The sequence below is a fragment of the Saccopteryx leptura genome, chromosome 3 (genome assembly GCF_036850995.1).
Source record: "Saccopteryx leptura isolate mSacLep1 chromosome 3, mSacLep1_pri_phased_curated, whole genome shotgun sequence".
Taxonomy (NCBI): Eukaryota; Metazoa; Chordata; class Mammalia; order Chiroptera; family Emballonuridae; genus Saccopteryx; species Saccopteryx leptura.
This window is the reverse complement of record NC_089505.1, coordinates 241,460,338-241,748,695: the sequence shown is the minus strand read 5'-3', so window position 1 is coordinate 241,748,695 and position 288,358 is coordinate 241,460,338. Positions and strand designations below refer to the sequence as shown.

General features: G+C 41.1%; 1 protein-coding gene, 1 long non-coding RNA gene and 1 other non-coding gene across 3 annotated transcripts; all 3 read right to left on the bottom strand.

Annotated features, from left to right (window-relative positions):
• Positions 1–66,167: 66,167 nt before the first annotated feature.
• On the bottom strand, positions 66,168–221,385 carry TACR1 (tachykinin receptor 1). Its single transcript, XM_066377892.1, has 5 exons — positions 220,218–221,385; positions 135,784–135,978; positions 72,914–73,064; positions 70,222–70,418; positions 66,168–69,344 (listed from the first exon to the last, which is right to left on the bottom strand). Exons 1-5 carry the CDS (start codon positions 220,604–220,606, stop codon positions 69,053–69,055), a joined length of 1,224 nt encoding a protein of 407 aa, XP_066233989.1. The 5' UTR covers positions 220,607–221,385; the 3' UTR covers positions 66,168–69,052.
• Positions 221,386–252,848: 31,463 nt separating this feature from the next.
• LOC136400747 (uncharacterized) lies at positions 252,849–269,611 on the bottom strand. The gene is made up of 3 exons (XR_010750368.1): positions 269,507–269,611; positions 258,567–259,092; positions 252,849–252,948 (listed from the first exon to the last, which is right to left on the bottom strand). It is a non-coding gene; the product is annotated as an uncharacterized lncRNA (long non-coding RNA).
• Positions 269,612–280,900: 11,289 nt separating this feature from the next.
• TRNAS-AGA (transfer RNA serine (anticodon AGA)) lies at positions 280,901–280,976 on the bottom strand. The gene has a single exon. It is a non-coding gene; the product is annotated as a tRNA-Ser (tRNA).
• Between the last annotated feature and the right edge of the window lie 7,382 nt (positions 280,977–288,358).

Genomic DNA, 288,358 nt, shown 5'->3' with positions numbered 1-288,358 from the left:
AATCTGCTTCTGAACAGCAGCCGTAACTTCCTGTCTTATAAACTTTCAATGTCCTCACTTGTCCCACAACTACTTTCTGCCTACCCAGATTTTCACCATTTCTCTTATCATCACCTCCTCAGCTAACCTAGACATGTACTTCTTTTCTCTTCTTTTCTTGGACCCACAACTGACACTCCATAAACCCCTGGTCTAGGCAATTCAAGATACTTATATCACATTGCCTATCTTCAGGGAATGTGGATTTGAGAATCCACAGGTGGACTTCTTAGCCACACTCCATCTCCCTAAGTATTGAAGTGATGCCCAGCTACATGTCACCCATTCTCAAAGGAGACTCCCTAGAATCCTCAGAGATGTACAGCCATGCGGAAGCCCATCCAGTACAGCCAATAGTTTATTCCTCAATTCTCTGCCAGGGAAGCACCAAGAGAAAATAAGCCAAGGAGAGAACTGGCCCCCATCATCTCAAGTGAGTAAAATGGGCTTTCTAATCCCTGACGCTCCTTAATTGCCCTGTGGTTGGAAAAATTACGAACCACACCGAACATCTATCTGCCCTCCTCCACCTTCTATTCATCTCCAATCAGCTTCAATTTTCTCATATTTGTAAAAATGTAAAATAAACTTTCTCTTAGGAGACCAAAGAAAATGATATTGGATAATATATGTAAAATAATACCTAGCTGAAATATGATACCCTCTTAACCCCATTTCTTAACCATTCTCAGAGTATTTGCATCTTATGTATTTATTCTATATATTACAAAGAACATAATATCATCACATTAGGTGGAATACTGTTAAAAATCACCAATAATTCCACCACCTTAGCCAGCTATTTTCCTCTTCCATTCTTTGATTACACCATTATGTATTTTTAGGGTATTGCAATCACGTTTGTACATAAAATTTCACATCATTGTGTTCCTATGTTGCTATCATCTCCACAATTAAAATGTTCATGACTGCATATTTTATCAAGGGGATATAGCATGATTTAAGTAGTTACTCTATCATTGAATAATTTAGTTCCAATGTTTCCCTATTATAATAAGAACAAAGTGCAATAAACATTTTTGTGCTTATTACTTTCTTCCTTGTTTGGGATTATTTCCTACTGATTTATTCTTGCAAGTAGAATTTTTGCATCAAAAAAATGTAAACATTTTGCCTGACCAGTGGTGGTGCAGTAGATAAGGCATCAATCTGGGACACAGAGGTCTCAGGTTCGAAACCCCAAGGTTGCCAGCTTGAACTCAGGCTTATCTGGCTTGAGTGCAGCCTCCTGGCTTGAGCACAGGATCATCAGTATGAGCCCAGGGTCGCTGGCTTGAAACCCAAGGTCTCTGGCTTGAGCCCAAGGTCGCTGGCTTGAGCAAGACGTCACTGGTTCAGCTGGAGCCTCCCAATCAAGGCATGTATGAGAAGCAATCAATGAACAACTATAGTGCCACAACTAAGAGTTGATACTTCTCATCTCTCCCCAATTCTCTCTCTCTCTCTCTCTCAAAAAAAAAAAAAAAAAAAAAAAAATTAAACGTTTTTAGAGCTCCTGATGCATCTTGCCAAGTTGTCTTCTAAAGCATTCCTGGCAATCTTCACTGCCTTGGTAGGGCCTTTTTATGAAGTAGTGCATTTTTATGAACATTTGTACTTCTCTAGTTTTAAGTGCTTAGTTATCTAAGGACTTTAGACCAGGAGTGGCCAACACCCTTGGGCTACTTGCCCTCAAGGAGAAGGCTGTGTGCATAAAAATTCTTTTTTATGTGGTAGTATTTTCCCTAAAATCCCTGCTCTCCAAAGATAGCCCACCTCTTGCCTCTTTCTCTTGCCAGAGCCCTCTTTTCTGGGCCAGTCTGGAATCCTCATCATCCCCAGTCACAGGCTGTCTTAATCACGTGAGTGTAACAGCTTTGGGCATGAGTTGGATTTGATTGCTGCTCTTGTTACTTATAACACAGGCTCAGTTCTGTTGGGTAACATGTAGAGAAAGGGACATATCCAGTGATGGGATTCAAATAATTTAACAACCTGTTCTCTGCCTTAATGACCGTTTTAAGTATAAAAAAGATATACCAAGAGGTAGTTTATTATTTCATGCATTTAATACTTAAATGAGAACAGTAAAAGAGGTACACAAAACTGAATTATGTTATAAAAGTTTTAAAATATTAATAAAAAATATTAAATAATACCTGACAGGAAACAATAAAACTGTTATTTAAGATAATTCTAATGACAGCTTGTCACCCCCTGGTTATTTGGCACTTTTTCTCTTTATGTTATATGTTTGTTTACTGAAGTAACAAACACGAGGGAATTAAAATGTAGTATTTTATCAAAGGTATAATGAGTTTTATGAAATGAATATATAAATATTACAAGCATAGTTTTGTCAAATTTTTTTACCTATGGACGTAATGAACATTACTACCGGCGCTTAGAATACTCTATTGCACAGGTGAACATTAAAAAAGGACTAAAGAATGTAAATTTGTAATTTCCACATTGGGCAGCTGCCCAGGCGCCCATGTTAGAGAGAATTCTGATTACAAGTGCCATTTTAACAACCAGTTTGCCGAACTCAACAAAAAATTAGGTATCAGTTCTGCCAAACCAGTGTGAACCAGCTGAATCCCACCACTGGACGTATCAGAGGGAGCAGGTGGACAAAGTCTCTTTACCCAGTGACACTTTTGTGGGATCCCCAAATCCAGGAAAGGGTCTTTAATTTTTCAAGTCTAAAATTCCACTTTGCCTGATTACCTGCCCTAAGGGAAGGCCAGAAGAAAGACGGATTCACTCAAACCAAATCCAGGCGAAGTGGTGAGTTTTATTAATGATTAGAGCATGCAGATAATGTACAAATTTGAGAAGTTGTGTTCCAGAAAGGATCAGAGTCATTCAGTCTGAAGGGATGGAGAGAAAGTAGGAGTTACCCATTTGGTAACTTGATGAGATGGAGAAATCAGGGAGCTAAAGATTGAGGAGCAGAAACATGAGCAGGTACGAAAGGGAGCAGAAAAGGGGAGGAGTCTGCATGATGGTGAGGGCAGTGCTGGGCTAGTGCTGACACTGGTGCTGTGGCACAAGGACGTGGCAGAGCTGGAATGGCAGTGGAAAGGACATTCAGGCCGCAGACATATGGGGTATCCCTAACAGCAGCAGCAGCTCTCCTCTGGTACCCAGTTTAAACCAGGGGCTCCTGTCGGTCCCACAAGCCTTGGGAAAATCAGGAGGCCAAAGAGTAACAGCTGTAGCTGATGTGCGGGAGGTCAAGTGGGACAGGATGTGAAAAAAAGAAATTGCAATGTCTTCGGGAGGCCTTCACACCTTCAGTACGGGGTTATGGCCACACAGCTCTATGAGGAGGAGGGGAGTATGACCATGATGTTTTGGGAAGCTGTAGTCCCCCGGGAAGTTCTGGATTGGTAATGAATACAGCCACCCTTTGAATAGCTGGAGCCAAGCAGAGTTCAAGGTGGGCAATACCCTGAGAGTGTCAGGGGAAGAGTACCCCATGCAGTGGCCTGAGGGGCAAGACTTTTGCTGGGACCCAAGTTAACAAAGGTAATTATGGGTCTGAGTCTTGAGGCCAGTATGCTGAGTCATGCACCCCTGGCTGAGACACCCACCTGAAGGTCCTCGCAGGCCCAGCTCGGGCCTGCCTCAGGCTGGCTGGTTGTGTGAAGGTTCTTGACTTTTGCAAAAAATATTTCACAACACCAGTTCAGGTGATGTTAAGAGTATATTTATTAAAGCTGGGGACAGTGAAAAAATAGAAAGGCTTAGGGTAGAAGAAGCAGCAACAGGACCTTGATGGCGAACCTTTTTATTAAAAACCGCCCACTTTTGCAGTGCTGGTCAACATGGTCCTTCCCTCCCACTAGTGGGCATTCCAGCTTTCATGGTGGGCCAATCGTGGCACCATTTGGTTGCTCCGCTACTGCCTACCATGAAAGCTGGAACATCCACTAGTGGACGGGAGGGACCACGTTGACCAGCACTGCAAAAGTGGGCAGTTTTTATAAAAAGGTTCACCATCACGGGCCTAGACACTGCTCTGCTTTGGCTCCCTAGAAACATCATAGGAATGAAGTGAGCCATGTCTGGGCTGCTGTTAGCTTACTGGGAAGTCAGAGAAAAGAGGGCCTTGGAGACAGACTCAAGTGGTTAGCCTGGGATGAGCTGCTGCTGCCCATTGCTCCCCTGGTTGCAAGTCTCATTTAGGAGAGAGCATTTAGGAGAGAAAAGTAAGGATTCACGCCTGGGAGAGAAGAAAGGCATGGGTTGCTCCAGAGCGAGCCCACGCTGGGTCTTTCTTTGTCCTGAGGGTTCTTTTTTTTTTTTAAATTTATTTATTAAATTTAATGCAGTGACATTGATAAATCAGGGTACATATGTTGAGAGAAAACATCTCTAGATTATTTTGACATTTGATTGTGCTGTATACCCCTCCCCCAAAGTTAAATTGTCTTCTGTCACCTTCTATCTGGTTTTCTTTGTGCCCCTCCCCTCCCCCAACCCCTGTCTCCTTCTTCACCCCCTCCCCCCTCTCCCCACCCTCCACCCCTGTTGCCATCACATTCTTGTTCATGTCTCTGAGTCTCATTTTTCTGTCCCTTCTATGTATGGATTCATATAGTTCTTAGTTTTTTTTCTGATTTACTTACTTCACTCCATATAATGTTATCAAGGTCCATCCTTGTTATTGTAAATGATCCGATGTCATCATTTCTTATGGCTGAGTAGTATTCCATAGTATATATGTACCAAAGCTTTTTAATCCACTCATCCACGGACAGACACTTGGGCTGTTTCCAGATCTCCTCTATTGTGAACAATGCTGCCACAAACATGGGGGTGCATTTCTCCTTTTCAAGCCGTTCTATGGTGTCCTTGGGGTATATTCCTAAAAGTGGGATAGCTGGGTCAAAAGGCAGTTCGATTTTCAGTTTTTTGAGGAATCTCCATACTGTTTTCCACAGTGGCTGCACCAGTCTGCATTCCCACCAGCAGTCTCCACATCCTCGCCAGCACTTATTCTGTGTTGTTTTGTTGATGAGCGCCATTCTGACTGGTGTGAGGTGATATCTCATTGTGGTTTTAATTTGCATTTCTCTAATGATTAGTGATGTTGAGCATTTTTTCATATGCCTATTGGCCATCTGTATGTCCTCTTTGGAGAAGTGTCTATTCATCTCTTTTGCCCATTTTTGGATTGGATTGTTTGTCTTCCTGGTGTTGAGATTTACAAGTTCTTTATAAATTTTGGTTATTAACCCCTTATCAGACGTATTGTCAAATATGTTCTCCCACTGTGTAGTTTGTCTTTTTATTCTGTTCTTGTTGTCTTTAGCTGTGCAAAAGCTTTTTAGTTTGATATAGTCCCATTTGTTTATCCTGTCTTTTATTTCACTTCCCCGTGGAGATAAATCAGCAAATATATTGCTCCGAGAGATGTCAGAGAGCTTACTGCCTATGTTTTCTTCTAAGATGCTTATGGTTTCATGGCCTACATTTAAGTCTTTTATCCATTTTGAGTTTATTTTTGTGAGTGGTGTTATGAATCCTCCTCTAAGACCTCCCCTAAAATTCCTGCCTTCAGGAAACAGATAAGAACTCTCCGGTTCTTATCTGTTTCCTGAAGGCAGGAATTTTAGGGGAGGTCTTAGAGGAGGATTCATAGAATATTCATTAGCTTTATGCTGATATGCCAGAATGAGATTTATTCCCCTGATTTTATCTATCTCTGGGTGTGGTTGGTACAAATGGCACCAGTTGTATTTTTACTCTCTATCTTCCTGAAGAGGTGATTTAAGCTACTTACCTTCTGTTTGGGGAGGAGAAGTGTAAACCAATTTTACTCTTAAGTGTGCTTGGTTATGGAAGATAACATTTCACGATTTACTAGATTTTTACTAGATTTACTATATGGTTGTAAACGGCTTGGCCGTTTAACTATCTGTCACAGTTTCCCTTTTCTACAGGCTTACTGGCCTGTCTAACAGGCATTCTTCATCTTCTGAACCCCCCAGGAGGCCCCCAGCCTCTTTGGTTGGTTCTGCAGGGCTGAGGTGTCCTGCAGAGTCCTCAGTTCTGTAGCTGTAGGAGGAAGGCTTGGGGTTAACTCATCTAATCCTCTACCAGTCCCATGACATCGGCCCTGCTGTTTCATTCCCATTATATTTGTGATGGCATCGAGGCACAGAGAGGGGAAGTAGTGTGTCTAGTCACAGAGGTCATGCTTGAGCCACACACTTGGGCTGGAGAGCCCACATCTCTGACTGCTGTTCTGTACTGGGAGGCGGGGAATGCTATGAGCCAGGGGCCAAGAAGGGATATACACAGAGAGGTATAGCTTTCCTTCACAGAGAGGTGAAGGAGGAAAGGTACACCAGACTAATCTGCCAGATCAGCTGGGAAAATCTGGGTGACGAGAGGATGACAGGTGAGAGAAGACATCTTCATTGCTTCTCATCCAGAGGGAGATAAAAACCTAGCATTGAGAGTTCAAGGGAAGCAGGTTTTTGAATGAGAATTACCATGATAAAAGCATCCCTGTAAGACAAAAGGAAACTATATGGCACCCTAGGGCTGAGAGTACCACACAGAAAGGACAAACTTGGAAGTTGTTCAAACCTCATTGAAGAAGATGTGATTCAGCCCAGCCGATAGCAGAAAAGTTTGCTGGTTGGTCCATTCTGAGGCTGGTCTGAAGCTGCTGGGTGAGCAATAAGCTACCTGTTGAGTGCAGGTGTGGGAGTAGGTGATCAGCAGGTGGTAAGGGCGAACAGCAGAGTCTGGACACTGACAGGGGTAGGAGGCGTTCAGAGCATGTAGGCTGCTCAGGGGTTTGCAGGAGGAGTGGCAGCTTAGAGATACCATGATAAGGAGTGTGCTTATAGATGCAGAAGTCCTAATTGCGTCGTCAACAAGTTTAACATGGTCAGAAATTCTGGGGCTGCTTCACTAGATGGTTTTGGCTCAGGATCTCTCATATGGAGAGATTAGTAAGGATGTTTGCAGGGGCTATGGTTGTTTGAAGCAGGGAGGGGGAAGGAAGGAAAGACAGAAGGCAGGAAGAAAGGCAGGAAGAAAGCAGGAAGGGAGAAAGGAAGGAAAACAGGTAGCACCCAATAGTAGCCAAAGACCTTCGTGTTGTCCTTAAATATTTGATTTTCCATGAAGTCCCCTGGCTCTTCTGATAGTGCCCCCTCACTTGTTATGGAGTCGTTAAGTGGTGGAAACGGATAGACTCAGAGGGGCGTGTGCTCTATGAACAAAGGCACAACCATGTACATTTAATTCAAAGTAAACCCAACTCTGAGCCCCGTACTGCTGGATGAGAGAAACTGAACCTCATTAATACTGGGATTTTTTAAACTGATTTAAATTTATTGTGTTTACATAGATTCAAGTGTCCCACTGAATACATCCCCCCCACCCTCGTGTTCCCCTCAACATCCCCCTTCCCCCTTTCCCCCCAACGCCTTCCCCCTTTCCCTCCAGGATTTGCTCTTCTGCTCTCTATAACGCTGTTATGTGTATATAATTTCATCAATCTCTTTCCCTTCTCTGATCCCATCCTCTCATCCCCTTTCCCTCCGTCCACTTTTCCTCTGGTCCCTTTGATCCCACCTCTGTCTCTATTCTATTCCTCAGTTCACATTATTCATTGGATTCCTCAAATGAGTGAGGTCATGTGATATTTTTCTTTCTCTGCCTGGCTTATTTCACATAACATAATAGTTTCCAGATCCATCCATGTTGTCACAAAAGGTAAGATTTCCTTCTTTTTCATGGCCCCATAGTATTCCATTGGGTGTATGTACCACTGCTTTTTAATCCACTTGTCCACTGACGAACAGTTGAGCTGTTTTCAGATCTTGGCTATTGTAAACAATGCTGCCATAAACATGGGGGTGCATTTCTTCTTTTGAATCAGTGATGTGGTGTTCTTAGGATATATTCCTAAAAGTGGGATTTTAAGTTTATTTCTTCTTTCATGCAGAATGGTATAAAGGTGCCAGGGGCTTAAGAGGTGGGGAAAAGGAGAGATGTTCAACAGGTATAAAATTTCAGTGTTGCAAGATGAAAAAACTCTAGAGACCTGTTGCACAATGATGTGCATACACTAAACAGTACTATATACTCTACACTTAAAAATATCTAAGGTGGTAAATTTCGTGTTATGTATTTTTAACCACATTTTTTTAAAGAGAAAAATAACGAAGGTGGGCAATTTAGCTGGTCTCAAAGTCTAACAAACACAGCTAATTGCTTAGTTTCATAGGACATTTATAGAGTCTCCAAACAGTCCATCTGAGGGGACAGGGGAAAAGAAATTCCCTCCTAACTTCAACCTCAACTCCATCGCCCAGTGCCCAGTCACCCTGTGAGGTATAACTCCTAGTGACACTCTAGGCTTGTGTCACTTGGCCTCTCCAAGGAGCTGGCTGGTTTGCAGCCCCAGACTGTGGCAGTGGGGGCAGCAGCAGTGACCTGGCCTCCACAGTCACAAGTTATCACTAGGGCTAGAAGGCAAAGCATGTGGGCAGAAACTGAGCCCTGCACAATCTTCCTGCGGCCTCTAAACTTAAGCTGAAATCAGGAAAGGCGTTACGTGAGACACAGTTGTCTACTGCCAAGGAGAAGGAAAACATAGAATTTCAAATTGCTGTGTGAAGGCTTTAGTTGAGGAAGCCATTAATTCAGAAAGCAGACAGGTGACAATTACCTAGGTAAAATATTTTCTGCAAAGGAAAAGCATTTTGATGGGATCTACTCAGAGCTCCATGCAACAAAACAAAGGCTTGCACTAGTGGTGACTATTCTACTGTGGCTGTAATAAGTGACTCAACTAATGAATGGAAGAAAACTGTGTTTATTAAAAGGGCATGGTATTGATAGAAACATATTTTAATTTTCAAAATATCACTTCAGAGAGTAAATCCATCAGTGTAAGACAGCTGACTGGAATCGAGATTTTATTATTCTTTACTCTTGGGAAATTGGCAGTAAAAAATAAGGTCAAATCCCTTTTATTTATATTGCATTTGCATTTTGCTCCAGAGAGCAGATTGCCACACTAATTAAGCTGAGCCAATTCTTAGGAGAACAGCTTGCTTTTATTAGCAAACACTTATTAATCTAAAGGTTTTTCCTACATTTAGTCAGTTGTTACAGCTACTCCCGGGTGTAGTCGTTTTTATTTCCCTCCCAATTCAGTGTTGGAGAAATTGATCCAAGGTCATCTAGATTGAATTAGAACTAGAGAGATAGTGTTTTTTTTCTAACTATGATTTAGGGCAGGGGTCCCCAAACTACGGCCCACGGGCCGCATGCGGCCCCCTGAGGCCATTTATCCGGCCCCCACCGCACTTCCAGAAGAGGCACCTCTTTCATTGGTGGTCAGTGAGAGGAGCATAGTTCCCATTGAAATACTGGTCAGTTTGTTGATTTAAATTTACTTGTTATTTATTTTAAATATTGTATTTGTTCCCGTTATGTTTTTTTACTTTAAAATAAGATATGTGCAGTGTGCATAGGGATTTGTTCATAGTTTTTTTTTATAGTCTGGCCCTCCAACGGTCTGAGGGACAGTGAACTGGCCCCCTGTGTAAAAAGTTTGGGGACCCCTGATTTAGGGTCTTGTAACACAAGGAGTCCCTAGAAGAGCAAAGAAATTATTAAGACAATAAAATTGTCATGAGGGTGCAACTTGTCTCCTCCACCTTTTTTACTTCCCTGTATACTCAAGAGATCTCCGATGGGTTCTGACTTTGAAAAAGCACCTATGTCTTCCCCAGTTCCCATGAAGCTTGGCCATTCCCAGACAGGATCCGTGGGCTCCTTTTCCATTGCGTTTCCCGAGGATGCTTCCCTGATGATGATGCTGTAATAGGTCATAGTTTCATCTAGACTAGAAACAAATTTCTCCTAAAGTTTGATGTCTCCTGGAAAGCAAATTAGCCCAGAAATAACTCCAAGCACTGTTATCAAACCTGGGTGCGACATTTATGGCTGGTTGAAGGGAAGAAAACCCAATGCCCCTAGGGCAGTTGTCAGGACACTCTCCTCACTCTCCACCCCTGTCATGTCCCCTCACCCTTATCACTTAGCGCTCTGGTCTGACTTCTGACTGCCAGCACCTGCACTCCTTACCTTTTGTGGCCTTTTCCTGTTCAAGCGCAAGTGGTCTCACCCTCAGCAGCTCTCAAACCACAAATAGGAGTTGATATCTATATAAATACCCAGATCTCTCTCTCCTGGGGTGGGACAGCACTGAGGCACGTACTCTACCCTGGGTCCCAGAATGCCATGGTAGAATCAAGCTTCAGTGGCTATAGTGGTAACTTGTTGACAATACTCTTATTATTGTCTTCCTTCCTTCCTCAGCTCACTTCCCCAATCCTCTAGTGATGACTGATGCCCAAATAAACCATTCACTTGGTGATTCTTCTTCTTCTTCTTCTTCTTTTTTTTTTACAGAGAGAGAGAGAGAGAGAGAGAGAGATAGGGACAGACGCACAGGAATGGAGAGAGATGAGAAGCATCAAATCATCAGTTTTTCGTTGAGACACCTTAGTTGTTCATTGATTGCTTTCTCATTTGTGCCTTGACCGTGAGCCTTCAGCAGACCGAGTAACCCCTTGCTTGAGCCAGCGACCTTGGGCTCAAGCTGGTGAGCTTTGCTCAAACCAGATGAGCCCGCGCTCAAGCTGGCGACCTCCGGGGTCTCAAACCTGGGTCCTCAGTATCCCAGTCCGATGCTTTCTCCACTGCGCCACCGCCTGGTCAGGCTCACTTGGTGATTCTTGCTTCAGGTTGCCTTCTGGGGGAACTCAAATGAAGACAGACTCTGAAGTCTTTTTTTTTTTTCAGACTCTGAAATCTTAAAACAAACTTGAGCTGAATATAAAGTGAAGCTTTATTTCCCAGAGTCCCTGATGATGCATATTCATTTCAGCTGAGCTCTGTGCTTGTCTATGATTTTAATTTGCCCAGAGTTGAAGGGAATCTGGGTGTTTCTGTTCCCCATACCTCATTATTTTTCAAAGTTGTTTTCCAAAGCCAGCAGTTCTCTATTCTTATCTGAATTAGCTTTTTTTGTTAAACATTTAGTTACAATATTACATTCTATCAGAGAAACGTGAGCCTGAAATTTAATGAATTAATCTTTTCTCCCTTTTTCTCTAGTAATGGGAGTATTTTAGTATTTGGCTAATGCTCAAACACCTTGATGTGTAGTTGAAAATACAAATAAACTAAGAACCTAATTCCCCAAATTAGAAAATGAGAGCAAACTACATTTAAGGAAATAAAAAGAAAGTCATAGGAAAAATAAAAGCAGAATTTTTTTTTTTTAATTTTTCCAAAGCTGGAAACGGGGAGGCAGTCAGACAGACTCCCGCATGCGCCCGACCGGGATCCACCCGGCATGCCCGCTAGGGGGCAATGCTCTGCCCCTCTGGGGCGTTGCTCTGTTGCATCCAGAGCCATTCTAGCACCTGAGGCAGAGGCCACAGAGCCATCCTCAGTACCCGGACCATCTTTGCTCCAATGGAGCCTTGGCTGCGGGAGGGGAAGAGAGAGACAGAGAGGAAGGAGAGAGGGAGGGGTGGAGAAGCAGATGGGCGCTTCTCCTGTGTGCCCTGGCCGGGAATCGAACCCGGGACTCCTGCACTCCAGGCCGACACTCTACCGCTGAGCCAACCGGCCAGGGCCTTTTTTAATTTTTAAAGACTTTATTTATTCATTTTAGAGAGGAGAGAGAGAGAGAGAAGGGAGAAGCAGGAAGCATCAACTCCCATATGTGCCTTGACCAGGCAAGCCCAGGGTTTTGAACCGGCGACCTCAGCATTCCAGGTTGACGCTTTATCCACTGCATCACCACAGGTCAGGCCAAAAGCAGAAATGAATGAATAAAACATACAAAATTATAGAACTAATAAATCAAAGAAAAATCTCTTTTTAAAAAAATAATTACATAAACCACTTGTAAGTCTATTCAAGAAAAAAAGAAAACATAAATGTAACTATTATAATACATCACATTAATAGATCGAAGGATGCCATTTTATTATTATTTTCAACATTTTTTGGAAACTGTTGTCCAGAGTTACTCTAACTTTAGCCCATGAACACAGGTTTTACAAGCAATGGTGATCGCAGAATTTCTAGCTAGGAGAGGCAAAAAAGACATGCTTGTGGGATGGAGATAATGAGACAAGGACTGCCGTTGTCCTGTGGTATATTAGTGGATGTTTTCTGGGGTACCAGGTACACAAGTGATGCAAGGCTAAGTAAGTTTAACTAGGTTTCTTTGCCATATAACTTTTAATGCTCTCAAGTGTAACTTGGGACCCTATGAGAGGAAGATAAAGTACCTAGCATTTTCCATATTCATGGTACACTAGGGTTGTATGGACCATGGATTGGGCAACACTTATGTCTTAGGGCATATAGTGAGGCAAGTATTAAAAATGAAAACAAAAAGAAGAGCTATATGTTTATTTACAAAAAGAAATCATTTTTAGGTAATGTGATTATTTCTCTATAAAATTTAAGAAAACCGATTGAAAGACTATATACGAGCTACCACATTAAGAATTTTACAGTATATCAGCAAAACCAGTTAAAAATAAAATAAGAAAGATATCATATTTAAGTACTATTAAAACATAAAATTCCTAAGAATAAAATTAATAAGAAATATACTTGATCTGTATGAAGAAAACAAAAAAGTGTTCTGAAGAACAGAAAAGAACAAGTGAGGAGCATTTTCAAGGTTGTGAAGATGTTAATTTCTCAAATTAATCTATGGATATAATATAAACATAAAAAATTAACAAAAATTTTAAAAGACATTTAATACAATAGTTAGAAAAATTACCTAAATTTTTTTATTTTCACATTGTATTCTTTTGAAATAAAAATGCATGTGTACTATTCTCGTGATGAGGAAAAAATACAGCTATAAAAATTAAATGAATAAACAGAGCCAAGAAATATGGAAAAGAAGTTATATGGGAAGGATTTACCTTAGAAGACAAGAATATAATATGCAGAAAGGACTATAAATATACAATAAAAATTTTATGATACTGATTCAAGACATGGATAGACTTCCTTACTCTAGAACACAAAATAGCTTAAAGTGTAGAAAATAAAGCATTATCAATCAATAAGGAAAAGGTGAGTTATTTAATAACTTGTGCTGAGAAGATTGGTTGTTTCCAGAAGTAATATACTTAAAAGAAGTAAACACCTTAAAAAAGTTGAAGAAAAAAGATGGGTATTTATTTAATCACTGACTAGGTAGGAGATTTCAAAATAAAAAACAATGGAAGGATGTAGAGAGGAAAAACAGATTTGCCTACCTAAAACTTTAAAATCTTTCACTTTTGAAAACAATTTAAAAAAGAAAACAACAAATGGGGATTATGATTTTTGATCATGTAAGTACTTATAAGAGTGATTTTCTAAATTGCAAGGCTTTAAATAAAAAATGAACAAAGAATATGAAGGTAGGGTATTCAAAGGTGAGAAATTATAAATGTCTAAGAGACATAAAAATACATATTAACTTCAGTGTTAATGAAAAGTGCACAATAAAACACTAATGAATTGCCAACTCTTGTTGGAAATTGGAGACTGTATCTTATCTGAGACAGACATAACCTGTTGTCACCTCCCCATTCCAGATCTGTGCCCTTCCCCTTCCATAATGTAGAACTGGGAAGTGTTGAGCAGACAAGAGACCACATATTCCATGTAGTTGGTGCAGCCATGTGACTTGGTGCTAGCCAATGGGGTATTAGTGGAAGTGATATAAGCCTTTTCTGGGCCTGGCCCACAAAACTTTCCACGTAGAAATACAGCATACTTTTTGTTCCTCTGGCTGACCAGAATAGTGGCAACACCCAAGTGACCTTGAGAGCTACAGGAAGCAAAGCTTTGTCAATTCTGGGGTCACTGAAAGACCTTCCAACCTATTCACATACCTACTACCGTTATGTGATCAAAAAATAAGTTTCTATTGTTTCTGAGCCATCATACTTTTCAGGGTCTATTTGTCACAGTAGTAAGCCTATCGTAACCAATCTAGCATTCCAGGAGTCTTTGGATTTTCCCTACCCAAAGAGAAAATGGACCAATTTCACCAAACCCACACTCTCAACATGTATTTTGTACTTCTAAACATGGGGCTAAACTTTTGTACAACACATGGGGCTTGGTGGGTCATATGGTCTCTATTGCAACTACTCAACTCTGCCACTGTAGAGTAAAAGCAGTCACAGACAATACATAAATGAATGGCTGTGGCTGTGTTCCAATAAAACTTTATTTACAAAACAGGTAGCTGGCATGATTTGGCTTCAGTGGCTACCAGAGCATTGTTCTATTTCTTTATCTTATTTTATTTTCCTTCAAGGCACTTACTACATGACATATCATATATGGAAGCTCTCTAAAGAGAGAGAGATTTCCTGTCTTGTCTACCAGTGCATTTCCAGCATATTGAATAATGACTAGCTCATAATAGGCCCTAGATAAATACATGTTGAGAGTGTGGGTTTGGTGAAATTGGTCCATTCATCTGCTGCTGCTATAATTGTTAATGTTAGTATCATATTTCTGCAAGATGATGTGGCAGAACTTACCAAGAAGCCTCAACTATTCATTAATTTTGACTTTTGTACTTCTAAAAAATAAATAAAAATCCTTATCACTTTATTATTCATAATACTGAAAATTAGAAAACTAAACTTAAATAGGGTCACAGTGAAGCAAATTAGAGTATAAACTTCTAAATAAAATAACTAACATTATTACAAAGAATTTTAAATAAGAGAAAAAGGTTGTAATTTAATTTTAAATTGAAAAAGAAAGATGCAAAACTTTATGTAATGTTGTTTTTAAATATATATTTTAAAAGTGTAGCATCACATGAGAAGAAAAAATGGTTATTTTGTTTATATTTGACTGAGTCCTCTTCATGCCTCTCCTGCCACCAAGTAGTGGGAAAAATTAGCATTTAGTTCATCTGGTTTATGATAGTGCTAAATGGGAAAACCCTTTCTCCTCTGGGCTGAATCTTGGGGAGGAAAAATCTGAAGGCATCTATCTCTCAATTCTCAATTTTTCTTTCTTCCTTTCCTACAATGCCGTGGGCCCTGTGAGAAGTGATTGCCTCCTTCCCTCTTCCTACAGGAATCTTTATGGTCAAGCCTAGACTTGATCTGCTGAAAGAGAGATAAAGGAATGTAAACTACCTTCTCCATAGCCTTATAATGGGCTTACAAGACTTCTGTTTTGCATAATCTTTTTTTTAATGTGTTGGAAATATTAACTCATTTTTTTTCCTCCTAGCTCTTGTCTGTACTAAATCTTAGAAAGATTAGGCTTGTACTGAGAAGGCAAAAGAGAAAACTCTGTTAATAATTTTCAAAACATTACTCTTCTTATTTTTTAAAAACAATTTAGCGAGAGGAGGGGATGCAGAGACAGACTCCTGCATGCACCCTGATAGGGATCCACCTGGTAAGCCCACTAGGAAAGGGGAATGCTCTGCCCATCGGGGTGTTGCTCCATTGCTCAGCAACCAAGCCATTTTAGTGCCTGAGGTGAGGTCATGGAGCCATCCTCAGAACCTGGGGCCAACTTTGCTTGAACCATTTGAGCCATGGATGTGGGAGGAGAAGAGAGAGAGAGAGAGAGAGAAAGTAGTGAGATGGGGGAGATGGACATCTCTCCTGTGTGCCCTGACCTGGAATCAAACCCAGGACATCCACATCCTGGGTCAACTCTCTACCACTGACCCAACCAGCCAGGGCCTTAGAACATTACTCTTCTAACAAAAGTATACATACTAGAAAAAGAACCTGAAAGAAAACACCCAGAAATATAAATAGGGATTATTGCTAAATAATAACATATTTTTTATTTATGGATGGTATGGATGCTTAACATGTTTTGTTTTGTTTTTTTAATTTTTTTTCTATTTTTATTTATTTATTCATTTTAGAGAGGAGAGGGAGAGACAGAGAGAGAGAGAGAGGAGAGACAGAGAGAGAGAAGGGGGGAGGAGCTGGAAGCATCAACTCCCATATGTGCCTTGACCAGGCAAGCCCAGGGTTTCGAACCAGCGACCTCAGCATTTCTAGGTTGATGCTTTATCCACTGCGCCACCACAGGTCAGGCTGCTTAACATGTTTTTTAAAGGTTTCTCTGTGTTTTTAATTTTTCCAAAATAAATATATATACTTTTATATAAAAAATAAAATTATTTTTAAAATAAAAATATGGATTAGAAAAGAATATTTGATCATTTTGTTGCAATTCTTTTAAATTTTTGTGGATTTCTTTAGATACTGTATTACAATCTGAAAATGTTCTAAGACTTGAAAAAAAAATAGAATTCTGTTCTTTAGTGACTTTTTTCTTTTTTCTTTTTTTTACAGTGACAGAGAGAGAGTCAGAGAGAGTGACAGATAGGGGCAGACAGACAGGAACGGAGAGAGATGAGAAGCATCAATCATCAGTTTTTCGTTGCGACATCTTAGTTGTTCATTGATTGCTTTCTCATATGTGTCTTGACTGCGGGCCTTCAGTAGACGGAGTAACCCCTTGCTCAAGCCAGCAACCTTGGGTCCAAGCTGGTGAGTTTTGCTCAAACCAGATGAACCCGTGCTCAAGCTGGAGACCTCGGGGTCTTGAACCTGGGCCCTTCCACATCCCAGTCTGACGCTTTATTCACTGCGCCACCGCCAGGTCAGGCAAGTGATTTTATCCTTTTTAATTTCACAGACCTTTTCTTCATTCCCCTAAATAATTCAAGAAATGACCCACAGTGATCAACATTTTATTTTTTTCAAGTAAATTCCCCCAAACTCTAGAACCCCAAACTAAACTTTTATTTAAAAAATTAATATAAAAGCAATAGATATAATCTTGGAATAGAGAACAGTTTTAAAAAATTCAACAAATTTAAGATAAACAACTACATTAAAAAATTTTAGTTTTTATTTCATCTGAGTTGAGGAGACTTGCTCAGGAATAATTATGACATCTGCGCTCCCAGAGTTTGACAGCTCTGGGCAGAGCGGTGAGGATCGAAGGGCAGGGAAGGAAGTCCCAAGTTACCATAGGCCTGGGAGACCGGGCATCACTGGGAAGAGATGTCCTGTTGGCTCTCTTTCTCTCTTTCCACTCACTGTTTCTCTGTCTTTCAAACTATTTTTCGCTGCCTTTCCTCTTTCTCTTGGTTCAACTAGCCTTATTGATGTAACACATGCTGTTCATACACCTGCTACAACACAGTAGGCACACTTCTTAGCATTCTGTCTGTGAGAGGATACAGTCATCAAAATTCTGTCTGTGAAAGGACACAGACAACAAAATTGTGATCACTCTAGGGTGTCTTTACTGAACTGAATACCTTGGTATGGAAGAATTTGGCTCCGAAGGGTGATATTGAATATTTATTCTGCAGAATTTCAGTTTCAGTGGGGTGTTCAGTCTAAGGGAACAATGACAAAATAAAACCATTTGAAAAAACACTTTTTTTTTTGACAACCATTTATTGTTTGTATCCCAGGCAGATCCTCTGCTGCACCAACAATGTGCGCACCCGGTGTGTGTTTATTTATCTCAGACGGCGGAGCCCTCTCTTGGCTCCCTTCACATTGTGTTAATGCAGCTCCCTTGGACTCAGACTTTTGATGCTAGGGACTCTGCAGTTGTAGGATTCCAGGGTTTTTTTTGTTTGTTTGTTTGTTTTGATGCTCATCATACCTGAGAAGGAAAAAACAGTCCCTAACATCCAAACACTGGCCCGACCCAATCAGCTTTGATGTTGTTAGGAGGTGGCTGGACACTCACGGCTGAATCGTGTTCACCTGTTGGACATAAACAATCTGCAGAACACTGACATCAACCTGGGCCACTCTGTGAATGAGATGATGTGACACAGAACAGAACAATTTCAAATTTTATGTAAACTCAGATAAGAACAAGGCCAGTGGGCCACCCATGTAATTTCAAACACTCTCTTATTCTTGCTCATAGAAACTACAGTTCTTCCTTTCCAACTACAGCTCTGTCCCTGACCTAGTCTATACTCCTTGTCGATCAGATATATTGAGATGCCCAATCACAGTATTGCCCACACTTTCTAACTGCTTTCTGACATTGAGCAGATCTCTGCTTCCTTAACATTCCCACAAATTGTCAAACCAAAGCCCAGTTCTATAATAGGTTATTTCCAACACCCTCTTACTAAGATGCACCATGGTTCCCTGCAATGAGATATAAACCCATATGTTCTACCACTGGCATGTTGTTGGTGGTCTTTGCTAGGTTGGCCAAGCTGCATTAAGCTCCGGGATACTCTGGAAAATTCTTAAAGCATATTTCAAACATAACGTACCAATTGCTATTCATGGAATTCTAACAACAAGCTACACAATTGCATGGTGATAGATCCACAGGTCATATAAAAGGAAATGAGGACTGTTTTCCTTTTTAAGACATTGAAAACCTTAAAATAATGCCAACCATGATAGGCTCCAAACTGTTCCATGGGATTGTTAAGACCTCCTTGTAAAAGTATTTCGGGTAGTTTGAGGAGAAACCTCACTGATAATGATGATACAGTTGCATCCAAGTTGGTGGCTCTACCTTCAGCCACCCTATTAATAAAACATGTTTGCTAGCCCAGCATCGGCAGCTCCTGTCACTTCTCTCCCTGATTCCAGGGAAAGAGCTCAAGTGAATTCTTCTGAACAAACCACACTAGCTAGCAGGGTGCCTATATTTGTCAGGGTTCTCCAGAGAAAGAGGACCTCTGGGTATATGTGTATGTGTGTATGTGTGTACACATTTAAATGGATATATGTATTATGTATGTTTATATGCATATATATATATATATATATATATATATATATATATATATATATATAGTTTTATTTCAAGGAATTGGTCTATGCTATTGTGGGGCTGGCAACCTTTGGGCAGAAGCTGATGCTGCCACCTTCAGGCAGAAGGCCATTCTTCCTCAAGGACACACCAGTTTTGCTCTTTAGGTCTTTCAACTGATTGAATGAGCCCCACCATATCATTAAGAGTAATCCCTTTTTCTTAAGTCTACTGTTTGTAGATATGAACCACAACTTCAAAATACCTTCACAGCAATGCCTAGATTAGTGTTTGATTGAATAACTGGGTGCTATGGCCTATTTGACACATTTAATAAATATCACAATATGGCTTTTCTCCTGGGTGGCCAGGAGTAGCCTACCTGTGCAGGTGATGAGGCAGGGGACATACACTGGGTAACCAGAGCTTCTTGGCTTCCTCCAGCAGGACAGCCTGGGTCAGCTTTGCTTCCAGGTCATGCAGGTATTTTGAGAAATTAGAGGACAAAGTTCATAAGGATGTTGTGGGCATTAAGTGAAACAATCTATGTAAAGCACTTAGTTTTTAAAACATTAGTTACTTTGTTATTAATAAAGATTTTTATTTTACCTTTTATCTTTTCCATGTATAAGGAGAAGAACTTCTTACCTGAGTGACCATGACCATGGGATTCTTTTGAATCTGCTCTGAATAAGGGAAGAGCATGGTCATTTGATCTTCTTTTACTTATAGAGATGGTTGGTGAGGAGGCTCTCGCTACCTGAGATTTTGAACTGGCACTGGAGGGGCAAAATACCCTCTATGCCCTGGAATTTCCAAGTTTCCACTGGTTATTTCAGCCAGTAAGGCTCATGATCAATAGTGGATGGCTCTTTTGTTAGGGAGTGAAATAAAAACCACTTAGAAAGGTGGTGGAGCTGGGCCCCGAATATCTGAGCAGCTGGCGGAAGTTCCGCACTCGGGATGGCGTGGGAGCTCTAGGACAATGATGTCTAATGTTCAGCTTTGGGTGGCTTTTGGTTCTGTGCTGTGAAGTTACCCCTATCATTATTCTTAACTTTTAGTGAGCAGCTGCTGAAAGCTACAGCTTTGTGTCTGTGTTTTGGGGGTAGTAGAAGAAGTGGGCTCTGGACCCAGACAATCTGGTTGAGGATACAGTCTTGTGTCAGTGTTTTTGGAATGAGGATGTATGTGGGGTATATGTGAGGTATGGGGTGGTGGGCCCTGGGTTCTGTTGGCTTTTGATGAGGAACAAAAATGCAGTGATCAGAAACACAGAGCTGGAGGCCTAGGTTCACAGCCAGGGGATAGGAGAGCCAGGCCTGACTTGAGCTGGCCAAGGGTAGACATGAGACAAACTTCCACTTTTTACAAACCTCCACTTCTCATGGGTCTAGGAAAAAGTGAGCCTCCTAACGATGGTGCGGAAGGTGAGCGATATTCTGTCTTTATGTGCAGTAGTGGGCTGATCATTTTATTTTGATATTTGATGGATCATCGGTGTTTCACTTACCATTCCATACTATTGCTCATTTCGTTAGCTCTGTCTAGACTGTCTGTGGAGGGCTGGTATAAAATAGTACTTAGAAACCAGATTGTCTGGGTCCAGAGCCCACTTCTTCTACTACTTACAAACTTTGAACAAATCTGATTCTTTCAAGTCTCAGTATTCCCACCTATATTATGGGCATGGCAAATGGTTCTTACCCCATATGGCTGTTGTGGGGGCTAAATGCAATAATGATATGTGTGCTTAGAACAGAGACAGATGCAGAGTAGGTGTTCACTAAATGTCAACCACTATTATTTTTACTACTGTCTCCTTTCCTTCCTTTCTGCTTGTGGGATCACATTCATCTTTTAGGCTCAATTCAAATGTAAGCCTCACGGTTGTCTTCTCTTTTTATTCTCACTTCCCTGGTAATCTCATATAGTCCTCTGGCTTTAAATACCATCTACAGTCTGATGCTTTTCAGGTTGATAACTTTGCTCTGCCTTCTCCCTTGAGTCCCATATTCTTATAACTAACTGCCTGAGTGATGTTTCCACTTGAATGACTATTAGACATCTCAAATTTGACGTGTCTCAAACAGAACTTAGATTCTCTGACCTAAAATGCTCCTTCTGCAACTTTCCCCATCTCAGAGGACGGCAGCTGCATTCTCCAGTTACTCAGGCCCAAAGGTTTGCAGTCATTATTGTCTCCTCTCTTTCTCTCACACTGACCTCTAATTCACCAGTAAGTTTGCTTGGCTCTACCTTCAAATATATCTAGAAGCAAATCACGTCTTCCTACCCCTAGTGCTCCCACCCTGGACCAAGCCCCCTTCACTCTCTGGGTTTTTGTGGAAACCTCCTCACTGGGTCTCCCTGAATTCACCATTGCCTCCTACTGGCTTTTCTTAATACAGCAACCAGAATGATCATTTAGTGACTTGTCAGGGTGCCATATCGCTGTTCAAAATATCCTGGCTTTCATCTTGCTTGGAATAAAGCTCAAGCTCTTACTTGAGTAGATAGTATATCTTCTATCCAAGGCCTTATAAGCTCTAATAGCAATTCACTCCTTTCTCCAAGTAACATGTTTGAATCTCACAAATATAATGACTGAAAGAAGGCAAACACAAGATAATACATATTATATGCTTTTATTTATATAAAGTTGGAAACAGGATTTATCTATGGAGTTTGAGGTCAAGGTGTGGTCCCTTTAGGGGGTAGTGGTAAAGTGATTGAGAGGGGTGTGAGGAGACTTTCTAGGTGCTGGTAAAGTTGTTTCTTGAGTTGCGTGGTTGTTGAATGGGTATGTTCACTTTGCGACAACCCATCTAACTGTAGCCTTATAATTTGTGCATTTTTCTGTATGTTTGTTATACGCCAGGAAAAAGTCTTTAAAATCATCTGTTGGGTTTTCACATCTATAGGGAGAAACATTTCACTCTTCCTAAATTCTTACCTAAGGACTTTAAACCCTGTTTTGGTGACTTCTGGGTATGAGGTTGGAGGTCAGATGTGCAAAAACATGTCACATGACAGCTCTACCCAGGTCGTGGTGGTGCCTGGAGCACTGAGCAGAGAGGGACTTGGGGCTGGTGTCTGGGCTCAGCAGCAGAGTGCCATGGTAAGCAGAGACGTGAGTCTTGATTGGGGGAGAGAAAATGGGCATCACCTGTGCTTAGTACTGGCCAGTCCCACTGGTAGTGTAGTCATGTACTGGCCCGTCTCTGTCTTATAAAACAGACCCCGGCTTGTGCCAACCCAGAACTGACTTGAGATTTCAGAAGCTCCACCAGGAGCCACAGACATTCAGTTGCATCTCTCTGTTTCTGATTTCTTTGATGATCCACTGCTTTCTAAATCCTGCCCCTGTCCCCTCCAACAGCCCCCTCTGTCGTTCAGAGCTGTGAGGTTCTGGCAGCCCCACCTGAGTGGCAGGGTTCAGAGTTTCATCTTCCCTGTGTCTAGCCAGCCTCCAGCTGCCACACAGGAAGCCCCTAACCCACATCTAGCTGCCACCTCAGCCTGGGAAGCCAGGTGACCCCGAAAGTGCCACCAGATAGTAGCAGATGTCCCCCTCATGTGCTTTGTGAACGGAAGAGGCACAAATCAGGGTGAAATGGGTGTCCATGATGCCTTTCTTTCTGGTCTTCCAACACAAGAAGATTGCTTGCCTCTCAGCATTTCTGTGCTTGCTGCTTCCTTGGCTGGAAATGTCTCATTTAAGTTCAAGCCTTAAAGCTGCTTTGTTCTTTCACCACTCTTAGTCATTCAATTTCTCACTAATTTGTTCAACAAATAGTCATCGAGCACCTACGCATTGCCAGGCACTGTTCTCAGTGCAGTGATGGAGCTAGGAACAAACAGCTGAAACCCTTGCTCTCTAGGGAGCAGTGTCTAGCGGGGAAGAGTCAAATAATTAATAAGTAAACATAAATAGATATTGTATCAGGAGGTGATGAATACTATGAAGAACATTTCACAGGGGACAGAGAGAGGAAATGAGAGCAGGGAATGGAGGCAGTGCCATTTTGGGTAGTGTGAGTTAAGGGATGCTTCCTTAATAAGGTGACATTTGAGCTGAAAAGTTGAATAAAGTGAGAGAATGAACACAGAGAATGTCTGGGAACAGCATTCCCAGCAGAGGGAACAGTGAGTGCAAAGGCCGTGAGGAGGGAGCGCTGCCTCTCCTCTATTATACCCGCTATCATGCTTTCCCATTCATTTTCTTCATAGCACCTTTCACTCTTTGACATGATTTATTTACTTACTGACTTCTTATTTATGTCATGTTAAGGAGGCTCTGTGAGGGCAGGGTTCTCACTGATTGGCACTGTATTATCCCCCATGCATAGTGTCAAGCTTTGTTAAAGAAAAACAGTATGCCTAATAAACAGGGATGACTTGTTAACTCTATGGTCAGTTAGGTTCTCTTAATGCAGCCTGCAGAAACGTGCAAGGAAGAACAGAGTAAAACAAAATCAAAGGGAATTTATGGAAGGAGGTGAGAGCTCAGAGAGTTGTAGGCAAAGCGGGAGAACAGGACCACAAGGCCGTGGAAAGCATGGGGCGGCCACCAGGGTGGCTCTTGTGTTTTGGTGGCAGGAATGCAGGGACATGCCCATGGAGCTCTGCCCTGGATGTGACCCAGCCTCTGTTCCTCTCCTGTGACTTTCCTCTCAGGAATCCAGTGGGCAATGAGGCTGGCTTCCTGGGCATGTACCTGTGCTTTGAAGAATTCCCTGCTTGGTTTAGTGCCCTCCTGTTGCCATTTTGAAATTATTTTATTTTATTTATTGGTATTAGAGAGAAGGAAGGGGGGAGAGAGAGAGAGAGAGAAAGAGAGAGAGAGAGAGATCACTTTGTTATTCCACTTGTTTTTGTATTCATTGGTTGCTTCTTGTGTGTGCCCTGACCAGAGCTTGAATCCACAATCTTGGCATATCAGGATGGTGCTCTAATCCAGGGGTAGTCAACCTTTTTATACCTACCGCCCACTTTTGAATCTCTGTTAGTAGTAAAATTTTCTAGCCGCCCACTGGTTCCACAGTAATGGTGATTTATAAAGTAGGGAAGTAACTTTACTTTATAAAATTTATAAAGCAGAGTTACAGCAAGTTAAAGCATGTAATAATAATTACTTACCAAGTACTTTATGTCAGATTTTCACTAAGTTTGGCAGAATAAATCTTTATAAAACAACTTAATATAATTAAATCTATCTTTTTATTTATACTTTGGTTGCTTCACTACCACCCACCATGAAAGCTGGAAGGCCCACTAGTGGGCGGTAAGGAGCAGGTTGACTACCACTGGTCTAACCAAACCAGCTACCTGGCAAAGGTAGACATTCTTAATGATTGTTGAACAAGAGACCTGTGTTTTCATTTTATTAAGACTTTAGTTTTTTTAAAAAAGCAGTTTTAGGTTCACAGTAAAATTGCTCCATGTGCAGGTTTTTGTGTGGGCATAAGTTTTTAATTTTTTCTGGTAAATGCCAAGTAGCATGATTGCTAAATTATCTGGTAAGAGTGTGTTTAATTTTGTAAAAAGCTGCCAAACTGTCTTCTAAAGTGGCTGTCCCATGTTTGCACTCGCACCAGCAATGAATGAGCGTTCCTGCTGCTCCTCATCCTCACCTACATTCCGTGCTGTCAGCTTCCGGACACTGCAATGCTGATGGGCCTGTACCAGTATCTCACTGTTCTTTCATCTGCATTTCCCCGATTGCATCTAATGTGAAGCATCTTTTCCTATGTTTATATGCCAAAAGTATTTCTTCTTCTGTGAGGTGTTTGTCAGGTCTTTGGTTCATTTAATAAGGTTGTTTTTGTTTTCTTTTTTTTAATGTTTTTTTTTTTAATTTTATTTATTCATTTTTAGAGAGGAGAGAGAGAGGGAGAGAGAGAAACAGAGAGAGAGAAGGGAGGGAGGAGCTGGAAGCATCAACTCCCATATGTGCCTTGACCAGGCAAGCCCAGGGTTTCGAACCGGCAACCTCAGCATTTCCAGGTCGACGCTTTATCCACTGCGCCACCACAGGTCAGGCCAGTTTTTGTTTTCTGACCGTTGAACTTTAAGAGTTCTTTGTATATATTGGATAATAGTCCTTTATCAAATGTGTCTTTTTCAAAAAATTTTCACCTAATCTGTGGCTTGTCTTCTCATTCTTTTGACATTGACTTTGTAGAGCAAAAGTTTTCAATTTTAATAAAGTCCAGCTCATCAAGTATTTCTGTCATGGATCCTACATTTGGTGTTGTATTTAAAAAGTTATTGCCATTGCAATGTTATCTTCTAGGAGTTCTTTACTCCTGCATTTTACATTTAAGAGTGTCAGAGAGGCACATTTCTTTTGTAGGGATGGCAGTGATTTTTTTTTTTTGTACTTTTGTTTTCATTGGTGTATGTGTGTAACAGGCAAGTGGTCTGTAGATCAACATATCAGAAACTACAAATGTAGGTTTGGCTATTGAGGTCTGTGTTTAGATTCTTTTTTTCTTTTTTCTTTTTCTTTTTTGGTATGTGGATATTTATTTGTTCCAAAACCATTTGTTGAAAAGACTATCTTTGCTCCATTATTTTGCCTTTATTCTTTGTCAAAATCAGTTATTATATTTATGGAGGTCTATATCTGGGTTCTGAGTTCTGTTCCATTTGTTCCCTGTGGTTGTTTGCCAATGCCATGCTGTCTTGATCACTGCGATTTATAGTACGTCTTGAAACTGGGTAATGTCAGTCTTCCAGTTTTGTTCTCCTTCAGTGTTGTGTGGCTATTCTTGGTCTTTCACCTCTATATAAACTTTAGAATGACTTTGTTGTTATCCACAAGATAATTGGCTGGAATTTTTTTTTTTTTCATTTTTTCTGAAGCTGGAAACAGGGAGAGACAGTCAGACAGACTCCCGCATGCACCCGACCGGGATCCACCCGGCACGCCCACCAGGGGCGGTGCTCTGCCCCCCAGGGGGCGATGCTCTGCCCATCCTGGGCGTCGCCATATTGCGACCAGAGCCACTCTAGCGCCCGAGGCAGAGGCCACAGAGCCATCCCCAGCGCCCGGGCCATCTTTGCTCCAATGGAGCCTCGGCTGCGGGAGGGGAAGAGAGAGACAGAGAGGAAAGCGCGGCGGAGGGGTGGAGAAGCAAATGGGCGCCTCTCCTATGTGCCCTGGCCGGGAATCGAACCCGGGTCCTCCGCACGCCAGGCCGACGCTCCACCGCTGAGCCAACCGGCCAGGGCCAATTGGCTGGAATTTTAATTGGAATTGCATCAAGAATCTGTATATCAATTTGGGAATAACTGACATCTTGACAATATTGAGTCTTCCTATTCATGAACATGGAATATCTCTCCATGTATTTAGTTATTCTTTGATTTCTTTTTATCAGAGTTTTGTAGTTTTCCTCATATAGATCTTGTATATAGTTATTAAATTTATAGTGTCAAAGAGAAAATGGCATCATTTATGCAAAAGCTCATGATATCAAACCTAGATTTAATACCTGATTTAATGGTGCTTTTAACCTGTCCCAGAAATGTAGTCTTAATCAACCAACCAGTTTGAAATTTTCTGGTCAAGTACCAGTAAGGTTAATTTGTCACGTGGGCCCTCTCTATCCCTCACAAAAAGAAGAGGCAATCTGCATGATAAATACCTTTGCTTTCCCCCTTGGTCTCCCCACACCCCAAAAAAGAAGTCCTGGGTCTAAAAAATAATTTCTTCTTTTGTTAATAGCTCCCTTGCCCCACTCTACTTCTTATAAAACCACTCCATTTTGTATAACCCCTTGGGGAGCACCCTTCTAGTTGTTAGAAGGGATGCTGCCCTATTCACAAATTGCTTAATAAAGCCAGTTAGATCTTCAAATTTATTTTGTTGATTTATTTTAACAAAGCTTAAAATTTTATTTATTTATTTATTTATTCCTCTTAAGTGAGTAGCAGGAAGGCAGAGAGACAAACTTCTTCATATGCCCAAACCACGTTCCCTACTGGGTGATGCTCTGCCCACCTGGGGGCTGTTGCTTCATTGCTGGAGCAACTGAGCTATTTTAGCACCTGAGGTGAGGCCATGGAGACATCCTCAGCACACAGGGCCAACTTGCTCCAACCAAAACATGGCTGTGGGAGAGGGAGAGAGAGAGAGAGGGAGAGAGAGAGAGAGAGAGAAAGAGAGAGAGAGAGATAGGAGAAGGACAGGGGTGGAGAAGCAGATGGTCTCTAATTTTGTGTGCCCTGACTAGGAATAGAACATGGGATGTCCATATGCTGAGCCTATGCTCTACCACTGTGCCAAATGGCCAGGGTTAAGAATTTCATTTAGTGAGATGCTAATATAAATGGTAATTGTGTTTTCAGTTTCAAATTACACTTGTTCATTGCTGGTATATAGGAGAATGATTGACTTTTGTATATTAACCTATTTCAACGCATTTTTATTTTGCACTGTAAATTGTGTGGCCATTCCTGGGGCCAGCTTGCATCATGTACCTACTTCTTCGTCAGAGGAGGGCAGGGGTAATATGCTTGCTAGTTTCCCCAAGATTTCCCCAAAGTAAAATGAAGAGGAGCTAGTAGGATAAGGACGGGAGACAGGCACATGGAGCAGCCATGCTAGAATTCTGCCATATACTGGTTTTGTTAGGAGATGAAGAGAGTAGAATTGGCTGTTTCTAACTCAAGAGGCAAACCTCACACATAAAGGCTGTTTTCTCCATGACAGGCAGTGTTTGGAGACCTGCAGTTTGTCTTTTGTATCTGTGAATAGTTTTTTTTTTCTTTTTCAATTGTTCTATGTTTAGATGTTGTTTAGAGAAGGATTATCTCTGAGTTCATGTATGTCTAATATTTGTTTGCAAATGACATACAATGTAAACATTAGTGCTTTTTAAAAATCAAATATTACTCTCAATTTCATGAAAACTACAACAGAACTTTATACCAAAAAAGGAAAATACTGGTCTTATTTGTTTATTATCTGAACTCTCCCAGTGATTGTATCACCATTTTTCTATAAACTTTTAGATTTTTAAAAGTGTATTCCTGTAGATCTCTTTGTACAGTATCCCACTTATTAGGCACTTTTAAAAGAGCATGCTACTGTTTGTGCAGGTGAAATAACATAGCCAGACAGAGGCAAACCAGCAGGGCCAGGCTAGATGGAAAATTGATTATATGGTTTGGGGTCCTATTATGTTGCATGATTTTGGGTTCTATTCTTACATTTCAATGTGTTTAAAAAACATATAACCAGCTAGGTCTTTGAGACTTTGAAAGCTCTCACCCTTCTTTTATTGTTAAGTGATTTCTCAGTTTTTGGTTCAATATGGCCATCAGAGCACCCACCCTTACTTCCCTGCCCCCCATATCTTGTTGCAATAGCAGAAAAAGTACAAGAAAAAGAATGTATTTACAACAGCACTGTAAATCGGAAAACCCTAAAAGATAGAAGGTAGACATAATCAAATGATGGAGAAACCAGCCCAGAGAAAGTGGCAACTCCAACCAGGTTTGGATGTGGCTGTGTAGAGAGCTAACAACCATTTTTCCTCATGGATTCTGAACACTTCTAAGCTCAGGGCCCACAAGGTTCACCACATCAAAGACATAGTGAGAAATATTTGCAACTTATAAAAGAAAGATTACAAATCAACATACAAATATGTAAAGAGCTTCTGCAAGAAAAAGTCAACATGCCCTGTAGAAACATGGGCAAAAACTACTAACAGAAAAATTACAAAAAAAAAGGAAATAAAAAATGTTTTTAAAAACCACCCTATGAACAACCTTGAATTTCACTAATAATCAGGAAATTGCAAATTGAAAGTAAACTCAGGCATAATTTCTCACTAAGTAGGTGTATTAGTAAATATTCTCCAGAAAAAGACTCAATAGGCGTGTGTGTGTGTGTGTGTGTGTGTGTGTGTGTGTGTGTGTGTGTAATACATCTATTTTAAGGGCTCATGTGATTCTCCGAAGGCTGACAAGGCCAAGCCTGCAGGGCAGCCGGCAGGCTGGAGACACGGGAGAAGTGCTGTTACAGCACCAGCTCAAAGGCAGTCTAACAGCAGAATCCCCTCTTCCCTGGGAGACGGCACTGTTTTTCTCCTAAGGTCTCCAACTTTATGACCTGTCCACCTTATGGAGGGTAACCTGCTTTACTCAAACTCTACTCATTTAAATATCAATTTCACCTAAAAAAAACCCTTTATAATGACATCTAGACTGGTATTTGATCAAATATTTAAGTACAATGACCTACCCAAGTTGACACATAAAATTAAACATCACAATAGGTAATTTAGAAAAAAAGATTGATGATATACATTGTTTATAGGAAGTGAAAAAATGGATACATTGTTGGTGAAAAAATAAATAGAACAGCCTCTGGGAACAAATGAAACAGCAATTTGGCAGTTCTTACAGAAATTTAGAATACGTAGAACTTTCCATCCAGCCTGCTGGTTTGCCTCTGTGGGGCCGTGTTGTTCCACCCAAGGTCAGCTCCTCTCTTGGAAGCACTTGTCATGCAACCCTCTCTTTCTGGGCCAATAGCTGCTCCCTTCTTCTATGCTTTCTGGTCGAGGATTGGTATTAGCTACACTGCTGGGAACTTCACCCTCCTGCACTTGTATAAACAGTGTGTATATTAACCTCCCCAAGTTCTCCTGATTGAGTGTGCTGTCTGTTTCCTCCTGGAGGCCTGCCTCAGACACCCAGGCACCATCCTGGATTCTTCGCCTTACCCTCTTTCTCTACCCACAGTCTATCACCAATGCCTATCGATAAAATCTGCTACACTTCTTTTTCCCAACCACAGAACTACTATCCTAATTTGGTCTAGTATCATCTTTTGCCTGGATTTCTGGAAAACAGTCTTAACTACTTTTTACTACCTTTAATCTTGTCTTCCTCCAAAAAATTTTCCACTGTTGCTAAAGATCCACAGTAGAATCTTTTTAAAATGAAAATTTGACCAAGCCAGGTTTTTCTGTTTAAAATCTTTCAATGGTTCACTGGTTTTGATATCTTTCTGTTTGTGTTTAAAAAAATTTTTTTCTGGTGAAATTTGGATAGTAAATGCCATTTTTTCTGCCCAGCCAGGGCACAGAGGGGAAACACCCATCTGTTTCTCCACCCTTCCCCCTCTCCTATCTCTCTACCTCTCTCTTCCCCTCCTGCAGCCAAGGCTCCATTGGAACAAAGTTGGCCTGGGTGCTGAGGATGGTTCCATGGCCTCCATCTCAGGTGCTAGAATGGCTCCAGTTGCAACAGAGCAATGCCTCAGATGGGTAGAGCATCGCCCCCTAGTGGGCTTGCCGAGTGGATCCTGGTTGGGTGCATGTGGGAGTCTGTCTCTCTGCCTCCCTGCTTCTCACTTCAGAAAACAAAACAAAACAAAAACTATTTCTTATTAAACTTTAAACCCTCCTTCCAAAGGAAGTTTAAGAGTCTTAAATAGGAGGACATATTTCTGTAGACCCATCACTTCAGGCAAACTGACAATATTGAATCTTTTTTAGATAAAAGGAAAGGCTTGTGGTATGCCTTGTTTATTCTGAATGCATTATGTTTTTTAAAGATTTTTTTTCCCTATATGTTGACTCTTATGGACAGCTATAGTCATTTCCACAGGCAACAGAGTGCCATAGTTACCCTGAACCCTGGGAACACATGCATCCTTAAGGTCAAGTTATTTTATAAATAAAATATTTTCTTTTCAATAATGTATTTGTATTGCAGTGAGAGGTGAATCATAGATGCTTACATACAAAGATCCCTGCTTCAGGCATGTTTCTGTCATCGAAGGATGTTTTCAGTCTCTTTAAAGATCTCTGATGTTCTGATCAAGAGGTTTCTGTTTTGTTTTGGTTTTCTCTGGTTCTCAGGGCTCTCCATGGGTGAGATCCAATAACTCCACTCTTCTCAAAAATATATGAACAGCTACCATATCCTGAAAGGTCCAGGCAAAGATATTTGGTTTCCAGAACGGTTTCAAACTTATGCCAAAGGGCAGAGTTGTTGTTCTCAAACTCCATTCACCAATTCTTCAGACATAGTGCTTTCAGAATAAACTCAAACTACATTTTTTAACTAAACTTATTTCTACTTTTCCTCTTTTCAAAGAGTTCTGAAACAATTAGTAGAAAGAATATATGCAACAAAACAAATAAAATAGAAATAGAAAGTCAGAACAAAGACAAATAAGTGGAAACTAGTATACTAATGATAAGACAGCCGGTGTGTGAGACATAAATTTAACTCCTGTTTCCTGGAATGCAGGGGGGAAAGGCAAGCAATAAACATTACATTACTTATGACCAGGAAGGAGGAAGCATACCAGTTTCCCAAAAGAGTTGAAAGTTTCCTGGCAGTAAACTCCAAAATAAATTCTCATGCAGAGATTAAGGAGTAAGGTGTGACATTGGATAAGTGGGTTAATAATAGTCCCTTCCTCCTTAGGGAGATGCAAAAATTAAATAAAGTTAAACATGAAAAACCATTAGAATATGGCTTTATACTCAAATATTAACTATGATTATGACATGTAAAAATCATATACAAATTACATAGTAATAAACATTGACAATATTCACCATGACATGTAGCAAATGTAGAAATGGATTTCATTTTGTTGTTTCTTGAAACAGCTCTAGCCAAGAGCTTGACATTAACACAACTCTATAAAGATGGCCAACAGAAGTCACAACCAAGGTGGACCAACTATGGGGTTGTCTGGTGTCTGAAAGGTTGAAGCTGGGGTGGCCAGTCTACTGGGGAAAGGGAAAGCCTATTTTCAGTTTTCCTTGGCATCTGGCAGGTCAGTATAAACCCCTGACTAGGTCAGACCTGGAGAAAACTCCAGCGGACTGCGTTATCTCATATGGGAGAGCTGACAAGTTAAGCTCCTTGTACCCAAATGGAAGGTAGCTGTGGGGAAGAGGGAAAGCTTCCTTCTCTTGGCAGCTGACAGGTTGATATAAATCCCCTACTAGGTCAGAGAGAACTCCAGTCTGGACTGCTTTGTTATCTCTGGTATGAGATAACTGACAGGCTAATTACCCTTTCCCAGGTCTTTGGGTGGGCACTGGGGAGATTCGAACTGCAAACACAAGACTGCTATGTTCCAAAAGGAAAATTTATTTAAAACGCCTGGATGCGAGCATACCTAGACTGACCAAAAGCCTTGTCGGCCATGGGGAGGGTCGGAGTAGGGTTTTTATAAACTGCTCACAAAAATTAGTAGATATTTCAAAACGAATATGAAGTGATAAAAAAGGGAAGCATTTGATTTTTTTTATTAAACAAGAACATCAGAAGAGCAAATGACAAGTCAAAAAAGTTGTTCAATTATGCAAATGAGATGCAACACCAACTTTTATTTCATTGGTGAAAATGTACTATAAGAAAGGCTGAAAGTACTGGAGCGTTTGCACATTCCCTGATCCCCTAATTTTTGTGAGCAGTGTAGTTTAGTCAGGGGTCTTGGAAAAAGTGGCTGATGTCACTGCCTCTATAGGTACAAAGTAATATATTTTTGTATGTGGATTGGAGTGGTGCCACCATTTCTCCAAATTATTTGTCTCCCACCTCAACTGTGGTCCCCAACCCCCGAGCTGGTCCGTGGGCCATTTGGTACTGGTCCACAGAGAAAGAATAAATAACTTACATTATTTTTGTTTTATTTATATTTAAGTCTGAACAATGTTTTATTTTTTTTAAATGACCAGATTCCCTCTGTTACATCCCTCTAAGACTCACTCTTGATGCTTGTATCGGTCACGTGATACATTTATCCATCCCACCCTAAAGGCTGGTCCATGAAAATATTTTCTGACATTAAACCAGTCCATGGCCCAAAAAAGGTTGGGGACCACTGGTCTAAAGGAGGCCTGTGCTAGTTCAAAAGGTCTCTGGCCAAGGCTTCAGGCAAGCCAGTCTCCCTGCCTCCCACGGTTTGCAGCCTCTCTGGGCCTGTAGCTGGGCTTTTATGCACAACTATTGTGACTTAAACTTCCTTAATTGTCAGATCCCTTCCCAATGTATTGTATTTCCCCATGTATAAGACCCTCCAATGTATCAGACGCACCTTAATTTGGGGGCCTGAAATTTGAAAAAAATGTATTACATAGTTATTGAATTCAAGTTTTATTCATCATAAAACTTATACAATTCCTCATCATTGTCAAAACTCCCACCCATTAGCTACAACCACTGTATAAGACACACCCAGTTTTTAGACCCCAAATTTTTTGGGAAAGGGTGCGTCTTATACATGGGAAAATACTGTAAGCTTCCCCCAACTTCTTGGCAAAGATAAACTTTTTGCTACATTTCAAAGTGAAAGCCAGGAAGCCGTTAACCTCACAGTGGGGGCTCTGTATTTAAAGGCACCCTAAACTCAAACTTTACAGTGTCCTCATTACAGGAAACAGAGGGACCTAGAGAAAAGGCCAGATCACACAATCCTAGACCAGTAATTCTTAGATATGGTTATGTTGCAAAGTAGCTAAATCCACAAATCCGCGGGTGTTCATAGAGGCGCGCAGTCCAAATAAGTTTTTGAAAAGTTTTATTAAAGGAGGAAATTTATTAAATATGCCGGCCACATATGGCTGACACAGGGCAACAGACCCAAATTGTGCAGATCCCAAAAACAGTTAAGGGACTGTTTATATACTCCTAATTATACAGGGGAGGGGAGAAAACCTGACATCACGGCATAAGTTTATACCTTTTGTTTAGAGATACATCGTTAACTACAAAACTTCAGGAGGGAAGGGGTAGTTTCCATAGAGACAGATGCCTGTAAATGGCTCATCAGCATAAGAAAAGATTTTAATTTAATCCTTTTTCTTCCTATACCTGGCTAGCTATTCACCTATTCTGCATTTACAACACAATGCCATCAGCCATCTTAGTTTTGATGCTAATCACACAAACAGAGAAATCACACAAAATCTTTCTGCATGCCTAGCCCAAATTAATAAAATGTTCTTTAAACTTCCTAAAATATTAATATTAATTCTGTAGCTTTTGGCACTTTACAACAGTTATTCTCAGCAAGTAAACCATAAGCAGGGAATAAATATAAAATTCAAGTTCTTATAGATAAATGGTATTCAATTCCATACATTTTTAGTAAGTTGCTTACTAGTAACTACTATGTGAATTATTGAGGGTTACTATAATTTGATATTCAAAGACCTCATACCCTGGCTGGTTGGCTCAGTGGTAGAGCGTCGGCCTGGCGTGCAGAAGTCCTGGGTTCGATTCCCGCCCAGGGCACACAGGAAAAGCGCCCATCTGCTTCTCCACCCCTCCCCCTCTCCTTCCTCTCTGTCTCTCTCTTCCCCTCCCGCAGCCAAGGCTCCATTGGAGCAAAGATGGCCAGGGCACTGGGGATGGCTCCTTGGCCTCTGCCCCAGGCGCTAGAGTGGCTCTGGTCCCGACAGAGCGAGGCCCTGGATGGGCAGAGCATTGCCCCCTGGTGGGCAGAGTGTCGCGCCCTGGTGGGCGTGCCGGGTGGATCCCTGTCGGGCGCATGTGGGAGTCTGTCTGACTGTCTCTCCCCGTTTCTGGCTTCAGAAAAATACAGGGGGAAAAAAAAAAGACCTCACATTAACACTATAATAGAATTTCCTGAGGATATTGATTCAGCATTCTACCAAGGAGTCTGGCTTCTCCACGGTGCTGATAATACTGGAAAGAACAGAGCATGAGAAGGCTTGTTACTGGTTCATCATTAGTAGTAGCCCAAGCTTGTTGGGCTTCTCAATAGCAACTATTCTTGATTTTAAACATATTAATTAATTTTTCTGAGGACTGCTTGGTTAAGCCTACAGTGCATTATGACTTATATTTGCACTGAAAGCATTGTTGAAGTTAATATCTGCATGATCCCCTCAGCATGTGCATGTTCGAGTGTGTTATCCTCATGGTTCTTTGTCTAGTGGAGTGGCTTTCTCTAAGTGACAGTCACAAAGGTTTGAGAGCCACTGCCTTAGGTTCCTGTGTGTGGATACCATTCTGTCACCTGAACCGGCCAGAGCTTGAGGGCTATCACTGCATGTTGCCCTGAAACCCTGCACGGATGGGGTGGGCTGACTTCCTAATGCATATGTGGGTTCTGTGATATGTTACATTACTGCAGGTAATTGATATAAGCTTATTAAAGTTGGAAGCCTTTCTCCAGTGTCATTCCTAAGATGGAGGTCAGTCTGCCTCAAGGAGATGAGCTATGGAGGTTCTTTCAAAAAAGCTAGATTTTTTTTTTCTCAGAAAGAAGTTTGATCTACTTTAACTCCTTAATTCAGTTATCATGATGAACCGACTTGGGGGTTGGTCCATCAAACATGGCAGAGAATATGATGCCTTAGAAAATTTCCAGCACTTCAGTAATGTGTCAGTGATGGTGCTGTGCTGAACTAGTTTGTCATAGCCCACTGTGAATTTTTGAGAAATTTAGTGAACTAATTGATAAAGTATTGGTAGTTTGAAATTGGCCAGGATGGTAGTATTTCAGAAAATGCTATAATTCTTTCCCCTAGACAGCCAGTTATTAAACTTTTATTAGCACATCACTCAAGATATATAGTCTCTTTGTGTTCCCTGAAAACTCAAAATGGGTTTTACTCATCTTCAAAAAAGGTAACCAATTATTTCTTCCTAATTATAAAGTTATTTCTTTTTTAGTCATATTAATCCCTTCTGCTAGCTTTACTCCAGAGACACATTTCAAGATCAAGTATTCTAATTGAATGTTAAGATGAATGAATTTTAAAGATAGCTATAATATTTTTAACCCTTATTAAATACCAGTCAATCTCAATAGTTTGATTTGCTCATTTATTCAGTAGTTACTTAGTGAACATACTAAAGAAAAATCAGCCCTTTGTGCTGATACTGTGATAAGAAATGGGTATATATTTTATGACAAAATTAATCTGGATTTTTGGTAGGATTTATGTTTTAATAGAGATTACAAACTTGAAAAAATTATACAAATCACTGATACTTGCAAATTGTGCTAGCATCACAAAGAAAAAGAACGGGGTGAGATGAGAGAGAATAACAATGCAGATCTATTTTGGGGATCTATTATGTTGGGGATGGAAAGCAACATTTCTGAGGAAGTGACACTTGATCTGAGATTTGAAGGATAAGTGGGTGCTAGCCAAGCAGAGAATGAAGGGAAGTTCTGAAAGGTTGAAACTGGGGGGTCGGTCCACTGGGGAGAGGGAAAAGCCTATTTCAGTATCCTTTGGCAATTGGCAGGTTGGTATAAACTCCCATCTAGGTCAGACCTGGAAAGCCAAACCAAAAACACAAAGCTAATATGTTCCAAAAGGAAAATTTGTTTAAAATGCTTGGGTGCAGCTGGTGGAGACAGACTAAGCCGTGTCAGTGGCCAGGGAGGGATGGAGCAGGGTGTAAATAGGTTAGTCAGGGGTCTTGGAAAAAGTGTGGACGTTGCTGCCTCTATAGGTACGAAGTAATATTTCTTCTTATGTGAATTGGAGTGGCGCTACAGCTCCTCCAAATTGATTTCCTGGCTCAGCTGTCTAAAAGAAAGCCTGGGCTGGTTCCAAGGTCCCTGAATGAGGGTTCAAGCAGGCCATTCGCCCCTCCTCCCACGGGTTTGCACTACCCTCAGGATGGCAGCTGATCTATCAAGTTCATTAAGAAATTTACTGAATTCAAGTAAAATCCTCAGTAGAGTTCGCTGATTTGTCTTTAAGCTTCAGATTAATGGGCAGGAACAGTTTATGTGTCAAGATGTATGCTATTGGCATAGTTTCAATCCTTATTCAAAACCTGAATCATTGTTATTCTTCTAAAATTAAACTGGGTAAAGTTGGTTCTGATCAATCTTGCTTGAAATTTACTGTTAAGTATTATATTCAGTTTTTAGATTGATTGTGTACATACTCATGTATTGTTACCTTTTGATGAGGGCCATACCCTTGGAATTCTCATAGACATGACAACGTAAGAAATGTCCAAATTTGTAAGAATTTTTGTGAGTTTATTTGCACCAAACTGATGACAATTTCTGGGCAAGAAAATCTCATCAAATTGGGAAAATGCTTTGGAAAAGGGCAGGTTCAGCACTTACTTTATACATCAGAATCAAAGGGGAATATGTAAGGGGGGTAGGAAATCCACTGGTAACAGATTAGGGAGGTGGCAGAAATCAAAGTGGGAACATCTTTGGGATTAGATAAAAAATAAAACATATAGACACACTTCTTTTACTAAGGCATGGTATAGTTAGCAGGTAACAATGAACATAATAATAACAATGAGGAGATTTGTGGGCTCTGCTTTAGAGTGGGCTGAGCACTGAGGGGTCTGGAAAAGATTACTCTTACATTTTGAAAAGGTATGTTTTCAAGTCTGTTACTATAGATGAAAAAAGACAACAGACAGGCTCAGTTAAGGTAAACATTGACCTTTGTTAGGAAAAAACACCACCTTAGGACATGACTACCACCGTGAACTGCTTTAGGTAGAAAGTTTTAATTTCAGATCATCCTGTGTGGTTACTTCAGATCTCTGCAGTTTGTGAAGCCACCACGCAGGCCTCCCCTGAGCTTCTCAGGTTTAGTATGTGCTCCCTTTTTCATCCACAGACAAACTGGTTGATAATTATTTCTGTGATTCATGGTAATTCTGGGAATAGAAGGGCATGGATCTAGGGACAAAATCCAATCCTAGTTATTGGAACTAGGGCCTAAATTCAGAATAAAAGACTAATTCAAGTTAGTGTTGAGTTGCTTCAGAACTGAATTCTGATTTATAAGGTGACCAATCATCCTCCTTTAGGGAGGACAGTCCTTCTTTTGTAAGTTCCATTCTCCCTCAAAAAGTGTCCTCCTACATGTCCTCCTTTTTTATATTGGAAGACTAATCTGTAAATGTCCGTATTCTACTGATGCAGAGTCAATCTATTGTGTGTGTGATGTGACATATTTGTATCTACATGACGATTCATCTATGATCAGTACAGTGCGGCGAGACATGATTTTGAGACGCATGCGCTCTGCACGGGAGACCTTGGAAACTGCAGCATTTGTAACAATTTTATCTGATAACTCAAGTCATAATGAAATTAAATTGTATCCAATAATAGTAAGATATTTTGTTATCAAGGTCATTCAAGTAAAATTTTTAAATTTAGTATCCATTGAGGGTGAAATTTCTGAAATTTTGTTTAACCATCTATACAGAGTAATAAATGAAAACAATTTGAAATCCAAAGTTGTTGCACTAACAGCTAATAATACAAATACAAATTTTGGTGGGCGAAGACACAAAGGGGTGAAGAATGTGTATGTAAAATTACAAGAGTTTCTCCAAAAGAAAATACTAGGAATAGGTTGTCAAATGCAATCAATACAGCATCATGTGCCATGCCAATTGATGTAGAAGTAATAATAACTACAATTTATTTGCAGTTTAGTCGGTTTACCATTTGTGTTGCCACTTTAAAACAATTTTGAGAAGCAAATGTTGAATACAAAAAATTTTTAGGATATTCAAAAGTTAGATGGCTTGCTCTAACACCTGCTATAGAGCATGTTCTACAATTATTTGATCCTCTCTGTTCATATTTTTCAAGTTTAGACAAATGTCCTAAAATCCTGGAATCATTTTTCAATAATAAAATATCTGAGATATTAATGTATTTTGTACATAATCAAGCACATATTTTTCACAAAACAATTCAAAAGATCGAAGGTGAACACATTTCAGTTATGGAAGTTAGTCTTATTTTGAATGACTTTATCCTTCAATATAAATCTCATTTTGAAGAACAATTTCTTCCTTTAATTATAAAAAGAAAATTGTCAGACTTAGAGGAATCAAATCCAGGCATAACAGAAAAGCTTCTCAAAGAAGTGCAGAATTTTTACCAGACATGTGTTTAATATATCAAAGAATGGTCTGAAATAAACAACATCATGGGAAATAACAGTTTTCAATGGTGTTTTTTTTTTACTTCATTGCAAGTACATTGGACAGATATTGAATCTTGTCTTGAGATTTTATCTAAAGAAATGCCAGACATCAAAATAGATGACAATTGTTTTTTTTAAGAAATTAGAAGACTGAATGTATATTTAAATTCTGAAAAGTTAATACAATAGTAAAATGAACACGTCAAAATTGATAAAAGATGGGTGGAAATATTCAGCCATTTCAAAAATGAACATATTCCATGTGAAAATTTATTTATTTTTATTCAATTTACATTGTGCTGTCCTGGAACTAATGCAGCAGTTGAAAGAGTTTTTTCAATTGCTAATGATTTTTGGACAAGTGAGGAATCAAGTTGAATATTGATACTCTAGCTGCAGCACTTGCCATCAAATTCAATATGAAGGATATTTCTTATTCAGATATTTCCAATATATTGTTATAAGATGATACATTGACAAAAAATATTCATTCAATGGAAGACTTTTTTCTTATAATAATTATTAAAAATTAATAGGCATATAAGCATAATTACAATATAAAATATTACAAATGTTTTTATTATGCATTTATTATATTATAGTGTATAGTTGTAATAAATAAAATGTTCTTTTATTTACAATATTTTTTCCTTCAATATTTTCCTTTTTATTGTAAAAAAGTTGGTCACCTTATGATTTATTAAATTTTGTATATGATCAAGAATGGCTCCAGGCCCTGGCCGGTTGGCTCAGTGGTAGAGCATCGGCCTGGCGTGCAGGAGTCCCGGGTTCGATTCCCGGCCAGGGCACACAGGAGAAGCGCCCGTCTGCTTCTCCATCCCTCCCCCTCTCCTTCCTCTCTGTCTCTCTCTTCCCCTCCTGCAGCCTAGGCTCCATTGGAGCAAAGATGGCCCGGGTGCTGAGGATGGCTCTGTGGCCTCTGCCTCAGGCGCTAGAATGGCTCTGGATGCAACAGAGCGATGCCCCAGAGGGGCAGAGCATCGCCCCCTGGTGGGCATGCTGGGTGGATCCCTGTCGGGCGCATGCAGGAGTCTGTCTGACTGCCTCCCCATTTCCAGCTTCGGAAAAATGCAAAAAAAAAAAAAAAATAAATAAATAAAGGATGGCTCCAGAGCTGTATAGCAGTTCAGAATGGTCTCCCTAGACTGTGCCACTTGGGCCTGAGGATGATTTCAAGTTGAAAACAATTGAGGTCCAATAAACTCAGGAAAAACTTTTACCTCCCTATTAGCTACCTAAAAGAATTCAGATAAAGGACCTAGTCCAGGAAGAGAATTATCACCAGAGATAACTATAAAGAGTAAGAGCTAAGTGTGGTAGACTGGGGGAAATTTAGCAAAGCCTGTTCAAAGTCCTCTCTGTGTCCCACTGTCTCTGCATGGCATGACAAAAATTTGTCTGCCAAACATTTGATTTTCCATCTTCTTGTAAATTGTTTTTCTCCCTTTGAAGTCCTGGACCGTTACCCCCATCTCCTTAGCTCAATTATCATATAGGCTTTAGTTGCCTGATGCATGTGGCCCTCATAGTCTAACAAAGCTCTTGTACTTACAGAATTAGACTTGATTTTCTCCTGTTAACCTATCCCATATCAGTTTAGTTATTAGACCAGTCAGAGAGCCCAGAAGGACAGAGGAGAAATGTTTGCTCTCCCATAGCTGCCTTGGTCAAACAGCTCTCCTGGGAAAGTGGGGCCATGCAGGACCACAGAGTCACACACATCATCATCATGTACACTGGTACCATCTTCTTGGGCAACATTTATTTCTTTCATTATTGATGATGAGTTTCACATGGTGATGTGAAAAGGGACATGTCCCAAAATCCCAGCCAGTGTTTCCAAAGCCTGACTCCTGAACGACTTGTGTTAGAACCAGCTGTGTTGTTAAAAATGTAGATTTAGAGGCATCGCCACTGAACAACTTGAATCAGGGGTTTCTGGGGGAACCTGCAACGATGATTTGAAATCTTCTATGTGCTCTCCATCCATTATTTTGTAGCCTCGTTTCACAACCTCCTTCCTGCCCCACGACCAGTAGGCAACCCTGCTTCCTGCTTCTCAGAAAAAATGAAAGCCCTCACTTAGAGGAATGTCTTTGATCTCGAGGTTTTGAATTGCCTAAGCTACTTTTACTCTTTGTCTCTCATCTCCCAGCTGTGCTCTTCATATCAGCCTCCTGCTTTCTCAAAAATTATTTTCTGAGAAATTGTTTGCTATCAATGATCTCTTCTCTCTTCTATACATTCAACTGCTCTTTTTCAAAAGGATCATTCCTCTAGGCATTGAAGTATGTCCATGTCTCTTCTCTTAAACAAATAAAAATTAAAAATACCTTCCTTGGTTCCACATTTTCCTCTAGCTACTACATTCTCTTCCTTGCCTTCTAAACTAGCCTTTTGGAAGGAGATCTATAAGTTTGGGTCTCTATTTCTTCATTGAACATCCCTTTCATAGCTCATTGTGTTCTGCTTCTATCTCAGGAGTCCACTCAAATAGCTCTTGTTAAGGACACCACTGATCTTTTTGTCACTGAACCTACTAGGCGTTTTCCATGTCCCCTCTCCCTCCACTTGTTTTCAGCATTCAACATCACAGAATTCTCTCTTCGAAATACTCTCTTTCATGGGCTTCCAAGACACTGCATTCTTTGTTTTTTTCCCCCTTATCTCTCTAGGCACAGTCTCATTCTGCTTCTACCCACATATTAAATATTGCAGTTGATTACCTAATACAATTACACTTGGCAAGCCTTTTCTTGAGCATAACATCAACTGCCACTTATAATTGACTTGCAAATGAGACTGCTCCTTGAGCTCTAAATTTGCATATCCAACTGTTTACTTGATATCTCCTTTTGTGTCTCAAAATTATTTCACATTCAACATGTTTAAGATCAAACTCATAATATTTCTGCCTCTTCCTGCCCCAAAGCTTGGTATCCCAATGTTCTGTGTTTTAGTAAAGGGTGTGATCATTGAACTAGCTATACAAGTAAGAACCAGCAAATTTATCCTTAAAATGGTCCTTTTCCCCACAACTAGTGCAGTTCATCACTAAATAAATATTTCTCATATAGTTTCTAAAGGCTTCTCAAATTCATTTAATTGTGCCCATAGAATTTAATCCAAGCTCCTCTCTCCTCTTATTTGAACCATAGCAGTCCACTTCTAATTGGTTTCCCTGCAGCTAGAGATATCTATTTCAAAAGCAGACTGATCCCATCACCTCCTAAACCTTTTAGTGACTTGCTTTGCTTGAAGACTAAAGACCAAACTTCTTATCACAGCCCATAAGGTTCTTCAAAGTACTTCCCTCTTTTCCATCCTCATCTTCCACTAGTTTTTCTCCTCTTCCATCTAGGCACATTTGGTCTTGTTTTTCATACCTTGAATATGTCATATTCCTACTAGTCACAGGCCTTTCTCCATACCATTTCCCCAATACTTGGAATGCTCTTTCCTCCTTTGTCTCACTCCTCCTCAGGGACTCACTTTTTCAGACTTCCTTGGTCTCAGATTCTTTGTCCAGTTCCTTTGTAATAGGTGCTCACAGAAGAGCTTTACTTCCTCTAAACGTCCTTATTTCAGTTTCTAATTATAGCAGCCTTTGTGGGGTTATTTGATTCACAAGTCTTTCCATTAGCCTGAAAGCTGCTTGCAAGGTGTCTGTTTTCACTCTTATGCATCCCTGATGCCTGGCACAGGGCCTGATGCATTGTAGGAGATCAAAGAGTGTATGAGTGAAGAACCAGGCACTCTCAGACTGGAAAGAAGCTTCATATTTCTTGTCATGAGGACCATTGGAGATTATCCCTAGAGTGCCAAAGCATCAAGGCCACTCATCATCTGTGAAGGAACATTTCTTGTGATTCTGTACATGTTGGTTGAAAGAATGAGTTTCAGGGAAACTTACATCAGTCCTGCTCGGAATATGTAGCCAAGAAAGAACATTCAGAGAGCCTATGTACCCCAGCTGTTAACCATATCCCAGGGGTTTACTCATCATCACAATGTCTAATGCAGTGGTTCTCAAAGTGTGTGCCAGGGCGCATTGATGCACCCTAGAAGATTTCCAGGTGTGCCCTATGGTATTCCAGAGAAATATGTGCCTGTTGGGGACCAAAAAACCAATAGGGTTTTTGGAGTTTAGATTTTTGGGGGACAGAGGTGTGGGGAATTGGCTGTAAGTTGACAATTTGCCCAACCCCCCACCTCACTTGCCTGATTAGGTTGCAAAAGGCTGTTAAGCTGTGGTGCTGGATTGCTTACACTACCCCCCATGTTCTCGGGAAAGACTGGAGTCAAGTTTCTTCTATCCTTAGTTTGATGTACAGTTAAGATAATATGTATGGTGGAGGTTTTCTGCACTCAACACAATTAAAGTAAAAAGAGAGGAATTCTTCAATGTATTGATGAGGAAATGAGAGTTTGCCTTTCAAATATATGCCCAAACATTGAAGAAATTGCTAGGATACATCAGGCTCATGTATTCATAAACATAAGAATTAAAAAACAACACATTTGCGTTGGGACCTGCCAAATTTACTAAATCTTACTAAGTATGTATCTATATATATATATAAAGATAACTTTTTTGTCATTTTTTAACCCCTCTTTTTTTACGAATTCTAAAAAGCATAACAAAAAATGTAACATAAAAATGTTTTTTAATGTCAGAATAAATTTAATTTTGTCGTATTTATTTTGTTTAAATACCATAAAAGCATGCTTGGACTTTATATATTTTTTCTTTAATATTTTGCTTAATTGTTATAACATATTTCTCAGGAATTTGTATATAGTGTGCCTACAATTATTTGTAGGATTTTATTTATTTATTTATTTATTTTTAAAATTTTTTTTACATAGGCAGAGATAGACAGGGACAGACAGACAGGAACGGAGAGATGAGAAGCATCAATCATTAGTTTTTCGTTGCGCGTTGCGACTTCTTAGTTGTTCATTGATTGCTTTCTCATATGTGCCTTGACCACGGTCCTTCAGCAGATCGAGTAACCCCTTGCTGGAGCCAGCGACCTTGGGTCCAAGCTGGTGAGCTTTTTGCTCAAGCCAGATGAGCCCGTGCTCAAGCTGGTGACCTCGGGGTCTCGAACCTGGGTCCTTCCGCATCCCAGTCCGATGCTCTATCCACTGCGCCACCACCTGGTCAGGCTATTTGTAGGATTTTAAATGCACCCCAACTTCAGAAAGTTTGAGAACCATGGGTCTAATGGGACATCACCATGACTGTTATCTAAAGAGGGATAAAATTAGAGATAGTTGTGGTGTATAGTTTCTTTACTTGTTGTAAAAGATAAACTTCTCCAACTCCTGTTGCTTTTCTCTTTGTTGTATCTTGACCTTCTTTCCTTTCTCTCACTGTGTCCATAAAAACTCTGCTCCAGCCTGACCAGGTGGTAGCGCAGTGGATAGAGCGTCGAACTGGGATGCGGAAGGACCCAGGTTCGAGACCCCGAGGTCGCCAGCTTGAGCGCGGGCTCATCTGGCTTGAGCAAAGAGCTCACCAGCTTGGACCCAAGGTCGCTGGCTCCAGCAGGGGGTTACTCGGTCTGCTGAAGGCCCACGGTCAAGGCACATGTGAGAAAGCAATCAATGAACAACTAAGAAGTCGCAACGCGCAACAAGAAACTGATGATTGATACTTCTCATCTCTCTCCGTTCCTGTCTGTCTGTCCCTGTCTATCTCTTCCTCTGTAAAAAAAAAACACAAAAAAACTCTGCTCCAACATATAGATGTCCTTTGCTTAGATAGGAATCTGAGTTGAACATAAAAGGAAAGCTGTAAATGATTAAAGAAGGCAAAGAGCTGGATCCAATGTTAAGACTGTAAATAAAATGCTTTCCCATAAAATGTTCTGGTAATTGTTCTGGAATTCAGGGAAAACAAACTATTCCATCCTGTGCGAGACATAGTTCAACAATGCGGCCTCCCAGGAACTGGCAGCTATGGCCTATGACTAGAAATTTGAAAAGTGTCAATTTTGTACTTAAATTCTGACTTTGCAAACTAGCAGAAAGGAAAGCTAAAACAGAGACAGGGGTGGGTGAGAGATAGTAAGCATCTTCATGTCAGTGGGATAGTGTTTCAATGTTGGAAGGAAACACTGGGAGTGGAAGCTCAGAGAAGGCACAGCTGTGAAGTGCAGAGTCCTAACCTCTCCTACATCATTGTCCTGCCCTCCTCTTGAAGCGCTGACCTGGGTCCTTGCTCCCAACCTGCTTCTAAGTCCGGCTCTTTGAGAGTCTACCTTGGCCAAGTGAGGCAAGCCTGTGTGTAAGGAATCTTCTCTATTCACCTGCTTATAATTCATCATTTTTTTTCCTGTTAAAACCTCTCTTCATTGACTTTCCAACTTGTTTTCTCTTTAGGTTTTGCCTAGTCAAGAGGTTCCATGGGCCATGTGCATTATAATCACTGATATGCTTCATTGAATAGATGATATCTATTAGGTTAAGATCTCTAAGGATGAGGCCAGAAATCCAGGCCTGGACAAACCCCTTAAGAGGTTTTTATATCCATTAGAGTTTGAAACCATTGACTTGGTTCCTCTAGTTTTCAATTTTTAGTTCTTTTGTGTGGGCACTGAACTCACCTTTCTTTCCTGACTCAGCAATCCTGTGGGCAATGTTCTGCTTTGACCTGGCCCCAGGACATCCACCCCTTATGCACCATTTTCATGAGCAGCCCAGCCACTCCCCTGCCTCCACCCTGGTCTCAAATATCTAGGTGAGCTTGGCCATATAGACAGGACATGGGTACCCAAGTTGTTAGTTGTAAACACAAGGCATTATCCTTCCTCTCAGGTTTCATTTCTTTAACCTGCAGGCATGAGTTTTGTTTCAGGGCTTGCGGCAGGTGACCAACCACAAAGGAATGTCTGATGAAGTCATGGACAGTTGAAACTGCTGACGATTGAAAATGCAACAACATCCGTAATTGGTGAAAAGCACCCCTGCGCCCAGCGATAGCGACAGCCAATCAGCAAATGCCCCGCCACCCTTCTCACTTCCCTATCCTAACCCTTAAAAAGTGGCCTAAGTCTGTAGCCAGGGCTGCTCTCCCTTAGGAGACAGCCCGGCAGGTTTTCTTTCATTAAAGCCTGTTACACTGGTCTTTTGGACTCCGATTGATTCTATCATTTGGTGCGGTAACCAGGGACAGGGTTCTAACTGCCTGGATGATCCCTCTTTGTTGTCCAAACTTACAACCAGGGAAGCAATGGGCAGTAGCAGCTTGTCCCGGGCTTACTCCCTGATTCTGTTTGAACGTGTAATTGTAGGTTGATTGGCCGGTGGTCTGACCCTGTCCCGAACCCCTGCCGGACCAGAGGTAGGTGATTTCTTTGAGGTCTTCCTATCCCCGGCAGGTCCTTGTGCCTTCCTTCTGCCCCACCTGTCCCTGGCCCAGGGGTGTGCTTCGGGAGGACTCTCATTTAAGTAGCCTGTCTCATTTCTCATTTTCTCAAAAATCGAGGCGCCTGGTCAGGTCGCTCTCATTCTCATTAGGACTGAGGTCTCCGGTGATGACTGGTCGCCTCACATTCTACTTATTCCATGGGGAATAATTGAGGGAATCTGAGGACCCTGGTCTCTCTCTTTATTCTCAGCCCATCATGGGCACCTCCCTATCATGACCCTCAGAGACTACACCCCCAGGCGGTTTCTTAAAAATCTTGTTAAATTCGGTCTTTCGGACCTCATCTTATGCAATACAGTCTGGCCCCAATATAAACTCAACAATGACTCCCATTAATCAGAAAATGGCACATTTGACATAAACACCCTTCAGGACCTAGACAATTTTGTCACTGGACAAGGAAGGCCTCAGAAATTCCCTATGTATAGGCTTTCTTCTTTTTCCACCTCTCCCTCTGTTCCTCTTGCTCGACCTACCAAATACTTTTAGCAAAAACCCCTTCTTCCCCGTCCTCCTCCAACTCTCCTCTAAGCTCTGATCTTTTTGACCCCTCTAACCACCTGGTGCCACCACCAGCACATCAACCTCCTCCTCCTGCTCCTTCTGCAAATTCTGACCCTCCTTCTTTCCATCCAGCTGTTCACACTGTCTGTCCGTCTGCTTCCTCTCTTCCTCCTCTCTATGCTGACAACTTCCTGCCATCTTAAGAAGCTTAAAAAGGCAGAGTTGTCTATTAAGCTGTGTGGGTAAGTAATCTGTTTTGTCTCTGTCAGAAAATATCTCTAGTATAATTTTAATTAAAACAAGTAAAGTGCACTCATTTAAATTTTTTAATTTATAATTTGTATGTGAATTCTTTGTTTAATGTGTAACTGTGTCTGTTTCTAAGCCCTTAAACCAATGATTACCTGCCTCTTAAATCAAGGCTTACTCATCCCCACGGACTCTCCCTGCAATACCCCATCCTTCCTGTTTGAAAACCTTCAGGGGCTTATCATCTCATACAAGATTTACACCTAATCAGTGAGGCGGTAGTTCCCCTCCATCCAGTAGTCCCTAATCCCTACACATTACTGTCACACATTCCCTCAGACACCACTCACTTCATGGTTCTACAAGGATGCCTTCTTTTCCATTCCTCACCCTGACTTTTACTTTCTGTTTGCCTTTACTTGGACTGACCCAGACACTAATGCAGCCCAGCAACTTACACGGACTGTCTTACCCCAGGGGTTCAGAGACAGCCCACACCTGTTTGAGCAGGCACTAGCTCAGGATTTAGCAGCATGCAATCTCAAAACTAGTACTCTCTTACAACATGTAGATGACCTACTCCTCTGCAGCCCCTCCCTGCCTGCCTCAAGGAGACACACCGCCACCCTTCTTAACTTCCTCACCATGAAGGGATATCATGTCTTCTCTGCTAAGGCTCAACTTTACTCTCAGTCTGAAGTCTATCTGGGCATTGCCTTAACCCCCACCACCTGAGGTCTCACCCTAGATCAAACTCAGACCCTCCGCAGTCTCCAACCACCTACCACCGCAAATCAAATCCTTTCTTTCCTTGGTCTAATAGGCTTCTTTAGACGCTGGATTCCCAATTTTGCTTTCTTAGACAAATCCTTCAACGAGATCTCCTGAGCATGGCTTTTAAGGTCTATAATAACTGAGAGGAACAGGAGAAGGCAGACAGCCTAAAAGAGATCAGGCAAAATACCAGCTCTTGGTTGCTGCTCTTAGAGTTTCCAATACCCCTAAGGGGCCTCGTGAAACTCCACCAGAGTCCTGCTTTAAGTGTGGAAAGAAAAGTCATTGGGCAAAAGCCTGTCCAGCTCCTCAGCCCCCGCCAAGGCCTTGTCCTCACTGTGGGGAAAAGGGACACTGGAAGGTAGACTGCCCCCTTGCTCCTCTAAGGAAGGTTCAGTCTCTTCTAGCCCTACCCCAGCCACCTGTGACCTAACCTTGCCTAGCATTCTGGCACTAGACACTAATAACTGAAGGTGCCCAGGGCTGATGGCCCCATCTCACATCACCATCAAAGAGCCTAGGGTAGCCATCCAAGTAGCAGGTAAGCCGATCTCATTTCTTATAGACACAGGGGTCACTTACTCTGCCTTGCCCAAATATTTGTGTCCTGCTCATCACTTAAAGATCTCTGTTGTGGGTGTTGATGGTCTTATTTCCTCCCTATTGGCCACAGATCCACTGCCTTATCTAATACATGGTGTCTCCTTTGCCCACTCTTTTCTCCTCCTGCCTCAATGCTCTATACCTATTTTTAGGCTAGAACCTACTCTCCAAATTCAGAGCCTCTCTCTCCTTTCAGCTTCTGTCTTCAGAGTTGGCCCTATTACTGCTTCTCAGCCAGCCAGATTTGCCCAATTCTGTTATAAATTTACCTTTACCACCCAGCATAGTGAATCCCAAGGTTCTCCTCACCACCCCACAGCGGCAAAACTCCAGGGAAAGGACCCCTCGTTTCATGTCTCCAGGTTAAAGAAAAACAGAAGCTCCATCTCCACACATGCCTATGAATGACCCTTCAAGTCAACCTGAATCATCATCCAGATACTCCTGCTCCCCCTTAGGGCTCACTAAGTTCAGTCTGACTAAAATCCCAGAAGAAGAACAGCCTGAGCCGTAACTATGATTACCCCCTGACAACAGACAGGATGGAGATTTTAGCTTGCTCTATTTTTTCTTATCTCCTTACCCTTAAAGGCATACTCTGTCCCCATACCCTCCCTCTCAGAGTCCTTTCATCTAGAACACTCTTAATCTTATTTAAAATCTTGTAATCAAGACTAACTCCTCCTACGCAGCCGACTGCTGGATATGTCTGTCCATGTCATCTTCAGCTTACTCATCTCTCCTTATTCCTTTTCATAATACTCCTCTCCTCACACCACTCTAATGTACAAGATTCAGAAAGGGGCCACCTTCCTCGAGAGAGCCAACACTCTCATAGGAGATTACCCCACCTCAGCTACAAACCGACAAACAAGTTATACTAAACCTACTATTCCAGCTTGACAAGCTCCCTCCACAGCCCTTTCCAACCATGGACTCACACCTATCAATCCTTCCTGGGGACCAGGTCTACAAGAGGACACAGGGAAAACCCCCTCTCCAGCCTACCTGGACAGGGCCCCATACTGTTATCCTGTCCACCCCTACCACCATCAAAGTGGAAGGAGACTCACACTGAACTCACCTTTCCTACATTAAGCCTTATCCCACCAATACCCCTAAAACCTACATCTCCACCCTCACAGGTCCTCTGTCTCTCAAAATCTCCACATGTCCCCCTATCCAAGAAGAACCAGACTAGTCCATCTCATAATGCTCCTCCAAGAGGCCATATCCTGCCATACTGCCCAGTCCAGCAGGCACTCACAACAGACAACTGCCAATGACCACCTTGCCAGATTCTTCTACTTCCTTCTTCAGGTCTCCGAGGACCTCTCCTGGATTAGGCCCCACTCCAGTGAAATTGACAGACTGCTCAATTGGATGTGGGACTTGGCCTGGCAAGGTTCTCTACTTGACTTTTCTCCAGAAGAAATAGCAGCTTTTCAATGTCTTCTTCTCTTCCTCTTAATCACCCTTAAGCCTAACCACCATGCCCCCAATTCTTGATCTCCTAACACCAGTTCTACTTTCTCTCTTACTGGGCGCCACATATGCCACCCCTATCTCCCCTCTCCTAGAGGCCACGTATATAGAACGCTCTCTTAACCTCACTCGAAGACTTTTAATTGAAGCTAATTCTTCCTATGCAGTTAATTGCTGAATGTGTATGTCCATGTCCTCCTCAGCCTACTCTGCCCTCCCTATCCCAAACAACAACACGCACCTTCTACGGACAGTTCTCATATATCAAACCCAAAAAGGGGCTTCCTTCTTTGAAAGAGCCAACATTCTTATAGGGAATTATCCCACTTCAGCCGCCAATCGAGCAAATAAGCTATAGCAAACCTATTATTCCCAGCTTGAAAAATTAAAACCCCAAATTCCCCCTGCTCAGGGACCAGTCACCCTAAATACCCCTCTCCTTTCACCTACTCCCCTATGCTTCAAGGGTCAGGGTGACATCCCAGCTGGTCACCTCCCCTCTAACCTCTGCAACACCACAATAACTATTCAATTTCCAAAGACCATCAGAATCATCGAGTTAACTAGCAAGTCTCTCCAGAAGCAAACAGATTATTTTCTAACCCTGTTCAATTCACAGGACCCCCTACCCTTATGGCTCAATCTCATAAATGCTCCTATCCCATGAACCAACTCTATCCCTGGCTTTCCTCAACAGCTTCAACTACTTTAAAATGCTCAAAACAATCCTCTACTCACATCTCCCCACTTACTGGGATGACTCTTTCCTCCACACTAACCATCTGGAACTCAGAAACAGAGAAATGACACCGACACCTTGTCTATCTATTCTCTATTCACCTCTCAGCCTGCCTCACCCAATCAGGGGCTTTCTACTTGTGTGGGACCAACACCTATATGTGTCTCCCTACTAACTGGACAGGAACCTGTACCCTAGTCTATCTCACCCCAAATATCAACCTAATCCCATCCCATGAGCCTCTTCCAGTTCCTAGTACACTACTCGTCAATCTAAGGACCAAGCGAGATTGACGAGTAATCCCTCCTCTTGTCGCTTTAGGAATCTCTACAGGAATAGGTCTAGGGGCAGGGGGACTGGCCACTGCCCTGTCTTATTACCACTCTCTCTCTCTGAAGACCTCCAAAGCTCCCTGGAAGAAATTGCCTCCACCCTAGTACAACTCCAGAATCCCCAGCTACTGTCACGCTACAAAATCACCAAGGACTTGATCTCTTAACAGCAGAAAAAGGAGGTATTTGTGTCTTTCTAGGAGAAGAGTGTTGCTTTTACCTTAATCAGTCAGGACTAGTTAGAGACGCGGCAACCAAATTAAAGAAACGAGCCCAACGAATTCGTAAAAAAACAAACCAAGTTGTGGAATCAGTGGTTTCTCACAAACTTGGTGTCTTGGCTATTGCCTTTCATTGGTCCTCTCACTCTCCTATTTATTATTCTAGCTTTTGGACCCTACCTCTTACGTCTGTTCACTAGTTTCTCACAGAACCGCATGCAGGCCTTAGCCAATCAGAAAATTGGAGAAATCTACCTAGTCCTACACACCTGAAACCTGCCCTCGCAAAACAGAAAAATCTGGACCCCTGTAAATACACCCCTACCCGGCAGGAAACCATCACTGTACCTCTCTACTCCCCACTGAGAGTAATCCTTAGAGAGGCCATAGCCTTTCACCGCCCCTACTCGGCAGGAAGAAGTTACAGAAGATAATGACCTCCACCCCTTTTACCTTGAGCCTCTCTAGAAATCATTCATATAATATATATATAAATAGTCGGGAATCTTAGGTTTCATTTCTTTAACCCTGCCAGCATGAGTTTTGTTTCAGGGCTTGTGGCAGGTGACCAACCACAAAGGAACCGATGAAGTCATGGATGGTTGAAACTGCTGACAATTGAAAATGCATCAACATCCATAATTGGTGAAAAGCACCCCTGCACCCAGTGATAGCGACAGCCAATCAGCAAATGCTCCGCTACCCTTCTTACTTCCCTAACCTAACTTTTATTTTTTATTTATTTATTTATTTTTAATTTTTGTATTTTTCTGAAGCTGGAAATGGGGAGGCAGTCAGACAGACTCCCGCATGCGCCCGACCGGGATCCACCCGGCATGCCCACCAGGGGGGGATGCCCTGCCCATCCAGGGGCGTCGCTCTGTTGTGACCAGAGCTACTCTAGCGCCTGAGGCAGAGGCCACAGAGCCATCCCCAGCGCCCGGGCCATCTTTGCTCCAATGGAGCCTTGGCTGCAGGAGGGGAAGAGAGAGACAGAGAGGAAGGAGAGGGGGAGGGGTGGAGAAGCAGATGGGCGCTTCTCCTGTGTGCCCTGGCCGGAATCAAACCCGGGACTTCCGCACGCCAGGCCGACGCTCTACCACTGAGCCAACTGGCCAGGACCTAACCTAACTTTTAAAAAGTGGCCTAAAGAGACCTGAAGATGGCAGCGGAGTAGGCAGACTCACAGACTCCCAGCTCACACCACCGAACTGGATTATAAACTAATTTATGAACAATCAGTGTGAAAAACCAAATCTGGACTACAAGAACAGCTTTCAAAAATCAATGAGCAAAGGAGAAGCCACAACAAACCTGGTAGGCTGTGCCTGAATCTCTCCTGCTTACAGGAACGGGGTAGGGGTGAGGCTGGGCTCTCAATTCTAAGGAAAAGAGCAGTAAATACTGCTCACAGCCACTTACCTGGTGACCAGGGAACAAGGTGTGTTGAAAGGGCCCGCTTGTCTTCCAAAAAGAGGAGAAAGAGAGAGACGGATGGTGAGGGGGGGAGGAATATAGGTGATGACATAAAAAGCTGACTCATTCAGTGCTGGAGGTGGCCATAACTGGAAGAGGGGCTGATCCTTCCACAAAGCAAAATACAAAAGTACTTCCAGGTCACAGAGATACAGACATCTCTCCAGTTCCAATCAACGCAACAAGACACAGCTGAAAACAAGAAGTGGGGAGGAGGGGCAGTAACTCAGGTCTCCTTGGAGATCTGAGATACACCTCCCCCTACTGAAGCTGAGAAAGCAACCCGCCCCCAGAGAGATTAACTGGCAGAAGAGGACTTCAGAGCCTCAGGTCACACCCACAGCATTCCTGGATACAGTTTCAAATAAGCCCCCTGCTGAGATCAGCAAACAAGACAATCACCTGTTAAGAAAACAAACAAATCAAGACTTCAAAGTGGCCCAAATCCGAAAATGCATTACAAATAATAGCTGATGCCAACCCAAGAAGACTTAGAAACAACACAAGTAAAAACTAGAGGCAGACAACACCAAGCCTAGATTCAACCAGCTCTACAAAGAAAACACCCTAGGTAGGCACAATGAGAAGACAAAGAAGTGCAATCCAAATGAAACCACAAGAGAGACCTTCAGGAGATGAACTGAGTGATATGGAAATAAACTTCCGGATGCAGAGTTGAAAAGAATGATTGTAAGGATGCTTAGGGATCTTAAAACAACAATGGATGGTCATCACGAACACCTAAATAAAGAAATAGCAAGTATAAAAAAGGATATTGAAATATTAAAAAAGAATCAGTTGGAGATGACAAATACAATATCAGAAATGAAGACCACAATGGAAGGAATTAAAAACAGGATGGATACAGCTGAGGATCGAATCAGCGAGTTGGAGGACAACTGGAATGAAGGCATGAAAGCAGAGAAGAAAAAAGAAAAGAGACTCAAAAAGTCTGAGGAAACTCTTAGAGAGCTCTGTGACAACATAAAGAGAAATAACATCTGCATCATAGGGGTTCCTGAAGAAGAAGAGAAAGAACAAGGGATAGAGGCTTTGTTCAATCATATCATAGCTGAAAACTTCCCTAAATTAATGCAGGAGAAACTCTCACAAATTCAAGAAGCACAGAGAACTCCACTAAAAAGAAACCCAAAGAAACCTACACCAAGACACATCATAATTAAAATACCAAAGCTAAGTGATAAAGAGAAAATATTAAAAGCTGTGAGAGAAAAAGAAAGGCTATCACCTACAAAGGAGCCCCCATAAGGATGACATCAGACTTCTCAACAGAAACACTTGAAGCCAGAAGGGAATGGCAAGAAATATTCAAAGTAATGCAGAACAAGAACCTACAACCAAGACTACTTTATCCAGCAAGGCTATCATTTAAAATTGAAGGAGAAATAAAAAGTTTCCCAGACAAAAAAAAACTCAAGGAATTCATTACAACCAAACCAATGCTGCAGGAAATGTTAAGGAGCATGGTGTAAACAGATCAAAGTGGGAAAAGAATATAGTAAAAGAGGAATACAGCTTTAAAGAATAAAATGGCAATAAACAACTACATGTCAATAATAACCCTAAATGTAAATGGATTAAATGATCCAATCAAAAGACATAGGGTAGCTGCATGGATAAGAAAACAGGACCCGTACATATGCTGTCTACAAGAGACACACCTTAAAACAAAAGATGCACATAGGTTGAAGGTATAAGGATGGAAAAAAACATTTCATGCAAATGGAAATGAAAACAAAGCTGGGGTAGCAATACTTATATCAGACAAAATGGACTTTAAAACAAAGAATATAGTAAGAGATAAAGAAGGCCACTACATAATGATAAAGGGAGCAATCCAACAGGAAGATATAACTATTATAAATATCTATGCACCTAATATAGGAGCACCTAAATATATAAAGCAGACTCTGATGGATATAAAGAGCGAGATCAACAGCAACACTATAATAGTAGGGGATTTTAACACCCCACCAACATCACTAGATAGATCCTCAAGAAAGAAAATTAACAAAGAAACAGCAAACTTAAAGGACACACTAGATCAACTCGATTTAATAGATATCTACAGAACCTTTCACCCTAAAGCAGCAGAATATACATTCTTTTCAAGTGCTCATGGTACATTCTCTAGAATAGACCACATGTTAGGGCACAAAAGTGGTCTCAACAAATTTAAGAAGATTGAAATCATATGAAACACTTTCACTGATCACAATGGCATGAAACTAGAAATCAACCACAACAGAAAAGCTCAAAAATTCTCAAACACATGGAAACTAAATAGCAGGTTGTTAAATAACGAATGGATTAAGAATGAGATCAAAGAAGAAATAAAAAAATGCCTAGAAATGAATGATAATGAGCATACAACTCAAAATTTATGGGACACAGTAAAAGCAGTACTGAGAGGGAAGTTCATAGCACTACAGGAACACTTTAAGAAGCTAGAAAAAGCTCAAATAAACAACTTAACCCTGCATCTAAAAGAACTAGAAAAAGAACAGCAAGTAAAGCCTAAATGTAGTAGAATGAAGGAAATAATAAAGATCAGAGCAGAAATAAATGACATAGAGACTAAAGAAACAATACAGAGGATCAATGAAACTAGGAGCTGGTTTTTTGAAAAGATAAACAAGATTGGTGAACCTTTAACTAGACTCACCAAGAAAAAGAGAGAGAGGACTCAAATAAATAAAATTAGAAATGAGAGGGGAGAAATAACAACTGACACAACAGAAATACAAAGGATTGTAAGAAAATACTATGAAGAACTGTATGCCAAAAAACTAGACAACCTAGATGAAATGGACAAATTCCTTGAAACATACAATCTTCCAAAAATCAGTCTGGAAGAATCAGAAAACCTAAACATATTGATTATACCAAATGAGATCAAAACAGTTATCAAAAAACTCCCAACAAAGAAAAGTCCTGGGCCAGATGGCTTCACAAGTAAATTCTACCAACTATTCAAAGAAGAACTAACTCCTATCCTTCTCAACCTATTTCAAAAAATTCAAGAGGAAGGAAGACTTCCAAGCTCCTTTTATGAGGCGAGCATAATTCTGATTCCAAAACCAGGCAAAGACAACACAAAGAAAGAAAATTATAGGCCAATATCCCTGATGAATATAGATGCTAAAATCCTCAACAAAATATTAGCAAACCGGATCCAACAATATATGGAAAAAAATCATACACCATGATCAAGTGGGATTTATTCTGGGGAGGCAAGGCTGGTACAATATTTGCAAATCTATCAATGTTATTCATCACATAAATGAAAGGAAGGAGAAAAACCACATGATAATTTCAATAGATGCAGAAAAAGCATTTGATAAAATCCAGCACCTATTCATGATCAAAACTCTCAGCAAAGTGGGAATACAGGGATCATACTTCAACATGGTAAAGGCCATCTATGACAAACCCACAGCCAACATCATACTCACTGGGCAAAAATTAAAAGCAATCCCCTTAAGATCAGGAACAAGGCAGGGGTGCCCCTTTACACCACTCTTATTCAACATAGTCCTGGAAGTCCTAGCCACAGCAATCAGACAAGAAGAAGAAATAAAAGGCATTCAAGTTGGAAAAGAAGAAGTAAAGCTATCATTATTTGCAGATGATATGATATTGTATATAGAAAATCCTAAAGTCTCAGTCAAAAAACTACTGGACCTGATAAATGAATTCAGCAAGGTGGCAGGATATAAAATTAATACTCAGAAATCAGAGGCATTTTTATACATCAACAATGAACAATCAGAAAGAGAAATTAAGGAAACAATCCCCTTCACTATTACAATGAAAAAAATAAAGTACCTAGGGGTACATTTAACCGAGGAGACTAAAGACTTGTACTCGGAAAATTATAAAACATTGATAAAAGAAATCAAGGAAGATACAAACAAGTGGAAGCATATACCATGCTCATGGTTAGGAAGAATAAACATCATTAAAATGTCTATATTACCCAAAGTAATTTATAAATTCAATGCAATACCAATTAAAATACCAGTAACATACTTTAAAGATATAGATCACATATTCCAAAAATTTATATGGAACCAAAAGAGAACACGAATAGCCTCAGCAATCTTAAAAAAGAAGAATAAAGGGGGAGGTATCACACTTCCTGATATCAAGCTATACTACAAGGCCATTGTACTCAAAACAGCCTGGTACTGGCATAAGAACAGGCACATAGATCAATGGAACAGAACAGAGAACCTAGAAATAAACCCACAGCTCTATGGACAACTGATATTTGACAAAGGAGGTAAGGAAATACAATGGAGTAAAGACAGCCTCTTCAACAAATGGTGTTGGGAAAATTGGACAGCAACTTGCAAAAAAATGAAACTAGACCACCAACTTACACTATTCACAAAAATAAACTCAAAAATGGATAAAAGACTTAAATGTAAGGCGTGAAACCATAAGCATCTTAGAAGAAAACATAGGCAGTAAGCTCTCTGACATCTCTCGCAGTGATATATTTGCTGATTTATCTCCACAGGCAAGTGAAATAAAAGACAGGATAAACAAATGGGAGTATATCAAACTAAAAAGCTTTTGCACGGCCAAAGACAATAAGAACAGAATAAAAAGACAAACTACACAATGGGAGAACATATTTGACAATACGTCTGATAAGGGGTTAATAACCAAAATTTATAAAGAACTTGTAAATCTCAACGCCAGAAAGACAAACAATCCAATCAAAATATGGGCAAAAGAAATGAATAGACACTTCTCCAAAGAGGATATACAGATGGCCAATAGGCATATGAAAAAATGCTCAACATCATTAATCATTAGAGAAATGCAAATTAAAACCACAATGAGATATCACCTCACACCTGTTAGAATGGTGCTCATCAACAAAACAACACAGAATAAGTGCTGGCGAGGATGTGGAGAAAAGGGAACTCTCCTGCACTGCTGGTGGAAATGCAGACTGGTGCAGCCTCTGTGGAAAACAGTATGGAGATTCCTCAAAAAACTGAAAATCAAACTGCCTTGTGACCCAGCCATCCCACTTTTAGGAATATACCCCAAGGACACCATAGAACTGTTCCAGAAGGAGAAATGCACCCCCATGTTTATAGCAGCATTGTTCACAATAGCAAAGATCTGGAAACAGCCCAAGTGTCCATCAGAGGACGAGTGGATTAAAAAGCTTTGGTACATATATGGAATACTACTTAGCCATAAGAAATGATGACATCGGATCATTTACAATAACATGGATGGACCTTGATAACATTATACGGAGTGAAATAAGTAAATCAGAAAAAAACTAAGAACTATATGAACCAATGCATAGATGGGACATAAAAATAAGACTCAGAGACATGGACAAGAATGTGATGGTAACAGGGAGTGGGGTGGAGGGGTGGGGAAGGGGCGAGGAAGGAGAGGGAGGGAGTGGGGGGAGCGTAGGGGCATAAAGAAAACCAGATAGAAGGTGACAGAGGACGATTTGACTTTGAGTGAGGAGTATGCAGCATAATCAAAGGTCAAAATAATCTGGAGATGTTTTCTCAGAACATATGTACCCTGATTTATCAATGTCACTGCATTAAAATTAATAAAAATAAGATTAAAAAATAAAAATAAAAAAAATAAAAAGTGGCCTAAAGTGTGTAGCTGCTGCTGCTCTCCCTTATGCGACAGCCCGGCAGGCTTCCTTTCATTAGAGCCTGTTACACTGGTCTTTCGGACTCTGATTGATTCTATCACTTCCCACTGACATTTGTCTTTTTAAAACAATCCTTGTCTTTCTAAAAGAAGTTTTCATCTTCCAGGGAAATGCATACATACCTAGGGGATTCTGTGTACCCAAGGAGAAATGTCCCTATATTAATTGCAGCTGAAAATCTCTGATAATCCATTCTTCAAATCTTAGCATCTGACCTCATGTCCTGCCTAATTTGAAGGATGACCACAGAGTATATGAGGACAATTTACCCTTTGAAATATATATTTTTTAATGATTTAGTGGAGATGTGAAAGTTTGCTGCTCCTAGAAGCACCATCTTTTGAATTAGCATTTTGGCAATGAGTTTGGGGTGATCATTCCAGACTGGGCTATGACACCTTTGAGCAGGGGTCCCCAAACTTTTTACACAGGGGGCCAGTTTAATGTCCCTCAGACCATTGGAGAGCCAGACTATAAAAAAAACTATGAACAAATCCCTATGCACATATCTTATTTTAAAGTAGAAAAACAAAATGGGAACAAATATAATATTTAAAATAAAGAACAAGTAAATTTAAATCAACAAACTGACCAGTATTTCAATGGGAACTATGCTCCTCTCACTGACCACCAATGAAAGAGGTGCCCCTTCTGGAAGTATGGGGGGGGGCAGATAAATGGCCTCAGGGGGCCACATGTGGCCCGCGGGCCGTAGTTTGGGGACCCCTGCCTTTGAGAGAAGTTTTGATGCTTAGGAAGGTGATGTCTAATGGAGACAGCAGGGGTTTTGCTTAAAAAAAACTTGGGCTTTGGAATTGGGCAGCTCTGAGATTCAGTTCTGACAATGGGATCTCAGACAAGTTTCTCTTACATCCATTACTTTTATACTCCATTGTTCTCATACTAAATTAAGGACAACAATAATATTGATTTTACATAAACTGTGTGGCACAAAAGATCCAGAGTTTAATGCTTGTCATCATTATTATCATTGTCTTTATAATAACATTTGAGGTTGGGGAGGGAAGAAGCAATTTTTCCATTTCACAAGGCTTCAAACTTTTTTGGGATACTCATTTCTTCTTTCTCTCACATGCCCTTTCTCTCCATCAAACAAAGGCCTCAGGACTCTCTTACCTGTATCCCTTCTCCCACCCCATTTTGTGTACAGATGTAATTCAGGTAACATGAACACCAAGGCCAAAGAGGTCTCAAGCTTGGGGAACACATGGGAAAGGCAAGGGCCATCCACTCATACAGCCTTGATGATGGCTGGGGAATGGGATCATTCTAGGGTATAACCTCAGGGTTGTCTTCTTCTAAAAAATTGGCTGACAGAATCATATCTTGCTCAGGCCATGGGATCCTGAAACCAGCGTTATAAGAGAGACCTCCCAGAACACACATCTAGGGTATGGGTCAACCTCTTTTTCCCACTGTAATCATTCTTTTGAGGATTAACTGCTAGTCCCTTAGGATAGTGGTTCCCAACCTCTTTTAGACCACGGACCATTTTTTTTGTTGTTTTTTTTTTTAATAATCTTATTTTTTTAATGGAGTGACATCAATAAATCAGGATACATATATTCAAAGATAACATGTCCAGGTTATCTTGTTGTTCAATTATGTTGCATACCCATCACCCAAAGTCAGATTGTTCTCTGTCACCTTCTATCTAGTTTTCTTTGTGCCCCTCCCCCTCCCCCTTTCCCTCTCCCTCTCCCCCCTCCCCCTGTAACCACCACACTCTTATCAATGTCTCTTAGTCTCACTTTTATGTCCCACCTACGTATGAAATAATGCAGTTCCTGTTTTTTTCTGATATACTTATTTCACTTTGTATAATGTTATCAAGATCCCACCATTTTGCTGTAAATGATCCGATGTCATCATTTCTTATGGCTGAGTAGTATTCCATAGTGTATATGTGCCACATCTTCTTTATCCAGTCATCTATTTTTTTTTCTGTATTGTTCTGAAGCTGGAAACGGGGAAGAGACAGTCAGACAGACTCCCGCATGCGCCCGACCGGGATCCATCCAGCACGCCCACCAGGGGGCGACGCTCTGCCCACCGGGGGCAATGCTCTGCCCCTCCGGGGCGTCACTCTGTTGCGATCAGAGCCACTCTAGTGCCTGGGGCAAAGGCCGAGGAGCCATCCCCAGCACCCGGGCCATCTTTGCTCCAATGGAGCCTTGGCTGCGGGAGGGGAAGAGAGAGACAGAGAGGAAGAAAAGGGGGAGGGGTGGAGAAGCAGATAGGCGCTTCTCCTGTGTGCCCTGGCTGGGAATCGAACCCGGGACTTCTGCACACCAGGCCGACGCTCTACCACTGAGCCAACCGGCCAGGGCTATCCAGTCATCTATTGATGGGCTTTTTGGTTGTTTCCATGTCCTGGCCACTGTGAACAATGCTGCAATAAACATGGGGCTGCATGTGTCTTTACGTATCAATGTTTCTGAGTTTTTGGGGTATATACCCAGGAGAGGGATTGCTAGGTCATAAGGTAGTTCTATTTTCAGTTTTTTGAGGAACCACCATACTTTCTTCCATAATGGTTGTACTACTTTACATTCCCACCAACAGTGGATGAGGATTCCTTTTTCGCCACAGCCTCTCCAACATTTGCTATTACCTGTCTTGTTAATAATAGCTAATCTAACAGGTGTGAGGTGGTATCTCATTGCAGTTTTGATTTGCATTTCTCTAATAACTAAAGAAGATGAGCATCTTTTCATATATCTGTTGGCCATTTGTATTTCTTCCTGGGAGAAGTGTCTGTTCATGTCCTCTTCCCATTTTTTTATTGAATTGTTTGTTTGTTGTTGAGTTTTATGAGTTCTTTGTATATTTTGGATATTAGGCCCTTATCTGAGCTGTTGTTTGCAAATATCATTTCCCATTTAGTTGGCTGTCTGTTTATTTTGTTATCAGTTTCCCCTGCTGAGCAAAAACTTCTTAGTCTGATGTAGTCCCATTCATTAATTTTTGCCTTCACTTCTCTTGCCTGTGGAGTCAAATTCATAAAATGCTCTTTAAAACCCAGGCACGGACCGGTTTAATGTCAGAAAATATTTTCACAGACTGGCCTTTAGGGAGGGACGGATAAATGTATCACGTGACCAAGACAAGCATCAAGAGTGAATCTTAAATGGATGTAACAGAGGGAATCTGGTCATTTAAAAAAATAAAACATCGTTCAGACTTAAATATAAATAAAATGGAAATAATGTAAGTTATTTATTCTTTCTCTGGGGACCGGTACCAAATGGCCCACGGACCGATACCGGTCCGTGGCACAGGGGTTGGGGACTGAATTAGGACTGAATTCTGCCTTAGGACTGAATTCTGCACTGGAAATCTATAAAAAGTCCATGATGATCACATAGTAACTGTAAGAAGCTGGTGAGGCTTGATATTCCTGAGACCTGACATACAGTTCCAAATCCAAGGCCAGTACAGTTTGGAGCCAAGAGTAGCCCTGTTAAACATAAAGTAACCAACACAAAATAAATGCTTCCTGTCTTACAGGTGGTGCCCTATATGGGCAACTGAACCAGCCTCACCACAACCTAGCATCAGCAGCAGCATAAGCAACAGAGAACCATCTTGTTTCTCAAAGAGGGGGCCTTGCATAGCACCTCTGGGTGAGCTGCTTGGAGCCTGTGCCCCCCCCCCCCCATGCTGCATATCTTCAGGTAGGGGGCATAGGTCTCCACTGCTCTTCACTCCCATTATAACTCCAGAACGTTAAGATCAACATAGGGGCATCCGGGAGTGGGTAGAATTCCCATTCACAGTTAGAAATGCAGGATCTTCATATTAGAGAGGGGGGAGGGAGAAGGGCATGACGGGTCTACCATGGAGCCCATGATTAACTCCCATGATCAGATCAAGAGTTCTGGTGGGAACAGAAGTAGAAGTGATTGTATGTACATGATGACAAGTCCCCATTTCCAGGCCCTGAATGTTCTAATGTGTATTTTACTTTCTTTGAATTCATAACCCAAACAATGCCTGGGCACAAGAAAATGATGACCATGGCATTGACTTCCAGGCCACTTCCAAGTGAATTCCCCTCCTGCTGACAAAGTGCATGTGGCTTTCCTGTTCCGTACTTCATTTGAATCCTTAGCCTGTGCACTTTTATAAAGAGGGTCCTCCAGAGGGCAGCAGAGAGCAGCCCTGGGGCCCTAATGTGGAATCCAGAGACAGGAGGGAGTAGATAGAGTGGTGGTCACATTTCTTCTGGGATGGCTGAAATACTGGATTTTAATTTGGGAGAACTTAAAATCAACAGTAGACTCAATTTAAAAAATCATCTCTAGGGGGGATGTATAGTTAGGGAATTTAGAACTTCACAATCCATCAGATATGAGAAAACTTAGGAGGTTTTGGAAATAAGTCAATATGATAGGCACAGATTTTCTGTGAGTGGGTGTGCACTGCCATGGAGGGAAACATGAGGCTTAAGACCTCATTGTCTTTTAACACTATTTAGTGGTGTGTAATATCAAGAGCGCTTCCTGGCATCTCTGCTTTGATTCCTCCCACAGGGCTATGAAACATCTGTCTACCCACACTGGACTGTGAATTTTTTGAGATCAAGAACCATGTGCTGTTGAAATTTATATTTACAAATACCCCCTGGAGTGCCTACTATATCATGGGTGCCAGGGAAATGTCCAGTAGGTGAAGTTGAATTATCAGCTACCAAATCCTTACAGATATAAAATAAACTGAAAAGATCTGTGTCTCTTCTTGAGGGAGTGTTTGGATTGTCTTCAAATTTATGAGGTTAAAACAGAACTATGTTTACCTAACAGCATCTGTTTTGACCATCTGGATTAGCCCCTGTGGTTGCCATCTTTGAGGAGGAATTATTGTCCCACAAGACACTTCTACCAAAACAGGTGCTTCTCCAGGTGGTGGTTAGGGAACGAGAGGGCAATGGGCATGGATCAATAAGTCAGCAAGGGGCAGAGAAGTGGTCAAACCCAGAAAGAGCTTCATGGGCAGTGAGTATGCCCTGCGTTCTTCCACTCTGTCCTATGGCCTCTTCTTGCACTAACATTCTTCAAATCCATACGTTGGCATGGTTAGAAGACAACAGCGCTGGAACCTGGCATCTGTCTGGAGTTTGCTATTCTCCTGACTCGGCCTAGAGGCTGGGTCTGTTGTTTCAGCTGCTTCTTTGAAGTATGGAACTAAGTCAGGAGCCCTTCTCTGACAACCAGCTCAACTTGGGAAAGTGGGTGAGTGGGAGTTGGGGATGAAGGGAAAGAGTGGTGGGCCTATACCTGGGATGGGCAATGGGGGATTTGGGGAGATGAGAAAAGGGGATTCGTTAGAGATGGTGGCTTCTAACTTTCATACCAAATCCTCTCTTTATAAATGAGCGCAATGGCAAGGTATCCAGAGCTGTGGAGAGAAAACCTAAAGATCTCAACAGGGACGGCTTCCAAGGTGGAAGTAATGTTGGACTAAGGAGTGGAGAACAAAAGGAAACTGGACATAAAAGGAAGAGAGAAGAGAGAAAGGACCCAGATGCACACAATGCAGAGGGCTGGGGTTTGATAATCCCTCTGCATGAAAATCTCCGTAGCTGGCGGGATACACACTGTGAACATGGCAGCCGAGAGTGACGGGGCCGGGGCAGCACACCGTCAGGCTCGGGCCAGTGCTGAGGTCCTCTAGTCACTTGTTGCTAATAAGCAGCCTTTTCCCTGCTCGCTGCTCTGCCTGAGAGAGAAGCCAGGACCAAAGGGCACAGCACTGTGTGTTGAGTTCCTGAGGTGCGCCCTTCCATGGCCTCATCCCTCTTCCTCCCTCTTTTCCCGACTGGGTGGAGATACCTGGGGGCAGCTCAGAACTTTGCCTGAGGGCGCAGGAAAGCAGTTTCTGAGTCGGAGGCTCCCTTCTTCGAAGATGGAGAGGAATGTTCTCGGTGTGTTCTACGATGCTCACCTTGGCGTGAGACCGTGACTGAAGTCTTGCTCTCGGGTTCCAGAGCTGAGGAGACCAAGTCCTCCTGGTGAGAGGATCTGAGGAGCCACCCCGCAGGGGGCGGTATTCCCAAAGCCAGGGTGGCTCCGAGGGCCCGCGTGGGCGTGCAGTCTGTGCCCACAAGGAAGTACGTGGAAATGACCTTGCCCTCCCACGGGAACATCCGTACTCCACAGCGGTCTTATTTTTTGACATACAACTAAGCTTAGTCTCTCCTCAGCTAATAAACACTCATCTTCCCACGGAGAAGAGGGAGCACACCTCCTAATTTCGGCTTTGGTGTTTTTACTGCCGCAGACGTCTCTGATGACGCTCTACAGCTTGAACTCCTCTGGGGGCCTTAGGTGAATTATGATTTTGTTCCAAAGCTGCTTCCAGTTTCCGGCAGCCAAGCTGGCCCTCCCAGGGCTCATTTGCCTCTCGCGGTGCTGAGTCTCGGAGTGCTGAGTCTCGCAGTGCTGATGGTCTCTGGCTCCTCATCCCTCTCCCACCAACAACTGAGTTTCTCCTTCTCTGGGGGAAGCCGAGGGTGAGCGAGTTCTTCTGAGAAGACTCGGGTAATTGCTCCCCTTAACACACACACACACACACACACACACACACACACACACACACACACACACACGCACGCGCGCACGTTTTACTTATGATTGGTAGGGATCTTGTAGGGGATTTGTGGACTCACTGAGGTTTATCCAGGCACACCAGTTTAAGCTGCCTTAGTTGAAACAGAAGCATCTTTATGATTTGTTCCTAATGCAGACACTGTTGGGTAGCTGAGCATGCTCTCCTCATAACTCCCTCCTTCAGTGCCTCTTCCTTCTCCGTCATGGCAAGCCAGCTAACGCTGTTATCGCTCCTTTGGGGGAGTGGGTTTGAGAGGTCAGGGGGGACAGGGTAGCCCCAGGAAGTCGGAGGCAGGTTGCCAGGGCTGACGGAAATTAACGTTACAGTTTCAAATCCTACCAAGGTCTCCTGACGTGGTTTTCAAACACAGGGACCAAACCTCTGGTGGCAGTTGTGGGGGTCCCCGCTCAGATTTCCTTGCAGGAGAGAACTGGTGGTAGCAGTGAGCTGCTGGCTGCCACCTCACCTTTATGACCCACCACAGTGTTCAAACACAGACCAGACCACTCCCTCCCCGAGCTCCCAGCCAGTGACCCAGCAAGCGGGTGGGTGTAGCAGGCCTGGCCATTCCTGCTAATGTGGGCCTGCTCTACCGGGCCCCTTTGACAAGCCAAGACCTCCTCAGAGCACCTCAGCACCTAGGTCTGAGGCTCTTCCTGGCCTCCCCCTTTCTCGTCAGGTGTCACATCTGCACAGTGGTCTCAGGCTTCCTCTGCCTACACTAGCTCCCTCCCCCACCCCTTGATCTTTTCCAGGTAGTCCCCCCAACAAATCTCTTACACTTCCAACTCTGCCTTGATGTCTGCTTCTGGGGGGACCTGAATTGACACAGCTCTTCTCACAGGTGACACCGTTTGTCATTCCACACAGTCCCCCCTAACCTTCCCCAATCCCACTTGGAAACAGTCTCCATATTTTGTCAGCTCATTTTGTCAGAGTTAGGAGATTGCTGGTTATTGGGTTTCATCCTTCTGACTATACAAGTTATTAGGGTTCAGAGTACCACCCAGCCTCCTGTAGGATTCTGAGGTTCCCTGGAGATGAGACAGAGGCGTGACATAGTCAAACACATACTTTATTTCTGTATGGAAATTCTTTCCAGGATCCCAGGCTGGAAAACAAACACTCAGGAATGACCCTGCTTCACATACAGGATTCTTTCTGAATGCCAGGTCAGAGAGGCCAGCTTCCTAGAAGTCCTTCAGTCCTTCCAAGAGAACGGACATTCCAGCCTGTCTCAGCATTCTATAGTATGGTGGGAGTTGGGGGAAGAGGACAAGGATTCCGCCCTTTAGTTCCTCCCATAAAGGTTCCCCCTATCCCTCAATTACTTTGTTTCAACTGTGAGTCCATGGTATCATTAGCTCTGCTCTGGGAAAGAATGAAGAGGAGGAGAGGTTGGCACAATACAGAGAACACATTGACAGCAACTGGATTCCATATTTTGGAAGTAACATAACAAAGATTGGCCCCATGATGTCTTATATTCTATCACTACTGAACGGTACACTTAGGAGATAAACACAGGGTGACACATTTTTATAAGAATGAGCCCCATGCACAGGTGCAAATCATGGTGTTTCTCACATGTGGGAGCAGACATTTTTATAAGTGAAATGGGTGTTGGAGAGTGGGTCAGAGGAAGACTTGCTGGGTTAGTTCAGAGGGAAGGTTTTGCCATATTTGAAACTGCCAGTACCACCCCACACTACCTCTAATTACGTGCAGTGACAATGCTGTCCAACCATGGCTTGCTAGGTTCCCTGGACTGACTGGTGGCTCCCCTTAAAATTATCTCAGAGAACTCCCACTGCAGAAAGCTCTCTGAAGGTCTTATTCCCTGACCCTATGACACATATTGAGTGTAGGTCGTTAGAATCCTGGGGAGCATCTGTTTCTCAGCTGCTTCCGCACCTGCTGGTGGTCTCGACCCACTCGGACTGGTAAGTTAGTAACAGCTTCTCAATGGTTGAAGGAGCTGTGTGTCCCCAGCTCTGGGCCAAGTCCAGAGCTGGTACTCAATAGTCCTTGTTGAATTTAACTCCAACCTCTTCCATAGAGAGGATATCCCCAAGACCTCAACACTTTCTCCTTAAGTTCTCATAATCTTGCTTGTTCTTTACAGCCTCCTGAAGAGAATTATCCATACATGGCATGATGCTTTATTAGAAGTCAGACTAATGCTTTCAGCACTGACTTCTGTTGACCCTAAATTCTATCCTCCATTCATATATCTGCACTGAACTCACTTTAATTTATTTGATCCTTCCCATGTGGCTTTGCAGGGTATGGCTCTCAGGTCCTTCTGGCTTATACTGTTGCTACACAACTGCCCCCAGGCCTGCCATGGCCTGGTAGGGTTGGAGCTGGCAGGGCTGGAGGCTGTAAACCCTGTGGGCAGTGCTGTTCTCCCTCCGCACCACGATGCAGCACATGTACATCCGTTCTTCATAGGACGAGGAGGATATTCACGAATATTACATAAGGCTTCTGCTTTCAGCCACACCAGGACAAAGCACAGATCCAGGAGACAGAAAGGAACTGCATGCTTCCTGATGGAAATTCCAAAGCTGTACCAGGACCTGCAGCATTAAGTTCATGACTCTTAGTAGATGAACTGTCCTGTAGGGTTGGTGTGTTGTCCCACCTCTTACAGAGAGGAAGCCAGCAAAGCCATGGGGGCAGTAAGGAGCAGATTCAGAGAGTAAAAAGCAAGGTGTCCTCTTCCCAGAGGGGCTGCTGCAGTGTGCAACCCCCCCTGCTCATTGGGCATCTGAGCACATGCCTGATGCTAGTGTAAAGCAAGTGTCTCTGTCCTAAGACACCCAAAAGGCCAGAGCAGGGAGCCCACACATTTGTTTCCCTGTTGTTATCTCCAGTTGCAGGCTCAGCCTGCTAAAACCCGGCGGAGAGATGCAGGCTTTGACACCAAGTCCTCAACTCTGTTAAAGGCTGAAACCTTCCAAGAGGAAAAGAAGTACTCACATTTTAGGGTAGATCAGAGGATGTCTGATATAGGTATTGACACATGGTCTTAGAAGTTGCTACATCTCCAGGAGCTCGGTATTAAGTCAATAGACTCTCTTCTATTCTTTCTGAGACCACCAGTTCTTTTTGGTGAAAAAACTAATACTATCATTGAACCATTGAATGTTAAAACTTGAAGGGACACTTAGATGTTGTAGTACAGCCCCACAGTTTTGCAAATAAGGAAAGAAGGCTCAGACTGGTTAAGTATGGCACCTCTTTCCTAGCTCCTAGTCTGTGACAGACATTGGCTGTTATCATTGGACACATTCTGCCTGCATCAGTTGCTCAGGACAGTCACTGGGGACATAATGCAGATGAATCTGAGTCGCTCAAACCCATGATGTTTAAATGTCCTAAAATTTTGAGATGCCTGAAAGTGGCAGACTTTGCCTTCTTTCCACGGGTGCATGGAAGTCAGGGTTATGTCAACAATTTAGATTTCCTGTGGTTCCTTCTTTGTTCACAATGTCAGGTGAAGATGTCCTCCAGCTAAGGGAGGGCAATCTGAGCATGATGGACAATGACTTTACTGAAGTAAGACAGAGGCTCCAGGCAAACAGATCGGTTGGATCCATTGCTGCATTGCAGGATTCATCATGAAATGAGTGCTCACACACAACCAAAGTTTGTTCTAGAACCATGGAATGCATTGTAGAGGACATTGAGTCCAACCTTCCCATTTTACAGGCTCAGAGAAGTTTGATGGTTTGCCTTGAGTTCACAGAGAAAGAGGGTAGCAACGACATGGAAGAATCCAGGTTTTTGGACTCCAGGATGGAATGTTTTTCCTAAACTATTCTGACCCTTTTCACAAGCCCCCTTGTTTCGGTGTTTCTGGTGGTTTCCAGATCATGGAATTACCCATGCATGAAGTGAAGCAAGACAAAGACAATGGTGCTGGCCCGGCTGACGGCCCTGGGGTCTAGGAGAGCATGTTGGAGTAGAAGCTGAAGCTCTCTGTCATGGTCTTGGAGTTGCTGCGAGAGGAGCCATTGGAGGTCAGGTCCAGGGTTGAGGGTGTGGCCTTGGGGCCATCCTCCAGCTCCTCCTCCTGGTTCCCCACCACTGTGGAGACGGTGGTCTCCAGGCGGCTGACTTTATACACACTGCCCTGGGTCTGGAGGTACCGGGTGGATTTCATTTCGAGCCCCTCGTAGTCGCCGGCACGGATGAAGGGGCAGCACCGGAAGGCATGCTTGAAGCCCACCCGGAACCTGGAGGAAGAACAGATGGAGAGGTGGCCCTGGGGGACAGCTTGCTTTCACAGGGCTTCCCACCACTGCATCAGCTCGTTAATGAGTGGGTACACCCAAGCATGACTCTGTGTTATTTGAGAACTGGAGACAACAAGACCAAAAAAGATTTAAAGGTTGGCCATTTAAGTCATATCCAGTACTAGAACCTAGGTTCAGGTGAAATACGTCTTTCCTGAGGGCATCCCTTAACTATGCTGCCTCCATTGGTGTGAGGTCAGCCAATGTTGAGGCAACTGAATATCAAAATAAAATATTCACCAGAGCTTACCATGTGAACGATACTTTGCTAGTCACTGTGCAGTAAAAACACACAAGAGTCAGTCCTTTCCCTTCAAGTGGTTCATTGTCTGACTTTCTGCCCATCATGTTTTTTTGGTATGCCTAATTCAATCTGACTCTCACAATGACTCAGTCTCTGTTGCCATGTACAGCCCCTTGTGCAACGAATTCATAGGATAGAGTGAGCAAACTCACAGGCCACAAACTGGATCCACCCAGTGAGCTTGTGTTATACACATCAACCACAGAAGTATTTTTTAAACCACACTCCACCCCCATTGATGTAGTTACCAGGGTTTAAAAGTTAGAAGATATCCCACAAAAATATGGATTTCTGGTTCCTCTTGGAAAAGAAAAATATGCCTACTCTGAGCTTACATTCCTGCAATGGGGACAATCATCAAGGATTGAGTAATGTGGTGATTAGCTTGCCGTAGTCCCCACCACTCCCTCTTGTCTCACAGCCAGGTTTACTTATTTAGGTTGGCTGCTTGGTGGTTACATAGACAGATGGTCTTGTGGCCCCTTGTAAGAGGCTGGGGGCTGGGGTCCTCACCTGTCATTGAGGCAGCAGTAGATGATAGGGTTATACATGGTGGAGCTCATGGCCAGCCACATGATGGCCAGGTAGACCTGCTGAATAAACTTCTCCAGGTAGAGATCTGGGTTGATGTAGGGCAGGAGGAAGAAGATGTGAAAGGGCAGCCAGCAGATGGCAAAAGTGCACACCACGACGATCATCATCTTGACCACCTGGCCAGAGGGCGAGACAGGTAAGACCACACTGGACAGTCTCCTTTCTCATGGCTACTTCCTCTTTTCTCCCACCACCCCTCACTACTCACAGTGCAGTATGGGGTGGCAAGTACTTGTAATTACCCCTTTGAGGAGGAAGAAGAATCTTTTATATGTGGTATCAAAGGACTTGGGTTTATGTCAGTGGTTCTCAGAGTGTGGCCCCAGGACTGGTGTCATCACCATCACTTGAGACCTTGTCAGAAATGCAAATTTTTGGGCCCCACCTAGACTTACCAAATAAGAAATTCTTAAGGTGGGACCCAGGATTCTGTGTTTGACAAGCGTTTCCAATGATTCTGGTGTACACTCACGTTTGAGACTCACTGTGTTTTACTCCGGACAATGACTGGAGAAGCCAGCGGAGACTGTGTTAATGAGCCAAGGGGAACGAGGGTTCAAGAGGGAAAGATCGTGGAAGCAGGAAAGCACCAGAGAGAGAAAAAGGCAGTGAGTTAGGAAGGCTTCCTGCTTGGAGTCTTAGCAGGAGGGAAGGAGAAGGGATAGGATTTGGACAGCTGCCACAATGCAGTATCAGATGTTTAAAGGAGATTTGCAAAGTTTTTGAACACTGGGTGATGTAACCCAGTCTTTCCCCAATAAATCATCTCTGCACAATGAAATACTATGCAAAGATGTACCCCCCCCAAAAAAAAAAAGAAAGAAAGAAAGCTTTTTATATTGTATATCAATTTTTGAAGATCTTTTGGATATTGTTAAGTGAAAAAAGTGAAGGCCAGAAAGTGTGTATTTACTATTTGCATAAAATAGAAGAAAGAAAATAATTTACATTTATTTGGCGTATAATACGTTATAATATTTACAAGGATTAATCAGAAACAAATGACAGTGGCTACCATAGTGAGTGTGCACATGCATGCGGGAGCTGGGTGGATGGGGACCGAGAGGGGAGGGACCCATTTCTCAGTAAGAATCTTCATATGTTTCTTGCCTGACCAGGCACTGGCACAGTGGATAGAGCGTCGGACTGGGATGCCAAGGACCCAGGTTCGAGACCCTGAGGTCGCCAGCTTGAGCGCAGGCTCACCTGGTTTGAGCAAAAAGTTCACCAGCTTGGACCCAAGGTCGCTGGCTCGAGCAAAGGGTTACTCAGTCTGCTGAAGGCCCGCAGTCAAGGCACATATGAGAAAGCAATCGATGAACAACTAAGGTGTCACAACGAAAAACTGATAATTGATGCTTCTCATCTCTCCGTTCCTGTCTGTCTGTCCCTGTCTATCCCTCTCTCTGACTCTCTCTCTGTCTCTGTAAATAAATAAATAAATAAAGGAAACATTTAAAGAATCTTCATATGTTTCTTAACTTTCATTTTAAAATAATTTAAGACTACTAAGAAATAACAAAACTAGTACAGAGAGTTCCCAGACTCCTCCAGTGACGTCATTATACACAACTCTACCATGTGATCAAACTGAGGACCCCAGCATTCGTGCAGTGCTAGAAATTAAACTACAGACTACATTTGAACTCTCCCTGTTTTGACACCCGCTCATTTCTTTGGGTGCACAGTTCTATGAAATATTGTCACATGTATGGATGGGTGAAAGAACTACCACAGTCAGGATGAGGAACTGCTCCATCACCACAAGAAGCCCATGCTGCCCCCTGACAGGCACTCCCCCAGGACGAACCTCTTAACCCCTGATGTGTTCTCCATCAACACAGCGTTGTCCCTTTTAAACTTTTTGATGTCTGCACCAAGTGAATGTGTTATTTTGCCAAAATTTAAATATTTAATTTAAAAAGGACTGAATAACTATTTTATGCTTTTGTAGCTAAAAACTCGTGTGTGTGTGTGTGTGTGTGTGTGTGTGTGTGTGTTTATGGCTTGACAGACTGTATTCTTTTTTTTTTTTTTGCAGAGACAGAGAGAGAGTCAGAGAGAGGGATAGATAGGGACAGACAGACAGGAACGGAGAGAGATGAGAAGCATCAATCATCAGTTTTTTGTTGCGCATTGCGACACCTTAGTTGTTCATTGATTGCTTTTTCATATGTGCCTTGACTGCGGGCCTTCAGCAGACCGAGTAACCCCTTGCTTGAGCCAGCGACCTTGGGTCCAAGCTGGTGAGCTTTTTGCTCAAGCCAGATGAGCCCGCGCTCAAGCTGGCGACCTCAGGGTCTCGAACCTGGGTTCTTCCGCATCCCAGTCCGACGCTCTATCCACTGTGCCACCGCCCGGTCAGGCCAGACTGTATTCTTAAGGTGCCAGCAAGGTCATACCTGTACAGGTAAACCTAGGTTACCAATATATCAAAAAAGAATCCCCTTTCTTCCCCTTCCCTCCTATCGCCTTTGTTGTTTCCTAGACCCAGGGAGCCAGGGATGTTGTGTACCTCCTGTCTCAGCCTCCTGAGGCTCTGGGGTACATACGCTTGCCAGCCTGTTGCCTGTGCAACAGGTAGGTTAGGTGCTGCCGGCCCCATGCTCACCTTGCGCTTCGCAGAGACTTGTTCGTGGTAGCGGTCAGAGGAGTCCCCGGGGATTTCACTGGCCCACAGTGTAATTCCTACTACGGTGTACGCATAGCCGATCACCAGCAGGGGGAGGAAGTAGATCAGCACAGTTACGCAAATGTGGTACCTGCAACAAGGTAGATGGGAGGGGTCAGTCTAAGAAATAGCAGGGGTGATCAAGGCTTGGCAGCTACCTTTCTCAGCATTTGCCGTTTATAAGTTTGGATGATAAGACACACCCCAGTGCAGGTGGAGGCTTGACACCTGCATTGGATGAGTGGGGGCCATATTGTTGGATAAACTAGAGAGAGTAAATATCTTCGATTTATGTTTTTCTAAGGCATTTTTTTCCATAATGAGTTTTCTGTTCAGATCAAAAAGAGAAGAATAAACATTGATTAAAGAAAATTAAATCTGTTGTATACTTATGGCAATTTTTGTTAATATTAAGTTCAATATTGCTGACATTCTCCCTCAAAAAAAGGGGGGGCAAGCTCAGGCTTTATTAATAGAAATATATGCTCTTGAAAGGAGGTGATTGTACCATTCAGTTCATACCTTTTAGATTACATTTAGGCTCAATTTTGGTGCAGGGGTATAGATCAGCTAGTACCTTAAGATGAGAACCACCATGACGGTTATGAGCCCTAATTCATTCTGTATTACAAATGGAGTCAGAGTTAAGAATACTTAGCTGGGAGGAAAGAGATGAGACTTATCCTAGTCTAAGATCAGTAGAAAAAAGCCACAAAGTGTAAGTCACTTCTAAGTCTGGTTCATAAAAATATATCTTCAGATGGAAGCTGCCTGGGTCTCTGAGTCACCACTTGGAGTTTAGACAGCAACTGACTTGAGTTTGACTGGAACATGAGGAAGAAATAATACTTTGCAGTGTTAAATCACTGAGATTTTGGAGTTTTGCTACAACAGCATAATTTATCCCATTTTGTTTCAGACAAGGCTCCCAGTAGAACATTCAAATAAGATTTTTGAATGTTGAGATAGTTTTATTAGGAGGCTGTTGGCATGCCTTGCTAGTTATAGCCCTTTCCCCTGATGTGTGTTTACCAGAGAGGCTCAGAATTCCTAACAGTAATGATAATAATAGCAGCTAATACTTTGGGGCGTTTACTCTAGGTCACTGTGCTAATAATGTCAATGGTAGTATTCATAGCAGAAATGCGAACTGGTTCTCTGGGATCAGACAGGATTGGGCACGTTCAGGGTGTTATGGCCATAGACTGCAGCTGGTTCACACTGAGTTTCCAGCACAGTGCTGGGCACTTTGTTGTCATTATTTTATTTAACCCTGAAAACAAATGATTGGGTGGGTGCTATCGTGATCCCATTTTGTAGAGGAGGAAACCGAAGTATAGAATTTAAATAAATTGTATAAATTCACAGCTGGTGAAAAGAGGAGCTGGGATCAGAATGCAGACCCCAGAATGAGCTTCTTGGCACTGAAGAAGAGTCACCCAATGATGTTTTATTCTATTCAGTTTATGCTTATTCTCCACAGCGGGAAACTCCAATAAGGAAAACTCACTTATTCACTCAATTTGTCCTTTACCAATACTGCATTTGTTTGCAAGCACTTCTTTGCAAAACCCCACAGTTTACTATTCCAAGCGAGGCCTCTGAATATTACAATTTGCAATTTGAAGACACTTGAAGAGTTTTTAAAGTAACAAACGACAGGTTCAGAAAGGGGGAGCTGAGCACACCCGCCCGTTGCAGAGGCTGCTCCAGTCTCACCAAACATTCAAGGTCCCCCTGCACTGTCGCTTCCTCTGGGAGCCTCTGGGTTCTCCAGCCACCATGGCGGTGATTGCACATGACGTTTCCTTCTTGACCTCAGCCCCCTTCCCTATTGCTGTAGACACCACTTGCAATCAAAGCAGTGGCTATGGGAGCATGATCCTGAGAACCTCCAGGCTGGGCCCACTTCTACCTATAAGGAGAGCCTGCCTTGTGCAGACTGGTCTTGTTTGGTGATAAAACACGTTAGCTGAACTCTAGCGGGCCCACCACCTAAGGGCATGGAGCATCCATGCTGGAGTCAGGGACACGATGGAGGGTACTACAGACAAGCCGCCCTATGCTCCTTACCCTGAACCAGCGGTTCTCGAACTTGATGCAGCTCTAAAGCTGCTTGTACAAACACAGAGGGTGGGACCTCACCCAGAGTTTCCAGGTTTGGGGCAGGGTTTGAGAATCTGCATTTCTAACAAGTTCCCAGGTGATGCTGCTGCTGGTCCAGGTTCAATCTTTAAGAAATACTGTCCTACTGAGCCTCCAAATCACATGAGAAACATCAGGGGAACTTTAAAAATGACCAGTGCCCAGAGATACTCATGTAATTGGCCTGAGTGTGGGAGCAGGGACCTGTATGTTAGGAAATTTCCGGAGTTATTCTAGTACACAGCTAGCATTGAGAACCGCGGTTTCAGACTGAGGCCCCAAGCCTGTTGGGACTTCACTGTTTGAGATTTTATGGCTTCACTAAAGTGTGTATTAACCTCATTTTCTAGTTTCTGTATCGGATGATTTAACGACTCTTTCACACACAAGCTAACCGATAGCCAACCAATTTAATGCCCATAGCAGCACTGTTCACAACAGCCCAAAGGTGAGAACAACCGAGATGTCCCTCAGTAGATGAATGGATGAACCGAAGGTGTCATATACATCCAATGGAATACTACTCAGCCTTAAACAAGAATGAGGTTCTGATACATACTACAACATGGATGAACCCTGCAAACCTGTGCCAAGTAGACAAGCCAAATGCAAAAGGAAATATGCTGTTTGATTCCATGTTTGTGAAACACCTAGAATAGGCAGATTCACAGAGACAGAGTAGATTAGTGGTTGGTACTGAATCTGGCAAGATAAAAAGTTCTGGAAATGGAGAGTGGTGATAGTTGCACAAGATTTACAATATTAAATGAAAAACAATAAATTTTGTTATGTATATTTTATCACAATTAAACAAATTTAATTTAAAAGATAGCATTTCAGATGAGCTGGGTCTCACGATTGGTACTCCTCAACAACATTCCTCCCCAAAACAAACAAACAAACAAACAAACAAACAAACAAACCAAAACAGCCCAAAGGTTTGATCCTTGGACAGAATCAAAGGTTAGGGACACCCTCCTAAATCTTGCTCAGATAAACCTCTCTTACCAAGAAATTACAAATGCCATACTCTGTCCAAACAATGTCTAAGTTATCAAATATTTAAAATGATGGTAAGTCAAACGAATGAAATTCCATCATTGAAATAAATGAAAATGAGTAGATTTGTCCCCCTTGACACTTTTTTGAAGAAATTTTATCATATCCTTATAGTTAATAGGAAGTAACTCTGTTCTTTTATATCTTGTCAAAATAATTATTTTAGAGAGCTGGTCAGTGAAACTAGTATAATCTTAGTTTGTGTGGTTTTTTTGGCTCTTGAATCTGATATTCCTTATGTTCCTGCCAGGCAGGATTTTATCAATTCTCAGGATCAATATCCTACTTGGGAGAAGAAATCAGGGGTCAGGATGTGCCAGGAGTGAGCTGGAGAAAGCACCTTGAGTGACAACAAGAGACAGTGACAGAAGGGACCGTTTGCTTCCCACTCGGTGAGACCTGCATTTATTTTGATCATTAAATGTTGCTAATGGACATATCAGGACTTTCAGAATGAAGGTACATGCAACAGCTTCATGTCTTTGTTCCCACCAGGGTACTCCTCTAAGTAGAGGATGGGGCTGACACATTTCACAGGATAAACTTGATGAATACAGATGGCATAGCCCCAACTCCTGCAGCTTCCCCTGTCCTTGACACCTTTATGCCTTACTGCTCACAAATCCAGGTTCATTTAGGGCTCACTACGCTGAAGTCACCTCATCATCCAAGCATCAACACTTCCGGTTTCTGAAGTAGGCCTCAGCATTTGAAATAAAGATGGATACATTTATTAAATAGTATCTAGGGTGTCTTTTAGGGAACTTCATGGAGACTCTAGGTGCCGTGGGGTGGGGGAACAAGGAGGCCAAGAGGCCAGGGCTCTGGGTTCCCCACCTTCACTCTATGAGACAGCTCTGCTTTGGGGAGTTTACATATTAGTTTTCTGTGGATAATTTGGTTGTTGGTGGTGGTGGAAGACTTGAGCTCTCACAAAGTGGCTGGAGAGCACTGATGTACTCCCAGTCCTATTCAGTGCATAAGCCATCTCTGCAATAGCCATGTGTTGTCATCTTCTGTCTTTTCCTTAAATACTCCATGTGACATGCTGCTCACTAGCTATAAAGCCAGCTCCACCAGGAACCCCCTAATGTCAGAGATGAATGCACTCAGGCACCCCCTCAGTGGAGTACATCAGAGCATGCATTTCAATGAGACGACCTGTTGATTCATGTGCAGGCTCAGGTTTGTAGCACAGAGCTCCCAATCATGGTTGCGCATTGGAATCACTTGGGGAGCACAGAAAAGCCCCAATCAGTGGATTCTACTATAGAGCTTCTGACTTAAAATTGCTCTGCAGCACAGCCTGGCCATTTGAGTTTTTTAAGCTCCCCAGGGGATTCTCCTGAGAAGACAGGGCTGAAGGTCACTGTCATTAAGCCTTCTGTTGCTGGCTGTGACTGACGTATTCCTCCTTAAACTGAGTGAAAACCTGTGGCCCTAGGTCACAAGCAACAATCTGAATCCACTACTGGTCCTGCAAACTCAAGGGAGCATTCCCTTCCCCAGAGACTTCTTCGCAGCCCAGACTTCTCAGCCACCCCTCATCTGACATGCGCAGAGCAGCCTCATCCTGCTGGCCTTCCTCCAGCAACCCGCGGCTGTCTCTTCTTCGAGAATGATGCTAGACACCTGCTTGACTTTTTACTTCCTGCAAAAAATTTTCTTCTTTGCAGGTCAATGGGATTTCTTTGTAGTAAGGGAAAGCAAAACCCACATATTTCTTGATTCAATTTTACTTCCAGATTTTAGAGCCAAATCCCAAAACCCTGGCAGTCCTAATAATTATATACCTGGCCCTGTGCTTGGGGCTGGGACACAAAGAAGAGTCCTTATCTTTGGTCTTTTTCCAGGAGTCTAGTCTGTGGTAGAGATAGAGAAGTGATTGGCGGTAGGTACCTCCTCCAAGGGAATGGAGATATTAAAAGGGAGTGCCAGGGCCCTTTATATTTAAACTATAAAAATATATAAATATATAAAAATATTTTTAAATTTCCCTCAATACAATAAGCATTTTGTTACTAAGGGAATAGAGAGTTATGAGGATGCAGAAGTGAGGCTCAATCAAGCTGATCAGGGAAGGTTCCTGGAGGAGGCGCTGCTAGGCCAGGCACTGAAGTAGAGCAGGCGGCAGGCACAGGCAAGGAGCACAGCCAGTGCAAAGGCACGAGGGGGCACTTGGCACGCTGAGCGTGCTGTGGTGTGGTTCGGACTGGGGGTACATGGCTGTGTGAAGAAGCCGTAGTCTTGGCCAGAAAGGTAGACAGAAGCCACACCGTGATGGGATTTTATGATAGGCTGGAGAGTTTGTCATTTATTCTGAAGTTGATGGGAGACCATGAAGTAGTTTTAAACAGGGGAGTGACCTGGTCAGATATTTGTGCTCTGGCTGTAGTGGGGCACGGAGGGAGGTGGGCAAGGCTAGAGGCTTGAGCCTTTTGGATGCTGTGCAGGGATCCAGGCAGGAAGGGACAGTGACCCGAGTTAGGGCCGTCGTAGACCCTTGGAGGGAGGGAGGGAGGGGCCTTGGGCGTGCTGCAGCTAGGAGGGAATGCTGCTGCTGCCAGTTTACCTGGACTCCTGGCCTCTGCAGGTCGGCGAGAATGAGGCTGACGGTTGCTGCGATGGGGGCCCGGGAGGAGGAGCAGGCTGGTTGTGGGAGTTGGTAAGCTGACTTTTGGACATGCTGACCTTGAGCTCCCCAAACCAGGAGGAGACAAAGGGAGGCAGGGTGGTTCTGAGAAAGGATAGTGAGGGGGAGACCTGGCCCATGGGCAAGGGGAGAAAGGATGGCCACGGGTGGGGGCAGGAGGGAGGAAGAGTCCGGGCTGTGGAGCCTGCCCGAGGGGAGGGAGGATGAGGAAGAGAACTTGCTTGATGGTTCTGGAAACCGAGGTCAAGAGCAGATTCAGTTTTAGTGGGTGGTCAGTGGCTAGAACAGGTGTGTTAACAGTGGGGTGAGGAAGTAGAGGCAGTGGGTAGGGATTGCACTTAAAACGCTGAGCTATGAAAGGGAGGGGAAGTAGCAGCTAAAGGAGACACCTGTGTGTTTGTGTGAAAAGCTAGGGTGCCAAAGCCCTTGGAAACCCCACCTCTTCCTCCCCCACTCTCCCCGGTTATAGTGCTGGACATACATGCCCTTCGCTCTGTCAGAGGACCAGGATCACCTTCTGTCAAGGTGTCCAGCCGTAAACTTCGGGCAGAGATGCCCACCCCTCACCAGTCAGCCTTCCTCAGACAGCTCAAGCACATTATTTAATTCATGGCAAAACGCGGTTCACAAAATCCTCACCGCCACCTAGTGAACAAGACAGGAGACATAGCACCTCCATCCCGCAGTCCTTGTCAGAACTTCGTTGTGCTCTTCCCCAGGCTCCTTTTTTATTTTATCTGCTCGATGGGGTGACACTGTCCGTGGAGGCAGAGCCCTGTGGTGTTCCTCTTTGACCTCCTTCACAGAACTGGCACCAAGGAAATGCTTCATAGAAAGAAGACATCATCACAGGCTTTGAGGAGTAGGGGTTCTCACCTGCTCCATCCCCCAGCCAGCAAGAAACCTCCTGACAGGTCCACTACAAGAGTGTGCTGTGTCAGCTTGAGTGCTGGTCCTGCAGGCAGAGCCTAGAGGCCTGAGCCTTTCTTACTTCTTCAGTTTTTAATCAATAGTTTTCTCACTGCAAGTTCTATCTGTTCATTGTGCTTTTTTTTTTTTTTTAAATTAAGTGAGAGGTGGGATGCAGAGACAGACTCCGCATGTGCCTGGATGGGGATCGACCCGGCAAGCCTGCTACCAGCGATGCTCTGCCTGCCTGGGCCACTACTCCATTGCTCAGCAACCAAGCTACTTTACACCTGAGGTGAGGCCATGGAGCCATGCTCAGTCCCCGGGGGTCAACTTTGCTCAAACCGTTCGAGCCATGGGTGCAAGAGGTGAAGAGAGAGAGAGAGAGAGAGAGAGAGAGAGAGAGAGAGAAAGAGAGAGAGAGAAGGGAGAGGGGGAGAGGTGGAGAAGCAGATGGACACTTCTCCTGTGTGCCCTGACTGGGAATCAAACCCAGGACTTCCACATGCTGGGCCAACTCTCTACCACTGAGCCTGCCAGCCAGGGCCAGTTCTGGATTTGAAATGATAAGCATGCATAAAAAGAAAACCTTCAAAATGTCCTATAATCTCATCACTTAGAAATAAATTCTAATTATGGCTGGCTCAGTAGTAGAGCATTGGCTTGGCATGTGGTAATCCGAGTTTGATTCCTGGCCAGGGCACACAGGAGAAGCGCCCATCTGCTTCTCCACCCTTCCCTCTTTTCTTGCTCTCTGTCTCTCTCTTCCCCTCCTGCAGCCAAGGCTCCATTGGAGCAATGTTGGCCTGGGCTCTGAGGATGGCTCCATGGCCTCTGCCTCAGGCGCTGAAATGGCTCTGGTTGCAACGGAGCAATGCTCCAGATGGGCAGAGCATTGCCCCCTGGTGGGCCTGCCGGGTGGATCCCAGTCGGGCACATGCGGGAGTCTGTCTCTCTGCCACTGCTTCTCACTTCAGAAAAATTAAAAATAAATAAATAAATTCTAATTAAATTGATCATGTGCATAAAGATATACAAAGATATGAGCTGATACAAAGAACTTATCTTTGTACATTCACAAACATATTTTAAATTACTTTGAAAACTTATTACTAAGTAACAACTTTTTTTTTATGTCCATAATATTTTTTGGACATATTTGGAAATATTTGGACAAATATATTTATCTCTATAAATATATTTCTATAATAAAATTTCTAATGACTGTAAAATAATATTCTGTTTTATGGAGGTAATTTAGCCAGTCTTCTAATTTGGACATTTGAGTTATTTACTATGTTTTAATATTTAATTAATGCTATAATTATAATATTCAAATATATGTCTTTGTTCTCATTCTTATTTTCCAAGAATTAATCAGTTAGCATTAAGTGTCTTAAAGGGCTTGATATATATTGTCACTTTTCAGAAAATATATGCCAATGTTTACTGCCACTACCCTGTCCTCTGCATGGCCACTCTGGACATTAGCATATCTTTCAGTCTTTGACAAGCATGATAGTTCATGCATGGTTCCCTGCTTTGCATTTAATAGTCCCGATTCACTGTAAGTTGAAATTTTATAATTATGCTATTTAATCATTGTTGTTTCTTCTTTTGTGACTTACCTGCTTGTATAATTTATTCAACTTACATTGGGAGATGTTCATATTGTCCTTATTGTTTGTAAGAATTCATTATGGTTTCTATCATATACTTAAAATGGCCTTTTCCAGACCCAAATCATGAAAATATTCACATAGACTTTCCCCATTTATTTTTTTGGTTATTTGCACTTAACCGTTCTGTCTCTCAGGGATTTATTTTAGTGAGTCTTATGAGAGAAGTCTCCACTTTTTTTCCCTCCAACAATTGTTTACAATTTTCCCAGCACCACTGTTGGATCCTTTCCTCGATTTGGTGTTGCACTTGTACCTTATACAGTATACTCACATGTATACTTGACTCTGTTTCTGGGCTTTTGTTCTATTTCTTTGATCTATCCTTCCTTTCTGGTGCCAGCTGTGCACATCTCAATTTTTGTGGCTCTGTAGTATATCTTTTATCTATGACAGTATAAATGTCTTATTATTGTACTCAGTTCCAAAAAATAAAATATCTCCAAATTGCACATTTCTTCCCCATTCCCTTTTTCCAAGTGAGTGGAGGCAAGATAGAGAGATAGACCCCCACATGTACCCCAACCAGGTTTCACCTGGCAACCATTGTCTGGGGTCAATGCTCTGCCCATCTGGGGCCATGCTTGCAACCAAGCTAATTTCAGCACCTGAAGTGGAGGCTCCATGGAGTCATCTTCAGCTCCCGGGGGCCCATGAGCTTGAACCAACAGAGCCATGCATGCAAGAGGAAAAGAGAGTGAGAAACAAAGGGAGGGGGAGGGGTGTAGAAGCAAATGGTTGCTTCTCCTGTGTGTCCTGACTGGTAATTGAACCCCAGACATCCATATGTTGGGCCGATGCCCTACCATTGAGCCAACTGGCCAGGGCCTGCACATTTCTTAAGAAGATGGTCAGATGATGGATTCAGTTATTTGCAGCCAGGCTTGCAGCTTTCCAGAAGATATCAGATGGTAAATTCACTGGCCCATCCTAGCATCGACTCTCATTCTGGAATTTAGAGGTGGATGCTATTACCTGCCCAGGGCTTATGTCCTGGTTTCATATCTTTTGTGATCAGCATTCTCAGATAAAGGCAAAGGTATTCAGAAGGATATGTTGCCAGGAATGGCTCCAGAGTTTGGAAAAGCTGTAACCAGGGGTATTTAAACACTGTACGTGAGCAGAAATACTCCCAGCTCTCTCACCCACACCCCTTCTTCCTCCAGTCTGTTTAGGGGCAGGGCAGGGCAGGGGTGGCGGGGGCGGCAGGTGGCTCACAATTTTTATTTGGTGTATGTGTTAGAGAAAAAACAAATTCAGAATTATAAAGCCTCTGCAGGCTTGGTATTGCTGAGAGAGAAGAACAAATTAGATGGTGGGTTGGTTTGGCTGGAGACATTATTGTGTTTGGGGATAGGGAAGATAAGGCTAGAAGCATAATTTGGGATGGGGTAAAAATGCTAAATTTGTTTCTGTAACAAAAATATATTAAGAATGCAAGCAACAAGAAAGAGTGAAAAAAATGAGAGAGAGAGAGAAAGGGATGCTGAGTCCCCGTGGTTGAAAACAGGAACTTGTAAAAGAACATAGCTGATAAATTTGTGAGTACTGCTTACTACACTGTAAGGAAAAGTGGTAGCTGAGACTAAATTCAAGGATAGTACAGTCCTGTCCTATGCATAATTCTCTGATTTCTCTAGTCACTCCCAAAATCTTCTGTAAGATGTACTTCAGCCAACAACACCATGTCAGTGGGACTTTGAGGACATGAAGGAGGAGGACTGGTGTCCTGAGTGGAGTCAATTACTCCAGCCAGAGATAGTGGTGACTCCAAATTTCTTGTGTTGGGTTAAAATTCTTACCTTGGGTCGAGTAGGACATGTGATGAAGAGGGAGATCTTGTCTCAAGAAGCAGAGTGACACTGAGGGAGCCCCTGAATCTGCAATCTACTCCCCCGTCCATCTTTCCAGTCTGGCCAGATGACATCAAATCATGTAATCCCTACACTAGTTCTGGAAACTCCAACCAGCGACAGGGCGATATTGAAGTCCGAACAAACACTCGCCACCAGGTGGCGCCAAACTGCAGCTGGCACCCGGCTCCATCAGAATGCATTTTATTTACATTACTAGCACGTCGGTACCCCAGCAATAAAGCAGCATGCAGTTTAGGTGTTTGCATGCAGTGCACACTGAAACCCCACCCTCAATCCTTACTGTGTCGTGATGCTGTTTCCTAATATGTACCTTGGTCTAGTCTTTACCGATGTAGTGTGAGCTTTGCAAATCTCCTTGGATTATTACAACGCTTTGAGAACAAGACTGCATCTTTGACGATGACATGCTTTCCTGATTATCCATGGGCACTGATAAGTGTTTTGCTGATAAAACTCACTCACTCTCAATCCCTCTAGATAGTTCTAAACTCTTGTTGTGTTAGGCTCTGCTTAAGGCTCGGGTAGCTGACTACTGGCGCCCTGGAATAGTGACTGCTATACGAGCAGCCAGGGACAGTGCTGGGGTGAGCTTCGGGCCTGTTTGTTGCAGCCTGTGATGAACACCGAGCAAGGAGATCTCAGAGACACACAGCAGAACTGCAGCTCTAACGTTGTCATTCTTCTAAGCATTTAAAATATGGTTATTGCCCTGGCCGGTTGGCTCAGCGGTAGAGCGTCGGCCTGGCATGCGGGGGACCCGGGTTCGATTACCATTCGATTACCAGCCAGGGCACATAGGAGAAGCACCCATTTGCTTCTCCACCCCTCCCCCCTCCTTCCTCTCTGTCTCTCTCTTCCCCTCCCGCAGCCAAGGCTCCATTGGAGCAAAGATGGCCCGGGCGCTGGGGATGGCTCCTTGGCCTCTGCCCCAGGCGCTAGAGTGGCTCTGGTCGTGGCAGAGCCTCGCCCCGGAGGGGCAGAGCATCGCCCCCTGGTGGGCAGAGCATCGCCCCTGGTGGGCGTGCCGGGTGGATCCCGGTTGGGCGCATGCGGGAGTCTGTCTGACTGTCTCTCCCTGTTTCCAGCTTCAGAAAAATACAAAAAAAAAAAAAAAAAAGGTTATTTTTGGTGGGGCGTTGTTTAAAAACTGCTTCTTTTGGTGCCAACTGATCCCAGTAAGCATTTTCCGATATAAGTTGCAGCATAAATGTGAGAGTTTGTTGATTTTCGATTTCTTCTAGTCCCTGGAGTCTGAGAAACACTTAAAATAATCAAAATGACTCTAATCACAACAGCCTGTGACTGATATCCATCCAAGTGCCCAGACTTATGGCCCTCGTGCTGAGGGCCCAGTTCCTGGCTGTGCACTGGAGGTATCTCCTCCACACATGGCAGATCTTAGCTCCACACTCACTAATAAATGGCCAGCTAGTGGCCATTTGCTTCTTTTGATGAAACCTTTTTCTGATGAAATCTGGTATCTAGTATAGTACAGCATAGACAGCCCCTGGCTTGCAGAAGATGTGGGAACTGCACATTTTCTATGTGCAGTAATTTCATTGTAAAGGTGTTTCTAGAAAGTGGGTTTGACTTCATCTCATCACCTCTGAGACTTGGGGTAAGAGACAGAGACTGCTAACCCTGTTTTAAACTGAAAAAAATTAAGGTAGAGGGAAGGTAATTGCCTTTTGAAGTCACTCAGGGTTGAAATGGGAATAGAAAACAGATCTGTCCTTTTCTCATTTCAACCCTTTGCATTTCTTTCTCTTGCTGCTCAGATGAGCTCAGAAGAAGAATGGATAAATGTCACTCAGAGCAGGGAAGCCACAGTTTTTCAAGAATAAACACATGCAACAAGCACAGAAATTGTCCGCAGCATTTATTAACAGCAGATAATTTACTGAAAATAGCATCACTTAAAACATCAGACTCAGAATTCAATCCCGTCTACATGTGTGACTTGGAATGTGGCCAAGTCTTGGATTCCAGTTTATGTCTGGATTCACTCTTGATTTCCACAGCTTTTTCCTGTCTTGAACTCTAAGCTCAAAGAAAACCTCAGTTGGCTGAATATGTGAAAAAGACAAGTACCACACTCTGTTCCTCAGCCAAAAGCTTGTCGGCATGAACAACAGACCATTATGCCCTAAGCCATGCAGGCTGCCTGTCTACAGTTTCCATTAACAAAACGAGCAATGCAATTTACGTCTCACAAGAAGTTATCAAGGAGACACCATTAATCAATTTAAAGTCTGCTTTGCATTGTATGCAAGAAGACAAACATTTTTAACGTGGGAGCGTTGACAGATTTTTGTACCTCCTGAAGCTGGCCAAAGAGAATCTAGTAATTTCCAAACTGTCTTTTATGCAACCTTCCCCTCTTCCAAGGAAGGGGTCTTTATCTTAGCTGAAGGAAAGCTCAGCAGCTCTATACAAAGCGCCAGAAAGTCCGTGTGGACTGGATGTGGAAAGGAGCTTTCAGCTGGGAAGGGAGCAGGGGAGCAGCAGTGGGTTCTGAGAGTAGCCCATAAATTGAGATGAAACTTTTTTTTGTAGTTATGCTGTGAACAGTTGTTTTGGATATTGTTAACGGAGTTTCTATTTTATTACTTTTGCCAATTAAACCAGAATTCTTGAACTTGACTCTGCTTAGATAATAATCATGTAGTTTTCAGCTTTATAATGGTTGCACGCATATTGTTAGCAAAGTCACTGTTCAGGCTAGTGGCCAGAGCTGTGTCACCCTTCAGCAATGAGTGAGGAACACGTGAAAGAAGGAGGCACATAGTTGCCTCTGGACCCCATTTATTCAGCTACCGAATTGTTCATGGACCCCAACTTTGTGCTAGATTCTGGGGACATAGTGGTGGATAAAAAAAACAAGATCCCTACCCTTGAGAAGCTTAAAGTATAGTGGGGAAGACAGATTATAAACAAATATATCAGCAAATAAATATAAAACCATACATGTGTTATGTGCATAAAGCAATCAGTTGGAGGGGACAGTAGGGAAGCCAGGGCTCACACTCAAAGACTCTCCGATGAGGTGACCTGAGGTTGATGCAGCTACACGAAGGGTGCAGGGGGTTGGCCTGGGCAGAGACAAGAGCAGACATAGGCCCTGAGGGCTGAAGGAGCTGGGCACATAGGAAGGGCCCTGAGAAGGCCTTTATTTATTTATTTATTTATTTATTTATTATTTTTTTTTGAGAAGGTTTTTGTAGCTGGAGTGTGGGGTTTAAGAGCCATGAGATGTGGTCAAGGGCCACAGTGTGTGGGGTCCTGTAGGCCATGCTCTCGGGACCTGCGCCTTCACTTGAAATACCAGTGTAAATCGCTGAAGGGTATAAACTTGAATTTGGGAGGGAGGCGGTGTTAGACATGCAAGGCTGGGTTCAGGTAAGAGGTGTCACTTTCTTCTGTGCAAGACGGTATGGTGATTGGAATTAGATGGCTGCCCTGGTCAGGGTTCCCCAGAGAAACAGCACCAACAGGACTGTGTATGTGTGTGTGTGTGTAGACAGATTCATTTTAAGGAGTTGACTCATACAATTATGGCAGTCAGTGAGTCTAGAACCTAGAGGAGGCACTGGAAACTCAATTAAGTGTTAATGTTGCAGTCTTGAGGCAGAAAATTTTTTTCTCTTGAGAAAACCTCAGTTTTTGCTCTTAGGCCTTCAACTGATTCGATGAGGCTCACCCACTCACAGAGGGGAACTGCTTTCCTTAAAGTCAACTCATTGTAAATGCTAATCACATCTACAAAATACCTTCATAGCTACATCTAAACTGCTGTTCGACTAGTAGCCCAGCCAAGCTGATGCATAGAGTTAACCATCACCAGGCATAGCTGGAGAGAGCTGGGGAGATTCTGGGTATGATTTGGAGACAGAGTAGGCAGGACATGCAGATGGGAGTGGTGTGAAGGTCAGGGATGCCCTGAGCCACAGCCTCAGACCCCATCTCACTGCCCCTTCCCTTAGTAAGGACTCCCAGCACCAACACAATCACTATATTTAGGAAAAGAAGGGGCTTGGTGGAGATAGCATCTTGGTCAAAATGGTAATCCAATGTGGTGATAATCCTGCTTTAAGAGGGCCCAGGATGAATATGATATAAGGAGAATATATGTGCCTTTATTAAGTAACTAAATAGCCCTTGTTATGGTACTTAAAAGGGTTAGATAGATACTTACTACTGATGAGCCTCCAAATCTGCTTCTTCTTCATCATCATCATCATCATCATCACCACCACCACCATATCAATGGCTAACACTGACATAGTGTTTGCTATATGCCAAGCACCATTCTAAATGCTCTATTTTCACATATCCATGGTTCATGTCTCCCAACAGCAACCTCTGTTTTGTGGATGATAAAACTTGGGCATAAAGATTACAAAGTGATTATGCACTAGGGTACTCAGCACAACCCTAGGGCATCTTTCAGAGAGACTATTGATTCGTTCGCACCCCTGGAGCCGTGCAATGCACTTCACCCTGATGGAGCATAAGTAATTGGCCCCAAAATTTCGTGTTATAGAGATTAGCATTGTCTTGGGTGGAAAGGATTGTAAAACTATACAGGAAGGGATGCTGCATGTATGGTATGCATATATTTTAAATTATGAATGTATAAATATTTATTAATATATAGTTTAAAAAATAACCATTTAATTTTAGAATACTATTGGAATTACGGAATAGTTGCTGAGATAATACAGAGAGTGCCCACATCCTTCACAGCCAGTTCCCCCTGCTATTAACATCTCATTAGCATGGTACATTTGTCACAGATAATGAACCAAATCTCAATACATTATTATTAACTAAAGTTCATATTTTATTCAGCTTTCCTTAGTATCTATCTAATGTCCTTTTACTGTTCCAGGATCCCAACTACTACTGATTCTCAGATTTTCCTTGACAGTTTTGAGGCTACTGGTCAGGTACTTTGTAGCATGTACCTTAGCTGGGATTTGTCTAAAGTTTTTCTCATGATTAGACTGGGGACATGGGATTTTCGGGGGGGAAAGATCACAGAGGTAAAGTATCATCCTCATTACGTCATAGCAAGGCTACACGCTATCAGTATGACTCCTCACTGTTGGTGTTGACGTTGATCACTTGACTGCTGCAGCATTTTCCAGGTTGGTCCACTCTAAAGCTACCTCCCCCCCCCCCCCCCAGCCCACTATCCCATGCTATGCTCTTTGGAAGAAAGCCACTGTGTGAAGTCCACAATTAAGGATGAGAGATCTCTGTTCCCCTCCTTGAAGGTGGAGTTTCTATATAAATTACTTGAAATTCTGCATGGGAGATTAGTCTGTTCTCCATCATTTATTTATTTATTCATTCAATCCTCGGTACATGTCAATATGGATTCATGTATATTTATCATGTACTGTGGATCTTAATGCAATACTACTTTTTAGAACATTTACTTTAAATGCTCCAGCTTTGGCCTTTGAAAGTTCTTTTAATTGCTTCCAGTGTCCGTTTGACACCAACATTGTGTGTGTGTATTTTGAGGTCTTTCTCCCTTTCCGGAAATAGAAGGTGCTTCAGGCTTATCTTGTAAATTCACTGCCTCTGTCCTTGAATCAGCAGTTTTCCAAAAAATGCTGGTTCCTTTTATTGGAGGATGGTATTAGAAATAGAGGTCTGGGCAGTGGGTGAAAGAGAGTGTTTTTAACTTTTCCAAACACGATTCTATTTATGATGTCATTTCCCCCCACGCCTGCCTGCCGAGTGAGTAAGTCATTCCTCCTCTTCCTGAGATGAAACTGCCCTCTGAAGGTCATGCAGCCAACCTTGAACTAAACCCTGAGTCTCACAACTCCAAACCTCAAGTTTTTCTAACCACACTTGTTTTCTGCCCTTAGTCCTCCAGGCCTATGGATAAGTTTTATCAGTTCAAGACTTCCTACTTATCTAATCCCATAGCAATCAGGGAAGATGGATGCTGCTATCTTTATCTCCACTGTGCAGGTGAGGAAGCTGACACACAGAGAGGTAAGTCATTTACACATTGCTGCATCTCTGGTGAGTGGGGGCAGTGTCACACATGGACCCAGGTCCTCTGACTTCACAGTCCCCTCTTCCACTAGATTTGACAATGATGACATCACTCATGAGCCATTGCAGTGTCAGAATGGGGACCAAAACCAGAAATCAGGAACAAAGGAATATGTCAATGAAGAAAGTAATGACAGCAAGCACAGCGTTGATGTTTGTGCCGAGAAGGAGGGGTGCACGCACTGTTCTGTCTGGGGAGAGCCCTGAATGGGTTTGTGGGTGAGGGCTGAGGAGTCCATGGCAATGGAAGGATGGGGTTAGCTGAGGATAACTCAGAAGGAACAGGAGGTGGGTTCAAACATAGAGGGGAGAGAGAGGGAAGGGAGGAAAGAAGGGGTCCACTTTCTGTCTTCTCAGTGAGAATGCCATGAGTCATCTGCTGAGCCAAGGATTCAGAGCAGGATTAGAGATCTGAGGAGACCAGCCACAGGAAGGCAGCTGATGACATCAGGAAGAGAAGTGCTGGAAGGTTGCTAAGTATCATGGCCTAACGTGGCCACATAGCATGGTTTCCTGACTTTTGCTAGCATTTCTGGGAGATGCAGGTGTGAGAGGGGAGAAATACAAGGAGAATATGAGTTAGGCAAGCTGAGGTTGGACACAGACACAGAAACCATTGAAAGCCCTAGGATCAATGCTGTGGTGAATGTATTTATTCAGCAACATTTGATTTGGCACCAACTGAAGTCCAGGAAATTATCATGTGTTATCCTGGTTCAATGCCCACACCAATTCTGTGAAGGTGAGGTGTTTTTTGTTGTTGTTTTGTTTTGTTTTTAAGTTTTTATTTATTTATTTTAGAGAGAGGAGAGAGAAAGAGAGAGAGAAGGGTGGAGGAGCGGGAAGCAGCAATTCCTGTATGTGCCTTGACCAGGCAAGCCCAGGGTTTCAAACCGGCGACCTCAGCATTCCAGGTCGACGCTTTATCCACTGCACCATCACAGGTCAGGCAAGGTGATGTTTTATTATCTCAATTTTTCAATTAAATTTGAGGTCCAAAAAAGTTCCTTGACTGACGTGATTGGAGCTAGGAGTCTCATCCAGATCCTCATTTCTTTTTCCACTTAACCTTTCTGCCTTCGTACTAGGGAAATGGTCTCCCAAGAGGTGCCAAGGTGCGACAGATTAGGAGGGTTAGCCTTGAAGGGTTAAGAGACTGTTTAGTGCCCTAAAATCTATCAAATCACATATCCTTCCTCACTGTGACTCCATTCAAGTACCGCCTGGTCCGTCCAGTCACGTGGGAGTGCTTGTGCTCTGCTGAATTTGTCTTCATAAAGCAGAGGCTTGAGGGTGCTGGAGGCCACCTGGGCAGATGGAGGGAGCAGGCCACTCCTGCTTTCCCCCCTGTCCAGTCCCAGAATATCAGGATAGGAAAGGGACCAGTGAGGGCCCAATAAGCCCTTTGCTCCTCACTATGACTCTCCAGAAAGACCCCAGCTATCGACTGAACATTTGTGTTTAAATTCATGTTAAAATTCTAACCCTCGCCCTGGCCGGTTGGCTCAGCGGTAGAGCGTCGGCCTGGCGTGCGGGGGACCCGGGTTTGATTCCCGGCCAGGGCACATAGGAGAAGCGCCCATTTGCTTCTCCACCCCCACCCCCTCCTTCCTCTCTGTCTCTCTCTTCCCCTCCCGCAGCCAAGGCTCCATTGGAGCAAAGATGGCCCGGGCGCTGGGATGGCTCCTTGGCCTCTGCCCCAGGCGCTAGAGTGGCTCTGGTCGCGGCAGAGCGACACCCCGGAGGGGCAGAGCATCGCCCCCTGGTGGGCAGAGCGTCGCCCCTGGTGGGCGTGCCGGGTGGATCCCGGTTGGGCGCATGCGGGAGTCTGTCTGACTGTCTCTCCCCGTTTCCAGCTTCAGAAAAATACAAAAAAAAAAAAAAAAAATTCTAACCCTTGCTGGGCTGGTACCAAAAGGTGGGGCCTTTGAGAAGTAATTAGGTCATGAGCGTGGGGCCCTCACAATGTGATTAGTGCCCTCATAAGAAGAGACACAAGAGATGATCTCTCTTCAACATGTGAGGACACAGCAAGAAGGTGGCCATATGCAAACCAGGAAGAGGGTTCTCACCAGGAACCAGATTGGCTGGCACCTTGATCTTGGACTTCCCGGCCTTGGAACTGTGAGAAACAAATGTGCATGTGTAAGCATCCATCTGTGGTGTATTCTTACAGCAGCCTGACTGGTTAGACAACCCAGGTTCACTCTGGATTCTCTCTGAGTGCAATTCTCTGGTGAAAACCTATTTTGTTGCCAGCTTGACAGTAACAACAAAAAAATATTTTTTAGGATAAAAAAGAAGGCAGCTTCCTGGGTCTAAAAGAAAGACAAGACATTTCTTCTCCTGGTTCATGAAAACCTATTTGCTGTCTTCTGTCTCTGGCCATTTGTTCTCAAGTAGAACATTATTTTAAAAGTCACTGTGGGTGTGATGTTTTTTAAAATTATAGTTGACATAAAATATTATATTATTTTATTGTTTTTATGTGTACACAGAATAATTCAACATCTACTTTAAAATTTACAATGTGTTTACCACAATAAGTCTAGTAACCATCTGCCACTATACCAAATTACCATGATATTATTGACTATATTTCCAGAGTGTACATTACATTCCCGTGACCTGTTTATTTTATAACTGGAACTGTTCATCTCTTCAGTTTTTCCACCCACTCCCACCCCTCCCTTCTAACTGTAGGCATGCCTTAAAAATACTGATTCCCTGCCTCTGTCGGCCCTACTACAGAGATTCTGAGGGAGGGCCTGGGAATATCAATGTTAACAAATGCCTCAGTGATTATGAAGCAAGTGGCCCCTCCTACGTGTGCTCTAACAGGGGATCCATATTCACCAACTTAAAACAGCTTAAGTTTAATGGAGTCTTGTTTAGGACAGTTGTCCAAATTCCTTCTCAGAGACAGAGTCCCCAGTGAATTTTGCTGCCGTTTGAAAGAAAATGGGTGTCTGTGCTGCACAGAAGTGTCTCCGGATAGCTGGCTTGTTGGGACCCCAAAGAAACCCCCAAAGAGCTTACATTGATAAGTTCTGTCCAGCGCAGGGGCTGCCCCAGTCCTTAGCGCAGATCCTCATTTGCCAGTGTGCATAGCCTTGAAGGCGCTGGCATGCTGACCACTTCTCAGGAACCTGATTTGTGAGTCATTTTAACAGAGAAATACAACTGTTAGCCAAACTGGCTGTTGGTATGGTCAAATCAATAGACTGCAGATCCCAGTCCTGGCTGGTTGGCTCAGCGGTAGAGTGTTGGTCCGGTGTGTGGAAGTCCCGGGTTCAATTCCCAGTCAGGGCACACAGGAGAGGTAACCATCTGCTTCCCCACCCTTCTCCCTCTCCTTTCTCTCTATCTCTCTTTTCTCCTCCCACAGCCAACTTTCCTCCATTGGAGCAAAGTTGGCCCAGGTGCTGAGGATGGCTCCATGGCCTCCACCTCAGATGCTAGAATGGCTCTGGCCACAACAGAGCAATGCCCCGAATGGGCAGAGCATCGCCCCCTGGTGGGCATGCCAGGTGGATTCTGGTTGGGCGCATGCGGGAGTCTGTCTGACTGCCCCCCTGCTTCTAACTTTGGAAAAATACAAAAATAAAAAATAAAAAAAATAAAAGGCTGCAGATCCCGTAATCAGATTTAGCACCTGGAGGATTGGTTGGCTGGAACCAGGGTCCCCTGACATCACACTGTGAGCCTGATAGGAGGGTGCATTCCACTCCACACTGAGGACCCACCTGTCACCTTGCTCCAGGTGAGGCTCTATCTGTCACCCCTCCCCATGGTGAGACTTGTCAGAGGACACACAGGCTTGTCCCTCCCCCCTTGTACAGCGCCTGGTGCACAGTGGGTGTCCTGAAAATGGCTTTAGCCTGGTGAGACCAACCTCAGGACTCTTTTGCCCAAGTCGTCAAGATCTATAGTTGCTAGACTTTTGCATTTCATGGAAATTTTTAAACACAATTTGGGGACTGATGTAGGTTATTTTTCTCCAGTCACTGTGCCATGTGAAGACATTAAAAACTAAGCTTAGCTAAGGTAAGCTCATTGAAACAAAGCTACTCACTACTGTCAGCACCACCACATTCAGCAAAAGTATATTCTAACACCAGAAAAGGACAAAATTTCACCATAAAGGCAGCACTTTCAATGATAGAAACCTCACTACATGAAAAGAGAAAGCCTTGCTACCCACAGCACACACTGGGTATGTGGAATCCCCTGAGGATCTGGACCGCTGTCCAAGGGCAAGGATTCTGCTTCTTTGCCTGTAGCCACCACCCTCCCTGCCCAGATGAACTTCCATTCAATTGGTTTCACTTCTACCTACATACAGTCCCAGCACAGCCCCACCTCTCAGAGCACCCTGACCGGGGTGTCCACGTGTTCCCACACTCGGCCTCCTAGCTTGGACAGCCAGCTCCTGAGGTAAAGACGACTCCTGTGTCCTCTTTGTGGAGGCTCCTAGTTCAAGCCTCAGAGGGAGTGAATGGCCAAGAAGAGGAGCAGAGTGAGGGTGCGAAGGGAGGTGACTGGCTGATGCTGGTCACCAGGGCTTGCAGCCCTCTGAGAAAGTGTGCGTGACAAAGGCACCACACACCATCATGGTATTGACCAGTAAGACAGCCAATGGTTTGAGTCCAGTTTCTAAGTGGGACCGAGGCCAACAAGAGAACGAAACAAGAGGAAATAAAGGACGAGAGCACAGAGGCTGCACACAGGTGAGGCGCATTCCCTGTCTGGAGCCAGTGGGCACCCGCTGAGCCTGGTCTGGCAGGAGGGAGCTGTTGACCTGGTGAGGTCGGGCTGACACAGGCCCTCTGTTTGGAGCGCAGACACGAGGGATGTAGGGGGACCGAGAAATGCGTCCTCCTGCAACTTCCTGACACACTCATTCTCTGGCCGTTTAGTGGGATTCTAGGCTGACTCCTTTTCCACAGCTTCACATAGGAATGGCCACCTCTCACCAGGAGACATGTGGCTAAATAAAGCAAAGCTCCCAAACCACCTGAAGGACCCTTTCACTGGGCATGGGAAGGCATTTATAGAATAGGTTCTCCTTGGCTCGGCTTTGAGGCCCTTTCCTACCCAATGGCTTTGAACTTGAAGGTAAGATTGTAAGCCTTAAAATAAATAAAGGACACCTGCAGCAACACCCACCCCTGCCAAGTGGTGCTCTGCCCAAATAAAAAGCAGCTCTTGGAATTCTATGGCCCTTGCAGTGTCTGAGATAAACGACACATACTAGATTTTGTATCAGTTATTATTATTATTACTTTGACCACTTATTCTGTTATACTTTTTACCAAATGGAGGGAAGTAGCAGAATATTTTCACAGCCAGTGCAGCTGTCCTCCTGCGCTCCTGCTGCTGCCAGCCCAGCTCATAAGGAACACCAGGTTTATTTGCAAGGTGAGAAGCTACTGACAGGAGTGTTGGCTGGCACTGTTTTAACTGTTGCAAAGGAGAGAAATTGACAAGGGTGGATGGTTCCTGTTGTCTTTGTTCCTTGAAACTCTACCTCTAGCAAGATCTTTGTGAAGCCTGCTTTTAGACAGAGGAATCTGCTAGGAGCTCCTGGCTGTACCCAGGCCTGTGGGGGAGGGACAGAGCTCAGACTTCAGGTCCACAGAAAGTGGCTCTAGAGCATGTGGCTGCTTCTCCCAGCAGATTGGCCCTAGAGCCTGGATCATTTTTGAAATGTCTTTCTGAGATGTCACATTTCTTCAGCCTGGGGACTTTTGGAAAAACAGTTCCTGAGGAATGCACTGACATAAAATGCAATGTAATCAAGATTTTTCTTTTAAAGTGAGAAATAAAATTCTTTCACTCCCTTTATCCTCCAAGAACAAGAATGGTCCTTTGGGGCAGTATTTTCAGATGAGGATGTGGTTTCAGATGGCAGCCTATAAAATGCCATCTGCCACGTAGATGCCAGGTCTGTTTTTGCACAAAGATTAGGTTCCTTGTTTGGAATAAAATGTTTGAGGACTAACAAGGAACGGGGAGCATCTGTGTGTGCAGTGTGTATAGGTGACCAACTCGTCTTGGTTTGCCTGGAATTTTCCTGGTTTTAAAATTAAAATCCTGCCTGACCTGTGGTGGTGCAGTGGATAAAGCATCGACCTGGAAATGCTGAGGTCGCCGGTTCAAAACCCTGGGCTTGCCTGGTCAAGGCACATATGGGAGTTGATGCTTCCAGCTCCTCCTCCCTGTCTCTCTCTCCTCTCTCTCTGTCTCTCTCTCTCCCTCTCTCTCTCCTCTCTAAAATGAATAAATAAAATAAAAATAAATTAAAAAAAAAATTAAAATCCTGCATCCAGGGAAACCCGTTAGGTCCAGGCAAACCAGGATGGTTGGTCACCAGGAAGTGGGACTGCCATGAATCTGGTCTTCCCTGCCAGTCCCTCTTCCATTGGCCTGTGATAGGGCTGATTGTACACTATTTAAATCTTATTCCTTTCAGTCAAGATACTGTGAAATGCAGATATCTTGGAGAAGGGTGAGCCATTAAATCATTATAGCTGGAAGCAGTGTTGTACAAAGCTGATCACTCCCTCCTGCTCAGAACAACTGTCTTTCCTCAGGGTTATGCAAATTAAGACCACACAAGATGTTGTGGGGACAATGAACTACTCAGAGACCAGATGACATGCTTCGAGGAGCAGAGGGGAGACAACAGCCCCAGTCAGCAGACCGAAGGACTGAAGCCCCGTCCCAGCCTTACTCAGATATTTATTAGCTGGTATAAGTAACTCAAGGAAGCAGACAGCAGAAGTTTTCAGAGGGTGAAGTAAAGGATGAGGAACATGCTGACTTCTAATCTTTGTTCTGAGAGCCTAAACATTTTCTATTAGTGAATGTTATCTTGCTGTTTTGCTGTTTTCAACATGCACTGTTTCTAGTGTGGGGTCAGAGAGGCCCCTGGACTCTCATTGGCTCAGGGCTTTCACCATAGGGCACCTTGCTGTCTCTGATTCTTATTTTAACTCTGTATATTTTCATAGAGTATTCCTACAAGAAAGTATTTTACATTTATTAGATAGGTCAAAAAGAAGTCTGACAACACCAAGTATTGACAAGGACACAGAACAACAGGAACTCTTATTTACTGCTGGTCATTGTGTAAATTGGTATTCCCACTTTGAAGAACCCAAGTTAATTGCACTTTAAGCCATATAACCTAGAGAAACTCTTCTATTTGGTACTCAGGAATTATACTCAAGAAAGTTCTTAATATAAAAAAATTAGAAACCACCCAAGTGATGACAAGGCCGGGAATGGATGAATAAACTATGGAGTACTTATACATGAAATAATACGCAGCAGTTAAGACCAGTAAACCACAGATACGTATAATAGCATAATGAATCTCAGCAACAAAATGTTGAGGAAAAAAAATCAATGAACAACTAAAATGATGCAACTACAAATTGATGCTTTTCATCTCTCTCCCTTCCTGTCTGTCTGTCTTGTCTCTTCTTGCTAAAAAAAAAAATGTTAAGGAAAAATGTTAATCATAAAACTACATGCAGTGTGACACTATTTGTATAAAGGTAAAAACCAAGAATCTATTGCTTAGAAATGTATGCAGACCACCTATTGGAGGGATGCAGAGAAGGTTAATATGACTTAATAATGTTCTAATTCACAAAATGGAGGTTACATTCACACACTTCAGATTATCACTATGCCCCATTACTTCCATACATGTTATATACACATCCATCTGTAAAAATAAAAATGTATAGTAAATGCTTTAGGAAACTAAGAAGGTAGAAATAAAATATGTCAATAATGACAATACATGTAAAGAGACTAAATTGACTGGTTAAAAGTTAGGGATGGTAAAATTATATTTTAAAAACAACAACAACAAATCCAGCTAAATGCTGGTTATAAATGACACACATAAACCATAAGGACACAGAAAGATTAAAAGTAAAAGGACAGAGGGAGATATTCTAAACAAGAGGTAACTATCTTAATATCAAACCAATAGGCATTAAGGCAAACATTAGAAATATCTATTATCTTGATCAATGTCACTCTGTTAAATTTAATTTTCTAAATTAAAAAAAAAGAAATATCTAATATTCTATGCCCAATGTTAGGAATCAAGAGAGTCTCTATAAAACTGCCATAAAGTTATAACTTATTTGAATCTGTACAATATAGCTGCACTAGGTTCTAAGCAAAACTCAACAAAATTACTAAGAGAAATGGATAAATTCACAACCATGGTGGGTGGGAGATTTGAACACAGCAACTGAGTGGTGGATGTAGGTTTGTGCTCGAATCTGCCTCTGCTATTCTGTCCCTCCTAATTTCCTAGGTGACCTTGAGTAACTCTCTTCCTCTTGTTAGATCTCAGTTTCTCATATCTGAAAAGAAGGGACTGGACCAGATGAGAAAAGATTACAGGAAATACCCCAAATCCATGCCAGGCAGTATCTGGGAAAAGACCTTGTCACATGATGGATGCTTCTGAGCCCAGTGGCAGCTGGTGCTCTTTACTCAGCATGTCCCTGGAAAATCAGTCACCTATTGTCTTCCCCTACAATGCCACTGCACAAACCACCCCTTCCCGTCCCAGGCAGCTTTGCATACAGAGGCTTACACCTCTCTTTGTCAGCTAAAGGGCTAACAGAGCAACAGTACAGTCCGGTGGGTCCAGCTTCTGGGAACTGCATGCCTGGTTTGCCTCTTGCTGTCAATTAGGAAGTGACAGAGTGAGGAAGTCAGTCCATGCTGGCTCTGCTGGGGGGCGGCAGCAATACAGAGCAAATGCCTCTGGAATCATGGAAGGGACCATTTGTGAAAGCTGGGAGTGGCAATTCTAAGTGCAGCGTAAAGGGACAAATTGAGCAGTGGAGGTGCAGTAATTGGCGCTGGGTTTGCTGGCCTTGCCAATCGATCACTGGGGCAATGCTGGGCTAGCCGCCACTTGTCTCTGCATCTCTTCATTTTCTGTAAAGTGATGGGATGGCTTCTGAGCTCTGAGGCCTCCCAGCTCTGGTGGAGACTGAGAACTCTAAGTTTTGGTGAGATAATTCTTTTGTTAATTGACTCCTTTATGCAGTAGGAAAAGGGCAGGGAATGAACATTTACCAGGTGACTGACAGGTTCTAGATGCTCTATACAAGTAATTTTATATAATTCTCACTACATTCCTATTATTATTTTAATTTTACTGATGAGATTTGACACTCAGAGAAGAAACACTTCAGATAGCAGTATTAACAGGATTCAAGCTCAGGTCTTTGCCACCAAGAACTGTGCTTTATCTACTAGGACCAGACTACAGTGGCTAGGACATCTCCACTAAGAGGTCAGATAGTTGAGTTGTGAATTTCTCTTCCTATAAGGTGGAACTCTACCAGAAGGGGCTAGAAGGGGGGAGAGGTTGTTGGTAAATGGCTGACATAGGCACAACAAAAATCTACAAATACTTGATAATTGACATGGGAACGACACAAATACGCAAACATCCCAGTAAAAGGTGCTTAGCAGACCATCCCGAGGCAGAGCCCTGTAGTCCACCGGCCAGCATCTGCATTTGTTCGTTCTTTCCTACATCCATTTATCAACTCCTACCTGAGCATTGACTCTGGGGCAGGCTTGAGAGTCTGGGGGTACAGTGAGGTGCAACTCAGACCCAGTCCCTGCTCTCTTAGTTCTTCTGATGAAGTCTCAGTGGCTCAAGTCTACTGGGAATTCAGAGGGTCGGTGGATAAGGCGTTACAAGGTGCTATGATGGAGAAGCACCTGTCATCATAGGAGACTGGGGCTGGGCCTCTCCCCAGACAAAAAGACTCAAAGAAGTCTTCCAGGAACATAACCCATGAATGATCTTTTTCTCTTGTTTCCCCACCAATCTCCCCATTCCACCCAGTCTCGGCTCTGAGCTCATCTCTTTCTTCTGATCATCAAACTGTAATCTGCTAACTTCACTCAGAAAGCTCATTTGTATCTATTGCGTTATCTCTTCTGAAGAATCTGCATCTTAACTTGGGACTCCTGACATCCAATGATCAACTTTTCAACTGGTGGGACTGCTATTACTGCAACAGGGCAGCGTTCAGATTGGGAAGGAGTGGGGTTCCCTAGATCACCCGAGTAAGCCTGCCATCATGGGGCGAAGAAGAGTGGTCCAGAGCTGTCAGGTGTGGTGACCATGAATACAATCCTCGATAACTGAATGAGGAGTCCAGTGTCGCTGTTCAGATTCCATGTGGGTTCTCTGTTGTCACATTTGAATCGGAAGTAATGGATTTTGCCAGTTGCATGACCTTGAGTAATTTCCTAAACTCTCTGAATCTTAGTTTACATACCTGTAAAGTGGAGATTGGTATAACTGTCCTCACCGCGGGTGTGAGGGGTAAATGAGATTATTCATTTCACATGCCCAGCATAGTATCTGGCTCATGTAAGAACTCCATAAAAACTTAATATTAAAAATAATAAGCATTAATTTTCTGTTAGTTGCCCCTTACCTCCATTTTATCATCTTCCCCTTCTAGTAAGATCCTATTCTGGGCAAAATGTCTAATGGCATCTTGGTTAGCATTCCCACGTTCCACCCCAACCTGCTCCAGTCATACCACCCACACATGATGTAACCGGCGGGGGTATATTCAGGGTCATGAGAAAAACAAATAGCAATTCTTAGTGGTTTTCAAACCTGTCTGTGCTTGAGGCCCCACCAATGTCGGGGAGCTCACCACCTCACAAGGCCACCGAAACTATTACTCCTCAGTAGTAATTATTCTTGAAGTTGTCTTTACATAACACAACTTCATGTCACTTCCATCACTGGTCTTAATTTTGTTCTCTGGAGCAACCCGAAGTAAGTCCCGCACCTCTTCCATGTGTCAGCTTTTTATTCCCTCTGTCATACACATCCCTTTCTGTCTCAACACAAGGCCTCTGCTGGAGTGTTGTCCATCATGGTTGAAAGGGCTATTATAATAGGTCTCCTCTGCATGTTTCTCTGTGTCCAATCTCTCCCTTCTGACCTATCTTCCCTACTCGTGCCAGATTTATCTTCCCCAAACTGGTTTAAGTTCAAATGTTAAACTTGCACTTGAGTCAGTGCTGTCACCTGCCCTGTCCTCTGCTCTCCACCGCTGGTCCTACCCTACCCAACCCTCTCTTTCCTGCCTCGGCCCCCACTGAATCTCTATACCAATGGTATCGGTCAGACCTCTAGTCACTGGACAGCCTACTGCCAAGAATACGTGGGGTTATCTGCCTTTTGTTTTCACTGTTCCATGCTATTCTTTCTCTGGAAGGTTGCCCCACCTTATCTTCTGTGTTCAAATGCGATTAATTTATATATATTTTAGGACAAGCCCAGACTGTGATTCTAGACCTAATACATTTTTTTTTTTGGTCTCACTTTGGAGTAAGTCATCTCCATCCATCTTCTGAGAACTTCAGGAAGGTGGTCCAATTGTAGCAACCTTCTAGAAAACTGATCTTATGGTGGTTTTTGGAGTTTTCTGGAGGGAAGGAGACTGAAAGTGGAGAAACTGCTACATTTCCTAGGCAGCTGTGTGACCTCCGGCAAGTCAGTACATCACACAGTACAAAGACAGTCATCAGAAGCTGGTTTTGAAGTAATTAAGTTGATCTGATCCGCCTACACATCACAGCACAGGAGGAAGTCATTACTCTCCAATCTCGCAAAAGATTGCTACTTGTCTATGACTTACATTTCAGGATATTAAGATTGGGACAAAGGTAATTCTTACTGAAATTAGAAGTTGAAATGCAATTGGGACTTTCTAATTAAGTTGGTATAAATATTTATGACTACAATGCATATTTCAAATCTCTGGAACATCAAATGTCTCTTTGAACATGCTCAGGGAAAAAAGAAAGTAGCACTCAGGCCCTCCATCCCGGGAAAAGGTTAGATCCTCCTAAGGCTGAACGCACGCAGCGCACACACATAAAAGCATTCACACCCACGCAACCAGCATCTTTCCCTTTGAGCACCATCAGTGTGCTCTGAAATAGCTCTCCATTTGGACTTTCAACATTCGCACAATCACTGGTCCATTGAGCCAGCTGTAGCAACGTTTTATAGTCTTTCTAACACAGGTCTTAGGAAATAAATTGCACACCGTACAAGAGCATGACTGGCTGGCTTTGGAAGCTGACATAGTGTCTCAAGGCATCACTCAGTTCAGGAAAGAAAACACTGAAGTCTAGAGGTCAGGAGACCAGAGCTTCATTCCCGGCTCTTTTAGTCCCCATGCCTGTGAGCTTGGGGAAGTGTTTTATCCTCTCATTAATACCCGGCAGGGTTAATGGGGTTGTTCTCTACCCCTTTGGGCTGTTGTGAAGATATATTGAAATAACTGATGCGAAAATATTCAGGAAAGTGAAAGCGAACGACGCACTCAGTTATGATTGTTGTGGCTGTAATTATTACTTAACCCTGTTAGCTGGTGGGGCAGCACACAGTCAAGCAATACTACCTGAATGGGGGACGTTGTGAGGGGGAAGCCATGGGCAGGGGCCAATATGAAAATAGGGCAGATGGCGTGACCATTAATCAGGAGGAGTTAGGGAAGGATCATCTTCACAAAGCCAGCTGGGAGACTGCCACAATTCCCGGTCACCTGGCAGATAGCTGGAGAGAAGAGTGGTGTGTCAGTCAAGGCATCTGTCCCTCGAACCATCACACCACAGGCCGAGGAGTAATGTAAAAATGCTCGGTCTGCCCTGGGCGATGTCAACTCAGGAAACAGAATGAGATTGTATAATGAATGAAGTGAAACTGTGTAAGAGAAAGCACATTAGTGCTGCTAACCCAACCTTTACACTCAGGCCTGAGGGGGGTCACTATCCTATGCCTTGCACTAGAGGGCTTCACTTAGGCCCTTCCATGACTAGGCCCACCCCCACAGAGGGAGGAGAGGTCTATGTACCTCTTGGGGTCAGGAAGACACACCCTTCACCAACTGTATTTGTGACCCTGGAAATTTCTAGAACCACTGCTATTGCCTGTGTGGACCTTGTATTTTGGACCAGTTTCCCCCAGGGTGGCCAATGTTGCCCATGGGGTGGCCAATCGGCAGCTACTTATGGAGTCTGGATATGGAAAAAACTAGGGTGTAGATAGAGATCGGGTGTGACATGTGTGAGGGCCCTCTCTGGGTGGGGGGCATGGATAGGGGTGGGAAGGAAAGTGGGACACGGTGAGAGCTCGGGGCTGATTGTCCTGCAAGGCTGTGTCCCCACAAAGAACTCCCAGGAGCTAAAGGTTCAAACCTGGCCTCCAGGTCAGTGTTAAGGTCTGTTGTTTTTTTTCAAAATGAGGATGGAGATTTTAATGAATGGTTTATTAACTTGACTGATAACTCTAAATGTTTAGCTACTATATGCAGTCTGCACTTTTGTCTCTGGTTTGCAAATGTTAGCCACAGGCCTGAGTGCAACTGTAATTTGGAGAAGGGAGAAACAGTACTTCCTAAGCAGTGGCATCTTGTGCACACCGCTCTACTGTGGGTACAGAGAAGGCTGTTGGAAGCTGGTTCCGGAGCAATTCAGCTGATCTGCCCACAGATCACGGCTCTGGAGGAAGTCGTTCTTCTCTGATTTCGCAAAAGGTTGTTTCCTATTTATTACTTACTCTTCAGGATTTTGAGATGGGGAGAAACGAATTCTTACTGAGATGAACTGCAAGCATCATGGAGGACTTACCCTAGGAGGTGGGATATGAATTTTGCTGTTGTCCAGGTTGGGAAAGAATTCCACGGTACACACGTGATTGAGCAAATTCCTGGAGGTCATGAGGGTGACTTGGCTGGAGTCAGTCATTGTTGATTCCTTCCAGCCCCAACCACTCTCTCTACTCCCCCATGTGGCTAAATTTCTGACCTTCTCTTCACATTTTACTGAAGCCCTGCTTCCTCCATGGAGCCTTCTTGGGTTTCTTCACTCCGTAAAATCACATCCCTTTTCTGATTACCTCAGCAATTCTTTATGTATATTATCCAGAGGCCCAGCATTTTTTTTCCTTAGAGAACCTACTGTATATGGGCATTTCTAGTTGGCACTATCCAGCCTGGAATTGAACCGTGAACTATGTTTTAGAGTGTTAGTTTTGCCCCCTTTAAAACTAGAACCTCCTGGAGATCATGAGCCTTGCAGTTACACACAGAGTGACTATGAAACTGGGCAGTGACAAGGTCGTCCTGACCGTTCTGTGTTGTTTCGTTGAGGAGAGAAAGCAGACGAGGGGGAGCAATTCTTAGTCTTTTGATATTTTTTTTTTTTATCAAAGCAGCTTCCTGTAGAAGAGGCACCAGGAACACGCACACTCCAGGTAATCTGAGGTCAGAACCCTAAGCTATGTATGTCAAAGCCTAGACATTTATGTGAAACCTCTTGTTTTATCTGAAAATGTGTGCAGACTTTATATTTTACTCCATGATACATTTTTGGCTCTGTTAAAATACAGTTTTAAATTATTTATCACAGAGTGAAACTGATTCTCCTGGGAGATTTATCCTTTATCAGTTTTATAAAATGTGACCTATCCTCAGGGCCAAGCACAGCACTTGGCACAGAGTGGACACTCGGTAGCGAATATTTGCTGAATGAATAAGTGAACGAACGCTGTGGGGAGTCTCGTGCACCCCGTCAGTTGCACTAAAATCCCAGGAGGAAGCATGCCTGCCTTGCAGCAGCTGGGGGTTAGATCACTATTCCAATGGTCCCCACATGAGGGCCAGGGGCCTGGTCAGAGTGCGGCAAGATAGGAGAAGGGCAGATATGGAAGATAATTCACAGGAAGAATGAAGGAGACTAAAACACTGCCTGAAAATAAGGGCAGAAAAGAAGAAAGATAATCAGAAATGGGGAAGTCTCAAAAGGGAAGGACTGCTTAATTCAGCTTTGGCATATGAGTTTGCGGTGACAGTGGCAGATTTAGGTACTCTTGGGGCACCTTTCCTAGGGTGACAGGAAATTGTCAATTCAATATGCAACAGGCACAGCCATTATTGACTTAACACGGAAAACATGGAAACAGTCTGATAGAAGAACCATTACTCTGTAGTCCCATCCTGTCTAATATGGCAGCCACCGGTCACGTGTGGTTGCTGAGCCTTGAAATGTCGCTAGTTGTGATGGGGCTGTGTTGTGAGCATACAATACATACTGTATTTCAAAGACAGTCTATACACACCCATAACGATACCCTGCAGAGTATGAAATAGCTCATTCGTAATTGTTATATTGATTTCATGTTGAAATGATAACACTATGGCTATATTAGGTTCAATCATATACACAGTTAAAATTAATTCCACCTGTTTCTTTTAGTTTTTAATTTTATTCATTTTAGAAAGGAGAGAGAGAGAAACAGAGAGAGAGAAGGGGGAGAAGCAGGAAGCATCAACTCCCATATGTGCCTTGACCAGGCAAGCCCAGGGTTTCAAACCGGCGACCTCAGCATTTCCAGGTCGACTCTTTATCCACTGTGCCACCACAGGTCAGGATCTTTTAGTTTTTTAAAAAATGTAGCTACTAAAAAATTGTAAATGACATATGTGTCTTGCACTTGTAATTCACATTGTATTTCCATCAGGCAGTGCTGGTCGAGACTGATGAATTGGAATGACTTGGTCACAGACTCAGAAAAAGAGATCCCAGTAGCTTTTCCTTAAGGGCCACCAAGGACAAGCCTTTGCAAACCTTCCTTTGCAAAACAATGTTTATCTCTCTGGGGTATTTGGAAGACACTGTTAATAGAGGACTACAAAGCACAATTATCATTCACCACTATATTTGACAGGTTGACTGTTGAGAAAAGCTGTGGAAGTATCAATTCAAATTGAGACTAATTAACATCCTTGCTTTAAAAAACTTCAGCAGTCCCAAACAACTTCAAGCAGAGGTCTGTGATTAAATTCCCTTTTGTGTGTGTCTCCAGGTTGTCCCAACTCCCCCCACTCCTGGCCATTTTTAACAGTAAATAATTGGACTTCCCTTCAGCTCCTTGTCATTCCTAATTGCTTCTTCCCTGCTGAGGCCTGGTCCTTGAAGTAACTTAGTCTGTCCACCTGGAGGGACCGAAACATTCTTGATACTGTTATTAAACATCTGTCACAGTTCCAGCAGGTTCAGGATTCTAATTGCCTACTTGTTATTTTAGTATTTCCACATAGCGAAGTGCTACATGGAGTTACAAAGAAAGCTACCCACTGATGAAAAACTTGACTCCCAATGGCAGGCATTAGGGATTATTTTTGAAGCCTGCCAAGGGAAGCTCTCCTCTGTGGTGAAATGAACCTCCTTCACCTGCAATCCTGCCACGCCTGGGTCCTTGCTTCTCCAGCTGACCTCTGCCTCAGGCTTGGCCCTATACCCTAAAGCTCCAATCTACGCCTCTGGTGACAGATGGTTGGATAAAGACCCGAACTCTCCACATGGCCAACAAAACTACATTTGACCTGCCCCTCTCCCTTCTGCAACCACATCTCAGGTCACTCTCTCCTACACCCTTTTCCAGCCACGCTGGCTAGTGTAGGTTCTTGTCCTTGAACAGGTCCTACTGCCTGCAGACTCAGGCCTCTCCTTGCAGTGCTTCTGCTTGGAAAAGTACCCCTTCCCTACCGCTTCTCACACCAACTTGTTCTTGGAGCTTACTCCTCCAGGCATCTTCCCCAGAGCTCCAGCCTTCTTATTTGCCCTCACAGTGGCCTGGGCTTGTCTTTCAAATGCTCATCACAGTTGGTGATACATACATAGTTTATGTCATTGTGTGAATATTTGAGGTCTGTCTTTGCCACTTGATTTTAAACACCCAGAGAATGGGGATAATCTTTGTTTTGTTTACTGTAGTATCTCCAGGGCTAGAGAATCAATAAATATTTGCCAGACAAATCCATAAATGTGTTTGCTCTGCTCCTCCCTCAGACTACTTGAAACCACATAGTGAGGGAGGGCTGACCACGTGTTGGGCGATGGTGGGTGAGATGGGTCAGTTAGTTATAAGTCAAACCTTGAATCACTCCTCCCTTCTTCATCCCCCTGGCCTGAGCTCTTTTCTCTGGATTTCAAACCTTCTCTCTCTTTCCCATACCTCTTCTGTTTCAGCTGCTTGTGGGTCCTTCCCTCCCCTTCCATGTGCTGCCACGTCCTGCTAGTCTGGAAGTTTCCCATGGAGAACATAAAGCTCTTGGGACACATGGAGGCACTCTGCTATCTGATTATGTGGTTTCTAGTTTTAACACACTCACGTAAGCCAGCGCAGGCTCAGTTAGCTACCAGGGAGGCTCCTTACCTGCTCCTCTCTTTGGCCTAGCACACAGGGCTGGGAGCCAGGGACAGAGTTTCAGGTGAGAGTACTATGTAGTTAGAGAGTTCTTCACATCCCAGAGATCACATCTGCCACAATTTTATGGAGCAGATACATCATGACTTACCGTTTGGATAAGTACAAGATTTTTCACCAGCAAAGTCCGCTAGCTTGCCTTTCCAAGCTATATCAAGAATCAGGCCACTTCTCACTACCTCCACTGGCAGCACCTTGGTCCAAGTCACTGCCATTTTCCCCCAGAATTACCACCAGGGTCTCCCTGCTTCATATTGCATTACTGCATCCTGAGTAATGGTGTTGAAATGTAACTTAACCCTAATACTTCTTTGCTTAAGATCCTACAATGGAAGGAATTCCTGCCATTTGAGACAACATGGGTGGACCTTGAGGACATTATGTTTGGTTAAATCAATCAGACAGAGAAAGACAAATACCGTATGATCTCACTTACATGTGAAATCTTAAAAAAATTGAACTCACAGAAACAGAATATAGATTGGTACATGCCAGAGGTGGGCGGTGGGGTGGGGAAATGGGTGAGGATGGTCAAAAGGTACAAGCTTCCAGTTATAAAATAAATAAATAACAGGGATATAATGCACAAAGTGGTGATTATAGTTAAAAATACTGTATTGTATACGTAAATGTTGCAAGCTAATTGAAAGTGGCTGTGAGTCAATCTTAAAAGTTCTCATCATAAGAAAAAAATGTGTGATCATGTGAGGTGATAGATGTTAACTAAACTTAGGTGATCATTTTGCAATATATACATATATCAAATGATTATGTTGTATACCTAAAACTAATACAGTGTTCTATGTCAACTATACCTCAATATAATTGGGAGGAAAAACAAGACCCTTTGATAAACTACTCAGAGTGAAGGAGTGAAGGTGCCGCCTACACGGTTGTCCTCTTCAACCTTGTTTCTTTTTTATTTTTAATTAAGGAGTTTAATTAAAGAGTTTGGATAGCTAATTTATTAAGAGGAAAAATAAAAGCCTTCAAGTAAATTATAAATAGGTTTTCTTTTCCCTACTAATTCTTCTACAGCAAATTGGCAATTTGGTTCTAATAAGTTCTTTTTTAAAAATTTATTTTTTGATCACAGTTGACATATAATAAGTTAGTTTCAAGTGTACAACATAGTGATTAGATATTTATATACCGTACCTTATGAAGTGATCACCTTAGTCTGACACCATACATAGTTACTACAGTATTATTGACTATATTCCCTATGCTGGACTTTGCATCCTCATGATTGTTTTTAAAACTGGCAATTTGTATTTCTTAATCCCTTCACCCTTTTCACCTAGTCTCCCAGCCCCCCTCCCATCTCCCAACCTTGATTGTTACTACTTTTCCTTGGTTCATTCCACTCCGGAAACACTGACTTCCTTCTGGTTCCTCGAATGAACCAAGAACGTTCCTGCTGGCCCTGGCCGGTTGGCTCAGCGGTAAAGCGTCGGCCTGGCGTGCGGGGGACCCGGGTTTTTATTCCCGGCTAGGGCACATAGGCAAGGCGCCCATTTGCTTCTCCACCCCCCCCCTCCTTCCTCTCTGTCTCTCTCTTCCCCTCCCGCAGCCAAGGCTCCATTGGAACAAAGATGGCCCGGGAGCTGGGGATGGCTCCTTGGCATCTGCCCCAGGCGCTGGAGTGGCTCTGGTTGCGACAGAGCGAGGCCCCGGAGGGGCAGAGCATCGCCCCCTGGTGGGCAGAGCATCGCCCCTGGTGGGTGTGCCGGGTGGATCCCAGTCGGGTGCATGCGGGAGTCTGTCTGACTGTCTCTCCCCGTTTCCAGCTTCAGAAAAATACAAAAAAAAAAAAAAAAAAAAAAAAAAAAAGAATTTTCCTGCCTCTGCACTGGCCTTTGCTGCTTCCTCTCCTGGAGTGCCAGCCTTTCAGTGTGCACATGGCTCACCTCAACTCCGGGACTCTCCTCGTGTGATCACATCAATGTGTGGACTCTGTCTTGGCCCTAACCTTTTGTTTGGCTCCCTCTGGCTTTCGTCTTTGAGAACAACAAGGCATACCCCGAGATTACGGTGAAACTCTGGCTAGTTGAAACCGTCCTTAAAGACTCATCGCCCCTGTTTGAGGACATCTGATGACTCAGGAGAGACCATAGTCACTAGGGCAATGGTTTCAAACTTTAAAAATATAAGTGGAGCCCTTTCATCGGATGGAATGATATGTAGAAAGTCTTCCTCAGCAAGTGTTAGAGGAACAAAATGTTGGCCACGTGAACCCATCGATGGGGCAGAGGCTGTCACTGTTTTAGCGGACATATTAGAAAAGCAAGGCCAAGGGAGGTCAAGTTCTTCATGTGGAAGCTGAAAGCAGAGACAGGAAATTGGGAGTGGAGGCTTTGGTTTGGTCACCACCACCCTTCACGTCCTTCCCCACTCCTACAGTGCATTACAAAGGTTTTATGAATTCTTAAAAAATAAAAAATAAACTTCTGGAAAGTACAGCACATTATTTGGCATAGAATGCACCAAATATGACAGCTTCTTACCATCTCCATCTTCACCAAAATCATCATCATCATCATTCATCTGATTATACATATTGCACTGTTTTGTCCGTAAGCACAGTGTGAGAACTTATCACCTGCATTTGCTAAAATGCATGTACTCCCCACCTCCTCCAGGTCTGCTCAAAAGTCCCTTCTTAGTGACATGACTATCCTACTGCAGAGTGAAACCCAATTTCTACCTCTACCTGATCCCTCCCGCATTCCACTCTGTTTATTTCCACCCACAGCACTTTTCATTTTCTAACACGTTATAGAGTTTACTCATTTATTGTTTACCTCTTGCTTATTTTTTTGCGCTCCCCCGCAACCCACGGATTTCCCCCTGTCCATTAGCATTCTCTTCTCCCTTCAAGTCGAAGTTCCAAGCTTCTTTCTTGGCTCTGAGTTACACTAATTCTGCCTCTTCTTGATAGCTCTGGAGTACATTGTTTATCCCACACATTTCAGTGCTTGATCCAATTCTTTCTGCAACTTCTATTTCTTCTGTGCTCAGCGGTGAAAAACTAATTTCCCACTGGGCTTCCTCCAACTCTGCCATAGCTCAGTGGTCACCTTGGGAAATTAACCACTCTGGACTTCAATTTTTTTATTTTATAAAAAGGAACTGAATTAGATGGCATTCAAGTCCTTCCTAGATTCCACATTCTGAGAGACCATAGCAGTTTGATAGTGAGGTCCATGGCTATTAATAACAATGACCATTCCTGTTTACAACTGCCTGCAAGCCCCTTCAACCACATAATTTCCCATTCTCTTAATAATCCTGAAAAAGAGGCACTATTACATCTATTTTACAGATTAGGAAACTAATACTCAGAACTGTACAGAAAAACCCTTTAAGTGACAGGGCCAGGGCTCCATCTTGAGTCTTTCTAATTTCAAAGCACGGGTTCCTTTCCCCTTCTCAACTGTCTCTTGTCTTACATTTCTTTTATATCACTCTTGGCTGTCAGTGACCAGATCTGAAATGATCTTTGAATTATATTCCAAAACTCAAGAAGAGGAATTGTATTTTCTTGGTTGGCTGTGATACCTGTGTGCTGCTGTGTGGGCTGGGCTGTGCTTTCTGGGGGGTCCTTGATACTGTCATTTGGGCAGAAGACAGCTACAGGGAGAAGAAGTCATTCTTTCACTCACTAACGTATGACTGTGGCTGCCCACAGTCATACAGGTTACATACATTCTATAAGCCACAGTTTACAAATTATTTTCTTCAATTAAATAAGAACAATGACATTTGCCTCCTAAGTTTGTTGGGAGAAATCTGAATGAGGAAATGAGTGTAACATCAGTGCGTGGGTTTAAGAATGCAAAGGAGGCAGGGACAGAAGAAAAGATGAGTTTCATTTTTATAATTAACAACACTTTAGGGATGTTTGGTCCTGATTCTCTTTTTCCTCACAAATTAATTTTTCATTTCCTCCTGCGTGACTTTCCACAGAGTAGAAAAAGGATTTCCCTGAATATTGAAGGTTTAATTTGCTATCTTTGCATGGAATCTATGCAGCAAAGAGCTCACAGGTCTCAGGAGTGAGAGGGACCAATGATAGGAACCAGGTTTGTCAATGACAGCTGTAAGCTTTGCTCTCTAAGCTAGATTTTCTCCATCACTAAATTTGGAGCAGAATGAACCTGATGTACTGTTAATCCCGCTGTGGAATTCTCAACAAACTCAAGATTATGAAGAATAGATGGGAGTCTGAAGCCACTTAGTTTGTCCACCTGTATAGCGTCTGTAGCATTTGTCTGTCTTGTAGTTGGTGGGATGGTAACTCTAAGTCTTTGTGGAGTTATGGCTGACACTTGCTGTTTAATTTGTAACACCACTTACTATATGGACTATTTAGCAGGTAGTAATTTACAAACAAGAGTTAAAAGTCAATGTTATTTGGCATTTTAATTTGACAAATTTCATGACTCTTCATTTTTTAAATCAGATTTACCTGTGAAACAAGAAGACGAAGACTAAGAGTTTTGCCTTAAAATCCTGGGACATTAGCAATGATCTAGTTCAAAGCTCTCTCTTTGTGTAGATGAGGAATAAATCCACAGAAAGTCAGAGACTTAGGTTATAGAGCAGGGGTCCCCAAACTTTTTACACAGGGGGCCAGTTCACTGTCCCTCAGACCGTTGGAGGGCCGGACTATAAAAAAAACTATGAACAAATCCCTATGCACACTGCACATATCTTATTTTAAAGTAAAAAAACAAAATGGGAACAAATACAATATTTAAAATAAAAAACAAGTAAATATAAATCAAGAAACTGACCAGTATTTCAATGGGAACTATGGGCCTGCTTTTGGCTAATGAGATGGTCAATGTGCTCCTTTCATTGACCACCAATGAAAGAGGTGCCCCTTCCGGAAGTGCAGCGGGGGCCGGATAAATGGTCTCAGGGGGCTGCATGTGGCCCGCGGGCTGTAGTTTGGGGACCCCTGTTATAGAGCATGTTAGAGGCAAAGCCCAGACTAGAACCCAGGTTTTCTCTTAGCAGGAGTATGCTCTCCTAACACTGTGTTTTCATAACTATGTATGTCCAAGATACCCCATCCCATGTGCAGAAAGCACTGCATGCCGATAGTTCCTTAACGCATATTTGTGATTGATAATGACATTGCTGTTCATGTTGATTTAATTAGAGGGTGCTAGTTTTCCAAATGGAAGACATAAAGTTGGAAAAAAGAGTTAAAATGTTCCAGGTCCAAACTAAGTATTCTATATATACTCTATAAATGAAAATAAAGAAGCCCTGGCTGGTTTGCTCAGTGGTAGAGCATCACCCTGGCATGTGGATGTCCTGGGTTTGATTCCCGTTCAGGGCACACAGAAAAAGTGCCCATCTGCTTCTCCACCCCTCCCCCTCTCGCTTCTCTCCCTCTCTCTTCTCCTCTTCTTCCACAGCCGTGGCTCAATTAGAGCAAGTTGGTCCCAGGCATTGAGGATGGTTGCATGGCCTCTGCCTCAGGCAAGCAAAAATGCCTCCGGTTGCAATGGAGCAATGCCCCAGATGGGCAGAGCATTGCTCCTTATTGGGCTTACTGGGTGGATCCCAGTCTGGGCACATGTGGGAGTCTGTCTCTGCCTCTCCTTCTCTCACTAAATAAAAACCAAACCAAACAAAAGAAAATAAAGAGAAGTGGGCTAAGGAATTTGTTTGGGTAAAATATTAAGAAAACTAAACCAAAGCTTCCATTTCCTTAGTTTTTCTGTTAGATGTGAAATTGCCCATCACCAGGAAGGGTATTCACTAACAACCAGAGACCACAGTGATCTCTGACTTCTGCACCAGTGGCGGCTGGCTTCTTAGAGTAAACATTGAAAGTGTGTCAAGTCTATAGCCTGTGACTTCTAAACCCCTCTGTGGTGAGGGTACCCATGATGGTGTTGGTGGGTAGCGGCAGTGATGATGGTAATGGTGGTGATGGAAATGGTGGTGATGGTGGTGGTGGTGATGGAAATGGTGGTGATGGTGGTGGTGGTGATGCTGATAGCTGTGGTCCAAGTGATGGTGATGATGGAGGAAGAAGTGGTGGTAGTGGAGGAAGCTGTGGGAATGATGGCCATGAAAGTGGTGGTGGCGGTGAAGAAGGGTGCCATTTGCACTCAGTTTTCAGGATTTTCAACAGGCAGAGATTTACAAGAATGGAAATTCCAAGCTGAGGAAGCAGCTTAGCTGAAGTTAGTAACTTTCTCTAACTGGCTGGAATATGGGGTGGTTGGTGTGTGGTAAGAGTGTGAAAGATGACCTCAGAAAGGTACATCTGGGGTCATCTGGTGAAACCCTGGGTACTAGGACAGGAATTTTGAACAGATGCTTGCCTAGGAGAACAGCTTTATAACTAGAATCACTCAAACAAAGAACAATGAGGAACTCAGGGCAGTAACTCTTAGGATAGAGAAAAGATAAGAGAGTCATTTGTGGATCAACAGAACTTGACAACTGAGTGGGTGTGGGGATCCAGGGAGGGTAAGGCTCTGTGCAATGACTCGCTCTGAGAGGGCATGGGCGGAGTATCGTGTTACTTGGCTGTAAGGCCAGTAGCCACAGCCACCATCACAGCCGCCTGGCCCATGCAGGTTCAGGTTTGATTCGGACAGACAGTAATGAAACAACGAAGCCAAGAACTGGTGGGCCATTAGCTTTAATCCTAGCTTGCACCCAGTGGGCAAGGAATATACACAGTGGGAAAACACTTCCCTTTCCATTCAGGGCTCCCAAAGCCACTGACTTATCCAAGTTTTCTAGAATCAAAGGTATCTACCTCTCCAGCCTTATTCACCTCTATTCACCATCTCTTCTCTGCACAAACTCTGCGCAAACTGGCTTCTCTTTCAGCACTCCACCATCTTGGCTGCATCTCCTCTTCTCCACGTGGCCTTTCTCTGCTCTCCCCCAGCATGGGCTCCTCTACCCCATTTTATAGTTTAGAAATAAAAACCTTTAATCCAATATACAAATAAGGAAGTCTCTGATACCAAGTTACTTATCTGAGTCATACATGGGATTCCTCATAAGAGTGCACCACCCCACATCATGCAACAGTCAAGGGTGTGGGGAAAAGCTTAGTCTTAAAACTAAGCGTTAGGCTATAATGACTTTGCCAGATTACAGCCTGTCTCCTACACCCAAAGCGAGTAAACATATATGTCATATTTACAAACATATTTGACCAACACTTGGCTTTTCCACAGGTTCTGGCAGTGTGCCTAGTATGTGGTAGGCACTCTGAAAATGTTGGGACTGTTGAACTGCTTTGAGTCACTCTGGCTAAAGGGCTGACCACGTGGCTGAATTTTACTCTTTCCAAGGTATTCAAAGAGCAGCACAGGTGCCCTTTCATTCTCCCTGAAAGGGCACCTTTAGGTAGTGGCACTCTCACACGCAGACCTACTTTCCATGGCTGTAACCCAGCCCGCCATTTGGTCAGGCGCCAGGTCATTGATTGGGGGTGACAGCATTGTATACTACTCCTACTCTTCTCCACCCCCTCCCCACAAGGAGGAAGGAACTCACTGAAGGGTGAGGCATCTGAGATAACTTCATGGAAGAGGTTATATACCTGAGTCTTGAGGAAGGATAGGGGTTAGATAAGCAGTGGGAGAGGGTATTTCAGAAAGAAGGAAAGCCAGGGCTGAAGTTTAGGCATTGGAGAGAGTTCTGCAGAAGTGAAGGAATGTGGGGGCTGTTAGACTCACTCTGGTCAGACTAGGGGCAGCCTGGAATCCTCAGGTAAGAATGCCTGGCTTACTCACAGGGTTGGGGCTGCTGAGTCAGGACAGCTGGTGCTCATCTTACATCTGTATGTTCTTCCCGTCCTGGTCTCCCTTGCGGTCAGGTGAGGCCCTGTGAGTGAGCTCTCAAACAGGAATGTGAGCAGTAGGGACACATCCCTCCTGGTCAGAGTGCCCCATGCATTCCCTCTGTGGTGCTCTTGGAAATGCTCCCGGTAGTGCAGCTACGAGCTGGCAGAACTTTCATACTCAAGGGCCTGGTGATGAGGAGCAGGAACCAGAACTTATACTGTGAGTGAGAAATGACTTTTTGTTATAAGGGCCTGTGGTTTTGTTATACCCCTGTGGTTAGGGGTAGGTCCTTATACCCAAATTTGTTACTTAATTTGTTAAGGCAACTATCCTAACAGCTTCTAAGGCTCGGGGTCAAGGAGAGATTTGGGGGCGAGAGAGATATGTACAAGGCCACGTACCCTTCATCTGTGAACCTCCTCTCGTCCTGTCTGATTAGGCAGCCCAGTGTTCTTGTAGACACTGGGGAGAAGAGTTGATTGTAAAATCCATGCCATCCTCCTTTTCACTGGGCACCATCTATTTCCCTGTGCTGCTCTTTGAATACCTTGGAGCAGTGGGTTGATGTGATGAAGTGAGATGCTTGAAACGAAGGACGAAACTCTAGGTGAAGCAGGGGGTCAGGGGTCAAGGCCCTTTGGTTCTCCCTAAACATCAGCCAGCCAATGAAGGCTCTTCAGAATCCCCAGTGCAACTCAGAATGCAATTTGAAGACAACTTGATAGCATGGAAGGGCACAGGATTTGGATTTGGAAGATCTGGATTTGACGCCTGGCTCCACCAGTTACTAATTGTGTCAATATGTAAATTTCTTAATTTCTCTGGGCTGTATTCATTTATGTAAAATTGGATATTATCATTGTATTTCCTACTATTTAGGACTATTGTGCAAATAAAAAGAAATAAAATGAATGCATGATGCTTTATGAACTAACAGGATACTGCAAATTAATGTTGTTTGTTCATTACCATGCATACATGGCTGCAAAGCCATTTCAGTTGGGGCTTCACTGTGCTCTCTCATGTGGCCTGTGTGGTGTGTCCCAGATCCATCTCCCTTCTTTCTGTAAATGACCATGCCTCCCACTTCACTGAGAATATCAGGAACTTCCAATATGGATATCCCAACTTCTCTCCCACCTTTGTACATCCTCTCATCTTCTCTCCTGTTGCAGAGGAAGATGGTGCTCTTCTCTGCTCCATAGCCAAACCTTCCACTTGGGTTCACAGCCCCGTTCAAACCCTCCACTTGGGCTAATAGCCCCATTCTCTCACACCTTCTTCAAAACCTTCCTCCACCAATCACCCTTATCTCACATCTAGCATTTCTATCCTCTTGGTCAGATACCGTACTCAAGTCTCTTGCATCCTGACAAAATATTTCCCCTAACATATTGTGTCATATGATTACATCTTATCTTTCTCTCCTCTTTACCACTTATATTTCTGAAACAATAGCCAAGTTTCTCATTTTCACTTCCACACTCACTTGGAGCAGGAAGAATGGAAGGAGATACTTTCTGTAACGCAGGTCCAGACCCGGAAAATAGATCCAGTATTGCTGCAGGATTCCAAAGAGACCACCAGGGGGACCAGCTGAAGCAGACACAGCCTTTATCACTTACCTACAGGGGCAGCACCAATGGTGGCTGGTTGGTAAAAGCTCTTCACCCACCCCGATAAGTAGGGTTCTGGTTTAAATAGCTAAGCCCTGGGTGGTTATTCATGTGAAACAATTTGTCTACGTGCAAGCAAGTGAGTGAGCAGTGGGTAGTGGGAAAGGTAGGTGCCTGTTTTGTATTGTCCTGCCTTGATACATATCTGGTGACTCAGTTCCCTTGTTCTTAGTAATAACTTAGTTTCAGTTTGACTACCCTTTATCTCACTGCCTGCCGTCAGTGTTTGTGACCATGATGTCATGTGGCTGGGGAGGGGAAAGAGCCATGTCCAGTATTGACCCTACACTTTCTGACCACAGTTAAACAGTCAGTTAACTTTTTATGGGTGTAATAAGTGTGGGCAAAAAAGGTAGATGGTTCTTCAGAGTCTTTTGTTCTGAGCAGGTACACAATATCAAAAAAAAAAAAAAAAAGATACAACCATGGAAATAGATGAAATAATGCAGGAACTTTTCATTGATGCTTTCTTTCTCTGATGTTTTAGCAATGCCACTGCTTCATTGATTTTTTTTTTAACTGTCAGTGATGAAACTATTTCTGTTCTGTAAAGTCTTGAGAGCTAAACATTCACTCGTCTAATAAGTAGCATATTCAGGCTTTGAGCCAACCTGGGTCTTTGAGAAGAAATGACGAAAACCATGGAACTCAACATGTCATATAAGAAACAATGACAGTAACAGATCATCGCACAGGGGGCAAGAGGCTGTGGTGGGCTGCACCGCCTCAGGGACCCTTTGCACTCCCAGTCTGGGATGAGCAGCTGATCACTGTCCATGCTTGGGGGCCACCCAAAATGGAAGCAACTATTATTTACTCTCCAAATCCAAGAGACAGATTTTGTTTCTTCCTATTGCTCAGTGGAGACATGAACAAATCATTTCTCTCCTCTCTGGGGATCTGCATCAGGATAAAGACAGATGGGGCATTCAGTCTCACATCTTTGCCTGCTCCTGGGTGTACCCAAATTTTCATCAAGGGTTTCTGGTGCCATAGCCAGTTTCAAGCTACAGCATGCTATATCACTGGACATGGACTTGGGAAGAGGCATACAAAGTTGGCTCTTGCAAGCGGACTCCAGGACAGCCGAATATGCCACACAGCCTGTTAACAATGTCGCACACATACCACAGGGAACTAGAAGATCACAGAAGTGCAGGGCAGCATGCAAAGGGAAGAAAATTACTAAGAGCTTCACCATACAACAAAAGACTTAATAAATTGACATGTTCCATTTCGAAAAGAAAGAACATTCTACGCATAGATTGCTTTTTGTGTTTACTTTTAACATAGTTGTAATCCTTATAGTACAGTTCTGTTTCCTGACATAACATACATCTTTTCCCATGTTATTACAAATTTATCCTAAACACTTTAGCAGCTGAATAATATTCTAATGCATGAACAAACTGGTGCATCTCAGAATCTAATGCACAGTGACATCTCAGCTCTTAGACACCTCACCTCCAGTGACCTTTCTCTTTCCTCTGCCTCCCTGGTCACACTGGGACTGTGCTTCATCATTGAAATGCTGATTTTAAAAACTTCCTCCATAAATACCATGTCCATCTTCCTGGCTCACTTGCCAAGCACCTCTTCTGTCACAATTCTGTCCCAATGGGGACTCAAATCAATTGAGCCTGCCACTTAGTTCCAGCCCCTCAGCCTCTTCAAGGTTTACTTCCCTCCTTGACCATGGATGTAATCACACCTATGCAGCTGCCTCCCATGTCCTATCCTTCCACCCTCTATGGTATTATAGCACTCAGCCCAAGATAACCCAACTGCCTGCATCCTTGTCGGCTGCTGCCATAGGTACTGCGCACTGGGCAACATTCACAGAGCCAGACCAACTTGATTTGTGATTCCTGGGTAATTTCCTTCCATGCTTCTGGACTCTACACCCATGGTTCTCTTCCTATGCCACTGGCCACTGATTCATAGTCCCCTTGGCTGAGTCTTCTGATTTTACTGACTTCTGTATGGCTGACCTTCTTTTCTGTTTTTTGTTTTTGTTTTTGTTTTATTTTGTTTTGCATGGAACACAGACACTGCTTATTGAGTGGCAGACACAGGAGAGGTTGCTGGCTCCAGCATAGAAATGGGGATGGCAGTTTGTGTCAGGGTGCTGTGCCCATCTGCAGTATGAGGATGACAACTATGTTGAAACTAAACACAAAAAGCCAGGACCATGCCCTCCATCCTAGGGGATGGCACAAACTCACTACAGTAAGACAGCAAGGAGCTGGCCAGGGGAGGAGGGGACCACACTCCCTGGGATCCTGGACAAGAAGCAACAGATAAACTTGGCACAGGGGCATGGAGTGGGAGGGACTGGGGTCTTTCCAGGTGACTCGTCTGTTCCCAAGGTTGTGGATCCATCTAGAAGCTCATAACTCACATTTTTATATCTCCACCTCTAACCTCACTGTCAGCTGGACTTCTCTGCCCGCTGGGATGCATCTCACAGGCGTCTCATGGCTGCCCTCTTGCTGTAGGCTTTTCGCTCAGTATTTACTCCCTGTTGCTGTGAGGGCACAATCCACACTCTTCAACAGGTCTGCAGAGTTCCTCATGACCTCTAGCCTGGTATTTCTTCACTTATGCCTGCCTTTCCCACCACACACACACACACACACACACACCACATAAAACACATACACACTCCTCAGCATACACATACACACACACACCACACCACACACCACAGCCACACACATCACACCAGACCATGCATACCTCCACACACACATGCACTACACCAACAATCTACCACACATGCATTTCACACCAGACCAGTCATACATACATCCTTTCCTCCACACACGCACACACATGCAACTCCACTATCCACACAAAATTTCTTCAGAGAGGCAAGATGATTTAGTGGCTGAGTGAGCTCCAAAGTCACACTTCCTTGATTCTGATTCTGGTTGTGCCACTTACTAACTAAAGAAGCTTGGACAACTTCCCTACCTGACTGAGCTGCAGTGAAGATGAAATGATATGAGGCCTAGAAAGCTCTTGGCAGAATGCCTGAAGCACAACAGGTACTTACTGAATGTTGGTGATTGTTTTTAAATTCAGTTTCTTAAGCATAATATATGATCTCTCTTCCAGAGCTCGCTGTTGTTCTTTCTCCCACCAAACCCTGCATACTTTGCTTCCCCTACCCACGTGTTGTCTGACTCAGACTAACCTCCAGGACTTAGCTGACTACTAAGTTGTTCTGTTGAACATTTCCTGACCCCAGATTAAGCACACCCCTTCTTGGCACTCTCCTGGCACCATGCAGAACACACCACTGTACTCACTTGTCCCCTTACATCTCGGGTTACCCAGCATGCTCCACGAGTACTGAGGGGTAAGAAAGATGTGTTGGCCACTGTTGTATCTCCAGCATAGAGCCTGCCACAAGCTAAGTGTTTATAAATATTTGTTAAGTGAATGAATGAAATGATAAAGCCCACCAACTAACCATGGCTCTCTCCTTTTAAGAAGAATAAATCAAAACAGAAAGTTCATGGAAATGATGAAGTAATTTTGTGATTCCGAGGAATGCAACCCCCAATTCATTAAAAATCCTTGGTGATGTAAATAAGCACTCCCTGAAACAGATTACTGCAAGAAAAAAAAAAGAATCTATTGAAATTGCTAATTTATGTTCTGAAAAATAATAAAATGCTGTCCTTAAGAAACAGAAGAAAACTTCCATTAAATGAGTTCCAACATTTAAATCCAGACAACCATGATAAAAAGCATGGGTCCTGAATTTAAAACAAACAAACAACAAACAAACAAACAAACAATAAATAATATTGAAAAAGGCGGAAAATTGATTACAGTAGTCTCTTCTTTTCCAGGTTTTCACTTTCCACGGTTTCAGTTACCTACAGTCAACTGGAATCTGAAAATATTAAATGACAAATTCTACAAATAAACAATGCATAGGTTTTAAATTGCACACTGTTCTGAGTAGCATGATACAATTTTTCACCTTTATGACCCATCTCATTATGGACGTGGACCATCCTTCAGTCCAGTGTATACACGATGGATACACTACCTGTCTATTAGCCACTTAGCAGCATCTCAGTTAACAGACCATCATGATATCATAGTGCTAATGTTCAAGCCACACTTATTTTACTTAATAATGGCTCCAAAGTGCAAGAGTAGTGATGCTGGCCATTTGGATAGGCCGAAAAGAAGCTGTTGAATGTATGTATGTATAGGGAAAATCAAAGTATGTTCAGGGTTTCAGGTATCCACAGCAGATCTTGGAACATTCCTCCAGGAATAGGGAGGAGGACTACTGTACTCAGGCAGAGAAAAATTTGATGGTTCTTGGCCTGACCTGTGGTGGCGCAGTGGATAAAGTGTTGACCTGGAACACTGAGGTCGCCAGTTCAAAACCCTGGGCTTGCCTGGTCAAGGCACATATGGGAGTTGAAGCTTCCTGCCCTTCTCCCCTTCTCTCTTTCTTTTCTCTAAAATGAATAGTCTTAAAAAATAAAATAAAAATCTTGATGATTCTTTGAGAATGATTTAGAAAAAAGAAAACAAGTTGAAAATAAAGATAAAATATAGGAATAGAAGTGAGATTCACAGAGATCCTAGCTGATTGCATCCCAATCCCAGGTAGGGACTCACTTGTTGTAAACCAATCTGTACAAATAAGAACAAAGCCCTGTTTTAAAGGTGCCTAAAGAGTCTTGATTTAAAGTCTCTATATGTCTTCATTATAATATGCTGGAGACTAGTGCGAGAAGCAACTGAACTTTGAAGGGCTCGGGGAACAATTTCAGAAAGGAATAGGAACAGAGCCTTGAAATTATCCCTATTAGAAGAGGAAAATTTAGGAAATTAAAGAAGCGCTGAAGATAAAACTGTAATGTCTGCCCTGTCCTTGAACAACTGTGATAAGGTCTCTTTTAGTTACAAGTAACAGAAACTCAACCCCCCCCCCCAAAAAAAAAAGCAAAACAGGTTTGTTTGTTTTTTAAAATATTTTATTTATTCATTATAGAGAGGAGAGAGAGAGAGAGAGAGAGAGAGAGAGAGAGAAGGGGGGAGGAGCAGGAAGCATCAACTCCCATATGTGCCTTGACCAGGCAAGCCCAGGGTTTTGAACCGGCAACCTCAGTGTTTCCAGATTGATGCTTTATCCACTGCGCCACCACAGGTCAGGCTGTTTTATTTTATTTTATTTATTTATTTTTTTGACAGAGACAAAGTCAGTGAGAGGGACAAACAGGAAGGGAGAGAGATGAGAAGCATCAATTCTTTGTTGCAGCTCCTTCGTTGTACAATGATTATTTCTCATATATGCCTTGACCAGGGGGGCTACAGCAGAGCGAGTGACCCTTTGCTCAAGCCAGTGACCTTGGGCTTCAAGCCAGTGACCTTTGGGCTCAAGCCAGTGACCATGGGGTCATGTCTATGATCCCATGCTCAAGCCAGTGACCCCGCACTCAAGCTGGTGAGCCCATGCTCAAAATGGTTGAGCCCATGCTCAAGCCGGCAACCTCAGGGTTTTGAACCTGGGTCCTACATGTCCAAGTCTGATGCTCTATCCACTGCACCACTGCCTGATCAGGCTTGTTTTTGTTTTTTAAATATAAAGGAGAGACCAAAAATTGGGACTTAGGGTAGAGTTGGATCCAAAAACTCAAAAAATGGAAGAGCTTTGTCTTTCTGTCTTTCAGCTTTGTTTTTCTCTTTGTGTTCTTATTTCTTGAGAATGTTAGCTTTATTTTCAAAGGGAAAAATGATTTTTGGAAAAAGTTCAGAATGATAGAGATGAAACAATAAACAAAGGTGCTATATCTTTTTTTTTTTTTTTGTATTTTTCTGAAGCTGGAAACAGGGAGAGACAGTCAGACAGACTCCCGCATGCGCCTGACCGGGATCCACCAGGCATGTCCACCAGGGGGCGACGCTCTGCCCACCAGGGGTCGATACTCTGCCCCTCCAGGGCGTTGCTCTGTTGCAACCAGAGCCACTCTAGCACCTGGGGCAGAGGCCAAGGAGCCATCCCCAGCGCCCGGGCCATCTTTGCTTCAATGGAGCTTCCGCTGCGGGAGGGGAAGAGAGAGACAGAGAGGAAGGAGGGGTGGAGGGGTGGAGAAGCAGATGGGCGCTTCTCCTGTGTGCCCTGGCCGGGAATCGAACCCGGGTCTTCTGCACGCCAGGCCGACGCTCTACCACTGAGCCAACCGGCCAGAGCCTTTTTACCAGCTTTTGGAGCAGTGGTGCTGCAAGATCTACTGTATTTGTAATAATAATTAAATAAAACAACCTAAGAATTAGTGGCTGTCAGCATTTTTTGGGTGGTTACTATGAACCAGACACTGTTCTAAGGGTTTTACATGCATGATTTCATCTAATCCTCACAATGACGCATGATGCAGGTACTATTACTATCTCTAATTTACAGATGAGAAAAGTGAGGCTTAGAAGAGTGAAGTGCCTTTCTCGAAGTCACATGGCTGGTGAGTGGTGGTGCTGCTCTGAGTTACTTTGCAAGTGATTCACGTTGGGCAAATCATTATCATCATTCTGGAAATGTACTTGAGAAATAAATGCCAGGCTCTCTACAGCAATGGAAAATAAAGCCAGGTATATATTTTCTGCCATCTGGTTTGTTTGGCCAATGGCATGTTAGCACTTGTGGGGCAAGCAGAGACTTTAAAGGCTTGCCCTCTCTTGTTGCTTTTGGAATCCAGCCACCATGTCAGGAAGCCTGAGCACTCCCGCTGGATGATGAGAAGCACGTGGTTCAGTCACCCTGGATTCCCTGGTTGGCAAGCTTCAAAGTGCCAGATATGTGAGTAAGGACTCCTAGGTAGATAATTTATAGCTGAATGAAGATGTGTGAGAGAGTCCACAGAGTCAACACAAACCAGACCGGCCAACCAACTTATAAAATCATGACCTGAATAAATAGTTGTTATGTTAAACCACGAAGTTTTGGAGTAGCTTGTTACTCAGCAGGAGCTTACTGATACACTCTCCACTTGGGAAAGCAAATGCAAAGAAGGTTTCAGGATAATGCTGGGAATGGGTGAGGCTAGACCTCAAAATTTCTTTTAGTTTTGGAATATGCAGTAGGCATCAGAGTAAGAAACTTGCCAACTCAGGGACCAGTGCCCAGCTTGCCACTGGCTTGAAAAGCAGGGGAACTGATCTCTACTGACTAGAGAAGGGAGTAAGGCTCTAAACATCTCTGGGCTGGCCCTCCACATTGAGGAGGAAGCTGGGAAGAGGAAAACCATGGCAAACCCGTACTTTCTTTTCTTTTCATCTGCCATTGAGAGAGTTGAGGGAAGACCCCTACAACTCCTAATCCATCCTAACTCCCCACACCAGGTTACACTTCGTAAGGCTGAGCAAAAAGAGAAAATTATTCAATATTTGGGAGCACTGACAATGGGAACCAATCTTCGGAAGAGGGAAATGTTTCTTTGTGAAACATCTTGCTTCCAGAAACAGTGAGAACTGGAGGTAATTCCTTATTTGTTTCTAAAACAAGATTCGAGAGGCACTGCACCAGTGACAATGGCAGGAGACACTGCTTTCAAAGGAAAACACGATTCCAGAAATAAAAATGCAACAGAAGCAGCGACGAGCAGAACATCTCTTCATCTCCCAGTTTCATCAGAAATGCTTAAGAACTTACCCAGTAGCCACAAAAAAGATGAAAGAAAGGACCAAGATTAGGAAAGCATGAAAAGACATGGACAGCAGACTTGAGGGAAATAATTGTTTTACGTTAACTGTGAAAAGGAGGACAGAGCAGAGGGCAGGCAATTAAAAAATTTTAGCAAAACATTTTCTGAACTAGAGATCAGAAGTTAGATGAGAAGGTCTCAGCAATGACAGAAAAACACAAACAAACTATCCATACAGTCAGAGATTTGTTTGTATAAAGAATAAAGAAAAATGTTATATACAAACCACAAATTACCTGAAATGAGAAAATTGGATGGCATCAGATTTCTTCACAAAACCCAATGCCAGAAGACCACAGAACAATGGGCGAAATAATTTGCAGAGGAAATGATTCTGGTCTAATAACTATACAATTAGCTAAACTATTTTTTAGATGCTAAAATCTTCATTTTAATTTTATCTTCTTTTCTCCAGTGGTCCCCCCCCCCCCAAGGATAATATTTTTAATTCCAGAAGTGGATGCCTAAAAATTTTCACCATTACTGAACTTTAACAGGTAGTGAAGGTAATAATTTATATTCAGTTTAAAGCAACTTAAATAGCAGATAAGCCAAAAAAAAATTAAATGACCTGTTTTTCCACTTCCAGAATAAAAAACATTGAGCATTAAACTTTGCTACATATCCTTCTAGGCATTTCCCCATAACTTATCAGTACATGTATACACTTTACAAAATACAAATATTTCTGTATGGTGCACATTACTTTTAAAGCCTGTTTTACTTATTGATCAAACTATCTAATATATTTTTATGTTAATTAACATGCTTGGGCAATATTATTCAATATTTATTTTAATTTTTTTCCTTTTTATTGAATTTATCGGGGTGGTACTAGTTAACAAGATCATATAGGTTTCAGGTGCACAATTCTACAACACATCATCTGTACACTGTATTGTGTGTTCACCACCCCAAGTCAAGTCCTCATCACCATTTATCCTCCCTACACCCTCTTCCCCCTCCCCTCATCCTCCACACTGTTATGCATGTCCATGAGTTTTTTCTTTTTCGCTCAATCCCTTCTCTCATACAGCCCCTCCGCAACCCCCCTCCCCCCCCCCCATAGCTGTCCACCTGCTCTCTATCTATGACCCTGTCTCTGTTTTGCTTGTTAGTTCATTAGATTCCACATATGAGTGAAGCCAGCCTTTCTCTGACTGGCTTATTTCACTTAGTGTAATACACTCTAGGCCCATCCATGTGTCACAAGGGTAAGATTTCCTTCTTTATATGGTCAAGTAGTACTCCACTGTGTAAAGGCACCACAGCTTTCTTCATCAGCTCATCTACTTGTGGACACTTAGGCTGCTTCCACATCTCGGCTATTGTAAATAATGCTGCAATGAACATAACAGTGCATATATTCTTTTGAATTAGTGTTACAGGCTTTTTTTGATAAATTCCCAGAATTGGAATTGCTGGATCATAAGGCAGTTCCGTTTTTATTTTTTGAAGTAACTCCATACTGCTTTCCACAGTGGCTGCATGAGTCTGCATTCCCACCAACAGTACAGGAGGGTTCCCTTTTCTCCACATTCTCGTCAACACTTATTTGTTGATTTACTGATTTTAGCCATTCTGACAGGTGTGAAATGATATCATTGTAGTTTTAATTTGCATTTCTCTGATGATTAGTGACATTGAGCATCCTTACATATGTCTATTGGCTGTCTGTATGTTCTAATGTTATTTTTAAAGACTGCATAGTTTTTCTTTGTGTGGATGATTCACCATTTATTTAATTAGTCCTAATGACTGGCCATTTGTTTTTAATTCTACAACCTTATAAATGCTGACATCAGTGTCTTGTGTATACATTCTTGCTCTTATAACTTTCTAAGAGTATAATTGCTGATACAAATCAAGTGTATGATTAAAAATCTTGATAAATATTGTCAAACTATTCTCCTGAAAACAGTGCCCACCTGCCTCATAATTTTGTTAATAGCATATTTATTAAGTTTAACCTGGGCTAGTCAAATAAAGAGAAAATTGTATCCATTGTTGGAATATAGTTTTTCATATTCTTTTTTTTTTTTTTAATTTTTTTTAAGATTTTATTTATTCATTATAGAGAGGGGACAGAGAAAGAGAGAGAGAGAGAGAGAGAGAGAGAGAGAGAAGGGGGGAGGAGCAGGAAGCATCAACTCCCATATGTGCCTTGACCAGGCAAGCCCAGGGTTTTGAACCGGCCACCTCAGCATTTCCAGGTTGACGCTTTATCCACTGCGCCACCACAGGTCAGGCTAGTTTTTCATATTCTTTTATGAGCTTTTAGTTTTTTGATCCTTCAGTTATTCTTACAGATTAGTTATAGCTCCTCTGTGTTAACTGTATTAATGATTTATCACATAAGTTGTATTTTTTTTCTCAATTTGTCATTTGCATAACTTTCTCATGGAGTTCCTGATACATAGAATTTAAAAAATATTTCTATATCTAATGTCTGTATTCAAAACCAACAATGTCTTTAATTTTGGTTTTATTTTGGGTGTTATGCTTCAAAAACCTCTTCTTCATCTATATTTATTTGGGATTTATACTGGTTTTAATTGTGAGAAAGGAATACAGCTTCATGTTTATGCTAGAGTTCCCCAGAATATGTTTAATGAAAAATATTTCTGTGGGACCTTAACAGAGGTTAATTAAAAGAAGGAGTTTATAATCAAATAAGTTTGGGAAACAGAAGGTTTAGAAAAAATCATCAGGTTTCTTTACTGCAAAACTTATCAAATTCATTCCTATAGAATTTGAAATAGCTAAACACTAGGAGCAGTCCAACTACACAGTAATATTATGCCAGCTAAATAAACTATTTTTTTTTACCATACAAAGGAATACTGTGCAGTTATAAGAAAATAAAAGAATGCTGGCTGCATACAGATAGAAAAAGATATCTGAGATAAATTGTTAATAGAAAAAGTAATAGGGCATATTATATATTTTTGTGTTAAGAAAAGAGACAATACAATTATGTATTTAAACTTTTTAGGTAAGCATAAAGAAACAACAGTGGTCAGAGGGAGAGATCTTTTCCTGATTTACCCTTTCATATTTCCTGGTTTGTATATCATATGAATGATATTCTCTATAAAAGCAAGTAAAAATATATTTTTTAGAAATGGAAAGCATCTCAGGCTTCAATATCCTTATATATATTGTAATTCTTCAAGCTAGCATAGTGATTGGTTATGCAGTTACTTATAAAGTTATTTGAGTCAGAATCCTATAGATTTTGGGTTATCAGTTTCTCAAAAATGTATGGAATAATCTTTATAGATTATAGATTTGACATGTTATCTGTAGCAGATACTAAATACAAAATATTATAGTCTTGGGTGTGTGTGTGTATAATTTCTCTTCTGTTATTTATTGACCAACTCTACCCCTATTACTGAATATTTCAGTATCTGGAAGACAAAGACACTTCTTACTATTCTCTTCCCTTATTTTGCTGATATCAAAATTAGTTCTTGTTCATTTTCTCTCAATTGATTTTCTCCATCAACCACCTAAACATATTCGTGGGTACAGATGAGAAAAACTGATAGCTTCATGAAGTTATGTGAAGATAGGAGGGAGACTACTTTATACTCTCAGATATTTTCCAGGAGTTGAATCATGTGAAATATATTTCTCAAATATTCTCTTATGCTATTCATCAAAGTCTACACTAGCATAATGCTTTTTTCTTCTTCATATAATTCCTATTTCTTAATTATTCTGTGTTATTTTGTTCCTGTTGTAAAGTAGACTTGTTATTCATTTGATTTTCTCAAAAATGACTGCTGATGAAAGCTACTTTTAAAAAAATAGATATGACATTTTAACAAATTATTTTTGGCATTTATTGAGATGAATATATGATGTTTCTTTTTGACCAATTAATTTGATGACATATAATAACAGATTTCCTGATAACTTACTAACCTTATTTGCCAAAAAAAAGAGTCATATTAAAAAACAAAGTATTGCTACGTTAATACAATTTTGAATATTTTTGGTGCATTTTTAAATTAGAATGTTTGCATCTATATTTATAAATGGAATTAGCTTGACAGTTTGTTTCTGGAGCTCTCTCTATCACCTTTTTACAATTAGGTAATGTAAAATACATATTTTACAATATGTTACTAAATTACTGAGTTCTCCATATGATTCTGAACTCTTGAAGTGCTTATAGAGTATTTGAAAGAATTTCTCTACACAAATTTTGATCCCGGTGCCTTTTATAAATGCAAGTCTTAAATAGTGTTTTCACTCTTCCCTTCTCAAACTTCATTAATATGATTATTTATCTTACTGTTAATTATGCTCTTGGCCCAGTTGTGCTTTCTCTTTCTCTAAGTCTAAAGGCAGCTGCTTCTGGCAGTCCAAATGAATCTCTAATTGTCTGGTCCCATCTTTCTCAAGCCTATACATTAACTTTTTCATTAGGGGTTTCTAGTAAGCATTGCCCTTGACAGCCGTTGGTGGCTTCCTCCTCTTCGGCTCTATCTACACAATATCTACCAGAAATGGAGCAAAATTTCTGGCTCTGTATAGCAACCTTCCTAGTTTCTGCATTAATAAAGACTTTCTTTTCTTTCCTTCTTCTTCTTCCTCCTTCTTCATCTCCTCTGCCTCCTTTCTACCTCCCCCACTCTTCCTCCTCCTCCTCCTCCTGCTCCTTCCTCTTTTTTACTTTGTTCTCTCTAAATCCTTTCTGGGAGTCAGAGTTAAGGGCTTGTTTTATGCGACCATGTTTCCCTGAAGTGTCAACTGCACTTTTCATTCTTGGTTTAACTGTTTTTCATCAACAGTGATGACAATACCAGGGGCCCTGGGCTACTTCTATAAACGCAGTGGGTGTCAGGGGAGGAGATTAATTACAACAGCCAGCATAATCAATCCTGGTAACACAAATATGCTGACACCCCCTTGGCTAGGGCCTGGAGCGGCTTGGCAAAGAATCCATACTTCTTTTCTTTTTCCATTTGTGAAATAATCAAGAATGTGGAAAATATGAGAAGTAATGCTATGGGTACATATTCTAATATTTCCCTTTCTCCTCTTATTCTGTCAATTACTTGACTTTCAATTTTTACTATTACTATTAAAAGTAAATAATCAATATAAATAAGATGTTTCAGCTAATTTCTGATGATGGGTCATAACATAAAAAAGAAAGTGCTCAGTGACAATGGCATACTTTTATGGTCTTCTGTTACAACTGGTGTTTACAGAGCATTAGACTGGAGTTAATATATCCACATTCATGTACATGTCCACAAATCTTCCAGGTAATTAGAATCATAAATGATCCTGCTCTCTGACATAGCCTCTTTTCCCAGGGTATTACTTGCAATTCAAAATAGATATGTCTTACTTCATGCTAAAACCTACCACAATGTTGTGTGTACATTGAAGTTTAATTAACAAAAAATGACATATGACCGATATTAATAAATGATTCAGGGAATCTGAAATTCCCCAGGCTATTTAAATCTCATTCTTTTGGATATCTTTCTCATTTTTCATCCTCATTACAAATTTTTTCTTGGCCTTGGTGGTGGACCCTCTGATAAAAAGATGTTGGCTCGTTCATCTTTCTTGTGCTCAAGGGTGTTGTCCTAGAACCTTCTGGGACCACTGTAACCTGATATTCTACAGCATCCTCAAGATTAAGCTTGACTATGAATAACTTGAAAGCTACTGCACATTCCTCCTAGTTTTTAAAAATATTTTTCAATCAGAGTTTACATTCAATATTATTCTATATTAGTTTCAGGTGTATAACATAGTGGTTAGAAAATCTTTACCTTTCAGAGTGGTTCCCTTCATGTTTTAAGTGTCCATGATATTACTGACTATATTTCCAATGCTATAATCTACATTTCTGTGACTATTCTGCAACTACCAATCAATACTTCTTAATCTCTTTATCTTTTCACCTAGAACCCCCAACACCTCTTCCCTCTGACAACTGTCAGTCTGCTCTCTGTATCTATGAGTCTGTTTCTATTTAGTTTGTTTATTTTGTTATTTAGATTCTACATACAAGTGAAATCATATGGTATTTGTCTTTCTTTGTCTGACTTATTTCACTTAGCACAATACCCTCTAGGTCAATCTGTGTTGTCACAAAAGGTAAGATTTTATTCTTTTTTATGGCTGAGTAGTATTCCATTGTGGCGTGTGTGTGTGTGTGTGTTTATATATATATATGTTTATATATATATAATAGCTTTTTTTAATCCACTCATATATTAATGGGCACTCGAGTTCCTTGGGAATGCAGATTGGTACAGCCACTATGATAAACAGAGTGGAGTTTCCTCAAAAAATTAAAAATGGATTGCTTTATGATCCAGTAATTCCATTTCTGGTAATATGCCTAAAGAAACTTGAAATACTAATTTTAAAGGATATATGCATCCCTGTGTTCACTGCAGCATTACTTACAATAACCAATATTGGGAAATACTTTTTGTAGTTTTAATAGAACAGGAAGGGTGATGCATTTTGCAAGGCCAGATATTTTTTTATCATATTTCCATTTTTTTTCCACAAGGAAGAGTCACTCTTGGTTACCCATGAAATCTTTCTTTCTCACCAATCAACTCCACCTGTAAAGGACTTCCTGGGTTGTGTCACAGTTTTGCAAGAGCAGACATGTCTAAGCTGCTTGGTTACTAATTATTTCAGGAATCAATTATGAAATGTGATAATATGGCATTAATAACAAGTTTAAGGGTCTATGTTCATGGGTATTATAACATTAGCATAACTTTCTATAACTGTAGATTGTAAACACCAACGGGGATGGCAGGGGACAGTGAGCCAGTCCCTTCAGGTATCTATGGCTATAGCTAGAAGGAGTCCACTTTGAAGAGAAACAACTGGAATAATAAATTTTCAAAGGAGGGGGTTAGTTAATAAAATTATTATTTATGTACATATATACATATATGTGTGATATGTATATATATTCACATCAAGTGGTAGGAACATGTTTAATGACAGGAAATTGTTTATGATGTGATAAATGAAATGAGTAGATTACAGGATGTATATACAAATGACTCTTAAATTATGAAAAGATGTTCAACCTTACTCCTAATAAGAGAAAGGTAAATGTTAACTATACAGGGCCAAAATCTAAAAGCTTGACAGTATACTCTGCTGGTGGGGCTCTGGAGAAACAGGGGCTCTCACACATCACTGGTGGGAATGTGAATTAGTATGATCCTATACGGAGGGCAGATATGAAAATTAAATGGTCAAATATGTATCTGACTCAGGAATCCGTTGTGGGGAATTTTATGCTACAGATAGCCTTGCATGATATGCGTAAACATTATTCATAGCAGCGCTCTGTAATAGCAAAGGACTGGAGGCAAACCACAGTCCACCCAAAGCGATTAGTTAAATAATACTGTACATTTATAACATGGAGTACTGTCTAGCTGAAATAAGAAAAGAGAAGCTTCATATGAACTGATAGAGAAGATCTCCAAAAGATGTTAAGTTTAAAAACAGGGTCCAGAATAATGCTATTTTTGTGTTACAATGGAAACAATCTATATTAGTGTTGTTTTGTATGTACAGAAAACACTTCAAAAGAAACTAAGAACAAGATTTTCCTGGAGATGAAATAAAAAACTGGAAGCATAGTCATCAAAATGTTAGGCTCTTTCGTTAATAATGAAAATACAATTGATTAAAGAAATTATAGAATTTTCACTATATTCCATAATTCATAGTTTTAAATGCAAAATAATGTTTTAAATAATTTTACAAGAATATGAACCAAATTTATCTGAAGCGTTTTGTAGCCCAGAGGTACATGATTATGAATATAGTAGCAAGGGTTGAGGGCTATGGAGACTGCCTGAGACTTATTCACACCCTTCCTGGGAGCAGCAGTTGTCCTATACCCCCTTAGAACCGTTGGGAAAATTCAGATGGGCTGAAGCATAAGAGTAAGCAAAGCCAAATGCAGAGGTCAAGTAAACATGGGAATGAGTAGGGCCCAACCACACTTTGTCTTGTTTAGAGGTAAGTACTTATAAATAACGTCATTCCAGGCAAAGCCTCACAGAAGATCATTTCTTATGGAAAAACTTTTGGGATTATCCCAATGAAAGTTTCCTGAGAGCTTATAAAAGCAAAATTCTTTAAATAGCATTTAATGTTAAGGTTAAAAAGTATATGAAACATGTGTTCCAGAAAAAGTGCATACATCAAATTACCTGGTATAATAAGTTAACTTTCAGGTAAACACTCATGCTACTGCCACTGAGCTGAAGAGTTATAATGTCACCCTCTCGGAAGCACTTCTCACTCTCCCTTCTTGATCCCACCCTTCCCCTCCCACCAGAGACAATCACAGTCCTCACTTTCATGGTGACAACTTCTTTGCTTGCATTTATAGTTTTACTACCTATCAATACTTACGCACTCTTAAAGACATGCTTCCATTTAGCACCCTTTAAAACTTTGTTTATAAGAGCCATCCACATTGCATGGAGTTACATTTTGTTCATTTGATTAACTACATAACATTCCATTACATGCTTGTACCACAATTTTTTAAATCTACCCTTCTGATGATTGACACTTGGAATATTTCCAGTTCGGTGCATTAAGAACAATGCTGATAATATGAATAACATGCTAGGTGCAATTGGGTGTATACATGCAAGAGTTTTTCTAGGTAATTATCCCTGAGTGAAACTGGGAGGTTATAGGGTATAAATAACTTCTTTTTTTTTTCTGAATGTTACAAGATACTTTCCAATGTGGTTTTATCAGTGTATGGCTCTTCTAGCAGTCTACAAAGGTTCTCATTATTCCTTAACTTCACCAGAAGTTCTAAATGCTTAGTTTAACTAGGCTTCTTAACATTTGATAGTCTAATAGTGTGCAGTAAGGTGTCATTATGGCTTTAATTTGTATTTCACTGGTTATGAATAAAGCTTTGTGGTCATTTGGATATTTCCTTTTGTGAAGTATATGTTTGAAACTTTTGCCTGCTCTTTAATTGAGTTGCTTTTCTTTAATAGTGCTTAATTTAATCTATGTTTTAATAAAGAGTCAAGGTTGGAAGTTCACCACACAGCCAGAGAAGGCAAATATAGCAATTTTAGATTTTTCAGAAAATACCTATTTATGTAATTATCTGGTACAAATTATTCATCAGACAAATTGGGCCTAAGCATCTGCCCACCATTCTGTCTGATGCCAGTCATCGGCCCATGCACCCAGATCAATGTCTGATGCTAATGACAGCAGTTAACATTCACTGGACTCTTACCATGTGCACGGTGCTGGGCTAGGCACACATCTTATTTATTTCTCTTGGTACCTCTAACGGGCTTAGAGGCTTACATAACCTTTATGACTCAACTAGATAGTGACGTGACTGAAAGTTGATCCCTCATCTAACTACAGAGCCTGTGATTTTATACTGGTTACTATACTCCCTCAAAACAAAGTTTCTTTCTGGTTTTCAAATTTGGGATTAATGTGTACTGTGGAAATGGCAATCACTTCTAAAAGAAGAGAATATAATTAAATACTCAGTTTAGAGCTGGTAAAATTTAAATTCCTTAAAAATATATCCTAATGATCATGCAGGATACTAACATACAGAAAATAGGCTTCCCCGAAGCTTCCTATGCACTTGCTCAGGTTTGCCTTAGCCAGATGTGAGTGGTAAATATGGATTCTTTCAACTTACTACTGCATCCATAAACACTTTATACATCTCGAATAGATAAAATTAGATGCTCTAATCCAGACCCATTTTTTTAGGAGAAAAATCACGAGATAAACAATGTTGGCAAACCTAACCATGCATCCATCCATAGCAGCTCCCCTAGATTCTCAAGGCAAGAAAAAAGACAATCCAACAGGCTGAGTGGAGTCTCACAGGGGCTTTCTAATCATTAATAAGCATAAGGTAGCAAAATGTTCAAAAGTAAAACTCTCGTTTCTTGGATAAGACCTCCAGAGATCTGTGGGATAATAAGTCTTTATTTTCAAGTTAAATTTTGAATTTGTTGGAAGATAAAAGAACTGTGGGTATTTAAAACCAAAGTTGTAGAAAGGTGATTAGACTTTGAAAAAGATCGTGACCACTAAGAACTAAGCTAAACGCAGTTTCATTTAATAAGCTCCAAATCAGAGATCTCCCCCCCCCCCCCCCTTTGAGGAACTTTCTGGATTGAACATGTTCACGGTCTTGTATGGCTCGTGAAGCTATGTTCTTTCTCCCGCTGAGACCCTGCTCAAACTTGCAGTTTCATTTGAGAGTAATTTTCAGCGTCTCCTTCTAGATGGAGCACTAATAATCCCCCGGCGGTTTGATCGATTAGATCCCACGTTTGTGTCTGGAAGGTGAAGTCTGAGCTTTACGTACTGCCTCCTGGCAAGCCCCATTCCATGCTCCGCGGAGCAGATACGGCGAGATGACCAGACGACAGGCTTTTGGAGTCTTAAACCTCGGGAGCTGACAGGGGGAGTGTCTCATTTTACCATTTGATAAGTTTAAAGGCCTTTAATGATTATATAGCGGCCTGATAAATTTGATTCAATAACAGTATCTAATCGTTTTCATGGCATTTAATAGTTAACAAGGCGAGGATACGTTTTCCTGTGTTCTTGTCTCAGTTGCTCACGGGAAGCAGGGCTTTGTCACTTGCCAGTTTAACAAAGAGGAGAGACTGTGATTGTGCCCCATCACACCTCTTGTAACTGGCTGTCTTGTTAAAACTGAGGTCTGATTCTGACACCAGTATTCTCTTACAATTCACATAATAAAACCAAGATTGGAGAATTATAAAGGACTTTCTAAAGCACCCACATTATCAAAGTGCGCTGAGTCCAGGACACTGATGGCAATAGAAATGTTACATCGATGCTCACTTGAACAGAACAAAACAAAGAACAAACCATTTCAATGTTTCTTCTTGAAGAAAATCATCAGGATAGCTCTGAAAACCCCTAAACGTCACCAGTTAGGCACCCGGAAGATAAGCAGACTGTCCTGATCTGGAACTCAAAAGATCTCAACAAACACACTGGCCTTGCCTTCCTCTGTGTATGTCTTATTTCTCCAACTGGCAAGTCCTGATAGGTAGGCATGCTGATCTGGTTGTCCCTAGAAGCAGACCCTGAGATAAAAAGCAAGTGCAAATCACTTGTATGGGAGGAGAAAGAAACATCAGCAGAGGGTGGGGTCGTGGCACAGGGAAGGGAAAGGGCCGACAAAGGGTATATCATTGAGCCAGCTGCCACAGGGCGACTGGAGCTTAATCCCAAAAGTAAACCATGGACACAGTGTAAAGCACCCGTGAGGTGGGTGAGCTGAGGGGTTCACATGCCAACGCTCATCAGTCTGTGTTGAGAGCTGCTGGAAAGAGAGGATAATGCCTCCACCCTCCAGCACACTGTGCAAGGCGGCAGAGTGGCATGTTCTGTAGCTTAAGAAGAAGTTTCCAGGCAAAGAAATGCAGACACTGCAGGGTGAAGTCACTGGTAAAAGGCAGGAAGAGCATGAAGATACCCAAAGGGTCTGTTAGGACAGGATCCAGGTGTTATATTTTTTGTTTGTTTTTAATTTTCTTTCACAGCCCAGAATAGTATTTGGGACATAATAGTCTCCTGATAACTATGGACACACAGACCAGATATCAGATTGGTACTGAAGAAAGCTTACAGAAGCACCTTACATCTTAATAAGTAAAAGCATATGGAAAGAAAGAAGGAATGAGAAAGGCCAAAGAAGGCACCAGGGGGTCGTCACTACTCACACTTTCTCATAAATCTTGTTGGGATGTTCTGGCCACTTGATCATGCACACCACTCTGTTGGGCATGGTGTCTGTGGTTGAGTAGTAGCCCTGGGGGAAGGACAGCAGGAAAGCCAGGACCCAGATGACACAGATGACCACCTTGGTGGCTGTGGCTGACAGCCGGGGCTGGAGGGGATGGATGATGGCCATGTACCTGGAACAGAGATGGAAGAACAAGTTCCCATTTAGTCAACAAAACCTGCATGACTTATGTGTTCTTCCTTCCAAAAAAACTTTCTGAAAAACCTTGGCTCCTGATGATTTTCACAACTATTTTCTGACACTTTTTTCATAATCTATCCTTAAGCCTTACAATTCTTATGACATAAAATACTAAAGCCAGGTTTTCTATTTCAGAACCCATCAAACAACATTCCAGGAGAAATGTTTCCATCATAGAAATGTTCATGCTGGGGACATGATGTCCAAGTTCGATCAGTGGCTTACAGTGCAATTAGTAAAAAAAAAAAAATGTCATAAATTTATTCAATATAAAGACTATCTTTACCCTTTTTGTATTAAGGAATAATAGTGATAGAAACAGTAGTTTTAAAGTCCTCTTGTGGCACTTTGAAAGTTTAGCAATCTTACCTCAGCCCGTACAATTTGAAGAAAGAGACTGGGTATGTGTGAGAAAACAGCGGCTTAAAGCCAGAGAAAAAACAACCGTTCTTGTAGAAATCCTCACCAATTCTTTGGACATCTAGAAGTCAGTGTGTGGTAACAACACATGCTTCATGGAGAGTGAAACAGTCTCCACCTGCTGGGACAGACACACTCAAGTCTACGAAAGGTCAGGGTAGACGAAACCTCCGTGAGGAAGGGGGATGAGGAGCTAAGTGAATGAAGACTTTGGGCCTGGGGCCCTTTCTCCGTCTCCTCAAACCTGAGACCTAGCACTTAACGATGTCCTCTGAATAAATGTGTCCATGTGTTTGAATTTGTGTGCAGCCTCTGAGAGCCAGCGTAATTTTTAGGAATAATAAATATTTTAATCAGCATTTCATATCGGTTATATCGGTTCTGCCTTTTCCATTTTTTTTTCTACACACTTAGCATTTTGCCTACTCCATTTAAAAAGTTACATTCTTTTGCGTATTTTTTCTTGCAAAGTTAATGAATCCATCCCTTAAAATATGCATGCATTGTTTTTAGAGTAAGAATGATATCTTATACAGCCTTTGGGGCTTAAATATTATCTGACAAATCCTCAGAATCACACATTTGGTTCCTGTTATGCAAGTGTTTCTGGCATCCATGAGACAGAGAGTCAATGGAGACTTGAGAAATGAATAGATGGCAGCACATCTGCCAGCCGCGTCCACATAACTCCACATAATTCTTTCTCTACACTCTTTAAACTTCTAGAGATCTCTAGGCCAGAGCTGTGGCCAGGATTACAAGCGAAGCAATTTCATTCAGTACGCACTTCACAAATTCACACTGGGCACCTGCTGCAAATAGAACACAGCATTTTCTTTTGGGCTCTGAGTTTCTAATTTCTCCAGGGAGAAACAGCATGTAAATAAGCAGCCACAACATGACAATAGGATATTTGACCTCCAGCAGTAATCTGGTAAGCACCTTAGAGCCTCAGGGAGGCTGCAGAGGTAATCAGGCTCTGGAACGGCAGGTGTACTACTGGAGGAGAATAAAGACGCATGCTTGGCTGAATTTGGGGTGAGCCTGCCTGAGAATATAGCTTGGAGGGCAGGAAGTGTTCAGGGCCTCCCTCCCTACTCTGTGGTATGATTAGATCTGACTTCCTGTCCAGGAAGCTTGATGGCTTAGGTATTTTTGTTTTGTTTTGGTTTTTTGAGTGCACATGTGAGTGAGAGAGCATGAGAGACAGGAAAGGAGAGAGATGAGAAGCATCAACTCATAGTTGTGGCACTTTAGTTGTTCATTGATTGCTTCTCATATATTCCTTGACTGTGTGTGGGAGTACTTAAGCAGAGCCAGTGACCCCTTGCTCAAGCCAGCGACCTTTGGGCTCAGGCCAGCAACCATGAGATCATGTCTATGATCCCACACTCAAGCCAGCAACCCCACACTCAAGATGACAAGCTTGCATTCAAGGTGGATGAGCCCAAGCTCAAGCCTGTGACATCAGGGTTTCAAACCTAGGACCTCAGTGTCTCAGGTTGATGCTCTACCCACTGCATCACCACCAGTCAGGCTTGATGGCTAGATTTTATGAAAGCTTTCCTGAGCTTCCTTTTAGCATTCTAAACTTTAGAATACCTTTCTCACCTTTTCTTGCTAGGAACCTAGCTGTCCTTCTCTGGTCTTGAAGAGCAATGCCACTGAAGGTGTTCAGTGTGTGGAGGCTGGTTATTAGGATACCTCAGGTCAGCTTTTAGATACATCATCAGATGTGATGACAACCTCCCAGGAAGGACACCTCAGGGTCCTTTCCTTCTGCTTCTTTTGGAAGGTGTGTAAGTGGTCTTGAAGTCAAGAGTGAATGGAGTTAGGAAAAGACTTGGAAAATATATTGAAGTGGGGTGAGTACAATTTATAAATCTCTGGGCAAGTTTCCTTAGTTGAGTTGATGGCTATAGAGCCAATGATTTAACTGCCATCTACAGAACATCAAAAGGACACAAACAACTCAAGAGGCTGTTAATCAGGCATTATTGTCTTCTTTAGGTTACTCAAAGGGGCCACAGCTACTTCCAAGGGAGGTCCAGTAAGCCACAGACTTTATGATCTCTGGTCCCTGGGGTAGTCCCCTGATAAGAACCCTGAGAAGTCTTGATTTTTCTCTTGGGCCAGCCTCTTTCTTGCTGTGTGACGGCAATGGGGCATTGATTTCCTATCCAGTCATGGGATCATGATGGATGGCGGGACCTCACACTTAGAGCCAGCAAAGGTGGACTTGTGCAACCACTATCCCATCTTCTTTCCAATTAGGCGAAAGGTTGGACCTGGATGGTCATGGCTAGCATCTCTGAGTATTTGCATTAAAATTGCAGGCTTGCTTATTAGCTCACTTCTTGGAGACAAGATCTTTCCCATACAAAGCTGGACCCATGCCCATGAAGATGCCTTTTCCTTCCAGCCCCACGCAAGCTCCTGCTCTCACTGCAGCTCTGCGTTCTCAGGCTTCTCAGGGAGTTAAAGACGACACACAGAGGAGAATGTGGTAAATACATTGCCCCTTTTAAATATTACCTCAGATGCCATATTTTAATTTGCTTTTAACTCAGGATAAATGCTCAGTCTCAAATAAATGTATTCTAACACCCATCTCTGTGCCCAAGCTGGCAATATACCATTTGGAATCTAATGTGAGTAGGGCTTAGGGGGGATGTATCAGTATATTGCTACTGTAGCTCCAGTTGGTGACAGAGAGTCATACTTTGTCTCTATTGCAAAAACTGCAATTTGGGAGCCCACTTTAGTCAACTCTGCCATTACTTAAGTGTAGGAGCCATTTCAGTGACAGATGGACGGATTACCCACATAAAGCCAGAGAAAATAAAAAAGATTGGTTTAAAAAAATGAATATATTTTTATTTGTTCAAAATACAGCTATCTATAAATCTCCCTCCTTTATTTTTTTCCTTTCTTCTTTCTCTTTCCTGCAATCTTCATTTCTGAGGCTTGTGTGACATGCTTCCTTCTTAGTTACTCCAAAGCTAGTACTGTTTGGGTATTTTGTCCACAGAGGGAGGCATTTCTTTTTCTTTCCTACTGCCCATTCTTAGCTTGGATTCCGTTAATATACATTTATATGTTTGTTTGTAACCATCTTGAACAATTCTTGCTTATTAGGTTGTAAGTTACCACTGAGCAAGAGCTGCAAAGCCCTAAGAAAATACGTTCAATAAATATTTATGGACTGCACTGTGCTCACGGGACTAGAAGGCAGTCAATGAAACGTCTTTCTAGTTTACGCATTAATCATCAGGCCGCCAGAGACAGTCCGGAGGCTACGTGAGATGTGGATTATTCCTCTGCTTCAGGCCATTCCAGTCCCACGGAGGGCCATCAGCTCTGATTTGCATTGTATACGGCCTCCCAGCTGAAAACCTTGAGGTGCTGTCTTCCTCTTGCATGACTGTACTTTATAAAAAGACCTCTCCATATAGTCCCTTAAATCTGACAAAATATAAGGCTGCACAGTTTTTTTTGTTTTGTTTTTAATTATTTTTGTTTTAAATTATTTTTATTTTATTTTATTCATTTTAGAGAAGAGAGACAGAGAGAGAGATAGAAATGAGAGAGAGAGAGAGAGAGAGAGAGAGAGAGAGAAGAGAAGAGAAGAGAAGAGAAGAGAAGAGAAGAGAAGAGAAGAGAGAAGAGGGGAGGAGCAGGAAGCATCAACTCCTATATGTGCCTTGGCCAGGCAAGCCCAGGGTTTTGAACCGGCGATCTCACCATTTCAGGTCGATGCTTGATCCACTGCACCACCACCGGTCAGGCCAAGGCTGCACAGTTTTTATAAAGGCAGAGTGAGACAACCTTACTGGGACAAGCAATTGCAGTCTTCAGGCTAGCATGGTATCGTCACCATGTCCTCCTGTACTAGTCCTACGTCTTCCCTTTACCAGGAGATCAGTCCCACCATGCTCTTCTTCCACAGTCTCTCCCCTCCATTTCCAGTCCCCAGTCTCCCTCATCCCCACTCACTTCTTCCTGGGTTGGCACAAGTTTCCTTTAAGGAGCCATATCTTCCTGGGTCTAAATGACCAGGAGTAGTGACAGCTGAGAGCATGAATGCTATAGTCTAGTTCAAGGGTTGGCAATTTTTTTTCTGTAAAGAACCAGATAGTAAATATTTTAAGCTTTGTGGCCCATACAGTTTCTGTTATAACTACTCAACCCTGCCTTTGTAGTCCAAAAGCAGCCATAGGCAAGGCCACTATTGGGCATGACCATGTGCCAACAAAATTTCATTTTCAAAAATAGTTGGTGGGTGGGACTTGGCTCTCTGGGGTATAGTTTGCTGACCCCTGGTCTAATTTATGGGAAGTGACAAGCAGGAGGAATTAGAACCATAGGAGAACATGACGTTCTTTTCAGAACACTCATTACCTTTGACACACAAGGACTCTAAGACTGAAGCCCATGGATGGATGAATCTCATAGCCCACACAGTCAGTAAGGTGGTCATCCACCAGTCAGCACTCAGAGTCTCGCCCCTTGTCTGAGTACAGTGGTCCCTCAATGCAGGATGTTTTTCCTCCTCTATCTCCTCCTGGTGGCTCCTACTTATTTTCATGGCTTGGCCCAGACACCGTGTCCTTGTGGCTGTATTAGGTGCCATGCCCTTACTGCTTTGAAGATCTCAAACCTTGTGCCTTTGTTCCAACACACTTCACTCTATTTATATATCTATCATTCTCATTTTTCTTCATCTCCCACAGATACTTTGAGGTTTGCAGTTACTATGACTTACTTATATCAGTGTCCGTGGCCTCCTTCAGCCTAAGATGTAGGTAATACTCAATAAAAGCTCAATCAAATAAATAAATAAATATGTAAATTTCTTGGCATACAGCATTGGCCTCCATAAATGCTGTTGAATAAAAATAAATGCAGCAAGAGAAATATATATATATCATAATTTTATGCCTTCCAGTCTGAACATGTGTGACAATAATTGCTCAGTGTTTTCCTATAAGAGTGATCTTTCTGGACCTGAGTCATCAGAATTTCCTATCTCTTGACATTAAATTTTTAATTAAATTCTCAATAAGTAGTGGTTGATTAAATTCTGCATTGGCCAGTATGTTGGGAACTGTGCCGAATTCAGTCTTTCTAGTATCATCGTCTGGTTCTTCCTCTGAGTAAGACAGTGCTCTGTCCTTCCCTCCCATTTTCCACTCCTTTCCATCTCAGGGACCACACAGTCCTTTTACCTGAGATCACTAACATTCCATCAGTTGAGGTTTTCTTCCAAGACATTTCTTTTTTTCTCTTTTAATATTTTTTTATTTTTAATTTATTGTGTTTACATAGATTCTAGTGTTGCCTGGAATGCATCCCCCTCCCCCGTATTCCCCTCAACATCTCCTTTGCCTCCCTCCCCATAGTGCCCTCCCCCTTCCCTTTAGGTTTATCCCATCCTATTATTTCCTTTCCCTCTGTTCTCTTTTCCTCTGGTTCCTTTGATCTCACTCATTTGAGGAATCCAATGAACAATGTGAACTGAGGAACGGAATTGAGACAGAGGAGGGATCAAGCCATTTCTTTAATTTCCTAAATCTAGGCAACTTATTTGGCCAGATCACCTGACCAACAACTTTGTCTATTCAGCAAGCTCAAGTTCACAAAACTATAACCAAAAGGGCCCTTGAGCAGCCAACAGAGATGACCCAACATTCAAGCACTGCCAAGCATTCTTGGTAATGGCAGAGCCCTTGAAGTGCTCATTGCCATGTTATCCACAATTCTAAAAGGCTTGAGTTTTTGGTTTCTGCATTATCAGTGGACTTTAAAAAGTGTGGAGATTGCAGGAGGGATAGGGGTGTGGGTAGGTGGAGGGAAGTAAAAAAGGAATATTTGGTGAATGCACAATGTAATGTACAGATTATGTACGAGAGAATTGTACACTTAAAACATATATATTTTATTAACCAATGTCACCCCAACAAATTTAATAAAAAATAAAAACTAAGAAAGTGCCAGCTGACAGCAAGGGAGCAGTCAATAAGACCTTAAGAAATGGATGCAGAGACAGATGGAACCAAGAGCCTGTGACAATTAGAATGAACTGAAGGAGGGATGGTGCCAACTCTTGTCTAAGCTGTCCTGCCCCAAACGTGATCAAAGAAGAACCTGTGTGATTAAAGATGATTCAGATATAGAGTCTCCAGTAAGGACTGTTCACAGCTGTTTTATTGACAATTTCCAAGACCTGGAAACAATCCAAAGGTTTACCAATAGGCAAATGGATAAAAATAATATGATACATTCATTCAATGGCATACCACTACAAGTAAACAGAATGCACTACTATCCACACACACAAGGACAAATATCAAAGAGCATTATGCTAAGTGGAAAAGCCAGACAAAACATGATATACATTCATCATTCTTTTTACAGAAAGTACTAGAAAGGGAAAATCTAATTTGTGGTGATAGAAATCAGAATGTCCTGTATTTTATAGAGAGGCATGGTTAACTCAGGTGGTATGCCTTCATGAAATCTCACTGGACTTATACTGAGGTATAGTACCTAAAAAACACCTTGAACCCTGATGACTCAGCCTTTAACACAGAAAACTGTATCAAGGGCCTAAAGATCTTCTGCCTTTTTTTTGGGTCAGCTAAGGTGTATTATAAGAAAAGTCTATGATTCAGTCATAGTGACCATTATCAAGGAAAAGCTTGTAGTCTTTCTAAACATCATCTAGGAATGATTAAAAATGGTTCAAGTGGGCCCTGGCCAGTTGGCTTAGTGGTAGAGTGTTGGCTTGGTGTGTGGATTTCCCAGGTTTGATTCCTGGTCAGGGCATACAGGAGAAGCAACAATCTGTATCTCCACTCTTCCCACTCTCTCTTTCTCAGGGAAACCTACCCACCTGTGTGTGACCATGCATCTAGCCTCCTAGCCCTGATGAAATGGGCATTTCAGTCCTATAAGAAATGAACGTTTGATATTGGAATGAACTGAATTCATTTCAGTTACCTACTCTCTCTTTCTCCCCCTCCCCAAGGATGGTTCCTTAGCCTCCCCCTCATGCACTAAAAATAGCTCAGTTGCCAACCAATGGAGCAACACTCCAGAGAGGGGCTTTTGAGTGGTCCCAGTGGGGGCTCATGCAGGAGTCCTTCTCTCTGCCCCCTCCCCCTCACTTAACAAACAAAAAAAAATGGTTCAAGTGACAGATTTGCCATCAAATGAATCTTAGATGTGGAAAGCCCTTCAAGCATTGTTAAACCTGAGTGTTTCCATCAGCAGAGGTGGGCCAGATTCACGTGACAGCTGGTTACCATTGGGAAGAAGCAGCACCAGGAGTATCAGTCAGCTGATCATGGGAAGTCTACGATTCACAATATAAATCCTATCCTTTGGTGGTTGGACTGGGCATGTGGGTAGCTGGGGTGAAAAAGTAGAACAGTGTGTGTGTCTTTTCTGAGAGGAGAAATGACAACCAGTCCACAGAGTGATGGAAGATCAGAGAAGGAACACACCTTTTCCTCCGCAACTTGACAGCTCTTGCCAAGTACTGACTAAAGCCACTAACTAGTGTGACACACCACTAACCATTGTTTTCTTCCTGTAAAGGGTCCTTGTACTTGCATTTGAGACTCCAGTCCTGAACCTGTTTTGGTATGTATGGGACAGATACACTCAACAATAACTGTTCCCTGATTCTAAATGGACCACAAGATGATGCCACTGTCAAATTCCAGTTCCTGGTGACATTCCCATTTTTGGCATTTGGAACTAAAACCCAAAGTGTACTGACACATGGGAGACTCAGGTTTGTAGCATTTTGACTTGGGAAGTGCTGATGAGCTCCAGTGGAAGAGTTAAAAGCAAAGAGAGAAGAGAGTTTGGATGTAACTTTGAGATTTTAATTACTAACAAGGGGGACAAAATAATTGAATTAATTGAACTTTATGTTTTTAGTGCAACTTAATAATGAGAGGAAGTTCACATTTAGGGCATTGTCAGCACTGTGCTTTGTGGCCTTGCTGTCACTAGAGTATTAAATGACCCTCTCTGGTCAGCTAGGTAGGAAAATGTAGTTGGCCATAAAACTGAGATGGGAATTTTTATTTTTCCATACAATGTGGCCTTGATACTAAGTAATTAACATTTTTCTGCTGACCAGTTTTGAAGTTTGTTTGAACAATATCAAACGTTCATTTCTTATAGGACTGAAATGCCCATTTCATCAGGGCTAGGAGGCTAGATGCATGGTCACACACAGGTGGGTAGGTTTCCCTGATTATCTGCCACCCACTTCCTCAGTGACAGGCCTGCTTTCAGATGACCATAGGCTTGACCTTTAATCTCAATAGCAGAAAACTCTTTTTTTAATCTGTGAGAGGAGGGGAGGCAGAAAAAGAGTCCCACATGTGCCCTGACTGGGATCCACCCGGCAAGCCCACTAGGGGGTGATGCCCTGCCCATCTGGGGCTTGCTCCATTGCTTAGCAACTGAGCTCTTAGTGCCTGAAGTGTAGGCCATGGAGCCATTCTCAGCACCTGGGGCCAACTCCTTCCAATAGAGCCATGGCTGCAGGACAGGGGTGGGGGGAAGAGGAGTGAGAGGGAGAGGGGTAGAGAAGCAGATGGGCATCAATAGCAGAAAACTTAAAGCAGAGCACCTGGAACAGAAAAGTGGGGTGGGTGGGGGTTTCAGAGTATGGCAGCCTCTCCTGTCTCACGGTCTCCTTTGTTCACTCCGTAAAGGCAGGATTCATGGACTGGGGTTGGGGTGAGGTGAGTGAGACACTCACTGTCAGGGGTGTGTGAGTGCAGCATTGGATTATATTTTTATTGAAAAGTTAAAAATTTTTCTCAACATAGACTTTTGAACTAATTTTGATACTTTAAAATATTGTATTATAAAGTATTATTTGTCTTGGTTGCTAAGTTTTTCTGTGCCGTCTGAAATTTTGTACCCCAGATGAGTGTCTCACTTGCTTTACTCTAAATCTGGCCCTGGTACTATCTCCCAGTCAAGTACGCCAGGCAGACAGGCACTGATAAATGAGATGTGCTCAGACTCAGGTAGTGGTGGTACAATGGTTGGATGATGCTGGCCATGTCAATAATCTGATTACCAGTTATTTATGCTGTGCTCTCTGCCTGAAGCCTTGTAATGCCCCAGATCACCAGACCATGGGTAGTAGGATTGGCAGGAAGCCCAGAAAATAATCACTAACATGAGCAGGATGGAGGTTGAGTGATCTTGTTCTAGAGAGTGTAGAATAATTTGGGCACCCTTGTTACAGTGATTTTGCCCTTTTTTACTATATAAAAGTATATACTATATAATTACATATTATATGATATATAATATATACTATGTTCTATATATTATATAATACATAATTATATAATACATGATATGTATAATTATATAATACATAATTATATAATATATACTATGTCCTATATATTATATAGAAGTATAGTGCAAATCTATAAGTATTTATTTATTGATTGATAGTGCTTTCTTAGTTAAAAAAATCTTTTGACAGAAATAAGTTATAAATAAACAAAAGTGTATGTTTAATAAAAATTTAAGGACTAGAATTCTACTTTTCATGAAAGTTAATGATGAATGTGTAACCTATAGACAGGGATTTTAGACATTTACCTTCTATGGGGGCCCAATTGTTAGAACTGAACACATGCAAACCAGAAGACAGTTTTGCCGAAGAAGCAGAAACATCTACCCCAAATGTTAGTAGTTATTTTAAGACTGGGCCCAAAGATGTTGATTTAACATATGCACTGCAAATGGTGTGTTGGCCATCATTCTGGGAAGCATGGCTTTTTGTTAGATTAAACAACTGGTCTATATTAAGATCATTCTTTTTCAGTTCCAATTTTTCTTGTGCATGGACAAAAGTTCCATTGATAGCTTTTAATATGTTGGCTTGGTTAGCAGAAGAAGAACTTGGCAAATAGCTAAATAATTCTAATTTTACACCAGTGTCATCAGAGTTTTTAAATAGAAAATCAGTTAATTCCAATAATAGTTCAATTCTTTTTTTATTCCAATTGATGGATTCAAGTTTTTGGAAGGTGAACCAACCAACATTGTTGTGAATGTTATCATAAACTCATTTTAGACTTCAATTGTAAAGATAAATTGATTTGTATTGGTACTAATATGAATATAATGTGGTAAAAATAATGTCCTTACTGAATTAAGAAACCTGTGAAACAGAAATGTACTTGTAAGAAGTTGTGACATGTACAATTTGCCCAGGGTCCAAACAAGCTGTGATATTTTATCAATTTACATAGACGTTGTAGTTGTTGAAATTTACAAAAAATTTTGTAGGTGGAATAACTAAACTAAATTTTTTATGATAAATACAAAATGAAATATTACAAGTGTCTGAACCTTTGACAAAAATTTTTTATAAATTCAACTAAGTAATAGTGTTGAGCTTTTCATAATTAAATACTCTAAGTTTTGGATGCATCTTATTAAAATTAGTTGAAAAGCTTCAATGAAAAGTTTTTTTCAATGGATGTCCCAAAATTTTAGCTTCTGAAGCTTTTACAAAATGACAGTTTTTGAATACAAATCTGGCAAACAAACAAACAAAATCTTTGAAATTTGTCCTTATAAAAGCAAGAGAAGAACTGTACAATGTAAACAATGAAAGCTTTATGGTATACACAATTTAATTTTGAAATTCTTAAATTGCTTTTAGGAATCATTTAATAGATTTTTTTTTTTAGCAAATGATTTATATTCTGTATCAGAATGAGCTCATATAAGTAGGACTACAATTTTGTAGTATCTAAATTTGATAAAAATTAAAACAAAACATGGAGACAACTTAATTATAAATTTAAACAGCTTAGCTTTGATTCTTAAATGGATGTTTTTGTGCTGCATTCTGGATAATTTTTAGGATCAATCTTCTAGTTCACTGATTCTTTCTTTAGCATTCCTTATTTACCACTAGACCGGTCCATTGACTTAATTTTAACTCTTATAATTTTTATAGTTTTATTTTTCAACATAATTTGATATTTTTTATTTGTCACTTGCTTCTCACATTTTCAAATTTCTTTAAATTTTTTTTTTTTTTTACATAACCAACATAGTTTCTATTCTGTGTCTCTATTAACCGTAATGGCTGAAGTCCCTCTGGGTCTGCTTCTGCAGGTTCTCATTTCATGTTTCCCTTTCTTCCAATTACAGTTTACATTCAAGAGTAGTTTACATTTGTTTCAGGTATACAGCTTTGTGGTTAGATAATTATATATTTTACAAAGAGTTAACCTTGATATTTCAAGTACCCACTTGGCACCATACATAGTTTTATAATATATATTATCATCTGTTTCCTTTTAACTTCATTCTTCTTATTTTCCTTGTAACTTTATCAGTGAGAATTCACTGATGCCTGGGTTGAGGGTGGGCTCCTTCAGAGAAGATCTTCAATAGTTTCTGTTAAGAACCTGGGATCACTTCTAGGCTAGGACCACTATGATCTAGATTTAAGGGTGAGGATTTTTTAGACTAGTCAACTGATAGGAATCTGGTTTGCATACCATGTAAGTACTCCTATGCTGCAGACTTTCAAGAGAGTTAAAAAAAATTTCTTTTTTCTGTTGACTCAGCACCAAAGCTGGAGATGAGCAATTTTCCTTGCAGTCCATTGCAGAATAGGCATTTATTTCTATTTTTTTTTACACTGAAGGTATATACTTTTGCTTTTTGACTGTAAAAAAAAAAAGGTATCATTTTAGACAGCCTATATTGGGCAAGTGCTAGGCTTGTGTCCTGTCCCTGTACCTTGTGAGTCAGTCAAATCAAATGCCCTCAAGACAAAAACTAGCTTCACTACTCTGCCCATTACTTAGAAATCTTGCCTCCATCTAAATTTTATACCTGAGTATTTTTCACTTTCTTACAAATAATTCATTTATCTTGTGTGAGTGTGGTAGCTCACCTAGAATGTTTTAGTTAATTTCAAGAGCATCAATTAGGATATCTGGTCTGCTATTTTGCTGGAAGCAAAAGTTCTGCCATCTTATTTTTCTTTTTTCTTTTTATTGTCTAATTTGGAATAAAAATTCAAACAACACAGGAGGAGGTAAACAGAAAGGCTCTCTCCTACCTATATTCCCCAAGAGAAAATCATTCCTAACATATTGAGCACTTGGGAAGTGCCTGGCTTCATTCTGTATGATTTCTGTGTTTATTAACTTATTTTATCTTTCATCAACCCTTTCAGTTAGGCTACTATTATGACCCCCGTTTTCCAGACAAGAAAATTGAAGTTCAGAGAAATGAACTCATCCAACATATGGTGGGGCTGGGTTTGAACTTGACAGTCTGGCTTTAGAGTCTCTGCATTGCTTTTTTGGTTTGTTTTGCACTCCCCCTTACCTTTGCTTTTAACCATGGCAAACCTAAATTCATACCCACTGGCAACAATGGGTGCAACCTTTCTTTCTTTGCATGTACAAGCCTATATAGTTATGCTATTTTGGCATTGCTTTTTAAATTAATTCATTCAATAAGCATTATTTGATCCCCTTCTATGTATCAGGCCAGAGCTCAATATATTCATGTTTTGAAGGAATAGTCTGTCTCATGGGGGAGGCACACTCTTCCATGATAATGAACACAATGTGCTACATGCTTCAGCAGGGTTACTGTGTGTAGGAAGCCTGGAGCAGACAGGAGGCCTGGGCAAAGAGGGAAGGAAAGTTTCTCAGTGGAGGTAATATTTGAATTTGACCTTGAAGGATGAGTTGGCATGTGCATCCATGGATAGTGGTATGTCACATACAAAAGTCTGGTGACCTGAGGAGAAATGGCTTGTTTATAATCACCTCCAACATTTTTTAGATGCTTATCAGGAAGGAGCAAGAACTGCATCTTCTATTCTTTTGAATCCCCATGACACCTGCCCAGGCACAACATAGCCCTTAGCTATGACTGCTAATTGGTTTAATGGCTCCCTCCATTAAGCAAGCAGGTGTTGGCCTCTGAGTTTGCTCCCTCCACTTTTTGATGGGAAAATAAGGGTTGAGTGTTGAGTGAGTCTTGCGGCCTCTGCTGGTGAAAGTCCCCAGAGAGAATGTTAGCCTCCAAGGCAGGGGTTGGGAACCTATGGCTCCCGAGCCAGACGTGGCTCTTTTGATGGCTGCATCTGGCTCGTAGACAAATCTTTAATAAAAAAAAAATAATGTTAAAAATATAAAACATTCTCATGTATTACAATCCATTCATTTCCTACCGCTCATGTTCATGGTTGTGGGTGGCTCGAGCCAATCACAGCTGTCCTCCAGGACAACATCAAATTTTTATTGGATAATGCGTAACATACATGGGTTGTTGTATGGCTCTCACAGAATTACATTTTAAAATATGTGGTGTTCATGGCTTTCTCAGCCAAAAAATTTCCCGACCCCTGCTCCAAGGGAACAGATGAAGAATGCTGGGACCAGGGCTGCCAGATAGAGCAAGAGTTCAAGAGAGGGAAACATACTTCTTAGAAAGTAAACACTCCCAAGGCTTGTGTTTACAGACCACCACGTGGCCAGTCCTGCTAGTGATGGAGGGCTGCCTCCATCTGCCACTCCCGCTCTGGAGCCCCTCCTGTCTGAGTTAGGACCTTTTCCTTCCATGGAGCTCTGGCCCTGCACACACTTCTTTCCCTCTTCTCCTTGTACTTTTTGCTTTTTCAGCTATTTGATCTCTGTTGAAGTGATTTCTCAGAGTCTCGGTCTTTTCTTGTAGAGAAGGACTATTCACTGCGTAGCAACAGCTAACTTAGATAACACATGAGGAGGCAACAGACAGCGTCTGGTGCACAATGGGCACAGGACACACAGTCAGTCTTCCCTGGCATCTTTGTGATGCTCCTGGCCAGAGGAGCAAAGGCGAATTAAAGTCGGCTGAGACCGGGGAGCAGAAGAAAATATTAAACCCTTAAAATAAAAAAGAGAGACAGGGAAAATAAAAATACATGTTAACCATAGCTTTAAATAAATAAAAAATATTATGTACCATTAATGTTAAAATTGCACATATGAAGCCAAACTTGTCATTAGAAAAAAGTATAAAGTTGGGGTTTTGCGGGGCACTTCAGAAGTCGGAGCCCAGGGCGCGTGCCTGGTGTGCCCGCCCTTAAATCCGCCTCTGCAGAGGAGTCTTCTCAGAAGCTCAGTGCCTACCTTAAACCCAGGCACCCCAGGCACCAGATGACTATACTGTTTAAACTGTCAGCACAACTGGTTGGATCCAGGGCCAGGCACCCAAAGATACTCAAACAGCAAAAGGCCAACGAGGCAGTGGCGTCAGCTTAATAGCTGTTGTCAAGGACGGAAGTTCTCAATTTATGACTTAAACAGTACTTTATGGGAAAAACTAAATTAGAGCAGTACTTTTCATCCCCAAGTCCCGATGTGTGAATTCCACTGAGACATTTAAGAATGTCAACTGCTAAAATATGGTGCTTCAGGCTGGTAAGGGGGTAATAACATTTGACCATCTACACTTCGGACCCCCTCTAGGGTTAGCTGGAATGAATGCCTCCCTGCAGGGGCACCCTGAGACCAGCTTCTGTGAAGGAGGAGCCTGATTTATTCTCTCCTGCCTCTTCCATGTCTCCCTCTCCATTTAGCATCCTCATTCAAGGCGTTTTTTGTTTGTTTGTTTGTGTGTTTTTTATAAATCTTATTTCTGAGAATGGCATTAGAGGCTTGCCAGAGAACTGCTGTGACATCAGCAACTTGTGGGGTACTGTCAGAGGACCAAGCAGGCACGCTGTGTCACTGGGGGTGCGCAGCAGAGAGAAGCATCTCCCCAAGCAGGAAGGAAGCACATGTGGAGGGCAGGTGCTGGGGTGCCCGGGGCCGTGTGGAGAGGGGCCCTGACACGGCATCTAACAGGGCATAGGCCCGCCTCCCCAAGCTTCCAGAGTCCTCTGTGCAGCCCTCTCTCTGGCCTCCTGTCCTGCCCTGTGTGGTGGTTGCTCCGGGAGATGTGCGGCGGAGGGCGTGGCCCTCTCTTCTCCGTTCCTACAACAGCCCACAGCAGAGGACACGCCAGGCTTGTGCCTCCTGGAGAAGTGCGACGACAACGAAGCTGAAGGAGCTGAGTCTATCTAGTCTTTTTCTTTTTCTGCCAGCAGCTGGTGTGGGCTTTTGGCAAATCATCTTCTCTCCAAGTCCGGGTTTTCTCATGAGTAAACATTTCCTGCTGTGTTCTGTAAGGTCTGGGCACAAGTTGTGCTGCAGGTCCCAGCCCTGAGGGTGGAGCTGGGCTGCTTCTCCCAGCTCTGGTGAGGCCAATCCCTCCCCTGATCCCTGTCCTCTTACAGGACCTCTCAAAGTCCCCAACATCCCACCAGAAGTGGTCAAATTCATAACAGGCACTGCAATTTTCCCATCTCATGTGATTATTGTGAAGATCAGATAAGACAAAATTTACTGACTTGTAATTGTTATATGAGGCCTTGTTAGGGGCATTCAGGCACAGAAATGACAGAAAGAGAGGCAACTTATCAAGGTGTGTTATTCCACATTTGGAGCTTTAGAGAGATCATAGATGATAGGGGTGGATGCTGGCATTGCAGACTGGCTGGCCAACTATCTAGGAAACTCGTGGTGCCCACCCCTGATGTAGGCAGAAATATCAACAGATGAGGATGTCCTAACTACCAATTTATATAGCCCCTTAGGAAAAGTTGTTAGGTCAAGGGTAACTCACTATACTAAAAGCAACTTGACCAGGGATCGAGTGCATATGTCTGTGGTCCTGGCATGCTGATGGCAAGTGGGACCTCAGTGACTATGCAGACTGGTTAGGATGGGGGAGAGAATTAGAGGGTGGTCAGTCTAGTCCCTTTACTAGATGCATGAAGACACCAAAGCCCAGAGAGGTAGCATGAATAATCAAAGTCAAGTTTAAGGCCAAGTTGTGCTTAAAGCCAGTGGTGGCTCTGAAATTTCTATATGGAAGAGCTAAAGGGAAGAATTAGGGTTGAGAGGAAGGAGTTGCCCTGTCTTGAAGCTGCTTTTGTGTAAGACTTTATATAAGATTGAAAAACTGTCAACTTCCTATATCAGAAAATAGAAGGGAAGAGCTGACACAGATGGGAGAAAATGAATGTCATCCTCCAGTACCAACCCAGCTTGATGCCCAAGGACTCTATCATCTGCTCTTCTCCACCAGATGTGGCCATCCGAACATTTTAGGTGAAGGGGGAAGAGGGCAGGCCCTCTGTGTCCACACAGCATTGACTCCACCCTTCGGTCACAGGGTCACAGGGAAGCATCAGTGACGAGTGAGTGGGACCCAGCCTTGGCAGGGGTTGTTCACTACAGAGACACACCAGTACTTCCTCCTCATGCCCAGGTTTAGACGGTCGGGAAAGCGATTTCTAGCAACAAGCTCATTAGTACCAATGGCTATTACCAAAAAGCAATTTTGAGGGCTGAAAGAACTCATTAAAATGGGGTTTTACTTATAATAGTAACTACAAGCAGAAAAGATCACAATTTATGCCCAGCTTTACGGTGATCTGGGTGGGCATATGAGCCCTCCTCCCACTGTGTGCTGAAGGGTTCTGGCCTCCCAAGGCCTTTCTGCACCTGGGCAACACGGATCACAAACAGATTGGAGACATTGGTATGAACAACTTTAATGCCTTTGTTTCTGCTTCATGACTACAAACTGGCTTCGAGGCCTCCACTCCCAACATTCTCTTTCTTTCGTTTTTTTCTTTTGATTTATTTATTTTGACTATTTACTCTGAGTGGTTGCAAGTTCCCTGGGTGACTGGCTAACTGACAAGGATAGATATGGGCCAGTTCCAGAGCTGCTGTCTTAAAATGATCTCGATAATTTGTATTTCATGTAGCTCCTGGAATCTTACTGATGCTCGTCACTGAGCCTGGCGCCTAAAATGAAACACAAAAGTTTGGTCCAACAGATTTGATATGGCTTTTTTTTTTTTTTAATGTGGTGGGGTCAACATGTAGAGATAGTTTCTGATATCAAGGAATACGCAGAAAATTACTTCTCCATCCCTAAGCCTTTCCCCTTCAACATATCCCCTCTCTCAGGCTCATCTTTAAGGAAGGGTTGGCGATGATGTGAGATTAGAGATAGGTTGGGGACTAGGAAAGGGATGGAGGGTCCTATTAAAACATCTGGAATAGTAATGGTTCAATTTCTAGTAGCCTTAAGATGTCTTTGCAATCAAGACTCACCAGTTACAACCATTTACACCTGAGTATTCAATAGGTCAGTGACCATTCATTCTTCCTCTGGGAAAGCAGTGTTTCCCCCAATCCCCTCCTGAGCATGTCTTTTATATCAGCTCTCCAATTCATCATCCTCTGGGGTATGACACCCAACCACTGTCGAGCAGAGCCAGATGGGGCCCACCACAGCCTCTGTTCTTTCCTTCTTCCTTGGTTACAGAACCTTAATGCAAGTTAGGTAAGTTCTCACCAAAGAGATGCAAGAGGAAGCTGTGTAAGAATTCCAAGAGGGAGAGCACCTTTCTACCTTTCTTTCTCCCTGGTCTTCTCTGTTGCTTAGAATTTGATGTAATGACGGAAACCCCAGCAGTCATTTTGGACCATGAAGTGACCTGAGAGTAGAAGTCACATGTGGGGGTGCAGAAAGGCAGAAGGACCCAGGTGTCTGATTGCTAATTGGAACTATTACCTACGGCAGTGCTGGTCAACCTGGTCCCTACCACCCACTAGTGGGCGTTCCAGCTTTCATGGTGGGCGGTAGCGGAGCAACCAAAGCATAAATAAAAAGATAGATTTAACTATAGTAAGTTGTTTTATAAAGATTTATTCTGCCAAACTTAGCAAAAATCCGACATAAAGTACTTGGTAAGTAATTATTATTATATGCTTTAACTTGCTGTAACTCTGCTTTATAAATTTTATAAAGTAAAGTTACTTCCCTACTTTATAAATCGCCATTACTGTGGAACCGGTGGGTGGTTAAAAAATTTTACTACTAACAGAGATACAAAAGCGGGCGGTAGGTATAAAAGGGTTGACTACCACTGTCCTCCTCTGGCCACTGACTTTAAGGTGGTAAGTCTAGCATTTGCATGTCTTTGACATTCTTAGAATTTCGACCTGCTTCCCTCTGAAATTATTTTATGTAATAGAATAAATAAACCCTTGTGTGTTTGAGACAGCAGTCAGGCCTCAGGTACTCTCATCTGATCTGAATCCTGACAACAGAATTAGCTCTTGTAAGTGGATACTGTCAGTGACAGAATCTAAAATATGACATTAGATTATTGAGGAAAGGGAGAGAAGCTATTAAAGACTCGTGATTGTGGGTTGGAAACTTGGTGACCCACATTATGCAGTGGCAACATGTTTGGTCAATACATGCACCTTGGAAGCTAGGTCTCGAGCTGCCAGAGTCTGAAGCATTAGGGCTAGTGGTATTCACAGGCTCTTTTATTGCTATTTTTGTAAAGTCCTGCAAAAGTGATGAACTCAGGCTAGGGCCAGAGGGGCTGCACACAGAAATGGGAAGAAACGGCCATGCTATGAGAGGCTTGTAATTTGGAGCATTGCTGGGTTGATAAGCACCAACTGCTTTTCGACCCAAGTGAAGTAACTATAAATAGTAGCTGTAGAACTTCACCCTCAAAGGAAGGGAAGGCGGATGTCCCATCCCAGTAAGGTGGTGACCTCAAGCCTTAGCCCTGGTACCAATCCCCATGGACCACCTTGGTATTTGGGGGGACACTGGGTCTCCTTGTCGCCACAGGCTTTCCCAGAATTTTCATATCTCTGACATCCTTAGGACGTCAAACAACACATCCCATGTCTTCACAGAGCTTATTAGCAAGGCCAAACTTTCCAATAGGAAGAACAGCTTATTTTAGTCCACTCCAACAAGTTATTTAATGTAATCAAATAGAGTTCCTATAAACAGAATCCTAGCTATGTAGGTAGAGTGGTCACACATGGTGTCACCTCCAATTCCCTTTCTCCTCCAGGTCCAAGGGGAAAATCTTTCTGTAGAGATCCAGCTGCATGTGGAGAACTCTGGCTCCAAGGAGCCTCCGATGCTTGAGATGTTAGGATGTCTTTGTCCTTTTATGCACATCCACTTGTCCCACACCCCTAGATCTTTAATATGTTTGTTCAAGATGGGGTTTTTGAGATAAGACACTACAGAATATTGAGTATACAATGGCGGGTTTCATCAATGCTGCTCAAGACATATGTCCATGGAAGACAACCTTGTAGCTTCAAATAAAATGACTCTGACTCTGAACACCAGCAGAGAGGTGTATTGGGAAAGATGAACATATTCAACATCATATATATAATTGACAACAAGTGAGAAAATTGGGGTTCACAGAAGTTAAAGAATAAAGAAACCCCCTAACCATTAGTTCTCTCTGACTCCAAATCCCATGCTTTGGAAGGGGTGTGAAGAGCCCTCCCCAGTTCAGAGGTCCTATGGAAAGACAGGGATGGGAATGACTTAGTCACATCAGTATTTATTTCTTTGAAACACCTTCTATGTGCCAGGTGCTGTGCTGTGAGACAGTCGCCTTGGGTAAAGCAATGAGGGAACAAGCTCACTGAAATCCTTGCTTCCTACCCATGGCTGAAGCTACCTAGCCTGAATGCTTGCCTTCCTCCCAAGGAAGGTGATCATTACTCACACAGAATAGGGTAAAGGGTTGGAATGGTCTCTTGCTCATAAAAAGGTCCTCCATTTTGTTCACTCAGAATTGAGGGGATGCTTGAACAGCCTCATCCCAGGCAAGTGGGAGTGCCAGCCCATTGATGTGATGTGTTCTCAGGAAGCTTGGACTGTACCACACAACTATACACTGTGGCAAACTTCTTCTGGTTGTGATCATGTCAAAGGGTGGGAAATCTGCCTCTCCTGAGCTGTCTCCACTGTCCACTTTTGTGGTCCTGACCCATCACAGAATGGCAGCCTGAAAATCATTCTTTCATCCTAATACTTACTGACTGCCTATCAGAGCCAGGAACTACGGAGGGGCTGGGGTGTAGGGGCAGAGATCATAAATACCACCCCTGATTTCAGGGAACTCTGGTCTTATGAGGATGATGGATGGTAATCAACTAAACCTACAAATAAGTGTCCAATTACAGCTGTGGTCAGTGCTATGAAGAAGGGCCATAAGATTATGTAACCAGGGGATCAGGACAGCTTTGGGGGTCAGGGAAAGAGTGTCTGAGGACTGACATTTGAGCTGAGTCCTAAAGGTGAAGAGTGATGGAGAAGAGAGGGTGGAGTCATGCCGGAGGGAGAAGGAACAGTGTGCCCCGAGGCCTGTGGTGGGAGAGAGACTGGCACTTTCAAGGCCTCGTAGCACAGGGAGCCTGGAGGAGAAGGGGTGAGATAGTGATAATAACTGATCCCATTGGCTGCTTTTCTGTGCCAGATACTATTTAAGGGTTTTACATATGTGAATTCATTTAGTCTACATAACAATCCAGAAGGGTAAATGCTATTATGACCCATATTTCACATATGAGGAAACTGAGCCACAGAGTGATTAAGAAATGCATGCATGGTCATATGGCTACTAAGCAGTTTGAATCTCCTGGTAGCCTAGTTTTAGAACAGTGTGCAGGGTGCAGGTGTGTCTTTAATCAGATGGGAACAGGAAGCTATGTTCTTGAGGCAAGGAGTTAGGGTGGCCTGGGGACATTCTGAAGAGTCCACTCTGGCTTGGTGAACTCTGTTTGGTGCCTGACAGCTTTGGGGTCATTTTAGACCCTCTGCCTTCAGTCTTCATGTCCTCTCAGGACAGGTACTCATGTGGGTATGGGAGGTAAGAATGATGCTCAGAAAGCTGAAGTTCCAGCATCCTGTGTCCTCAGGGCCCAAGAAGTACTCAAGAAGGGGCCAGTGGCTAAGGGTCTAGACGAAGCTTGCAGGTGTTAAAAATTCATCCATCATGTCTCCTTTCTCTAATGGAAGAAATAAGCAGAAAGCAGGCTGTCTATGCTCTCCATGCCGCTATGGCTGCTTCTGATCTGGGACCAGGGCCCTTGGAGGCTGCAATGGCTCAGTACTCACTGACCGGCTTCCTATCCTGTAAAGTGTTAGCTGTGGACTAGATCACTGCTTCCCACGCCGGGCTGGCTGTCAGTTATCTCAGGAACTGTCAACAAAAGGTACATACCATCGCTCCTCTCTAGACCTACGAAATTGGAGTTTCCAGGAAGAGGCCCAGAAGTCAGTATTTTTGAAGAGCTCCCAGACTAAAGCAGATCACTTTTAAAATACTTTCTTGCTCCAAAAGAACGACTTTTGTCTTTCTTTTCATTTACCAATTACAAGGGGAACAGGAAGAACCAGGCACAGTACTAAGACACTTTATATATTTTCTACTGCTTTATGCCTAGGCCAACCTGTTGAGGCTGCTAACATTTTTCTCATCGGATAGAGGACTCTTTGGCTCAGAAAGCTGATTTCCTGTTCGATATTTCACCCTTAATAAACACTGCAGCCAGGATTGGAATCTTTATCTAAAACCTAGCTCCTTCTACTAATGTAAGGGTGGGCAAACTTTTTCTTAAAGGGCCACACAGTACATACCTCTAACTTGTGGACCATATGGTCTTTATTACAACTATTCACCTCTGCCCTCATAGAGCTAAAGCAGCCCCAGCAGCATGTAATGCAAGCACATGGTTTTATCCCAATGAAACTTCATTTATAAGAACAGGTGGCTGCCCTGACTGGGCAGCTCAGTTGGTTAGAATGTCATCCCAATACGCCAAGGTTGCAGGTTTGAGCCCCAGTCATGGCACATACAAGAATCAATCAATGAATACATAAATAAGTAGAACAACAAATCGATGATTCTCTCTTTTTCTCTCTTTCCTTGTTCCTTTTTCTCTCTTTTTTTCTCTTTCTCGCCCTTCCTTTCTCTCCTCTAAAATTAATTAATTAAAAAAAGAACAGGATGCTGGACAGATTTGGGCCACTGCCCATAGTTTGTCCTCCCCTGCATTGAAGTTAAATTAATTTAGTCTTCTGAAAAAAAGGGAAATAAAATTAACATTTGTTTAAGTGGTTAGTGCAGGATACTTAACAAATGGCGCTGTCCAGGCATCATGATATATCCTTCATGGCTTTTATTTCCTATAAACTGCTCCCTCACCAAGCTATTATCACTCATATTTTACCCATAAAGAAACTGAGTCAGAAAGTAATGATCTGCCCCAGGTCACATTGCTGGTGAGGAACTGGGGCAGGGCAGGTGTCTGAATAAACCTATTAGGCTGGCATTAGAGTTCTGGCAGGATTCAAGTCTGGGCTGCCTGACTTCAGTGTCTGTAATTTTTCTGCTAAAATGTGAACAGTATCCTTGTTTCCGGCTGTGCCTACAAAATATAACTATGGGTCTGGTCAGCTACGTCTGACCTACGAGCTTCAGTGCACTTCCTCCCTGCTCCATGAAGTTGTGTAAAGCAGTGTCTTTCTACACACTTCAGCCACTCTGGGACCCCCATAGAGAACTGGGGACTGTTGTCTATGAAATCGACTGTTTCAGAGCTTTCTTACTCCCATATATAAGCACGTAAATCATCAGCATTCAAGAGTCTGGGAACAAAGTAATCTCCTTCCTGTTGAGCTAAAGATAAGGGATTTGAGAGGCTCCATTGGGGGAGAAATAAAAACCTGAATTGTAAGTTTATTTGAGACACAGCCAAGATACCAACATCTCATTCAGGAGGGGGAAACAGTGAGGCGAAGTGTTGAGCACTAGAGAGATTAGACACCAGGTAATACAACAACAGCTCCATCAATGCCCACCAGCAAAACAAGAATAAAAACGGAGCCCATTAATTTTAGATGCACATGCAAGTTGTTAATGGGGAGAAAAGACATATAATTCAGAAATCTGCTTTTAGTCCTTTTAAATCAACATGTTTCCATTAAAATGGAAATTGAAGTGTCATCATATGGAGCAGTCATTTTCTGACAGTATGATTATCTCTACCTTTTCTGGCCACAGTGGAAATGAAAATAGTCCATTTCACCTATTAGCCTTTGCAAGTTACAACTTTGGATTTCTCAGAGGAGCTGACTTCCCTTATTTGCATGTGGACACTGTTTATTAGGAGCAGGGGCTGTGTGGGTAGCATGCGCGTGCCTTCCTCCTACTCACACCAACTCAGAAAGACCACAGGCAAATGAAAATGTCAGACGCTAGAAGTGGCGTAAAGGTTTTGTTTTGTTGTTGTTTTGCTTTAGAAAAAGAATGAAAAGCAGGTAAATGCCCACCCGGAGAAACAATTTTGAAAGTCATTATTGAAAAGAAGCCAGATTTTGGCTGCCAAATACACACAGGCAGATTATGTGAAGCATGTGCTTTAAATGAGCAGTGGGCTGAGATGCTTTTGTCTTCTTGTATACCTCCTGGCTGATCTGTTTTAGAAGGTTCTGACAGGAAGCTCTTGAAAAGGCTATTTCCAAATCTCCTAAACCAACTCCTGTCATCTCTCTCCTAAGACTCAACTCAGGATGACCCTGTATGAAGCCCTCTTGAAGTCCTTTCTCTAATCACCTCTGCCACTCTACTGAGATTAAAATGCATGCTGCCCGATGGCTTTATGTCTTGCCTGTACAATGGGACTGTAGGTTCCCTGAGGACAAGGACCTGGCCGCACGTTAATTGTGGTGTCTAGAATAATGCCAGGTTCAGAGAATGCAGATATGCACTTGAGATGCTTTGCCCTTCAGTGATTCAGATTAATTTGGCTGAAACTCTCAGTTTTGTAATCTTGGTAAAGTCCAAAGCCATATTCATGATATGTGGGGATTCTCATAGTCTTTCTTTTCATGGTTCCTATTGTGACTAGTTCCTAAATGCACAGACTATCTCTGCCCCCTCCCTGTTCATTTAGATGCCAAACTCAGTCTTCACTGTTTTCCATATGAGTTGGTGAGTCTAGTGAGACTAGGGATTTAGAAATCACAGGAGGGTATCATTGGGCGGCTCACTTCATCTAGCTGCCTCTCTCTACCTCTCCCATCTCCCCTTTGCACCACTTATGGTTTGATCTGAGAGTAGGAAGCTCAAAGTCATCATATGGGGGAAGCTGGGTGGACGAGCTTTGAAGAACAGCAGAGGACACAGAGCTCTGTTTGAGGATGCACAGGTATGAACCAAGTGGGCTGTATGCTCCTCAGTAAACATCATCTTATTCCCATTTGACGGAGTCTGGAGGATAGAGGAACTAGGAAGGAACAAGGGAGAGACAGTGTCAAGTTGTACCTTTGCCCTCCCATTGATCAGTTTATAAATGTGTATTGGTAGTCTTATCTATCAGGCACTCTATTAGAAATGAGGACTACACAGATGGATGAAATTTGTTCCTTTCCCCAAAACACGCTGATATGTGCTGGAAATGTGCTACCCCACTTTCTGTTACAGCAATCCCATGAGGACTCTTAGATATTCTGAGAAGGCGGCTTGCTTGGTCTATCTCAGTGGCCTATTTCTCATGCCTGGAACTGGGGTCGGCTTGCTAGACTGGACTCTTTGGTTTCCTGCAGCCCCACCTGACTGTCTTCCCTAACCCAACCCTGAGAGTCCCCTCCCCTGCCTTTTGTTGCTGTTCATTTTTCTGCACTTTTTCATGGCCCAAGATAAGGGAAAGAGGGAACAATTCTCACACTACTTTTGCAAGATACACTATATGTTTCACATATACTATTTCATTTTATTCTCATAACAACCTTGTGACAATTTACTTTCATTCCTCTTTTATGGATGAGGACACTGAGGTTCAGACTAGTTAACCACTGGCCAGTCGAGGCTGGTGGAGGAGAATGAGCCGAGTCCCCGAGGCCCCAGCCTTGCTCTCATGTCCTGTCTAGTACACCACTAAATCCATTGAAGATACTGGCTCATGATTTCTGGGTGTTCATATTTTTTCTTTTTTTTTAATAAATAAATTTTTATTTTAATGGAGTGAGATCAATAAATCAGGGTACATATATTCAAAGAAAACATGTCCAGGTTATCTTGTCATTCAATTCTGTTGCATATCCATCACCCAAAGTCAGATTGTCCTCTGTCACCTTCTATCTAGTTTTCTTTGTGCCCCTCCCCCACCCCCTTCCCCTCTCCCTCCTTCCCTCCCCCCACCCCCTATAACCACCACACTCTTGTCCATGTCTCTTAGTCTCGTTTTTTATGTCCCACCAATGTATGGAATCCTGCAGTTCTTGTTTTTTTCTGATTTACTTATTTCTTTCCGTATAATGTTATCAAGATCCCACCATTTTGTTCATTTTTTTTTAATTCCTCATGCCAATCCCTGTGCCCAGCTAGAAGTTGCCAACTAGTCAAGTCTCAGGAGAAGGCTGTTACACAATAGGCCCTCTAATCTTCTGGGCTTCCTTTCTTAAGAAGGTTTATGGTAACATTGGCAAACAAGTCTGGTGTATGTTTGCCAAACAAGAAACAATGGTTCCCCCTTCACTTAAAAGCTCCTCTAATAAGTCCCTGAAAGTCAAGTGAGGTGAGCAAAAGCAATGAATAATAAAGCACAGAAACACCTAAGAGACTGGAGGCTGAAACATTTGGGGAAGAGGCAATTTAGTTATTTGTCCATTCATGCAACATATTTTTGAGTACCTAGAACTGTGTAAGAGGCTGGGGAAATGAGACAGATAAGATGGTACCTGTTTGAAAGAAATTTGTGTTCTATTAGTAAGAGGGCACACTAATCAGAGGGGAGGGTGAGTTAACCAGAAAGGAGGATATGCTAACCAGAAGGAAGGGTAGGTTAACCAGAGAGGAGGGTAGGTTAACCAATAATCAGTGGTAGGGCAGATAGGAGAACCTAACAAGAGAAGACCGATGTTTACCAGAGAGATACATTACTAATGCAGAAGGTGGGCTAGATCCCAGGTGGCCTTGCAGACCCCAACGAGTTTTTTGTTTGTTTGTTTGTATAGGGAAATGGCTGGAGATCGGAATGGTGTCCTGAAACAAGTCTTATGTGCAGACTTTGGAATGCTAAGTCCTGCGGGGGCAGAACGCCACCTCAGCAAGCACTGATAAGATTGTTCAATGGACATGGGGCTACATGTGTCTTTACGTATCAATGTTTCTGAGTTTTTGGGGTATTGTTCACAGTGGCCAAGATATGGAAACAACCAAAAAGCCCTTCAATAGAAGACTGGATAAAGAAGATGTGGCACATATACACTATGGAATACTATTCAGCCATAAGAAATGATGACATTGGATCATTTACAACAAAATGGTGGGATCTTGATAACATTATACGGAGTGAAATAAGTAAATCAGAAAAAACCAAGAACTACATGATTTCATACATTGGTGGGACATAAAAACGAGACTAAGAGACATGGACAAGAGTGTGGTGGTTATGGGGGGGAGAAGGGAGAGGGGAAGGGGGAGGGGCACAAAGAAAACTAGATAGAAGGTGACAGAGGACAATCTGACTTTGGGTGATGGGTGTGCAACAGAATTGAATGCAAGATAACCTGGACATGTTTTCTTTGAATATATGTACCCTGATTTATTGATGTCACCCCATTAAAATTAATAAAAATTTATTTATAAAAAAAAAGATTGTTCAATGGAAGCTTCTAACCTTATAGCCATTTCCTGCATATCTTCAAGGTTTTAGTCAATCATCCTTCTCTGTTCCTGATCCCATGCTCTGCTAATTTGCTTGCTGATTAAAGAAACAAATAAATATGATGAGGCTGCAGAGATCTGGGCTCCCAGTCCTAGAGGCTGGGAGTCCCCTTATACTCATCTTTTCTTTATGTAGTCTGTTATGTGTTTTCCTTAAATCCTGCAGCACCTTCCTCTCATGCACACCCATTGCCAAACTGGTCTCTGCAGTTTGTTTTAAGTAAGAGAAGGGGAGATGGTAAGACAGATTCCCACGTGTGCCCTGATGGGAAATCAACTGTCAACCTCTGTGTGGGGCCAATACTCAAATCAACCAAGCTATTTTTAGCACCCAAGGCTGCCACTGGAACCAGTTGAGCCAATGGCTGCAGGAAGGGAAGAGAAAGAAAAAGAGGGAAAAGAGGGGAAGAGAAGCAGATGGTCACTTCTTCTGTGTGCCCTGACCGGGAATTGAACCCAGGGCATCCATATGCAAGGCTGATGCTCTAACCACTGAGCAAACTGGTCAGGGCCCCAATGATGAGTTTTAATTTTATCATCTTTCATATGAACAACCATTCAAAGATTTAAATCGAGGAGTGAAATTTTTAACTTTTCAGAAAGATTACTTTAGAATTTCTAGAATGTGATGGAGATTTTAGCCTACATATTTAACTCTTGTTTTTCTAAAATTTCCATGGAAATATGCAAAGAAATATAAAAAAAGAAAGCAATCAGGGAAGAATGCCTTCCTTGAACCTGAAGTGCTGACATGAGCGGCTAGTTAACAGTGACTAGTGCTGCTGTGTGTATGCATTGTCTGGATTACTTAGCGTCATGGTGCTCCATAAGGATGGTGCTGTCATTATCCACACTGATGGGCTATTACTGTCCCTAGGGCACAGAGAAGGTAACTAGGTCCACCAGTCCTGCAGCTAGTTGGAAAGTTAGCATTTGAACCCAAAGAGTCCAGCTCTAGAGACCAAGCACTTATAACATCATGCTGCCTAGTATACTGTAAAAATGTACAAAGCTCCCAATTTTGTGCATGTGAAGGAGAAGTTGATCCAGGCAGAGAGTGGACAGGGTACATAGTGCAACCCCTATAACTTCCAAGCTTGGAAGTTCTTGCAACATAAGAGGCCATGGGCAAGGTGTCAAGGGAGTATTCTAATGCCGGTACCTATGACAACAAGAGAAGGGAGCAATTCCCCATCTGGTTAGCAGAGAAGTCCTTGCCACGGGGCTGCCTTTGGTCATAATTACTTTCCTAGTTTCTACAGCTGAAGAAAATTCTAACTTGGCTCAAATGTTCTTAGCTTTGAGCAGCAGGACCAGGACTCCATGAGATCACTAATGGGACAAGAATCATGGCTTCTTTTTTTTTTTATAATATATATTTATTTTATTTATTCATTTTTTTAGAAAGGAGAGAAAGAGGGAGAGAGAGAGAGAGGAGAGAGAAGGGGGGAGGAGCAGGAAGCATCAACTCCCATATGTGCCTTGACCAGGCAAGCCCAAGGTTTCGAACCGGCGACCTCAGCATTTCCAGGTCAACGCTTTATTCACTGCGCCACCACAGATCAGGCTGAATCATGGTTTCTTATAAGTTTCCAGGAAATACAGTGAGAGCTGATAGATGGAGACCTCTTGGTCTTGAGAGGTATGGTAATTAAAGTGTGGGCATAGCCTGGGAGGCTCTGAGATAACCACGGGCTTCACTATGGACTGGAAGGGATCCCTCAGCCCAACATGAGGCTCTCTCTGCAGCTGCGCTGGCTTAGCCTTGTCCCAGTGCTCACAGCCACTGTACTACTACCAACTAAAGCTGCAGACCTTTCATTTTATCTTTCACTTGGACTTAAGATTTGAATAAGCATTCCCATGATCTCTGACACAACCCATTGAAAGTCACAACCCTAAATAGGACTTTCTCAGGAAAGTTGGGCAAACAGAAGAATCACCAGATATATGAAATGATTCAGCAGTTTGAAAGAAGGGAACACATCTGAAAGAATCAGAGCAAATGTTCTCAGGATAAAGTTTATTCCACAAAGGAAGACTAAAACCAAACAAAGCAAAATTGATTCATATATCCAATGAGACTTAAGATTTGGGCACCCACCCCATCTAGCAGCAACAGCCTGACATCAGGAAATATTGCTCTTAAACATTAAAAAAAATTAAACATAAATTAATCTTATAAACCTGTAAGTTCAAATTTTACATTAAAATTTTTTATTTCCAAGTTGTAGTAGTGATGAACAGACTAGATAGTATAGAAAATCATAACTGAACTGGTTGGTTCAGTGGATAGAGTGTCGGCCCAGTGTGCGGATGTCCTGGGTTCATTCCCCAGTCAGGGGACACGAGAGAAGAGACCATTGGCTTCTCTCTCCCTCCCTCTTCCTCTTCTCTCCCTCTTCCCCTCTTGCAGCCAGTGGCTCGATTGGTTTGAGCATCCACTCCAGGCACTGAGGATAGCTCAGCTGATTTCAGCATCAGCCCTAGACAGGGGTTGTTGAGTAGATCCTGGTTGCGGTGCATGCAGACGTCTGTCTTACTATCTCTCCTCCTCTCATTTTAAAAAAAGAAATCATAACAATGATTCAAAAGTTAAAGAAATTTTTCAAAATCCCAGAAGCAAAAGACAAAATAAATATAATAAATAAAAATGTAAGAAATATGAGGAGGTAGATTTAGAAGATAAAATATAGTATACTAGTAATTCTAAAAGGAGAAGCCACTAATTAATAAATTTGGAATGTAGTCCCTGAGCTGAATTAAATTTTAAGTTCCTAAATTAAGTGGGTCCTTCCTAGAAAAAAATTACTGCAAAGAAAATTCAATATTAGGAACTCTATCATTTATCATATGACTAGATTAAAAGATGAAATTTTATAATCATTTCTTTGATGAACTAAAAGACATTTTATAAAAATCAAACATCTTCTACTAATATAAAATAGAAATAGGATGATATACCATTAATAAAATAAAGCATATTTAATTTAACAGTGAAAGGAATTTAAACTAGATGAAAAATAAGAGCATCTAATCACCATGATTACCAGTGGTATATTTGGCTAGTCATGCTAGCCAATGCAATAAAGAAAAAGGAATAAGAGGCATAAATAGTGTAAAGAGAAAAATATCATTCTAGGCAGATGATAGCCTATCTTCCAACCCCCAAATAAGCAACTGAAAAACAGGTAAAACTAATTAGGGATTTCAGAAGATGCTTTTAAAATAAATGTGTAAGAATTAATAGCTTTTCTATATAACAATATAGCTTTGTCTACACATAATGAAAAAAGATCATATTATAATGATCATAAAAGTATACACTTAGAAATATATGCCCATTGAATTGTGTAGTATCTACATGAAGAAAATTATGAAATATTCCTTCACTGAAAGAAATAATGAAAACTTGAATAAGTGAAGAAACATTATATCTTGCTAAATGGTCATATCCAATAGTGCAATGTTAGAACAACTTATGTGGGAATTTAAAACTCTCATGGCACACCACCATGGAGAGATGCAGAAAGCAGATAGGATATCTATTCTGAATTCAGATGAGAGTGCCAGGTTGGCAACAGATTTTGGAGTTACCACTGTAGAGCTCAGGGTTGTACCGTGAACATGGATGAGATCCCCTAGGAGGGTGTGGAGTGCAAAGAAAAAAGGAGCCACAACCAATCCTGGAGAACGCCAACATGCATAAGGGGCACAGCGACAGAGAGCCAGCAAATGAGACTGGAAAGGTAGAGTTTAAGTCAAAGGAGAAAAATCAGGAAGCAGCAGCATCCTAGAAACCAGAGAAGATAGCCTTAAGAAACAGGCAGAGGTCCACATGGTCCTTTGTTACAGCAGTGTCAGGCAAGATGAAAATGGAAGAGTCCACAACATTTGTCTTCGAGGAGGTGGCTGGTTACAATGGCAAAATTATTTTCTGTGGAATTGGGGAGTGCCAAAGTAAAGGTGAGGATTGCTTAAGTTCTGATGATGTTAATAACCACAGTGAGGACAGATGAAATCGACCTGTTACTGTTGAAGGAGTCATCAGACCATAATGAGTCTCAGTTTTCTTATCTATAAAGTAGAGTTGCATAGGCCTGAAAAAGTGTGATAATGACGGTGAACTATTTTACAGACTATAAACCACTATACAAACAGCTGGGGTTATTTTTAGCTCTGGAGACCTTCCAGGAACTATTTTAACATGAAATGTATTAAAGAGGAGGGCGCTGAGATAATGGCCCTGAAATATTTCCCCATTCCCTCCTCTGTCATCCCAGTGTATCATCCCAAGGCAGGTGCTGCAGACTTGTTAGCACAGAAACATGATCTGCTGTGTGCTCCTGCCCTGATGCAAACTCAGCGGCCGGGGAGGCCAACTGATCTGAAATGTTTTGCAATGCCCTGCATTGTTTCAGCAGTCAGATGGAGAGCAGAGAACTCCAGTTCCAATCACGTTAGGTGGCAGAATGTTTTCCTGTTTGTTTAAGTAGATGCCAGCACTTAAATAAACACGGTGTTCCTTCCCAGAACTTAGCTGGAAAGCACCCCTACTAAACAGAATCCTGAGATGCTTGGCCCATGGCCCAAACCAGTTGACATTTCAATTGTTCTTGCCCTCTATTGTTGGGATCTCAAATGGCCAGAGGGCTGACATTTCTCCAGACCCCCAGTGGGAACATTTCAGTGACAACTATCAAGTAGTCATAACACAATGGGCTCAGCCCCCTTTGTTCTTTCCTTTATCCATCCCTACAAAGTATATTTGTTAAGTATCTATTAAATGGCAGGCACTTTGCCAGGGAAAAGGTTCACAGAGATGAATGACACCAAGTTGCCCTTGAAGAGCTGGTAGTTTAGTAAAGAAGAGAAGCACGGTAGCACCTAACCACAATGCAGTGAGATAAGAACTTTGTTAAATGTATATTCAAAATAGTATGCCCTGAACAGGAGCATAGAGCCTGCCAGGTCAGTGAAAAGGCCTAGAGTGGAAGTGTCAGAGATTTGATTCCTTCTAACTCTAAAAACATTAAGCTTAGCAGTTGGTACATAGTAGGTGTTCAATTAGTGCTTAATAAACAATTGATGAATTCCACTAAAGATAAGCATAGATCACAACTCTCCTAATCACTCCAACTCTACTCCCATTTGGGTAGTTCATTACTAAGGAGATAGTGGCAGGTGTTCCCTGGGAGAGTGGACCATACACCATGCTGTCGCCCCCAGCATGTGGATCAATGACTCTTAATCCCAAACAAAGATGAGGCCAAGACCTTTTCTTCTAACAGTTGTTTTAGGCAAAAGCTCAGCAGGAGACCAGGCCAGGAATGGCACCATGGTCACAATCACCTTGATTGAATAAGAAACACCTTGGCATGGCCCAGAAGCAGAAGTCAGCAGGACTCTCTGAAGTCATCTGTACTTCAGTGGAACACCGTGAAAGACTGTGTGAGGAGTTTGTCCTGACACTGACATGGGGTAACTCACCTGGAACAAGTGCCACTCATCTCATTTGTCAAATACTGATGTTGGCAGGCTCAGTGTGTCTTCCAGATCTAAGGATCTAGGATTCATTTTTAGAGTCAGAACAAAAACTATTAAAACAAATCTCTCAATCTGTATAGTTGTTGTGGGATGCTGTGGGAGAAGCAACAACAGGATTCCTGAAATTCACCCAACCCATCCCCTGGTCTTGATGGTGTGGCCGCTAACCCTCATCGGAGCAGAAGATGTAGGTGGACAACCTGGGAAGCAAGATGCAAGAGACAATTTTAATTTGTATGTGCAAGAATTTGACTAGCTGCACATACTCTCTTCCTACTCACACTAATTCCAGGTCAGCAGCGTGCGTAAACACTTACCAAACTTTTTTGGGGAGTGGCTGACTATGGTCAGCACTTTTCAGCTTTATTCAGGGTGTTGTACAAAGAAAAAACTGGAGTGAGCCCTGCTACATAAAACAATCAGCCTCGGAAAGGGATTAGCCTTGCTGTGGGATTTCAATAAAGGCTGAGCCTGCCTGTTAATAGGTTAATGGAAAAGTGGAGGTGGGGGGCTCGCTGTGCAGAGCACGAGGTCCCTCAAGTGTCCTCTGCTAGTGCTCAAAGCAGTGCTGGGCCCAGGAAGGCTGAGCTCCACACTGCCTTCCTCCCAGGCTTCTCCTCAAATCCAAAAGATCAGGGTCACACTATTGAGGCTGAGGCACAAACATCCAGTGCCTGAACCCCTCCCCCCTCACAACACCCCTGAGGGGCCCGCAGGGGAGCAGTTAGACCCTGTAGACTGAGCAGCCTTGAGGGAGGGCTGTACTGCTGCAGCCACTAGCCCTGGGAGAATTCTAATCGGAAGTTTGGCTGTAGGGCGATAATCAGTCAAGCAAAAGCACTGGGGATTCAGGAGCAAACCCAGCACAACTGAGCAAGAAATGCCAGTCCATCAGCCACCCAGCCTGGTGCCTCTCTGACCAGGATTTCCCGCTCTCCCTCCCCTCAGCACCTGCAGGGCAGGCCCTGTGCATCCTGTACTATGACCAGGGGCTCCAGCTGTCCTGTGGGCTTTGGTCCTCTGTCCAGTATTAGCAGGGCCATCTTCCCTCCAAAGGCTCTGGACTTGCTTTTCTCAACTTCTGGTCGCTCTGGTGGTTCCTTTCCTTGTGGCTGCATACTTTCAACCCCTGCCTTTATTGTCACATGGCCTATGCCTCTATGCCTGAGTCTTTTCCTCATCTCTTTTATAAACACTTATCATTGGATTAGGGGCCCACTCCAATAATCCAGAATGACCTTATCTCAAGACCCTTAATTCTATCCACAAAGACTCTTTCCAAAGAAGGTAACATGCACAGGGTTCAGATATCAGGCAGTACATAGCATCTGGGGGGGGGGGGGGAGGCACCTATCAGCCCACTATAGTCAGGTAGTAAATATTTTAGGCTTTATGGGCCATAAATGTCACAAGTACTTTACATTACAACTACTCAACTCTGCTGTTGTAGCTAGTAAGGAAGCAGCCATAGACGAGGCAAAAATGAGTGTGGTTGTGTTCCAGGAAAGCTTAATTTATGGATACTGGAACTTGAATTGCATAGAATCCTTGCACATTATAAAATATTCCTCATCTTTTTGTTTTTCATCAGCCAGCTGACAAGGAAGATGGCACTCACCTGGATCCTTACCTGTTTATGGAAAATGTGCCAAAGAAGGGCCGATACATAGCCCAACACAATCCCAAATAACCCAGGGCTGGGACCATGACAAGTGGCATCAGGGGGAACCCCTCCTCCACCCCAAAGCAGAGGCCAGGCACAAGGATGCCCTGTCTTCATGATATACAAATATTATTTATTGAGGAAGAGGTAGGTCTTAAGCAATTTAAGCATTTCCTTTTGTTCTGTCAGTTCTGGCTCCTGCCATTATCAGGAAGATGTAGGGAAAAAGCCTGAATGAAAATCTTCTCATTATTGAGAAAGCATTCACAACACTGAAGCGATTTACATCATTTCTACCTAGAGAGGGGCAGCTAAGAGCATTCTGAGTCCAAGTTCCCATGGAAATGTTTAGTTCAGAGCCATTTCTCAAATAACTTGCATATACACACATGGTTTTGTGCAATTCTCATTATAACCTCATGGGTTAGGTCTAAACTTTATTATGTATGAGAAAATGGAGCCTCGCTATTCTAAAATTTATCTAAGACCATAGAGATAGTAGAGGACAGCAAGAATTTGAAACTCTAACTATGACTCAAGTTGGTTCTCTAGCATTCCTTCCTACTCTGGGACCAAGTTCACTTTAGGTTAATGTCCCTGACATCCTAAGCTGAGTGAAGGCCTGGCATTTATGGCAAAAGCAGTATTCTGGGTAACTACCTAATTAGTATAATTTCCATTAGGCAAAGTGGATATCGAGAGATTTCTAGGCTCCTTTCCTGTCTGTCTTTTTCCTAGGCAGAACGTGCATTACCAGGGTCTGACTTCCTACAATGAGAGGCAACAACAGGACAGCTATTTTTCAAGATAAAATACATGTTTAATTAGATAAATAGCAAAAATGGAAATGATCCTAAAAGGTGGTCTTTATTCTAGGCCTCAAACAACGTTTTAACCTTAGAATCTATTCATTTTTAACAGCAAGGAAAAGTTGTTTTTGTCAGCTTTGGGTGATTGCCATATATTTCCAACAATTAATTTTTGTTGAAATGCCTGCTGAGTATGTGGTGTAGCCCAGGGAGACAGCTGACTGTTTGCAACATAATCTAATTTGGCAACCGGGCCCTGAAATCTGGGTACTCCTCAAATGAACATACCCAGGATAGCAGAGGAAGCAGGACCAGAAAGAGGAATCGGTGGTCAATGAGCTCCTGGCTCTGTGGCTATTCAGTGAGAGCTGAGCCATGGTTCTGGACTCACAGAGTCCTGGACCCGTGCATGTTGAGCCCTGGCTCTGCCTTCACCAGCTGTGTAGCTTCCAGGAAGTTATCTCCATCTCTGGACATCCGCTTCCTTATTTATAAAATAGATATTAATGGCACCAACCTCTACTAAGTGTTGTACTAAATCCTACCTTACTTAATTCTTACAACCACAAGCTGATAAAATAACTTTTCATTGGAATTTTTTTAGGGGGATAATAAATAAAGTAGTTAATTTGGTAAGAAAGGCCAAGAAGTAGGAAACTTGATTTCTAGTCCAGCTTGGCTATGAACTAATTCTAGATCTGTATGGGTTTGAAAAGTAGATTCTCAAACACAAACTTTCCTTATTGTATCCTTTACACTATTAAGTACTTGGGCCAATTGAGACTGAGACACACGTCAAAGTAAAGAATTCAAATGGAAAAAGCATGTTATGAAAGGCCAGTTGGTAAGTACTGAACCCAGTTAAACCTAAATAACTGAAAAAGTTGCTATAAAACTGGAAACTCTAAGTATTTCTCAGTGATGTGTCAGGAAACAGAAAGAATTTCTCTTAGCCAAATTTCCAAGGACGCTTAGAGGCAGGGGAAAAGGAAAAGGGTGGTGGGAATTCAATAAAGCCATGTCTACTCCAGAGCCTTTCTTTCAAAACATGAAACTAATAGATAAAGGAAAATCAGCTTAGATCTGATGACTAGAATAATCGGAACCATTTCCCCCAACCTCTTGTCATTATTTACTGTTTCCTTGCATCAATTCTGGAACTACAATTACCCCCAGTGCTGTGTGACAGAGTGCTCATAACTAGGAGGGGAAGGCAGGCAGCTGGAAGGAGTGAGTTGGTGCATTCTGGGAGTTCTTCTGGATACTGGAGGAACCAGTTACTGAGCATTTATTGAGCAAACCTATCATTCACTGGGTAAAGTAAGTAAAAACAAGAAGGAACGTCTGACTATCCAGGAATCACTGACACTCACACAAAGATAAACAGGTGAGACTAGATGCCCTCTCCTAGCAATACATTGGCACCAAGTAAGAGATTTCAAAACAGCATAAAATGGGCTAGGAAGCATGAATATCAAACAACAGTTGATCTTAAGATCTGAAATGAGAATACTGTCAGCAATTATATGCACAGTAAGGAGAACGAGTTTTAAAAATGATGTTTACAGTAAAACTTAGCCTGAGAAGACCTTGCTACATTAAAGGATAAGTAAATAGAAAAAACTTTTTAAATAGAAGCCAGTGAATTATGAGTGTGTATTATAAAAGGAAGAGAACATAACACTCAAAAAGCAGACAAAGAACACAGTTTTGGAAAAACGATTTACTACAGGTTCCATAAATAAATTTTAAAGCTTTGAGCTTTAAAAACTATTCAGAAAAACATGGAACGATAAAAGATGAGATCAAAGAAATAAAAGCTAACATTTTAAAAAAGGATCTAGTTGAGAAAAAGATGCAAGAATGAGAAAAAGGGTTGATTGAGATGAAAACCAATTTTAGAGTTAAAAATGCAGTAACTACAGAATTAAATTCAGCATTACAATAAGAAAATTGTAGAAAGGCATATGAGCAATGAATGAACCAGTTTTAGAAGTTTTGGAATGAAAAGGAAAATAACAAGATAAAAATGAGGAAATTGGGAATTTTGAACAGTAGAACCGAATAATTTTAACAGAAGTGATGATATAAGGGTATAGCAGGAAAAAATGTTCCTGCATTTAATAAAGATCCAGGACTGCATATACTAAACAAAACCAATACATATGGGACAGGGATACTCACCTAGAGATAGATATTCTGATACATTTTCTCTTACTTCAAGAGTAAAGAAAGAATTTTATCAGCAATTCAAGAAAACAACTATTTTGTCTATAGGAAAGAATGTATAATGCTGGTCTCATAATTCTTTCTTATTATAATGCCAGAAAATAAAGGAGGCACATTTATAAAGTTATGAAAAGAGAAATCTTATTGTCTACGGATTATCTACCTAAGTTGTCATTCACATATTAAGGCTACAGAAAGAATTTCTCCGGAATATCAGAGCTTGGAAAGTATGCCAGCAATACCATTCCTGAACAACAACAACAGCAACAAGAAAAACTCCAATGCACACCACTCAAAAGACATTATTTAATTGGAGACAACATGGATGGACCTTGAGAATATTATGCTAAGTGAAAGAAGTATATCAGAGAATGCTAAGAACTATACACACATAGGTGGGATACAAAACTGAGACTCATGGACACAGACAAAAGTGACATGGTTACCAGAGGGAGGGAACTGGGGGAGGGGAGTAAAGGAGGCCAAATATAAGGTGATGGAAAATGGTTTGACTTTGGGTGAAGGGCACACAATGCATTGAGTAAATCACAGGCTATGGAGATATATACTTGAAACCTATGTGTTCCTATGGACGAATATCACCCCATTAAATTTAATTTCTAAATTAAAAAGAATGTAAAAAAATATAATTGGAGAGCCATAGCTCAGAATAGTAAAAAAAAAAAAAGAAAAAAAATGGGGGAAAATCGTTGACTAAAAAGACTATCGCTCACATTGCAACCATTTACATAGAAAAGTAAGGCTTAATAATAGTTGTAATATTATTATAAGGCTTGCTACAAATGTTAAAGATAGCTCTTAAAAAAAAGGTGCAACATAAAATACAGCATAAAAATATGAGTTGAAATTCTATGCCTAGCTTTCAGCTACTGTGAGGCTAGGGAGCTCCCAGCCCTGCTGAAGTCTTCAGATCTCACTGTCTTCCCAGCCCTTTGACCTTCCAATCAAGTCCCTTAATAAAAGGGTTTGACCCCAGAAAGAAAATGATTAAAAATCTTGGAGAGCAGGATAAAGAAAAGGGGAATTAAAAATGCATGCTTGCCTAACCTGGGGTGGTGCAGTGGATAAAGCATCGACCTGGAATGGTGGGGTTTCCAGATCAAAACCCTGGGCTTGCCGGTCAAGGCACATGTGGGAGTTGATGCTTCCTGCTCCTCCCCCTTCTCTCTCTCTCTCTCTCTCTCTCTCTCTCTCTCACACCTCTCTAAAATGAAGAAATAAAGTATTTAAAAATATTTTTAAAAATGCATGCTAAAAGGTTAAGCTTTCATAGAGATAGCCAATAAATACAGTTTTACTCTTGGCATTAGAGTGATAGGAATAGTTTCAGGTAACTTTTTAAATGCAAAACTAACCACTAGAAATAAACAACAAATCATGTAACTTTCAAATCACTAAAGTTAAGGAAGTCGAAGAAAACATAGTCCATGTAGCAAAGGGGGTTTAAAAAGTCAACAGTAACGAGATAATAAAATCAGAAGTAGAAACAGACCAGGCATATTCATCATGACAAGAAATATTAATGGATAAAACACTTTTACTAAAAGACAATGACCCTGAAAGATCAGCAGCATTTAAACAACTATATAAACATCTTAACAAACTATGTCCAAGTTTAGCCTATGGAACTGAGCCGATCTCCTCAGCAGCCACAGGGAAATGCATGGGCAGCGGAGGGTCCACAGCAAGTGGGTCAATCAGGTAAGCATTAATCCACGGTGACTGTTGCATGAATATGTCAAAACTGAAGCATAGAAGCCCAACAACTAAGACTGTCCCTTAAAGTAGAAAAAAAAAGTTGAAAATCTTCCCATTAATATCACTCAGAAGTATATTGGAAAGCTATTTGCAGCATATGAGCCAGAGAATGTTCTGAAAGTATGCACTTTAGAATAAAATGTTTTTCCTTTGTGACACCTAAAATTCAGAAGACAGCCCTGAACTAAAATGTTTACATAATCAGATTTATGAAAGTCAAAGTTATCCCAAACTCTTGTATGTTTTCATGATACTTCCTAAAACTTTCTTTTTAAAAAGTGACAGAAAATTAGTAAAATGTGGTAGAGGCACACTGTGTAGCACACCTTAACTACTAAATCAATGGCCAATGGTTCTGAATCTCCAAATAATACCAGAAGAAAGCCAGAGCCTGCATATGAACATCTACAAGATTTAGTTATTTTATTTTAGGAAAGAAAAAGGTGGGACCAGAACAATACAACATGCCAGTGGAAATTGAGAAGCTTCAGCTAGAAGTGAAAAATGTATCAAAAGGATAGGTTTATTTGAGCTCTGTTTTAGCTCATGTATTTAATTATATTTCATGACTTCTCAGTTAGGGAGACAGTTTCCTGTAATTGAAGGTCAACATGATTAGATTTTTAACATTTTGGGGCACTACTCACATCTGGTGACACTCAAGATGCTAACTATTTTCAGCTTAAGATCGTTTTGTACATTAATTTTATGTTCCCATTTTCTTTAAAGATAGATGACTCAGAGAAATTTGTTGATGTTTCAAGGTTGTTAAAATTCCATGCTAGGATTCCATTTATAGTCTAAAACACTACGTATTTATCACTGTAGAAGACTACTGGTGCTCTTCCCTATCCCATTATTTTCTCTGTTTTAGTTTCATGAAAGATTACAATTCTTAGTCCCTTTGTAACTAGGCAAGGTTGTATGACTAAGTCCAGTCAACAGAATGTGAATGGAAGTGATGTGTGTCACTTCTAGGCTAGGACAGTTATGAACTGATATGCCACCTCCACTTTCTCCCTAATTCTGTCATGGAAGCCTTGGAAATCACATGTTGAAATGATAGTATCACGAGATAGAGGGAGATTTGATTCCTGAGTCACCAGATGGAGGACAGCCCCTCGGACTCATGTGAGACTTTGGGAGAGCAACAAATAAACTGTTGTGCTAAATAAACTACTGAGAATTCAGGGCTTGTTTATCGTACCTGCTACTGATTACTTGCCATTACACAGGTTTTCTGTGGTTTCCTTTAGGCTCAAGTTCCTTAGGACCTATAAATATTTGCCTTGAATAAAAATGTGAATCAGTTCAGGGCAGCTAAAATGTACAACTCTAAAATAAAGCAGTTATGTAAGCCCTAATAGTTAATTTCACGTTCACATACATATATCTATTAAATGCAATTCTACACTGATTGCTTAGTAGGGCAAATATTGCCAGGTTTATAATTATTTTTTAATTAAATATTTAGTAGATAAACAGGAAAATAATTGAGACAGGAACACAGAACTATGAACTTCCCAATGACTTATTCTCAGGAAGTTGACACACAAGTATATTCAAAGCAGTTTATAATTTATTTTGAAGGAGATAGTCTATTTAGTACAAAAATGTAGACATTTTAATAGGAAGAAGGGAGTGAGAGTGATACTGATTCTTATCTCAGTACTACATTATTACTCTTCATGGCTTGATTCATTGTATTCAATTGAATTTAAAATAAATCACCTAATATTGTAATAATGATGTACAGTGCCAGTTGAGTGCTGGAAAAATTAGGGAGAAGACTTTGTAAAGTATATGATTGTCTAACCACTATGCTGTACACCTGAAACTAATACAAGATAATAGTGAATGTTAACTGTAATTGAAAAAAATTTTAATGCACAGACATAAAATAAAATAAATAATTCATTTTCCTTCATATAGATTAACCAGTTTATATTTTGTTCAAAATATTTGTTCTTTTATTCCTTTGGACTTTTTCATGAAATGATATAAACATTGTCACAGTAGTCTTGAAATAAAAACACATGTCCTTAAAAAATGAAGAAATAAATGTACAAAGACAAATCAGGCAAATATAAACTAAAAAAGGAGTAATAACTATTTTTTCTGTACAATAAACATTGTAGAGAATAAAAATAATAGAAAAAAATAACTAGAACTAAATGAATTATTTTGTAAGGATCAAAGACATTATCTAAAATAAAAGTTGCAACAGTAATAAAAATTGAAATCAGCAAATGTAATACATAATTTTCTGGGAAGATACAAATTACCAGAACCAATTGATGCGTAAACTGGCAAGCTAAGAAGAACAATAACCTTGGAAGAAAATGAAAAAAAAATCTGTTAAAACACTTTTGGGTTCAAGCAGTTTAATAGGCAAATTTTATCTTGTAGAGATCATATGGTTTCTATGATAAACACAAAGAAAAATAGTTAAAGCCTCCAAATTCATTCCATGAAGCACATTTTTAAACTAAATTTATTGAGATGACATTGTTTAGTAGGATCATATAGATTTCAAATGCACATTCCTATGATACACAATCTATATATTGCACTGTGCACCCACAGTCAAATAATCTTCTGTCACCATATATTTCCCACCCCTTTACTCTTCACTACTCCCCCACTCCCTTCCCTCTGGTAACCACCACACTGTTGTCTATGTCCATGAGTTTCAGTTTTATATTCCACATGAGTGAAATCATACGGTTCTTGGCTTTTTCTGACTGACATTTCAGTTAGCATAAGATCCTCAAGGGCCATCATGTTGTCACAAATGGCAGTATTGCATCTTTTCTTATGGATGAGTAGTATTCCACTGTATATATGTACCACATCTTCTTTATCCAGTCATTTTTCAAAGGACGCTTTGGTTGTCTCCATGTCTTAGCCATCAGGAATAGTCCTGCAATGAATATAGGGGTGCATATATTTTTGCAAATAGATGTGTTTAGAATTTTTCATGTAGATACCCAGAAGAGGGATTGCTGGCTCTAGTCTTAATTATTTGAGAAACCTCCATACTGTTTTCCATAGTGGCTGTACCAGTTTACATTCCCACCAGCAGTGAATTAAGGTTCTTTTTTCTCCACAACCTCTCCAACACTTGTTATTACCTGTCTTGTTAATAAAAGCCATTCTTACAGGTGTCCTCTAACAGGTGTGAGGTGATATCTCACTTTAGTTTTAATTTGCATTTTCATAATAGCTAGTAAAGTTGAAAATCTTTTTTATGTATTTGTTGGCTATTTGTATGTTATCTTGGGAGAAGTGTCTGTTCAGGTCCTTTGCCCATTTTTTAAATTGAATTGTTTGTTTGGTGTTGAGTATTATGATCTTTTTATATATTTTGGATATTAACCCTTGTTGAACTATTGTTTGCAAAGATCATCTCCCATTCTGTTGGTTGCCTTTTTGTTTTATTGTTGGTTTCTTTTGCTGTGCAGGAGCTTTTTAGTTTGATATAGTAGTCCCACTAGTTTATTTTTGCCTTTACTTCCCTTGCCTTTGAGTTCAAATTCATAAAATGTTCTCTACAGCCAAGGTCCATGAGTTTAGTGCCTATGTTTTCTTTTATGTAATTTATTGTTTCAGATCTTATATTTTGGTCTTTGGTCCATTTTGAATTAATTTTGTGCATAGGGACAAACTGTTATCTAGTTTCATTATTTTGCATGTGGCTTTTCCAAATATGAAGCAAAATCTTAATGAGTCATCAGTCTGCCCACATAAGTCTTTCCTCAACTCAAAAAAGCTAAAGTAAAATATTTGCAGCACAAATTCATAAGTATAATGGCAAATAATACATCATAGTCTAAGCAGAATTATTCCTGATAGTAGTCAATCTGGCTCCTAGAATTGCAAGAAGATCCTATCTGTTGGGCTCTGGTCTACCATGCTAATTCTCAATTGGTTCAGCTCAAGCCTCAAATTGTCTTATGCAGAGATGCTTTTAAAAACTAGTTATAAGCTTGACCTGTGGTGGCGCAGTGGATAAAGCGTTGACCTGGAAATGCTGAGGTCGCAGGTTCAAAACCCTGGGCTTGCCTGGTCAAGGCACATATGGGAGTTGATGTTTCCAGCTCCTCCCCCCCCTTCTGTCCCTCCTCTGTCTCTCCCTCTCCTCTCTAAAATGAATAAAAATAAATTAAAAAAACCCAAAAACTAGTTATAGGATGATGCGGAGAAAGCCAAGGCATGAGGTTGGATCTGTGACAATCTGACACTGAGCTAGCACCAATCCTGCTCAAAAATTTCACAGATCTTCCTGTTGCGGTAGGTGTGTTAGGTTGTGTTGGTGGTGGGATGGGGGTAGGGGGGTGGTTGGATATTCTCGACTCAGCACCAGAAGGAACAATGAATGCATTGCATGAGCATCAATGTTTGCTTACTATCATTACAAAGGGACTTGATTTGTCAGAAGTCAGACTAGAGTTAACATTGGATTCCCATAAGGAAAACCACTAAGATAAAATGCCTCAGCTTATACAGTATTGGCCACAACTCCCACTTCTGGCCCTTTTGTAGTAAAAGATCATGAAAGAAGAAAAAGAAGGATCTATCACAGGGGTAGTCAACCTTTTTATACCTACCGCCCATTTTTGTATCTCTGTTAGTAGTAAAATTTTCTAACCGCCCACCGGTTCCACAGTAATGGTGATTTATAAAGTAGGGAAGTAACTTTACTTAATAAAATTTATAAAGCAGAGTTACAGCAAGTTAAAGCATATCATAATAATTACTTACCAAGTACTTTATGTCGGATTTTCGCTAAGATGGGCAGAATAAATCTTTATAAAACAACTTACTATAGTTAAATCTATCTTTTTATTTATACCTTGGTTGCTCTGCTACTGCCCACCATGAAAGCTGGAAGGCCCACTAGTGGGCGGTAGGGACCAAGTTGACTACCACTGCTCTTTCAGATCACTATGAATTCTTTATAAATAGACAGGGATGATGCTTATTTGAGGCTGGTGTTCCACCTTCCAATATCTGGGTCAGATCATCAGAGTGGGAGTAGCCTGGGAGGGGTCTTTGACTTTCCAGCACCTAGAGAATGATTCATGACACAAGCATGGCCTGGTTAACTCTGCTCATCACTGTGGCGTCTCCTCTAGCTCCAGGTCTCCATCCGTTAGTCTTTCACTTCTGATATCCCACACGAGCAGCAATGAAGGCAGGAAGAAGCCACATTCTGTCCGGAACTACTCCTCACCTCACACTTCCCTGTGCCTTCATTACATAAGGAACTTTCCTCTCCAGCTCACACCATTCAGAGTGACTTTAACAAGAAGAAGAACTTCGTATTTTAACGAGACAGTTCAAACAATTAACATCTATTAAGGAGCACACAATCTCCCTTTCTTCCTTATCCATTAATTAAAGAGTCATGAATGAACCTTCCCTAAAGGGATACTTTTCTTGTCACTGTGAGTAGAGAAGAATGAGACTGTGGGACAATCTGAAACACACAATCATCTAGGCACACTGCTCTATTAAAACAAGAATGATTTAATAATAAGATATTCATTAATAACAAGATGTCGCACTCATTAGGTTATAGAAGGGAAAAAAATGTGGCGATCTGGATAGAGACCAGAAATAATGGATTTAATAAAATTCAATATCCATTGTTGATACAATTTTAGAAACTAGGGCAAATTCTTTCTTTATGTGATGGAAAGCATCAACAATCAACAACCAACCTATGGCCTGACCAGGCGGTGGCGCAGTGGATAGAGCATCGAACTGGGATGCTGAGGACCCAGGGTCGAGACCCTGAAGTCGCCAGCTTGAGTGCAGGCTCATCTGGTTTGAGCAAAAGCTCACTAGCTTGGACCCCAGGTCACTGGCTCGAGCAAGGGGTTACTCTGTCTGCTGAAGGCCCACAGTCAAGGCACATATGATAAAGCAATCAATGAACAACTAAAGTGTCGCAATGCGCAACGAAAAACTAATGACTGATGTTTCTTATCTCTCTGTTTCTGTCTGTCTGTCCCTGTCTATCCCTCTCTCTGAGTCTCTCTCTGTCTCTGAAAAAACAAAAACAAAAACAAACAAACAAACAAAAAACAACCTATGGAATGATAAAGTTATGAAAGAATTCTTATTATTGCTAGGATCTTTATAATTACAACTATGGTTTAATATTATAGATGCATTGAGCAATTTGATACAATAATATAACTACCTAACTTGTAAATTCAGGAGGATTGTAATGGACATTTACTTGGCTGTTGGCCAAGCAAGCAGAACCCTCACCACCACCCCGCCCCATATGCTGTTATTGACCTTTGACCTCTGGGCATCACTGGCTCTTTCAGGAGTACAAAGTACAAGCAACCTGGCCAATAGTCTCTTCCCAAGTGTAGAAGAGCGAGAGCAAGAGTGAAGAAATGACAGCACAGCAAGTGAGCTGGCTAGAGGTTGTGGGGGCTGGAGTTGCAAATGTAAAATGTGGATGCTATGAGCAGTTTTAGCCTGTTCTATTTGGTTCAGGTTATAGGAGTAGGCTGTTTTCTAGAAGAGAGAATGAAGGGGAAAGCAGACATACACAGAGGCCCAGAGCCAGGAGACAGCAAAGCCCAGTTCTAGTTCATTCTGAGATGCAGCTGCAGTCCTACCTCTGGGTTTAGTGATATGCCTTAATATTTTTATTTTTAAAAGTGCATTTTTTGCTTGTGATAATTTGAGTTGAACTAATGCAGGGAGGTAGCTGGTTACAACATAGATACTAAATAATGGATTTTTTTTGTATACTCACAATAATAATATGTAAGAATAAATATGGTAATGATTATTTTCTACAATAGCAACAAAAAATAAACAACAGAAACAATCTAAATTAAATGTAATGTGCAGGATACTTGTATGATGAATACCTTTATGGCTGATCAGAAATGAAACGGAAAACTTAAAAATGGAAGGCTAATCATGGTGAGGGATCAATTATCTTTCAATCATTTTATATTTTAATGCAATTTCAATAGAAATTATGAAGAGATTTTTCTTGGACCATGACTTAGTGATTCTAAAGTTCATCTGGGTGAATAAGCTGGCATTAGAGTTCAGTAAGTCAGAAACTGAGAGATTAACATGACATGAAAATAGGGTGGTTATTGGTGGGGAGTATCTTCCAACCTAATCAGATATTAAAGTCCTAATTATTCAAACAGTATTATATCAACACAAGAATTGAAAGATAGATCAAATAACTATAATAAAGTACTTACAAACAGACTCCACTACACATATGAATTTAGCATAAAAAACCCCTGACATTATAAATTTTTGAAAAAAGGAAAGCTTTGCCAAGAAGTCTTTCTGGCATAATTGGTAAACTACCTGGAAAAAATATTTTATTACTTCACCACAAATAAAAACTAGAAGAAAGTATAAATATCTAATCTTGGGGTAAGAGAGAATTTTCTAATTTAAAACCAGTAGCAAAAACAAACAAACAAACAAACAGACAGACAGACAACCCCCCCCCCCCCAAAACACAGTGCTTGAATAGAAGAACTATGTGAACCTTCTGAATGCCAAAAAGTATCTTAGAAAAATATAAAAGTAAATAACAGACTTGAATGATATTTGGACCTCATATTAAGGAGTTAATATTATTAATATAAAGACTACACTTACAAACCAATTTTAAAAATAAGCAAATAAACCCTAATATAAAAATGAGCAAAGAATTAAACTAGTTTCAAAACATAAGAAATGCAAGTGGCCATTGAAAATATGAAAAAAAATGTTGAGTTCATTAGTAAGCTAAGAAATGCAGTTGTTATAGGCCCTGACCGGTTGGCTCAGCGGTGGAGCGTCGGCCTGGCGTGCGGGGGGACCTGGGTTCGATTCCCGGCCAGGGCACATAGGAGAAGCGCCCATCTCTTTCTCCACCCCCCCACCCCCCCCTCCTTCCTCCCTGTCTCTCTCTTCCCCTCCCGCAGCCAAGGCTCCATTGGAGCGGGGATGGCCCGGGCACTGGGGATGGCTCCTTGGCCTCTGCCCCAGGCTCTGGAGTGGCTCTGGTCGCGGCAGAGTGACCCCCCAGGGGGGGCAGAGCGTCGCCCCCTGGTGGGCAGAGCATCGCCCCTGGTGGGCGTGCCGGGTGGATCCCGGTCGGGCGCATGCGAGAATCTGTCTGACTGTCTCTCCCCGTTTCCAGCTTCAGAAAAATACAAAAAAAAAAAAAAAGAAAAAGAAATGCAGTTGTTATAATAATATGATACCATTTTTAACTCCATAATTTGTCAAATATTAACAGATATATAATTCCCAGTTGCCAAGGTTGCAAAATCAGTAATTTTTCATACCCCACTGGGGAGAGACAACTTTAAACTTTTCAGGAAGTAAAGTCAACATGTTAAGGTGTTTGGCATTTAAAAAAATAATCTTTGACTTGGAATTCCAACTTTAGAAATCTGCCTTATGGAAATACTTAATTTGCACAGACTTATATAAAATAATACTGATTTAATATTTAAAAAATCTTGAAACATGGCCAACAAGAGCAAATTGGTTAAATCAATTATGCCCGTAAATAGTGTGACAGGCAGAATAATGCTCTCCTCACTCATCCACCAAGATATCCAAGTCCTAATTCCAGGAGCCTGTGAATTTGTTACCTTACATGGCAAACAGATTTTTTTGGATGTGATTAATTTAAAGGCCTTAAAATGGGGGAGATTATCTTGGATTATCAGATGGGTCCAATTAACCACGTGGCACTAAATGTGAAGAATCTTTCTCAGCTGTGGTCCTAGCAAAGCATGAGAATAAGAGAATCAGAGACAGTCAATGGTACTGGCTTTGAAAATGGACGGGAGAGACAATGAACAAAGGAATGCAGGTGGCCTCTAGAAGATGGAAAGGGCAAGGATGCAGATTCTTCTCTAGAGACAGCTCACTTCTAGCCCCTTTCTAACCCACAGAACTGTAAGGTAATACATTTGTTTCAAGCTATTCAGTTTGCGGTAATTTGATACAGCAGCAATAGGAAACTTACACAGTTTCCTGTAAATGGGTTACTTTGAGTTAAGTAGTAAAAAGTCATATTGGTTGATAATTTATTTAAAGTAAAAAGCAGATTACAGGCCTTGGCCGGTTTGCTCAGTGGTAGAGCGTCGGCCTGGCGTGCAGAGGTTCCGGGTTCGATTCCCGGCCAGGGCACACAGGAGAAGCGCCCATCTGCTTCTCCCCCCCTCCCCCTCTCCTTCCTCTGTCTGTTCCCCTCCCGCAGTCGAGGCTCCATTGGAGCAAAGATGGCCCGGGCGCTGGGGATGGCTCCTTGGCCTCTGCCCCAGGCCCTAGAGTGTCTCTGGTCGCAACAGAGCGACGCCCCAGAGGGGCAGAGCGTCGCCCCTGGTGGGCGTGCCGGGTGGATCCCGGTGGGCGCATGCGGGAGTCTGTCTCTCCCCATTTCTAGCTTCGGAAAAATACAAAACAAAACAAAACAACCAGATTACAAAATTGTAAGTTTGTCAGACTAGTTCCAATGATGAAATGTAAACAGAGTAGAAATGGATATTTCTGGGTGCTGAAAGTATGAGAGACATTTTTCTTACTTGATTTTTTCCTAAAATATCTTTTCTTTGTACTCAGAAAAAAAAAAAATCAAACAAGTGTGAGGTAAAATACACTTTAAGCTATATTTCTTTAATTGGTAAATCAATAGTAATAATCTAATTTACAAGGACTTTACTTGTTATGGCAAACACTTCCAACTCCCAAATCCTACCTACATCCTAGCTTTATACCCCTGGAAATTAGATTGTATTATTGTGTTCAATAAAATATAAATCTCTTTTAAGGCTTATCTTTTTCAATGGTAACTTTTGCTTCCCATTTCATTACCATATAGCAACTGGGTGGAAATCATATTTGACAGATAATTCTCATTATCACACTTTCTGTACCAGTTCCTCCTTAGAGTTTTTAATTTTGATTCATTTCTTCATTGGTTGTAATATGTCTTTGCATTGATTTAATTTTTATCCAGGAAAAGGATGCAGCTGTTCTATCTTCAAAGTCCTTGCATATCTGAAAATATCTTTCACACATGAATTATAACGTATGCATATATAATAATTCTATCATAATCTTTTTTCCTAAGAATTCTCTGGAGTCATTGCTCATTTGCTAACTGATATTTATTGCCACCTACCAGAGGACTGAGATCAGCACAATTTTTGTCTTATTTCAGATATTTTTTATTTTTGCTGCTGGAATATATAAAGGGATTTTAAAAATTTAACTTAGAATTCAATAATTTCCAAAAAGTGAAAGGCATATTAATGAGTATAGATTTTTTTTATTCATTGATTTTACTTTGAATACGTTAGTCAATTCTAAGTAGATTTCAGAAAATAGATTCTGCTCAGCAAAGTTTTATTCTTTTGCAAGAATGTCTGATATGTTACATTGAGTTTCTAGCTTGTATTTTTCATAAGTAGTAACTTCTCTCTCAAATTTTATTTTTTCTTCTTTTTCCTTTTTTTTTTGATCTAGAACAACTTGTGTTTTTCTTTGATGTGACTGATTTGACTTTTCTGTGTCAGTTCAGCTTTTTATGACCTTCGGTGCAACTTGAATTCTGAAATTGTACTCTTAGTCTCCTTGGTATTTCTCCCCTCTCAGCCAGCTCCTTTGATTTCTTGCCCTTTTGGTTTTCTTTTCATCTCACTTCTCCATTTAGAGGTGCTTTTTTTTTTCCATATATTCAGAGAAACTGTTTATTTTCTGATTTTTTTTCTCTTTCTTGTGCTAAATTATTAAGATAATCAGTTTTTTCTTTAGTTCTTCAGAAGAATGCCTTTGTCATCCTGTACTATAGAATCTTTTTATAAACCCCCATGTTGGCTTCTTGACTAGAAAGCCAACCAAATCTGGACTTGACATAAAGTATTTCTGTTCATTAAGTACTTGGGAGCAGGTAGAAATTCCATCACTTGGAAGGCAGGTTAAACAGCTAGCCCCTACTCAAGTTTTGTAACTAGTGAGTATTAATCTTGTGTAGTTTTGCTGAAGTGAGGTGGATATTTCTTTTGTCCAAAAAGGTTATTTCTCTATAAGCACATAGTTCTTTAATCTGAGAGAAATATGGGAAATAACAGCTCCTTGGACCCCCTGCCTTTAGCACTTGCTTCCTGTCACATCTTCCCTAAGGAGCCTGAGCACACACCTGAGGGGCAGACACCTGTCCCTCCCCCGTCTTCTACCACCCCTGCATCCCACCGTTGCAGCCTCCCCTTGTCCTATAAGAGGCTCTTAAGTGGGGAAGAGGATGGGGTGACATTCTCTGGTCACCTCAGAAAATGATGACTTGCCCTGGGGGCTGAACTTCTGTTTCCTCATCAGAAAGTGCTGGTGTTAGTTTGCTAGGGTGGCCGGAACGAAGCACCACAGTCTGGGTGGCTTAAACTACAGAAACGTACTGTCCTACAGCTCTTGGTAAACTTCAGGCAATGAGGTGAACACGGCCCCCTACACTGGCACACATTTGGCTGCTCACCTTACTGCCCAGTGCTCTTGCAGGTTTCTATAATTTTGCCTTCTCTGCTGAGTATTGTATTGCAAGCAAGAAACCTGAAGAGGCTTTATCAGAGGTTATTAACTGGAAGCCAGCTTAACTGAAGTGCCAGCCATCAGCATTGTTGATAGCTAAGGGCCGCTGGAGTCTGTTCTGTGGCACTTCCGCCATGCTTTTAAAAAAGAGGGCATTTTATTTTAATGCCCTCTTAGGGTTAGTTATTGAATCCTGAATAACAAGTTGGGGTAGTTTTCTACTTAGGGAGTTGACTCTTGATCTCCTTGACAAATAAATCTGGATAAGCTAAAAGAGCAGGGAAAGTGAGGGAGGGACAGGAAGGACTGGAGGAACTTCACAGCTCATTTCCCCACAATGAACCAGGCAGAACGGAGGAGAACAAGTCCTTTCTTAACCTCCACCTAGAGGTGAGCAGTGCGCAAATCGTAAGGTGAAGTTTGCTCTAATTATACAGTAGTTATCTACTCTCTTAACTTGAAAGAATATTTATCATATGTTTCCCTCACTGAAAAGAACATCCTCTGACTTGGTAATGATCAAATAACACTCTAAAGTAGAGAGGAAGGCAGAAATTAGACCTTCTCATTCTTATGCAGAGAACAGTTCTGCAATGAGCTGTCTTCCCCTGCTGCATTCTTCTGAGCCACGCGGCCTCCCCAGAGGACAGAAGCCTGACGCGCTAAACAATATGCTGATATTAGTCTCCCTGGTGAGGGCTAATTACACACTGTGCAGGAGTCAGGAATGGAGCAATCATTCTCTTGTCTGACTCTTCACCAACATCCATGCTGCACTCCCAATCCAAGGACTCCCAGGTCTCAGTTCCCAATCTGTACATTGCTTTCTCTAAATTCTGTGGACCTTTCTCTCCACGTTTTACTGAGAATCCCCCAGTGAACCCTCCAGAGGCATGGGTATTATTGCATCCACTGTAACACAGAGGTCTACCACATATCTCATTCTAACATTTCTCTTCTGGAAGGAAATGTGAAGTATGCGTCACCTTCACAGGTAGTAAGTAACCTATGGCTGCTCAGGGAAGAAGGGGTATTATATGAAAGAAGATCCCCCCCCCCATAATCCATACTAATAGAGACTAAAGGGAAAAATCACTTCTTTTCCATTTTACTTGCATTAATTCTCCCCATTTGTGAATTTTTATAACGGCTGGGGATTTCATTAGACACCTCCCTGGGAAATTAGGAAGCTATAGATCGCAATGGCTTCTATAATCAAATGGACTGTTCTCAATCTCAATTTCAGGGGCAGGGAACAAGCAGGGGTTAAACAAAGCCTCTTAAGAAATCAATCAGCAGTCTTCTTTATTGATTGATCAGAATTTCCACAGTTCATTAATCTTTACTCTGAAACAGTGTCTGCCTAGAGGCTACTGAGTATCAAGTAACTCAAGGTCCATGAAAGGTTCAAAGAAATCCTCAGATATGAATGCCCTCACTCTCTGTGATGCTAAGTGATAGGTACTTTCTTTTGCAAATTAAATATTTGTAGAGGTATGTTTAAGATGTCACAAAGACTTGGGGGAACTGCTGGCATTAAGATGTGGGGGCCAAAAATGCTGTGTGTCCTGTGATGAGTGGTGCAGTCCTACACAAAGACATATTGTCCCACATACCAGTAACTTTTGATTGTCCCTCCATACAGTCATGCAGATGAGAAATGCACTTACAATTGCCTAAATCCAGGACTTAGTGTTGATATTTATATAAATGAAGTGAATTAATTTCCTATTGCTTAACATAACACAAATTTACAATTTTATGATCCTAGAGGTAGGAAGTGTGAAATGGGTTTTGCTGGGTTGAAATCGAGGTGTTTGCAGGCCTAGTTCCTTTTGAAGATTCTAGGGGAGAATCCATTCCTCTGCCTTTTCCAGCTTCCAGGGGTTCCCTGAAACTTTTCCTCCATTTTTGAAGTCAGTAGCTTAGCATCTTCAGATTTTCTCTGATGCAGATCCTCTTGCCTCCCTCTTTCACTTACGAGGACTGTAAAGGCATCGGGCCTGCCCAGACAACCCAGAACAATGTCCCCAATTCAAGACCCTTACCTTAATCAGATCTGCAATGTCCTTTGTGTCATGTAAGTTAACGTATCCACAGGATCCAGGGGTTAGGATGTGGACATCTTTGGGAGACCATTATTCTGCCTACAGCATAGAGTAAGTATTTTTTAACCTAACTGCCATACAAATAAGGGAAGATCCTATTTTATTCGTTACCAAGAATTGATCCCCATTTCAGAACATCCTGTCACTGACAGCAGCATGGTATTTGAGTTGCCAAGAAAAGAAAGGAAAAGAGAGAAGAAAAAAGAGCCTTTACTACTCTACCTGCCTGCATTTGTTGCTGTTGCATTTTCTTTATTCTAAATGAAGGATATTATATTTATTTTTTTTCATTAAAATAAATGTACTGGTATATTAAAATATCTATGAATTTGATGTGTGCTTCTCAGATTCATATAAGGTTACTTTGAGTTGAAGAAGTCTCTTTTCTCTTGGCCAACAACATTGTCATCTAGGCATTGGATTTCACAGCCTTCAGTTTTCTTCAAAACCTCACTGCACCTATTGTTGCTAAGGGCATCAAGCAATGCTTCTACATGACATAGTCTGTACTTCAGACAAGCACTCCACTCTCAAGATCATGAGCTTTCCGAGAAGACCTCTGAAAGCGGACTTGGGCAAAACTTCTTCTCCCAGCAGGATTTCAGCAATTCCATGGAGTGAGTGGTCCTGAGAAGACTTCCACCCTGTCCCTTCCTTACCCCTATAAGATGTTTCAGTGTCCAGTCCCAAAGAGGAAGCTCTAGTTAGGTGCATTAAGGGCCTTCCTCTTCATGACCACCAGGGTCAATCCCTCTCTCCCTACTTGTCTGTGTATCCATTTCCACCAGAGGCCTGAGATTCTCCAGTTAACATTTCCCACCCTGGCTCGTATCTCCAGTATGACTCCACACAGTTTTCTAGTCTGATGCACCCTCCCACCCTCCCAGCCCCACAGAACACATCCTCACCCTTCTTCAAAAGCTGCCTTCACCTTTCTGGTATCTGAAACTTGGCTGTTTCAGGATATCACTTCCACCACTGCAGTCCTCACAGGCAGTGGCTGTTCTTACTCCACAGTCCACCCACCACAGAATCTAGACTGCTTCTCACTTCCACCTCCAGACCATCATTCCTTCTTCACTTTTAAACCCTGGCCTCTTTGGAACTCATATCAGACTAACCACCTGCTACTCTCGTTGCAGACATTCTTTGGCCCTTCTACTGCTCATTGCCCCTCAGCCACTGGTGATTTTAGCCACTGGCTCACTGTCTTTCTGCCCACTACTGTTTTTCTCTTCCCTTTTGGTGATGGTATTATCTACATACATGATCAGTTCAACTCCCTGACTCACTTCCTGACTTATTCACTCCAGTTATGTTTTCCTCCACTTGACACTAGCCTTCCATTCTCATGGTAACTCTTTACCTGGACTTTTTATCACCAGTAACTACATCATTGCCCAAATTTATGATTCAAGCCTCTTACTTTCTATCACCTCCTATCTTTTTAGTGCCTGCTGGCACTCCAAGTCCAACAATTTTTAATACTCATTAGGATCCCCAGTCTACTGATCTCACCACTTTTTATTATCTACCACCCCCTCATGTTCTTGCTTCTCTGTTCACCCAGCTTAAATTCCATGGTCCATCCCTATAATCGCTCCTTACGTATACCCTTGGCTCCACTTTTCTCCCTCTCTCCATTCCACTCATCTGAACAAAACCAATGCTAACAATCTCTGCCTTCTCTAAGCCTATATAATAGAAAAGCACACATTATATTGACTAATCTCCAGGTTCTCTTGTCAATTCATAAATCTCAAGTGCCACTTCTATATTGCTTAACAATTCAAAGTATTTTCTAGTCCAGGCATGGCCAACAAACAGTTTTTGCCCCCGGACCAGATTAGAAAGAAAACTTTTTCATGGGCCGGATGAAATATTAAAATCTAAAAATGTTAAATACAAAAACGATTCATTTAAGTAAACAAAATTTTATTATGTAATTTTTTATGAATAAATGTGAGTAAAAAAATTTTAATATACAATATTATTTTAATAAAAATATAATTACATACCATATAAATATCCAAACTGTATCAGAATTAATCGAAATAATATTTAATTAATAGAATGAGCTTGAAGGGGTTATATCACAAATAAAACAATTATTTCATTTTACAAACAGCCTGGACATATTTTCAGTTATCAACTGCAGCTATTGTCTATGCTACAATGCCACTTGATTCAGCACACTTGACCACAAAAATAATGAATTGTTTGACCTTGGGTGCTCACTGGCAAACTCCACCTAAAAGAATGTGGGTTTTACATCGCCACTAAATGTCAAACAGTTCATATCGAGTACAAAAGTTGTAAATCTTTATAATGGAATTTTTTAAAAAAAATAAAGAAGTATCACGAATCCATTCACCAATTATTGGAAATTAACCCTAGATTAGTCACACACGAAATTCTTTTCCGCATATCACTATCTTCTTAAATATCTCGATTTCCATAATCAAAGACGCTTCCGCTTCTGAGTAGCTGAGATTTTAAAGTAGTGGAGAATATTAAAAATTTAATCGCGGGCCGCATAAACTCATTACACAGGCTGGATCCAGCCCGCGGGCTGTATGTTGGCCATGCCTGTTCTAGTCACTTTGCTCTCCAACTCTACAACATGACTATTCACAATGTTTCCTCCCTTCATAGCCTCTAAAATGTCCTCCTTCCTCACTTTCAGATGATGACCTTGCTTTTTAATTTTACTGGGGACACAGAAGCAATAAAAATAAACTATATAATTCTATCATCAAATCTGTCAGCTTCTCTTCACCTCTACCCATGTGTCCATTGATCCTCTATAGTGTATTGTCTCATTTCCTTCTGAAAATAAACCCTGGAGCCTCCCCTAAAGGGCCACTCAAAAGCTTTGCTCCTACATTTCCCCCTCATTAGCTTCATAAATTTATATCTCAATTGCCCCATTCTTATCATAGTAAAAATATGCAGTAAGTTTTCCCCCTTAAAAAAAATTTTCCTTAAATTAATGTTCCTTCTGACTACTATATATTTTTTCTTCTTCAAGTTATAGCTTCACTTCTCCCTTCACAGCCTTCTGTAGGCTTATCCCAGGCACTTCCCACCACTTTACTGAAGCCACTTTTGTGGAAGTCAGTATTGATCTCATCTTGTCACATCTATTGGTCCAGCTTTAGTCCTCACTTTACTTAACCTCTCAGAAGCTCATAACACAGTAGGTACTTCCTCTCCCTGAAAGGTTTTCTTATTCAGCTTCTAGAATACCTTACCTCCTAGTTCTCTTACTTAACTCACTGGCTATTCCTTCTTGGTCACATTTGCTAGTTCCTACTTCTCTTCCTGATTTCCTCATTTTGGAGTTCCCTAGGTAATCTCCTTTGTCTTATTCTTTCCCCTATCAGTGGTCAGCAAACTGTGGCTCTTTGGCCCCTTGAGTGTGGCTCTTCCACAAAATACCACGTGCAGGCGCTACCTCAATAAGGAATGTACCTACCTATATAGTTTAAGTTTAAAAAATTTGGCTCTCAAAAGAAATTTCACTCATTGATATTTGGCTCTGTTGACTAATGAGTTTGCCGACCACTGTCCTAGGTGACTGTATATAGCCCCATGGTCTTAAATTTATGCTAATGATTCCTAAATTTGATTCTTAGCCTTTATCACTCTTCCTGAACTCCAGATTTAAAAACCAACTGTAAGTCCAAAGATAGTGTACAGATGGCCAACAGGTACATGAAAAGATGCTCAATATCATTAGTCATAAGAGCAGTGCAAGTTAAAACCACAGTGAGGGTTCCTTCTTCTGCATACTCTTGCCAACACTTATTGTTTGTTGATGTTGGTGGGAATGCAGATCGGTGCAGCCACTGTGGGAAGCAGTATGAGGTTACCTCAAAAAATTCTTCTGGGAATATATCTGAAGAAACCTGAAACACTAATTTGAAAGAACATATGCAACCCTATGTTCATTGCAGCATTATTCATAATAGACAAGATTTGGAAGCAGCCCAAGTGCCTATCATTAATGTGTAGATAAAAAAGCTGTGGTACATTTACATAATAAAATACTACTCAAACATAAAAAAGAAGGAAATCTCACCATTTGTGACAGCATGGATGGACCTGGAGAGTATTATGCTAAGTGAAATAAGCTAGTCAGGAAAAAACAAATACTATATGATTTCACTTATATGTGGAAGCTAATGAGCAAAATAAACAAACAAAAGAAATAGAAACAGACTCATAGATACAGAGAACAGACCGACAGCTGTTAAAGGGATAGGGGGTTGAAGGGTGAGGGAAATGGGCGACAGGATTAAGTAAAAAATAAATAAATAAAACTTATAGACACAGACAACAGTCTGGCGATCAACAGAGTGAAAGGAGGGTGGGAGAGGTAGAAGAGGGTACAGGGGGGATAAATGGTGATGGAAGGAGACTTGCCTTGGGGTAGTGAACACACAATACAATATACAGATGATATATTATAGAATTGTACACTTGAAACCTATATAATGTTCAATAATTTTACCCCCAATAAATTTAATAAAAAATATATTTTAGGCCCTGGCTGGTTGGCTCAGCGGTAGAGCGTCGGCCTAGCGTGCGGAGGACCCGGGTTCGATTCCCGGCCAGGGCACACAGGAGAAGCGCCCATTTGCTTCTCCACCCCTCCGCCGCGCTTTCCCTCTCTGTCTCTCTCCTCCCCTCCTGCAGCCAAGGCTCCATTGGAGCAAAGATGGCCCGGGCGCTGGGGATGGCTCTGTGGCCTCTGCCCCAGGCGCTAGAGTGGCTCTGGGCGCAACATGGCGACGCCCAGGATGGGCAGAGCATCGCCCCCTGGTGGGCAGAGCTTCGCCCCTGGTGGGCGTGCCGGGTGGATCCCGGTCGGGCGCATGCGGGAGTCTGTCTGACTGTCTCTCCCTGTTTCCAGCTTCAGAAAAAAAAAAATGAAAAAAAAAAAAAAAATATATATATATATTTTAATTAAGAAAAGAAAATATATTTTGAAAACCTTTCAATGTCTGTACTTATAGAAAGCATTGTCATTATTTATTTTTGTACTTGATTAGTATACATTGTTTGCATATGCTATACATTAAAAATAAATATTAATAAACATTAGCATAATATTCAATATAAATAATTTTTAAAAATAACATACTAGAAACCAGTAGTCTATATGTGTAACAATTTTTTATACCACAAAGTAAGGTTTATTTATATTTCTTCTTCAATAGTATCTACTTGTTTGTGTTAGTCATATTGTTTATAGAAGAAAGAATCTGGAAAAATTAAAACTCAATGTTTTAAAATTTAAGTTTATTTTTCCATTCTTTTTTTATTAAAATTTTTAATTTATTGTGTTAACAGAGATTCAAGTGTCCTATTCTATATAACACTCTCACTCCCCAAATAGCAATGCTCAATTTTCCCTTTAAAATGTTATTTACTAAGGCCCTTAACTAGATAGCTTTATTAATCATAGACTTGTTAAAAATCTTACAATGTTCACACCCAAGCAGAAAAAGTCTGCACTGCTATATTTTGCTTATCGGTTACATTTTTTCTGTATTTTGTCAAAATCTGTGTCTGTCCATGAGGATTGGTCTTTTCTGGAACACTGCATATTGTGGCAGAATAAAGATGGAGCGTGGAGGCTCAGCCTCCCCCTCTAGCTATGAAGCATCAGTGCCCTGAGAAGCACTCCCGCTCTTCCCTGCTCCGCCAGGGGGTGGCTTTCACATGAGCATCCTCACAAGTGTGTGCGGCCCTTTCCCCGCATTCCTATCATTGTCTGGTGAGGCTCCTCCACTGAGACCGTGGAATCTGCAAACTACTCTGCAGACCTCACTCCAGCTGGTTTTCTGAATTAATAGCCTATTGTGTTATTTCTTTTTTTTTTTTTCTTTTGCTTCACCTGAAGGGCTGGGATACTCCTTGTAGAGTAAGTACTCAGTTAATGGTCACGGGCAGGTTCTATGACCTAAAGCAAAATAATGTAAAAGAAGCAAATTTACCATAGATTAAATTGATATAAATAAGAGTTAAGTTTCTTTGTATCTCATCAACATCACAATGAACTGACGCTGAACAAAACTATGTATTCAAGCACCTACTGTCCTACGCTGTGCTAATTAAACAGAGAAAAAGTGGAAAGCAATATTTTCCAGGAAATTGGTTGGAAGAAAAACTTCTCACTGAAGGTCATGTATTTCAGCAAACAGAGTAAGTTATAGAAAATACTTATTCCATTTATAACTCTGAAACCAAAACTTGAAAATACCAAAAAAAAAAAGAAAAAAAGAAATGGCAGTTATACTTCACAGCAAAGATGCAAAATTTAAATAAAATATTAGTAAGCAGATCTACCAGTGTGCTAATAAAACAAAGCCCAAACCTAATGCCTGTTTATTCTAGGAGTTCTAGAGCAGCTGAAAACTAGAATATTAAGCAATAGAAAAAAAAATGGACTAATGGGTGCAGAAAGGAGAAATGGTAAATGAAATAACTAGATCTGATTAACTCTCTTGATAAACTAGAAATTGAATAATATAATTTCAAAATATCTGCCTTAAACAGCCAACATACTTAAATAATAATAATAAGAGAAATATTCTTTAAAAGTCAGGAATAAGTAAAAAAGCTTACTAACACCAGTTTTAATTAACATTGTTCTGAAAGATATAGTAAAAAAGAGGGACACAGACATTGAATACAAAATAGGAAAGACACTTATAGACTAGTATATAATTATTGGTAAAATCTGAGAAAAAAATGGGAAAAACATTAGAACTTCATCTGTACAGGGTTCATTTGGTTCATTACAAAGCTGGTTTCAAAATGACTTAAAATTTATCAGTAGCTTTCTAATATACAAGTAATGCCCCACTAGAAAACAACCATAGGGAAATATTACTGCTCACAAAAATTAGGGGATATTTTAAAATGAATATGAAGTGATAAAAAGAAAAAGTATTTGATTTTTTTTTATTAAACAAGAACATCAGAAAAGCAATGATAAGTCAAAGAAAGTTGTTCAATTATTTACTTTTGAGTTGAGGAAGGTTTTGTTAAGTAAAACACCAAAGGGAGAAACCATAAAAGAAAAGGCGGATAGGTATAATAACTACTGCTCACAAAAATTAAGTACTATTTTAATTCATATTAATTTTGAAATATCCCCTAATTTTTATGAGCAGTATATATAAAATACTTAAAATTAAGATAATTACTGAAAAGGAAATTAAAATTTTAGCGAGAAACATGAAAGATATTTGCAGCACATTGCAGTCAAAAGGTTATACCCTTAATGTACAATTTCCGCAATTCAATATGTAACTTAAAAATATTTAATTAAAAACCTCCTAGAGTCATGAATAGGTAACACACACACAAAAGTGAAATAGAAAAGAATAGTAAGTACACAAAAACATTCACCTTCATTAGTAAGAATTGCAAACATAAATAACATTTTAAATATTTTCAGTTGGGAAAGAAGTTTCTGAAATTGTTAGCAATGTGGGGAGAGGGCACTCCTATACAATGGGCCTATATATTCTGATTCATACCACTAAATTGCTAAAGCTTTCTGAAGACCAATTTAGCATAATAGAGTCAAAGTCTTAAAATGTTCATCACTCTGAGCAGACTTTTCTTCTAAGAATTTGCTCAAATAATCATGCACATGTGCAAGTTTAGGTAAAACATATTGATCACAAATGATACATTTGCGCAGGGGATAAAGCATCGACGTGGAATGCTGAAGTTGCCTGTTAGGAACCTGCTGAAGTTGCCTGTTAGGAACCTTGGGCTTGCCTGGCCAAGGCACATATGGGAGTTGATGCTTCCTGATGCTCCCACTCTCCCCTCTCTCTCTCCTCTCTAAAAATGAATTAGTAATTTTTTTTAAAAGATACATTGTAGCAAAAGCTAGAAACACCTGCAAGGTCTCAGGATGAGGGATTATTTAAATTATGATTCTTTGTCATTAAGCATAATTATATAGAACATTTAATTACAGGACATGTTTTGTATTTTATTGCGTTAAATTTTTTAAATTGTATCTTCTGCATACGAAAAAAGTCCTGTATTGGAATAATTCCTAAAAATTGACAAAAGTGGTGTTTGGGCAGTGAGATGAGAGTTGATTTTGATTTTGTTCTTCACCATACTGTTTTTTTGTAAGATCCTAATTCTTCTTAATGAAAATGTAATACTTTATAGTTTTTAAAACATGTACATTAAAAATGACCAGAAGGGAATATGCAGTTGTGCAAATAATATTCAATGGTAAATTATTTTTCTTTTAAAAGTAGCTTAAGTAGACCTTGAATTTATACAATGCTAATGTCAAATGAATTTGATTTTTTTTCAAAAGTAGCTTAAGTTCATAGCTAAATAAAGAGCCTTAAAGACTCTTTTCAGGGGCCATCTGGACTCATCTGCTTCATCAGAATCATAGTCCTCTACATTTTTAATATCACTGTGTGAACCTATTCTTCCATTGTTCTATACACAGCAGCTTTTGGGTTTTATCATTAAAACTCCCAATTTTTCATCAGTGACATTATTGAAGACATATTATTTTCAAAAAGCTGAGGAAGAGCTGGGAGAAAATGGAGCAAGAAATTTTGATTCAGATGTAGAGAGAAAGGGAGAAAGAAAAGACATGGACAAAGGAAAAGGATGCAAGTTTCTAGATGAAGTGTAGGTCCAGACAAACCCTGGCAGAAAGCCCAGCTCTTGGAAACCTGGCCCCAGGATTTGTAAATAGCACAGATCCACTGACAAAGATGCTTAAAACACGAATATTCAGCATTGGCCATCTAAACAGGATAGGACTGCACTGCTGCCCTTAGTCCCAACCTACCAGATCCTCAGCCCTGGCTAGGACTGTGACCCAAAATCTGTTCTGATGACTGCCCTCCCCAGCTATACAAATAGTACACATCTGTGAGAGAATTAGTGACTTACAAAGAAGTAGCAAATTCAACCTTGTTTCATTTCTCAGACACAAGTGCAGGCTTTGCTGACACCTTTGGGCTGAGAGCATTCTCATTAGGGCAGAAGAAGGTCTTTCTGAAGCAACCTGGGCTCCTGAAGACAGCAGTCTCCATGGTACACACATGGGGCCACGTCGTAAGAGCCAAACTCGGGACAATTCTGTTAGTACCTAAGTTCCAGGTCCCTAGGGCTATTTGTCTTGATTCTCTAAACTCTTTCCTGCTCAAGGAGTAGGTGACTAGAATGGACATGCTTCCATTTTAAAATATAAATGGGACTTAGGAGGCAGAGCTCATACCATTCCCACCTTAGTGTGCTTTCAATCTGCTAATCGTCTCTTGGCTTAATTCAATTTACTAAATTGGATTGGGCTGTGGAGAGTACCGAGCAGTCACTCGAGACCATGCCCTTGTGAGGCAGGACTGGGGAGGACCTTTATGTAGGCTTGAGCTGGTTAGAGCATTATTGGAGGGAAGTGACCAGAAAGGGACGAGGATAGTACATCTGCATTTTTGTTGTTGTTGCATTTTTCAGAGTTTTAGGCTGGCAGTATCTTAACTGGGCCACAGAAAACACCCGATGACTATGGTTTGGCTCATCTTCTAGCCGAGTCTTTAACATATGAACTTCCAGACCCCTCAGCATTCCAGCTGGAAAGAGAAAGAAATTGGTCCATCTTTGAGAACAAATTTAAAAGATGACCCCATTGAGGATTCAGCCACAAGGTTATCTAGGTTATCGTCTGACTTCTTCTTCAAGGGCCCTGTTAAACAGTCGAGCAAGCTAGCTGTATTTCACCCTCGTGGCCATTGCCATTTTCATTCCTGTCATGAATTAGGGCATTTTTAAGCCCCCTCTGGCTCCCTGGGACTCTTTAGGAGGATATTTCAGCTGTTTGTGGGATTTTCTTTTGCTTAACCATTTTCAGAATCAGACAAATCCTCTTAGGAAAACATATTAATTATTCAAGAAGACCTTTCTCTACAGTAAAATAAAATTAATTAATAAATCACACAAGGTGGGTATTTAAGCTTATGCTCTTCATCTCCCCACAGGCCAGTAAATATGCACATGAGATTTTGGAAAATTAGTGTCGATTATATTTTTTGATAGAGAGATTTGATAGAGAGAGTGGAGGGGGAGTTAGTGTGACTGTTCAGCACCCACCCCGCACGAACTCTGGCAGCTGTGTGATTTGCGAAGGGCTGCTCATCAGCTCATCGATGGCTGAGGGCACGGGGTTGAGCTGTTAGAATAGAGCATCACTTATTTTTCATTATCTTAAGCCCACTGAGAAGGGAGGGAAGGTAAAGGGCTCAGCACTTAGAGCTAGGAAAAAGCCATGAGACTCTGTTCTCACAGGGGAAACCCAGCTGATCTAAAGAAAGAACATCTCATGACCGAGTTGGAGGATTCAAGGGTGCCAGGAAGGCTCCAGACTCCAAGAAGAATGGGCCCGCCAATGAAGATTCACATCAAAGGAACAGAAGCTGCTATGTAGACCTCTACCTAGGAGGATCACAGCATTTCTGGGCACACATCTGAAATGTTCTGAGATCCTGGGGTTGTCAAAAACAACCCGAGGTGGTGCCTGTCAAAAACAGGTACTACCTTCTTTCATTTTTGATGACTCAAGTGAAGATACAGGAGAAATCTATAAAAGTTCTGATACATATTTTCCATGACTTCAAAGTCTCAGAGAAGAATCTGGAGGACCTAGGACAGATGATTCTTTGGGGTCACTTTATCCATGTCCATAATCAAGTCTGAAATGGAGGTTAAAAAGGTGAAATGTGAGGGTACTAGTTGTAGCTAGATGGAGGCAAACTAGAGGTGGGGTGAGGCTCTGTGTGATTCCATCTATGTAATTCAAATGATAAAATGTTAAGATGACGAGTAGGCACAGGTAAAACTTGAAAGAGGCCAAGGAGATACAGAGCACATTGGGCCGACTTGATTCCAGTGGCCAGGTATGGGTGGGTCCTGTGGGCACTGAGTGAGCAGAGGTCCACCCATGGGCATTGGGCTGCAGCTCTGGGCAAGACCCTTGAAAGGCACACCTGGATTCAAATTGCCCCCTCAACCCTGATTATAGAACCTCAGTGGCTCCTTAAGGAGAAGGTTCTGCCACCTCTGCTTGTGCAACTCTGTACCCTGGAGAGAGTCTTTTTAAAAAGTAAATAGACAATTAAGAGATGGTACTGCTATGTAGGAAGTGTGTGTATAGCAGTGAATTTTACGATAGGTATATGTTACAATGTGTGTGATTTGTTTTTATGTTGGAAATGAGAATCTGATATATTAGAGAATTTGACTTACCAGATTTGTAATTTTTAATTAAAATATGTAGAAAGATTTAATTAACTAATTTTATAATCAACGTTTAGATGCTCATGAGAACCTCATTTCCCGAACCTGTAAGTTTAATTCTTAGGAGGTTGAAATGCTTTAAGAATTTGATATACTAACTTTAAAGGTTTTGTTTTATTAGATTTACCAGAACTATGTAAGTCCTGAGGAAACTTTGTTTTTTCTATTTAAAAGTCAACCTGTTTTCCTGACTAGGAGGTGGCACGGTGGACAGAGTGTCAGACTGGGTCGTGGAGGACCCAGGTTCAAAGTCCCAAGGTCGCCAGCTTGAGAACGGGCTCATCAGCCTTGAGCAAGGCTCACCAGCTTGAGCCCAAGGTCGTTGACTTGAGCAGGGGGTTGCTTGGTCTGCTGTAGCACCCCAGTCAAGGCACATATGAGAAAGCAATCAATGAACAAGTAAGGTGCTACAATGAAGAATTGATGCTTCTCATCTCTCTCCCTTCCTGTCTGTCTGTCCCTATCTGTCCTTCTCTTTTGTCTCTCTCTGTCTCTGTCACAAAAAAGAAAAAAGTCATCCTGTTAGGGATTCAAAGTTTTAAAAAAATAAGATGTATTACATTTAGGGGAATTTAATTAATCAAGTTTATAGGCACTGTTTACATTTTAAGATTATTTGATTTGTTAAGTTTATATAAATTTGTGACTAACTAAGAATATGTAAGGTTATTTGATTGATTTGTTTGAAAATGTTAAAATATTTAGAAGGAAAGATTTCATCTCATGTTTAAGAGCTACTTGGGCATTGGTGAAAAGGATAGGGGAAAGTGGGTGTTTGACACTTCAACACGCACAAACTAGATTTATAAAAAAAAAAGTCCAAGACTTGTAAGATGTGTTTAAAGCTGAAAGAAATAACTTTAACAAATTTAATATCAACTAAAACACATGCAACTGTAAGAGATTTTTTGCTATGGCCAAGCTCTCCTTCAGATATTAAACATGCAAATGATGCTTCCCTGTGAGGGTGGCAACTTTGGGACACACAGGATGTGGAAAGTGAATGTGTAGTTTTTGAGATGGTATAAAAGAAAAGGATTTGATTTTCCTGGATCGTGGTCTACCCAAATGATGGACTTCCGATAAGGATGTGTGTATATGCACAGATGGGAAGAATACTGAATAGCATTTAGCATGAAGTTTGCTGACCCCATTAGGAGGATTTTAAACTATAATCTTAGGGGAGAAAGATATAAATATTTTACCCTGTTGCTGTTATACCAGAATCCAAGAGGATGCTGAGACAGAAATGGATATGAATAATGGATATAATGGTGCATTGGGGTTTATTAGAGACCATAATATTACTCTTAACTGAGCTCTTACTGGATGTCAAGCAATGAATCAGGAACTTTCCTTCCATCTCCATTTCCTTCTCTCCTTCAAGCAATACCTTGCAAGGCAAGTTTTATTATATCCCTGTTATCAGGTGGGAAAACTGAGGCCCAGAGAGGTTAAGTGTCTTGCATATGTTCACACAGCTAGTAAGTGATGGAGCCACTTCTGGAATCCAATAACCATGCTCTTTCCTACACAAAACTCCATTGTCAAAGGCTAGATTTCTCTGTATCTATGAGTCTTTTTCTGTTTTGTTTGTTATTTTATTTTGTTTATTAGACTGACAGCTGTCAGACAGGAAGGGGGTTGGTGGCTGGATGAAAAAGGTGATGGGATTAAGCAAAGGAAAAGGAAGCTCCTAGACACAGACAACAGTGTAGTGATTATGGGAGGAAAATAAGCATGGGGAAGGTAGAAGAGGGTATAGGGGAATAGACAGTGATGGATGGAGACTTGACTTGGGGTGGTGAGTGCATGGTGCCGTGTACAGATGATGCATTATGGAATGTTACACCCATACCTATATAATTTTATTAACCAATGTCACCCCAATAAATTCAGAAAAGGAAAGGTTAGATGTAAGATTATCAAAGGGCACTCTTGCACAAAGGACATTTAAGACACTCCATGGAGAGTCCCAACTATTAAATATAGTGATAAAGCTGAATTGAAAAGTAGATCAAGTAAAGAATTATTTAAGAGAAGGGCAAGGAATCAGGCTCAGGGCTTCTTAGACACATTTCCCAGAGTAGTCCATCTACTGCAATAATTCTCATGCTGAGATTTAGGTCTCAAAGACATCATTCAAGCATCTATTCATCCCTGGGGTTATTCATCCATAGAACCTCATATTTCTCCTTCAAATAAGTTGGAATCACAGCCCCTCAAGGTGGTAAGGAGGATGGTTTAGTCAATGTAAGTTAGCTCCTCATGCTGTCCTGTGGGTCTATGGCTTTTGGGGCCACTCTGCTCAGATTTTATTATGTCTGTAATATTTTAGTTGAGTATAGATTAGGTGTTCAGATAATTACTGTGGATACAGGACTTGGAGTGTGGGTGGTGGGTAGCCATCTGCTGGTTCCGCCTCCCGAAGGACAAGGAAAGCAGAATGTACTGACTGAGGCCATTAGGAGTGCTGGAGAAAAAGCCAGGGAGTAACAACAGTTGTGCCATAAAAGGGTCTATTAAATGTCTTTGTTTCCAGTATGCCTGGACAGACTGCAGGTAAGTTGGGAATGATAACCTCTTCCCCACTTAGAGGTGTTCCCCTGGGGTGGAACACCTGTTGGGAGCAGACTGTGGATTAGAGAGTCAGTGGGGACCACTCAAGTGGACTGTGGAAGAAGCAAGTGTGAATTAGAACAGGTAGTTTTTCTAGAACAGAGATTCTGAACTAAAAATGTTCTCTATTGTAGCAAACCTCCATGGTAAGCATAAATTTGGCCCAATTTTCTTCTGCTTCAAGGCATAGCATCATAGGTGTGCTTTGCAGTCTGCCTGATTCATTGGTTCTGGTTTTCAGATTTGGGTTGATGTGTGCAGGGGAGAGGTACATAAATTTAACCACTATGGGCCTGACCTGTGGTGGTGCAGTGGATAAAGCATCGACCTGGAAATGCTGAGGTCGCAGGTTTGAAACCCTGAGCTTGCCTGGTCAAGGCACATATGGGAGTTGATGCTTCCAGCTCCCCCCCCCCCCCCCCGTCTCTCTCTCCTCTCTCTCTCTGTCTGTCTCTCTCTCTCTCTCCCCCTCTCTCTCCTCTCTAAAATGAATAAATAAAAAAAAGTTAAAATTTAACCACTATGCATGCATTTTATTGAGTACCTACTCTGTGTCAGGCAGCCGGATAGCTTCTGGGAACAGGAAACCAAATAAAGCATTCCTGTTTTCATGGTGCTTACAACCTAGTGGGCAGGGAGATGTGAGAGAGACCTACAAGTTACAGACAGTTACATGTGATTGGAGAAATGCCAGGGAAATGAATAAGAAGCACTTCATCTAGACTTGCAGGTTAAGGTCAGCTGCTTAGTGAAGTTGGCACTTAAGCTAACTCCAGGAGTACAACAAAGTCACCAGGTAAGATGCCAGCTCTATAGCAGGTTGAACTAGACAAAGTAATGGTTTTAGAAATTTTCAGTTCTGGGCATTAGTTAACCTCTCAGTTAAGCGGACAATTTACAAATGAGAGACAAGCAAGGATAGAAAGATGAAGAAATCAGGGGCAGTTAACCAGGGATGGCAAAGCTTCAGGAGGGATGTATCAGAAAGATCGCCACACAGAAGTATTTATACCAGTGGGAGCAGCCCCAGCATCAGAGTCAGATTTCAGTTTAACAAAGAGAATACCTTTGTAATGACTCAAAATTGAGTGAATTTAACAAATGAGACAAATTGAGAGAAATATTTAAGTCAAATCTGACACTCATACAATGGCCCTGTCTAGGATGTGTCCATGGGGTTGAATTTTGATTTGAGTGAAAAACTTTCAAAAGGGTTTTTAATGTCTTCTCTGTATAGTAGGACCCTTACATTACTTTTCTGCCATCGGTGACAGCTTTCTTATATGATATGATATTCAAAAGCCACTTAAAGCAGGATGTATAGGCAGCTGTCTAAGTGCATGCAAGCAAATTGTGCAGGTCTCTGAGTTATGAGGAAGTGGAGAGTAGAAGGTCAATGCTAAAAAAATTGTGTTAATAGTCTTTCTCTTCTAAGGTAGAAACAGAATCCCCATTGGTATTGAGGATTAGATGAGACAAAAGATTGGAGAGCATGTAAAAATATAAGGTGTCATTATCAATTTTATTAACATGAAATCTCCTGCCTAGTTGCCAAGTGACAAATATTAACAAATCATTATAAGAATTCCCAATCCAGTGTTCTTGAAGTTAATTAAAAAAAAATCCCAAACTCTACATTGTTTTCTCTATACTTTGCTGTTTCATCTCTCCCCTCCTCTTTCTCCTCCTCCTTCTCCATTTCTTCCTTTTCTTTATTTTATCAGCAAGTCTTTCCTATATTCCCAAGGGCAGTTCTCTGTTCTGTTTCCAAACTCCCACAGCATGGCATTAATTGTATGGGTTATAATGGTGTTCATGACTTTGCCAGTCCCCAAAGACTGAGAGCACAAAGGCAAAGGCAGTATTTAATAGATTCAGTTTCTAGCACATAGAAGGTGCTCAGTAATAGTTTGATGGATGGATAGATGAGGAGGAATCATTTCCCTCACTGCTATCTCATTTTATCCCACTTTTCTATATTTGCTGTTCTATCTCTCACAAGTCACCAATGTTCTTTCATTGTCAAATCCAGTATCATCATCCTTGGATTGTAATAATACTAATGAATATAACCAAACACAAATCACCTCTCTTCACCTTTGTCACTTCACAAATCCTGATTTCTCCACTACATCTTTATCTGTTTCTTCCTTTCCCCCCCCTTCTACTGCCTGCCTCAACACTGCTGTGAATCTTCAGCCTCTTCTCTGGAAACATGTATGCAAATTAAAGTGATATCCTCTACTTTCCAAACTCCAATAGCCTTTCCATTTGGAAAACTTCTAAATCTATGTTTTGATTCTTGACTTCTTATTCTTTAACCCTACCTCTCAAGTTGCTTGTTGGGTATTTTCAACTAATTGTTATATTTTCACATCAATCCAACAAAACCTGTATTCATTTTTTTCCTACCAACTCCTTATTCATTCCTTAATTCACTTGTGAATTTACTACCATTGAGTCATCCTGTCATTCTCCCCAACTATGCAAATTTTTACCTCCACACTTACGTCATACAGCTTCTTCTGCCTGTTAACATCACCTTTCTTTATCATCCTCTCTAAATATACTATAATCTTCAAAGCCCAACTCAACTGCTATCCCTTGAGGTCTACCATGATCATCACTGCTGGACATGAATTTCTCCTTTTCTTTCCTGTAGAATTTGTCAGTACAACCCATATAAAACATATTCCCTGACACCTTATATTGTAATTATCTCTCAATAAGTCTTATATGCTTGAATATGTAGCATAAAGCCTTTGAAGAAAGAACTTGAGGCCCAGAGTTAGGAAACATTATCTTACCTGCTGGCATTATCCTTCGATGGACTGAAAGATCTTTGTCCAAATTTAACAGTGAGTGTTTCTCCCTCATTCTATCATTTACAAATTCAATAGTAGCAATCATTTAAAAGTCTTGTATACCTATGATGTGATTACACACTGACAATTACTTCTTATTTCCCCACAACTGAACTTTTGTTTCTGACAGTTAAAAAAAACCCCACAGAAAAATGAAGGCCTTGACCATTCAGGATGCTGGGAGCTCCCATGAGCAGAGGAGGGTATGGCAAGGGCACTAGGGCAGCTCTAGGGAGTAGGTAGGCACTGAACTGTCAGAAGCCGATCAACAGCTGCTGGTTGACACAGTCACAGCAAAGAAGAGGCTCAACGATACTTCCCCCTTTAACTTCTTGAATTAATCTTTTTCATCACCCCCCCCCTTTCTGGGGGTGTGTGCTATCATTTATGGCACAGGGATAATAGCACCGTATTTTCCCTGCAGATTTGTAGTAATTTCTCTGAAAATGAGCAGAGAGTGTAAGTTCCACAGAAACTAGTCTAGGCCCATAGACACAGGAGGCTGGCTATGATATCCCACGAAAGGGGCTAAGTCTGTGGGAAAACTCCCTCCTATAAATCATATTAGGGAAAAATAGATTGTGACTTATGAATAGGTAGGAAACAGTAGCTAAACATAAAAGCACCTTTCAGCCTTTACCTAACCCACGACTTTACCTCCCTAGTCTTTTCATATAACAGAAAAATAAAAAAACTTTCTGTTTCTCTTACATACCTGACCTTCAGGTAGTGAAAGACTCTGAGAAAAATAAAGTTAGAACTTAACTAGTATATGAATATAGTAGACAAATACAATTTTACTAGACAATAGGCCATTAGGTAGGGTAGAGTTATTCATCAATACTGACCTTTTAGAAGCTTATGCCAATGTTGTTGTTGCTGCTCAAATTATTGTATAACTACGTAGAATGGCTTACCACCTGATTTATAGCTTATAGAAATGTACTAACCTGTTCCTGGAATATTTACCCATATTGAAGCAAAAACAACTGTTAATCAATATATTCTGTAATTGTAATTTAGTGTATAAAAATAAAGCTATACTAGCCATTGGCAGAGATGCCTGGCAGATGAGCTAAAAGAATCCGGCTCTCTCACTCATTTTGTGCTGATGCCGTCCATTCCTGTGGGACCCCTGGATCCACCCCGGGGCAGGACCCTGGCATTTGGTGCCTGAACAGGGACCTGCAAGTAAGCCCCCTCATTGTCTCGGGATGGCTAGGACTCCACTAAGAGTGCTGCGGACCCCCCTGTTAAGAGTACGTACAGGGTGAGGATAGGTGGAAAATAACAAAACTTGAAATTTTGAGAAGTTATGGGCCATACTGAGTCTAAAGAAAGAAGACTCTTCATGGGAATTATTGAGCATACACTTTCTCTGAAAGGAGTCAGAATTTCCCCTCAACAAGTAGCTCATTTTCTGCATTTCGTACAAGAATGTTCCCCATGGTTTCCAGAAGAGAGAACACTGAGTTTCGAGACATGGACTAAGGTTGGAGAAGATTTAAAGCTCTATTATGAGCTACATGGGCCAGAAAAGGTCCCAGTTGATACATTTGCATTATGGAGCTTGATTAAAGATGCCTTAGATCCAGAACATGAGGTGCGTAAATTTTCAAAAGCAACTGTTCCTCCAAAGGAAGAGACTCCATTGACTAGAAATAGAAGGCAGTCTCAAGATAGTGCAGATTATGGAATGGCCTCTTTAAAATTAAGTAAACATCAGGATGATAATGAAGACCCTTTATTGCCATCTGATGAGGCCAAATTAGAAGATGAGGCAGCCAAATATAATAGAGACAATGAGAATAGGGGTTCAAAAACAGTCTTGCCCATATTACATTCCCCCAAGACTGATAAAAAGGATAAAAATAAGGTTATTTGGATGTCTTTGCCTCTACCAGTACAATCATCAGATGTTAATAAAAAGGAAAAATCATCAGGGTTAACAGGATTGCAGAAGGCAATTCAAGCTTCTTGCGACCAAGGTGAAACTGATTTGGCATTATGTTTCCCTGTGGCTGCAGCTGGTGAATTTGATGATGAGGGGGTCCTACATGGGAGCCACTTCCTTATAAATTATTGAAAGAATTAAAAATGGCTTGCAGTCAATATGGACCCACCTCTCCTTATACTTTGTCCTTGGTGGAAACAGTTTCTCATAATTGGATGACTCCTTATGATTGGGAACAGGTAGCTAAAGCCTGTTTATCTGGAGGAAATGATCTCATTTGGAGAGCCGAATATGAGGAGCAAGCTAAACAACAGGCAGTCAGGAATCAGAAGTCTCATAACCCCGTAATTAGAGAAATGATCACAGGGGAAGGAGATTTTGCTAATATTAGTGAACAGCTAAAACCTTCTAAACCAGCTTTGATGCAGGTGAATGGTGGTGCTATGTCAGCTTGGAGAAGATTGTCTGCTCCGTCTAGTGGAGATGCTACTGTAGTGGGAGTAAAACAGAAAGGTGATGAACCTTATGAGGATTTTGTTGCTCGGTTGATTCAGACAGTCAGAAGAGTTATTTCAAATGAGACAGCAGGAGATATCTTAATTAGGCAACTGGCTTATGAAAATGCTAATTCTACCTGTCAGGCCATGTTACCACCGGTAAAGAGAGAAGGAACTATAGGGGATTTCATCAAAGCCTGCCAGGATGTCAATCCTGCCTTTATTCGGGGAGTAACAATTGCTGCAGCTCTAAAAGGAGAAATGTACCCTCAATTTATTAAGAACATGTATCAAGAGAAAACACCCCCTAACAATGAGGCTTCCTCTAAGGGAAACCTTACTTGTTTCACTTGTAACCAAACGGGCCACGTTAGCCAACAATGCCCTAACAAGAGTGGGCAAGCAGGCCCTGGAGCACAAGGGACAGTCCCCATAATTAATAATGCCAATAATAACGTCCCATTACCTAAGACTCCATGTCCACACTGCCAAAAGGGACTACATGGGGCAAAGCAGTGCTGTTCTAAATTTCACAAAAACGGACAGCCATTAGGACCAAATTTAGAAACAGGATGGCAGCCCCCACAAAATCAAAATCTGGCAAATAATCAAAGTAGCAATCAGGGAAACTGGCAAGGGGGCCAGCCCTAGACCCCGATAACAATTGGGGCTAGCCTGAATCCATTTGCCGACTCCAGTCTGTCTCAGACCTCACCAGGGCAACCCCAGGCAGCACAGGACTGGACCTCTGTTCTACCGCCTCAACTGTATTAACACCTGACAGTCCTGTGGTTACATTACCAACAGGAATTAAAGGTCCCCTTCCTAAAGGAATGGTTGGATTATTAATTGGCAGAAGTTCTACATTTTTAAAAGGAATATATGTTATGCCGGGGTAATTGATTTGGACTATAGAGGGGAGATAAAAATAATGATTGCTCCCCCAATTAAAATGCTTGAGATTTATCCTGGCCAAAGAGTTGCTCAGCTTTTACTATTGCCTTACTGTCCGGTTGGAAAGCCTATATCTGAACAAAAATGAGGAGAGGGTGCTTTTTGCTCCAGTGATTTTGTATTTTGAATACAAGACATTAAGAAAACCCGGCCATTAAAAAAATTGAAAATCTCAGAAAAGGAAATTGAAGAACTTTTAGATACTGGAGCAGACGTCTCCTGTATTGCTAGCAAAGACTGGCCTCAAACCTGGCCAACTCAGCCGACTCCAACCTCATTAGTTGGACTTGGCCAGACTTCAAGTATTACTAAGAGTTCTCAAATATTAACTTGGCAGGATGAAGATAATAACCAAGAAACATTCTGCCCCTATGTAATTCCAAGTATACCATTATCTCTCTGAGGGAGAGACATTTTGGAACAGATGGGCGTTTTACTATACAGCCCAGATTCAAAAGTAACAATACAAATATTGCAGATGGGCTTTGACCCTAATCGAAGGCTAGGAAAGAAACAGCAGGGCCAAGTTTATCCAGTTCAGGTGCTGGAGAATCAAGGAAGACATGGTATAGAATATACATATTTATAGTTGGGGCCACTGAGTTATTGGCTGCCAACCCCATTTACTGGAAGTCTAACAACCCGGTATGGGTAGAACAGTGGCCCCTGAATACAGAAAAAAATTAAGGCAGCCAGAATTAATTATGCAACAATTATAGGATGAACACATAGAACCTTCTATAATAGTCCATGGAATATTCCTATTTTTGTTATTAAAAAGAAATCAGGAAAATGGAGGCTGTTACAGGACCTTAGGGCTATAAATGCCACTATGGAGGATATGGGGTCACTACAACCTGGACTCCCCTCACCAGTCGCAGTACCTCATGACTACAGTGTGATAGTTATAGATTTACAGGACTGCTTTTTTACTATAGCATTAGCTACACAGGATTGTCAAAGATTTGCATTTAGTTTGCCATCAGAAAATTTTTTTTTTTTCATTTTAGAGAGGAGAGGGAGAGACAGAGAGAGAGAGGGAGAGAGAGAGAGAGAGAGAGAAGAAACAGAGAGAGAGAAGGGGGAAGGAGCTGGAAGCATCAACTCCCATATGTGCCTTGACCAGGCAAGCCCAGGGTTTCGAACTGGCGACCTCAGAATTTCCAGGTCGACGCTTTATCCACTGCGCCACCACAGGTTGCTATCAGAAAATTTTAAACAACCTTATGAGAGGTATCAGTGGAAAGTATTGCCCCAGGGAATGAAAAACAGTCCCACACTTTGTCAAAAATTTGTGAATCAGGCTTTAGAACCAATAAGAATAAAATATCCTGACCTTTACTTAATTCACTATACAGATGGCATTTTATTTGTTCTGCCTGATTGGCAAAAATTACATAACATTTTACAAGAAACAACTCAGTCTTTACAGAATTTTGAATTAAAAATAGCCCCGGAAAAAATTCAAGTATAGCCACCTTTTAATTACTTGGGGCGTATCCTGTCTACAGACATTGTCAGTTCTCAGAAGTTACAATTAAGAAAAAGATCATTTGAAAACTCTCAATGACTATCAAAAATTATTAGAAGACATTAATTGGATTAGATCCTATTTGAGATTAGCTACAGCAGAGCTTAAGCCATTCTTTGATATTTTGAGAGGAGATGCTGATCCAACTTCTCCTCGAGAGCTCAGAAGAAGCGGCAAAAGCTCTTAGAAAAATAAAAGAAGTAATTAATAAACAACATTTAGTCAGAGTTAAAATAGAGAAACCATGGCAGCTTGTGATTTTAGCCACTGAACATACTCCTACCGGATGTTTGTGGCAGAATGGCCCTCTAGAGTGGCTTTACTTGCCTGTTTCTCACAAGAAAGTTATTATGCCCTATACTGATTTGGTGGCTACTCTTATCATCAAAGGTAGAAACCGCCAGCAGAGAGCTGTTTGGTAAATAAATGACAGAGGTAATTGTTCCTTAGAATAAGGATCAATTTCAAGCATTATTACAGTTAAATTCAGAATGGCAGATTGCTTTTAGTAATTTTGCAGGGCAGGTTTTACCTCATCTTCCTGCTCACACATAGCTGCAATTTCTAAAAAAAGACAATCAGTAATTTTTCCTACTAAAACTTCTAGAAGTCCACTACCGCCACCAGTTGCATTGGTTTTTACTGATGGCTCATCTAATGGTAAAGCTGTAACAAGTATAGGGGATGAGCATATTATTACTGAAACTCTGGAAAAATCAGCACAAAACCCAGAAATTATTGCTGTTTTACAGCATTTCAGAAATTGAAATATGTTCCCTTTAATTTGTTCACTGACTCACAGTGTATAGTTAAGATGTTTCCTCATATCGAAACCGCCTCTTTGCTACATCATCAAACCACCATTTTTTTTTTCACTTTTGAACAGCCTACAAAAGCGAATTCACTCCAGAACTCTCCCTTTCTTTATCGGCCACATTTGCTCTCACACTTCTATTTCAGGACCACTACACAAGGGAAATCGTCTTGCTGATTTGCTTACACAGCAAAAGGTAGTGTTCACAGCAGTCGAGGAAGCATGCTTCACATCATCAGAATGCATCTGCACTCCGTTGGCAGTTTCAGATATCTCGTGAAGCTGCTCGAGCTATTGTGCGTAGCTGTGGTACTTGCTCTACTCATTTTCCTAATTGTAGTTTTGGAGTTAACTCACGAGGACTCCAACCCAAAGACCTTTGACAGATGGATATGGATGTGCTATATTCCATCTTTCGGTAAACTTTGTTATGTGCATGTTTTTGCTGATACCTTTTCAAACGCTGTTGCTTATACTGCATGAACGGGAGAGGCCTTCAAGGATGGAGCACAACACCTTTTTCACTGCTTTGCTATTCTAGGCATGCCAACGGCCATTAAAACTGATAATGCCCCTGCATATACGTCAGCTGCCTTTAAAAGGTTTTGTAACACCTTTAACATTTCACATGTTACTGGCATCCCTTATAATCCACAGAGACAAGGTATAGTAGAAAGGACCTATCAGACCCTGAAAATGCAGATTCAAAAACGACAGAAAGGTGAGTTAAAATATAATTTCCCACATCAGCTCTTAAATCATGCTTTGTTTGTTATTAATAATCTTAATTCAGATTATCAAGGCCACACTCGCATGTTGAGACATTGGAATCCAGATCTGGATAAGCCTAAACAATGGCAAAGTGGAAGGATTTATTAACAGGTCAATGGAAGGGGCCAGATGTAGTTCTAACCCAGGGGAGAGGGTATACTTGTATATTTCCACAGGACGCTGGCTCTCCTCTCTGGATCCCAGATCGACTAATTTGCCATGTCTCAGCAGAGGCCTCTGCTGCCACCATTGCCCCCTCTTTATCTTGATCCTCCTCCTTATTTGTTCAGCCCGGAGGAGACTCCTGTGCCACCCTCATCGCCGGTGACTCTCCGGCAAAGGCCATTAAGAAACTCTCCATATGACCCTGTTACCCGAGCGATGCAATGATTGTCTCTACAGGAAGCTAGACAACCTCCCTATTGTGGTCAACAGGCTGGCTCACACTACTGGAACCATCAACCCACCAACTTGGGGCCAGATGAAGGTGCTATTTAAAAAGGCTGATTTAATTTGTGACCAACAAAATGTACATCATATCCCTACTACTATGTTTGTTGTTATGCTAGCTGTGATATCAATTCAGATACTTACTGTTGGGGCTAGTGGACAAAACAAGTCTTATTGGGCTTATATTCCAAATCCACCTGTTACTAGGGGTGGAGATGATATACCTGTATTTAATAATCATACTAAATTCTTGAGAGAATCATCTAGTTCTTTTATTATGCATAAAACTAATTCAAATTTCTCATTCCATGAAAAAACAGATAATGTACCTATGTTTTATGTTCAATAATACTCTCAAAATTTCTGGGTGTTTTCCTACTACACTTAAGTCTATTTTGACTGACTCTCCTAAAAGTAATAAACCTGGGCACATAACAAGAGCCTTATAGTCTCACAATTTTAATGCCTGGAGGCCCTGACCCCCATGAGTATAATCCTGTTACATTGCCCCCTAGGGGGCAATGTAAACTTTATCCTCCAAGTAAGGCAGCTCAAGAGCCTTACTGGTGGTCTGTAGAGAATAGACTTGGTTTCCCACGAGGGCAAGAATGTGCATATTCCAATTATATGAATTATAAAGCATATGCTGTTAATTTCACTGTACAAGATTGGTCTAGTCCTTATTTTCCTCATGATTATAGAAAACTAGTGCAAGAAATGAAATATGTCTATAATTGGACAAATAAATATAATCCTTTAAATAAAAACATCACACACTGGCAGTCAGTCTACTGGATGGGTACCTGCACAGCTGACTTATCAGGATGGACCGACCACCAGATAGCAAACAAAGCTTTGGCAGCTAATTGTGCATATGGTTAGGCCCCACCCTCATCCTGTTCAAAATATTTCTGTTCAAGCTTGTGTACAGGCTCCTTATGTGCTCTTGATTGCCATAATAGATAGTAATCTTTCTGTCATCAATAATAACTCTATGTTTAGCATATCCTACTCTCACTGTGTTTTAACAAACTGTTTATCTTATGATACCAAAGCTCAAGCCATGTTTATTTTACAGCAGTCGCCTTACATGATGTTACCTGTTAGTCTGTCTCAGCCTTGGTATGATGACCCAGGGTTGTATGCATTCAGGCTCCTTCTGAAGCACTTGCTCGCCATCGAGAGAAGCAATTTATTGCAGATTTAATTTTAGAAAGTACTGCCCTTATTGCTAGTATAGGATCTGTGGCTGCCTCTACTACCACTTTATAGTCAGTTCATACCACAAATCATGTAAATAGCTTATCTCGAAATATATTTCTTGCTTTAGCCATACAGAAAACTATAGACAGGAAGTTAGAAATGAAGATGAATGCTTTAGAGGAGGCCTTTATTCACATAGGAAATGAACTGTTAGCTATGAAGGTTAGGATGACTCAGATGCCATGCATGGTTTAAATGGGTATGTGTTACTCCTCTAGAATACAATCAGTCTATCATAACATGGAGTAATATACAGAATCATTTATTAGGTGTATGAAATAATAGTAATATTAGTTTAGATTTGAGCAGCTTACATCAGCAAATACAAAACTTAGAACACTCGGGTTCTTTAGTCTTTGCCTCAGAAGTAGCTAATCAATTTGTTGAAAATATTAAAAGTATGTTTTCTATGCATGGCCTGGCCTCTTTAGCTACTGATATAGGCATAATAATAGCTGTGGTAATTATTGCTCTTCTTGTCCTTCCAGTCATCATCAACTCTTAAACAACAGTCTCCAGGAAACAGCGGTGCAAATACAAAAGTTTCATTTAAAAAACAAAAAAGGGGGAGATGTTGGAAGCCAATCAACAGCTGCTGGTTGACACAGTCACAGCAAAGAAGAGGCTCAACAATACTTCCCTCTTTAACTTCTTGAATTAATTTGGTTTTTCAACACCCCACCCCCTTTCTGGCTGTATGTGCTATCATTTATGGCACAGAGATAATAGCACCGTGCTTTCCCTGCAGATTTGTAGTAATTTCTCTGAAAATGAGACAGAGGGTGTGAGTTCCACAGAAAAGCCTATAAACCCCCTTGCCTAGGCCCATAGATACAGGAGGCTGGCTATGATATCCCCTGAAAGGGGCTAAGTCTGTGGGAAAACTCCTTCCTATAAATCATATTAGAGAAAAATAAATTGTGACTTATGAATAGGTAGGAAACAGTAGCTAAACATAAAAGCACCTTTCAGCCTTTACCTAATTCATGACTTTACCTCCCTAGCCTTTTCATATAATAGAAAAATAGAAAAACTTTCCGTTCCTCTTACATACCTGACCTTCAGGTAGTGAAACACTCTGAGAAAAATAAAGTTATAACTTAACTAGTATATGAATATAGTAGACAAATACAATTTTACTAGGCCATTAGGTAAGGTAGAATTATTCATCAATACTGACTTTTTAGAATCTTATGCCAATATTGTTGTTGCTGCTCAAATTATTGTATAACTACTTAGAATGGCTTACCACCTGATTTATAGCTTATAGAAATGTACTAACCTGTTCCTGGAATATTTACCCATATTGAAGCAAAACCAACTATTAATCAATGTATTTTGTATAACATGTAATTATAATTTAGTGTATATAAATAAAGCTGTACTAGCCATTGGCAGAGATGCCTGGCAGATGAGTTAAAAGAATTCGTCTCTCTCACTCATTTTGTGCTGATGCCGTCCATTCCTGTGGGACCCCTGGGTTCACCCTGGGGTGGAACCCCGGCATTGAACCTCTCCCAGAAAAGTCCTGCAGCTTAAATGGCCCCTCCAAGATAAAGCAGCCTTGAATTTGACCCATGTCAACCCAGACATTTGAGGTTCCTAATTTGAAAAGATAAGGACGGTTGTGGTGGACAAGCTTCTAGGGAGTGACCATTCTCAGCATCACAGAACTTTTAGGTCATGGGTTGTAAGGTCCATCTAAATTAGTGCAAAGGATTCTAGAACCAAGCTTGGCCTCTGGGTGGAGAAGGAGTGCCCTGAGTTATACTGGGATCCAAGTCTAGTCAACAAGACAAGGTTCAAGGACAGAATGCAGGTCTAGTGAAGACCTGGGAAGCAGGCTACTTAAACTTGTAGTTGAGTATGACTGGGGCAGAGTAGAATGGGCATGAGGGATCAGTGGGCAGAGTTTTTGTTGTTTATGCTTTTCTCTGCTTTTGGTCTCTCTTACTCTCACAGAGAGTTCATTCTTTCTTTTGCCTTCACCATTATTTCTGTCTGAGCAACTATATCTTTGGTCCTGACCAACATTTCATATTGTCCAGAGACCATCCTTGTTGGATGTTTCCTTTCACTAAAATACAACATATCCAGAAGCAGTGTGAGTAAGGAGCAACCTTCCCTTTTCATCTCGCTAGAATTATACCTGCCCCTGCCGGGTAGAGAGCAGTCCTACCAGGCTGGTGCTTCTCGGAGTGTCCTGTTGCTGTGTGCTTAGTTCCAAGTCAGTTACCTTTTGTTCTTGTAGCCCCTTTTATGGGGCTTAGGAATTGGTCCTCCTTGCTCTCTTCTTAGGGGCTGCCCTACAATACTAGAACTGGCTACTATGACAGCCCCTGCAAAGTGGAGGTGTCCCTTTCATTGTCCTGTGACTTCTAATTTCATGAAACATCACATACCTCTTGGTTTTTACAATTTAAAAAAATCAACTTTATTTTAAGTGGGGGAATTACAGAGTTTCATAAAGTAAACTCCCTGGTGTTTGTTAGAGTTTAATTAGATGAAAATCTAATCTTATTTAGGTATATTTGTCATTGCAAATTTTTATTCTAGGTAACCATTGGCTTCAATTAATAAATATTCTTATGAGGGAGAATCTTCTGCTGCTGCTGATGGCTTTTATTCTGTGCATATATTTTGGTTCTAGAAGGAAATTTGGCAAAGTTTATCAAGACAGTTTGACCCAGCCATTCCACTTCAATGAGATTCTTCTAAGAACAAGGAATATTCTCAAAGATTTATATCCAGGATATTCATTTTAAAATTACTTGTAATCATTACATCTTCAAAATGGAAATGATTTATATCTAAAAATAGAGGAAGGCTTAAATAACCATACAATATAATGCATCCATTAAAAGTCCTATTTTTAAAACTGTTTCATGACATGAAAAATGCCCATGATATGAGGTTAAGGAACAAAAGAAAAGAGCAAAAACAAAAAAGCAGACATTGAAACTGTTTTTATTATGACTCAAAATTTATCCTTAGAAGTTGAGTGACTATATGTGGCATAACACAGAAGAAGTAAGTGTAAGCTAGCATTCCAGAATTTTAACTGTTTATCTCTCAGAGTGGGATTACAGAGAACTTTTACATTTTCTTTATAATTTTATGCATTTTCTATTATAATTTTCTAAATGTTCTCCTAAGAACACATGTTGCTTCATTCATTCATTCACTTATTCAATAAACATGTAGTGACTATGAGATGCCAAGTACTCTGCTTTGTGCAGAGGAGATAAAGTAAACAAGAGAGAACAGACATGTTCCTTGCTCTGCTCAGAGTTTATAATCCTTTACAATTAAGAGGAAAAGTTTTTTAAAATATTCATTTCATTTGACCCAGTAATTCCACTTCTGGGAATGTATTCTAATAAAAATAATCAATAAAAAAACCAAAATTATCATATAGAAATGTAGAGTAGCACACTAATCATTATAGCAAAAAAAAATAATAATCTAGAAATCACCTAAATACCCAATAGGAGTATTAAATAACAATAGCACATTCACATAAGTGGAATAATAGAAAGCCATTAAAATTATGTTGCTGAAGACTTTTTAATAACATGCTGTGTGCTTGGTTATTAATGTTTTCCATTAAAGTCAATAGAAAAATGTAAGCTACACAATTGTTATTAATATTTTCCATTAAGGTCAATAGAAAAAAGTAAGCTACAAAATTATATAGGCTCTGACTTCCATTATGTAGTGTAATAGTCATAAGAGAAATTCAAATGTCAACAAGTGCTGTTTCTGTATAGAGAAGTAATGGTTGACTGGTATTTTTGTATCTATGCTCTTCATATCTTCCCAGTTTTCTTCAATGAAACAAAGTTTAATTTTAAGATCAACAAAACCATATTGCTTTCATTTTTTAAAGACTTGATTCAAAGACTATCTATGAAAGATTTAAGGAACACACAAAAATTAGCTTAACATTTTCTCACAGCCTGCATTGCCCTGCTGGAGAAGGGAAAGAGCATTCATCCGAAGACAGCTTAAGGCCCTCTCCTTTCTAAAACATTCTCAGGAAAGAATGGATGACCATAAATGCAAGAGAGCTACATTCTTCAGGGGGTCTGATGAGATTAATTCACTGTGTGCTCAAGAGATGAACAAGAAAAACAGAAGAAACACTGGAGGGACTTGGAGACACAGCCTTGACACCTCACCCCTAACTCTACCTTGAACTCTAACCTTGAGCATGTCATTGATATGCTCTGGCTCTGGCTCCCTGGGCTGTGTTTGTACATTAGGGATATGGGGACATTTCTCAGCTGTCATTTCCCTCAGGCATGGCACCAGAGATCCTCTGACCTCACTAAGTTGGGATCACTCAGGGTCAGGGTCCTGTCTATGGTTTGCCTAGAAAGAACAAACAGTGGAGCTTGAGATACTAGAATCAAGGCAGCTCCTTATCCTATCCACTGTGAAGACTTTGACCCTGACTCCTGCAGCTAACTTTCTAAGTTCAAAGGGAAAGAGCAGGGCTGTGAAACAAACATGTCAATTCTGTGGCAGCTAAAGCAGAAGAGCTGTCCACTGGTACTCATACTGACTGGCAAGTCTCCTGGGCTCACACAAGGTCCTAATGCAGTAGAAAACCCAACTTTCTCTCTAATTTAGGGATCATCAAGAGAATATCTGTAAGGTACCAGTTTTTATTGCACCTATACACAATTATGTATCACATTCTGGATTTTCTAATGTTAAGGGGGGTGCTTCGACATAAAGGAGCAAGTCAGCGCAGCAGGATTTACAAGTGTACCTCACTTTCAGCAAACTGAAAACCGGAGTAGCATAAAAGATACATTTAGAAAATAATTCATTTCACTACCACTTTGAGTAGTTGGTTTACTTTCCACGTTTAAAATAGAATCGATTCACCACAACATTTCTTACACACAACAGATCAAGCACCTAAGAGCTGTGTAAAGGGAGCTGTATATGGAACTTAGAAATCAGCATTTGGACACCACTGCAAAGGAAACAGCCTTCTCTGATCTTAGAAGTGTTCATTCACCATAGAAGCTGAAAAAGACCTCAAATCAATTGCAAATTGTAAACAATCTTTATGTAAAAGGGTTAAATAGCTTGGGGATTTTGTTTTGAAGTTTTTCTTCTAGCTCCTTTTTGGGGGGGTTTCTCACATTCATTTATCTCAGCAAGACCATCAAAGAACCCATTTTAAATCACAGTGGCAGGTGTTTTAAACATACTCCACACCCTCCATAAACATTTAACATTGATGTGCACATCGATACTCAACACGATACTTATGGCACCCCCCCAAAAAGTAAATACAAATAGAGCTGAGCTCTAATAATCAGTTCTTCATCAGGCCACCTGAGGAGCCACTCATTTAGAGCACTAGACTCTGTGTTTGAAAATATCACCTTTTCACTTTGAATCAGCTTCTGACACCCTAACCTGTTGCTTGTTGGAAAGACAGAGTTATCAACTGCCTTTGACAAGCACGCTTCTCTCTGGATACAGACAGGCTAAAAACAGTGACCCCACATCACAAGAGAAATTTAGAGAAACTCTGTAAGCACCCTATCTGTGGAATGCCTTAACAGTGTAGCTGCCCCTCATTCCTGAATGAGAACTCCTCACAGCGTAGAGGAAGCTGGATTAGAATTTTGAGTATTTCTGATCCTAACGAAATGTTCTTCACATCCAAATAACATTGGAAAGTTGAGGTGGGAGCAGCAAGTCAGGAAAAAGTGGAAAATGAAAAATTCTGATGAGGCATACTTAGCCCTGGAAGGCATCAAGAGGATGCCTGCCCACAGAAGCAGGCCTGCAGGGGTTTATGAAGTCCCAGGCAGGACTGGGCATCCCCGCCAGGCTCTCAGGGCGAAGGAGAGAAGGAATATCATATATGGAAAGAAGCAAAGGGAGAGTTGAAAGCAAAGTGTCAGGGAGATGAGTGGTGAAGCGATAAAGAGAAGGGAGTTAAATGAAGGAAAAAGGGGTTTTGCGAGTGAAGGGAGACTGGTGATGAGTGAAAGGAGGGAAAGAAGAAAAGAGGAAACAGGGAAGAAAACTGTGAAATAAGACAAAGTCCCCTCCCCCCCCATCAACAACCAGCTTTCAGTAAAAATCCCAGAGTACAGGTGGCCACCCTTCACCTTGAACCAAGCACAGCCCAACCACACAGCCCCAGAGCAAAGCCGTCCTTCTCTGTGGTCACTTTCTCCTGTTTCCACAAAGGGCAAGCTCACCTATCCAAGGCCACTGCTGTCATCGAATAGATACTGGCAAAGACCGCAGCGATGGGGAAGAAGTTGTGGAACTTGCAGTAGAACAGGCCGTAGTACCACTCGTTGTGGACAGCGTAGGTGAAGTTCACCACTGTGTTGAATGCAGCCATGGAGGCCTCCGCAAAGGCCAAGTTCACGAGGAAATAGTTGGTGACTGTCCTCATTCTCTTGTGGGCCAAGATGATCCACATCACCACCACATTGCCCACCACGGAGGTCACCACAATGACTGTATAGGCAGCTGCCCAGAGAACAATTTGCCAGGCTGGCTGCACGAACTGGTTGGGCTCTGAGGTGTTGGTGGAGATGTTTGGGAAGAGGTCAGAGTCAACCAGGAGGGCGTTATCCATTCCTTGGATAAGTGGTTAAGCCGTCTTCTCTGTACAAGCACCCACCTGGCAGCAGGGTCCCGGGGCCAGCGCCTGGGGTTAGGGTCCTGCTTAACCAAGACAGGAGGGCTGCAGGCTCTTCCTGGTGAACTCTTCCTTGCAAGCAGGAGACTTGGCACTCTGAAGATGAATGCTTCTGATGAGCTGTCTGTCTGCCCCTGATGGCACCGAATTCCTCCACTTTCAAGCTCCAGGAAGCACTTGAGTTCAGAAATCTGAAGACAGCGTATCTTCTGCGTTAGACTGGAAATGGGAAAGAAATTCCATGGGTCACGGTTCCAGGAAGCAGGAGACCCCCGCCTGTCGGCACCTGCTGCTGCTTACAACTCCTGTTCCCCCTGCCTGCAGCGGGGACGGCAAAACTCTGCTTCGCGAGGACTTGGGGGTACAGAGGGTGCTCGTCACAGCGCGACCCATAAAAGTTCTGAGTCTATGGCCGGCGTTCCGGAGCTCCGTGTCCAGCTGGAAATTTTTCCCTTTGCTCTCGCTGCTGCTGCTGCCCCCGCCACCCTCGCCACCTCCCACAGCTTCGCAGGCGCCTCTAGGCTCGGGTCCTGCTTGGCTTGCGAGTTAGCGGAACCTCGGCAGGCTGCGCGCGAGGTTTTTATAGCCCGCTGCAGAGACGTCACCGGGAAGGGGCAGTACCTGTGCTGTGTACTCGCCAGTCCCCGTGCGCAGCGCGGCAGCTGCACCAGCTGTTGGCAATTGTCTAGCTCCAGCGTCGCAGCCACCACGCCTTCTGCAGCTACCTGCTGTGGGAGTCTGCAAACCGGACGCCCCACGCACTCCGCCAGGGGGCGCTAGGTGACCTCGGAGTAATTGCACCAACTGGGGTCTGCAGCTGGAACCATGAGGGAAAGGAAGGGTTTGCGAAAAAAGCTGAAGTGATGGACACTCAACTTCCAGGGAAGGCGGCCCTGAGCGCTGCGACAGCTTTGCAGAGGCGCCTGCCTTTGGCTGTAGGAGTCGGGCAATGGTGGGGGCGACTGCCAGCGCTGCGCTCCGGGCTGCGTTCCAGCCGGCGCTCCAGCCCGCGCTCCAGCGGGAGTGCGCCGCGCACTGGTTCTGGAGGCAACCGAGAAGCAAGACAGGAGGATGCCTGGTTCCGGGTTTCCGGAAGATAACTTTCCTGAGGTCGTGTTTAGAAAACACCTCCAAAATACCTAGTTGCTCCCATTTCCGTGGGAAGCAGAAATAGTCTCTAAGCTTTGGGAACACCCTCGCTAGCTTCCTTAGTAGTCTGGCCGCTCGCTCCAGGAAAAACCCCAGTTGAGCTCTCTCTCTGCAGATGAGCCCCCCACACAGGCAAAGGGGTCTGGGTTGGGTTCCCTGCAAAGCTTGGTGAGAGCAGGAACCACCCATAAGCAGTGTGTCGCCCAGACGCGTGGCTCTGGGCTCTCTGCCAGCACACACTGCGGCTTTGCGTTCGCCGCCTGGGGACCTAGCAGCTTCTGCCTCCAAGCCTCCGGGCCTGCAGGCCTCAGCGGGGACCTGGGTGGCCTGTGTGTGTGTGTGTGTGGGGGGGCTCTTCCTTCTGGTGGCTCCCAGATTTACAAAGGGACTGGAGGGCAGCTCTGCCCGCCTTTTCTCCCCCTACCCTACCCTTGTCACTCTCACCACTCTTCCCTGGCGGGCTTCGAAGCCTCCCAGTCTAAAGCCATTTCAAATGGCCAAGCTGGTGCTGGGCAAATGGGAGGAGATGGAAAGGGCTCGCCAGTGGATGCGAACCATTTTGGAGAAGCCGAGACGGGATGTTTCGTAGTGCGTTCGAGCCAGATTGCCAGAGATACGCGGTTCCATGGGAACCGAACCTTCGGAGCCTTTCTGGGAGCCATCATTCTCCTGCCCGCGACCTCCCTTCACCGGTGGGACTCGGAGCTGCGGCACGCGGGCACGAGGCCCGGGTCACACAAGCCCGCACCCCCACGGGAGCGGCGTTTACGCACGAGTCCTGCCTGCTTGCGCGCCTCTCCAGCGAGTGCGTAAAGTGTGTCTTGGGAAGCTTTTTAAAGCTTAGAAATTTATTATCGAGATTTATACCGAACTAAAAATGGATCCACTCTCGGGGCGGGAAATTTGCTAGTTCGCTCTGGTTTTGTTGAAGCCTGGAATTTCAGCATTATATGGCCCACAGCTGACACTGCTGGGTCCTCCAAGAACCTTTACCCTAAGGAGAAAATTCCAAGAAGACCTTGACTACAATAGCGCCCCCTTATTTAGGGGGACAGCGAAGGAACACCTCCGCAATCACAACCACCCTGGATCTCTCACAGTCGCTACCACCTCCGCAGAGAGAGGGGGCGTGTGCGTCCTTCTTTAACGTTTCCTCCCAAGCTGTGTAAACCGGTCTTTTTCTCTTTCTCCCTGCTCAGTGGAAGCAGCTGACATTTCTAAAGGAACTTTACTCAATGCATTTGAGGGTGGGAGGAAAGAAAGGAAAATAATGATTTATTCAGTTATCCTCCATCAGTAAAGCAAGTTGGTCTCTTGAACCAGGTATTGTGCTGGAGATACAGTTCCGCAACAACTACACAAACGGACAGTATTCCTGAGGCAGGATAGTAAGAAGTTAGGAATATTTCCTGGAAAGTGGAATGAGGGACACTGAAAGATAATAGTTAAACAAGACAGAGCAATTAACAGCTTGCTAATAAATAGAGTGAGCTTATCCCCCCTAACCAAGGGCACTTGGCAGCAGATAGTTTATAACTCTCCTCCCTAGCCAGAGAGTTACTACCTTAAATCACCCTGATCAGGAAGGGAGATAACAGTTAGGCCACTAGTGTCAGCCAAATCCCAGAATGGATGAAATCAAGAGAATAAATAACAAAACCCCAACTGGAGCCAGACAAATCCAAAATAAAAGTAAAACAGTGATGCTGACCAGAGAATAATCCCAAACTTCCTATAAGATCATTTTGATGCATCAGCATATTAGAGGACACACCTGGAAAGCTGTTCAATATTCTATGAAGACCCTCCCCTGAGACATCCCTGAAAACTCCCACATTCAGAAAACATATAAGAACCCCTTAGACTAAGAACCCAGTGCACCCTCTCCTTTGAGCATACCTGCACCCCTTCTTTCCTTAAGCATGTACTTTCACTTTCTTGCTCCTAAGCTCCCAGGCTCCTTACGGGACTTAAAACCAGGGGAGCAGTGGGCACCAGCAGCTGGTCCCAGGCTAACCCCCTGAACCTGTCTCTAAGGCCTCTCCTTTAGTCTCTGTAACTTTTTCCTCTGGTCTTTGCAGCCCAGTGTGACTCTTCTTTTGCTTCTGTAACTTCCCTTCCTGAGTCCATGTAGCCCAGCATGACTCACTTCTGTTACTGTGACTTCCTTTCCTGCGTCTAGGCAGCTCAGTCTAGGCTTACTCCCATTGCTGTGATCTTGCCTCTTCTATAGTAAGCCTTTCCTTTGTTTCACTGTCCCAGCTTTAATAAATGACTCTAAAAACCACCTGGACTTGTGTCATGAAATCTTTCCTACGTGAAGTCAAGAACCCACATATTCCAGGTTGTGCCAGGGCAGACCTGCCTCAATCCCAGTCTTCTTCTGGTGACATTATGATGAGTGAAAGTACTAAGCTCTGTTTAAGAGAAAATGGAGTGGAGACATCTAACCTGGTCAATGAAGGGAATCAGGGAGGAAGGTAGAATATTATATCTATGGAGAGGTCTGGAGAATGAATTAAGGTTGAGGGTAAAAGGAGGATATTCTTGATGGACAGTTTAGATGTAAAACCAAGTCACTCTGCTTAACATTCCAGGGACTGCCCAACTCAGAGGAACACCTACATTTCTTACTCTGTCCTTCAAGGGTCTGCTCTCCTCACCTTGACAGGTGGGTAAAGCTGCCTGGGTGACTCTCATTCCTGCTTCTGGTTCTTCATGGCAGGTAGCCATGTTCTAGAAATATGTATAACTTGCTAGAGTTTTTTTTGTTCACATACACACAACAAGGCACATTTATGATGGGTTCACATTAAGAAAAAATACTCTGCCATACAGTAGCAGAAGGTATCCCTTAGTTTAGACACATGCTCTAGAAAGGAGGGAACTTCCCTAGCATTGCCCCTTCTATAAAGTAATGGCTTTCTTCCCTACATAGGGATAACTGCATAAATGTATAGATAAGATACTATATATGCCTTTTTCCTCCAAGAGTTGATATTTTTTGCCTTATCCCTTTTTCCTCCCTCTTGTTTCTATTGACCTTTCTCCTTGACACATAACAGAGGTTCACCAGTCTGAAAGGAAATCCTATTGACTGGTTAGTATAAATCCTTCTTTATTTGTCCAGACTCTTTCATACTATACAAAAGAAATGTATAAAAGGAATACAAACATATACAATGCCCATACACATAAGTGTGTACAAATATAGGACTTTCACTATTGTATGACTTTTGTTTTTCTCACTTAAAACATTGTCTGGATTCTTTAGAGTCAACAGATATAAATTTAATTAATTATTTTTCCAATGATTAAATATTATTCTTAAGCTATGGAAGCACCATACACTCTTTTTCTTAATCATGAAAATTCACTGTTTCCAATTTTTGCTACTAATGACAATGCTACAATAAACATTTTTACATCTGTCTCCACAGTTGGATGTTTTGCTTCTATGGGATAGATTCCAAGGAGGTAATGGATTATATTTGTATTTCATATGCATATATGTGTATTGCATATTTCTATTTCTATTTAATGTTGTCAGATTGCCTTCTAAAGTGTGTGTCATGTTTATATTTTACTAGCAACCAAATTACCCTCTTCTCCACATTTGCTACAGTAGTAAGTATTAAAGGCCTTTTTAGTTTTGTCAGTCTAAAAATATGTAAACTAGGATAACATTTCTAATACATAGTGTTTGTTTTCCTGACTAATAGAGAATTTGAACTTCTTTTAAGATTTTTGGCCATGTGGATTTTCCTTTCTATGAATTGCCTATTCTCAGCTCTTGTCCCTTTTATCTGTTGGACATCTTCCAGTCATTTTTGTTATGTGTTCTTTGTATATTATAGGTACACTTTGCCCATCATGAATATTTTAAATATATTTTTATTTTTTCCCTTTTGTTGAATTTATTGGAGTGACACTACTTAACAAAATTATATAGGTTTCAGGTGCACAGTTGTACAACACAGCATCTGTACCCTGTATTCAGTGTTCACCACCCCAAGTCAAGTCTCTACCCATCACCATTTATCTGCCCTAAACCCATCTATACCTTCCTTCACCCCCTCCAGCAATCACCGCAATGTTGTTTGTGTTCATGAGGTTTTTTTCCTTTTTGCTAAATACCTCCACCCCAACACCCAGTGCCATTGCCCCACCAGCTGACAGTAATCAGTCTGCTTTCTCTCTGAATCTGTCACTATTTTGCTTGTTAGTTCATTTTTTCATTAAATGCCAAATATAAGTAAAATCATATAGTATTTGTCTTTCTCTAACTGGTTTATTTCACTTAGCATAATGCTCTCCAGGTCCATACACATGTCACAAAGGGTAAGATTTCCTTCTTTTTATGGCCAAGTAGTATTCCATTGTGTAAATGTACCACAGCTGTTTTGTTTTGTTTTATTAAGTGAGAGGCAGGGAGGCAGAGATAGACTCCCGCATGTGCCCTGACCGGTACCCACCCAGCCAGCCTCCTACCAGATAGTAGTGCTCTAACCATCTGGGCTGTTGCACTATTGCTCAGCAACTGAGCTATTTTAGCACCTGGGGTGAGGCCATGGAGCCAAACTCAGCACTCGGGGCCAACATTGCTTGAACCATTTGAGCCATGGCTGCGGGAGAGGAAGAGAGCAAGAGGGGAGGATAGGGGTGGAGAAGCAGATTGTCACTTCTCCTATGTGCCCTGACCAGAAATTGAACCCGAGACTTCCACACACTGGGCCAATGTTCTACCACTGAGCCAAAAGGCAAGGGACAATGTACCATGGCTTTTTTTATCCTCTCATTTACTGATGGACATTTGGGCTGCTTCCAAATTTTGACTATTGTAAATAACGTTGCAGTGAACATGCGGGTACATATATTCTTTTGCATTAGTGTTTCAAGCTTCTTGGGATAAATTCCCAGAAGTGGAATCACTGGGTCATAAGGCAGTTCCATTTTTAATTTTTGAGGTAACTACAGTGACTACAGTAATCTGCATTCCCACCAACAGTGTGCAAGAAGGTTTCCTTTTCTCCACATCCTCTCCAACATTTGTTTTTTTGCTGATTTATTGAAGATTGCCATTCTGAAGGTGTGTGAGGTGAAATCTCATTGTGTTTTTAATTTATATTTCTCTGATGATTAGTGACACTGAGCATTTTTTTCATGTGCTTATTGGCCATCTGTATGTCCTCTTTGGAGAGTTGTCTATTCAGGTCCTCTGTCCATTTCTTATTTTGAATTTTTTGGTGTGTTTTGGTTTTGAGGTTTTTAAGTTCTTTATAAATTTTGGATATCATTCCCTTATCAGATATATCATTGGTGATATGTTCTTTCATTTATTGGGTTGCCTTTTCATTTCATTGATTTTTTTTTTAGAGAGAGAGAGAGAGACAGGCATACAGGGACAGACAGATAGGAAGGGAGAGAGATGCTCAGCATTAACTCTTCATTGCAACACCTTAGTTGTTCATTGAATGCTTTCTCATATGTGCCTTGACTGGGGGAATGGGGGAGGCCTCCAGCTGAGCAACTGATCCTTTGTTCAAGCCAGGAACCTTGGGTTTCAAGCCAGTGACCTTTGGGCTCAAGCCAGCGACCATGGGGTCATGTCTATGATCCCATGATCAAGCCAGGATCCTGCACTCAAGCTGGTGACCTCGGGGTTTCAAACCTGGATCCTCAGCATCTCAGGCCAATGCTCTGTCCACTATGCCAGCACCTGGTCATGCTCATTGATGGTTTCTTTTGCTGAACAAAAGCTTTTTAATTTGATGTAGTCCCATTTGTTTATTTTTATTTTCTGTCCCTAGCCCAGGGAGATATATCAGAAAAAATATTGCTATGAGAAATGTCTGAGATTTTATTGCCTATGTTTTCTTCTAGGATTTTTATGGTTTAAGTCTAACATTAATTCTTTAACCCATTTTGTGTTTGTTTATTCTTATGTACAGTGTTAAAAGGTTGTCTAGTTTCATTTTTTGCATGTATCTGTCCAATATTCCAAAGACTATTTATTGAATAGACTGTCTTCACACCATTGTATGGTTTTTGCCTCCTTTGTCAAAAATTAATTAACTATAAAGGCAAGGGTTTATTTCTGGGCTCTCCATTCTGTTCCATTGGTCTATATATCTGTTTCTATGTCACTACAATACTGTTTTGATTACTATGGCCTTGTAGTATAGTTTGATATCAGGTATCATGATTACTACAACTTTGTTCTTTTTTCTTAAGATTGCTGTGGCTATTTAGGGGCTTTCATATAAATTTTTGAAATATTTGTTCTATTTCTGTGTAATATGCCATTGGTATCTTGATAGGAATTAATTCGAATCTATAGATCACTTTGAGTAGTATGGACATTTTAATAATACTAATTCTTTGTATGCATGAACATGGTATATGCATCCATTTATTTGTATCTTCTTTGATTTCTTTCTTCAGTGTCCTTTTCATCCTTGGTTAAGTTTATTCCCTAGTATTTTATTCTTTTTTGAACCAATTATGAATGGAATTGTTTTCTTAATTTCCCTTTCTTATAGTTCATTGTTGGTGCAACTGATGTGGACATTTATTTTGTATCCTGCTACTTTACTGAATTTACTTATCAGTCCTAGTATTTTGTGTGTGTGGAGACATTAAGGTTCTCTATCTAAAGTATCATATCATCTGCAAATAATTACAGTTTTACTTCATTCTTCAGACTTTTTTTCTGTTATTATTTATCTCTTAATTTATTTGCCATAAATACTTAAACAACTGTTACATTTAGCATGTGGGTTTTAACAGCATTTTGGTCTTTAAAAGTCTCCCCAAATCCTGGCTTTTTTCACATAGTCTCCTAGATTTTCTCAGCAGATTTTTATTCTTTTTTTTGCCTTTAGGTATTTAATTCACCTGAAATTCATTATTTTATATTATGTAAAATTTTACTTTTTAAATGTAGTTAGCTAGTTTTCATAGCTCCATCCATTTTCTTAGGGACTGATATCATTGTGTCATAGATTAAGTTTTCAAATATGTGTGATCTAATATTTATATTCTCCAAGTATTTCTCAATGATCCATTTGTCTATTCTTATGACAACACTATATATGTGATATCTCTTACTTTTCCTAGCCCCCTTGTAATCAGACAGAGAGTTGTGACTAATTCAGCCAATAGATTGTGAGTGAAAAAGATATGTGTCATTTCCAGGCTGAAGCATAGAAGTGTGTGTGCGTGTGCGTGTGCGTGTGTAGAAGAGAGAGGCTTCCCTATGTATTCTTTCCTGCCAAATCCCAAATGATACATCTAGAAGATGATAGGTCTTGAGTGGCTGTGTGACATGCTAAATCATTGTGATTATATGGCATAAGCAAAAAAGTAAATTTTTGTTTTGTCAAGGCACTGGGGTTTGATGTTAATGTATTACCTACCAGAGATAGCTTATTTTGACTAATATAAGAATAAAATATTCTGATATCCTGTAAGGCAAGTTCACCTGAGTGTTCATTTTATCCTTCTCTTATCTATTTTGGGAGATCAAATTTAAACTTTATTTCAATTTTTAAAACCTAAGCTGCATAAGTATTCTAATTGGAACTGACTGGAATTTATTTACTTTTCACAAAATGAACATTTTTTATATTACTTTTTTTAAAATCCAGGAACATGATAAAACTTTCCATTTCTTTAAATCTTTTTTTATGCCTTTCAGAAAGATTTTATGATTTTGGTTCAAATAGATCCAGTTTTTTGATTAAATATATTTCTTTATAGTTTTTGTTTTTTATTATAAGTTAAACACTTTTTCTTTTTTAGCCTAAGATCAAAGAAAAACCTATTTACTTCTGTGTATATGTATTTGCATATGTCTCTGTAAGTGTGTGTGTGTATCCTAGATGTTTTGTTAAATTTCTTATTCATTCTAATATTTTTTACTTGAATTATCTTAGTTTTCAATCACATCATTAGTGTTTTCTTGTCTCATTGAATTTCCTTTACTTTCCAAGACAACTTTAAACTAAAAAATGATATTTCCATATAGTTTCAGAATTTAATTAAGATAGCTTTGGTTTTTGCCATTTAAAGTAGTATTTGTTGTTAATTTGTTAAACAGTTCTATAAGTTTAAGTAATTTCCATCTACTCTACTTTGTCTTGAAGTTTTAATAGGAATGTCTTACAATTAAAAAAATGTTAATGCCTTTTTCAGAATATATTAATGTTTGTGTAATTTTCCCACTAATTTGTTGTCATAATGGAGTAAGTGGATAGACTTACCAACACTGACCCAAACATGGACCCACCCTAACATTTCTGGCATAAATTCTGCTGGGTCAAAGGCTGTATTATTCTTTTGATATATTGCTGAAATCGACTTGCTAATGTTTTATTTAACATTTTTGCAACTACTTTTCTAAGTGAGGTTGAAGTATATCTTGATCAGATTTTGGTATTAGTGTTATGCATCAAAAATGCATTTGGAAGTATCTCATCTTGAATTCTGGCCAGAAATATTAGCCTTGGCCCCTGAACAATGTCATTAGCATCACCCAGGAGCTAGTTGGACATGTAAACTCTTGGGTCAATACAGAACTATTAAACTAGAATCTTCATTTTAATGAGGCCTTAGGTGATTTGTATGCACATTGAAGTTTTAGGAATTTAAAATAGGTCTAGTGTTTTCAAAATTTCTCAGATGATAAGAATCTCTTGGGTTACTTGTTATGTAAACATGTTATCATGTTTCTCTGGAAATTTTAATTTGGTAGGTTTGGGTTAGGGCTCAGTGATCTATGTTTTTTTCCAAGTAACCTGGGGTCAGTCTTCTATTCAAGCAAGTTTTGGAAATATGTGGGTTTTAATTTTGAATTTTAACATGAAATGATGAATTGTTTTCTTCTAGTATTTTTTGAAATTATTATCTCTTCTTCATCAGTCCTTTTTTCCATCCTTTTGGGACTCTCATTGTTGACATGCTAAGTCTCCTGGATCCTTCCTCTGAATGTTTAAAAACAATTCCTGACCTTTGGTGGTGACTAGTATTTCAAAAATTGAAATAATAGAACAGAAAATGTCAGAGTGCATAACACATAGAACAAGGGCATGTTTTGTTTTGTGAAATTTTTATTTCCATTGCAACTCTGAATAAATAGGTTTTCAATGTAAATTTTATTTTACCATGAATTGCAGTAAAAAAAAAATGTTCAGAATCAATTTTATAGGCTTCTTAAAGCTGTATGCTCAGGGAGTCTGGCTCCCTTTACCACTCCCAGAAGCGGAAGGAACAATGGGGGCGGAGACTGCATGCTTCACACGTATATAGAAAATCCTAAAGTCACAGTAAAAAAACTACTAGACCTGATAAATGAATTCAGCAAGGTGGCAGGATATAAAATCAACACTCAGAAATCAGAGGCATTTTTATACACTAACAATGAACTGTCAGAAAGAGAAATTAAAGAATCAATCCCCTTTACCATTGCAACCAAAAAAATAAAGTACCTAGGAATAAATTTAACCAGGGAGATTAAAGACTTGTACTCGGAAAATCATAAAACATTGATAAAAGAAATCAGGGAAGATACAAACAAGTGGAGGTATATACTGTGCTCATGGTTAGGAAGAATAAAAATCATTAAAATGTCTATATTACCCAAAGCAATTTATAAATTCAATGCAATACCAATTAAAATACCAATGACTTACTACAAGGATATAGAACACATATTCCAAAAATTTATATGGAACTAAAAGAGAACACCAATAGCCTCAGCAATCTTGAAAAGGAAGAATAAAGCAGGAGGGATCACACTTCCAGATATCAAGTTATATTATAAAGCCATTGTACTCAAAACAGCCCGGTACTAGCATAAGAACAGGCATATAGATCAATGGAACAGAATGGAGAACCCAGAAATAAACCCACACTTTTATGGACAACTGATATTTGACAAAGGAGGTAAGAGCATACATTGGAGTAAAGACAGCCTCTTCAACAAATGGTGTTGGGAAAATTGGACAGCTACCTGCCAAAAAATGAAACTAGACCACCAACCTACACCATTCACAAATATCAACTCAAAATGGATAAAAGACTTAAATGTAAGCCATAAAGCCATAAGCATCTTAGAAGAAAACATAGGCAATAAGCTCTCTGACATCTGTTGCAGAAATATACTTGCCAATTTGTCTCCACAAGCAAGTGAAACAAAAGACAGGATAAACAAATGAAACTTTATCAAACTAAAAAGCTTCTGCACAGCTAAAGACAATAAGAACAGCATAAAAAGACAAACTACACAGTGGGAGAATATATTTGACAATGCGTCTGATAAGGGGTTAATAAACAAAATTTATAAAGAACTTGTAAAACTTAATACCAGGAAGACAAACAATCCAATCCAAAAATGGGCAAAAGAAATGAATAGACACTTCTCCAAAGAGGACATACAGATGACCAATAGGCATATGAAAAAGTGCGCAACATCACTAATCATTAGAGAAATGCAAATTAAAACCACAATGAGATATCACCTCACACCAGTCAGAATGGTGCTCATCAACAAAATAACACAGAACAAGTGCTGGCGAGGATGTGGAGAAAAGGGAACCCTCTTGCACTGCTGGTGGGAATGCAGACTGGTGCAGCCACTGTGGAAAACAGTATGGAGATTCCTCAAGAAATTAAAAATCAAACTGCCTTTTGACCCAGCTATCCCACTGTTAGGAATATACCCCAAGAACACCATAGCACTGTTTGAAAAGAAGAAATGCACCCCCATGTTTATGGCAGCACTGTTCACAATAGCAAAGATCTGGAAACAGCCCAAGTGTTCGTTAGAGGACGAGTGGATTAAAAAGCTTTGGTATATACATACTATGGAATACTACTCAGCCATAAAAAATGATCTTTTACAGCGGATCTTTTACAACAACATGGATGGACCTTTATAACATTATACTGAGTGAAATAAGTAAATCAGAAAAAACTAAGAACTATATGATTCCATACATAGGTGGGACATAAAAATGAGACTCAGAGACATGGACAACAGTGTTGGGGTTACAGGGTGAGGGGGAAGAGAGGCAGAGGGCTGGGGTGGGAGGGGCACAAAGAAAACCAGTTAGAAGGTGACGGAAGACAATTTTATCAATGTCACCCCATTAAAATTAATTAAAAAAAAAGAATTTGTCTCACGGCTAATTCAGGCAGTTAGAAGAATAGTATAAGGATGCTAATTCTGCTTCTCAGGCCACATCATGCAAAAGGGGCCCCAAGCAAATTGGCGATTTGGCTCCTCTGATTTTGCCAATTGGATTTAAAAAAAAAATAAGTCAGGAATGCCCTGAAATGGAACTAACAATACATGAGCATAAATATAAAGGACTTTTAGATACTGGAGCTGATGTATCTATTATTGCTAAGCTACATTGGCCTCCTTCCTGGCCCACTCATGCAGCAGCCACAGAATTACAAGGTATAGGGCAGAGTAAATCCCCTCAACAAAGTTCTAGTTTTATACATTGGGAAGATTAAGAAGGTCATTCTGGATTTTTTTAAGCCTTATGTGCTCCCTGGATGGCCAGTTAATTTGTGGGGTAGAGATGTTTTGAAAAATATGGGAGCGTTGCTTGTCAGTCCTAATGGTTTAGTCGTACTCAGATGCTTGATCGGGGATTTTTGCCCACCAAGGGACTAGGGAAAGTACGCGAGGAATTCTCATCCCCATAGAAGTGGCACTCAATACCAGAAGGTGTGGATTAGGATATCAAAATTTAGCATAGGGGCCTTGGTAGCTCCTGCTACCTCAATAATGCATTGTGCAGACCCAATTACTTGGAAATCAGATAATCCTGTATTGGTAGACCAACGGCCCCTTTCTCAGGTGAAATTTAGGGCAGCTGCTCAATTGGTACAAGAGCAGCGACAGCTTGGGCACATTGAACCATCTAATAGCCCATGGAATACACTTCCATATTTTGATCTTGTTGCCTCCTGGATTATCAAGGGGCATAGGTGACCTTTATAGCTTATAGGTTTTGAGCCTCAAAATTATCGTTGTTCCTTTTTTCAAAGGATCAACAACAATGGCTCTGGGAAACTTCCACTAAATGGCAAATCGCTCTTGCATATCAATGGACAACTTTATACTGAAACTGTCAACTTAAAATCAGCTCAAAGACTAGAATTATATGCCATTATCATGGCTTTTCAGTATTTGCCACATTCCCCCTTTAATCTATATACAGATAGCAAATATTTACTTATGGTGTTTCCACTATAAAAACTGTGGTCTTAGGGACAAATGCTGATGAACTATTTCAGCACTTCCTCCTTCTTCAAAGACTTGTATGTCAACATAGAGCTCCATGTTTTATAGGACATGCTCGAGCTCACTCCATGCTCCCTAGAGCTTTAGCACAAGGGAATGCCCTTGTTGATCAAGCTACCCAAAAGAAAATTATTTGGAACAGCCATGACAGATTGAGCAATTCAGTCTCATACTATTCATCACCAAAACGCTGCAGCTCTGTATAAACAATTTCAACTTTCTTGGGAAGCAGCACGGCAGATTGGGAAATCCTGTCCAAGGGGTCCTATACTACAATCTGTCCCTTAATTTGGAGTTAACCCTCAAGGACCCCTACCAGGACAACTTTGGCAAATGGATGTTACTCATATATCTTCATTTGGCAAACAGTCCTATGTCCACGTTACAGTGGATACATATTCTGGATTTATAGTAACCTCTGTCAGAACAGGAGAGGCTGCTAAGCATGTTATAGCTCATTGTCTGTATTCATAGTTCTATTATTGGATTTCCTAGACTGTTTAAACTGACAATGCTCCTGCATATGGAGCAAAAGCATTTACTGTAGTTTGTCAAACGTTTTGAATTATGTGTATTTCTTACAATCTTTAAAGTCAAGGTATTATTAAAGTCTACCCAGCAAATATTTTAAGGTCAATTTAAAAAAATTTAAAAGGGGGGAGTCATATCCTGGAACTCCTACGGGTCTACCATACCATACTTCTTACTTAAAAAATTTTAAATTTCTTTTGAATGCTGATGAACAAGAGACGCCAAATCTTTTTCTCCTGCAAACTACTACCTTCTTTATTTGATCCAGCTAATAACACTGTTTTGTCTTTTTCCAAATAGCCCCAGATATATGGAAAAGATTTATATAGGCGGATGGGGATCCTCAAACCCCTCAGCGAGATCTTCTGAGCATGGCTTTTAAGATACCAAGAGGCAGAAAAAGCCCAATAGAGATCAGGGAAACTACCAGCTTTTAGGATATGCCCTTAAAGGCTCCAACACCCCAAAGGGGTCTCATAGGATGCCATCTGGGTCCTGCTTCAATAGTGGAAAGGAAGGTCATTGAGCTAAAGCCTGCCAGACTTACATGCCTCTGTTGTGAGGAAACAGGGACACTGGAAGGTAGGCTTCCCCCTCGCTCCTCTAAGGGAGGGTTCAATCTCTTCCAGCCCTGCTCCAGCCACGTATGACCTAACCTTGCCCAGAATGCTGGGGTTTGCCACTGAAGGCTGAAGGTGCCTAAGGCTGTCAGCCCCATCTACGACACTGTGGACGAGCCTAGGGTATTTATTCCAAGAAGCAGGTAAACTGATCTCATTTGCACAAGGGTCACTTAACTATGTCTTGCCTGAATAGTCAGGTTTTTTATTCTTCCCTCAAAGATCTCTGTTGTGGGTGTTGATAGTCCTATTTTCTGCTGCTTTGTTTAATATATAGTGTTTCCTTTATTCCTCCTACCTCAATGTCCCACTCATATTTCAGGCTGGGACCTACTCCTAATTTAGAGCTCTCTTTCCCCCTTTTGCCAACTTCTATTATGAATCTACTTTTGCCACCCAGCTTAGTGTATCCCAAGTTTCTCTTTACCAAGCCACAGTCACAGAGCTCCAGGGAAAAGCAACCTGGTCTCATCTCTCCAGGCAGAGGAGAACAGAAGCTCCATATCCACACATGCTGCAGATGGCTTTTTCAGTCTACCTGAATCATTACCAGCTAGAAGCAGAGGTCATTGGGTCTTGGACGTGAGCTGCAAAGTATAGAATTGTGACAATTCCAGAGCCATGCGGACTTTTCCTGGATGTGGACTTTTCCTGGTCTCCTGCTCCTTGTGACAGCTCCTAACAGACTTAACTGGGGTTGGGTTGCATTTATCAGGGACTTGGCATGGTGTTGTGGGATAACTTGGACTTGGTGAACTTGTTAAGGACACTACTCTTTTATGGGTTCTTGTTGTATTGGTCAAGAGTTTGCCTAAAGGCTTTAATCACTGTAAAAAAATAGAAGACTGGATAAAGAAGATGTGGCACATATACACCATGGTATATACCATTCAGCCATAAGAAATGATGACATCGGATCACTTACAACAATATGGTGGGATCTTGATAACGTTATACGGAGTGAAATAAGTAAATCAGAAAAAAACAAGAACTGCAGGATTCCACACATTGGTGGGACATAAAAACGAGACTTAGAGACATGGACAAGAGTGTGGTGGTTACGGGGGGTGGGGGGAGGGAAGAAGGGAGAGGGGGAGTGGGAGGGGCACAAAGAAAACTAGATAGAAGGTGACGGAGGACAATCTGGCTTTGGGTGATGGGTATGCAACTTAATTGAATGACAAGATAACATGGAAATGTTTTCTTTGAATATATGTACCCTGATTTATTGATGTCACCCCATTAAAATTAATAAAAATTTATTTATTAAAAAAAAAGCTATATGCTCAGGGATATTTCTTGCACTTGATCTTTCAAGTCAGTGATTTTCAACCTTTTTCTTCTTATAGCACACATAAACTAATCATTCTGCAGCACTAAAACAAATATTTTTTGCTGATCTGTCAAAAAAATTACATAATTTTGATTCATTCACACAGAATGGCTATCATTGTATTGACTATTGTTATTTTTAAAAACTTAACAACTTAAGAGAAAACAGGTCAGTGCCTCTGACTAAACGGTCAGGTTTTGCATGTTTTAAAAATTCTTGTGGTACCCGGTTGAAATCACTGTTTTAAGCCATTCCTTTGGGTCTTTTAATACAGATGCTGAATATTTTAGGCAAAGTGCTTTTGTTTAGCTTCTGAAGATCATGTTATCTTCTTTATACCCATGAATCTTCTTAAGGAGACTTACTGTTACTGTTAAGTTTTTGTTTTTTTCCGGGGTTCATCTATCTCCTTCTGCCTGTCTCTTGCCTGAACACATTTTCTGATTGTCTAGCATCATATTTTTTGGCTACTAGGCACTTTTGAATATTTTACTGTTTTCTTTATTGAATTTCCAGGGCTAGGGCACAGGGTTCAGAGCATCCTAAAAAGTAAGTGTTTAGGGATTCCTCAGGTCATGAATGAAATAGGGAGCTTAGAATTAGCTGTTTTGTTTTTATATACTGATACAGACTGTCAGGGTTCTGCTCTAATACATTCATGAAGCCTCCCTGCCTTCCATTCTCCATGCCCTTTTCCTCCGGAGGGGCAAGGAGACCTAGGTCACCCTTTCTGCATCCCCACCCCCACCCCCAGCCTTTTGAGCACTCAGGAAACCCCCTGGTCCACCACCCAGGGGCAGGTGTCAGCCCCAGTTCAAAGATGTCTGAGCACTCAGGCTCCTCTGCTTCTCCTGCCAGAGAAAACTCTGCCCAGTTCTGTTGTTCTCTTAGCTCAACTCCTTACAGAGCCCAAAGGCTCACTTGTATCCAGCTGCCCTTAAGGCCTGAAGCCACTGAGGTGATGAGAAAGGATGTTGGAATTGGCTGAAAAAGGGGTGGGAGCTATGTTCAGGTCTGAATAATCTCAGGTCAACCGAAGCATCCCCTCCCCCACAGTGTTGATGCGTTACTCTTGGTCACTGGCTCCCTGTTTCACCAGTCCTTTCACAAAAGCAAATTGTCTGTATATTAAAGCACTTTCAAATTGGACTGTGAGTTCTTCGAGGGTAGGGACCATGTTATTCAGCTATTCATTTGCTAACACTCCTTTTCATACAGTATTTGGCCCAGAGTGGATGACCAGGACATCTGTATTAAATTGCATTGAATTGCCTGAAAATGGTTGAATTTAGAAAGGTGGTGTGAGGCGGAAAGGCAACAACAGACCAGAAATCATCAAATTGTTCATCTTCCCAACACGAAACAAAAATAAATATTAATAATAATAATAGGAAGCAGGGGAGGAAGAGGAGGGTAGCTGGCCCTTACACAGTGCTTGCTATGTGCTGGGCACTGTTCTGCATACTTTACATGTCGGCACTCTGTTTGACCTATTGTCACCTCTTCTAACTACATGAGCTCTACAATCATTACTGTATGCGAATGTGATTCCCTTCCCACCTCTCCCGTCATGGGAAGCATTTGTCAATCCAGCCACTTTCCAGGTGGCCCCTGCTCCTCATGGTGTTCCTTTACTGAGCCATGAGACCCCTTCTGGACTTAACTGAAGGGGGTGGGAATGGACAGTGTGGTCCCTGAGCCAGAGTAGGGACAGAGGCTGTGGTCTGGCTCAGGGGCTCCAGTGCAAAGACTGTTTCTTCAAGGAAGAGAGACCTTTAGGGAGGTAATTACCTAGAGTTTGTCTAAAGTGGTTTTGGAGAAAGAAGTCAGTCATAAAAAGCCTTGAAACAAATTATTTTCTTTTAGCTGAACTGGAGAGTTGTCATTTAGATGAGAATTGCTAGAAAAAGGCTCTATTGGGTCAGACAGAGAGAGAGAGAGAGAGAGAGAGAGAGAGAGCACTTCAGGTGTACCGATACCCATGAAAACAATATAATTGTGAATTCCTGAGATGAAAACCAATATTAGCATGGGCAGGGCTTGATAGTATTTTAGTATCTATCTGGAACATTTTTAAACAATAGTGTATGAACAGCTGAGAAAGATGCAGAGTGATTATTAGAGTCAAAATGTTTGCAAAACAGTAAAGAAAGGACAAATAAAATAAAAATAGACATTTCTCTGTAAGGATAAAAATTTTAGTTAATATACAAAAGTTAGATGAAAAATTAATTACTAAGGTGACCAATATTTTTACAATGAAAAGGAGGATAAAAATAAATAGAAGAAAACAATATCGTAAATAAAAGAAACATTTTATCCATTGCAACAATAATACACTATAATATAATAAATGCATAATAAAAACATTTGTAATATTTTATATTGTAATTATGCTTACATGCCTATTAATTTTTAATAATAATTGCAAGAAAAAAGTGCTCATTTAGTAAAACTAAATATCAAACAAAACCACTAATTCAAAGTGATATTTGGGTGTATTTATCATTTTCTAATTAAAAAACATCTGTTTTATGCAACTTTTAATCAAAATGGGTTATTAATAGATATGGTTGAAGTTAGATTTCCACTTTAAAACTCAAATATTGGAAAAATACTTGTAAATAAAATTATACATATTTGGAAATTATTAACTAGATAATGAATTAATAAAACATGAATTGTGCTTACCTGTCTATGATTGAATATTCACTGAGAAAGAAATAATCGTGAATCAATGATATTGTATGAGCCGTGTTGTGTTTCAGTTAAGAAGTACACAAAGCCATTTGCATGCTCGGTACATCACACACTCTTTTAAGGTCTCCTGTGCAGAGTGCATGCGTCTCCTAATCGCATCTAGCCGCACTGTACCGATTCTTGAAGAATTGTCATGTCAAATACAAATATGTCACATCACATGCAATGGATCGACTCTGCATCGATAAATATGTAAATTTACAGATTAGTCTTTCAATATCAAAAAGGAGGACATGTAAGAGGACACTTTTCAAGGGAGCACGGAACTTACACAAGAAAGACTGTTCTCCCTCAAGGAGGATGATTGGTCACCTTATAAATACAGATGTTCCTCAACTATGTCCCAGTAAACCCATCGTAAACTGAAAATACTGTAACTCAAAAATGCACTTAACACACAGCATTGTAGAGTATCTGTTGTTGACCCTTGTGACGCGTGGCTGACAGGGGCTACGGTTTGTGGCAGCTGCCCAGCAGCAGCACGGTACTGTCTATCATCCCACATATTGATAGTATGGGAAAAGAGTAAAATTCAGAATTCCACGTGTGGTTTCTATTAAATGCATATTACCTTTGCACCATTATAAAGTAAAAAAATCATAACTCTAACAATTGTCTAAGGTGGGAACCATCTGTATATTAATTTTGGTTCTGTTTCTACTTCTATTGCCCAGGATTTATGGCTTCTGAGTTGTGTCCTCTCTAGATGAGAGCTATGAAAACGTGTCATCTGCGTTTCACACGTATTATATTTCACAGAATAAAACTGAGGCTCGATTAACATTTGCATGCTATTGGTTCTTTCTAAAGTATAGGGTATTAAATAGACTCAATCAGAGAAAGTTTTTAATCTTATTTTATTAACTCAAAAATTATCCTTCCTTCCAAAGACAATAGAACATGAAAATTTACCCCAGAAATTATTCTTTTGGAAAATACAATTATTAGATAAAGGAGTAAAACTTCTGAAGTAAAAGTTCTGATTAACACTTAAATAGGTGAAAATTGAAATGAAATAATAACATACAGAGATTTTAAACAATGAGAAAAAACTGTGAAGTGCCAAATGTAACTTTTGCTGGTAGATTTTAAACACTTTGTTGTTGGTCTTGTCTCCATCTATTTGGTCTCCAGATACATAGAAATTGATGGCTGGAATCCAAAAATCTTCAAATTCTGAACAAATCTGCTATTTCATCTCATGGAAGTAGACATTCTTTACTACTAGGGCTTGGGCAGCACATCATGTAAAAGTGTAAACTGATATAATCTCTCTTGAGGACAATTTGAATTAGGTTTTAAATGCCTTCACTCAGTATCTATCCTTTTGATCCAGCGATTTTACTTTTAAATTTTTATTATAAAGAAACAGATGTGCATAGTGATTTTGTTTAGGACTGTTTGCTGCAACTTTATATATAATAGCAAATAATGTAAACAAATTAAGTGTTTAATACCAAAGGTTTGGTTATAATTTGTGACACATCCATATGTGATCCTGCAGTTAAAACCATATTCTCAGCATTACTTTTATGATGTAAAAAGGGGGCTTAAAATAGGTTTCTTTAAAGCAACAAGATACCAAACAGTGTCTATAATCTGATGTTAATTCTGAAAACATTATTACATATATTACACGTGAAAAGATTGGAGGCCCTGCCTGTTTGGTTCAGTGGTAGAGCGTCAGCCCAGCATGTGGAAGTCTCAGATTTGATTCCTAGTCAGGGCACACAGGAGAAGCACCCATCTGCTTCTCCACCCTACCCCCTCTCCTTCCTCTCTATCTCTCTCTTCCCCTCCTTCAGCCAAGGCTCCATTGGAGCAAAGTTGGCCTGGGCACTGAGGATGGTTCCATGGCCTCCACTTCAGGCACTAGAATGGCTCCAGCTGCAAAGGAGCAATGCCCCAAATGGGCAGAGCATCACCCTCTGGTGGGCATGCCAGGTGGATCCCAGTCAGGCACATGCGGGAATCTGTCTGATTGTCTCCTGACTTCTAACTTTGGAAAAGTACATTAAAAAAAAATTGGAAAGTGACCTATCAAAATATTCATAATGATAGCATAGAGATGATGTTTTTCTTCTTTATTATTTAGTATTTTCTAAATCTTCAATGATAAATATATTTGCCTTTAATGCTAACTAAAAACAAACGTTCAAAAGAAAAACTCCCTAAAATTGGGAAGTCAGAAATACTTTCTAGAGACCTGTACTGTAAGATCAATGTGGTTGAAGTGATTCACTTAAACTGTGAAAACTAGCTTCTCCTGGAAAATGACAAAACTATTATCTTGCAAAACGCTTGATGGAGAAGGTAGGTCTTGAAAGGGCATGATTGCCCATTGACTCTTAAGTAAAACCAGGCAATCAGAGATTCCTTACTCCTTCCTTGTCCTTGAAATATATGTGCTGCCCACTTTCCACCAGTTTCTGTTAGCCAGGATCAGAGAAGTTACTAAGAAAAAGAACAATAAGTTTGTCTAAGTTGTCAGAAGTTATTGGATCCTCGGAAGACCCCTGCAGCTTTCTTAGACTATGGAAAACTTACAGAGTCTATGCACCTCCAGACCCAGAGGTGCCAGAAAACACTAAGGCAGTCAACTTAGCCTTTACATAGCATTCAGCTCTAGAAATTAGAAAGGAAATGTTTAATAAGTTTTTTTTAAAAAAAAGATAGAAATATCAGCTGCTAAAAAAAAAAAATCTAAGCATTTTGGAAGAGACATTGCTCCTCCCTCACTCACATAACTGTTTGGCCCCTTAGATGGCTGGTTAGCCAAAGACGGGTAAGATTCCAGAAGTCAGGAACAACTTAAGACAGGCACAGTCAAAGGGGGGCCATCAGGCTGTAGCTGGAGCCATTCTAGCACCTGAGATGGAGGCCATGGAGCTGTCCTCAGCGCCCAGCTAACCCTGCTCCAATGGAGCCTCGGCTGAGGGAGCAAAAGAGAGAGGCAGAGAGAAAGGGGAGTGTAAAGCCTACTGGCCACCATCACAGCTTCCTGGCCCATGCAAGTTCACATTTGATTTGGACAGACAATAATGAAACAATGGAGCCAAGAACTGGTGGGCCATCATCTTTATCCTAGCTTGCACCCAGTTGGGCAAGAAATACACACAGTGGGAAAACACTTTCCTTTTCATTCAGGGCTCCCAAAGCCACTGACTTATCCGAGTTTCCTAGAATCAAAGGTTTCTAGCTCACCAGCCTATTCACCTCTGTTTCCCATCTCCTTCTCTCTGCACAAACTCTGCACAACTGGCTTCTCCTTCAGCACCCCGCCATCTTGGCTGCTTCTCCTGGCCTCCACATGACCTTTCTCTTCTCTTCTCTCCTTTCTCTGCTCTCTTCTCTAATGCTAATCTCAGGAACCGAGAGAGAGCAAGCTCCCAATCTGCCCCAATTTATATTGTAGAAATCAAAACCTTTAATCCCTCTTTTCTTTTGCTTGCATTCAACTGAAATAGCTATGCCTATACCTTCAGCTTTAGCTTTCTGAGTCACTTTGTTTTATGTGTACCTCTAGTATATAGCATAGAATTGGGCTTCTCTTCATGAGCCAGCATGAAAATAATTTTCTTTTAATCATTTCTTAATATTTATATTTAATGATATGAGTGATCACATTTGGTCTTAAGTCTGTTATTTTATGTTATTTTTTTTACACTTATGGGCAAATGTATGATGAGTTATATTTATAGTTTTTTAAAAATTATTTTGTTTTTTTTAGAAATGTGTGCTTTTTTTTTTTCTATTAGCTACCTTTATATCATACTAGTACCTTTCATAATGCTCTTAGTCTATTTTTATTCACATAGGCTCCTATTATAGCAGGTCCTCAAGTAACATCATTTTGTTCAATGTCGTTTTGTTATAATGTTGATGAAAAAAAGTTTAATTCCTGTCCAGGGCCACTGTCTGTGTGGAGCTCGCATATTCTCCCTGTATCTGTGTGGGTTTTCTCCAGGGACTCTAGTTTTCTCCCACATCCCATAGATGTGCATGTGAGATGCAATGGTGTGCATAAACTGTCCTGGTCTGAGTCAGTATGTTTGTGTGTCTATATGTGTGTGTCCCGTGATAGAAAGGCATACTGTCCAGTGCGTATTTCAACTTTGTGCCCTGAGCTGCCTGGAGAAGCTCCAGCCAGCCAAGACCTTGAATTGGAATTACCAGGTTGGAAAGGAATTATCTTCCTTGTTTTTATTCTTCTTTGTTAAATGAATATATGGCTCACATTTTGTTGCACTGTTTAGTATTAGAAGTGTTTTGGGGTCTTTATTTATAAGTTTGGTAATGTTTTTGTGACCAGAAATATGCCCTAGAAACTTAACTCTTGATTATATCAATTAGCCTATGGTGAATGAAATTGGTTTCTTTTATGTTGTTTTGCTTAAAGTCACAGCTTCCAAGAACCTATTGATGAAATTAAGTGAGGGCTTACTCTATTTGGTTTACTGGCTACAATTAGACTTCCACCTATTACTAACCAGTAACAGTCTTTGAGCTTTTCTTATTAAATTGAACGATACTAAAATGTTGACACTGTAGGTCAAAAATGGCTTGTTATAAGTAATTTTCTTTGATTTAGTCTGATGATATGATTCCTTTTTCCTTTTTGCCTTCTCTCATTTTTAAAGTGTTTTTTCTACTTTGACAAAATATTGGACATTTACTCATTATTCTTTCACATGTATCTTGTGTTGGTCTTAGATCTATGGTAAAATATATTTAATGGTTACCATTAATTCTTTTGCTGAGCTTTCTGCAGTGATCTTTTGGTTTTAAAAAAACTCATCCTGTAGTAGATTCCCCAGGAAATGCTCATGAGGAGAGTTTTACATTTAAGACTTTTCTTGCATCTTACAGACTTCTATGATTTTTACATACAACATTTTTATGAGGTTTTGTATACCTCTTACTTTAAAAAAACAAAAACAAAAACCAACACATTATTTTCAATTACTGAAAAATATTTTCAGACCTTTTAAGTTGTTTTAACAATTTAAGTATTTCTTTCCTATTACTGAAAAATATTTTAGAAAAGTTAAAAAAATACTTTTTAATTATATATTTGAAGTGAAAATTTTATTTATTTATTTATTTATTTTCTGATTGATTTTTTTAAAATTAATTTTAATGGAGTGACATTGATAAATCAGGGTACATATGTTCAGAGAAAACATCTCTAGGTTATTTTGACATTTGATTATGCTGCATTCCCATCACCCAAAGTCCAATTGTTTTCCGTCACCTTCTAACTGGTTTTCTTTGTGCCCCTCCCCTCCCCCAACCCCCTTCCTCTCTGTAACCCCCACACTCTTGTCCATGTCTCTGAGTCTCATTTTTATGTCCCATCTATGTGTGGAATCATATAGTTCTTAGTTTTTTCTGATTTACTTATTTTGCTCAGTATAATGTTATCAAGTTCCATCCATGTTGTTGTAAATGATCCGATGTCATCATTTCTTTTGGCTGAGTAGTATTCCATAGTATATATGTACCAAAGCTTTTTAATCCACTTGTCCACTGACAGACACTTGAGCTGTTTCCAGATCTTCGCTCTTGTGAACAATGCTACCACAAACAAGGGGGTGCATTTCTTCTTTTCAAACAGTGCTCTGGTGTTCTTGGGGTATATTCCTAACAGTGGGATAGCTGGGTCAAAAGGCAGTTTGATTTTTAATTTCTTGAGGAATCTCCATACTGTTTTCCACAGTGGCTGCACCAGTCTGCATTCCCATCAGCAGTGCAGGAGGGTTCCCTTTTCTCCACATCCTCACCAGCACTTATTCTGTGTTGTTTTATTAATGAGTGCCATTCTGACTGGTGTGAGGTGATATCTCATTGTTGTTTTAATTTGCATTTCTCTAATGATTAGTAATGTTGAGCATTTTTTCATATGCCCATTGGCCATCTGCATGTCCTCTTTGGAGAAGTGTCTATTCATTTCTTTTGCCCATTTTTTGATTGGATTGTTTGTCTTCCTGGTATTGAGTTTTACAAGTTTTTTATAAATTTTGGTTATTTATTTTTAAATAAATTTTCATTTAAGTATGATACCTATATAGAAAAGAGTGAACATCATAAAGGTAGAACTCAATAAATCATAGAGATTAAACATATTTGTGCAAATACTACCTAGGAAAATAAAATATAATATTACCAGAATGCCAGAGACCTCCTTGAACCCTCACTTAATTATGTCTTAAGGTAACCATTCTCTTTGCTTCTAAAATCATAGATTCCATTTGCATGTTTTTGAACTTTAAATTAATGGAATTACACTTATCTATTCACCTCATATAACAATTGTGTGATTCATTTATATTGTTTTTACAAGAATTTGTTCATTTCCATTGTCATATAACATTCTATTATTCAAAAATACTAGTTTATTCATTTGCTGTTGATGGACAATTGATCAGTTTTCATTCTTGGCAATAAGAAAAATATTACTATCTTTAATCACACTATTCATGTATTTTTGTTAACATAGTATATGCCTAGAAATACAATTACTGGGTCATAGGGTTTGCATATGCTCAGCTTTCATAGGTATTTACAAACATGTAGTTGTGGCAAATACATCCCAGGGCAACATACAAGAGTTAAGTGCTCCTTCCAGCTGCTTCACAACCTTACTAATGAGTGGTATTGTTAGTCTTAATTTCTGCCATTCTAAAGAGTGAGATATGCATGATGGGTTTTACTGTATTTCACTGATAAATGAAAAAATGTGGTTGAGCATCTTTTCATGTAATTTTGTAAGGTGTCTGTGACAGTTGTTTGCTCATTTAAAAAAAAGTTTGTTTTTCTTATTGATTTGTAAGAGTTCCTTACATATTGCTGTTGACAGTGGAAATGGTATACTTGCACAAAGTACTAAATAAAGCATTCCAGAGACCCATGTATGAAAGGGGTGTGCAGGGGGGGGGGGTATTGAGCTTCCTGATACGATTTATTTGAGGTTGAAATGGAAAGCTGCCCACAGGTTCCCAGTGTTTTATCGTCCTCTGTCCTACAGTGAAAGAAGTCCAGCCTAGTCTTCAATGTCCAGAAATTCTGGGCCATGATTTGAATCCGTATCAAGGCTTAGTTCAGTCCAGTCTTTGTTCTTTTCCAGCTCTATCATAGTCCGTGTTCCTCCTGGCACACAGCTTTTGGAGCCTGCATTTGGGAGTCTCAGCAGCTGTGGAACCCCAGGCAGCAACCAGCCTTCATGGCTCCTAGGGTCACAGGGCGACTTGGAGAATGCAAACTAACCTGGCCCAAGTGAGAAAAGAAAAAAGAAGGATAAGCTTCTTTGTTAGGCTGATTCCATTATCTCGCACTACCCTTTAAACTAACCAATCAACTTCTCAATCTTTTGACGGCTTGGCTGTTCCTCCCCTCAACCAATCTGATCATTTTCCCAGGATAGGCTGACAGTCCTCTATGGCAGCCATCTTAATCCCTACTGTGCATGCCTCAAAGTAGATGCCCCTTCCTATGCAGCATCTGGACTTCTACTGGGCAAGCCTTCAACAGAGGAATTTCTCCTGCTCTTTTTAATCTTCTTCCTCCACCTCCCCCCAGTGACTGGTAAGGATCTTGCCCACTTTGGAGCATTAGGTCTGGAGAAAACTGAGGTTGCGCTAGGGAGTGTGTAAAGCTGTAACTTCCTAGCAAAACAGGCGGCCTTTTCAATGTCTGATTCCCTTCACTATTTTTGTTTATTAATATGTATCTAACTATGCTAACATGAAAAAGGTTTGTTTTTCTTACTGATTTGTAGGAGTTCCTTATATGGTTATGGAAATGGGTTCTTTGTCAGTTACACGTATCAAAAATCTTTTCATGTGGCTTGTCTTTTTCTTTTTTTAAGATTTTATTTATTGATTTTAGAGAGAGGAGAGAGAAAGAGAGAAAAGCAAGGAGAGCAGGAAGCTTCAATTAGTAGTAGTTGCTTCTTGTATGTCCCTTGACTGGGCAAGCCCAGAGTTTCAAACCAGCAACCTCAGTGTTCCAGGCTATGCTACCACAAGCCTGGCTGTCTTTGCCTTTTTTTTTTTTTAGCAAGAGAGACTGGGACAAAGAGAAAGACAGAGAGAGGGACAGACAAGCAGGAAGGGAGAGAGATGAGAAGCATGAACTCTTCATTGTGGCACCTTAGTTGTTCATTGACTGCTTTCTCTTCAGTGCTGTGATGTGGGGGGTGGGGGACTCCAGCAGAGCAAGTGACCCCTTGCTCAAGCCAGCGACCTTGGGCTTCAAGCCAGCGATATTTGGGCTCAAGCCAGCAACCATGGGGTCATGTCTATGATCCCACGTCAAGCCAGCGACCCCGTGCTCAAGCTCATGAGCCTGTGCTCAAGCCTGCTGAGCCCACATTCAAACTGGTGACTTTGGGGACTCAAACATGGGTTTTCTGCATCCCAGTCTGATGATCTGTCCACTGCACCACCACTTAGTCAGGCTGTCTTTGTCTTTTGATAGTCAAAAATTCTTAATTTTAATGTATCACAATTTATTACCTTTTTTTAAATTTAGTCAATGCCTATTGTGCTTTAAGGAATCTTTGCTTACCCTAAGATCATGAAGATGTTTTCATGTTATCTTCCATTAATTAGATTGTTTTAACTTTTATATCTAGATCTACAATATACTTAGAAATGAATGGTGTTAAGATTCATTTTTATTTTTATTGATATTCAATTATTCTAGAACAGTTTACTTAAACAAATGTTCTTTCTCTATTATTTTCAGTGCTGCCTGTGCCATAAATCAAGTAGCTCTGTATGTGAAGTCTATTTTGGGGTTCTCTAGTCTATTCTGTTGGTATTTTGGATATCCTTGACCCAATATCACTCTAGCTATCTGTAATAAGCTGTCCTATAATCTAGCAGTATAAATTCTCTAATTATTTTTCCTCAACTTTGCCTTGGCTAGTCTGAGCCTTTTGCATTTCCATAAAAGTTTTAGAATTTATTAATTTTTACCAAAAATCCCAACTCTGCTGCAATTTAAATTGGGATTGTTTTGAATTTATAGATTAATTTGAAAAAGATTTACATCTTTACAATATTGAACATTTCAGCTCAAGAATGTGATATATCTCTGCTTATTTAGATCTTCTTAATGTTTCTCAATTAAGTTTTATAATTTTTAGTATGGAAAATTTGCACATTTTTCATTAGATATATTGTTAAGTTTTTGATCATTTTGATGTTATTGTGTAATGATTTTTCAAATTTTACTTTCTAAATGTTGCTGTATATAGATATACGATTGATATTTATACAAATACTATACTTTGTACAAAGTATATATACAAATACTTTGACTTGTATTTGTGACTTTGGTAAATTTACTTGTTAATTTTCATGGTTAAATTTTAGATTCCTTTGAATTTCTATGTATATAGCTATTGGATATATATAAAGATAGTTTTAGTCCTGTCGGATTTAGCTTTATCTATTTTGACATGCCATATTATTAATTGTATTTGAATTTAAGATAGGTATATATATATATTTATATGTTTCTGTTAATGTCACCTTTTTATTCTTATAAAATATACCTCTTTTTCTCCAGTAACATTTTCTGCCTTCAACTCAACATTATCTAATATTGGTATTGCTACTCTATCTTTATTTTGGTTGGTATTTTCAAAGCATATTTTATTTTTTAGTTTTTTGATAGTTTTCAGTCCTTCACTGAAATTTTTTCATCTTGCTATTTAATTTATTAAACACTTTTTCATGGTTTCTTTAATATCCATGCTTGATCATTCCAATATCTGGCTATTCTGTGGGTTTGTTTGTTTTGTCTATTGTTCTCTTGATTTTTGGTCAATCTGTGATTTTTTGCATGCTTAATTCTCTTCACCGTGTAACAGAAAAGGTGTCTGAAAAATCAGAGATAGTTTGAGGCATTGGATGATGTTTTATTTCCCCAAGAAGGAGTTGCTTCTATGCCTGGCATGTGGTTAGGATGACTTTAATTCAATCAGGGCTTGAGCTAAATGGAAATGACAGTTTTGTCTTTGTGAGGGCTGGTCTATTTTCAGTTCATCATTTCTCCTAGGGTAATGCTCTTTGGGTATCTAAACTGAACCTTGGACATTAGCAGAACCCTTTCTTTTTTGTGGGCACTGATCTCCATTTTTTTGTCATTTCAACCCCATGAAACTACTGAAACTCTGCTCATTGTCTCAGCCTCTTAGCCACTGTTTAAGAAGAGGCAAAAGCCTTGAGGGGAGAGGCATCAAGGTGATTGGCTAGAGTGGGAGTCGGCTACTGGGCAGTGAACAGTGACTAGTTAGTATTTCAGTTTTTCAAATTGGTAGACTTTATTTTCTAGAGAAGTTTTAGGTTTATAGAAAAAGTGAGCATAAAGTACAAAAAGTACCTATCCACTCCCTCCCGCTACCAGTTTTGTTAGCAAGCCTTAACTGCGCACATTGGCTGGGTAACTGCTGAATGTACTTCCAGTCCTGCCTTTCCTGGCAGATGTGCCCCGAGAACCTTACAGTTTAATGGTTTGGGGGTTTTTTTGTTTGTTTTTTCTGAATGTGCCCGACCGAGATCCACCCGGCACGCCCACCAGGGGGCGACGCTCTGCCCCTCCGGGGCGTCGCCCTGTTGCGACCAGAGCCGCTCCAGTGCCTGGGGCAGAGGCCAAGGAGCCATCCCCAGCCCCCGGGCCATCTTTGCTCCAATGGAGCCTCGGCTGCGGGAGGGGAAGAGAGAGACAGAGAGGAAGGAGGGGGGGGGGTTGAGAAGCAGATGGGCGCTTCTCCTGTGTGCCCTGGCCAGGAATCGAACCCGGGACTCCTGCACACCAGGCCGACGCTCTACCACTGAGCCAACCGGCCAGGGCCCAGTTTAATGGTTTTGATCTGTTCCCACCTGGATGATCTTTAGACTCTTCTGGCTTTCTGAGGTGACAAGCTGGCACTAGTGATCACATAGGTAAGGAATGTTTGGTCAATGAATATTTATAAAGGGATTTGATCACCCACTTCAGAGCCAAAATTTCTATCCTATAGACAAAGTGTCAGTCGTGGTATCTGACAGACACCTGCTGGCAAAACCAGGAGCTTTTTACTCCTTCCATTTCCCTAATGCAGTTTTCCAAAAAAAGAGAGAGGCTTCTGAGCCAGCAGGCCCGCTCAGCATTAAAAGCCCTCAGAGTCCCCTCCTTACCAACCTTCATGGAGTTAAAAAAACATTTATGACTTCCTTTTTTAATTCATTATTTATCCAGCTTGAACCTGATACTTCTGTATCAGATTTAAAAAGAATTTTGTCATGTTGAAATGTTGCCCCACAATCTTAGAGTTAAAATTCTACCAAGTCCTTCAATTCTCCTGTAGAACTTTATGGAGGCCTTTAATTCTCAATAGTAGTTGTGACATGGCCAGAAGGTAAGAGCAGACATCTTCTCTGGACCAGTTCCACTCTCACCTGGACTACCATAGCCCTAATCTATTTTTTAAAATCTAGATAAAACTGGCATTGGCCAAAGAAACATCAATGAAGATTCAACCAGGTGATTTAGGGTGATTTTGCCCATCTAACGTATTTCTGTGTGTGAGTATCTTGAAGTAGTTTTTTTCATCTACCACCTTCTCCATTTGGCATTAAAATTAAGAGGGGCCATGGAAATCTTGAGACACCCTTCTAAATGGTTAAAAGTTTTCCAGGCAAATAAAGGTTATTTTGTCCTTATCTTCAAGAGCCATATGCATCTGGTATATCTACTCTGAAATAGTAACACAGTGAACTGCTGGCTTCCTATTAAATAATCCAATCCATCTTGTACACAGGATGCTGTGTAGTCATCAGTTTAATCAGATAATTAAGAATATGTTACTCCATACTTTTCAATATTTCCAGACTTCTTTCGCATAACCAGAACTGAAAAAGCATATGGTCTGTGAGTTTTGGTAATGATCCAGTTGAACTTCATCTTTTTAATATGATTTCCCAGCTCATTAATTGTCAGTGCATTTTTTCTTTAATGCTCTTGAGTCATTGAGCTTTATGGCATGCAGGTTGACTTGAACATGCCCTATATCATATTCTTATGGAGAAAATTGTTTTACTCCAACCGCAAGCACTTTTCTTTCAATCTTTCCTTCACATCTCAGAAACTGAAAGGTCATCAACATTAAACTGTCTGAACTCGGATCGTGGAATTTTTTAGAACAGGTGCTTGGGATGAAATTGGTTTGGGTGTTATTTTCTCCATGTTTTAGTAGGAAGACTACTGTGATTAATGGAGAACATAATGGAAATCTGTCACCTGCCACCACCTTTAAAGGGATTAGTGCTTGTCCTAATTAAGGCTTTTTACCTCCTACTATTTCCATGAATATGAACACTTATAATAGGCTCTACCTCTCTATAATCTGCTCACCAATTTAAGATCAGTAATCATAGGACTATGCTTATGGTAAATAAGATGTGTGCTCCCTGTTCTCAATAAAAAGACAAATAGGCAAATACAATATAGCATGATAAGTGCCTTGTGAGAGGAAGCATGGAACCCATAAAAAGAGGGCCTGGCCCAGAGCTGGGGAGTTGGCAGCCTTCACAAAGCAGTGACACCTGTGCTGGCTAGGCTATGCTGCAGTAGCAAACAACCCCCGTATCCCAGTGGCTTATTCCAATGAAAGTTTATCTCTTGATTTTGCAAGAAATATTTATAACCACATTTTGTTGGTCAAAACTAATCACATAGCTCCACCAAGCTGCTAGGAGGTGGAGAAAGGTAGTTAGTTACCATGTGCCCAGGAAGGAGCACTATGAAACAATTTCTAAATGCACAGCATTGACTCTGCCACAGTTGATCCTACGGTACCAGACATTCATTTATTTGTCTTTCCACACATAGAATACCCTCACTAGGGGCTGTTGATTCAGTGTCTCATCCAGTTAGAGCACCAAACTCGAGAGTCCAGGAACTCAGGATAAATCAGCTATGCCTGTGGGTTCTCTTGGTCTAGAGACATATAAACTAAAAACAGGCCAGTGTCTGTGCTTTCACCCTACATCCACATATAATCGTAAAATAGGATGGAGAAACCACAATCACAACATTCTCGTTTGAGAAGGAGAATAGGAATCATATAGCAGTCGTTAGTCCGTGACTAGTGACTATTCTGAAATCCTGCTGGGCAGACCAAGGGGGTCCCTTAATCAGGGCAGTGGTTTTCAACTAGGGGCAATTTTGCCCCTAGGGGACATTTGGCAATATCTTGGGACATGCTACTGGCATCTACTGGGTAGAGGTCAGGGATGCTGCTAAATAAACATCCTACGATGCAAAGGACATCTCCCCAGAACAAAAAATTATATGTAAGCCTGAGAGGTCAGCAGTGCGAAGACTGAGAAACCCTGACCTGAGGACAAAGAGGATTCTCCGCTGAGACCCTGATTCTGCTTTGTGGCTCAGTACAGACTGTGGCTCCTCATTCCTACCTTCTTGGAGCTTCTCTCATTTTTCATTCACCTTTGTGGCCACATCTGAATTGAGCATGGAGAGGTATACCTCCTTGAGTACTGCACAGTTGTCACTCCTGTAAGATGGGAACTCAATGTTAAGTCTTGAACATTCACGATTTTCTTTCTTTCTTTCTCAATCATTGGTTTCTTTGGCAGTTCATCTCTTTCAAAAATGCATTTGATTCTAATCCATTCCTTGTGTCTGTACCTACACTCACAGTTCTTTATAAGACGCAGTTTTCATATCTACTTTCTTTGTCATCTCCCAGGCTCTCTCAATGGAGACTGTTGAGCTTCTGTGGAAAGGTTTTGCACTTAATCTGATCACTGACAAACTGAATTTATTATTTTATTTATTTATTTATTTTGCATTTTTCCGAAGCTGGAAACGGGGAGGCAGTCAGACAGACCCCTGCATGCACCCGACTGGGATCCACCCGGCACGCCCACCAGGGGGCGATGCTCTGCCCATCCAGGGCGTCGCTCTGTTGCGACCAGAGCCATCCTAGTGCCTGAGGCAGAGGCCACAGAGCCATCCTCAGCGCCCGGGCCATCTTTGCTCCAATGGAGCCTTGGATGCGGGAGGGGAAGGGAGAGACAGAGAGGAAGGAGAGGGGGAGAGGTGGAGAAGCAGATGGGCGCTTCTCCTGTGTGCCCTGGCCGGGAATCGAACCCGGGACTCCTGCACGCCAGGCTGACGCTCTACCACTGAGCAAACCGGCCAGGGCCTGACAAACTGAATTTTAATGGGCTTTTGCCATGCCGAGACTTTCTTAATCTATTCCTGCTTGGATTATAAAAGAATTTGGCTTTTCCAGTTCTTCAAAGCCATGCATTTTTGAACTATCTATTCTCTTTCACTTCTACTTAATTTTTTACTGGCTTCATCTCCTCTTATAACCTTTGCCAAATGCAGTCAAATAATAAACAACACATATTCTTAAATTTCTCTTTTTTTTTCAATTTTTTTTTCATGACAGACAAAACTTCATTAGGGAAGTTGTTACCAAGCAACCACAGTCAGCAATTTTACTAAATAGTTTTCTGCCTATAACATGGATTAACATTTCCTCAGCCTTGAATGTCAATTTTCTTACCTTTGCCATCCATCTGCTAAGCCACATATATTAGGCTTTTGCTGCGGTAGTCCCCTCCTATACCATCTTCTATATTAGTCAGAGGGTGCTAGCCCATGCTGTGATGACAAACATCCCTCAAACTTAGTGTGGAACAAAAAACCTCTTGTTTTTTTCTTACAAAGCCCACTGTGGGCTTGGGCAACTTTCTTCCTTCTGGCCACTCAGAGATCCTGCCTCTTCAATCCACAGATCTGCCCTCTCCACTTGAGGCCTTGGAATTTGTCAGGACAAGAGAAACTAAGAGACTCGAGAATTGGGCAGTAGATTTTACTGCTTCAGGCTGGAAATGACTCCTATCACTTCTGGTCACATTTTACTGGTAAAAGCTAGCAGCTTGGCTCCACCTAACTCTACTAGGACTGAGAAGTTTACTTTTCGGTGTGCCCAGGAGAAGGAATATGCAACTGAACTTGAGGAACAGAAAGGATTGGCTCAGTTTAGCTGAGAACTTGAAGGATTAGGAGGAATCAGATAAAGAGGATGGAGAGCGAGGAGTATTCTAGGCAGAGGGGATTATTTGCATGAAAGCCAGGAAGCTGGAAAGATTGTGAATCATTTGCGATATTGACAAATGTGTTCTGCGGTTGAACCTGTGTGAGGGCAACATGGAAGGAAGGAGGTAGGAGACGGAGGTAAAGAAAAACCAGGTGAAGGTTGTCATCTTACTAAACCTTGTAAACCTTATTCAGGAGCAAAGAATTTTTCCTATGTCAAAGTGGAGATTTTAAGCAGGAGAGTGCTAATTTAATATATATTTATTAGAAAATTATTCTGGCTTCCCAGAGTCCAGAATGGGATGAATTGGATAAGTCCTGAGGCAGGGGTCCAGTTAGGATGTCCTTGCAGTAGACTAGGCAAGGGACTGCCTGAACTTCTGTAGTTTCAGAAAGGATAGAGCGACACAGATGTGTTTGGGAGAATCATAAGAGGCAAAGGCAACAGAAATTAGCGGTAATTAGTTATAAACAGATGGAGAAGTCAAGGGTAAAATCCAGGATTCTGACTGGGCAACTGTGTGGACTGTGACCTCATTCACTGATGGGAAATGTGGGTAGAAGCCCACATGCAGCCACAGATACCTCATTCTGTCATGTTTTACAGAAGAAACCTGGTCTGATGTTGGTTGCAAGAAAGACTTGAAAACTACACTTGACACTGAGCATTAAGAAGCAAGGCCTTCTTTCAGCCTAGCTTTCACTTCTTTGGGCATTGTAAGAGGGGAGGGGTATGTGTGGCTATTCACCCTTGAAATATAAAATAGGCTGTGTATCAATATCAACTCTATCTTAATGAGAAGCTGAAGGCTTCCATCCATAAGACCCTGAGTTAGTACAGCCACTTTGGCAAATAGTTTAGTATTACCTACGAAAGTTGAATATATACAAGGATGGTTAATTTTATTTGTCAAATTGGTTGGGCCATGGTATTTAGATATGTGGTTAAACATTACCTTAAATGTTTCTGGGTGAGATTTATTTAAATCAGTAGACTATGAGTAAAGCAGATTGTGCTCCCACAATGTGGGTGGGCCTCATCCAACCAGCTGAAAGCCTAAATAGAATAACAGCCTGATCTCTCTTAAGCAAGGGGCAATTCTGCAGCAGATGGCTTTTGGCCTTGCATTGCAACATTATCTCTTTTCTTGATCTCTAACCTGCCAGTGTGTGTGTATGTGTGTGTGTGTGTGTGTGTGTGTGTGTGTGTGTGTGTATGTGTCTCTTCATTAATAAGGATGGGGCTTGATTGATCCTGTTCCCTAAAAATAGATTAACAACCCCAACAATGATCTCAGATTGCTGGGACATATTCACTTCAACTTCCATCACTATAACCTGGAGGAGGGCATCTGCATTCTTATGCTTTCCTGTCTATTCATTTGCTCTTCCTAATTAACAGTGGCAGTGAGAATCTTAACAGGCCTTGAGACTTTAATAGAATCCCAGTGTCCACAATAGCCTCTGTCATCAAAGGTTCCCAATAAGCCAGTTTTGGCCAGTCTCCAATTGTGGCTTTTCTTCACTGATTTTGTAATTCGAGCTTTTGGTATAGATCTAGTTGGTTGGGGGTTGAGGCCACATTTAGATACAGTGTTAAATCACCACATGGTTTTTTAACTCACAACCAAGGCTGTAGTAACCTGAGGCTATGTGTACCTCTAGTGCAGAAAACATTGGCTTTCTATCATTTCTTCCCTTCCCCACCTCAAGGATCTACCACTGGAGTACCATCTCAATAGTGTATTGTAGCCACAATTCCAAAACCTTTTGCATGAGCTGGGCATCAGTCATAGGGTCCCCAAACATGCACATTTGGTGTGTCCTTTGCTTTTCTCCCAGGTTTTACTGCTTTCCCTCTTGCTGTCTACTGCGGCTCATCCAGGAGACTCTGCCCAGAGAAATAGAGCAGGGGATTTGGAGCAATCCAAACTTATTTGCTCTTACATGTCTTTTTTTCAGCTCCAGAAAAGACGCCATTAAAAAAAATGAACAAATTCGGTTTCTATTGATGCTGGTTTACACATAGCTTCTAGGTAGGACCTCTCTTCACTTGACATTTTTCTCACCTACAGCCATTCACACACATTTGTGAATGTGCCATTCTAAGTTGGCTATATCAAGCCATAAACAGTGTTTGTCCGCAGGAATTTAACTAACTTCAACATTGGTTCTTTTTCTTCAGTGGGACTAGCCCAACCCTTGGAAACTGGCACATATTTTGAGGTATGGCTGTGCCGGTGGTTGGGCAGTCATGCTGCAGATGCCTTACTGGCTCTGTTTTCTGGGTGATGATTATTTTATTATACAGATGAACATTACAGCAGAATTCAATAACCATAGACTAGATTCTCCAAGATATAACTTCTGTCTATAGAGGCCACGCTTGAACGCACAGTCGTATTAACCATAATAAACCTTATTACAATGGCTCTTGGCCCCATTTGTTATTAAAAGGACCTCTGGCCCCTCCCAACTCTCCTGCAATTATTTCTAGAAATGAGACTATCTCATAGGTGCTTATTAACAAATTCTGCCAGCTACCACATAGTGCTTGCTGTGTCTTTGCTCGTGTCCTCAGAGAGGCTTGCCATCATCCTCCGTCCCTGCTGTCCACCAGTAAGCAGTCATTCTCAAAGGTCTCTAACTCCAACAGGCCACATGGACTGCAGGTCTAAGAAGAAACTGAGGCAATGTCTACCCCTCCTTTTGTGTGACCCTCTTTGCACCACAATCTCTCACAGTGTGAAAACAGCTCCTCCCATTTGTTTTCAGTCACTTTTTCCTCAAGACTCACACATGAGCCCCTACAGAAGTAATTTTTGTTTTTCTCATTGCTTTCCTCTTTTTCATCATTGACCTATCCACAGGAGTTCTAAAATTAGCCCTTTTGACAGAGATTTATGTTTTACTGTAACACATTTTCTACATTAATGCACTCCTTCATAAGTGGAAGAAATGGAAACACAACTGCAATAATAGAAACAAGTAAAAAAATCTCTAGGATCCAAGTAATTCTCCCAAAAGAATTCTTTGGGAAGCTTGTCTGACCATTTGAAAGTTTGAGTTCTGACTTAAGAAAGATTTTTGATGAGTAATTTAAGTAAAAATATTTGACAAAGTCTTAATCACCCATTTTCTCTTTAGATGTAAAATTATTCTACCATGGAGCTGTATTCCAGAGGATAAAGGACAGGAAGCCCTGGTGGTAATTGGTGAACACAGAAAGCGACTCGTTCAGGAAGGATCAAGTGAACATGTATAGCAGGGGTCCCCAAACTACGGCCCGCGGGCCGCATGCGGCCCCCTGAGGCCATTTATCTGGCCCCCACCGCACTTCCAGAAGGGGCACCTCTTTCATTGGTGGTCGGTGAGAGGAGCACAAGATGTGGCAGCGCCGCAAAGCGTGGCGGCGGCACTTATGTACAGTACTACTTCCAGTGACGCGGGACGCACACGTCACGGCTCCGGAAGCGCGTCATATCACTTGTTACGGCTAGCAGTGACAAATATGGAACCGGACATTGACCATCTCATTAGCCAAAAGCAGGCCCATAGTTCCCATTGAAATACTGGTTAGTTTGTTGATTTAAATTTACTTGTTCTTTATTTTAAATATTGTATTTGTTCCTGTTTTGTTTTTTTACTTTAAAATAAGATATGCACACTGCACATAGGGATTTGTTCATAGTTTTTTTTATAGTCCAGCCCTCTGACAGTCTGAGGGACAGTGAAATGGTCCCCTGTGTAAAAAGTTTAGGGACCCCTGATGTATAGGAATGGAAAAAACAAGATGCTGCTGCCGGGGATGATAACTGAACTTTCTCTATTTGCCAATATGGAAGAGTGTGTTGGAGGGAAAGTAGGCTAGAGAGGCACAGTTGCAGGGCTTTGTGGGAAGTGAGAGGTGAGTGAAAAGAAGGAGTCTGGACAGTCAGGGAGGCTCAGTTGGGGTGGCGGTGGGCGTGCCTGTGGAGAGAGACAGGTGGTTCTCCAGTCAGCAGGGGCAGGAGCAGGGCCTGAGCACACCGAGTGCCGGCTCTGCCTGTGAGGACTGACCTGTGGGCTTGCCCTGCCACTGTGGCAGAGGAGGTGGAGTGAATAAGGTCAGACTACAACATCCCTGGCCTTCCCCAGGTGTCACTGGCTTGTTGTGGGCTAGCAGCGAGTCTTCTGAATGTATCCTCTTCCACACTTATGAGAAACACATAGTTTTGCTCTTAGGGTTTTGCTGTTAGGATTCCTTCTCTCTCTAGCTTCACTGTTAGGACAACCCTGTTTCTGTTTATCCAGCTTTCTGCCTTACAATGCTCTCACTTTGGGCCCAAACTTGATGGAATGTGTGTCTGCCTCAATGAAGGTTGAAGCCATGACATTCAGAGGGTTTTCAAAAGCAGCGAACATCATTAAATGCTTCTTGGTCACTGTAGAAATACAGAGCTTTATCTCTGCTTGCCAGAGGGTAAGAGCCTGAAGGTATCTTAGTGATCATGCTCTTCTGTTTGAAGTCTTGTAGTTTGTATAGCTTATTGATCCAGCAGTTACTTACTGATCATCCACTGTGTGCCAGGCATTGTGCTTGAAGCTGAAACATAGAGATAAACAAGACAGAAGTGGCTCCTCCACTAATGGGAGTTACGGACAAAAAGACAGGGGCAGCATGGGGTGCTGTGGGATTTCATCAGAGCAGCCCTTAACCTTGCCATGGGGGGGGGATCAGGAAAGGTTTCTTAGAGACAGTGACATATGAGCTGAACCCTGAAGGGGGAGAAGGAGCAGCCAAGCAAAGTGAGGTCAAGAAACTGAGAACAGAAATTAAGTGGCTTATTAAGGGACAGCCAGGCCTGTTTCTCACACCATCAAGCTCCCAGTTCCTGTTCATTCATGGAACATATGGTGGGCATATCCTAAGCAGCAGAATTACAAAGAAGAAATCACATCCTTTTTCTTCAATAATTCCATGGTCTAATAGAGAGAGAAGCACATAAATAATTATAACATGATGAGACAAGTGCTTTGGTAGCTGCAAGCAGAGGCAATTTATGACTCGTACAAAGCTGACATTTTATTCAAGCCGAGTAGGGGAGGGGTTCAAAAACAGCTTTCCTGAAGAGATGACTTTGGAGAGCTGGAAGAAAGACATATAAGAGCTAAATTTTGAATGAAAATCAGGCAGTCATCAGGTAAAGAGCCTAAAAAGAGCAGTCCAGGGCAAAAGAGCAGCCTATTTGGAAGGGCCAGAAGGACCCAATCCCATTGCATATCTGAAGAATTGTGAGTCTTCCAACATGACTGGAGCCAGTGTGGTGGGCAGGCAGGAGCCACATTCTGGAGAGATGTGCAGTGGATTATGTTAAAAAGTTAGATACTATCCTTGAGACTATGAGAGCCAGTGGATGACTTAATTTGAAGCTAACTAGATGTATCCCTAAAAGACTATTTTATCCAAAATATGAAGAATGTATGGGCAAGGCTAAGACTAGAGACAGGTGGAATTGAGGAAGAGCCATTGGAGGAATCCTAGTGTTTGAGGTTGTCTGAAGTAAAGCAGTGCATACAAAGGGAAGTGAAGGATTTTGAGAAACACTTAGGGGCAAAATTAAAGTGAGCAGCTTGGGCCCTGGCTGGCTAGCTCAGTGGTAGAGTGTCAGCCCAGCATGTGGAAATCCTGGGTTCGATTCCTGGCCAGGGCACACAAGAGAAGCACCCATTTGCTTCTCCACCTTTCCCTCTCTACTTTCTCTCTGTCTCCCTCTTCCCCTCCCACAGCCAAGGCTCCATTGGAGCAAAGTTGGCCTGGGCACTGAGGATGGCTCCATGGTCTCCACCTCAGAAGCTAGAATGGCTCCAGTTGCAATGGAGCAATGCCTCAGATGGGCAGAGCATCGCCCCCTGGTGGGCATACTGGTGGATCCCAGTAGGGCGCATGCGGGACTCTATCTTTCTGCCTCTCTGCTTCTCAATTCAGAAAAATACAACAACAACAACAACAAAAAAGTGAGCAGCTTGTCCAGCTTGATCTTGGTAAAACTGAGATGGTTTGTCATCCTCAGAGAAATTAACCCTGAAGGAAGAGAGAGAGGTACAAGGAGAAACCAAAGATGATTTCCAGGGTTTTAGGTTGGGCACTGTGGCCCATGGTGTTGTCACTTATTAAGGTAGGGACATGGAGAAAAGAGTTGCAGAGTTGGGGTTTGGGGATGTTCTGGGTTTAGATGATTATGCTGTGCCCAGGTGGAGGTTTGTAGGTGGTGTGACATGGCTCTAGAGCTCAAATCAGCAGGTCTGGGTTGGAAATAGAGACTTGGGAGTCAGCCACAGATAAATAGTATTTGAAAAGTCTTCTGGGCAATGTGACAAACAAAACAGACACAGGAAGATTTCTAATCTGTATCTATCTACTTATCTGTTATCTACCTACCTATATGTATAGATGTTAGATAATTTGGAAAGTTTATTTTAAACACACAGTTAAGCATTAAGACATGGAAAGTAGAATTTCAGGCATCAAAAATGAAGAGAAAACCATAAAGTGCTGTGCTGAGCTAGCAACACCAAAGGACCACAAGACGAAAAGGGAATCCTCTGGAGGCTAATGTTTGATGTAAGATCTGAAGTGAAGGTTCTATACAAACAGCACCCTGTGTAGAGCTGGACATCAGGAAGGGCAGCGGCAGATTTAATGGCGAGCGCACGGGGTGTGCGCCCTGGGCTTCGACTTCTGAAGGGCCCGGCAAAACCCCAACTTTACATTTTTTTCTAATGACACCAAGTTTGGTTTCACATGTGCAATTTTAACATTAATAGTACATAATATTTTTTATCTATTTAAAGATATGGTTAACATGTATTTTTATTTTTCCTGTCTCTCCCTTTTTTTTTAAGGGGCCTAATATTTTCTTCTGCGCCGGGGCCTCAACCAACCTTAATCCACTTCTGAGGAAGGGGTTGCCCTATCTTTGAATGAACATGGAGCAGGACATCCGCTCTGAACTATGCTGGGAAAAGAGTCATTCCTAAGAAATCAGAACCTCAAGGTCACAGGGCGTAGGTTTCTTTGTGACTAATGTCCTGTGGGAAATATTCCCGAAAAACAACACACGAAGAGGGAGCAGTCCCTACCCTGAGAGTCAGAAAGGATGAGAAGTGACAGAATTCAGATATTGGAGCATTCTGAAAGAGACTTTGAAATAAATTTGTTGCCTGACATGTGGTGGTGCAGTGGATAAAGTGTTGACCTGGAGCACTGAGGTCACCAGTTCAAAATCCCAGGCCTGCCTGGTTAAGGCACATACAGGAGTTGATGCTTCCTGCTCCTCCCCTCTTCTCTCTCTCTCTCACCTCACAAAAATAAATAAATAATAAATAAATAAATTTGTTTAGAAATGAAGGAACAAAATACTATGGTTATTGGAGAGCATTATCAATAAAGAACGAGTAGATAAAATTAACATTAAGAGTAGCAAGAGTTTATTAATTTTTTTTTTTTTTTTTGTATTTTTCTGAAGCTGGAAACAGGGAGAGACAGACAGATAGACTCCTGCATGCTCCCGACCAGGATCCACCCGGCACGCCCATCAGGGGGCGACGCTCTGCCCACCAGGGGGCGATGCTCTGCCCCTCCGGGCATCGCTCTGTTGTGACCAGAGCCACTCTAGCGCCTGGGGCAGAGGCCAAGGAGCCATCCCCAGCACCCGAGCCATCTTTGCTCCAATGGAGCCTCGCTGCGGGAGAGGAAGAGAAAGACAGAGAGGAAGGAGAGGGGGAGGGGTGGAGAAGCAGATGGACGCTTCTCCTGTGTGCCCTGGCAGGGAATTGAACCCGGGACTTCAAAAAATTTTTAAAAGGAATAAATAGGTTAAACATAAGACTAGAGAGCTAAATAGGGAATTAGTAAACTGAATTATCTGAAGACGTGACCCAGAATGCAGCACAGGGAGATAAAGAGATGCGGAATCTGAAAGAGAAATGGAGAGATATGAAAACGTAATGAAAAGCCTCAGTACTCATCTGATGGGAATTCGAAAGACTAAAGAGGAGGAGGGAGAGATACTGTTGAAAGGAATAGTGATGAACAACTTCCAATGCAGTTGTGAGTCTTTAGAGAGAGACAACACACTAAATCCTCAGCAGGATGTCAAAGAAATCCATACTGCATTAGTAATAAAATCACAGACATCATGGATATAGAGAACCCTGAAAAGCTACTGACAGCAGATTTCTTATCAACAACAGATGTTAGAGACAAAAAAAATAAAAATAACATCTTCCAAGTGCTGAAGGGGAAAAGAAAATCTAAGACTCCATGGCAAGTTAAATGTTCCCTGAAGAGGAAGGACTAAATCAAAATATTTTCATAATGAAGTTTGTTGCCTACAAGCCCATCCTGACATAATTGGTGAAGGAAATTGAACTCAGAAAAAGGGCAAGTGATAGGCAAGAAGTAATAGTTGAACAAAGATATTTGTAAAATGCAGCAGTAAGTCTGGTGATGGTTGACTAGAAAAATCTAATAAAAAGCATGCATGTTTAAAAACAAAGTGAAATTATAAGTGAAACAATAATAGGGAAGATGCAGGAGTTTTCTTAGATGGTTCAATGTTCCAAGGGACTTGTGCAGGAGGTGATAGGCGTACTGACTGACTTTAGAGTAGAAAAGGCACTTTAAAATTTAAGGATGGCAACAAAAAGAATATAAATAAAATAGTAAAGAAAAAAGGGGGAAAAGGAGGATTTAATAAATTTAACAGATGACTGGGAGAACAAAAGAAAAAATAAATCATAGAAAACACAAGGTAAAATGAAATAAACTAGTTTTAATATATTAGTAATCATAAGAAATATAAATTTAAACTTGCCTATGAGAATACTGAGTATGCAGCATGTACAGTTAAGTTTGCTCTAATGCTTCTTTTAGACATTGGAATTCATTCCAACGTGATTGATACATTAAGGGACATTTGGAACATAACACAACTTTCACACTTGCTTTTGTGTGATATTTGTCCACAAAAGAGACTAGCGGAATGCGAAAAACTTCACACAGCTAGACCAGCACAGGGATACACAGGCTTCAAATGTCTACCAGCAACTCGGTTCACCACATGTGTTATGAGCCACGCCATCCACAGTGATGTGACAACCTTCCTTCTGATGCAGGCAACCTCCCTTCCTCCATTTCACAGTACCCGGCAAGCCACAACCCTCTGACAGCCGCTTCCCCAAGCAAACTGCAGGTGTTTTTCAAGGTAAAATATCCAATCTGTTGCAGTATTTCTACATTTCTTGACTGTTTAAAACTGTGCTACTCTTGTTTTCTCTTTTTTTTCAAAGAATATGCTTCTGATGGAGTGTTTGAATATTTGTACCTCTAAACCCATTGTGCTTACAAGCCCCGTGATTTTTTTACTGCCCAGTTTTGCACAGTCTTGTGATTTCTAGGGATGCTTATGTCATGTGATAGCAGAACTTGCTATATTTTTATACATCCAGGTGTTTACAGAATGAACCACTATAGTATAACAGCATAAAAAGCTAACTATTAAAAGAATAACCTACACTAGCAATAAATAAACCAAAAGAAAGCTGAGGTAGCAATATGAATAGCAAACAAGGAAGAATTTAAGGTGAAAACCATTAATAAAGAAATTTGAGGTACAGCAAAAGGTTGGGAGTCAGCCTCTGACGGGAAGAACAGCCTCTCCATTGACACTAGAAAGAGAGAGGTTAGAGTGAATATGAAAATAAATGAATGTGTCCCCAAGGAACCAGAAATGATATTGGGGAAACTCCTTCCCAATGCCTGTATTTTGTCTGTGAAGTGGGACAAAAGGTCACAGCGGTAGGATGAGTATAGTAATGGCCCCCAATGGTGTCCATGTCCAAATCCCTGAAATCTGAATATGTTCCCTTATACTGCAAAGCACTTTGCAAATGTGATCAAGTTAACAATCTTCAAACAGGGAGATCAGCTGAATTATTCAGTTTGGCCCAGTGTAATCACAAGGGCCTTGAGATAAGAGGAATGCAGAAGGCAAAAAGAGTAAGAGGTGTGAAAACAGAAACTAAGATCATAGTGATTTGAGAAAGGTGAGAAAGGGGTCCCAGAAGGCAGGCGGCCTTCAGAAGCTGTAAAGTAAGGAAACAAATCTTCTTCTGAAGTCAGCAGAAGGAATTTAACCCTCCTGCTACCTTGACTTGAGACTTCTGACCTGCAGAACTATGAGGGAGTAAAGCCCTGTTGTTTGAAGTCACTGGATTTGTGGTAATTGGTTACAGCAGCAGTAGGAAGCTTACACCATCAGCTCCTGGACAGAAGCAGGACATGGTGCCGTTGGAGGCCTGAGGAAAGTGAAATGCTCCCTGTGGAGAACTGAAGACGGAGCTGGCTGAGGGACACTCAGAGGGTTTCCAGGCAACCCTGAAGCCCAGCAGACAATGGCAACCTTTAATGTGTCACGAGACCAACCCATGTTTTTGCAGGAGCTCAGCCACCCATGCGCAAGAAAGAAAAGGCAGAGAGCTGGGCTTATCCAGCATTGGAGTCTTTTCATTTCAGTGTGGCAGAGGAATGAACAGGAGAGAGAGAAATGCATCATGAAGTCTCAGCTGGCTACAGGATTTGTCTGAAAACTCAAACTAATATGGAGGGGGTCAGTGGATTCTAGTCTTATTTTTGTCCACAAATAAATTTAGTTGGACTTAATGAATGAGACAAATATGTGGAAAAGAGATGATTTTTAGAGAATCGAGATTAGAATGTCATAGTGGGTAGGTTTGGGTGATGTTAATGTCTAGGATGTGATATGTGGCAGAAATTTCTAGGAGTAGCCCAGTGTACAGTTTATTCTTTTTCCCTTAACAATAAAATTTTTAGCTAGACTCACAGTCACCACAAATAAAGAATGTGCTTCTAGCCTCCCTTACAACTTTGCACGGCCATATGACAAAGTCATACCTGTCAATGCTAACTGAGAAGTAATATGCACAATCTTGGCCGTGCCCTGGAAGAAGCGTAATGCTCTCTACTGTTGTTCTCACCTGAAACACTGCTGACTGAAAGGTAGATGTGGCAGGGAGCCATCATGGCCCATGTAGACAAGCGCAATAACCTATAGATGGCAGAGCCACAAAGAAGGCATCTGGGCCCATAAAGATTTCATAGGTCATAGCCAACATAACCGCTTGAAGTTGTGTAAGCCACTGTCATGTTAGAAATCTGTCCCTTGTACCTGAACCTATACCTTAACCATAGGTGTGTTCAGCTTCACTGAAATGGAGGTGAACTTGAATGACATTGATTGCATCAAGGGACTTCCAAGTCACCTAAGGTAGTGAAGAAGGGATCATTTTCACCTAAATGGCAATATTCTCAAAGAATAAAAGGATGAGTAAATGATGGAGGAAAAGGAAAATAAGCTACTATAAGACTGCAATGAGTCTTAAAGTAAAAATAATTTTTATATGAAGGTGATGGTGTATTGGTTTACAAACAGCTGTGGGGAGAGAGAGATAATTGGGAACCCTGTCTATGCATGTTGGGTGTGGAGTGATGAGCTGTTTCCCACAAGAAAGCTGTAAAAAAGAAGTACCATCAGGGAGAAATCATTTTTTTATTAAGGGATGTGTGTGTGTGTGTGTGTGCGCGCACGCGCGCGTGTGCATGTGCATGCATGCACATGTGTTTGGCAGAGAGGATGCATTCTGTGATGAAAAATAAAGATAGAGAAATGTTTGATAACTATTGCCTGGTTCCCTGGTGTGAACATTGGAAAGTGTCAAGACTCAGGTAAATGGTGCGAAATATATATCAGGCATAGGAAATTGAGCATGGTATAGTTTGATGGTAAAGAAAAGGAAAGATGACCAATGTATCAGCCAGGGTCTTGACAGTCAATAGAGTCTGATTCAAATTATTCAACTGAGGAGAACTTAAGTGAAAGGACTATTCACTGAGGTGTGAGCAGGATTATGGGACCAACAAAGAATGTCAGGGCACCGAAAAACCAGCAACACGTACAGCCCTTGTACTCCTGGGCTTAAAGGACCATAAGAAGGTGAGAATTGGCATCATGGAAGTGAGGGTGGAGATGCTACAACTACAGAAGGATGCTGCTTCTGTTAGAAATGTAACTCCAAGTAGGGAGCTGGTGGGAAATAAATACCCCAATCTCTTTCCCTTTCTTCCCTCCTGTGTTTCCATTGTCTAAGCCCAACTGGAAGCCAGTGGTCAAAGGACACCAGTTTATGCAATCTATAGATTCAGCCTCCCTTGCTTTCAGAGAAGGGCCCATAAAAATAGACAACGAATTTTCAAAAAGAAAAATAACTGGCTCTAGTCAGTCAGAAAGGTGAGCTGATGAAATTATCCAATCTTGAGATTCAAAATGGAATTTTGATTGAAGTTGTTTTGATCCCAGACAGATTGAGGTCCTGAATGGTATCTGAGGTCTATGCATACCAGCAATGATATTAGTTGATAAAAACTTTAAACTGGGAAATGATGATTTACCTCTCTCCAAGCTACTAAAAACTCACGAGCACCTTCAGTCTCAAGAGCAGAGCTATTTTTGTTAGCTCTTAACTAAGAGAAAGAGGTGTCAATATGAACCTTTAAAAGCATTTGTCTCTCTAAAAGACAGCTGGACTATAGTAAATATTTAATTCCAATAGCACAAAATAGACTAATGTGCACATTGATGTGGTTTCCCCTAGATTTCATTAAAGAAAGCCATGAAAAAAACCAGAATTTACAAAAAAAAAAAAAGTTAAGTATCCATTTAAACAATGCACTATAGATCCTTTATTTTCCCAAATTTTGCATTTTAAAAAGTGTTAAACCCATAGAAGAGCAGAAAAATAGTGTGCTAAGAACCAATATCTTTTTAGATTGATCAGCTGTTAATATGTAATTATTTGCTATTTGTCTGTCTGCCTATATGTCCACTATCTATAGATATATAGCTCTTTTGGCTAAACTAAAAGTTGATTGTAGACATCAAGTTACTTACTTTAAACCTAAATACTTTAACTTTGTTTCATGAGAACAAAGACATTATCACTTATGTGCTATCTTTGCTAGCTATATTTCAAGATGTGGAAAGGATAAAATGAGATGAGATATAAAAAAAGCACTTTAATAAAATTTACTGGTTATGAGCTTGACCATTACAAACCACATTATTCTGAGCATTTTCTATCTAAATTTATATCTTCTCCAAACAATGTTGAATCTTACTTATAATTTCTTTTTATAATTCAATGAGAGGAGGGGAGGCAGAGACAGATTCCTACATGCACCTCGACTGGGGTCCACCCAGCAAGCCCACTAGAGGGCAATGCTCTCTCATCTGGGGCATTGCTCTATTGTTGAACAACCAAGCCTGCCTGAGGTGGAGGCCATGGAGCCATTCTCAGCACCCTAGGCCAACTCACTCCAATTAAGCCATGGCTGCAGGAGGGGGAGAGAGAGAGAGAGATAAAAGGGGGAAGGGTGGAGAAGCAGATGGGCGCTTCTTCTGTTTGCCTTGACCAGGAATCGAACCTGGGACATCCACACCCTGGGTGATACTCTACTACTGAGCCAATAGGCCAGGGCCTCCTCACTTATAATTTTCTTATAGCTTTTATGTTTAACTTTTCAAACATCATGGGATTTATGTTAAAGTATACTGTGACAGATATAAACATTGCTTTATTCCACAGAAGTTATCACTTATCCCAGCATCTCTTATACAACTTTTCTCCTATTCCCATTCTGAATTATGATAATCACACAGACATAGACCAGGGAAGTCCTACTTTGCACATTTCTGATATGCGTGAATTTTAGTTACTAGGTTCAATTAAATTACACCAATCCTCTAACCACAGGATTCAAATTTTGACTCCCATGGCATATGAAGTGTGATTGTATAAAGTCCAAGCTAACTCTTCAGTCTATAAATTACTAGATAAAAAACAGAGGCACATTATGATTAGTGGCTGACCACATTCCTTCAAAGCCTGTCTATGACTGGTCATGGTGCACCTGTTATTCAGTTTATGCACAGACTGTAAAGTGTATAGTTATATTGCCTCCTTATCTCTGAATGATAAGCATATGTAACATTTGATAAAAATGGACAGCCAAGAGAGGGAATTAACCAACAAGGAGTAAAGTTCAACAAAGAAATAAAAATTGATAACACTAGAAGTGGAATGTGAATTGAACATAAACTTATAAAAGCAATCTTGGGAATGTTGACACTGCTGCCATTGGGGAAATTATAGATAGGCAGTCAGAGAAACTTAGTGAATGTCAATTTAACTGCATAAAGGAGGGAAGTGGTTATGACAAAAAGATGAAGATGTCCTGGAGAAAGTGATGCCGGCAATAAAACCCTATATTAAATGAATTCTCAAAGATATTTCATGACATTGTAATGGAAACAGATCCAAACTTAGGAAAAGTTGGCAAGGTATAGGAAAATGCTTGCTTGATATCATAAGATGAACCATGAGAATATGACGGAGGATGACGTCAGAGTAATGGCAGCATGAGAGATACTTCTAATCTCTCCCCTTGAAATTTCAACAAACTGCACAATTATAACAGTGAAGGAACCCCAGCTGGGCTCACAGGCACTAAATGGACTAAAGGTGGATGGAGTGAAAAGGAGGACAGAAGATAAAATACATTAGTTTATTAGTCAGCTTTAGGGAAGAAACAAACCCAGAGTGACTGGGTTTTATTTTTCTCTGCTGGACTACAGAGAAGAAGGAAGCTCGGGCTCTCTGGATTTTGTCTGAGAGGTACAGAAAGGGAAACTCAGGGTGACTATTTCTCCTTCTGCTTCAAAGAGCAGTGAGACAGAGGGGCAGAGGGGGAGATAAACCAAAGTGGCCAGAGTGTGGATTCATGGCTAGTATTCCCATGGTCTGCCTGCAACTCATACTTGGCAGAGACAGTGAAAGCTAAAGTATGGCCCCCAGCCTCCCAGACCCCACAGCTCTCTTACCTTGCTATACCAAGAATGGCAGAGATAAACCCCACAGCTAGCTCTCCAGAGCTACTCTCTCCTATGAAGAACAGAGATGCTCCATGTCTGGTCCCAGGGTCTGTTGATATGTGGGGAGGAGCACCCAGAAGCTTGAGATTGCCATTGCTAGAGCCATAAAGCTGGAAAGCTGAAGCCATAAAGCTCTCACAACATGCCCCACCCACCAACATGACTGTGGCCCCACCTGCAAAATTGCAATAACAACATCTCAGCAGAGGACAGCCCAGGAACTTCACAGAGCTAAAACTTATAATACAGCAACACCTACTGGAGAAAAAAATTTCTCAAAATTTAAATTGTTTTTTCTTCTTTTTCATTTTTTTCCCTTTTCTTTTTTTCTTCTTATTTTTTTTTCTTTTTTGAATTTCATTTTCTTTAATTCTTTTATTTTTTATTCTTATTTTTGTGGGTATTTTGATTTTGTTTTTATGGGGTTTTTAAATTTTTTTATAGTTTTTCTTCTTGTCCTCATTTTTCAAATTTTTATTGTATTTTTTATTTTAATTTTTATTTTTTAAGTTTTTTTTTGTTAAGGTTCTTAACAATAACAGTCTCAAATGCCATCACAGAAGAAGAAATTGAGGTGCTGGCCGGTTGGCTCAGTGGTAGAGCGTGGGCCTGGCGTGTGGGGGACCCGGGTTCGATTCCTGGCCAGGGCACATAGGAGAAGCACCCATTTGCTTCTCCACCCCCCCCTTCCTCTCTGTCTCTCTCTTCCCCTCCCACAGCCAAGGCTCCATTGGAGCAAAGATGGCCCGGGTGCTGGGGATGGCTCCCTGGCCTCTGCCCCAGGTGCTAGAGTGGCTCTGGTCGCAGCAGAGTGACGCCCCAGAGGGGCAGAGCATCGCCCCCTGGTGGGCAGAGCGTCGCCCCTGGTGGGCGTGCCGGGTGGATTCTGGTTGGGCGCATTTGGGAGTCTATCTGACTGTCTCTCCCCGTTTCCAGCTTCAGAAAAATACACACACACAAAAAAAGAAATTGAATATTATGGCTACACAAGATAGACAAGTAGTTCAGAAAAAAATTTTAAATCTCCAGAAAAAAAATCTCAATTCCATGGAAATGTTGAAGTTAAATGATAGAGAATTCAAAATTGAAGTTCTGAAATACTCGAGATGCAAGAAAACACTAATAGGTAACTTACTGAGCTCAGAAAACAAATTAATGAATAAAACAAATACCTCACTAAGGAGACTGAAACTTTAAGAACAGAGATAAAGAACTTAATACATGAATTGGAAACTAAGGTAGCAAGTTCCACTAATAGAAGAAGCAGATAGAGGAAGGAATCAGTGACATCAAAGACAGGCAACTAGAGTTGCTACAGAGGGAAGAGGGAGAGACTCACAAATGGAAAAAACAGAGAGCTCTACAAGAATTGTCTGATTCCATCAGAAAGAGAAATATGAGAATAATGGATATATCAGAAGAAGAAAAAAAGAAGGGAATGGAGAGCATATACAAACAAATAATTGATGAGAATTTATTTCCCAAGCTTATGTAAAAATTTAGTCTCAGATCTAAGAAGCATACAGAATGCCAAATTACCTCAACCCAAACAAACCTACTCCAAGGCATGTTGTAATAAAATTGTCAAAAATTAATGACAAAGAAAGAATCCTCAAGGCATCTAGGGAAAAGAAGAACGTAACATATAAAGGATAGCCCATTAGGTTATCATTAGACTTCTCACCAGAAACTCTACAAGCCAGAAGAGAGTGGACCCAAATATTTAAAGTACTGAAAGAGAGGAATTACCAGCCATGAATATTATATCCATCAAAGTTATCCTTCAAATATGAAGAAGAAATAAAAACTTTTACAGATGTATAGAAGCTGAGGGAATTTACCACCAGAAAACCCCCACTGCAGGAAATACTCAAGAGGGGTTATTCAATCAGAAACAAAGAACAAAAAAAATCAAAACTACTAGTAAAATCTCCACCAAGATCACAATTAAAACAAGGATAATCTGTGACAACAATAACATAAAAGTGGAGAGGATAAAGATCTGCAGTAGTAAAGGAGGAAAGAGTGCAAAAGCACTCATAAGATAAAGGACTCCTGTACATAATGAACATTTTTCTTTTAATGACCTAATGGTAACCACCCACAAAAAAGCCACTACTGAAATATACAGCTTAAAAAAGAAGAAACAGGAGAAAGAAGTATGAAATGCCACCAAACCAAAACAACTGACAGAAACACAGAAGAACCAAATAAGACACAGATCTACCAGAAAACAAAACATAAAATGGCCATAGGAAATCCTTAAGTGTCAATAATTACCCTAAATAGAAATGAACTGAAGTCACAAATAAAGAGGCACAGAGTAGTAGATTGGATCCAAAACAAAACCCAACCATATGTAACCTTAAAGAGACACATCTAAGCTTCAAGGACAAAAATAGACTCAAAGTAAAAGGTTGGGAAATGATTCTCCAAGCAAATAATATCCAAAGAAAAACAGATGTAGCCATACTCATATATGACAATGCTGACTTCAAGTAACCAGAGACAAAGATGGACATTTCATAATGATAAAGGGAACATTGTATCAAGAAGATATAACACTTCTTAATATATATGCACTGAACCAGGGAGCACCCAAATATATAAGACATCTACTAACTGATCTAAAAATAGAGACAAACAAAACAACAATCACACTTGGAGATTTCAATACACCATTGACAGCTTTAGATAGATCATCCAAACAGAAAATCAGTAAAGAATATTCAGCCTTAAATGACACACTGGATCAAAGGACATAATAGACATTTACAGGACATTTTATTCCAAAACATCAGATTATACATTCTTCTCCAGTGTGCATGAAACATTCTCAAGGATAGATCATATGTTGGGCCACAAAACTAACATCAACAAATTCAAGAAGATTAAAATTATACCAAGCATATTTTTTTACCATAAAGCTTTAAAATTATATAGAATTCAACTGCAAAGAGGAAGTAAAGAAACCTACAAAACTGTGGAAATTAAACAACATAATTCTAAAAATTACTGGGTCAAAGAAGAAATAAAAGCAGAGATCAAAATATATATACAGAAAAGTGAGAATAACAACATAACATATCAAAATTTCTGAGATGCAGCAAAAGCAGTAATAAGGGGGAAGTTTATATCATTACAGTCTTATATCAAGACACAAGAGAGATCCCAAGTAAACAACCTAACATCACACCTTAAGGAACTAGAAAAAGAAGAACAAAGGTAACCCAAAGTCAGCAGAAGAAAAGAAATAGTGAAAATTAGAACAGAACCAAATGAAATAGAGAACAAAAAAGCTATAGAAAAAAGTAACAAAGAGCTGGTTCTTTGAAAAGATCAATAAAATCAACAGAATACTAGCTAGACTCACTAAGGAAAAAAGAGGAAGAACTCAAATAAACAAAATCTGAAATGAAAGAGGAGAACTTACCACAGACATCATAGCTATACAAAGAATCATAGTAGGATATTATAAAAGATCATATGACACTAAATTCAACAACCTAGAGGAAATGGATAAATTCCTAGAACTATACAGTCTTCCTACATTGAGTCACAAAGAAGTGGAAAAACTAAATAGACCTATAAGCAGGGTGGAAACAGAAACAATTATCAAAAACCTCCCAATAACCTGACCAGGTGGTGGCGCAGTGGATAAAGTGTCAACCTGGGATGAGGAGGACCCAGGTTCTAGACCCCAAGGTTGCCAGCTTGAGCATGAGCTCATCTGGTTTGAGAAAAGCTCACCAGCTTGGACCCAAGGTCACTGTCCCAAGGTCACTGGCTTGAGCAAGCGGTTACTCAGTCTGCTGAAGGCCCATGGTCAAGGCACATATGAGAAAGCAATCAATGAACAACTAAGGTGTCGCAATGAAAAACTAATGATTGATGCTTCTAATCCCTCTCCATTCCTGCCTGTCTGTCCCTATCTATCCCTCTCTTTGACTCTCTCTCTCTGTCTCTGTAAAAAAAAAAAAAAGGAAAAGAAAAAAAAACCTCCCCAAAATCACAAGTCTAGGACCAGATGGCTACACTAGTGAATTCTACCAAACATTCAAAGATTTAGTACCTATCCTCCTCAAAGTCTTCCCAAAAATAGAAGAAGAAGCAACACCCCCTAACACATTTTATGAGGCCAACATAACCCTCACACCAAAACCTGGTAAGGACAACACACACACACACAAAAACTATAGACCTGTGATGGCGAACCTTTTTATAAAAACTGCCCACTAGTGGGCATTCCAGCTTTCATGGTGAGTGGTAGCAGAGCAACCAAATGGCACCGTGATTGGCTCACCATGAAAGCTGGAACACCCACTAGTGGGTGGGAGAGACCAGGTTGACCAGCACTGCAAAAGTGGGCGGTTTTTATAAAAAGGTTTGCCATCATGGCTATAGACCAATCTCTCTAATGAATACAGATGCAAAAATCCTAAACACAATACTAGAAAATTGAATACAACACTTTAAAAAATATCAGAATCAAGTGGGATTCATTCCAGGAGCACAGGATGGTTCAAAATATGGAAACTGATCAACATAATATACCACATCAACAAGACAAGGAACAAAAATCATATGATCCTATAAATAGATTCTGAAAAGGCATTTAATAAGATACAACATCCTGTTATGTTTAAAACAATAAAATAGTAATGGAAGGAAAGAACCTCAATATAATAAGGACCATATATGACACACCATCAGCTAATATAATACTAAACAGTGAAAAATGAAGGCTTTTCCTCTAAAATCAGGAAAAAGACAAGGTTACACACTCACTCCACTATTATTCAACATAGTTTTGGAAGTTTTAGCCAGAGCAATCAGGCAAGAGAAAGAAATAAGAAGCATCCATATCGGGAAAGAAGAGGTAAAGGTATCACTTTTTGCAGATGACATGATCTTGTACATAAAATACCCCAAAGACCACCAAAAAACTATTAGAAACAATAAACCAATACAGAAAAGTCTCAGAGTAGAACATCAGTTTACAGAAGTCTATTGCTTTTCTATACACCAACAATGAAACTTCAGAAAATGAACTAAAAAAGACAATTCTTTTTATAATTGTAACAACAACAAAAATACCTAGGAATAAACTTAACAAAGGATGTGAAGGACCTATATACTAAAAACTATAAAACATTAGTAAAAGAAATGGAAAAAGACACAATGAAATGGAAAAATATTCCATGTTCATGGATTGGACAAATTAACATAGTTAATATGGTCATATTACCCAAAGCAACATACATTTAATGTAAACCTCATCAAAATTCCAATGTTATTTTTTAAATAAATAGAACAAAAAATTACCAGGTTTGTATGGAACCATAAAAAACCTTGAATAGCCAAAGCAATCCTGAGAAATAAGAATGAAGCCAGAGGTATCACAGTACCTGACTTCAAATTATACAACAGAGCCACAATAATCAAAACAGCAGGATATTGGAAAAAAACAAACAAACAAAAAAAAACCAGACATAAAGACCAATAGAACATAATCGAAAGCCCCAAAATAAAATCACATATATATGTACAAATCATCTTTGACAAAGGAGCCAAAAACACACAATGGAGAAAAGAGAGCTTCTTCAATAAATGGTGCTAAGAAAATTGGAAAGCCACATGCAAACAAATGAAACTTGACTACAGTTTGTCCCCCTGCACAAAAATTAATTCAAAATGGATAAAAGACCTAAATATAATATCTGAAACAATACATTACATAGAAGAAAACATAGGTACTAAACTCATGGACCTTGGCTATGGAGAATAATTTATAAATTTGACCCCAAAGGCAAGGAAACTAAAGGCAAAAATAAATGAATGGGACTATATCAAACTAAAAAGTTTCTGCACAGCAAAATAAACCAACAACAAAATAAATAGGCAGCCAACTAAATGAGAGATGATATTTGCAAACAACAGCTCCAATAAGGGGTTAATATCCAAAATATATAAAGAACTCACAAAGCTCACCAACAAACAAGCAAACAACACAAATAAAAAATGGGGAGAGGACCTGAACAGACACTTTCAGGTATGCCAAGAGGGCATACAAATGGCCAACAGATATATGAAAAGATGCTCGTCTTCACTAGCTATTTGAGAAATGCAAGTCAAAACTAAATGAGATACCACCTCACACCTGTTAGCTTGGCTATTATGAACAAGACAGGTAATAACAAGTGTTGGTGAGGCTGTGGAGAAAAAAAAACCCTCATTCACTGCTGGTAAAAATGCAAATTAGTACAACCATTATGGAAGAAAGTATGATGGTTCCTCAAAAACATATGAAAAAAATTACTATATGACCCAGCAATCCCTCTACTGGGTATCTACCCCCAAAATTCAAATACATTAGTACATAAAGACACATGCACCCCCATGTTCATTGCAGCATTGTTCACAGTGGCCAAAACATGGAAACAACCAGTGGCCCTCGATAAAGAGTTGGATAAAGAAGATGTGGTATATATATACAACGAAATACTCCTCAGCCATAGGAAATGATGACATAGTGACATTTATGCCAACATGGATGGATCTTGAGAACATTATACTGAATGAAATAAGTAAATCAGAAAAAGCTAAGAACTGTACGATTTTACACATGGGTGAGATATAAAACTGAGACTCATGGACAATATATAAAAGTGAAGTGGTTATCAGAAGGAGGGGACATGGTGGAGAGGGGTGGGGTAGGGGTGGTGAGAAGGGTGTAAAGAGGAACAAATATAAGGTGACAGAAACTGATTTGACCTTGGGTGACAGGTATACAACATAATTAACAGTTCAAATGCTATAGAAATGTTTACCTGGAACCTATGTACTCTTATTGATCAATGTCACCCCGTTAAATTTAATTTTCTAAATAAAATTTTAAAAAGAGAGAATATGACAAGCAGTGCTCAAATGACTTTTGATGAGTTGTTTTATTTTTAAATTATAATTTTATTTTATTAATGGGGCGACATCAATAAATCAGGTTACATATATTCAAAGATCAACAAGTCCAGGTTATCTTGTCTTTCAATTATGTTGCATACCCATCACCCAAAGTCAGATTGTCCTCTGTCACCTTCTATCTAGTTTTCTTTGTGCCCCTCCCCCTCCCCCTTTCCCTCTCCCTTTCCCCCCTCCCCCCCGTAACCACCACACTCTTATCAATGTCTCTTAGTTTCACTTTTATGTCCCACCTACGTATGGAATAATGCAGTTCCTGGTTTTTTCTGATTTACTTATTTCACTTCGTATAATGTTATCAAGATCCCACCATTTTGCTGTAAATGATCCGATGTCATCATTTCTTATGGCTGAGTAGTATTCCATAGTGTATATGTGCCACATCTTCTTTATCCAATCTTCTATTGACGGGCTTTTTGGTTGTTTCCATGTCCTAGCTACTGTGAACAATGCTGCAATGAACATGGGGCTGCATGTGTCTTTACGTATCAATGTTTCTGAGTTTTGGGGGTATATACCCAGTAGAGGGATTGCTGGGTCATAAGGTAGTTCTATTTTCAGTTTTTTGAGGAACCACCATACTTTCTTCCATAATGGTTGTACTACTTTACATTCCCACCAACAGTGTATGAGGGTTCCTTTTTCTCCACAGCCTCTCCAACATTTGCTATTACCTGTCTTGTTAATAATAGCTAATCTAACAGGTGTGAGGTGGTATCTCATTGCAGTTTTGATTTGCATTTCTCTAATAACTAAAGAAGATGAGCATCTTTTCATATATCTGTTGGCCATTTGTACTTCCTCCTGGGAGAAGTGTCTGTTCATGTCCTCTTCCCATTTTTTTATTGGATTGTTTGTTTGTTTGTTGTTGAGTTTTATGAGTTCTTTGTATATTTTGGATATTAGGCCCTTATCTGAGCTGTTGTTTGAAAAGATCATTTCCCATTTAGTTGGCTGTCTGTTTATTTTGTTATCAGTTTCTCTTGCTGAGCAAAAACTTCTTAGTCTGATGTAGTCCCATTCATTAATTTTTGCCTTCACTTCTCTTGCCATTGGAGTCAAATTCATAAAATGCTCTTTAAAACCCAGGTCCATGAGTTTAGTACCTATGTCTTCTTCTATGTACTTTATTGTTTCAGGTTTTATGTTTAGATCTTTGATCCATTTTGAGTTAATTTTAGTACACGGGGACAAACTGTAGTCCAGTTTCATTCTTTTGCATGTGGCTTTCCAGTTTTCCCAGCACCATTTATTGAAGAGGCTTTCTTTTCTCCATTGTATGTTCTTGGCCCCTTTATCAAAAATTATTTGACTATATATATGTGGTTTTATTTATGGACTTTCTATTCTGTTCCATTGGTCTGAGTGTCTATTTTTCTGCCAATACCATGCTGTTTTGATTGTCGTGGCCCTATAATAGAGTTTGAAGTCAGGTATTGTAATGCCCCCAGCTTCATTCTTTTTCTTTAGGATTGCTTTGGCTATTCGGGGTTTTTTATAGTTCCATATAAATCTGATGATTTTTTGCTCTATTTATTTAAAAAATGTCATTGGAATTTTGATGGGAATTGCATTAAATTTGTATATTGCTTTGGGTAATATAGCCATCTTGATTATATTTATTCTTCCTAACCAAGAACAAGGAATATTCTTCCATCTCATTATATCTTTCTCAATTTCTCTTAACAATGGTTTATAGTTTTCATTATATAAGTCCTTTACATTCTTTGTTAGGTTTATTCCTAAGTATTTTTTTTTGTTGTTGCAATTGTGAAGGGGATTATTCTTTTGAGTTCATTCTCAATTGTTTCATTGTTGGCATATAGAAAGGCTATTGACTTCTGTATGTTAATTTTGTATCCTGCGACCTTACTGTATTGGCTTATTGTTTCTAGTAGTCTTTTTGTGGATTCTTTGGGGTTTTCGATGTATAGGATCATATCATCTGCAAAAAGTGATACCTTTACTTCTTCTTTTCCGATATGGATGCCTTTTATTTCTTTGTCTTGTCTGATTGCTCTGGCTAGAACCTCTAGTACCACATTAAATAAGAGTGGAGAGAGTGGACAACCCTGTCTTGTTCCTGATTTAAGGGGGAAAGCCTTCAGTTTTGTGCCATTTAATATGATGTTAGCTGATGGTTTATCATATATGGCCTTTATTATGTTGAGATATCTTCCTTCTATACCCATTTTGTTGAGAGTCTTAAACATAAAATTGTGTTGTATTTTATCGAAAGCCTTTTCTGCGTCTATTGATAAGATCATGTGGTTTTTGTTCTTTGTTTTGTTGATATGGTGTATTACGTTAACCGTTTTACGTATGTTGAACCATCCTTGAGATTCTGGGATGAATCCCACTTGATCGTGATGTATTATTTTTTTAATATGTTGTTGTATTCGATTTGCTAGTATTTTGTTTAGTATTTTAGCATCTGTATTCATTAGAGATATTGGTCTGTAGTTTTCTTTTTTTGTGCCATCCTTGCCTGGTTTTGGTATGAGGGTTATGTTGGCCTCATAAAATGTGTTTGGAAGTATTGCTTCTTCTTCAATTTTTTGGAAGACTTTCAGTAGAATAGGAACCAAGTCTTCTTTGAATGTTTGATAAAATTCGCTGGTATAGCCGTCAGGGCCTGGACTTTTATTTTTGGGGAGGTTTTTAATGGTTTTTTTCTATTTCTTCTCTACTAATAGGTCTGTTTAGGCTTTCTGCTTCTTCTTGACTCAGTCTAGGAAGGTTGTATTGTTCTAGGAATTTATCCATTTCTTCTAGATTGTTGAATTTAGTGGCATAAAGTTTTTCATAGTATTCTACAATAATTCTTTGTATATCTACGGTGTCCGTGGTGATTTCTCCTCTTTCATTTTGGATTTTGTTTATATGAGTTATTTCTCTTTTTTCCTTGGTAAGTCTTGCCAAGGGTTTGTCAATTTTATTGATCTTTTCAAAGAACCAGCTCTTTGTTCTATTAATTTTTTCTATAGTTTTACTGTTCTCTATTTCATTTATTTCTGCTCTGATTTTTATTATCTCCTTTCTTCGGCTGGTTTTGGGTTGTTTTTGTTCTTCTTTTTCTAGTTCCTTAAGGTGTGAAGTTAAGTGGTTCACTTGGGCTCTCTCTTGTTTGTTCATATATGCCTGAAGTGATATGAACTTCCCTCTTATCACTGCTTTTGCTGCATCCCATAGATTCTGATATGTCATATTGTCATTTTCATTAGTCTGTATATATCTTTTGATCTCTGCACTTATTTCTTCTTTGACCCATTCATTTTTTAAAAGTTGTTTAGTTTCCACATTTTTGTGGGATTTTTTTCCTCCTTTTTGCAGTTGAATTCTAGTTTCAAGGCTTTATGATCAGAAAATATGCTTGGTACAACTTCGATTTTTCTGAATTTGCTGATGTTGTTTTTGTGGCCCAACATATGGTCAATTCTTGAGAATGATCCATGTACACTGGAGAAAAATGTATACTCAGTCACTTTGGGATGAAATGTCCTGTAGATGTCTATCATATCCAGGTGCTCTAGTGTTTTGTTTAAGGCCACTATATCTTTATTGATTCTCTGTTTGGATGACCGATCTAGAGCCGTCAGCGGTGTATTGAGGTCTCCAAGTATGATTGTATTTTTGTCAGTTTTTGTTTTAAGGTCAATAAGTAGCTGTCTTATATATTTTGGTGCTCCTTGGTTTGGTGCATATATATTAAGAATTGTTATGTCTTCTTGATTCAGTGTCCCCTTAGCCATTATGAAATGGCCATTTTTGTCTCTGAGTACTTTTGTTGTCTTGTAGTCAGCATTATCAGATATGAGTATTGCTACGCCTGCTTTTTTTTGGATGTTATTTGCTTGGAGTATTGTTTTCCAGCCTTTCACTTTGAGTTTATTTTTATCCTTGTTACTTAGATGAGTTTCCTGTAGGCAGCATACAGTTGGATTTTCTTTTTTAATCCATTCTGCTACTCTGTGTCTTTTTATTGGTGAGTTTAATCCGTTTACATTTAGTGTAATTATTGACACTTGTGAGTTCCCTATTGCCATTTTTTTTTCTTTTTTTTTTTCTGAAGCTGGAAACAGGGAGAGACAGTCAGACAGACTCCCGCATGCGCCCGACCGGGATCCACCCGGCACGCCCACCAGGGGCGACGCTCTGCCCACCAGGGGGCGATGCTCTGCCCATCCTGGGCGTCGCCATATTGTGACCAGAGCCACTCTAGCGCCTGAGGCAGAGGCCACAGAGCCATCCCCAGCGCCCGGGCCATTTTTGCTCCAATGGAGCCTTGGCTGCGGGAGGGGAAGAGAGAGACAGAGAGGAAAGCGCGGCGGAGGGGTGGAGAAGCAAATGGGCGCTTCTTCTGTGTGCCCTGGCCGGGAATCGAACCCGGGTCCTCCGCACTCTAAGCCGACGCTCTACCGCTGAGCCAACCGGCCAGGGCCCTATTGCCATTTTATAGATTGCTTTCTGTTAGTTTTGTGTCTTGTTTGATCCTTCTCTTTCGTTTTTTTATCTTTTGTTTTTATTTGGTTGTATTCCATACATCTTTCCACTGTTGCTATCTTTTTTATCTCATGTGCTTCTGTGGTGGTTTTTTCAATGGTGGTTACCTTTAGGTAATGAAAAGGGTTCCTACCCTGTTCATTGTAGCACACTATTTTGTGAGTACTTTTGCACTCCATCGTCCTTTGCTACTGTTAATCTCCATCCTCTCCCCCCTTTCTTTTTGTTGTTGTCACAGTTTAAATTTGGTTTTATTGTTTTCTTCCTGGAGCTTTTACTTGTGGCTTTATTTTTTTTTTGTTCTTTGTATCTGATTGCAGAACCCCCTTTAGTAATTCCTGGAGTAGGGGTTTTCTGATGATAAATTCCCTCATCTTTTCTGTATCTGTGAATGTTTTTATTTCTCCTTCATATTTGAAGGATAGCTTTGATGGGTATAGTATTTGTGGCTGAAAGTTCCTCTCTTTCAGGACTTTAAATATTGAGGTCCACTCTCTTCTTGCTTGTAGAGTTTCTGCTGAGAAATCTGATGATAATCTAATGGGCCTTCCTTTATATGTTGTATTCTTCTTTTCCCTGGCTGCCTTGAGAATTTTTTCTTTGCCATTGGTTTGTGCCAATTTCATTATGATGTGCCTTTAAGTAGGTTTGTTGGGGTTAAGAAAACTCGGAGTTCTGTTTGCTTCATGAATTTGAGGCTTTAGTCCTTTCCACAGGCTTGGGAAGTTCTCGTCTATTATTTGTTTGAGTATGTTCTCCATTCCATTTTCTCTCTCTTCTCCCTCTGATATACCTATTATTCTTATGTTATTCTTTTTGATGGAGTCAGATAATTCTTGTAGGGCTATCTCATTTTTTTTAATTTTTGAGTCTCTTTCTTCCTCTCTCTGTTGTGCCTCAAGTTGCTTGTCTTCTATTTCACTAATCCTCTCTTCTATCTGACCTGTTCTATTAGCCAAGCTTGTTACCTCGTTTTTCAGCTCGTGAATTGAGTTTTTCATCTCTGTTTGATTTGTTTTTATAGTTTCAATTTCCTTGGACATATATTCTTTGTATTCATTGAGTTGTTTTCTGAGCTCCCTAAATTGCCTTTCTGTGTTTTCTTGTATATCTCTGAGTATTTTTAAGATTTCTATCTTGAATTCTCTGTCATTTAACTCCAAGGTTTCCAATATATTAAATTTTTTCTCCATAGATTTTTCCTCTTCTATCTGTGTTACCTCTCTTTCTTTTGTATCCATGATATTTGATTTTCTCTTCCTTAATGGCATCTGAGGGTGGTTTTTTTTATAGTATTAATGAGATTTAATAAAAAATAAAAAGTTAAAAAAATAAAAAATTGAAAAAAGTTTTTTTTTAAAAATTAATAATGAAATAAAGAAAAATAAAATAAAATGAAAATTTTAAAAAAAGGAAATTATTCCCCCCCCCCTCCTTTTTTTTTCTCTCCTCTCCTCTCCCCTCTTTCTTGAGAAAATCTTGTGGTGAACTGTGAATTATATTGTATTTAATAGAACAAACAATGCCTGTAATGGAGGGCCTGAATTGGGGAAAAGTAATAAAGGGGCAAGAAAAAAAAAAGGGGGGGAAGGTATGGACCCACAAAAAGCAAATAATGAAAAAATTTGGATCAAGAATAAAATGATTTGCTTTTAGGTGTTGGTTGACTAAGAGTTATGATGAGAGGAGTAAGAGGGAAACAGGAAAATGGGGGGACAAATTAAAAAAATTACTATTGTATTTAGTGGAACAAGAGCTTGATAAAATGGAGAGCCAGGGATGGGAGCACTGCTAGTGAGTTAAAAAGGTGAAGTAAAAACCCCCCAAAATGCCACAAACATAAGTTTGAGTCCCAGATAAAATAATTTGTTTGTTATTGAGGTTTGAATGAGAGGAGACGTAAAGGAAAAAGGAAGAAACTAATACAGAGGGAGAAAAGAAGAGAGAGAGAGAAAAAAAAGAGGGAACCACTAAAAGAAGAAAAAAGAAAAAAGAGGAGAGAGAGAGAGAGAGAGAGAGAGTCAAGGGTTTTGGAGTGCAACCCTCATAGAGAGAAAGGAAGAGGAAAGAAAAGATAATGGGAGATGTAACACTTATGGGTAGTGTAGTTCAAGGAGAGGAGAGAGTAAGACCGGTAGGGAATTAAACGACCAAATTGGAGGAGGAAAAAAAAAAAGAAAAAAGAAAAAAAAAAATCAAGGATGAAGATAAGAGAAACAAATGAACAAATATAATAAAATGGGATAGGTTATAAAGTCTGCAGATTATTCTGATTTTGAGAGGTTATCTTCTTGCTTTTTCTTTTCTCTCCCTCTTCCTGGTCAGTGACTCTGTACCCCGGGTTCTGCCCCTTTGGCACGCTCAGATAGAGGTTTGCAGTTGATAAGTCTCTATGGCGATGTCATGTATTGTGCTTCAGTCTCGTTGGCAGTCGAGGCTCATTAGCGTTTATAGGCTCCGACAGTGAGAGAGTCCGTGTTCCAGGAGCCTCTCTCCTAGTCTTTCCTTCCTCAACCAGCAGCCTGAGAATCCAGCTATGGGGTTGCTGCTGCCTCTGCCTGGATAGTAAGAGGCTCAAAGAGCTGGCAACTCCCCACTCTATTCCCACTCAGCACAGGGCTCTGGGTAAGGCTCAGTCAGTCAGAGCCGCTAGCATAATCAGCCGGGGCTTTCGCCTACTCAAAGACCTCTGGCTCTGTCACTCTGTCTGGTAACACGGGCAGGTCTGTGCGCGCAGACCAGGATGTTAGACCGGAAGTCTCGCCCTCTGAGTGAAACCCCCCGCCCGCACTGAAAAGTTCCAGTGTTGGAATTGGCTCTTGCTCTGTCCCCGTGTGCGGCTTTTTCAAGGCGCTGGGCAGCCCGTGACTCCGCCCTTGGCCCACACAAAGGCCCCTGACTCTGCCCCTCCGTGGGACAACATGGGCTCCCACTCCGGAGGTGCTGGGAGGAGTCTCCTTCCCACTCTCCATGCGCGCAGACCAGGATGTGAGGCCGGAGTCTCGCCCTCTGAGTGAAACCTCCCGCCCGCACTGAAAGTTCCAGTGTTGGAATTAGCTCTCGCTCCCTCCCCGTGAGCGGCTCTCCCCGGGTGCTGGGGCAGCCCGGAGGCTTTCGGCCCACACAAAGACCTCTGACTCTGCCTCTCTGTGGAGTAACACGGGCGCACCCTCCGGGGGCTTTGGAAGGAATCTCTCGCCCACTATGCGCCTACCAGGGGATCAGGTAAAATGGCTGCGCTGCTTGTCTTTCTTTGTCTGGGTTTGGCGCGAGTGTTAGCTTGTATTGCCCGGGTTGCCAAAGGATCAGTTTTTCCTTGGCTTGGATCTCCGTGCCACAGCCTGGTTCGGCCGTTTGTGCCGCGGCCTGGATCTATTCACCCCCTTTGCCCGCCTTAGTTTCTATATTCTCAGTTTCCAGTGAAAATCGCCCTGTTTAGGTTAGTGAGGAAGGTGGAGCATTTCTTACTCCCTATTTCCTTCGGGGTTTGGTTATATATTTAGCCAATTTTTCGCTCGATCATACCTTTGGGTGTATTGCGAAACATCTGGAGGCTCCAAGGATAGGTTTTTCTGTTTCTGGTTGAAGATCTTGTTGAGGTTTGGGGGAGATTTATCGGTATCGCTTCCTACCCCGCCATTACTCTGACGTCATCTCCTTGATGAGTTTTTTACAAATAAAATATTTCAATTCTTAATGTTTCTAATATGCAAAGTTTCAGTGTGCTAAATAAATACCAGTGTTATTTTTACCCATTTCTCTATGCATTTATAACTGACAAAAAAGTTTTTAATGTTTTGACAAACATTTTTGGACTTCATAGAAAAACTATAATTTTCCCATTGATTATTAAGATTGCTTTGCATGGTTTCAGTTCACATGGTCATTTCCACAGTTTCTATTCTGTTTATTTTTGATATCTGGTTTATTGCTAGAAGCATACTGTCTCAAATATTACAGCACTTAAAATTTTTTACTATATGGCAGAACAAGCTTCTTTCTGCCCATTGTTATTATTTTAAAAAATTGTTGCTATTATTCTTTAGGTGAATTTTAATATAATTTCTTCAGATTCCACCCTCCATGGAGTTTTGATCATGTTGAATACAATATTCATTTGGGGAGAATTGGCATCTTTATAATACTGCCTCTTTTCTTCAAGACTATAACTATCCTGTTGTTCTCTGTTCAAGTTATTCTTTATATAATCTTAGTAATATTTTTTGTAATTTTCTTCATGTAGGTCTCCAAGACTTCTTATTAAAGTTCTTGAGAATTTTATATGAGTAGTTATTGTTTCAATTGGGATTATTTTCTTTTATTTTTAAATTGGTCATAGATAGGGAGAGGTAGAAAGGAGTAAAGAGATAAATGGTGATAGAAGGAAACTTGAGTTGGGGTGATGAACACACAATACAACATACAGATGATATATTATAGAATTGTACAACTGAAACCTATATAATTTTAATAATGTCACCCTAATAAATTCAATTAAAATATAAAAAATAAATTGGCCATAGATACTCAAAAAATCTTTGAATAAAAAATAATATTGTGTACTATATACAGATCAGGAGTTGGCAAAGTACAGCCTGAGGGACAAATATAAGTCTTTGTTGTATATGCAAATAAAGTTTTATAAATAAAGTTTTATTGAAACACAGTTGTGCCTATTTGTTTACATATTGTCTATGGCTGATTTGTGCTACAAAGGCAGAGTTGAGAAGTCGTGGCAGAGATGGTCTGGCTAGCAAATCTGGGGTATTTGCTGTTTGGTCCTTTACAGAACAAGTTTGTTGACCTCTGCTGTAGAGTATATAATAGGCCTACTGAATGCTCATCACTTCGAAGGGGTTTTCAAAGTTGATGTCTTGTGTTTTCAGGGTATATGTTTACATAATATCTAATGATGACATATTTGGCTACTTCCTAATTATGTACTCAGCTCTGTCATGTCTTAGTTCATTTATCTCAATGTCCGTAATTCTATTAAATAACTTTAGAGATTTTTTTTTTTCAGTAGAAAAAATTTGTGTGTAAATTTTCTTTTAAGCACAATGGATATTGGAAGGAAAAGGCACCAGAATTTTTATATATTAATTCAAATATTATTCATGTGTGAATAATATATTTCACACATATGAGTATATAAATATATATGAATGTGTATATATATATATATATATGAATGTTCACTTAGAGCTAATATTGCAGGACCTTATTTCACATTGCTGAAGACACTTCCAAAGTTTTCACAAATGTAACATTATTCTAACAATACAGTTTTATTAATCCACATTTACCCCTCAGAGGTTCTATAGAGACAGACTGACTGTCATTCCTCTGCAGAAGATCCTGAGGACACCTTCTCTGTGCAAGAAAATGTATTCTTGAAGTCTCTGTGTACTCTTGAAGTTTCTGAGGCAAGAAAGACTCAGCCCATTCAGATCCCCCTTATCCTTTTCAAGCAACTTGTTTGCAGAATATTTATTTATTTATGCAATAAGTATTTACTGAGAACCTACTACGTTCCAGGCACTTAGCTAGGAAATAAAATCATGGTGTTGAGCAAAACAAGCATGATGCCTGCCTTTAAGAAAGCTAGCAGGAAAGCCAGACATTAAACAAATGGTCCCATAAATAGATTCATAATTATGAATCTAAATAATTGCTTTGAAGAAAAAGTCTGGGGTGAGTCTGAGAAAGCACAGTGGGGAGCTGACTGAGTCACATACACTCTTATGAGCCGATTAGTGCTTAACTCGCACAGACTTGCCGCTGTAATTCCTCTCTGAGAATGGTTTTGAATTTGCTTTCAGTGGCAATTTTCTCATGGAAGCATCCTCTGCCCCAGCCGTGTGCACTGAGGACATGATATAGTAATATGTACAACTAGTGATAAGCCACATAAGGCTTAACCTTTCAGAAACAGCTGGCTTTTCACTCAAAACTGATCTCGGGCTGAAGCTATGTAATCCTGAATTACTAAACTGAACAAAAGTGAAAAGACTTTATCACTCATAAAATATTTACTCCAGTGAACAAGCATGAGGATTCTTAGATCTGTTTACAAGATGGGTGGTGGAGACAGGGGAGGGGTAAGGGAGAAAGGTGAGGGCACAGTTGGCTTCTGAACTAATTTCCTGGAGAACTGAAGCTCAGGAATAAATGACTGTGACAAAGCATCACTTTCTCATTAAACTGAAATAAACTGTAGTGAAGGTGTTGTTTCTTGACCCGGTGATTCCTACAGCCTCTGCTTTTTTATTACTGGGAGGAATTGTGTTATATGTGCCCAATAAATACTGGTAGAGAAAGAATTCCTTGAGATCAAAATTACCATCAGTTATCATCTATATGGAAGCTTACAACAACATATTTTAGATTTACAGTTTTTAACTTATGTTTTTTTATTTACCCAAGACAAATGGAAAATGAATGCCATACTTGCAAACAAGAGGGTTATCTGAAATTGATCCATTTCCCTTTGGAAAGATCAACTTGATTTTCTAATAGTTGCATTAACTATATAGTACACAGGCAGTCTTACTTAATGTAAATTAAGAAGTATTTACTAAATATTTGAAATATGCTTGCATTTTCACAATTTAAATATTTTACATTATGTTAAACAAGCTTCTTGCTTTCTGTTTTATACATCACATATATCACATGTATATTATTATATATACATACATAGTATAGATATGTATGCACTAGGCTGTAAAAGCTTATGCAAACATTTGCCTTATGTTATTATGCACACACCACAAGGCAGGAAGACTGTTTTACATAACCAACAAGAACATACTTCAACAGTACGACTTTATAGTCAGCTTTATCTTGTCATTATTTAACAAATACTCAGATTACCTATTTGCAAATTGAAAGAAGAAATGGATATTATATATAGAATACCAGTAGTAAAAAAAATCAAATGCATTGAAGTAGTTATGGAAGAAGATATTTTTAAATTATATATATGTACCTATATATAATTTCTTTCCACCATTCTCCCCATGTACAGTCATTTTTGGTGAATATATATATATGTATAATTATCCTACAGTATTGTATATTTATTGTTATATATAATATGTATAATCTATAATTACATATATTCACTTAAAATGATTGCATATGGGGTAGAATGGTGAAAAGAGAAGGCAAGTCTAAGATTACTCCGGGATTTCTGACTTTTAAAATAGTTTTAATTTGCATTATTGATGACAAGTTATGACATCATTTTCTATATATTTTTTTATCATTTTGGAGTTAAATTGCAAGTTTATGTCACTTATTCATATTTTACTAGAG

Excerpts from the sequence above, each read along its gene's own strand:
- TACR1 (XM_066377892.1), bottom strand. The coding sequence starts at position 220,606 with ATGGATAACGCCCTCCTGGTTGACTCTGACCTCTTCCCAAACATCTCC. Across the intron at positions 135,979-220,217 it reads ACAGCAGTGGCCTTGGATAG|GTACATGGCCATCATCCATC; the intron begins GTGAGCTTGCCC and ends TCTCTGTTCCAG. Across the intron at positions 69,345-70,221 it reads TACTGCTGCCTCAATGACAG|GTTCCGGGTGGGCTTCAAGC; the intron begins GTGAGGACCCCA and ends TTCTTCCTCCAG.